At 31.9% G+C, this 288358-nt stretch overlaps 3 protein-coding genes and 1 long non-coding RNA gene across 5 annotated transcripts in view; 2 read left to right on the top strand and 2 right to left on the bottom strand.

Annotated features, from left to right (window-relative positions):
- The window catches only part of LOC143198633 (G-protein coupled receptor dmsr-1), a 207389-nt gene extending 54250 nt beyond the window's left edge, over positions 1 to 153139 (top strand). The window contains exons 2-3 of the mRNA XM_076407974.1: positions 10612 to 11609; positions 150752 to 153139. Of these exons, the coding sequence (XP_076264089.1) occupies positions 10682 to 11609; positions 150752 to 150927 (1104 nt within the window). The 5' untranslated portion in view covers positions 10612 to 10681 and the 3' untranslated portion in view covers positions 150928 to 153139. The remainder of the gene's footprint in view (positions 1 to 10611; positions 11610 to 150751) is intronic.
- Positions 153140 to 173103: 19964 nt separating this feature from the next.
- On the bottom strand, positions 173104 to 287427 carry LOC143198478 (G-protein coupled receptor dmsr-1). Its single transcript, XM_076407720.1, has 3 exons — positions 287343 to 287427; positions 184032 to 185033; positions 173104 to 175869 (listed from the first exon to the last, which is right to left on the bottom strand). Exons 2-3 carry the CDS (start codon positions 184978 to 184980, stop codon positions 175676 to 175678), a joined length of 1143 nt encoding a protein of 380 aa, XP_076263835.1. The 5' UTR covers positions 184981 to 185033; positions 287343 to 287427; the 3' UTR covers positions 173104 to 175675.
- Positions 189259 to 226840, bottom strand: LOC143198476 (uncharacterized). 2 transcript variants are annotated; one of them, XM_076407717.1, is made up of 10 exons: positions 226645 to 226840; positions 219374 to 219547; positions 204438 to 204680; positions 197896 to 198036; positions 197626 to 197807; positions 193854 to 193970; positions 193650 to 193766; positions 193377 to 193597; positions 190763 to 193322; positions 189259 to 189435 (listed from the first exon to the last, which is right to left on the bottom strand). In XM_076407717.1, the coding sequence occupies exons 1-10, from the start codon at positions 226764 to 226766 to the stop codon at positions 189317 to 189319; spliced, it is 3996 nt and encodes a 1331-aa protein (XP_076263832.1). In that variant the 5' UTR covers positions 226767 to 226840; the 3' UTR covers positions 189259 to 189316. The 2 variants fall into 2 exon arrangements, with proteins under 2 accessions (XP_076263832.1, XP_076263833.1); XM_076407718.1 differs by lacking the exon at positions 219374 to 219547.
- Positions 263263 to 264163, top strand: LOC143198383 (uncharacterized). The gene is made up of 3 exons (XR_013006210.1): positions 263263 to 263676; positions 263755 to 264019; positions 264095 to 264163. It is a non-coding gene; the product is annotated as an uncharacterized LOC143198383 (long non-coding RNA).
- Positions 287428 to 288358: the final 931 nt, after the last annotated feature.

Raw genomic sequence — 288358 nt, 5'->3', positions numbered from 1 at the left:
ACGAAACTAACCGGATAATCTCACTCTAATTTAAATAAAACCCTTATGTCTAGATTTAAGATATCATTTTAGGTTCTAATCAGATATCTAATTATATATGAATAACAGTTTGGATAAGAATGTCTTAGCAAACCGGAATTAACCAGATTGAAGAATTTTATTATAAAATCAAGATAGAGTCGTGTCTGCCGTTAATGGCATCGATATTATCTCCACAGGATTTTCTTCCACAAAGAATCCCAAGCCTCATAACTCTGACCCGGAGTTTTATGTCACGAAAACGCACCTTTTATACTATCCAGTAATATATTGCAGCAGCGAGCAAAGGATCCATAAAAGTAAACCTTATTATGCGCATCAACATTCATAAACGAAATCCCACCAACGCAAATTACATCAGCTCGTTTCATCTATTGTGTCAGGAACAAAAAGTTTTCGTCAGATTATAACCTGTTATTTTCGATGAAACCTAACATAGGACAGATGTAAACTTGACTGCGAATGGATTGAAATAACAATTTACAGCGTTATCATGCTTCTTTCAGTAGGCATTAAAATATTTTTTAGGTGATACCAACGTAATTACATTCATTGAAATATAATTTTTTTTAGATAAAGTTGGAATACATTTTTGCAAAAATAAAGCAAGATAGAAAAAAAAGACAAATAGATAACAAAATTAATAAAAAAAACTCTCAAGTTAGTATATATTATAATCATAGAATGGTTCGTTGTTTTAATTTTAAATCTAAATACATTTTAATCTAATTACTGAAAAAAAAATGACAGAGACCTAAAAGCAACCACAGAACCCTTGTTAACCAATGTGAGTGACAGTTCCATGGAGGTTTTTGGTTTCATTTCAAATACATTCGAATGATACGATTTATACCACGTACTTATATCACCCAATGCCTCATTTTTAAAGTGAATTGGAGAATTGAAATTGAAAAATCGGTGGGAAAAATATTGAAAAATAAATAATTCCAATAAAATAACTAATATTCATAGTAATTAAGAACCTCAAAAATATTTATTTAAATTATAAGTATGAATACTGAGACTTCACTAAGATGCGTTACGAAACATTGACGTCATTCAATTTGGGTATATGCGAAGTGCTTCGATTTTATTTGGAATATTCATTTCATAACTCAAAATCAGCAAATCTGCAAATCTGTCCAGAATCAATGGTTCTTTGTAACATTTTTTGCATTAACCAGTATACTGCTGTTCGGAGTGTTGAAATGTAAAAACTCTCAGAAATCGTTTAGAAATTCGAATCTTTTCAAAATGTTTAAACTATAGCAGATGAGAGCGGTTCTTAATGTTAGTTGTTGCCATGCTCAAATCGTCAATCTGCGTGTTTGGTTCTAGTTTTAGAGCTCGCGCATGGTCGCGGCCCTGGGGCCTTATAACGGATTGCATAAAATATCAACTGAAATACGTTTTTGTGCTGTGATTGTACGCCAGAACAAGAGAAAAAACAGACATAACTTTGCAAAATTGACTAAAAGAGTTTTTTTTTAAGTTTGTGGTTGTTACTTGCCTGCTAAAAATCTTGACAAATGCACTCAAAGAAGCTTATTTGTAGTTCAGCGAACGTGAAGTAACACTGACAATCCATGAGTATCAAGTTTACATTTTAACGCTTACAGAACAAAGTTGTACAAGCGGTCATTTGGTGAAAATGTACCATTTTCATTTTCTGTTCCAATGTTATGGAGGAAACAAAAATCGCGTATATGATAACTACTTTTGTTCGATGAATACAGTATAAATATGGTGGCATGTTATCAGTGTCAAAGTCATCTCCACGTACTCAGAGTAATCCATTGCCATTTTGTCTAGGTAGATGTGAAAAAATGTTTTAATGACATCTTAATAACCGGCCAGCAATGAAGGTGATTTCCTTATCGAAGAAAAGCATATAATTTAAGCATATTCGAAAACGAATAGCTGACGTAAAGATAACAAAATGTTTAACGCCTGAAGAAACAGAAGGACCATCATTTAAAAGTGTTTTCCATAGCTTTCTTGGTAACCATAAGTCATAGGATTACAAGCACATAATCGACATTTGCATCCAAAATTAACCACAATATTGAAGTTCGAATGTCACGCAAAATGTATTTTCTGCAATCGTATTTTGATTTTATTACCACAAAACTTGAGTGATCTGCACCTAGTTATAGCGAAAATAGAATGGCGATACTAGGGATTTTGAGACGAATGCGTGATTACTTATGGATTAATGTGTGAGCCAGATCTCAAGCGGTATAAAAGACTAACCTTTGTTCATTTTTGTTTTATATTTTATAATTCAATAAATGGGCGTTAATAGCAGCTTTAACAGCTTTTTCTTGTTCAGGTCCAAAATCGTGTATTCTAGTGTAATTTTTATAGTTAACAGACGGTGTATGATTAAGTTACGGTTATATATAAACTTCTAATATATAATGAAAGAAAGTGTTGCTACTGTTTCTATCTATACTAAACCTTCCATATATTTTCAAACAGTAAAGGATGCATAATTAGAGCAAAATTATTATATAACTTTACAATACTCCATAAGTACAAAATTTATGTTTGGACTTTATTTAAGATATAACATTCTCTAAAGTATTCTAGTTCTAATTCTAATCTTCTCAATATGCAATTTAAAGCCAGGTCTCTGTTAAATTTATCTTAGCTTAATTGGCATGAGTGGTAACAACTGACATACATAAGACGCACATAATAGGCTGTAAAGGTCTGATAGTCACATGTTTTAACCAAACATGTATCAGTTGATCACAAACAAGTGAAGGTTAGGTGGAAATTGATCGAACTATTTGATGCACAAGAAACCGGATATTTATTAATCTTAGCATTTTGTAATGTAATTATGTTTGTTAACTAACTTAATTTTTTTTTTAATTTTTTCTGTATTTATAATCGTTCACTAATGATGTAAGTCTGGCGTTCATATCTTGTAGAACCGATTTGGTACCGATTTCATAGACTCTTAATTAACCAAACCCATGTCATGATATAAAATATTTTCATTTACTAGGTTGGTTTTGAAAAAACAATAAAGTTATTACACATTTGTCACAATGTTTACAATAAATAAAGCTGTTGTGCACTGACATCTATTATTGATCAACTTACTGGAAGATTGTTCGACTATATTATTACGTTGAGGATCATCACATCATCAATATCTATTAGAATACATAATTATATCATAAAATTATCAAGATAATATATAATAACTATAAAACTAGTAATCATAGAACACTATAGAGTGCAACAAAACAGTTATGTCCGACCCTGATGGGCCACAGAAGCCTTTTGTCGTGCATTTAACATTTTGTTATTACACACATCAGTGTTTCTTTAAAATACATTTTTTTTGCAGAAATAATATTTATTACGGTTAATATAAGTCCACACTGGTTTCAAGACTTATTAATAATTGGATTGAATGTAGGTCTAGTGTATAGCGGATAAAGGACTGATCCTAATACATTTCCCTGTGGTACACCTGCATTGTTTCTTCAAGTTAGTCCTCAAGAATAGGCATTTTCTTATTTGACCCTGAAGACCCTATCCGTCATTTCAATTACATATGACTCTAAAATTTTTGAATATTGATTAGAGAGAACTATTTCAACATTATGATTTAAATCCTCATGCCAAAATTTATCGAAAGCTTGAGCTAAATCTACAAATGTTGCAGAAGACATTTTATTTTCATTTTGATATTGTCAATTCCGTGAAATGTGCATGATTTCAATGCAAATTTTTTATTATAATTTTTACATTGCCGGCAATCATTGTTCGCCAATATGAACATGGTGGCGCAGTAGTAAAGGCGACAGGATGGTCCATCTACTTTTGCGATAGTCGCGGGTTCGGATCCTGCTGGGGCATACTCGTAAATTTATGTTTGTGATTGTCATATATATTAATTTGTCATTGTTAGGCAAGAGTTCAATATCCGACAAGGAAAATGATCCCAGTCACGGTAGTGACCAGGCTGGATAAGACCAGATGTCTTCTGGGATGATTTATAAGTTGATTACTAGCCAGTCGGTATGCTCTGTCAAGAACCGTGGTTCGGAGCCTACGTTAAAACTGTAGGTCCAGTCAAGATGAACCCCTAGTTAGGTAGAAGAAGACTTTAAATTATACAAAAAAAATTGGGTGGCTTTCCTAGTTTAGGTACCATAATCACTTCAGCAATGTTCCAGAGTTGTTGTACATATTGTAGTCTGAGTATTGTCTTTATTCGATTGATGATTGTAATTATATCATTTCTTAGAAGTTTCTTTGATAGTTTCCCGATAATAAGGTCAAAACGAGTAAAAATGTAAAACATTTTTTTTAAGTTCATTTAAAGGGGCAAATGGAATTTTTGTCCTTTACTGTCCATTGTAAGGATTGCAGATGTAAGGCGTTGCAGGATAATGATTCAATATCATCCACTGTAGGATATTGAAACATTCTCTCGAAGTGGTCTGCAAATCAGTTAGTCTTTTCGTGATTATCTCTGATCGAGGTCCTAATTTTTTATTGCAGGCGTTTGAACGATAGGTCCTTTTAAGTTTCTGGTAGCTCTCCACTGCGAATAATTACTTCTAGCATTATTAGCACGCCCCCCATGCCAAATTGCGCATGTGGTCTTTTCTTTGGCTTGTATAATTGTTTAATTTCATATCTCGTTTGGAACGTAAGATTATTCAATTTAATGCTAACTTGCTGAGCTCTGGAATAATGGCTTTTCTTCCTCCTTCTTTTCTTTATTGCTATTAATTCTAGAATTTCGTTAAAGTAGTTATGTTTTCTACATATATATATATATATATATATATATATATATATATATATATATATATATATATATACATGTTATATATATATATATATATATGTAGAAAATATAATACATATTTTGTAGTGACTTTCAACAAAAGCACTTTAAAGTACTTGAATAAAGACTGGATCAATTTCCAATTTGTAAATACGTGACCTATGGTGGACAATTCTAATCAATCTTTCTTGTTGTTGACAGGCATCAACAAAAAAAACGAACTTTGTTTTCGTTTTTTTTAACGGTCTAACTCGTTCCTGCTGAATATGGAGAAATAGAATGGGGAATGGAGAAGGTTTTTTTTCGGTGTCCGAATCGAAGTTCTTATTTAAGACTTGTCAGGAGTTAATATAGGACCCGATTGGTTAGTAATAAGTTTACCAATATGATTTCCTGCTTCTCGATCTATACGGACAGATATGTCGCCCGGTTATTCGGTTTCAGTAATTTGTGAGTTCTATATACATTATATAGAAAAGTTCAATAAAAAAAGTGGGATGATTATTAAATATCCTTGGAGCCGTATTTACAATATCTTGAGCTGCTAATATTTTCCGGTGCACAAATATTTTTCGGGGTACTTTATTGGCATATTAAGGAATTTTGATTGATTTTCTGTAACAGCTGAACATAAATATTCAACATAAGTTTTTTGCTAATACTGAGAACGGAGTTTTTGTTTAAATGGCACCAGGAATTAATATAGAATTCTATTTTTTAATATACACAACAAGTTGTGAAATATAAACGGGGTTATAATATAAAAACTAATAATTTACTCTGAAATGCTACTTACAGCGATTTATATCTATTTGACACAAACTAAATTATTTATATGTATAGGTGCCACTTATTACTACCATTCAATGTCATAAGCATGCTATCTCGCTTTCGAATACATAATACACAACACAAGGCAAATATAGTTAGGTCCGTTTTCCAAAGCACAGTAACTTTTGCTTAGTTTAGTTTGTTTGTTTGGTATGACAGCCTGCATATTTGGGTAGAAAATGATTAAGAATAGTATGATTAAGTAAAATTATATTTTACATGCTTTGTAGATTGAACAAATTCATGTGTCTACTTGCTGTAAAAAAACGGACCTTTGCGAAAATTTCATCCGAACATTACTAACAAAATTCTATAAAAACAAGAATCGTATGTCCTCTTGGTTTATAAAATATTTAGAATTTTATAATCAGCTTTATTTAGAAATTTAATGAATGAATATTAATTTTAGTAGAGATATAATTTGATATCTGGTGAATAGAGAACAGCTGAGAAAAATTATTCTTGCTTAAGGACTGATAATAATTGATATGATTGTGGGACATAGTATATTATTGTACTAGATGTAATTCTAAATGTTATTAAGATTTCTCTGTAGATTTTGGTATTAATTTCTGATTTATTTCAGGATATTTTTGTAAACGCATTTTTAAACAAAACACTATCTGAATATTGCAGGTAATTAATATGTAAATTTGTGCATCAATATTTTAGTGAGAGAAAAATAAATTGCATGAGAAAATATAGATACATACAAGTAAATTAAATAATGAAAATATGCAACAGTTAAAATGAAGCTAACTAAATTATTTGCATAGATGGTACACATAGGACAAATGCAAGTTATTTAGAGTTATTTACAAAATATTTGTAAGGATTTTAAATCATTGACCATTAATTTTATAATATATAATATATATAACATTTTATCGTTTGGGCTTTGTATCATTTATCTTGATTACTTACTCTATAAACCTCTAATAAGTTTCAAAAAACCAATAGTTAATTTAATGGTTCTAAATATATTCTTTTAATATATATTTCCAAATTGTAAATATTAAATTGCCTAATTGTGTTCGGTATTGTTTTAATATACATGCTAATTTCAGATATCAATTTCAAAATTGTTCTATTCATACATTTTCAGTTTTAATATACAAATATGTATTACTTCATTTATTATTCCATATTTAAGTATATAACATTAAACATAACATGTATAAAATAAAAGCAAAGAAATATATTTGACACTCTAAAGTTATTACAGTTCTGAAAACACTCTTACTTATGATAATTGTTATAATGTTCAGTGGTGTAATAATTTAAAATTATCGATATATTGTTGATTATTGAAATTTTATGGAAAATTGATTTAATGAAATGCCATTTAAAAAAGGTGTTATTGGTATTTATATTAATATGTTTTAATATACACTAACGTTTATTAATTTAATTAATGTTATATATCAAATACATTTGTAATCTGATATTGAGAGTACTGGGAAAACAAGTTTTAGTAACATACCATATTCAAATTATTCTTTATACCCTGTTATGAGAGAAATATGATTAAGTTGATAAATTGTGATGGAATGTTTCCACAAGGTGATCCATTCAAGATACCAAGAAAGTCAGTAATTCCATCTGACTTTTCTTTAAAATTTGATCATTTTTGTTACACGTTGTGTGCCAGACGGTCAGATAACTATTATTTTTTATTTAATTACTTTACACTTCGTCTCATTTCTTTATTAATACGAAGCACTCCGGTAACTAGTAAAATAACATTGTTAATCACTTAAGATATACCAGAGATATGCGAACTCCATCTACTAAAAATAAACGAATTTATAAAATCCAACTCCTTCAAAATAATTTCGAGTACTTGGGAGGCCAAAGATAAACATAACTCGGCATTTCCTAATTTCGATTTAACCGTATCATCTTCGAAGCCGTGTCATTAGCTCGACGTTCGACAAATTCGAAATAGGTTGCGGCGGATTTCGCTCAGATTGATTTCACACCGAACGCTCCCAATACATCGGATTGGAAGAGACCGCACATAATTTATACATCCAACAAAAACCAAGCGGAGCATAAATAAAATAATATATCACGTTCTCACCATGCCCTCAGAAATTCTATATAATACGTTTTTTATTATTTCATCGTGATATATAGTTTCGGGTGATTTAAATCATATGGGGTGATTTACTTTCTGAAAAAAAAATGGTAAGACAAAAGTACGTATATCATTTGTTAACAAAACGTTAAACTTATAAGAAGTAATAGGCTAAAATCTATGGAGAACTTTTTCTACAGCTTTTGCTTTTTAGTTTTTTTCTCTTCATTCGTAGTTTCAAATACTCGAACGTCAGCAATATTAAAAGACTTGGAAAGGATTTGTAGAAGAACTGAACAATCTAGTTCACTTAAAGTATTCAATAAAATTACCCAAAATTTGGGTTTAGGAGCTCCAAAATCCATCCTAGATAATCTGGTATCACTCCAGCCCAGAATATTAGAATGCAATTAAAGTAATTAATTATAAGATATTAAGCAAACTTTTGCCACAAAACAAAAACACTTAAAATAAAATTATTTCAAACGTTATAGAGCAAAGGTTTGAAAAAAGAAATATTGAAAGGTACAGGTGAATCTATAAATGACTGCTAGATCTAACGCATGACAAACTATTATGTTTACTTAATCCTAGCTCGGGGACAATTGACATCACCAAAAAGCCAACAATTTGGAACGAACCTTCGAACCTAACGAAAGTGAATTTTAACATAATTTACCATTTATTAAGTGCAAATTCAATCATTCAAGTAATCACGACAAATGAAGGTCAACCAATCATGAAAAAAAGATAATACCTGAATATTTGTTCGGATTTATTACCAGACATTCTACAATTGGCAATAGGTGAATAGACACCATAGAAGAAGCCTACGATTGCAGCAAAGGCTGCTCAACTCTATTTTTATACAGACTCTAAGACTTGGGCCAGGTTGGGTATATAGGACATATCCACAAACAACAGTCGAACAAGATAACGCTTATTCTGCAATAAAATAAGCTAAAGCAGGTGTACCACAAGGAAATATCTTATAGGTAATTGTTTGGCATTACAACTTTTACTGATGGTAGTGCTATATTTACTGTTGGAGACAACAGTGAAGAACAAACAGATACTATATGAATAATTATTGACACTAACAACAAAATAATTTCATGTTAATTCTGAATCATTGCAACTTTTGCACAAATTGTACGGTCAAAACGTTTGAATTTGTACTGAAAAGAAAGAGAGCTAAAGAACAAGCTGGATGTTAGTGGGCATTAGTATCAAAAAGACAAAAATATTTGCAATGCCACTTATGGCCATTTAGCCTCAAGCCCATATCTTCCAGTTGATATAGAGGACCGACGATATAAGTAATTGAAGCTATGAAACATTTGACAAGTCATTTAAGGACAATAGTTAATTGAACACTTTAATTATTGTCTCATTTCTTTCAAAAGGTAAACCTGTTTAATTTTTTTTCCAATGTAAACGAAAATTAAAATGTAAAGTAGGCAGATCATTAGATGGCTTTCATATGGCTAAGACTAGACTAGACTAGACACAAAGCTGGAAAAATATTTTAATTTATTAATTTATCATTTAATTTAGAAATATATTAATTTAAATTAGAGTATTATAATAAAAATGGTTTTTATTGAGATGTCAATAATTTAAACGTAACCAATTGAGCCAAAGAATTTTGGGCAAATATCATTAATCGAGATTCTCGAAACTACTTTTTCATAAAACTTAAGAGGCTTCACAAGAACGATGAGTTTATTATTGATTTTCTTTAAATTATACACATATATATTGCAAATCCTCAGTGTTAGGAAAGAAAAGGTATTGCATTTTAGCAAAACTATATTTGAAAAGAGGTAAATGTTTGACATGAACGTAGAAAATAAAATAAATTCAAAATCATGCTACTAGCTGTCATTAGTTGAGGGATATCTAGATATTCTTTTGTTTTTTTTTTCACTTGAGATCGAATGAGCAATATTGAAAAATAGTATATATAGTATGTAAGAGCCAGAACTACAAAAAGAACTGATTTTTTGAAATGACTGAGTAACCCATTATTTACTAGCATTAAGTTTAAAATTTAGTTTAATAGGGAGGAGACTTTAAAGCCATGGGGTTATATATATTTGATCTCAAAATATTAATCGCTTATTCAATCACCAAATTGATACATAAAATGTATAAATCCACATGACTGTAGCTACCAACTCTATGTTATATTTTTATCCTCTTTAATCCTATATCTCAATCCAATATGCTGATATTAATGCTGAAAATTTTTCTCAACTGATTTGGTTTCAGATAATTTTAGATTCCTATTTTTAGATAGCTATGTACTATCTCTCTATCTTCTTTTAAGGAATTTTTATATCTTGTTTCTCTTACCAATGTCCTCGTAGCTCTGAACTGAATTTGAATGGATGCCAACGGAATTTACAATAGCCAAATACAGGCAAATATTTGCCAGTTCTGAATAATTTAATATATTATTCGTTTACTTGGAAACTGATCAAATCCTACACATCATCGGATATCACACCCATCAAAAGGTTTGTAGCTTTACATTGCTTCATCTCTTCTAATCATTTCCTTTATTATTATGTTGAAAATCAGTGGAATCACGACATGGTTTTTATTCTAAGAAGTCTGAACATGTTTAATAATATTTGGTCAATTGTAGAACAAAAATAAACTAACGGAATGACATAAATCTTATACACAGAACTTGATCAGCTCGATCTTGCTAATTCTCACTTTGTGTCTTTTAAATTTAATTAGTCCTTATATATTCTAAGGCATTATTTTGAAATAAAGATTAAACATTGCTGTTAACAGTTCTCTAATGCATATTTATTCTTTATTGTTACAGTTAATATCTACAGTGATGGACAAGAATATATAGCAACAACTCTATTAAAGTGTGAGAAATAAGCAACACAATGAACGTCAGTGCGAACGCGACCTTCTGCGACTTGAAGCAGTTCAGCAAAGACTTTCGCAGTTGTCACATATACCTCAGCTTCATAATCTGCATCCTAGGTTCAATCCTCAATATCTTGAACATCTGCATCTTGAGCACGAAGCAGATGCGATCGCCCACCAACTACATCCTCACTTCTCTCGCTATAGCGGATGTTATCGTCATGTTCGAGTACATGCCCTTCGCCTATATGCAGGATAAAAGAACGGCTTACTACAGTTATGGTTTCTCGTCTTTTATCATTTTCCATGCTGTCTTTACCAACGCATTTCATTTCATATCTTGCTGTTTGGCGATCATCCTAGCTATATGGCGGTATATAGCGGTGAAATTTCCACAGAATAATCAGAAATGGTGCAGCGAAACTCGAACAAAGTACACCATTTTCTTTACGTACGTTCTGTGTGCTTTTGTGTGCTTTCCGTTGGTACTATCTCTAAAAATAAACTCGAGCTTGGCGTATAAAAAACCAGACGGCAGTATAGTGTTCGTCAAACCCCAGGATATAGCCGTAGAAAACATCACGATATACCTGACCGCATACAGAAACTCTATATTCAAGAACATCAGTTTCTACGTGTATGGTGTCGTCTTGAAACTGATCCCTTGTATATTATTGGTGGTGCTCTCCACGCTTCTCATCATCGAGTTGTTCAAAGCTCAGCAGCGAAAGAAGGCGTTGCATACGTCCAATAAGGACACGCGATTGATCAAGAAAAAGCTTAATCAGAAGCACGTGGACAAGGAGAAGCAGTTCAATAGGACGACGAAGATGCTGGTTGTTGTGTTGTTACTGTTTTTGATGGCAGAGTTTCCTCAGGCAATGATGGGCCTGCTTCTTCACATATTAGGGGATAAATTCTATACGGAGTGTTATATGCCATTAGGTAAGTTACATAGTATTTCTTTGATTATTTTTGTATAGAGTCACGTGGAGTAACCACACGCAGTTGAGAAGCGTACGCAGTGAATCTTGTGCGAATAGCACAGTTGACGGCTGGTCACTACCTGTCGTATTAAGTTCGCATCTGATCCCTAAGCTAGTATATCACGCCACGAATACTTATGTCATAATATTATTTTTGCATAGTTTTCTTATTTATTTTAAATTTATTCAGATGATAAAGGTATTAAAATAACTATAAATTGTTAAACAAAATAACCTGAAAAAGGAGAATTTAATTACTAAGTATTTTTTTACCTTCTAGACTTAGAATGTCTCGCAAAATAGAAGACAATTTATAAATATATTGCATTCTAGTAATTACCGCTAATGTATATTAACGGTACATCCATAAACCATCAATATTTAGTTCAAGTTGATAATTCGATAGCACAGCACACCACTGACGGATCTATTAATCAATACCAAGTGAATTTAATTTTGGACACAGTCTTAATTTAGCCAAAATGTTGCTTTTTAAAAGATATCACAGCTTCAGCATTCAGGGTCATTGGAATATATCCTTTCGATAATAACCGTTTTACAGAAGCAGACAGAGCAACATCCTCAGTTACGAATCTGGTTTCTCCAACTTTCAAAATCCACCTTGAACTGCCCTTGATCTTGGTCATGATGCCAAGAAGACTGGATCTGATGCACAAGCATCTATTGCGTCTGCATCAATTGTTTTAGCAAAAACAAAATTTTATATTCCTAATATTTCGAATGTTGATGTAGTGTTCACCCACTATCTAGAATATTTAAACTGATATAAACAAAGCTATTATAAATATAAACACGTGCTTTATGGTCCATTGGAGTTAGAAACAAAATAGGAAAACTTAAATTCTTCGACCTTCCGGTTCTTATGAATACTCACGAGTCTCATATTTTTATTAACAAGCTCATTTGCAAAGCCACTTTCATTCATAAATGACGAAAAAGAGCAGCAAGTCGTTAATTTCTTATAGAATATATTCTGTTAGTGAATACAGACCGTCTAAAGATTTGTTAGAAGGGAAACAAAAAGAAATGGACAACTAATAACATGGAAATAAAAAATATACCAAAGTAGCAAAATATTATTAGAAAAGATACCAAAACTGATGACAAAAACATGTTTACAGCAAAAGTACTGTTGGCCATGTAGAGAAAAGTACGGAGATTCGGGTGAAATGTAGATTGAGTTTTGTTATTACTCATGCTAATTTATTACATTAAAAAAAACCTTGTTTTTTAGCAATCAACTATGCTATTTACTAAAAATTGCGCACAGTTGCTCCACATGATTCTGCATCCTTAATTATTTTGCAGATTGTAAGACGTTATTTCAAAATTATTGCTTTATAAGTTGATCTTTAAGATATAAATCTCTAGGATCATATAAAATCAATTAGGAAGCTAACGAAATGTGTTTAGTTATTTTGTGCATAATTATAAGCGGTTATTATTTTTGATAGAACTAAGTGATTTTAAATTACCAGCAATAATAGAGCGAAAACTCAGTGTTGCTTTCTTGCTGAATACTATATCCGAAAGTTCGGAAACGGCCTTGAACATGAAACATGGAAGAAAATAATGATGTAAATAATTCTTCCAGAATTTAAATAAATATTTTAATAAAATTTTCGAAGAATAAATAATACTTCTTCTACTATAGCTTTTAAAGCTTAAAAATATATTTAGCCGCATAACTGAACACCTTATATTGCATATATATATATATATATATATATATATATATATATATATATATATATATAAGGATTACAGATTTTCCTCAAAATAAAGTGCAAAATAAATACATGTCAAACTGTGATATCTAATAATAAATCATTAGACAATTGGACCTTTTTTCCTGTATTATCAACACCAAAAAAATTTAAACATTTTCAGCTAATAACCAAGTATTACCCATATCTTTAATAAAATCTCAAACTACTACAAATTGCATAACCTAAACTTAATAAACAGAATGTTTAAATAAGTTATCTTTGTTTCAAATATATGTGTAAAGAAAAGTATGAAATGGCAAAATATTAATTTTTTAATAAGTAACTAGTCAATTGAAAAGTCCCCGGTCTGGCACATAGATGGCGCTACTAGAATTAAATCCATATGCTTTTTAGATAGCCCTAACCCTCAAAAGATATGTGTATGAAATTGACAGCTGTCGGATCATTAGTTTGTGAAGTTTAGACGTGGTGAAATGAGCACCACAGACGGTGAACGCAGTGGACACCCAAAAGAGGTTGTTACCGACGAAAATAGTTAAAAAATCCACAAAATGATTTTGAATGACCGTAAATTGAAATTAAACGAAATAGCAGACACTCTAAAGATATTAACCGAACATGTACGTCATACCATTCACGAGAATTTGGATATGAGAAAGCTATGTGTAAAGTGGGTGCCGCGCGAGCTCACTTTCGACCAAAAACAACGACGAGTTGATTATTCGGAGCAGTATTTGAAGATGATCAAGCGTAATAAACCCAAGTTTTTGCGTCGATATGTGACAATAGATGAAACATGGGTCCATCATTTCACTCCGAAGTCCAATCGACAGTAATCCGAGTGGACTGCACACGATGAACCCGCCCCCAAAGCGTGGGATGACGCAAAAGTCGACAGGCAAGGTTATGGCGTCTGTATCTTGGCATGCGCATGGAGTAGTTTTCATTGACTACCTTGGAAAGGGAAGGACCAACAATATTGACTATTACAAAGCGTTATTGGACCGTTTGAAGGACGAAATCGCTGAAGATCGGCCGGATTCGAAGATAAATAATGTGCTGCTTCACCAAGACAATGCACCGTGTCAAAAATCCATGAATTGGGCTTTAAATTACTTCTTCATTCACCGTATTCTCCAGATGGGCCAGACCCCCAGCGACTATTTTCTGTTCTCAGATCTCAAAAGAAAAATGCTCACTGGGAAGAAATTTTCCGTCGAATGAAGAGGTGATCTCCGAGACCGAGGCCTATTTTGAAGCAAAGGACAAATCGTACTACAAATATGATATCGAAAGGTTGGAGGGTCGCTGTAATCAGTGTATCACTCTTGACAACTGACCTGTTATGTAAAAAGCAAAAAATTTGCAAAATGTTGAATAAATCTAAATGAACTGTGACTGTGTTATTTTATAAATTTGAGGATAAAAAAGATTATTTTTATTTCATTAATTCATTAATATTTACTTCTGTTACTGTGAAAAATTTTTATCAGATGTAATATGTAGTATCAGATGTAATTTTCAGCTAATAACTCATTAATTATTATTACACATTTATTGGATTTTTAATACACCACGCCACATTAAGTGTATACATATAGTACATGTCTTCGTATATATTCATCGTATATATACTTTTTGTTTTGATTTTAGTTTGTTACTATTACATTATTACTATTTGCATCATTCCTTTTAACAAAAACTAGAAAATCTAAAAAAATAGAAATATAATATCTTGGTGACATTGTGGATCAAAAGCTGTCAATATGCTATAACATTATTTGCTGAAACCTCTTATACCACATGTACATTTCAAATCAATTTACTTTTTGAACTAAAAGTAATTATTTGCGGATTATTTCAATTTTTATACACGGTGATAAATTTTATTTGGGATATTATTTCAATATACATATTAACACATTAACTCGCTTGTGAGTAATTAATAATAACAAATAATTGATCTATTATTAACTTCCCTCCAAATAAAATAGTATAATATAATTAAGGCATATTATACTATCACAATTGTATTAATATGTAACAATATATTGTAAAATGTATTTTTAATATTGGTATCGTGGGTTGCATATTCTAATTTTACATTAAATAATCAGCATTATTTTTGTATATATCGATTATTATATACAGAAAGCTGTGTTTTTATTTTTAATATTTCAATCATTCTTTTGTTTAGAATATTATTCTTTTCTGAAATAAATTCAACAGGTTGGCGATGAAGTGCCATGATGACGCTTATCATTTTCTGTTGGGTTGGGGAGTTATTTTTGACACAGAAAAGAATTATACACACCAACCTGCCAATACTTTCGCAAATAATATCGGATGCGCCCACAATATCGATCATTTATTTCCGTGTCGTTCACTTCATTTTGATGCCGTACATATTTGAATGTAAATCGACGATAATAGACGCGAAAATAACTCCAGGAAATATTTTTTCCAGATATTCTCCGCGTAAACATTTCTATTCGTTTACGATAAAAATAATAACTGTAACGGTTTCGAAGGAATGCGTCCGATATTGAATCGAATTTTTCGATTTCCTCTTCCTATTAACTCAACTTATCGATTGGTAATTCTAAAAATAAACAGCGTCGATGTACGCAGGAAATGTAAATTTACTAATTATCATGGCTTGCTGTCGACGACGCGATAAAACAAACGACCGGTACAAATTACTACAATTAGAAGATAAACAGGGATTGTTTGGCTTATCAGTTATTATATTAGGGCGAATGCGCCGCCGTGTCATAAGGTTTATTAAGTGCTAGCCTGCATTCTGACCATTTTTTTTTCACTTGAAAAAATATTTATTGAGAAAAGTTTATAAAATATATGTTAATAAAAATTCCATTGTTTTCTACAACATTTTTCCATATTTTAAATGACTTCGAAAAATATGGGGGTTCTATTAATATAATATAGTAAATATTTTTTAATGTATGTTCGCGGATTTCTCCGTCAATTGTGGGCCGATTTTCAAAATTCTTTTTTTATTTGAAAGAGTGCATCTCCTAGATGGTCTCGTTGGAACCAAATCAGGATCTGTCGGGGAAAGGGGAGGGGAGGAATCGAGGGAAACGCTCAAATTTCAAAGGCACGCACAATATTTTCACATATTTTTTATCTCAAATAATCAGATATTTGTGTATAATATTGTTGCTGACCTGATGTGACGGAAAATCGGAAGTCGTTCACTGCATTCAGTTTGCTTTTTAAGCACAGACTACAGCATACATGATGCAGTAGAAATATTGTACACCACTGTTTCTATGGTGTAATGGTTAAAGCGCTTAGCTTTCAAACGGAGGTCGCGGGTTCGATTTCCGACGGGGACAATAACTTTTTGTTGCTGTTTAGTTCGAACAATCTCAAATCACCTTGATCAGGTAGCAGACCCGGGTGCCTGAAGCGCTTCTTAATTTCAATCATTGTTTCTTTATTCCTATTTTTCCTCATACGGACTGCACCTTTACTTGGCCTACCCATTGTAATATTATATAAAAATAGACAAAAACCTTATTTAACCTATCTACTACACTTATTTTATATTCTCATATATACACACAATTTAACTTAATACCTACCTAAACATATTTATCTATTTACAATATTATTTTAACTGCTATCAACTGATCACTTTGAAGTTCGTGCTGAACCTAAACAATACAAAAATAATAATATAATTTTATGACATATACAAAATATTAAATTACCAACGAACCGAGTGTTGTTATGCAAATGGACAGTTTTGCGTCCGTTAGTCGCTATTTCTGGCCTCTTTTGCAACACAACGTCATTAAATTTGTTTAGTTGACGTCGTTAGATATCCGAAGTAACAACTTTGTTTGAGTTTAGAAGTTCGTAATAGCTTATGCTACCACATGCATAGAAATACCTTATAGCTATATAAGTATTCTGCCTCAGTGTCCATATGATTAGTAGTTCAACTTTATAACACTGGTACCAATAGGCTTAGACATATTTTGTAACCTGACAACCAATGAAACCGCCATGTGAAAAATATTCGACCGAAAATGGTTGAGCCCAATAAGTCGTGTGATTCATTGTATTTAAACTTGCTTAATTTTCGAAACATTTATTTGTCATTAACATCAAAATAATTACCTTAAAATCGTTTAAATATCATAACCATAACTGCTATGGCAGCATGTTTCATAAAATGGAAGCGACCGTGACAACCATTCAGGCCACCACAAATACATTAACGCTGTATTCTAAGATTGACAGTGCTAGAGGATTGGAACGATGCGGTTTTCGGGTATAAAATACCAACAGGACGTAATCTCTCTATCTTTTATCATTATGTTATGATGACTTTAACACTTCCGTATAATCCTGATCTAACCTAACATCTTATCTATCCTACCATCGACTACATGTAGTGTTAACATTGACAAGCAACGGATGAACAATTCTACAAAATTAAAACTAATGAAAGTCAAAAATGAATTTTTGAGCATTTTATGATAAGCGTCTGTAAATATTCAACAACTGACCAGGTACATGGAATCACAGATATTACCGAAAATATCTACGAAGAGAAAAAAGTTTACTTAGCGATATTCTTGGACATTCATGTATAAACTCATACATTAACATAAAATTTTACCGAAGCTGTACATATCCCAGCTAAGATATTTAGTTCAACAAGAATAAATTTACTCAACAATGAAAGGAACAATATCAGGCGTAGACCAAAGCGGTGGTTTGGGCACTGTTCCTAGGTTCTTTGTGCATGTGACATATCAGAAATAGCAAATATTGTTATGAGTATATTTGCTGATAATTCTGCGACGATTCTTAATGACAATAAGAACGAGGAAGCCACCAGAAAATCGCAATAGGCTAGTAATAATATATATAAGTGGACCGATACCTTTAATAAAAGTCAACTCCAGTAATTCAGTACATATTAAAATCACGCACTACCAAATTGATCATATACAAATAAATAAGAACAATGTTATTATCCCATACGAGAGCAATGCTAAGTACCTTGGAGTGAATCTTGATTGTAAAGCTTCGTTGAAAGGATCATATCAAAAATAATAGAAATGAACTCAGATTAAAACGCAAACAAATTATTAGGTATTTGGAAGAAAATTTAAAGGATTTTCCATGAAATGGAAGATGCAATTTCAACAAATATTTCAATTTATAATACAAATATTTCATAATAAAGTCGGGAGAGGTTTTGTGGTTGCATCCAAATATCATGGGATCAATTGATCTTTCTCTGGTATATTAAGAGATTCACAACAAGACATGGGGAAATGTTATACTGCCGTGTTAACATCGAAGTGAAACTCTTAGACAGTACTAAACTAAGACGCAGTCTGAAGTAACAAGAGTGTGTAAGTGTTTCTGTGTAGCGTGTAAATGTATTAAGTGGTAGATATACTGAAAAGTCCTGCTAATTATTATTTTATTAAAGACTAAATGGGTCTGTTAATATTTTATTACACTAGTTATAATATATTAATAAATAATTAAACAAAATGATTAACATCTGCAAATGGTGAATAACTCAGCAACAATAATATTAATTTAAGGGATTTAATAGTCCAAATTTAATATTTCGGGTTGTTCTTTTTTATCCGATGAACTTTTTTTTTATATATTTTAAAATCTCCTTTTACCAACTAGGGGTTTATCTGGACTAGACCTACAATTTAAGGTGGGCCCCGAACCACGGTCTTCGCTATTAAGCCTACCGTCTGGCGAATGACTAATTTGAAAATAATCCTAGCAAACATCCGGTCTTACCTAGCCTGGTTAGTGGCGTGATAGGATTCATTTTCCTTGTCGGATTTTGCACTCTTGCGTAGGACAAGCACAAATATTAAACAATCACAAATATAAACTTATGACTATTCCCAGGCCATTAGGCCCCAGCAGCATTCGAACAGTAGGTGGATCGTCCTGTCCTCTTTACCACTGCGCCAACCTAGCAAACAACCTTTGTTGTTTCGTGTTTATACTGAAAAACAAATTAAAACTCATGTTAATTGGACTATTACCTCAAAGCGTGCTTTTAACCAATCCGTTTTATATCACTACGTAGTATAAAACAAAGTCGCCTTTTCTGTCCCTATATCCCTATGTGCGGTTAAATCTTTAAAACTACGCAACGGATTTTGATGCGGTTTTTTTCAATAGATAGAGTGATTCAAGAGGATATATGTTTATATGTATAATACATTCATAATATACTAAGGCAACATTGCTAATTTTAGATTGATGCTAATTGCTAATTTTAATTTACGACATCTAACGTGATGTCGTAAATTAACCTATTTTTTAGGCTTATTTAGCAATTAGCAAAAACGCTGCCTAACCCTACGAGTTAGATCAAATTAATGTACTACAGTATTGTACACCATAATAAGGTCTACAAAAAAGTCCGCGATGATATATGTTTATCTTTTAGGGATAACCCACATTAACCATTTTTATTGTTTACTTTTTACGTGAGAAAATGGCTTATTTACGAAGCTATTTTAAGCAATACGGAATTAATCCTTATCGAATTAAGTACCTTAAATACAGTGTGCAATTAATATAGATCAATATGGTTCCTTACAGCATGTAAATTAAACAAATATTTTCGGAGATATTACAAATTTAAAATTTGCGTTTAAAAATGTGTAATGTAATAAAATTGTATGAATTTAGATATTCCAAAGATAGCAGGAAATTTTCATAGTAAGTATAGGGGAAGAGGAATTGTTTTACTCCAAATTTAATGCGTGCAGGCCAAGGGCAGTAATGAATGAACCAAAAATACTGGATCGATTTTAATCATGTTTTCATTGAGTGACATAGGCATATATATTTTATGCCCGTGCAAAGTCGGAGCGGACCGCTATGTTTTTATATACAACGTTCATATTTTTTCTGTAGTGTATTTAATTTAGTATCAGCATTGCACCCGTGCGAAGCCGGGGCGGGTCGCTAGTCTTCAATAATCCTTTTTAGTTTCTAAAATTTAATATCTTCGAAAACAACAATTTTTTCTTCCGTTTGTACAAAGCTCTACGAAATAAGCTATATATCAGTTGGTATGGCGAAGTATTTCCATGTAGCTTTTGTGAATTTTGGCAATGGTGTTACCGAATATTCTACCAATCCAACCGTATGGCTACGATGCTGGTATATTGCTACAGCTTGTAAGCTTGAAGTTTTGAGCAGAATTAATTTAAAAGCCTTTAGCAAATTTGACATGTTTGTCTCTAATTATTGGTACAGACCTGAGCATTCGGGACGAAAACGTGTCATAAAAATAAAATAACATCTTAAAAATATGAGTCGATTTTCTTATTTTTCATTGAATTGAGGGAAGTTACAATTATTGATACCGTTCGTAGCACAAAACTTGCCAAATAATATGGAAAAACTATTTCATAACTGGTGAGAGGGAAGATGTTTAAGAATAATCTCATATAAAATAATTATTAATATAAAGAATTAAGTTTGCCAATGGTTACTGCAACATTTCTTTTTAATATATTATTTCTCGGAACATCTTCCATATAGATGCGCAAATACTAGAAATGGCAATTAGAAGAAGGTTAAAAAATATAATAACCTTAAAATAATAATAACCATCCATTAAGCGCACTACATTCAACAATTGGTTTTTTTAGCATCTGTCCAAATTTTTTCGACCTAAAATATAAAGTAACACTGATTGAATAGAGTAATTTTAGGAAAGAGTAACTTACCTATGTTATTATTTAGATAGCAGATATCAGATTATTGCAGTTTCAAGGTGTTACTGTATCTTTTCCAAAATATGTCTCAAATGTGATTGTTTGCAAGTTTATTTTTTAGTTAATAATTTGAAAATATACTAGGATAATATGACTCTGCCATCCAAATCATCTTGTACTGTTCAGCTTTTGATTTTTTTTTTCATACTACTTCGCCGTTGCGTCTGAAATTTAACACATTTAACAAATATTTCACGTTAAAACAGTAATTAAATTTTTAGAATATAATAGAATATAATACATCACGCTGTTTATATAATTATTGTCACTATTCTTGAGGGTCCGATAAACCAAATAAAGGAAATATTCTTAATTTATTGTTTTATTATGCCTACTTCATAGTGAAATTTCCACATATACAGTATTTTCTCTTGGAGCTGAATATATATTCTAATGGTATATTGGATGAATTAATTTGTAGATATTGCAGAATATAAATGTTTGAAATCTCATTTCAGGAATCTATAAATGGAATACTAAAGTTGTAGAACTATAAGAATAATAATAATAAATATCAGTATATACAAACGGTTACAATTAATAACAGAACGCAAGATGTATAAACATAGAGAGTATAAGTTTTATTATTATTATTTAATTATTGCATTCTTACTAGTTGTTTCCGACTAACCTACAATTTGTCTTTAGGGTACATCGGCCTTATCTCAGTCTCTGGTGAAATAATATTTATACATGTCACTGCTGTATTTTTTTTAATTGCACCTCACTATACAACACTGCACAAGATCAGATGGTTTCATTCTTTTGAGTCTGTGTCCTGCTCTGGTGGTATTCAAAAGTTGCAATACTTTAATATTCTCATGAGAATGGAGTGTTTCCCCATGCCCCTTTGCAATTCTCTTGATTTCTTGACTGACTGTGGCTATCTGAAGGTTTCGATGTAGGTATTCAGTAGATATCTGAAATCTTTGCAAGAGTGTATAAACAAAATATATAAATAAACAAAGTCAAAATTAAGCAGATAATGCAGTTAACATGATTACATAGAATGACATATAAACAAACTTAACATAATTTCGATAAGGCTAAACAAACTGGAGTATATCCGCGGCTGTAAGGTAGTTGATTAGTTGATTCAGATTTTTCAGTTGGACTAAATGTTCTATGGTGTCCGCCATTCCAAGCTGTCTGAGGGCTTTGTACTTGCGGCACTCAATTAGTAAATGTCTTATACTCAATAAGGTTTGACACTCGTTACACATAGGATGTCTTTCAGCTTTTAGCATATATTCATGGGTAAGTCTGCAATGCTCAATATATGTCTTCCTATATCTCAAATATTGGGATTTGGCAAAAGTCTTTCTTGATTTCCCATAATTTATTGTTACTTTGTAGTTCTCAATGTAATTGGTCGATATTTCTAAAAGGGGTTTTACAGCGGAACTTTATATCACTCTTCGAAAAAAGAGAACTCAATCGGACTGAATCCCCTTCCTTTCCCGCGAGGTAGTCGACTCTCTTGTTACCTGCGATTCCCCTAAGAGAGAGAACTCACAAATAAATAATATATTTGATCACTTCTTGTTGTGATAGTATGGGGGTGCCTGATGCTTTCTACCAAAGGGTGACTCATTCGCGCTGATCCGAGACTCTCCAGGGAGCTCTTGCGATCCAGAAAAGCCGCCCGCATCATTATGTAGAGCTTTCATGGACAAGTTAATAGGCACAGCTATCAGCTCTAAATAAAGAAAGGGTCATGAAGATTTTGATTTGAAAAATAAAACGCAATATATTGGTTGAGAAGTAGATACTCTCCTTGAGCTCCAGCTATAAATTGATGATGACAATGATGATGATGGCAGTTAATATATTTAGTGAACCTTAGCAACACCTCATTTTCTCCTTCCAGGATTAGTTGCGACCCTTATAATATGAAATGTTCTTATCTTTTATACTTTTCTCCTAACAGAAAAGAAATTGAACTTAAACATAGAAGTAATACATATAGGTACTAAATTGGGCTCAATAGTCCACGGAAATCTAAATTGTGATAATATAAAACTAATGAAAATAGAACAAATTAAAGGTCAAGAATTAATTAAAGTTTCTCGAACACAACGAAATACAAATGACTTTCGGGACGATTTTTTTTACCATTCGAAGAAATAAATTCGCACCGCTTTGTCAGAGAGCCAAGAGCAACAAACCCCCATTACTGGACGAACTTTCGCACAATTGACCTTCTTATTGGCCGTTTACAAAAGGGCTGAAAACTTTCGGCCGTCTGTGTTTGAAAGCTTCCGGAACAGACGAGAAAAAAAAACAATGTAATAGCGAACGGGTTGAGCGTCATCTCAAAGGACGGACACGTTTGGCTCCGAGCAATGGACCAAAAAAAAAACATAAAAAAGCGACGTTCGGCAGGACAAAAAATAGAATTTTTGCATGGTTGTGGAAAAAATAACATGGAAAAGAACTTCGCTTAATTTGAGAGTAATTTTTAGGCGGTATTTTTTCGCAGAGGTTAATGGGAAGTTGGCAAGATTATTATATGTCGCTAGACTTTTGATGATGTTTCTAAAATTGGAAAAAAATCCAGTTTTACACTGGTTCCTTGGACCATCTATTAATTTAGTTTGAACAATTTTATTATGCTACCGAATAATGTCCCGTAGCTCTAAAATCATTTTTATTAGTGCTCAATTTATAAGTTGGAATCGAGATTGAGGCGATGAACCCAAGTAGAAGAAAGTAACTAAATATAGACTACGATTTAGTTTTTGGGTCAAAAGTAAAAACTACTTAAAAATCAACATATTATTAACGTAATATTAATCGGTAATATCTTTTTAGATAAGACAGTAATATTTTTTATATATTTCTAGATAAACTGTGTGATCAAAATAGAACAGTTTTTTTATTAATCTCTTAGAACGTCAACAATCTGCCCGTGGGCAATAAGTATTATTGTATGATTTCCATTATATAATATAACAATCCTACCATGTAGAAGATCACTTCAGTAAGTGACCTGCTGTACAACTTAGAATCAAAATCTTATTCTAGATACTATTCTAACTTATTTAAAGTATATCCTAACTTATTCTAAAGACAATACTATAAAGATATTAATCAGTTCGTATGGTGGTTTGCGTTTGAGCCTACGCACTTCACTGTCATCCCACACATTTAACTGTTTAACGAGTGCATTGAGATGCACTAAAAGTCTTTCAGAGTACTTCGAATTTCAGAGCACTAGCATTTCGAATCACTCTCGTTATGTGTTCTAAGACGATATCGCGTTGAATCAGGTTGTTGGACACGTAATATGGGGCATCAACGATTACTCGCAACACTTTATTCTGGAACCTCTGGAGGATATCAATTTTAGATTTGCTAGTAGTACCCCACAGTTTAATACAATAGGTGCAGATGGGCCTAAGTATTGACTTGTACAGCAAAACCTTGTTATCTAATGATAATCAAGATTTACGCCGATATATTTGGTTTAGTTTAAGCTCAAGCTGTTTGCGTTTTGTCACTATATGTTTTCCTATGTCAAACGTCAATCAAAATACATTCCCAGATATTTAACGTTGTCTTGCGGAAGTTCATGATTAATCAATTTCATTGAGAGACATGTTTTTCTACAAAGAGTGAATGTTATATGGGTAGATTTTGTCTCATTTGCATTGATACGCAACGTTTTCAAACACAACTCGACTTTGTTAAGGTCAAGTTGGAGGTTTTTTGTGGCTGAGATTGGATCCTCGTGTGATGATAAAACCGCTGTATCGTCAGCATATGTTGCAACAGTAGTGTTTCTTGAGGGCGGTATGTCAACTGTATGCAATAGATGCGAGAACAATGGGCCAAGGACACTACCCTGCGGAACACCCGAATATATGGGCTGTATGTCAGTGTATCCGTCACCCTGTTTGACAATAAAATGTCTGTCTGAGAGGCACGATTTCAGCAGTTGAAAGTGCGTATGGGGCAAAAGCTTTTTCAACTTAACGTACAGTCCAGTGTGCCACACCTTGGCGAAGGCCTGAGAAATATCGAGAAATGCAGCGAAGCAATATTTTATATCGTTTAAATGTTTGTTAATTTGGTTGACTAACCTATGTGTTTATTCTGTTATCCCGTGTTTATTACGTAAGCCAAATTGATGGTCAGGAATAATATTTCTGTCCTCTGCGATTAATTTGAGTATCTTAATGTATAGTTTTTCGAAAAGTTTAGAGATGATAGGTAACAGGCTTATAGGACGATAAGAGGGGACGTCTTCTGATTTTTCCCAGGTTTAAGAATCTTAATGATTTGAGCCACTTAAATATGATATGTTATTAATATGTTATTAATTTGATGCACTTTCGATGGATTATGTTGTTGAGGTTTTTAAATCTTTTTTGTTACTTTCCAGAGAGAATATTCCATTGCATCAGGTGGCGTTAAGTTTTGTAAATAGTTTTGAATTCCTTGATTTTTCGCCTTATTTATTAGCTCTTTTGTGGCCTTGTTGAATTTTCTCTTGTTTTCTTCTGTTCTGATTTGTTTGCACTTTTCTCTCTTCAGCAATTTTTTGTTTAATTGTACATAAAAATAATTATAATTAAACTTTTGATATGTCGCTCTATTTTGGGAGGTAAATTTAGTTAAATAATGGGCAGTTGGTTGAGGTGTTATGCAACGAAGGTTGTTATGTTTTGTTGAGAATATTTTAGTTCACTGTTATAATAACTGGTGAGTAATCAGATGATAGATCGAAGCAGGATTCAGCTTTGTACGTTTTGGTATCAATATTTTTTGTAACACAAAAGTCTATGGTATCGGGAATTTTATTTCTATCTCACGGCCAATATGTTGGCTCTCAGTAGAAATATGCTGTAAATTATGTGCCTTCATTACTTTGACCAAAAGCAGAGCTTTTTGGTGTAATTAATCTAGATCCCCACATAACATGTTTTGCATTGTAGTCTCCTCCGGCAATGAATTTATTACCCAGCGTGTTAAAGAAACCGTGGTATTGTTCTGCCTTGCTGTTGTGTTTAGGCGGAAAATAGATAGCACTAATTGTTAATGGCCCATGCTCTTCTTCAATGGTTACACTGGTGGCTTGTAAATATTCCTCGCTGCATTTCTCTGTTTCACAGTGTCTTATGTTTTCACGGATAATTATAGGAGTTCCTCCATGTGCTTTATCATCTGGGTATTTTGTGCGATTCAGCTTGTGTTTTGGATACCATCATGCTATCAATATTTTGTTGATATAAGAACATTTTAAGCTCACTGGTATGTTGCCAGAGTCCTTTAGCATTCCAAACGGCTATTTTGTATTTGCTGTAATGACTATTAGTTATTAGGCTAGCTTGGTAACAACGACGGTGATTAAATTCATCATTGTACTCATTTGTTCCATAAGTTTACCCATCATTTCCTCTAATTTACTAATAGTACTTATAGGTTCAGTGGTGATTAGCGTTGTTTGCGTATTAGGTTGGCTCTAACTGTTGGTTACTGCGTATGCGTATGATATATGAGGGTGTAGTATTGGAGCTTAAGACCTTCACTTTTATGACACCAATAGTAAATCAGATGTTTTTTTTTACAACAGAGCGTTCTGAAAGGTACGTCTGCACTCCGCAGTGGTTTGAACAGAACTAAAATAGAACATTAAACAAAATTGCAAAATATATGATAAATATTCAATAGTTACTCAAATATGCGCTATAAATGTGAACTTAAGTATCTATAAGAAAATAGCGTTCAATGCTTATCTAGTAAGAAATAAAATAACTTTGTTAATTGTAAGAAATTAATTATTTTACTTGCAAAAATCGCATATCCAAATGTCAAATTCTGGCCCTACACAGTTATTATGTGTCTAAAGCCCACACCTCAAACATTAAACCCACAATTCTCATTGTGTTCTATGAAAAAAGTTGCTGGCAGAACATAAAATTTGCAACTACAAAGTCAGTGGCTCCTTTCTCTATTATGGTATCTGGTTCAGTGTCTGAATCAATTCTTCTTCGCCTTCACTGCCCATCACTTCTTTGTATTTTTTTGTTTTTTTTTCTAGACATTTTCTTTGTTCTTTGTCTTTATTTCTGTCGTAAATATTTTCTATTTGTTTGCGCGATGAGTTAGTATTGAATCGAAATTCGGTAATAAAATAGATATTGTCTAAACATAATAACTAATTAAAAAGAAGTTAATTGAAATAAATTAAAGAAAAATTGCTTATAGTATAATTTCAATGCAAAAAAATCATAAATCTGACAGAGGTCTTTAGAAATAAGAAATATATATATTATGTTTCTGAAATGTTTTTTTTCTTAAATAACGAATAAATTGGCTACGAAGGTGAATGAATTGAAACAGTACGATTTCATTCCTAAAAGGATCTTTTTCGTAATTAGAATTCCAGACCATATTAAGTATTAACAAAATTACAAAAATTAATTAATTTCTATTTATAGAAATTACATTTCGTCTGCGCCTAAATATTTAAAGAAATTAATTACTGCACAGACTTGCGACAACAAATTATTCAAAACGATGTCCTCGAGACGGTTTTTTAGCTTAGGGAAAAATAAGCTATAAATCTGACCGAACTGAACCAGGCGAACAGGGCAGTTAAAGGGTGATATGTGAGTTTTTGCACAGCACTAAAATTTTTTAATAATTTTTTCGACCACAACAGTGTTAATATAAAATTTTTGAATTACTTAGTCTGTAGTATTAGCTATCGAAACTTTATATCATTTTAATGGATATTTTCGCTAAATATTACAGAGGTCAGCGATATTTTAGTTATTTAGAATATACTTAACTATTCAATTGCTCAATTGATGGCCTCTAATATAAAGGTATTTAAAAAATCTATAAAAATAACAGTCCGTCCAAAATAACAGTAAACTCATGTTTTTTGAAAATGTATGACATCATAATGTGCCAATATTACCGCACCAACTTTGACTTTTAATTTATTTTTCTTAGATATAGAATAAAATTAAGTTCATAGTACATTTAATGCGTATACATTCAAACCGAAGGTAATAATGTAAACGATAACTTTTCTTTTATTAACTTTTGTTATACTAGTATACCATGAGTGGCCCAATGTGCCCAATTCTGTGTAATATCTATTTTCATCCATTTCATCTAGGAATATGTAATAATACTTAATTTGATTATTTCCTTTTGAAAATTGGATACTTTTAAAAGTAATCTCTGGAAGTTCCATCAATCCTCTTGGTGAGTTATATTTATACAACTTAAAACCTATTTCCCTAACAGCGTATATATTTCCCTCTACCTATCTATATCCCCCAATGAACTGAATATTTCTGGGTTTTTGGGAATATTTCCCAGATTAACAGCTTCCGCTGAAAGAATTCTGTTAATTTTTATGATTATATCGAAAACATAATATCGAAAAAACTTCTTACTTTTTTGTATAAATTTCATATAATTGATTCCAAATAGAGCCAACATCAACATGGTCTTGATTCGTTACCCGCTTCGCATGTGGACAGTTTCTTTTTGGGAATTTAGTAACTATCTCGTTTCTGTTCGATGTTAGAACTGATTAGAGACGTTGTTTCTGATTTTAACTTTTCTGCCGGTTCATAACCCGTCATTATTTCCAATACTGTTTATCGAATATTACAGACATTTGATAATCAGCTAAAAAATACGGTCGGATTTTAAAATGAATTTTCAAACTGCGATAGGCAATAGATTTGACGGCGTGATGACGTGAGTTAGTTATTATTAGAAACAAGCTATATATCCAGTTACAAGATATACCAGAAAAACTGTTGCTGTTACATCGATGTTGTTCATAAGATGTTTACTCATATTTTTTTATTAGTGGATATATTACTTGTTTTATTTTAAGATTGCATTATAATTCCCAGTAAACCTCTCTCAATTTTGTAGCGCGTCACTAAATATGTAGTATGATGGAAGACAATTTAACATTGATCAACTGCTTCAGTTCCGTTGATAGTAGAGAGAGTAGAAAGTTGAATTTATTTTATGGGCAGGTTTAAGTAGCAACCTGGTGTTTTGAGGTTCTTTCCAATTTATTTTTAATCTCATCGAACATTTAGTATCTTGTGGTCATAGGTTTAATATGGGTGTTATGTATAAATGCCTTAAATATTATTACTTGTTTCCACACATAAATTGTGAGATGTTTCAGAAAAATGGCACAAGTGGAAACTAAAATTGTTGCTTATTAATTAGTGAGAAACCCAAGTATGGATAATCTCTGACAAGTAGTGTTGAGATGCGGGAGAGAAAACAAGGTTGTAAATTAAATACAATTTATTTTGTATCTTCCTTGAGTAAATTAATACCCAAAAATGAGTTGTTTAATTTATAATAAAGAATACATATACACATTTGAAAGATATTGCTTTATACGTCATATGAAAATGATTATGATTCAAATCGCACATACTTACTATTAACGAAAGGTGTAGATTGACTAACATAGACTATGCTAGAGGAATTCCATTCTTTCAATAATACTTCAATTAATACAATGATTTCTTCAATGTTTCTTCAATTAATGCTCACTCATTCTTTCTTATTCATTCAATTCAATAGTTTCTTCTTCAAACATTTCAATACTTTCTCTCAGCAATGCTTTATTCTTCACATTTTCAATAACACTCTTTTCCTCGGTATTCATGCAAAACACTGTCAGACTGTCTTCTCGTTGTGGATGCACAGTGCTTTATCGCTGAAGCTCCTTCCTCGGGTTCTTGGTGGCGGTGGACAAGGCTGTTCCAAGAAACCCTTTTTTTGTACCCCGACTCGCTGAGAATATCGGGGTGGGAAACACTCTTCCAGCTAGGAACTTCTCTTAAGGAATTCCCTTCGACTCTTAAGGAATTCCCAAAAATTCCACGATTTCAGGTCTTCTTGATATTTATGGTTAGGCGCCATAAAGAGTCCTCTACCAGGTCTAACATCCAACCCGTTTCGCCTAGCCTCTGTATTTAAACCCTCGTTATCCTAAACATTTGACAACGAGCCGATGGGCATCATATTTGTTGAACATGTCTGCCCTGTTTACTTGGTATCTTTTTGCCTGTCTATCTTTACCAGACATTCAATATACTGCGAACGTTATGTTTTTATCAGATCATAATTCTTTTCCATGTCATGTATATTAAAATTTTCAGTTAAAAGGTCTAATAAATTAGACCCTCTAACAATAGAACCGAAAGAATCTGATGATGATAGAGTCTGATGTTTTAAAACTGTTTTATTATCGAGTTTATGTATAGTGATGATTGGTTTATTTATTTCATGGACTTTGTAAACGACTGGGTGGTCAGGGTTTGGTTCAATATTAGAATATAGTGTAGACTATAACTTATTAAACGTATTATAGTATGATGTTACTATTGGATGTATGCCGTTTTAATTTTAAAAACAAAATTGTTAGCAAGTTAGCTAGAAGTTACAGGTAGGTCATACAAGTTGGTGTTTGGGTTCCGTTTTTCGATTAATTAAGTTGTCCCTCGTGTTATCTCGACAGGCACTAAATAACTTTTAAAAAGTTTACGTCAAATCGGCATTTTAATCTAACCCAATCAGAAGTAGGTGAGTCTTAGGCACACTGGCCTGTCCGTTAAACCTATTTCGGTTTTTAATTATAAGGTTTACGCTTGTGCTTTGCTTACACTGGTGTGGGACGGTGATAAATGAATTATATTGTCGGGCAGTTCACATTGATTGGTTTTTCCACGTCCATGAAACTGGCCCGGCTTTAGCCGATGCCCCGATTAATTTGTCAAATCGGTTTGAAATGAATTCGATTTAGGAGAGAAAAGTAAATATGGTGTTAATGTCTGGGGGTGTTGTACGAAATAGCATATAGAGACAAACACTTGGCCTTATAATTACACTAAAATTGTTCTAAAATTATTTGTTATTGTCAGTTGGTCATTATTTATTATCGAAAATACTCACAATACATTATATTATTTATTTATAAATAGAATATGTAAGTTATTAAGAATTTAAAAACTAGTATACTGTAATATTATTTTATCTTAAGAGGAAAAAATGGTGACGTGTTGAGGACAAGAGCCAATATAAATAAAACCCTTATAATGTAAGCACATCATGTCATAGGACACTAGACCAATTTATATGAATACCCAATAACGTATAAATCACGCTATATCACACCTCCCTTATAAAGAAACGATCAGAGGCAATTACGTACTCTATTCTAGGTGCATAGCTTAACATTGTTGTTATTTATTGGTAAGTATGCTTGAAATGAATGGAAACATTTTACAAGATTCAGTAGATGAGCTACTGCAATCCACCCTTGGTGGCCGAACACCCTCAGCTGTCAGTTGTTACTTCACAGAAAGTTCAGTTGGCCTTTCACCCTGAACTGCGATGCATTAGGAATCCTGTGGCAGGAATCCACGGGCGGTTCTTTAAATAAATGATGTTACCTTGTTCTGATTTTTGACGATTAGGGGACTGTGATTGAGACAGTTAGATGCAAGTATCTATTTCTGAACCTAAGTTGTTGATACTAGAGAGGGGAATAAAAAATATCAATCCCAGTACGCTTGCAAAGCTTGACACGCATATCATGTGTTTTCTAACAAGAGTTGTTTAAGATATATAGTTTGCAGACATAGACATAGTTTGCAGCTTTCCATACTTGTCTTGAACTAGGTTCATTGTCGGCGTCATCAATGCTAATATACACACGTCCGGACCTATCGCAATTATCATCTTCATCATCAATCCAAAGCCGGCGCTTAACGAGAGTGTCTAGTTCAATATGAACGTCTTCTTCAACTAGGTTGGTGATCGGCCCCGACTGGTTTAGAAACTCTTTTCAAAACCACCTATGATGTAGATTAGTCCGTTTAATAAAACAGTGAACTCACTTAATCTAAATTTATGACGTTAGGCATTTTTTTGTTATGATATCCCGTGTTGCGGTGTATCCTTGTCAAATAATCTTGCTTATTTATATTTATACAGAAACTCTTTTCAAAACCACCTATGATGTAGATTTTAGGCATTTTTTTGTTATGATATCCCTTGTTGCGGGATTACTAATTTATCTTTACTATCTTGTGTTACTACCTTTCTATTTTTTTTCTTAAAAAAGTTAGATTTAATCAGTGCATTCTCCTTCATGCGCTTTCCATATCTGCAAAACACTAAGTATTCAGTCTGTCCTCATACCTTCGAACCAAATACTCATATTCTATTGTATAATCTGAACAATTATACACGTACTTCTGCACCCAAACCTTTCGAACTCTATAATATGATTTTCTACAGTTATTCTATGTTAATTATGTATTCATATTTAGACTTCATCTTCATTACATTGTCTTGGCAATTATCAGCATTTAATCATAAACCTAAATCCCGATTCATTCATTTCATTCATGCCTAATGGTTCAGTTCATCCAGACTAAAAGTGTAATTTTGACAATGCTTCTTTTTATTTTGCTCGACCTACATATTTGTTGTATTACTATTTGGCTACATATTATTATTTAGCTCATCCTGTAATAATTTAATTTGATTGAATATGCAATGATAGGAGTAAGAAGTTTAAGTCAGTGGCTATATTGCTCAACGATGTAATTTACTGTGCATCTCTTTTAGGCATTTCTAAAAAAAGTAAATTACCTAAAACGCAATTAAAAATCTCACTTATCTGAAGTAATAATTTGAAACACTTCATTCTATAACATGGTATCTTCAATTTATTTATGTTTTGAAAGCTTTTTCTTAATTAGATCCTTTGTCACTTGTTGGGCTCTTTTAAATCAGTGTAGTGTGGTATGGTGCATTGTGCATAACAATGACTGATGGTTCCTCCAGGTATTTTATGTTGTGGTTCCTCCAAGGTAATCATCCTTGGAGATTGGAGGAAAACACCAATTTTAAGCCGGGAATAAAATCAGAATATATGTCTGCAATGAATTATTCAAAAATATTATGAGTAACAAAATTTGAATAAATGTTATTCTAACTCTTCTTTTTTCCATCAATTTTTGTTTTTCTTCACTCTCTCAACATTACTTTCAATACTTTTTACATCTCTAACGCATTTTACAGACAAGGGGGGGATTAGAGTTCATATACAAAATGACTGATTAGAGAAGCAATATATTTTTGACTATTATAATATTATTGACTTTATAAGTCAGAGTACACACGAATCTTATGCAGGTATTTAAGTAAAACAAAAGCAAAATAAGCAAAGTGTCAATTCAACGTTTGTCACTTAAATGATTACTAATGTTTTGAAGAGTTTTGTAAACATTTTACAACTGGACGAATTATATAGACTGATTCGTTTGCATGTTGGGACGTATCTCATACCATTGTTTATTTTTTTTACTCGAATAAAATAAGAAGGACAATTGTGTCTGATTCTAAAACTATTTTATAAATTTCGGTAGGCTATACATCGGAAATAGTGATGACTCGAGTGCATTGTGTTCTATTTCTATTTTGTATAGATTATATGATTAAATAATTATTATCTGGGTATGTCGTTTTGTTCCTTAACTGTGCATTAACTGACACATTTTGAATTAATGACATTATTTTTTAAATGATCTCAGAGAGAAATATGAAACACTTGTCTTAACTAACGAATTTGAAAGGCTTTAAGGTTACAGAAGGATATAGCATTTTAAAGAGCCGGATCTAGTTACTTCATCTCGACCGGCTGATTCAACTTATTGTCTCAGAAATTGATAGTCTAACTTCGGTCTAAACTAGATTTGGCCTAAATCTTCTTTAAAAATTTCGACTTGTTTCCCGCGATATGTTTGAAATGTTATTATTTCATAAATATCTTTCCGATAATTGAAATGAGACTTATTGTCCGATAGTTTATACAATATCTGCTATTGCCTTTTTTAAATATTGAAACAATTATTGCTTTTTGGATACTGAACGTACGGAATGAACTCGTTGAAATAATATTTCTCTAACAGACATGATCACTTCTGCACTTGTCTTATCACATCTTACTAATTTTTTTGAGTTTTTAATTTGTCTATTTGTTTATTGTTCATAACAAGGAAATTAATTTTCCGGAATGTTAATTACTACAGAGATCGCAGGAAAATTCAGCGATGAAATATTGATGAGATTCACAAGCAGATTATTTTATATCGCTTGTATATCGTTGAGTGTTTATAATATCGTATTATAATATACATATAAACAAATAATATCCAAGACGATCGGCAGGAGTGCGAAGGGCAAAGGTAACTATTAGGAATGGAAAAAATTCGCAGTACAATAAAAAAAAAGTTATAAAATATAGCAAAAAAAATATATCGCCAGTATCGGAAATAACACACGTCAAAAAGAAATCAACAGAAGTCCCACATAATCTTAAGTGATGACCAACATGTTACAGATTTTAAAATATTATGTCAGTTCTGTGTGGTTTTAGGTACCCACATACATACTCGTATATAACCGTATATTTATACCTACACTTCACTGGAAGATATATATTAATTCGAACTTAAATATTTATGCTAGATTTTAATCAAAATAAACTGGCAATTACTGCTATGCCTTCGGTCGTGTATTTTATTTACAGCGCCATGTAGTCATGTACTTTTAATTTAACATTTATCCTCGCCAATTAATGCTTGGCGTTTCCATTTTGTATATAACTGTATGCTACAAAATAGGATGTTTCGTTATAAAACTTTGTTTGTCTCCAAGATTTTTGGTTCAGGTTATATATATATATATATATATATATATATATATATATATATATATATATATATATATATATATATATATATATATATATATATATAAAACTGTAATGGGCAAAAATTTTGCCGGAGCTCACTTTGTTAAGAGTTTAACATTTATATACAGATTTAGGTTCGATGATTGATCGTAAGGGGGCCAACAAAAAATTTAGAGACTCCATACAAGAATAGCTCCGATATATGCGGCAACATCGCGCGAAAATAGTTCGGCTCGGTTATTAGTCATAGTTTACCTTTGGGTATTAGTTTCATAAAATAATATGAAACACTCATAAGGAGCCGATTGTTTTGTATTATTAATTTGTATCATTCCGTACAGAAATGAATATTGATAAAACCTATTACGTTGAATTTTATTTCATATTGTTTTGAACTTTATTATAATGTGATTATGTAATATTATATCTTATTAATAGTGATCGTTGAATTTTAAGCGGATTATAAAATAGAATTAATTAACATAGTTGGCATCCAGATTGCCAACTTATAATAGTAATTTCCATATTTCCAATTTTTGAATATAAAATATTTTATATGGTAAATACAAACTGAAAATAAAACAGAAACGAAAGCGAATAATCCAATATGTAAACCAAGAAGTACATAAACTGCTATATACAATTAGTAAATTAATTTTAAAATAAGTTTTTAATTAAATAAACTATTAATTTAGAATCTGGCGATGTTAATAAAGACTTTTGTATATTATTTCGATTTAATTATATCATAATTAAGGATTATCATATTTAATTATTCAATTGATTATAATATTTTAACCCAAATATGTTAAGATATTTCTTTTATAATATTTAATAATTGTTATAATATATTAATGAATTATGATTTATACAGTTTAAAACAATATTAGAATCATTTTATTATTTGTTATATTGTAATTATTTGTTATAATTCTTAACCTCTCACTTTTATTGTCTCTAAATTGTTGAATGTCCCAATTTAAACTATTAGTTGCTAATATAAACCTCCCTAAAATTGCCATTCACAAATTTATGATTTATTTTTGTTTTAAAATGAATTACATTATTGCTAGTTGTTCATCTTTTATTTACCAGAAATTATAACTCGATAGTGTTCAATAATTATATTTTGTATCTCTTGACGGAATGTGTAGGGATCCCTAATTTGGTTCTAATCTGTCAGCGTTTCGAATAATTTCTAAGTTCACATCATTATGGGTCTGACGTAAAATATTCGAATCTAGTGGTATAAACAAAATTCGATTGCGGTCCTTTATATGTGTCGATGACTTTAAACGCATATAAGAATATGTTTTAAGGAATTTTACTTTTATTTTTATTTTATTACTTTAATTATTTTTAAAAAATAAGCTTACAGCACGAGAATATATACCAACGTTTTTGGATTTTTCTTAATTATACATTACTCTGTTTATAGGGAATCAATAGCGAGAGAATGTATAGACAATGAGCTAAATGTTTTCATAAACATATATTTTAATGTACTTCTGTACCATGCCGTGAAATGTCTTTGCCTTCATATAGTAATTACAATTATGTATATTTGCAATTTTTTATATTAGGCTATTAGCAAAACCTAACAAGGAGAAAATCCTATTTACCGAACGTTAAAAACGTTAGTAACCCCTAATTTGTTGATTAATTTTAAATGGCGAGATACGGTCCTTTAACACTAAGAGTGAAATACAGTTAGATATCTCGCTTATATTTTATATCATAAGTAATCTTTCTTTTCTTCTACTAAATATATTTACAACTAATTAACAATTAAGGATTAATTTGCATTACTGCAAAACATTGGATTGTAATGTTTTTTAAGCCTGCATAATAGCATACAAGTTATAATTCATTATTGCCACAATATTTTTGGCAAATGTAATTCACAATATGTTTTATTTATACTGTAGACCAAGTGTACTATAATATTTTATTACTAAATATATCATATTTAATATTATATATTAATACTATTATATGTTAAATGGCTATTAATATTATAATTACATTGATATTATTAAATGGCTTTTGTTTACACCTAATAAGTGTGTCGATTCATTCCTTTTAACAACTAATTCTTTCAAAACATTTCAATCATACTTTTTTTCAAAAAAAGTAAGTACCTAAAGTACCTAGTCGTTATGTTTTTTTCCTAAATGGTGAAAATTATGTCATATCAATGTCATATAATTTGTTTTTAATTATAACAGAAATATGGTCTATGCACATCTAATGTAAAACCTCTTAATTGTTTAAAACAGTTTTATAAAAATGTCAGTGGTACTATTTACAATGATAGAACAGAATTAAATTAATAATTCAGAATGGGATTATTATAAAATAAGATTCTAGAATATGATTTCTTCGAAACAAGCATGCTTATGAAACTAAGACTATTGCCAAATTTTAACAATAATAATAATAAAATTTTTAATAATAAAATATCGAGCACAGTCAGCCGCAAAATTAACTTATTTAGGTTAACTATTACGGAAGAGAATTTGAAATTCCTACATTATATATAGAATATATTTTGTTAAAACATAAAGTTAATAAATAATTACACTAACAAATTTATAAATATTGAAACATTTTATTCAGTCAAGGCTTATTAGGCGTTAATTCAAATCTGATAATCTCGAACCCATGTATATTTAGAACGTATGCTTTACGTCGTAATTAAGTCGTTGCCTCTTTGAAACATAAACAAAACCTTGCAATAAACCCGGCAACAGTGCCGGATTTCGACTTGTCGATAGAGTGTCAGAAAAATTTAATATATACACGTTGGACCCGACCTTTTATTCCAAATGTATAAAAGTGCATTATATGCAAAACTGCTTGTATAAGCCCCATATTATATATTCATTGTATAGGTACTTGAATGTATTCTGTCTATTTTCCATTTTAAAATGGCATTTATTGAGGAAAACTTGTTAGATGTATACGAAATATATTTCCTTCTTTTTTTAGAACTTCTTTCTCTAAAGCAATGAAACCGCGTTTTTTAAATAGTTTGAAACGGAATTTTGGGGATTTCAGTTTAAATAGTAATCATTTCTCCTTTTTTAGATATATTCCATCGCATGCAAAAATCGCATTTGTCAATAGTTAATTGATAAGCTGTTTGAAGGATCATTGAAAATTTAAGCTAGAATTTTCCTTAACAGGTTTTGAAGTTTATTTTAAATGTTTGGAATTTTAGTGTCCCAGCTTCGTTGGCCGGGCCGTTTTTGGTCATTGGTATCAATATCTTTACTTTTAAATCGTTGATATTTAAACCAGCGATTGAGAAATGGCGGAGCCACGTCGTCATACATTTTTAAAAGTATTTTATAGCCTTCGTCAAGCAGATTCCTTTAAATTAAAAATAAAAATAAATAATGCCGGCTTAGTTGAGGTGGAGGTTAACGAGGCAAGACGGTACCTTTAATGCTGCGATACATTGGGTTCCAATCCTGTTGGAACATTGTCGTAAATTTATGTCAGTCATCGTTCAAGAGGCAAGAGTGCATAATTCGACAACAAAAATTCCAGCTACGCCAGTAACTAAAATGGGTAAGACTGGATTTATCTGGGGTGATCTCCAGTTAGTTGGTTACTTGCTAGTCAGAATAACTAATGCGGAGGAACATAGTTTGGAGCTCACGTTAAACAGTAAGTCCAGTCCAGATAAACGCCAGATGGTAAAACGGAGATTCCAAAATTTGAGAGAAAAACTAAAGAAACTATAGAATTGAATACTGAATAACTCGATAATAGTAAATGGAAAATAATTATTTTATGAATATCACAACCATCTAAATTAATAATTACCTTACGAGTTAATAGTTGGTAGTTTAACAGTTGTTTGCTTGCAACAAATCATCCAATATTTTAATTTACTATTAAAGTAATTTTGATTTATCTATTTACAAAAATTTCCCCTATTTAAAATAATTCAAGTTTGTACAGATTGATATTCGGCATACGAATCATTTTCTAAAGATCTTAGTCTCATTCTCTCTTTATAGTAGTTCTTGGGCACTTCGTTGCTAAAATTTGTGTTTAACAACCATAATTTCTCTCTTTATAGTAGTTTTTGGGCACTTCGTGGCTAAAATACCTAGGACAGATATTGGTCCTCTTTGAAAACATATATATATATATATATATATATATATATGTATATATAAATATATTATATCTTTGTAGTAGCATATGAAATAATATTGCTACTACAGTTGGGTAATATGAATATAGACGAATTAATTTTAATGCAGCGTCACAAATCCAGTAATTTATCTACTATAATTGCAAATGCAATAGAATTAATTACATTAAGTTCGTACTTATTTGAGTTATGAGTATAAAGGGACTCAGTTTAGTCAGATTCTTTTTTCAATTTTTTAATTTAAACAATTTTATTAAATAAACAAATTAACATTTTTTTATTATTTAATTAATATATAGTTACTAGTCGTTTCTGTTTAACCTACAATTTGTCTTTATGATAACTTAAATCTAGGTATATAACTAGGAGGACTCATAGGCCCTATCTCAGTCTCTGGTGAAATAATGTTTATACATGTTACTGCTGAATTTTTTAATATATGCACCTCACTACTCAACACTACACAAGATCAGATGGTTTGATTCTTTTGAGTCTGTGTCCTGTTCTGGAGGTATCCAATACTAGTAATATCTCATTATTCGTGTGAGAATGGAGTCTTTCCTCATGCCCCCGTGCAATTATCTTGATTTCTTGACTGATTGTGGGTATCTGAAGGTCTCTATGTAGGTAATCAGTCGTATAGTATTTGGGTGCGTATCAGTTGTATAGTATTTCCACGTCTTTTAATTGGCGTAGACTGTAGGATGCCGGTGAGACCATAAGGTTTTTCTTTTTGAATTTATTCAATTAACCAGATTTAATTAAATTAATTTAATTATTAAGATAGGTTGACGTTGGATTGGTAATTATGCCGCAGTTATTAGAAGAATTTCTTGGTGCGGTTAAGAAGAGTTTGGGCCAACGTAGCGCAGCTGTAGCTGTAAAGTCACAAAAGGTGGATTGAGATGTTCAACGATCACTAGCCATAAACTATTCCAAGTAAGAATCATTCAAGCCTTGAAAAAACACCTAGTCGTGGATTCTTGGCAAATACACCACAGTTCAAGGTGTAAGGCTACCAAAGGCGGACCGAAGTTGCTGTGAATTAATATAGTATACTGGATGTTGAAGAGAAGTTTGCAATTCAGGGTGAATGGACACCAACAATATCCTATAGTCATAGACTATAGGAATCTGGATTCACCAATGTTGAGAAACCATTCCGTAGAGGGTTACCATGGAAATTTGGGTACAAACACTTCCATTTCGAAGAATTTCAAAATCAAACTGGAGAACGAAGGTACAGGCGATACTCAAACATAATTTTACATTAACTACAAGGTGGCCAGACGGAATAAACAGCCACGTACATTCCTGTGGCCGTTAAAAATAGTGTTGTTTATTTCAACTAATTTTTAACATCACGGAAATGATCGTTATCTGAATTGTTTTCATTTAATATTTAAATAATTTAAATTGGTATTTCTCCTTAAGCGTACGAGAAAAAATTTCTCTACATATATATTTATGGCGTAGATTTGAAATTTTAAGTCAATATATTACCCCAAATTTAACTTCATTTAGATACATGTTTTCCTAAATACTACAGAAACTAATTTATATTTTATTTATATCGATTTGTTTGTTTGAAATACTCGAGGTGCTGGAAGAAGATTGAATCCAGGCATGGCACAAATAACAATATACAGTTAAATTACATTTATTTAAATTTCATGTTACATAGAGTTTGAAATTACCAAAAAAAACATCGGGAAAAAATCGTCCCGCTTTCGAAAGCTCATCAGATTGAAAGGAAGATACGCTGATTAAATTTTCAAATACAATGATCAGTATTGACAGGAACAAATACGCCAGATACAATGGTGAGGAGATATAAAGGTAATAAAAAAATTCAATTTACAAGAAATACAATGGCACTGCTAAATGAAAATTTCGACACAAATATCATTACAATTTTGTTATCTAGCAATTTTAATCGATTGATTTAAATAGTATTAGGTTAAGGGAGTATTCTTATATAGATTCATTGATTTTATGCATTTTCTTTTACGTGAGATAAATTAAACAATGTTTTTTAAAAGTGATAAAAAATATAAATCCAAAAAATTACATGCCGAAAAATGGCCTGTTTTGAAAAAACAAAAAGAAGGAAGGAAATATAAATCTTAATCCAGATGAGTGATGCTATCGGGCAAAGTATAAAAGTAATTTTTGTACAATTTTTTGACATTTTCTAATTTTTAAATAGTAAACATCCAAATTTAGTTATACGTTTACTTTGTACGATAGAATAATTTATAGAAAAGGCTTGCCCCAAATTTAAAGTAAATCAAAGATATTATATCGGCCGTCTCCAGAAAGTAGTTTCGAGAAATAGGCTTTAAAGTTTACTTTTCAGATGCCGCGTCACCTAACCCAGTTAACCTGTTAAACCTTGAAAGTATGATCGAAAACATAAATCGATTTTCTCAAATTTCTAGACTACAATATTCTCTTAACAGTGAATTGTTTCGAATTAGAGGGGAATGAAAGTAGGTGAAAGTTTCTTGATGTTTTTTTTTTTGGTTAAACAACTTCTGCTATTAGAAAACTTTCCGGCTCTATAGTGGAAGAATATTTTATTGTTCTATCACTATTAGGTGGTCAGTTTCAGGAGGAGGTTAAATGAGAAAACTTTTGTTTCTTGTAATTTTCTTTTTTTTCTACATTGAATTCGCATTTCTCTAACTAGTAATCAAGAGCGTCGAGTGATATTTGTGTATCTGAAATTCGAACTGCTGTGCACCGTCTCTTGTTTATATTGAACGCCAATTGAGGGTAACTAGTCCATTGTTAATTGTTCGCGAACATTTCTAGTTAGATGTGCTGTGAATAAATCTCGTCCTGTCGGAAATGTTGCATATCTGGTATTCGTATTGTCGTGCTGAAACAAAGGAATAATGCAAGTGTGACAATATGTCATTGAGTCTAAAATAAAACTGCGGATTAATTGGATTGCATCACAAAAACAGATATTTTGAACATATCTTTGACTTGATCGGTAAGTAGTAATTTGACTAATTTTAAATATATTTTATTATTATTTAATTAGTACATTGTTACTAGTCGTTTCCATCTAACCTACAATTTATGTTTATGACAACTTAAATCTATGTATATAACTAGGAGAACCCATCGGCTCTATTTCAGTATCTGATTTTTTAATATATGCACCTTACTACACAACACTACACAAGATCAGATGGTTTGATTCTTTGAGTCTGTGTCCTGTTCTGGTGGTATCCAAAAATTGCAATATTTCAATATTCGTTTGAAAATGGAGTCTTTCCTCGTGCCCCCTTGTAATTCTCTTGATTTCTTGACTGACTGTGGGTATCCGAAGGTCTAAATGTAGGTAATTAGTCCTATAGTATTTGGGTGCACCTACTATACCTCTCAGGATTTTGTTCTGAAAAATTTGTATTTTATTTATGTTACTCTTTGCAGAACATCCCCATAATTGAACTCCGTATGTCCATATAGGTTTTAGTATTTGCTTATATAATAGCAATTTATTATGTACTGATAATTGTAATTTTCTTCCAATTAGCCAGTACATTTTCTTATATTTCAATGCCAGTTCTTTTCTACTTTATATGTTCCTTCCAGCGAAGTTTTGCATCCAGATTCATTCCGAGATATTTAGCGTTGTTGTTATATGGAATGATAGTATTATTTAATGTTATGGGTACTTGTACGGTCTGTTTATAGGTGAACTAGAGTAAGCTTCTTCTTGTTTGACTCTAAACATTGATTGTATTGTATTATTTTAATAGTTCGGTGTGTTGTTTCGGTAGCATTTCCTGTAGTTTATGAACAAGGCCTTCATGTCAAACTTTATCGAAGGCTTGTGCTACATCTAAGAATATAGCTGAGCATACTTTTTTACTTTCGTAGGCTTTTTCAATAACAGCTGTCAATCTATGGACTTGGTCAATTGTTGAGTGTTAGTTAATAAACCCAAACAAGTGTGTTGGTATTAGGTTTTTTTCTCTCTATAATCGGTTTTATTCTTTTCAATAGGAGTTTTTCAAAAACCTTAGATATTACTGGCAGCAATGATATAGGTCTGTAGGCTTTTATCTCCTTTGCTGACATTTTATGTAAATAAAACAATAATAATATAGTGTTGAATTAAAAAAAAAATTAAAGTATTATTCATCAGTAGGGCTATCTGTAACACAAGATCTCTAATCTCCTAATTTAACTTTTTGTTTTTAACTTATTATGGCAATAATTTTGAATTGTTAGAAAAGGAATTTCGAATATATCGCATAAAAACCTTTTCATTGTTGTTACTTAAATATTTTGACAATCAAGCGTCAAGGTGGTCGACGAGGAGATGGACAAGATAATTAATTAGTTATTGCAAAAACGGTAAAAGTATGAAATGAAGATAATAAGAGGCCTAGTCCTATTGGTATTTTCGGCTTACGGTATAGCATGGCACCTTCTGAGTGCAAGTTTAATTTGTTCGCATAGCAAGTTTTTACAATAAGTTTCTTGTGTGTCACTCTCTGAGGTGGATTAACCCCTAATTGAAATTTACCGGAAAATGACGAAAGTCACGAAGAATTCGGTGAATTTTCTCTTTTCATGTTTCAGTTAGACTATTTGTAATCCAATAATTGTTAACACTAATGAAACCTATTACACTACAAGATATACGCTACTACGTAGCTAATTAACGTACGCCAATCAAAGCAGTTATAGGAAGCCCTTATTTCGATACTAAGGAAAGCAAAATAAAATCGCATATCTTACGTATATTTAATGTGTGAAAATTATCCTCTTAGATTCCTTTCTCTTTTTCTTCTCTTTATATTTATTTTTGAGAAGAGGCTGGCTTGTGGAAGAAAAGAATCATATTCGTCTATATGTAAATACGATTTAACCAATACATTATACAGCACCCAACCTCCAATATACAGGTGATGAACAAAGCAATATGAACACCTAATATTTATTTAGTAATAAGTGTTGAACCCAAACAGCTGCAATTATTTGCGGAATAGATTTGTAGAGTCTATAAATATGCTTCAGCGTTATTAGAGATAGAAATCTACTTGGAGCATCAAAGACTGAATATGTATAGTTATAGTATGTCAATGTTATAGTTATAGTAAGAGTTTTGCCATTGAGAATGTCGAAATATTCACTTGCAGTAATCCGGTCAGTAGTGTGAATGAGAGGACCCTTTCCCATGCTTAATTATGAGAAACAGGTGGTCCGGATAGTAAGCTATTTTGAAGTCTGTACCAAGAATTTATGATTCTTGCAACATTTCTTTCAACAGCAGTTTTAGCTTACATTACAATGGGTTTCGAAATCGCAGCCTTTCCATGAATATTAGCTTAGTGGAGGTCCTGTCACATTGTTTTTATCGAAGCAATATTAGTCAAGTGAGTTTTGAGTTATGCCGTCACTTTTGTCGCGGTAGTTTTGTATTGTGTGAGAATAATTATTTTTAATGTTCATCGGTCCCTCTCAGTTAACTTTGGGTCTCGCACATCATTCCTCTTGGCCGATGATGTTGGCCATGCCATGCTTATATATGGTGTCATTATCGTGAATACCGTTGATTGTGAAATCTTCAATGAATGTGAATAATTCAGCGGTTTTATCAAAGTGTATAATACACTGAAAACCTACAAGAGGCTACTAGCCTGCAAACTGAGAAAACACATAAGCTTTGAGTTATATAAGCGGAAGTAGTGTTGCGAATATGCAATAAGATGTACTGAAGTTGTTAATGTTATTTTGTTCAGCCTCTGGTTTGTTTCTAGAAACATTCGCTCTAAACGAGTGTTTCTTAAATAGAATGTTTTGGATTTTTAAAAGAATGTTTGTTTAATTATTACTTTTTCAGCATTTTCCATTGCCATAGGTTTTGAATTATTTTTTTTATGTTTCTCGTTACACTGTACACTCAGCCAGTGTTTTGTATTTTTTCTTTTTCTAAAGTGACCAGCTAGATCCAAATGGTCTTTTGCAGATGTGACGTGTTGTTTGGGTAAAAGACACGTGAACATTGGTGTAAAAGATATATACAGGTGGGAGGGGCCGTGAGTTGCCATGGGGGAATATTGCAGTGAGAATATTTTTAAAACTCTTCACAAATGGGATGCCTGGCTTTATTTTGGTCTTCTGTATTATCGAGAAGGGTTCATATTCTGACGTGTACTCATTGAATTTTATTGCTTTTATATCATACTGTTCATCATACTCTCCTAGATCTATATTAGATCGTTCCTCTTGGATATTTTCTTGCATGTCATTTCCTAAGTATCTGTAATAGAGTCGGCAAGACCAAAATATATTTCGCTGGTTTAAAATTGATGAAAGGAGTTCTGCTTTCACCGATAAGTATATATGTACGCTTTAGCTTTAAAATATCCAGATATATTTTCAAAAAATCGTTGAATAAACAAAAAATATTTAGGAGGAACAATGAACGAAATTGATGAATTGCATTCATTATGTTATTTGTCTGCTTAAGATTCTTCTATCTTCCTGATTTTCGATCCACTACTGTCAGTTTTCCTTCATACAAAGGAATATTCATTAAACGAACAAGATGAGGTTGCTTCACAACTTAAGATCGACACCGCAATAATTGCATGGCTGTATAACATCACGTACCTAGGTCTCCACTGGGCCGACGGTTCGGTCGGCATTCCCAAATCCAGAACGGTTCAGGGATAGCAAACCTGGTATCTTCTCTGATCTGTCCTTCTAGACTTCTCATCTCCATCAAATTATTACCTTACAAGACGTTAATTCGGTCCATACTCCTCTACGGATCTAACATCTACTTCAGGTTTGTTACACCCAACCAGGTGAAACGGTTTCAGGTCTTTCAAAATAAGCTCCTCAGGAGAATATTAAACGCTTCATGGTTTGTCAGAAATAATCAAATTCATAGGGAAACTGACACCCCATAATTCAAGCACTTCATATCTCAATCATTCTACAAACAACAACTCAGCTCAAGTTCTTCTGAAAATGCCCTTGTTCGCGAGCAGGTTGGCATGCTGGGAGATTAGATATATAACTAGGAGGACACATCGGCCCTATCTCAGTCTCTTGTGAAATAATGTTTATACATGTCACTGCTGAATTTTTTAATATATGCACCTCACTACACAACACTACACAATATTAGATGGTTTGATTCTTTTCAGTCTGTGTCCTGTTCTGGTGGTATCCAATAGTTGTAATATTTCAATATTCGTGTGAGAATGGAGTCTTTCCTCATGCCCCCTTGCAATTCTCTTGATTATTAACTGACTATGGGTACCTGAAGGTCTCGATGTAGGTAATGAGTCCTATAGTATTTGGGTGCACCCACAAAACCTCTCAGGACTTTGTTCTGAAAAATTTGAATTTTATTTACGTTACTCTTTACAAAACATCCCCTAATTGAACTCCGTATTTCCATATAGGCTTCAATATTTGCTTATATAATAGCAATTTATTATGTACTGATAATTGTGATTTTCTTCCAATTAGCCAGTACATTTTCCTATATTTCAATTCCAGTTCTTTTCTTTTCTTCTTTATATGTTCCTTCCAGCGAAGTTTTGCATCGAGATTCAATCCAAGATATTTAACGTTATTGCTATATGGAATGATAGTGTTACTTAATGTTATTGGTGCTTGTACGGTCTGTTTATAGGTGAACTCCACATGTATAGATTTACTTTCATTAATTCTTATTTCCCAAGCTTATTATTTATATTGTCACTTGCCTGTTGTAATTTTCGTGGGGCTTCTTCAGTATTTTCTCCGACAACTATAATCGCAGTATCATCAGCAAATGTAGCCATCGTAATATTTTCCGTTTGTGGTATATCACAAGTGTAGAGTAGATAAAGCATTGGGCCCAGTACACTTCCTTGTGGTACACCTGCTTTAGAATCTTTTATTGTAGAGTAAGCTTCTTCTTGTTTGACTCTAAATATTCTGGTTGTAATGTATGATTTTAATAGTTCGGTGTGTTGTTTTGGTAACATTTTCTGTAGTTTATGACTAAGGCCTTCATATTAAACCTTATGGAAAGCTTGTGCTATATCTAAAAATATAGCTGAGCATACTTTTTTACTTTCGTAGGCTTTTTCAATAACATCTGTTATTCTGCGGACCTGGTCAATTGTTGAGTGCTTGTTAATAAACCCAAACTGGTGTGTTTTCATTAGGTTTTTTCTCTCTATGATCGGTTTTATTCTTTTCAACAGAAGTTTTTCAAAAACCTTAGATATTACTATTTTCTGACTTCCCAAGTTTTGGATCATTGAAATTTCCGCCATATTCCAAATGTCTGGGACATGGTTTAATCTAAATGCTGTATTGATCAAGTTGGTGAGTTTTATAATTCCCTTTCTTGGTAGTTTTTGCAGTAATTCTCCTGTTATTAAATCGTAGCCTGCTGGTTTCCTGTCAGTTTTAATAACTTTGGTTAACTCTTTTGGCGTGACTAATTAAATCATCGAATTTTCAGCGTCTATATCCGGCAAATTGTGTTCAATAGTAGTTTCGTTTATTTTGAAAGCTTTTTCTAGATATTCAGCAAATACTTTTGCTTTTTAGTGATTCTCACGTGCCCAATTCTCACATAGGTTTCTTATAGGTGGCCTGTATAGACATGAACGCTTCAAATATTTTGTGACTTTTGTGGCTTGTGGAGTGAATAATGAGTTTCTTTATCATCTGTTAAATTTCTCTGATAGTCATTTATGGTTTTGTTTCTAATTTCCAGTATTTCTCCTTTCAGTTTTTGGTTTATATTGTTTAAACTATTTTTATTTTCAGTTGTTCTGTTTTGTTGCCATTTTTTTCGTAATTTGCGGTTTTCAGCTACCATTTCCTTGACTTCTTTTAGATAATTAATTCCTTATGCATTGATAATGATAATCCATAAACCAGAAAATCCAAAATTTTATAGTCTATCCAATGCAGGTCATTAAAATTTATGACGATGGCACTTCACAATGTTGCCGCCCAAATTTGATTTTGGTTTATTTTGATACTGACATAACATATTAATATTAATGTAAATAAAATAGTTTTTAGTAAAACAAAAATAATTATAATTAAGTTATCAAGTTATCAAGAATAATTTAATTAACATTATAGTACATCTAGTGTATATGTTATCGAAGAATCCAATGATAGATCATAATCCGCACAGTCACTGTTACATTCTGAGTCACTATTTAAGTCAATAAGTAAACTATTTGATTGAATTTAATATGCACTGAAAGAAGAATACGTTACGCTCTGTGGTAATTTTTCAATGATCTAACATAACAATACATAAAGCCCAAATAAACATTTCATTTATATTTACCGAGTAACAATTTAGGATAGCTCACTCTCTAACACAGTACCCTCCAAATTTCTTTTATGTTTTGTAAGCCTTGTCTTAATTAGAGCCTTTGTTAATCAACTTGTCGGGATCTTTTCCAATAATATGCTATGGTATGATACATTGTCCATAAAAATAACTGATGGTTCCTCAAAGGGCCAACAGTTGATTTAGTAACTAGAGGAAAAACCTGTTGTGGTTCCTTTCTTTATGGTAGTCGCCTTTCCAGTTTCCAGCATGAAGAACAATATATCTGCAAATAATTACTAAACAATATTAACACCAAAAAATAATAACACATAAATTGAAGCAACAAATCTTCGTTCATTTGATTTTATATTATTATAAATCCTATTGTTTTAAATGTTATACCTGAAAGTTCATTATACCTTTCCGTAGGTTACCTTTGCATTATTTAAAACCTAACATATGTTTCCTAGCAGTGTATAAAGGGATAAGTTCCATCTTCATTATTAGGAATGCTTTCCAGAATAACAGTATTCTCTAAAATAATTGTAGTAAATTACATTTATATCGAAAAAATTACACGCTTTATATGAGGACGCTTTCTCTTTAATTTCAATTTTCAAATTTTGTGTGGCTTTAGCCACAGTGCGTTTAATAATAATAAGTACAGCTGCAATACGCTAATCATGCTTCTAATAAAACATATTTTACTGGCTTACCACTATCTACTTCCTGTTCGAAGTAATAGATTAGAGACGCCGGTTTATAAACTGTGGTTATCATCAGTAATATTTTGCAGAATTTTGTAGACATTTGACAACAGAGTCGATGAGTAGTAAATTGAATGTTAGATACTGACTTGGTTACGTATTTCGACGCATCAGACAACTTTCTGTCTCTTTTTAAGTGAGAGATTTCTTGTTAAATAAGAAGAAAAAATCGGCACAAAGTTTAAAACGGACATTTTTACAATCTGCATAATGTACATGAAGGCATAAATTTCCATATGAAAACCTTGTATTATATATTTGGAATGCAGTTTATCACTAAGGAAGCTAGCAACTAGTAAAAAACTGACAACACCATCTATGGTGGTGATAATGGTGAGGATATTATATATTTGGAATGCAGTTCATCACTAAGAAAGCTAGCAACTAGTAAAAAACTGACAACACCATCTCTGGTGATAATAATGGTGAGGATATTATATATTTCGAATGCAGTTTATCACTAAGGAAGCTAGTAACTAGTAAAAGAACTGGCAACACCATCTCTGGTGATGATGTTGGTGAGGATATTATATATTTCGTATGCAGTTTATTACTAAGGAAGCTAGCAACTAGTAAAAAATCTGGCAACGCCGTCTCTGGTGATGATGATGAGGATATTATATATTTCGTATGCAGTTTATCACTAAGGAAGCTAGCAACTAGTAAAAAACTGGCAGCACCGTCTCTGGTGATAATGTTGGTGAGGATATTATATATTTGGAATGCAGTTCATCACTAAGGAATCTAGCAACTAGTAAAAAACTGACAACACCATCTCTGGTGATAATAATGGTGAGGATATTATATATTTCGAATGCAGTTTATCACTAAGGAAGCTAGTAACTAGTAAAAAACTGGCAACACCGTCTCTGGTGATAATGTTGGTGAGGATATTATATATTTGGAATGCAGTTCATCACTAAGGAAGCTAGTAACTAGTAAAAAACTGGCAACACCGTCTCTGGTGATGATGTTGGTGAGGATATTATATATTTCGTATGCAGTTTATCACTAAGGAAGCTAGCAACTAGTTAAAAACTGACAACACCATCTCTGGTGATGATGTTGGTGAGGATATTATATATTTCGAATGCAGTTTATCACTAAAGAAGCTAGCAACTAGTAAAAAACTAGCAACGCCGTCTCTAGTGATGATGTTGGTGAGGATATTATATATTTCGAATGCAGTTTATCACTAAGGAAGCTAGCAACTAGTAAAAAACTGGCAACACCGTCTCTGGTGAGGATATTATATATTTCGAATGCAGTTTATCACTAAGGAAGCTAGCAACTAGTAAAAAACCGGCAACACCGTCTCTGGTGATGATAATGGTGAGGATATTATATATTTCGAATGCAGTTTATCACTAAGGGAGCTAGCATCTAGGAAAAAAACTGGCAACACCGTCTACGGTGGTGATAATGGTGAGGATATTATATATTTTGAATGCAGTCTATCACTAAGGAAGCTAGAAACTAATAAAAGAACTGGCAACACCATCTCTGGTGATGATGTTGGTGAGGATATTATATATTTCGTATGCAGTTTATCACTAAGGAAGCTAGCAATTAGTAAAAAACTGGCAACACCGTCTCTGGTGATAATGTTGGTGAGGATATTATATATTTGGAATGCTGTTCATCACTAAGGAAGCTAGCAACTAGTAAAAAACTGACAACACCATCTCTGGTGATGATAATGGTGAGGATATTATATATTTCGTATGCAGTTTATCACTAAGGAAGCTAGCAACTAGTTAAAAACTGACAACACCATCTCTGGTGATAATAATGGTGAGGATATTATATATTTCGTATGCAGTTTATCACTAAGGAAGCTAGCAACTAGTAAAAAACTGGCAACGCCGTCTCTGGTGATGATGTTGGTGAGGATATTATATATTTCGAATGCAGTTTATCACTAAGGAAGCTAGCAACTAGTGAAAAAACTGGCAACACCGTCTCTGGTGAGGATATTATATATTTCGTATGCAGTTTATCACTAAGGAAGCTAGCAACTAGTTAAAAACTGACAACACCATCTCTGGTGATGATAATGGTGAGGATATTATATATTTCGAATGCAGTTTATCACTAAGGGAGCTAGCATCTAGGAAAAAAACTGGCAACACCGTCTACGGTGGTGATAATGGTGAGGATATTATATATTTCGAATGCAGTCTATCACTAAGGAAGCTAGCAACTAGTAAAAAAAACTGGCAACACCATCTCTGATGATAATAATAGTGAGGAGCTTATATATTTCGAATGCAGTTTATCGCTAAGGATACTAGCAACTAGTAAAAAAACTGCCAACACTTTCTCTGGTACGGTTTAAATATTTATACCCATACGTCCAATATAACCCTTGTTTCTAATTCTAATAAAAAAATCCTAGTTTTCCAGAATAATGTCTGCTTTGTATTAAACCAGAAAATTTTCACTTCGCGTGTTATATATGTAACATTCAATATAATACAAACACTAATTATAAATAAAGATATTAGGGAGGGGAAATATGATTTATTTTTATATAAATAGCCCCAAATCCAATAAAGGCCTGTAAGAGTATTATTAAAAATATAATAAACTCCCATTCCCTTATATTACACCACAAAGTAATTTTGAGCTTATTTTCTGGTAAAAGAGTTCTAGTTGGATAGGGAATCTAATTAGGGCTTCGCCTTAGCTTGAATAGGCTCAGCGCTGACAGGGCACCATATGGCTATATCTAAATCAGAAATTTTATTAGCCAGGAAATAGTTGGCGAACAGAACTATTTATATAGAACGGTTATATCATTGTTTAAAATTTCACACAATTAGTCTGCTAACTTCTAATGTGTAAAGTTTGGTTATCAGACGTGATATTTGAGAATATGTGACCACATTAGCGGATTATTAATTTTAAAATTATGACAATTAAAGTCCATGGGGACTATAAAATACATGTCAAAGTTCTGTTATTAGATGCTTATTTAAAATGTGTAACATTCCGTTGAGATTAAAATAACTACACAATCTTCCTTGCAACTTCTGGATCTACACAAAATCAGAATAACGGAAGTTGGAAACAAACAAGATAAAATAATTCATTAAAATTGTTAACACGTTCGTTGCCGATTGCGTATTTTCTGATCACAACAATAAAAGTTCCTTAAAAAAGTTTTTTAACGTATGTCCAGTCTAGATATTAATACATATTGATAACAATTTAATTTTTCTTGTCTCACGCGCCAGAGCATGATCGGCATTGGGGTAAAATAAATTTCCCATAGCCACAGAACGCGCGAGCGCGTGGCGTTTGAAAATGGACAAAAGATAGAAGATATAATTTAATATACCATGACAAAATTATATGTATAATAGGAATAAATCAAGTACTAAAATGGATTAAAAATATTTAGCGGAAACAGAAAACGAGAAAAAAATAACTAAATAAATGTTACAACAAACAAACAAAATATCAATTCAAGTAAATTGAGAAGTCAATAGAAATAAATGACCGACCATAAGTTAATACAAATTTTCACTAAGACTCACAAAATAAATAAAAATCGTACTCAGGTCATAAGAGGTCACTCATGACTAATTCTTGCGCAGTTTAAACCGGGATATCCAGGACATGCACTGCTTACATAAATAATATGCCAATTGAAAAGTCCCCGGCCTACCATAGTCAAACAAACAGCGAGCATTCTTTTGAGATCTGAGAGAAGGAAATAGTCGCTGGGGGCCAGATCTGGAGAATACGGTGGATTATGAAGCAATTCGAAGCCTACTTCATGGATTTTTGCCATCGGTTTCACTGACTTGTGACACGGTGCATTGTCTTGGTGAAGCAGCACTTTCTTTTTCTATAAATGCGGTCGTTTTTCGGCGATTTCGTCCTTCAAACGATCCAGTAACGCTAGGTAATAGATACTGTTGATGGTCCTTCCCTTTTCAAGGTAGTCAATGAAATTTATTCCATGCGCATCTCAAAATACAGACGCCATAACCTTGGCAAGCGACTGTTGCGTTTTCCCACGCTTTGGAGCGGGATCATCATGTGCAGTCCACTTGGATAACTATCGGTTGGACCTCGGAGTGGAATGATGGAGCCATATTTCATCTATTGTCACATATCGACCCAAAAACTCGAGTTTATTATGCTAAATCATCTTCAAGCACTGCTCCGAATCATCAACTCGTCATTGTTTTTTATAGAAAGTGAGCTGGCGCGGTACCCACTTTGTACAGAGCTTTCTCATACCCAAATATTCGTAAAAGGTATGATGTACACGTTCAGTTGATACCTTTAGAGTGTCTGTTATTTCATTCAATTTCAATTTACGGTTATTCAAAGTCATTCTTTGGATTTTTAAAATGTTTTCTTCGGTAACAACCAGGCCAAGTTCTTGCTTCAACTGTATTTTTTCACTTTAAAAAGCAATATTTTTGCGCAAGACGCGAATTTCCTTTTTATCCATTTTCATAATAACAAAAGCTGCTTCACTCAAAATGCTATAACTCACAAGCCATAGAAAAAATCACAAGCTAATGATCCGACAGCTGCCAAATTTATACACGTATATTTTGAGGGTTAGAGATAAAAAAAACTTATGGATTTAATTTTAGTATATATTCTATGTGTCAGGCCGAGGATTTTTCAATTGACCTCTTAGTGATTTTTCTTCTTTTGTAGATAATATTTGAGGTTTTTGCCTTGCTTTCTCATTAGCTTTCCTGCTTTCTCCTCATCTCGTATATACAAAACAGGTTCGCTGATAATCGGATTTGAAGTAGGTTTAGACGGAGCCTTTAGTAATAGTAAAACGTTTCGTATCTATTTTTCCATTTTTAGGACGAGAGGGTCCTGAAATATTGATATTCTTTCCCGCCATATGCAATTCTGTAATACATATGCATTAAAAAGAAAAAATCAAACACGTAAATCTTAACTATAGTTTTCAGATAGCGCCTATGCAAGTGTATGGGTATATCGCTAGTGTCCAAATTAAAGCTAGGTTTAAAAAGACCACCGTGCTTATAACGAGCTGGAGTGTAATTGGCGATTACAAAGTCAATATTTAGAATAAATAAATATGTTGATATGAGTTTTTGAAATATCGATGGGAATCAATACCGGAAAATATATTTGTATTCATCAATTGAATGTCAAAGAAAAATAACAGAACTATAAAAAACTATAGTTATACTAAATTACTAAAACTATGTTGAGGCCAATAAGAATATTAGGACAGGCATCGAATGGGGATGAACTATAATAAAATAAAGGGGATAAAAGTAACATAGAAGTGAGCATTGCTATATAGGAAATTTAGTATCAACATTGAAATAACATTTACAAGAAAAGCGCAGAAAGCAAGTTTAGATTCCTGGATTAAGTAAAACATGAATTTTTGAGATAGTGAATTTAAAGGAAAATCGAAAAAAGTGAAAACTAAGAAGAATCTATAAAGTTATGCTAGAATCATCAAGTCATCTTCATGGCGCGTTAACCCATTATTAAAATTTATTACCAGCACAAGGCATTAATTGAAGGGTTAGATAATAATTCATCGTACTGATACCATAACACTCCTTTTAATTTATTAAGATAACTTCTTTTCAACACAAAACATCGACACTTGATAATTCATAGCCGAAGTCTAATATTTAATTTTATTGTGGTAAATTCTAATAATTCCGCCAAACAGTTACCTTAGTTAATATGTATTTTAATCAATGATATTTATTGATGAAAATGCGAATTATCATTGTAAACAATTCTCAAAACTTTTAAATTTGATGGTTGAAACATTTCTACTTAGGGAATATATAGATGCTAGTTATGAAACGTTCACAATTGCATTTTCGGTGTTGATTATTTTTGTTATTTGATTTAAAATGCTGCCAAAAGTCCTCAAGCACCTTTAGAATCTTATTGTGACGCTGCTTCATCATATTCCTAATATCGACTTTGGTTTCAATGACTTAAACGTGGTGATTTTGATGTCAATGACAAGATACTGTTAGACGTAAAAAGGCGTGAGGATTATTGTATGAATATCATTTTATGAACTCTCAAACACTTTGAGATAGCTTGGTAATCGATGAATTAACTGTTTTCATATATTTACATGCAAGGAATCAAAAGATGGGAAAATTGATACTATACGAATTCACTGAAAATTTCATTATAAATCGTTTTAAAACGGCGGTTTCGTTGCTTGCCAGTCAAAAAAGAAAACTTTTCTATAGAATATTCCGAACGATAATGAAAAATGGACCTACTACGACAATTTAAGAAAAAAAGTTCAGGTTAATTCAGGAGAATCGTCTACCTCGACACCAAACAGTATATTCTAACTTGCTGTATGGCTCTGGAATCAGTAAAATGTATAGCCCGTTCAATAAAACAACCAATGCATGTTATATATATATATATATATATATATATATATATATATATATATATATATATATATATATATATATATTTATATGTATACAGTCACAACAGAGTGTAGGTTAGGTTTATGTTTTATTATATTAACATTGAACTCCTTTCCACATCATATGAGAGGTAAAGTTCTAGGCAGTTGTTGCTTGCTTGTCTATTGTAACAGTTCTTTGCTACACCCCATATCAATTTGATTAAACTGTATATGCAATGACAGGGATGAAGACGTAATAAGCTGTGGCTATATTGTTGAGATATGTGATCTACTATGTGTCTTTTTTTCAGGAGTTTTTCTAAAAAGTAAATTACATAGAACACAATTAAACATTTTATTTATATTTACCGAGTAACGTTTTGAAATAGATTATTCTATAAAGTGGTTTCTTCAAAACTTAATTTATTTATTGCCGAGCTATTTCTTAATTGTAGCCCTTGTCGATGCCATTGTCAGGATCTTTTCCATCAGTGTACTTTAATATGGGGGCATTGTCCATAGCAATAACTGATCGTTCTTCCAAACTCTTTAAGAACTGATTTTCAAACCACCGCAAAACTTGTTATGGTTCATTTTCTCCATAGGAGTAGGAGGTAGTTGTTCTAAGACTTTGAGGAATAAATCCGCGTCATGAATAAAACCTTTCATGTTTCCAGCATGAAGAACAATATACCTGCAATGAATTATTAATAAATATTATGACTAGTTAAACCTTCTCAATTGTTATTCCAACGTTAACCTTTTTGCATTAACCTTTGTTGTATTTTCATGTTATTTTTATTATCCTCTTGCTATAAGTGGGCAGTGGGTTTCCTTGATTTTTGTGTATGAAATTAATCAATCAAATTGCACTTTCGTAGATCTTAGCATATGATTAACAAGGTAGTTAAAATTAGGTATTGGACGTCGCGAAACATTTTCACAGTAAAGTTAACTCACTATTTTTGAAAGAAGCTAAAAGTGTGCATAACGTGAGTTATCAATTGCACAAGGTGGTGGTGTTCCAAACGTAATTTATTTTAAAAATAGCTTTGTATAATTTTTCGAAATATTTTTTTATTATTATTTTACTATTTTTACCGTATACAAATTCAACAAATCAGATATCACTAAAATCACTAAAGACTAATCACTAAAGTCCAGCTGTTCTTCTGTTATAAATAATGTAACTAAACCAACTGATTTTATGCACTTAAATTAAAATATATATTCACCAAAACTATTTATGATTAAATTGATAGTTGCTCTAATAAAAAAGCATTAAGTCCATAAAAACTACTCTCAAATCACTAAATAGGGATTATTTAATGTCAATAATTTAATAATGGTCATTAATTTAATACAGTATTAGACATGGAATCGAAGTCCATTAGAACAAGAAGTTCCATTTAGACGGAAAAGTTTTTAACGAGATATTTAGAAAATTGGAAACAATGGAAACATCATTCTTAAACTTTTTTATGGAGTAACGTTAAAATTTTAATTGTCCCGTCAAAATTGGAATTTTTTAATAACTTTTTCCGGTGCAATTTTTTATGTCTGAATGGAAATGGAACAATAAAAGGGCTAAAAGGAAAAAGCGTGTTTTTACGCGCAATTTATTAAGAATTTGATAAATTTTCTTTAAGTGCTGGTTCGTTATTTTAAGAAAGAGTCTAAAAGATATATTTTAAACAATTAGTTGGGTATTTTTATTGTTGAATTAGATATGCCAGTTCCAGTTTTTTCTTCAGGATATTTCGGTCGGAAATAGTGGCGGATTAAAGATAATTAATGGCGCGCGTGTCGGTGTTAGGGAGTAATCTGGTTTTATGGGGGAGGGTAACAAAAACCACGAACGACGGCCAACAATGTCGTTCTGTGGACCCTGCTTTTAATCGTTCTCGTGTTAGGGATTCTATATAATGCGCTGAATGCTGCAGAGAACCAGAAGAGGTTACCGCAAGCATAAACTTTGTCTTGACCATAATGTTTACGACATCTAAAACAATTTACCATAAAGCATTAAAAAAGGTTAATTCCTATATTCATTATAATTTCTTGATATTCTAATGTGTCTGAAAGGAAGTGTGTAGGAAGTCTCGAACTTCGGCAGGTTGTTTTTGAGAAATGCATTAACGAAAGTAGCGTCATGGCTTGTAACGTTAATCATTAATCGCTGTGATCGTTAAAGTCAGGATAAGTTGTCATTGTTAAAATCTGTCGGAAAGGACACACGTTCTATTACAAAATATACCATGTGTGTCGGAAACTTATTTTTGATTTTTAGGAAAATCTACATAATTTTCAAGAAAGTGGGAAAATTTCATTATCCAAAGTATTGACCCTTTGATTGTCCTCATCTTGTCCAACTTTTAGGGAGTTTATGGTTGTCATCCCAAAAATACCTGCCATTTGAGCAAAACCATTCATCAAGCCATTTTATAACTTCTTCGAAATTGGTGAAATATTGCTCTTCAAGCGCGAGTCCCATTGATGCGAAAGGCTAGTCGAACGGTGCAAGATCTGGAGAGTACGCCGGGTGTGATAATATGTCTCACCCAGCGCTTTCAACGCTTCTTTGACCAGTTTTGCTTAATAAACGGCGATTAATCAGTAGCGATCACTATTAATTGTTTCAGCAGTTTTCTACAGTTCGTAATATACCACGACATTCTGGTCCCCCCAATCATAGAACATTGTCTTGCGACATAAAGCGTACCGCAAAACTTGACATTTTCAAAGAGATATAATTCTATGAGCATAGAGTATCTACATCAGGTCAATTGAAAAGTCCCCGGCCTGACACATAAATGGCGCTACTAGAATTAAATCCATATATTTTTAGTTAGCCCTAACCCTCAAAAGATGCGTGTAAAATTTGACAGGTGTCGGAACATTAGTTTGTGAATTATAGCATTTTGAGGGAAGCAACTTTTGTTAATATGAAAAAAATGGATAAAAAGGAATTTGGCGTGATGATAAAATATTGCTTTTTAAAGGGACAAATACAGTTGAAGCAAAAACTTGGCTTGATGCCGAGTTTCCGGAAACTGCCCCAGGAAAATCAACCGTCTAGGATTGATATGCTAAGTTTAAATGTGGTAAAATGAGCACCGAACATGATGGACGCAGTGGACGCCCAAAAGAGTTTATAACCGACTAAAACTTTTAAAACATCGACAAAATGATTTTGAATGAATGACCGTAAACTGAAATTGAATGAAATAGCAGACACTCTAAAGATATTGACTGAACGTGTACATCATATCATTTACGAAGTGGGGTATGAGAAAGCTCTGTGCAAAGTGGGTCGCGCGAGCTCACTATTGATCAAAAACAACGAGTTGATGATTCGGAGCAGTATTTGAAGATGATCAAGAGTTATAAACCCAAGTTTTTGCGTCGATATATGACAATGGATGAAACATGGCTCCATCGTTTCACTCCGAAGTCATACCAACAGTTATTCGAGTGGACTGCATATGATGAACTTGCTCCAAATCGGGAGAAAACGCAACAGCCGGCTGGCAAGGTAATGGCGTCTGGATTTAGAGATGAGCATTGATTAATATTCATTGACAACTTTCAAAAAGGAAGGACCATCAACAGCGACTATTACATAGTGTTATTGGACCATTTGAAGGACGAAATCTCCGATAAACGGCCGCATTACAAGAAAAAAAGTGCTGCTTCACCAAGATAATGCATCGTATCGCAAGCCAGTGAAAACGATGGCAATAATCCATGAATCTTCCAATTGCTTCCTCATCCACCGTATTCTCCAGGTTTGCCCTCCAGCAGCTATTTCCTGTTCTCAGATCTCAAAAGAATGCTCGCTGGGAAGAAATTTTCGTCGAATGAAGAGGTGATCGGCGAAACTGTGGCCTATTTTGAAGCAAAAGACAAATGGTAGTACAAAAATGGTATCAAAAAGTTGGAGGGTCGCTATAATCAGTGTATTACCCTTGAAGAGAATTTTGTTGAATAAAAAAAACTAATTTTGCCAATAAAATGTGTTTTACTATGGTAGGCCGGGGACTTTTCAATTGAGCTGTCATTGACTTTTCGACACACCTGATATGTTCACTCCTGCTACTGTAATTCAAAAATATAAGGGTTTGTTTTGCTTTGCAGCCTCGAAGTAAATTAAATATATTTAAATTATTAATCCCAAATAATTATATAAAAGATAAAATTGATAACTTTAAAAGTAAGCAGATGGTGAATGTGATTACCATTATAAGCTGCGGTATATTATATGTTATAACACAGATTTGCAAAAAATTCTGACCTGTTTATATTTTTTAACTTATTATTTATGTTTTTGGATTTGTCGTCTATATTACGGTTGTTCTTGGGGTGTGTTAAATCCAAAAATGTTTTCCTGTTTGTTAGAGGGCGACACAATTCTTGAAAATTTGGGTGATAATATTAAACGAGTCATTAAAGTAGAATAAAATAATATAGACTTGAAAAATATTCTACCATACGTTCGCTAGAACACATCAAAAATCTTTAATTTTACTCAGCGAGGTTTCTCCTTGTACATTTTCGGTTGTGGGGAGAATCTGGAAAGTGTCTCCGTAGCGTTCAATAGTTGTCTGATATTATTAAGTTGCTCCATTACTTTTAGTATATCTCCTCCATCTTTTTAATATCCTAGTGAATTCCTTTATCTTGTTCTTAGCTCGCATGTCCCAAATTTTCGGGAATGTAGTCGAGCTGGGAATGAGGAAAATATACTTTTAGACTCATTCGGCAACTTAAACTTGATTTGGTTTTCACATTATTTTTATGATTTGTTTATAGTTAGGGCCTTAATCGCCTTAACAAGTAATCTACCTTTATTTCTGATGATCCGTCATGGCCGCGACGAGTAATGTGTCAGTCATAACCCGTCTAATACCAGGTTGGTAATAAATGAGAACTCCTCCATTAATTTCTCCGGGAGACCTGGACATTTTGAAACAATATACTTGTATTAATCTGCATTCAGTGATTGACGATCATTCGCAATTTATATGCAAACGGTTGTAAAATAAATTTATATGAAAGTATTAAGATTTCTTGGAGGAGGTTTTTTCGTTAGCTTTAAGTCCCCTCGGTGGCCAACTATTTTTGGTCCAGTAATTTCCTATTGATTCGTCTTTGTTATCTTACAGACACCATATAGGATATATAAAAAGATGCTATTGTGTTATTGTTATTGCGTATTGGTCTCAAATATATCAATCTTCAATGTTGATGCAATAAATCAATTCGTTCCAGGAGGATGGCACTCCTGACGCAAATTCTAGTTTTTGAGCTTTACGCCGAGCAACTCAGTAGGATCTCTTGGAAAAAAAACTTTTTCTATATGCTAATAGAACCATATATTAATAAGTCAATGAAATGACAAGAAAGCTACTGCTATTTCCAGCTCTCTTATATTGGAATTTAATTAATGCTACAAATTATATAAATAACTTGAAAGCTTTTTTTTTCAAAACAATTTCAAGTTGTAATTAATGAAAAAATCGTTTGTATTACTACGATTTATTGCTTGCAATTAGACACTGAATTTTACCTAATCACTATGTATTATCAAATAACGTCCCATGCATCGTCTCTCTCTTTCCATCTCTAGACAGGGAGCTTTGTGAAGAAGGTTTGTGTGTATGATTTAATAAGCTTTTGTGTAAGCCGGTTGCAATATGACGATAACTGTTGAAAACATTCAGGCCGCTTGAAAGCTTTCGTTGAAAACGCAGCCCAATCTCTTTTAGTGATATAATAAAACATGTGGTATAGCTCTATACAGAAAAGTACTCGATGGCAGCGAGGGATAAGAATGGGTTATTGCACCCATTATAACTTCTAAAAATAGTCATTTATAATAAAAATAGTACTTATACATCTATTTAGAAATTAAATTTTATGAAAATTAATTTAACTTTAACGAAATCCTTTAACATAATACATGTAAACTACACGACCTACGTCTTTATTTAGTTCGGATTATTATACTAAACCCCAACGTATATTCAGTATGATCCTTTTAAATTACAACTTAAACTTCATACTTGAACTTGACTGTTGGCAACAAATTGATAAGTTTAATTGTTCAGAACTAGTACACGTTTTAATCACCTAGCCGAAATGATTGGATTATGTGGAGGCTTCTGACAAGTTTCGATATAAACAAAAACCGATGTAGTGTATTATGTGGATTAAAGTTTTGAGTTTAATATAAGCCCTTTAGGTTGGGCAAAAAATAAATTCTGTGTTTTTTTTATGTTTTCAGGGCGAATTTATCTATATATCTTTTAAAGCGCATGTGCGCCGTTTTGATCGATGACCCTTTACATATTTATATCAACCTCTTCAGTCGCTATAATTGTTATTAGTAGGAAGTCGAAATTATGGTTTAACCTAGGTTCGAGCAGCTTCATTTACAACAGCCCCAAATACACCGCCTCAACCTCACCGTATATGGAGTCAATGCGATTTCGCCATCATCATCAATTCATAACCGGCGCCTGTGGAGAGCATTATATATTACTAGATGACCTGATGAGCCTTGTATCACCTACAACTGTCTTGTATTGTTTCCGACAATAACAATAGAAAGTTTGTTGATTGTCGGTGAAATAAATCTCCTCGCATGCTCACCGGTAGGTGCTTTGTCAGGTCTGATGACGATATTATTACTTTTATATTATACCCAATCAAATGCTATTTTAAAGGTTTTCACCAAGTCGTTATTCTGATGAAGAAGTAATATTTGTAGTTCTTGGACTATAATACCTATTAAATTCCTTATCCCAATTGCCAGTTTTTTTTCCAAAAACGTCTTCAATAGTATCTATTTTGTAGGAACCAAAATCGTTTTCTGGATCACCGTGGAATGCTGCTCGTTCCTAGACCACCTTTTCGTTCATCGCGCATCTCGTCCTAAGAGAACTGCATCTAAGGCATCGCTCAATTTAATAGTGTCGTGTTTGCTGTTGTTTTGTATGATGTGCAACTTATTGCATTCTAAGCTTATTCGCATTATTTCCAGTCACCTTCGCATGCAGTTGTCGCTTTTTTTGGTCTCTTGCTAGTCATCAGCGCGGTTAGCACGTGAGGGAGCTTGTCATACATTGATTTTGATTGACTGACTTTTAATAAGAATTAGTAATGTGCTAATAATTAATGCGCTACTTTAATATCAGGATTTCAGTTATTTTAAGTTATTCTTCACTATTACTCTAATATTTTTCCTACGATTGTTATCCATGTTTTTCTCGAAGCTATTCATTGTGCCTTATACTCAAAAGGTCGATTTCGCCACAAAAGCCTGTGAGGAAATCATTCGCCTATCATACAATACAATTAATTATTAACAATCATTGAACTCTGAGTCTCCAAATATACGCTTCAACTGATTGTCGCATCTTAAACAATACATTTTTTATTTTACTCTTAATTGAAACATTTCCTCTCTTCTACATATACGATCTAAAGTTGTCTGTAACCACATGTTGCTGTAGTTTGACCGATTGGATTTAGCATACATAGTTTAATATACAATTCTGTTGTCAGTACTTTGGTCTCTTCTTCATACATTTTCAAGCCATTTGGTTTCTCAATGCGAACCATATGAATAAAATGCTCAATGCTAGACATCTCATCTCTATCAGTGATAATTGAATAAAAACACGATGGTACTAGAAGGCGTTCTTTTGTTGATCATGAAACCAACACCTGCTGCTGAAATCAGCGAGTCAATATATATTGTTTTGGATAAATCACGTTTTGCTGAGATAGAACAGTGGCTGCTATTTTATACTTTTTCGGGTGTAAAACGTTAATTTCCTTATTTTCAACATCTTCAATACTTTCGTTCCTAATGCAGATTTAATAGACGAATAGATAAAAAAAATTGCTTAGTATCTAAAATCGAAAAAAGCCCTGTCAATAATATATCTCGGTTTTTATTGTTCTGAAATCCCTTTTATATATTTTCAAATAGAACAGCGATGTGGCAGTTGCATGGAAAGGTCAAGATGAACGTGGAGGCTAAATGGCACGAGAGGTGGGATAGTGGAGCCTACGACATAAAGAGACACAGGTTTATTTCTAATATAGAGAAATTTGTCCGAGAAATTAATAGGTCATTTGTAGGCATTGATTTACACATGCTTTTATAGGACACTGTCGTTTCCATAAATATCTTCACAAAAAGCAAAACGAGAAACGATTTTCATATATTGCAAGTTCTATTTGAGTGATGAGAAATATTCATGAATCATAATGTGAAACATAATAAAGTCATAAGTGAAAGTATGATGTGGAATGTGAAAATACAGTGTATCCTATTAATGAAATCTAAATTATATTATGTATATTATATGTTACTTCTCTGCGATGGTGCGTATGAAATACAGGAAATCAAGACTCAGGTTAGCATTTACAAACTTTTATCTTACGTTTGACATTTGGACATTGTTGCAGTCTGACATTTCTAGGAAAAACATTTCAATCTTTTCGTGTTCGGATGTATTTCAAAAGATGCTTAGCAAATATCACGTGTTTCTCTTCGAGATTACATTAGATAGCAACGAAATTATACTATGATAGAAAATTATCCGAAAAGTAAAATTATAACGCTATCCAATAAAATAAAATCTGAGGAAAATCACCAGCACTATTTGTACCAGAAGAGTTCAGTATCAGTAGTCATATAGTGTTTAATAACTGAGATAAAACAAATATATTAAACTGTAACAGTGTGATACAAAAATATCAGATCTTTGCTGCTAGCGACTCTTAAAACTACGAGAAACGAATCGAAGAGAGCGTTAATGTGAAAACGTAACATTTAAAATTTAATAGTCACAGCCATTAAAATAAAATATGTCTGGCCGTTTCTGTATAGAAACGTGAGTTTAAAACTCTTTCGAAATAGTTCGTGTGCTTTTTGTTATACATATATGCACAGTTAAGATACCTGCATATGTTTATGCCATTTTAATGTCTCTTACAGCCACTTTAATTGAACTAAGCGTAAGTAAATGAACATTGTTAATTATGAATATGTAATAAAGTATAACGAACCTTTGTTTGAACTTTAAGTTATACAATGAAAAGTGCATATTCAAAAAAATCAGTCGATTAAATTAAATTTCTGTCCACGTAACATACCAAAAATTAAAGATTTATAAATTCTTACACAATTTAGTATGTATTTTCATTTCTTTCATAGCAAAAATATATACTTTGAGAGTTTTAACATCGTCGGTGTGGACTTCACAACTTTGGTAACGTCTAACCGAGCGTTGTTAATTAATTGTGTAGCTTTGCGTTTGCTGCTCGATATTGGTGGTATTTTTTTGCAACAATATGTAATTTAATACTGATGCAGCTGATTGCAAATATCTGCAATTATTTTATTTTGGTTGTATCGTAATAAACTCTACCTTGCTAATCACAGCATGTGCTTAGCATAACTTCATAATCACTTATATTTCGCTTCTGTGTCAATGTGAAAGGTTCTCCAGATTTACCTCATGACTTTAACGTTGAAACATTTCACTTATAATCACGATACGTTACAGAAATGAAATTCAATTTTCAGTTAATGTGTGGTCATTTAATTGGTATAGTAGTCACTTTCTCTCCCCTTGAAAGATTGCCATCTCATGTGAACATCTAAAAACAGTTCATTCACCAACTGCTAAACCTGGACATCTGAACACGATAAATCTTGTAATTAAGTATCTTCCTACTGTTTTTCAAAAAGGTTTCCTAAAAGTCTTGGAAGTTCTTTAATTAATTTTTTTAATACAATGAAATTCAGAAGTTTAATTTTGAGCGTTATATGATTACCATAGAGTAATAAGGAGAAAACTCAATAGGGGTCTCTGGAGGAAAGTTTTGCTTTGCCCAATATCTAGATGGGGTTATATTAGCCCAATAAAACTTGTAATTAAGTGTTTTCTTACCTTAATAGTTTTCTAAAAATGCTTCCTAAAGGACTTGGCAGTTCTTTTAGTAAGTTTTGTATAAATGTAAAGAAACTAAGGAGTAGAGAGAAAACTCCATAAGTAAGTTTGGATCAATAACTCAATTTTGTTATGCTCAAAATCAAGATTGGGTTATATTTTCCATTGAAGTAATTTGAATGGTCAATTTAAGTCTCCGTCACCTGTAAGAGGAACATTTTGCGAAGACATTTGATTGGTTCTTTGATAAAGTTTGGCACATGAGAGTTTTGACATCACGTGTAATTGTCCATTAAAAATTAATTAAAAAACAATTTAATTTCTGAAGTTAATTTATTATATAAAATTCAATGAATGAAGTGTACATTTGAAATGTTTTTAATTTACAATTTTCAGAGATATTTGACAAAAAATATGTTAGATACATTATCGATGTGGCAATATCGGGGGCTAAAATAAAAGACATAGCTCAAGATAGCAAGCTAGATACTACCTGGTCTGGTTTTTTCGTATAGGAACATCTGGTATTGAAGGTATAGAGTCAAGTTGCAATTTCTCAACTCCTGCTAATTCATCACTCGTTAGAATTGAATGTCTCGATGACGAGCACTTGAAATAATTTCTCAAACGTACATGCCGAGGGATGTATATTCCTGAATACAGGAGCTTTAATAGATCCAAAATAATTGAGAAGTATCTTGGTTAAGTAGTCTTAAGTCAATGTATTTATTCGTATAATTACGCAATTTATGTTTCTTTAAGTCCTGAGTTGCTTTGGCCCAAAATTCCGAGTATAATGAGCTTTGGCTAATCCTATCTTAAACGGTTTGCATTTAGTAAATACTATTTCAGTGGTTGTTGAACTATCAAATAAATGATTCAAAAATAAAAATATATCGCCGTTGATATAGCTTACTTCGGAAGGGGATTAATTTATAAAATTAAAACATGAATATTTGATATTTTATATGATTATCAATATGAATAAACTTCCCCCAACCTACAACAAAATATCCTGTAACGATCATATATGTATTTGATACCTATTCCAATCAGTTAGTGATTTTTAACATTATCAACAATGAACTTTTTAAAAACATTTTCTAAAGGCAGTCAAATACTTCGAGGTAAAACCATTCTGCATTTCTTTCCTATATGTGCTTCCTGGTACACAATACTTACTAGATCGAGAATTCAGTTTACTTTTTATACTGTCGACTTATATATTTATATACTAATGAGAAAATAGTTTGGTCTCTAAACGTTATAAAAATCGCACAGTTCCTTACGTCAAGCACACAGAAAATGGCGTCCGAAATATATAAAAGATCAGATCCCGTCGCGGCTCTTAGCATGAAGCAACTAATATGTTAAAAGTAGCGACATCTAGATGTTGGATGTCGCGAAAGATTTTCCCATAATTTTATATAAAGTTAAATCTCCATTCTCTGCGATGATTACCGTCTACATATATCAATGATGTCAAAATATTTTATTTGAAAAATTAATTTGGATCGTTTAACATAATTACAATTTTTAACATTTTTTAACAAATTATCCTACGCCATTATAAATGGCAAGAATAAAATAATATATAAATATAATAACTATAAAGAGTTTTACAGCCAAACAGTAGTAGTAAAATTAAATTTATTTATGAAAAATTATAGGGGAGATTGGGAGCCTAACATGTTTTTATATTTTGCTTTGTGGAATGCTGTATATTATGTCTATATTTTTCAATTTATGACACACTGATAGTTTAACTATGTTATATGTTAGTGTAATCATAACATAACTGAAAATTCATTTATGCAAATTTCTATAATACCTTTAGAAGAAAAAATATGTACACAGTACCAGAGAGACACACTTATACGCGAAGGAGCAGGTAATACGGACATAAAAGAAAATAAAAAAAAAGTTAAAAATTACTATATATTCGTTATAACTATTGTTGCTAAATAAACTATTCAAAGAAAGAATATTTTATTTAACAAACAAATAACACAAATATGACCTCTTTTTATATGTATACATTTCTCACATGGAACTGTCTATCGACTAGTTTAGTAACAGAGTTTAGTAATATTTAAGTTACATATCTTCATATATCTCTCTATTGTATCTACCAAAGGTGATACACCATGAGTAATGTGAGTATTACAACTATCTAGAATAAACTTATTTAAGTTTAAAGTCGTAAAAACTTAATTATTTGGCTTCTGAGTATGTGTAGAGAAAGAGATTTTGTTTGCAAGATGTCATATAAAGCTGACAACATGTCCTCTTCACTAATCTCGCCACTTCCCGCCCGCCTCTTATAATTCTTAACCATGACCATTCCGTGTAACAAATAATAATAGGTACTAATAAAATATGAAAAAACCCAAAAGTCCAAAAGTATTGTTATGCTTTTGTATGAATGTTTCCCAAGTAACATATAATTTTATATGTTTTGAGATTTTTTTCTTTTTATGGGAGATAAAAAAATTAAAATTCTTGTTATTTTCATATTTCTTGCCCTTCTTTCGTCTCAAAAAGTGTCACCTGCTAAACCAAATAAAAAAATGTTAAACCACAATGCTAGAAATGTCATCTGCAAGAAATATATTTCATGACCAAAACGCAGCACGATATAAAATCCAGCAAATGCGGAAAATATATAAAGTTCATGTTGATTTAAATAATGTCGGAGTTTCCATTCAAAATGTCGTTGTTATTCGACAACGTTACCGAACGATATACGCGAAGATAAACTCCCTGTGCGAGCGTAAAACGTAAAATGCAATGTCGATAAAACGCGAATTGAGACATGTATGGCTGCATATACATGCAAAAATGTCCTCTATCATTTTGGACACGTCGAACTTTTATGGTCGTTCCTAACCTGACATTGAATAGTTTATAGCAGGGAATGTTGATGCTGTGTTATTTGGCGTGGCAATGCATTAGTCCTCACCAAATGCAAATAACGGTTATCAAAACTGATGAATTATTTGCTTCATAATGATGTTAAATTATGGAAGTGATTTAAGAATAAAATATAAAGAATAGAATATAAAGATATAGCCCAACTTACGTTAGACAGATAAAAAGATCTGGTTAAATATTCCCGATCTGTCATTTCAATATGTAGTGTCTATCGAATATTATCACACAACGTGAAGAGTATAGAAGGGAATCTTTTATAGGACACAGTAATGGAAAAGTAGTTTTTGTTTTAGCGCATGATCATTTTCATTTATTTGATCTAATCTAATGAAACTAAGTCTGAGGGAACATGACCTGGCAATCTCTGGACAAGCGCATAGGCTTTGTTTTGGAACCGGTGTTCATTATTTTTAACAGACTTCGAAAAAGGAGGGGGTTCTATGTTCGGCTGTATATAACAGGTCAATTGAAAAGTCGTAGATGACGATACTAGAATTAAATCAATATGTTTTTTAGTTAGCCCTAACTCTCAAAAGATGCGCGTAAAATAATAAAAGTTATTGTAAAAAAAATGGATAAAATGAAATTTCGCGTGTTGATAAAATATTGAATTTTGAAAGGAAAAAATACAGTTGAAGCAAAAACTTGGCTTGCTACCGAGTTTCTGGACACTGCCCCAGGAAAATCAACCATCAAGGATTGGTATATTAAGTTTGGACGTGGTAAAATGGACACCGAAGACGGTGAACACAGTGGACGCCAAAAAGAGGTCGTTACCGACGAAAACATTAAAAAAATCCCCAAAATGATTTTAAATGACTGTAAGTTGAAATTGAGTGAAACAGCAGACACTCTAAAGATATTAACTGAACGTGTACATCATATTATTCACGAATATTTGGGTATAAGAAAGCTCTGTGTAAAGTGGGTGCCGCGCGAGCTCACTTTTCACCAGAGGCAAGGACGAGTTGATGATTCGGAACAGTTTTTGAAGATGATCAAGCGTAATAAACCCGAGTTTTTTCGTCGATATGTGACAATGGATGAAACATGGTTCCATCATTTTACTCCTATGTCTAATCGACAGTCATCCGAGTGGACTGCACACGATGAACCCGCTCCAAAGCGTGTGGAAACGCAACAGTCGGCTGGCAAGGTTATGGCGTCTGTATTTTGGGATGCGTATGGAATAATTTTCATTAGCTACCTTGAAAAAGAAAATACTATCAATAGCGACTATTACATAAAAGTGGTGCTTCATTAAGTCAATGCACCGTGTGACAAGTCAGTGAAAACGATGTCAAAAATTTTTTAATTGGGCTTTGAATTGCTTCCTCGTCCACCGTATTCTCCAGATCTGGCCTTGAGAGAGAATGCCAAATGAAGAGGTATCGAAAAGTTGGAGGGTCGCTATAATCAGTAACCCTTTATGGGAATTATATTGAATATAAAAAATAATTTTGCTAAACAAAATTGTTTTATTATGGTAGGCCGGGGACTTCAACTGTCCTGCTGTATATTTTTTTTAATGTAAGTTCGCCCATTTCTCCGTCAATTGTTGACCGATTTTCAAAATGCCTTTTTTGTTTGAAAGAATACACATTCGAGATTATTCCATTTGAACCAAATTATGATGTGTGGGGCGGGAGGAAGGGGGAAATGGAGGAGAGACCTGAAATCTCAAAGACATTTACTAGTTTTCACATATTTTTTTATCTAAAATAATCAGGTATTTGAATATAATGTTACTTCTAAGCTGAAGTGTTGGAAAATCGGAAGTCGGAAGTGCTAAAGTCATTCAGTTTGCTTTTTGTTTGTTTATTATTTATTTATTCCTATTTTTCTTCACCTTTACTTGGCCTAACCCATTGTGATATTAAATAAAATAACTGCGTAATTTGTTGAGAAAATATCTAACGCTAAAATGAGAAAAATAAAATATTTTTAGCAAAAAAATTGAACCGACTTCAAAAAATAAATAAGGAAATCACTAAAAATTAAAAATTTATCTCAATTTTGCAGACCATCGTTCATTTCACCTGAAAGAATTGTCACATTGTTATTTTTATTATTCTTATTATTTTATTATTATTTACAAGCATTATTATTTATCAAGCCAATAACTTATTTACTTATGCTCTTGTATAAAAATATATAATATTTTCCTTGTTTGTTTCAGTATTCCACTGTCAGAGTAATAGCAATTATATCATTAAGGTGTTAGTAATCTTATCTTATTTCTGTCCATATTATAATTTCGCTTTCTTCAGATTTCACTCAACAAATTCTAGCAGCATTTCACCTATGAAAGGAACATTAAATCGTTACTCAAATATTTCATGATTAAAGTAAATATTTAATTTTTATCACTTATTGCAATTTTTGGTTGACGTATTGTATATTTACTAGTCTAGGTGTAATTACCTTTAATGTTAGTTCTAATACAATTGTATAATATATAATTGCAGCAGATATATAATTTTAAATATATATATAAAATATATATATATAAAATATATATATATAGTTATAGCACTAAATTGTAAATTTCACTGACTAAATCAAGTAATATCACAAATTTTGTTAACACACTGGGTCAATCAAATATTAGATGGGACTTAAAAATAAAAAGACTTCAAATATGAATATTTAATTGAAAATTGTTTATTAATTAACAATTTGTTATTTATTCCGGGTAACGCAACTCCTAATACTTAAGATGTCTGTGGAGAAGTACAGTATCTATTTTTGTGTGGTAGAAATAACGAAAATCGATATGTAGGCTATATTGTAGGTGCTTGATAGCAACTTAGTGTTATAAAATTATAACATATTGCTAATAATGTATACCTTACACTTGTTTAAATTGATATAATTTTGTTTTTGACGATTCACATGTGATGTCTTACTGAGATACCAGTAATAACAAAACGTGCTAGAAATTGGAACGTGTTCAATGTATAAGCTTGTAGTTTGATGGTAACTTTTACTGTATGTATTATTCATGCTCAGTCAGTCCGAGAGTGCTGACAAAAAATATTGCAAGAATTATTTTATCGTTATTCTTTGATTAGCTTGTTAAAATAAAAAAATAGTTTCTTATATAGCAAGAAAATTTTGACCCAATACTATAACAATACGATTGTAATATGTTCCTTTTACTAACTTTGTGATTTAGTAGACACTTGAAAATAAATAAGGAACAAGCATTGTGAAAACTTCTACAGTATTTTTTTAATACAAACGAAGATACAGAATTAAAATATTTTATTATAATCATGTTTATCTAAAATACGAAGATCAGTGTCCCTACTAAAAGGGCTGGGTTTTTAAAAAAATGACTGCAACCATCGGTTTTTAGTTTTATAGCTTAGCTTATAAAGCCTAATTTTTTTGTTATTGATTTTATAGCATAAACAAGTAATTATATTTATTTTATTCATTTATATGGGCATGTCTGAAAGGAAATGTTTGAAAAGATATACAAATTCGAAACATGCCTTTTTGTACAAATTCTGCCAGAAGATCACGTCTTGCATCTATACTAATTTGCACGAAAATATAAGAGTGATAATAGTTTGCTACTAGATTCATTTCTACTTTCCCCAAAAATATGTGTTCAGGTATTGTATTCCATCTTCTCGATAAATACCTTTTTAAAGTGTAAAAGAATCAGAATAGACGCCGACACATTATGTACATATATTTGATTTAAATAATAATTTTGCCACTTTTCTGTAGGTTTAAGATTCATTTGGCGAAAATATAGTTCAGACAGTGTTGCAAAATATTGATAGATCAATTTAAAATTGGGGACTAGGAAAGACCTTTAGAAAGCAATATTGTTACTTGTTCAATAAGTTCCTAGAACGCCTCCTATTTATCAACAATGCTGGCAGTTCGTTTGAAAATTTAATTAGAGTGAAATTTTTAAAATAATGAAATTGGTTTGGTACGTCTTTTCATCACTGTGCATAACCGAGCTCCTCGGTTCTGAAGCAAGTTAATATCCGGAATACAATATTCTTTCATAGATTGTGTATTTAAATTGGTATAAATAAAGTCAGATAAGTACTGCAACTTTTCGGATGAAATATATAAAAAACCGTTTAAAAAGTTTAGAGAAGTATAACATAACTTTCCGATAAGATAAACACTCCTACTCACAGATCAAAATTTCTTTGTTAAAATCAATAATTTAAATACGAATTGTTTGAATTTTCAGCTTATTTTGTAGGTTTATTATACTCTAGACTTCAGGATTACAAAAAATACTTTTTAAAAGTTGATTTTTATCAAACGAGGAAATAATGGCTTTTAGTATATTAAAGATGTAACATATTCCAGTCTAGAGGCATGCAGTTTTGGTATTTCTTCAAGTGATATAAAACAAAACAATATGTTTGCTATCACTTTTTTACGAGATGCTTTTTAATGTTTAAACATATAGACTAAGAAAAAGTTAGAAAGTTAAAAATCTAAAATGTTACAGGCTGATGAAGTGGGAAGTTTAAAAATTATGGTGCCGAATTTCTTAGTAATCCAAACCCAAAATAAAAAGAAAATTCTCAATATACACAAGGGCGATGGTATCGTACAATGTAGAAAATGATCAACATTGTTTTCGCTAAATAACGGCTATTCAATGAAAATTTGCGATTATTTTAAAAATAGTAAAAACCAAAATATATATTTATACTTTTACATCGTACGGTAAAAGAACTACCTACCTACCAAAAGAACTTCGGCACCTACATTTCAGTACGTATTGAAACAAGTTGCAATATGAATATAAGTTTTGGGAAAATTTGGTTATGGAGAATTCAATTCGTTACATTCAATTCAACAACTCGCATTCAATCCATCGTGACAAGTAACTACACTTGCGGAATCTATAACATCAGAAGGAGTTCCGAAATGAAACTACAAATAAATATTAAGCACCAAAATACCTAATCGATAGAGACATTAAAACAATAGAGAAACAAATATGTGAGACAATTGTTGTTGTGTTATTGAAGTATCCAGCCAGCCGCTATAAGATCCAACTCTAGGAATCAGACTAGATATTAGACTATAGACTTGGATAGAATCCCAAGAAACACAGAAAATTGAAAAGGTGTGTTAGGTAAAAACTAAAACTAGAAAGAGAATCCTACTGGAATGGTGTGACCACTGATTTGGAAGTAGCTGCACATCTATGTTACCAAGGACAACATTAGAAAAACAAACGAAAGCTTCAACCGAAAGTCACACGATGAGCGTCTCGAAAAGTTAATAACGAATCAGTGAGGTAAAACCGCTGGAATCAACAGAAGTTATGGCAGGAAAAGGACAGGACCCACGGGTTAAGGTTTATAATTTCACGTTCTGATCACACAAATGTGGCGATCGTCATCGTGGAAGATGTGATAATTGTAACTATATTGAAAAAAAAGGCGATAGCAAACAGTGTAAGAACTGTGGAGGTATCCTATTGATTACCAGGAAAATATTTATGATGATCATACACATGAAACTTCAAAGGGCCCTAAAGAAGATAAGCTGAGAAGAACAGGCGGGTTTTAGACCCAGTCCAGGATGTGTAGATACTATATCTGCACTACGCCAGCTGGAAGGGGAACGTGTTACATGTGTATAACTTGCTATTGTCGTTTTTATTGATTTTTGCTCGAATTTCAACTTTATAAACTGATGTTCCTCACTTTGGACTGCTTTGGAAGATGAACATGGCCTCCTTCTCTTCATATGTGTTAAAGTTCTTCAGACCTCTTATGATTGTTCTATTAGCTGTATGACCGTGCGACGTGATTTTTAAACTCTCTTTCTGGTCTGAGCTGCAGTTCGCTAAGGAGATGTGTCTCCACTCCCTTTCCAGATAGTAGTGGATGCAATTAAGAAAAACGTTTTTAAAAACAGACATGGCATTCAATATGATGCTATAAACTCAACAATCTGATGTTTACTGATCATAGCGCTGTATTTGCGTATACAGATATTCATGCTTCGAGTATTTGTCATTTGTCACTACAGTAGCTCATATACTTGAGATCAGTAATACAGAAGAAAAAAGTGGCATCTCCCCTGAAGTAACAAGCCGAATTGGCCAAGGGGTAGTAGATTTTGTTTATTTGAAATGCTGCATGTGGGAGAGAAGAAGTATTATAATTAACACTAAAATCGGATTCTTTTGAACCGTTCCAGAGTCCATATATTAAATTGATAGATGCAGATTACAATGGTTTGACCATGTCTGTCGAACGAAAGGTAAACGGATACGTCATATTCTTCTGTGGCGGGATGTAGCTTTTATGTGAAAGATAAAGCGCAAATGATCTGAATAAAAGGAGACTCACATTATCCGAGTTCTCTTAATGGCATATTGTTAAGAATTAAGTTTAGAAAATATGAAAAAAAATAGGTTTTCAAATTTTCTAGCCTAGAATACCCTCATAACTAAATAAAGATCATAGAGCGTCTTAGTGTCGTGAGTATCTTTATTAGTGAAGTAGTTGGTTCTTTTGTTGATTGGACTGTTGACAATATGGAAGTGTTATCCTACAGATAGTTTTGCTATCGAAATTGATGCATTTTATAAAATATTAGTCAGTCCAAAAATAAGTAATGAACATTGGATTAATGTTTTATGTGCCTTGGTAATGTCACTAAAAATCATTAAAAGTGTTGGATGAGAGAATGTACCGCATTGACCACATAGTTCAGACGATACTCCTTATGACGATAGGTAAATTTTTATCATCGTTTAATATTTTTGCCATTCGGTATTTTTTTGTATATTATTAAAGCGTGTCATATTTTCCACATAGCCTATTATTAACTTCAAGGAAGCAAAATGTAATTTACTTTTGAAAGACGTCAATTATAATTTATTTTTTCTCTAATATTTACTGAAATTAAATTATATAGCTCGTAAAATATCCTCCACAACAAAATACGCGATACCGGAATGGCATTGAAATGAGAGAGTATTTAATTATGAGCTGGGGTATCCAACTACACAGCCTGTTGCTTTTATTCTAATGGGAGAACGTGGATAACTAAATAGATTAAATATGATGATATTTTAGAATATAACCCTCAGAGCGGAATAACAAAAAGATATTTAATTTTTGTTCAATATGTTTTATTCTTTGTGACTTGAATTATTGCAACTGACATTAATCAATATTTATGACGACAAAACGTCATATAGTTGTATATAGCTGTCATATGTTGACATATAGCAGCATTCGAATGTAAATAATATAATGAAACGAATCAAGCAACAAACGATCATCAAATATAATTTATTTTTCTATAGTACATCTAATCTAAATTTAAATAAGAGTTGATTATATAGCTGGAATAGATTATAGGTCATTTTGTTACATTTACATTGTGATTTTTTCCACACCAACCAAGAAGTAACGATGTAGGCGCGATTTTTATGTAGTGATATATTCTGGATGCCTCAATATTAAGGTATTTTACTTTCAATGAAGATCAAATTTATTCTTTGATTTCTAGATCGTGCTTCTATCTCAGGTTTACTTGTTATGCCATTTTGGTATGATTATGTTTCTCCTTATTTTATTGGTTATTTGGTTTTGTTAGTTTATTTGGTTGTACATTTTCCTTGCGAAATTCCACAAATTTTCTCTATATCTTGTGTTTTTATCACTGAATTCCACCTAATACATCTGTAAAAGACCAATTCATTTACAACCAATCTTCCCCAAATTTTATAAAGAAATGCTCATGTACATTCTGACCACGTTCACATATATATACTCACACAAAAAAAATTTGTAATATGACTTTCTACAATTTTTATATATTGTATTATTGTATTACAATTGTACTTATATCTAATTGTTTCTGCTCTTATTGCTGTCCCTTGCTATTTATCAGCATTGAGTCATTAGCCCAATGCTGATAATAGGCATTAGCATAAGAAAAGTTTGCTTTTCCATCACTTTTAATATCAGAATGACTGTTTAAGGTAATCACTAAATTGTTAATTTCCGATATATTCAACACTTGTTTACAATTCCACCATTTGTCACTTTCTTCCTTTGCGTGTTTGATAAAATTCATGAAAATCAAATGTGTTATCGTAGACAATACTTCTTTCTACAAGATCAAACAGTTCCTCCATATAAATTCGATCGGATTACATATGCAATGATAGGGAGGAAGGCGTAATGCTCTACGACCATATTTTTGCTACCTGAGCTACAGTGTATTTTTTAGGTTAGTTTATATAAAAAGGTAATATGCGTAACATAAATATTCAATTTATATTTACCTAGTGACAATTTTAAAAGTTCTTCCTCAATGAGCTGCATATTAGTCAGATTAACAGCTGCATATTAACAGTTTCTTAATTTTAAATTTCTTAGCAGTTTAAATTATAATATCGAGAATACTACTCACTGTTTTCACACATTTCATATATTTGATTACGAACAGAGAAGATTCGGATGTGGATGGTTTTTCTTCGGCGAATCTAACATTATGTTTTTAATGGTTGAACGTATCGGCCAATACTGAATCTCATTTTGACCAGAACAAAATGGCTATGGAGATACATTAGGCAATACATTAGACATCATAATCACTGTTATTTTGGGTGGATTACAGTTATTTGTTATTCGATATTTTAGAGAAGGTAGTTCGTCTCTTAATGCCCTGAAATTATTTTTGCAATAAAGAACAGACAGTTTTGTTCGTAATCTTTATCGGCGTATATAAAACAGAAACCGGGGGTTACCAATTTTTCCGTTGTATGGACTTTTACGTTTACTTTCAGTTGAGTAATTTCATGTTATGTCTGATACTTTACGAAATGAAACAACTTCGAAATTGAAGGATACTGCGTTCAATGTTCTTAATAGAGTCATTAGACAGGGTTCGTTCTTTCTTTAAATGTTGAAACATGTTTAGAATTATTTGTTTATTTTTTAAACGTTTAGTCGACCAGACTCATTTAATAAAACAATAAATGTACTTGAGACCAGATCAGATTGAGATAATAGTCATCAATATATGCTATATTTTTAACCGATATTACTTCCAAAGAAGAAATATAAATAGCCTTTTAATTAATCAGCTAAATATTTTAAATTAACCACATCACTGAATCTATCGATTTTGATTAATTGTTGAAGCTATTACTACATACTGCCTGGAATCTGGAATACTTAACATAATTTATATTTTCCATTTATATTTAAATTTTTTTAGTGCTCAAATAAATAAATGCTGCCCAACTGTGTGAGTTATTGTGATTAGTCATCGTTATTATCTTAGTTCATCGTTACCTTATTGTTGCACCTTTCCAAAAAAAAAATTAATTGTGGATTGAAAAGGGTTTACTTGAAAGACTGTGCAGATAACAAGTGATAATTCGTGAATATGACTAGATGAAAATCGGAATTAATTATCTAGAATTTTATTAGCAGAATCGGATTAATTGATTTATTTAAATATATTTAGTTTTTTCCGTTTTGTTTTCAAGTAATTACGGTAATCCGTGTTAAGACGGACGCCAGTCACAATGAATTCGTGAACCTCCATGTTCAATGATATATATTAGAGGCATATCATTGTTTTCTAATAAATATATTAGACAGTCGCGGGTTCGAATCCCACTGGGGCATGATCGACGTTAATTTACGTTTTTAATTGTTTCTAATTGTGATTTTCATTTAAAAAATAATGCAGAATTCGTTAAAAAAAACTAGCCATACCAGATAAGACCACCATATGACAGACAGGGTAAGGTTCACTCGTCCCGTTCACAATACACAAGCATAATGCCGAGGACCGTAGCTCAGAGCCCATATTGAGCAGTAGTTCCAGTCCAGATTCCTCATTTCCCGATATCTTGATTTGTAAAAGTGAAACTTTAAAGCATAAAAAAACAATCAAGATATAGGTTGTATACTGAAAAATGAAGGGGAACTTTTTTGAAAACAATATATATATATTTTCAATAAGCCTAGGATGAAAATATTATTTTCTTCTATACTACCTTCTGCAATCTCTAGGTCATTTGATTGTTTAATTCTCTAATTTATGTTTGTACATGGCCACACACAACCTCTACGAATATCCGCATATACCACCTATTATTAATATACAAAATAATTTGTAATATCAAATACATTTTGATGCTTTTGCGCGTAATTTTATTATTTACGAATTTTAATTTTATAAAAGAAAATTCTTTTTATACTCTCAAAACTTTTATTCTACGGAAATAACAAATTTTTAGGGAACAATAAATTGCACTAAAATTATTGAATGATCTTGAAGACTGTTTATCATTCCAGTTGAAAAAATCTTTCTAATTCACGTATTCCCAGCTAGATTTGAACATATTTTGCATCGTGGAGTTTTTACAGTGGAATAGTGTATTTTTTCAACTATATAAAATTACTCCCACTTGATTTTATCAGTGTGTTTTCTAATAGAACTTGATGACTTTTGGAACTATTTTGATCTGAATAATATTAGAAAATATTTCGAATTTTCACGTTTCTCTTACTCCGGAACAGCTTACATTTTCGCATCCTCAAACTATAGCAGCTCCCTAACCGGCCAATAAGAACAAAATGTCTAAATAACAATATAATAATTATATAAATGAGATTTCAAAGAACTCACAAAGAAACTATCAGAGAAAAATTTATAGAGGAACGTATTATATCTGAAAAGCATGTGAATATTGTTCTTTTTAATTTTGTCTGCGTTTGATTCTATTCAATAGGCATACAATAAGTTTGAACAGTTTTTGTAGCTATACATGTTGACCAAAAAATCCAGAAATGCAGATTAAAACGTTAGATAGCTAAATTTTAACTACGTTTTTGTCACCGAAACCTTTCGGATGGAACTTATAGGGAGCAGCTTTAGAAAAATATTTCGAAGACAACAAAGAGCGGTTTAAAAAATAGGAGAGTATCAATTGTCGAGGCGTCAACAGGAGCTTTTGGCAAACAAAGCTTATTGTCGTATTACAAAGCAATAATTCAACAGTACCTATAACCTATCATTATGCAGAATACAGACGACGTAGTAAAACGCGCCTTAAATGTATTTCCAATTTGTAGCTAATAGTCCCAAATATTAGGCACATCACTTTCCATTATAAAGGCTAGTGTTCTATTTTTTATGCAAAAGCTCTCATGTATTTGTTCTTGATTTAGTTCTAGGTTCAAACCCTTTAGAACAACAAAAGTTTCTTTCCAAACCATTTCCATTTTAAATATATTTTAAACATTAACTTAATGTGTAAAAACTACATGAATTGTAAAGGATATTACTTCAAACACAATAATAATAATTAGCGGCCTTAATCGTTAATATTCGTTACAGTCTAACTGTTGAATCTAATTCAGGATAAGTTCCTTTTGCAACGAAAATTGTTCTGTATATATGTGCGCTAGTAGAAAGCATTAGCGTGAAAGTACATTTTGAGAGAGTGTTAAACTCTCAGTTTCTACGTTAGAGTGGCGTAAGTATAATTAAATTTTAAATTGCATTCTCCCACACTTCCTACATCTGTCTCTGTTGGGATAATCCATACGTGTCCCGGAGATACTTTCGTATGAGCTAGCTAATTTTAAGATCTCGCTTAAAATTTTGCTGAGGCTTTTCGAATTATCGTAGTTCTCAAAAAGAAGTATATATATATATATATATATATATATATATATATATATATATATATATATATATATATATATATATATATATATATATATATATATATATATATATATATTAATGGTGTTGCGAACATTTTTAAGATACGATTTTGAGCCAAATGCAAGCCTAGATAAAATATAGAAGATTTTTATACCAACATAATAAAATAATAATAGTAATAACTGCATAATCTTACAAAAGATCTTTTTTTATATGAAACGCATGCCAGTTAATAAGAGTAAGCATTCAAATATTTTGAAAACTCTTGTTTATTATTGGACACAATCAAGTAAACTATTTATTACTAGTACAAAAATCAGGAGAAAACTTAACTAACATTAAAATATGAATAAAAATTAGCATATATTTTTATTAATCTCTTAGAACGTCTACAATTTGCCCATGGGCAATAAGTAATATTGTATGATTTCCGTTATATAATATAACCATGCTAACATATTGAAGATCACTTCAGTAAGTGATCTGCCGTACAACTAATAATCTAAATCTTATTCTAGATTAGTATCTAGAATAGTTTCTAACTTAGTTTTAAGTATATCCTAACTTATTCTAAAGAATATTCTAACTTATTCTAGAGATTATTAAAATTCACTCTATCATTGTCTATTCATTAATAACTCATTAGTTCGTATGGTAGTTTCCGTTAGAGCCTACGCACTTCACTATTATGGCGCACATTTAACTGTTTGGCATTGGGATGCACTAATAATCTTTCAGAGTACTTCGCCCTACCACGAATCACACTCGTTATGGGTTCTAAAGAGTTAACTCGTTGAATCAGTTTGTTGGACACGTAACATGGGGCATCGACGATGACTCGCAACACTTTATTCTGGAACCTCTGGAGGATATCTATGTTAGATTTGCTTGTAGTACCCAACAGTTCAATACTACAGGTCCAAATAGGCCTAAGTATTGACTTATACAGCAAAACCTTGTTCAAATGAAAATTTATATTTACGCCCTATCAGCCAATGCATTTGGTTTAGTTTAAACCCAAGTTGTTTGCATTTTGTCAGTAAATCTTTTTTCCATGTCAAACGTCTATAAAAATATATTCCCAGATATTTAACGTTGTCTGCTTGCGGAAGTTCGTGATTATTCAATTTTACTGAGGGACATGTTCTTCTATAAAGGGTGAATGTCATATGGGTAGATTTTGTCTCATTTTCTTTGATACGTCACGTTTTCAACCACAATTCGACTTTGTTAAGATGAAGTTGGAGATTTCTTGTGGCTGATATTGGATCCTCGTGTAATGATGAAACCGCTGTAGTGTCAGCACATGTTGCAACAGTAGTGTTTCTTGAGGTCGGTAGGTCTGTTGTACATAAGATATAGCAATTGACCAAGGACACTGGTCCTGCGAAACACCCTAATATATTGAGTGTAGGTATTCGTTACCCTGTTTGACAATAAAATGTCTGCTGTGAGGTACCATTTCAGCAGTTGAAAGTTTGTATGGGGTAAAACCTTTTTCAATTTAGTCTCAGTCCTGTGTGCCACACCTTGTCGTAGGCCTGAGAAATATCGAGAAATGCAGTAGAGTAATATTTTTTATCGTTTAAAGTTTTGTTAATTTGGTTCACTAATCTATGTATTTGTTCTGTTGTTCCGTGTTCATTACGGAAGCCAAATTGACGGCCTGGAATAATATTTCTCTCCTCTGCGATTATATTGAGTCTTTTAATGTAGTTTTTCGAAAAGTTTAGAGATTAGAGATGACAGGTAATAGGCTTATTGGACGATAAAATTGGACGACGGAAGAGGAGACGTCTTCTGATTTTTTCCCAGGTTTAAGGATCATAATTACTTGAATCTCTTTCCAAGTGCTAGGAAAATATTTTATTCCTAGTTAGTTAGAAACTCAAGAGTGTGCCTAGAGTGTTAAGAAAGTCAACTATGTTATGGTCTTCTGTTGCGGATATTTCAGACGAGTACGCATTAAATACGGTTTTGAAGTGTTTAGAGAAAACTTCCGGTTAATCTTTATCATTCATAGCCTAGGTAATGTTGTCAATTTTAATGGGTGGATTATGTTGTTGAGGTGTCTAATTTTTTTTTGTTACCTTCTAGAGAGAATATTCCGTAGCATCAATTGGCGTTAAGTTTTCTAAATAGTTTTAAATTCATTGATTTTGTTCTTTATTTATTGGCTCTTTCAGCTCTTTTGTGGCCTTGTTGAACTTTCTCTTATTTTATTCTGTTCTGATTTGTTGCCAGATTTTTCGCAGTTTTCTCTTTTCAGCAATTGGTTGTTTAATTGCAGATCAAATATAATTATAATTAAACTTTTGATATGCCGCGGTATTGGGTGTTGCGTGTCATACGGCCTCTTGTATAGATTTTGTTATATTTTTGCTGCTATTTCTGTATCTCTTTCTATTTTGGGAGGTAAATTTAGTGATAATAAACTGTCTAATTTTTCTCTAAATAATGGCCAGTTAGTTTTGGTGTTATGCAAATAAGGTGGTTTTCTTTTGTTGAGAATATTTGAGTTCACTGTTGTAATAACTGGTGAGTGATCAGATGATAGACGAAAGCATGATTCAGCTTTGCATGGTTGGCCATCAATATTTTTCGCAAAATAAAAGTCTATGGCATCGGAAATTTTATCTATATCCGACGGCCAATATAAATATGATAAAAATATGGTGTAAATTATGTGACTTCGTTGCTTTGACCAATACTCTGCCTTTTGGTGTTATTAATCTACAACCAAACATAACATGTTTTGCGTTGTAGTCTCCTCCAGCAATGAATCTATTACCCAACGTGTTAAAGAAATCTTGGTATTGTACTTCCTTGTTGTTGTGTTTTGCTGGAAAATAGATAGCACTAATTGTTTATGGCCCATGCACTTCTTCAATGTTTACACTTGTGGCTTGTAAATATTCCTCGCTGAATTTCTTTCTTTCACAGTGTTATATGTTTTCATGGATAATTATAGATGTTCCTCCATGTGCTTTATAATCTGGGTGTTTTGTGTGATAGAGCTTGTATTTCGGAGTGCGTAAATAATTTCCATCCGTGAAATGTGTTTCGGATACCGTCATGATATATTGTGTTCATATGAGAAGATTTTAAGCTCCCTGACATGTTTCTGAAGTCCATTAGCATTCCAGACGTCTATTTTATATTTGCTGTAATGGCTATCAGTTATTAGTATAGCTTGCTAACGATGACGGTGAGTAAATTCGTCATGGTATTCATTTGTTCCATAAGTTTACCTATCATTTCCTCTAATTTACTAATAGTACTTAATATGTTCAGTGGTGATTGCTGTTGTCTGCGTATTAGGTTGGGTCTGACTGTTGGTTATTGCGTGTGCGTATGATATGTGAGGATGTTGTATTGGTGCTTTAGACGAGTTAAATGGTATGGGCTGTCTTGGTGTGTAAATTTCTTTTTTCTCTCAGTGCTGGATACAATTTTTGTTGCAACGCTACTGGACTAGAGATCCCCTATAATTTGCCGGATGGTCACCGTTACTCTTGACGCATTTTACTTTATCTTTATCTATAAATAGATTTTAATAGTTCAGTGTGGTGTTTTTCATTTCATTTTCTGTTGTTTATGAACAAGGCCTTCATGTCAAACTTTATCGAAAGCTTGTGCTACATCTAAGAATGTAGCTGAGCATATTTTTTAGTTTCGTAAGCTTCATAACATCAATCATTCTATTATTCTGTGGACCTGGTCAATTGTTGAATGCTTGTTAATATATCCAAACTGGTATGTTGGTATTAGTTTTTTTCCGTATGAAATATAATATTCTTAATCAATATTTATTAACAATTTAACTAAAGTAATAATTTTATTTATCGTTAGTACTATTACTCGTTGAAACTTCGATAGAATAAGTTTTCAAAAGGCTTCAGCAAATATCATCAAACATAGAAAATTTCAAAAGCCAAAAGTCAAAATTTAATTTTCTCTATTATATCGTTTTTGTATTATCCACGTGGAAAATAACAAATTTCTAGATTATATAAAGAATGGAACTTTAACGAGAGAGACTTGGCAAAAACAGCCTGCTAAGGATATCTTGACACTTTCCCTTCAAATTATCTGGTGCGCTTGCTGATATTAATTAAATTTCCACATCAAAATTCGTCAGACCTGGCGAAGCATCACCTAACGTTTTCGCCCGATTATTCAGTTCTATTTGGAAAATAGAAAATCGCAATTTCCAGCCGCTAAGGGTTAATGGAGAACAAATAAAACCCCTTCATCTCTACCGTGGGCTTCGGTAATTCGGCGAATTAATATGTTACGATTAGGCCGGAGTGAAAGGAAATAGCATTCGACGATATGGATGAACAGGTACAATTGGGTTAGAAGACTACGGGATAGAAACAATGATCTCAATAATTTATGGTCTAATGAGAATATGTATGGATTGTATTGGGGATTGCGGTTGGATGAATAATCGATCCAAATTTGTCATACTGCAAAATAAACCTGTTATATTCGTTCAGCCACTATGCTTTTTTTTCGGAAAAAATTATCGGTGGTATTTGCGAATAACAATTCCAAATAACTTTATAAACCTACAGCCAGTTCAAAATAACAGTGATCTTAAATCATCAACATTTTTGACGTCAAAACGGAGAAATATTGCCGCGTCAACTTTAACTATAATTTTATTTTTTATTTGGCATATTACATTATTTGAATGTAAATAAAATAATGAACCGAACATAATGTTATCAAATATAGTTTGTTTGTTTTAATTGAATGGTATATATTTTACTAATTTTTTCTGAATTAATGCTTTACTAAAATGAGAATTGATCAGAACACGTGTAAGCTTATATTATATTATAACAGAGTAATTTAATGACTTTCGATTTTGGATTTCGGATCAAGAAAATTGGTGGGCAAGGCAATAAGACTGCTCTTGTACTGTTGTGATAGTCGCGGGTCCAAATTCTGTTGGTCCATGTTTCTCTATGTATTTGCATTAGTGATTGTTTATAATTATGATAATGTGTCATAAGGAAAGGGTGTAAAATTCGAGAAGGAAAATTATTCCAGTAACATCGGATGTCTTCTGGGATGATCTCTAAGTACGTCACTCTACAGTCGGCAGGCTTATTGTCGACGACCTTAGTTTGGAGGCCACGTTAAGTAAGCGGTTCAAAGTAAAAATGAATCCTAAAAAATGACCGCATTATATATTACAAAAACGGAAAAACAAAGCCAAGTGGGGACATAAAATTAATAGCAGATCAAAGAGTACAACTAGCCACAGGATTTAATACCCAAAGTGCCCTTTGTACGGCCAACAAAAACTGGAAACTAAAATTCGACAAAAAAAGATTCAACCGAAAACCTGTTTAAAAATTTAATATGAGCGTTCGCTACGCTTTTTCCTCCTGCTGTCCCCCCTGTGCTTTACCCAATCTGTTACGGAGACAAACAACATTCCAAAAACAAAATAACTAATAAAAATTCTTTCTATTTTATGAGCAAAATATTTCATATGATTATTTTTAGGTGTCATTTATTTTCGATAATAAATTTTAATTTTTAAAGTTTCAAGAAATTAGTATCTTGTATCATTTGTCTAATTTATTACTATTATTCAATTTTATTGTTAGAAATGCCTTAATTTATTCTGAAATACATAGAATGATTGTTTAATAAAATTTACTTCACAATTATGTTATTCGACAAAGTTATTTAACAAATAGTATGGAGGTAAAAAATGGAGTAACAGGTTTTTGGTAATTTTGGTGACGAAAAGTATGGATTCATGTATAGTTTCATAGCCTGTTAATACTCATTTAGCATTAATAGATTTATACAAGTATTTCCTCCAAATATCAATATTGTTTAAAAACCTTTGAATAGGAACGAATGCCAGTTGAGTTAGCGATATAGTAATTAACACGTTACCAAGATTGTTAAAATTATGCGTATAATTTACCTGTACGTTGTTTATACAAAAATGTTAGACATTACGATACAATACTAAATATTACGATAATTTATGTATTAGTTGAAGTCAAGATAGAGATACGTAGATTAGAAGACATTGATACAGATATTTGTAATGGAAATGGGAAAAGAGGTCACACTGTTGTGCACTCAGTTCCAGATATGCCCATGTGAAAAATAATATATACTAGAGCTATCTTCTAGCTATTCAGAAAGAGAATGCAGACAATTAGTAGAACTCTTCATACCCTAACTGGCCGAGAGTTGGTACAATTTCTGTTCACGAAAATATTTGAGAGAACTACGGGATGATGAACCATTATTTGGAAGATTCGGTTAAAATTTGGGATAAGGCCTTGAAGATTATCAAGATTCCAATCATAGAAAATGAGAATCCCAATCATAATGTAAGATTTAGAACGATCGATGAAGATATACTTATGACCTTAGCTAAAAGTTTGAATTATGTTATTGGATAGTTACCATATCTTTTACGTAGGTGCTTGCATGCATTATTTCCAGTTTCAAAATGAGACAATATTTATTACGGCAAATTGTTTACCGAAATAATTTTAATTTTAAGAATCTAATTTTCTATTTCAGTGGTAATATGCCGATATAGTACTGAAATAACGATGCTGGTTTGGCAGCAATCCATCAATTAATCCATTTTCATAGTTCTGTGTGTTATATATGTCATGTTGTTTCTATCTGAACTGATAAGTATTGGACCAGGAATGCTTTTCCCTTATGATTTCAATGTTGATTTTCTCTCTTGTACTTTATAACAGATGATATGCAAATCCACAAGCAATGACGCCGCGATGTTGAAACGATAAGAAATGACAATACATTTGTATGGTAGCCATTTTCTCTCGTTCAGGATTAGATCCATATAAAGTAAACCTTTGGAAATAGCTAATTCATCTACTGCTAAGCTGTTTCAATGTTATCTGAATATTTGAGGTAAGTTTTCGATCAAAATTTATTTCAATTAATTGCCCTAGAGCCTTTTTAGTCCTCCAGAGCGTCCCTTGTTGAAAACGAAAAAAAAACGGAAATTTGACTTGAAATTTAATTATAGTCTATTCAAAGTTTTTTTGTACATACGTCATCAAGATATTTAAATCAGAATCAGACAATATTTTCCTTCTCAATTTATTCTAGTTTAAAAGAGACACAGTGCTGGCTGATTAGTTGGAACACGTAAACAACTGCGCCTGTCAAAGTCGTCCAGTAGTCAGACGCATGCAAAATTCTTAAAATCAATAGCGATAAAAGGTTTTAACTGTTACCTATAAATTGTTTTGGCTGTATAATTAACTGTAATTTTTAGATGCACTATAGTGTTAAGATAAATTATATTTGATAAAATTTTTCTTCAATTATTTAATTTAGATCAGAATTTTGTTGTATATCAAAGCCCAACGGAACTAAAAGTCAGGGTTGATACGGCAACATTGCGACGTCTTGACGTCACAAATTTAGATGACGTATGTACAAAACAAGTTTAAATGGACTATATTTGTGAAAATTGTTTAGTAGACTTTTAAGACTTGAGATTTCTTCAAATGAAAAAGACAATTAACGTCGAAAATATAGTTTTGAGCATAAGAATATCTCAATTTCGTACTTTCTTTGGCTGTGGCATTTATAAATATAGCTGTTTAGCTCTATTGTAGCCAATACGTTTATTTTGCTCAATTTGGTCCCTAAAAAATTGTTTTACGAGGTATTTTCCATAAAATGTATCTACATCACACAAGCATATTGTGTATATTTCGTATACGCCTTTATATTTTTTAAGTTCTATTTTAATAAGGCAATAAAAGAAAACGTTTTTATTCTTTGTTGTTTAATGTTTATTTGATGTCTTACATCTGTTATCCCGAAACGATGTTTTAAAAATCCCGCAATCCGGGCCAGACCAAACCAATCCTGCAGTCTATTTACAAATAATTCCTTCGTTTACGCCATCCATTTTAACGGAAGACATCCCACGCGAACAGATAAATTGCTCCTAGTGGCGACCGCTTCAGAAATGTTTAGAAAAAGTCAACATTTTAACTGCTTGTTATGATACATAAAAGTCCTAGATAAACACTCGAAAACACTCAGAAATTCGGACGATTATTTTAAAGTTATTTAAGCGTTTTTACAGCATTTTATTTCATATACTACAGGGTGATTGCACATAAATTAATATTTAAACCCATATGAACTCTGAAATACAATTTTGAAAGGTGTAAAATCGGTCAAAATATACTGTGTATAGGTCACTAAATGGGTCAATTTGATAATTTGTCTCTCATTTGCGACTTTTAGCAAAGAATTATTCTGAATTTTGCAATGCACCTGGAATTTCGAGTCGAGGATTTGTTTTGTTTTGTTTGGACTGTATTTTGTTTTGTATGTTATAATACGTTAATTTATCACTTCATGTGTTCTCGATACACTTTATTGCTGTCTTATAGCTTGTATTAAAATCGATAGTAAATTGGAATGGTAGTTCAAGAAAGTAATAAAAACTTATTAAATATGTTAAGCTGTTATTAAGGACAATTTGATTTTTGGCGATTTACATTTGATGTTATAAATATGTTTATGTACGTAAAATTTAATACTTGAAAAAAGAAAATATTATCAGAATTTTACGCTGCGTAGTAATATATTTTTACAATTTATTTAATGTTCATTAAGTAGCCTGGAATAATTGACCGAAAAGTGTTTTTTATTGGTTGTTTTCGTTAATATATTCCTCAGTATAAAGTTTTGCTTATGTAAAGCTCTAAAACACCTTACAATTTTCATTGTATACCAAAAAACATTACTTCAACATAAAAGGAATATGACTAACTTTACTATTTAGCATTACCATTACGATCAAATATCGACTACTAGACTATCACAATAATAAATATAATTGTATATATTCTAAAACTATAGTGTGCAAATAATATTTCCTTGAATTTAGGAGCAAAATCTTAATAGAAATTAAAAGGACATAAGAAAACACTGTATTTTAATAAATTCAAAACCGAAATATATTCGAAAAGTATAACATTGATCAAATATCTATTCATTGAAATAGGAATATTTTGTCTATAAAATAATTATGAGGGATTTAGAGGTTATGGGTGTTTATAGTGAATGAATATTGATTTCTCTTTTGATATTATGATACAGTTAACAGAATCAATATAACCACACTCAATCAAAGACCTCAAACATGAGGAAGCACAAGATAAAAGACGACAAAAACCAACCGTGGTTATTTTTCGTTTTTCTCATTGAATTATTTTGAAATATCACAACGTTCCACTGCGTATTACAATTTTTCAGAAAACCGAGATGGAAATGCTTGTATCAAATCCAAACTCATCAATTTTATGCATTAGCCGTTGTCGTTTCCAATTACCACTAACATCAATCAAATTCTGTATGAGAAATAATTTTGCACATGCGGAGTTTAAACACTGTATATAAACTTATTATAATTTCGCAATTGAAATTTAGAATTATATAATTGTCTTAAGTTGGTTCATAGAAAATTCTAGATATGAAGGCAATGTTATTTGATTACTCAATAAAATGTTATTTCGCCTTGAAAATGAAGAATACAGAGTTTTCGATAAATTTCACGAATTTTGTTCTAAAAATTGAAGCAAGCTAACCAATGCATTCGATTTAAGTTAGGTCCAAGTTGTTTTCATTTAATAGGTAAGCGGTTTTCTCAAGTTGGTCCACGTCGGTTTAGATGCCCGCCAATTATTTAGCATCCTTCACCTGCGTCAGTTGAAAATTACACAGGCTTATAAGAAAATTTCAGAAAATAATTTCTATGATTTTTTGTGCACCGAAAGATTTTTGAAGAGAGAAAGAAGAGAAAAAGTTTCAAGACGTCAGCATTTTTTCAAATGCAATTTAAGATCCAGTATAATACATTGGAAAGAAGGTTTAAAATAGATCTAGCTCATGACGATGACTTGTACGCTTCTATTCTTAGGGGCCATTGTAGGCGCGTTAAAAAAACTTACAAGAACTTCGAATTGTTTACCCTCTCACTATATTATGGGGATTATGGCTGGTAGGAATGCGGAGATTTCAAAATTTTGGGCATGTTGCTCTGAAAAATTGGATTTATCAAATTCCCTTATTTTTTGTGTCTATGTAATAGCAGATATCGTGCAAATTACTGGACCAAAAGTTGACCACAGAGGAAGCTTAAATTTAGCGGAAGCAACGTGTTCCAAAAACATTAGTATCTCCACATAGTTCATTTACTACCGTTGCACATAAGGTTGGAATTGATAAAGCAATTTGTAAAATCACATCCTAAAGTTATATGTTACTTCAATAATATAGTTTCAAAGTTTCCAGGATTCTCAGAAGTAAAAACGAAGGTAGGTGTTTTCGCCAGACCAGACATTGAACGGTTTATAACTGACTCACAATTCATCACGATCATGAAGGTTCCTCATAATGAAAGGTCTAAATGATCTACATTCCCACTTCTATTACTTTCCTCAATTATTTCTGGAATATTTTGGATGTGTGAATGGAGAGAGCTGCTATTGAAAAGAGACAAAGTCGAGCAATTTTTAACAATAAAAAATGAATAAGAGATAATAATGATTTGCGAAAAAATATGAAATATCGTGAAGAAGCTATTCAGAAGAAACTTTACAAACTGTCGCAGATTTCGCATTTTCGTTGAAGAAAGCTGGTTCTAAAACATTCTAGTTTTATAATGACGCCATTACTTATAGTGAGTTCGCTGACAATAAAGCGTTAACGCGTAATAAGCATCTTTAATTGGACGCCAATTACGCTCCAGCGCGTTATATGTGGGGTGGTTTTCTAAGCCTTGTATTTAGTTCGGCACTATTAAGACTATGGGTAAGTTATTTACGTGCTTGGTTTTGATTTTTCCTTTTTGATTCATATGTAATACAGAATTGCATATGTTGGAAAAAAATATCGATATGTCAGGGCCCTCTCGCCCTAAAAGTGGAAACATAGATATGAAACGTACTCTAACAGATGCTGAATTACTAGAAATTTTGGAAGACGATTTGTCGGATCATGTGGATGAGGATTTTGATTCTGGCGGCGACGATTTTGTGCAAAACGGAAGTTTGAGTGATGAACATTCGGAGGCAGATCCCGATGAAAATATAAGGCATTCTAAAATGTTCGTGCATATTTTACAGCTAATGATGATTAATGCCCATTAACTTTACAATAAATATTCAGGCAATCGTATCCCAATTTACGACCTGTTTGTCAGTCTAAAGGCTAAAAGCCCCATCCAAACCTCATCAGCGAACATGTTTTGAAAATACGAGAGGAGAAGAAAGCAGGAAAGTAATGAGAGGGCAAGGTAAAAATTGTTAATAACGAAAAAAAAAAAAGGAAAAGACAATATTTATGTATGCTCTGCATGTCCTATAAATCCTGGTTACTGTTTAGACAGCGCCTCTTATGACCTCTTATAATTTATTTGAAGAGGGTCTTTATTTATTTTGTGAGCTTTACTGAAAATTTGTATTAGCTTATAGTCGTTCATTTTGTTTCTATTGACTTTTCAATTTACTTGAATAGATATAGTAACATTTACTTAGTTATTTTTATCTCGTTTATCTGCTAAATATATTTTTGATTTCTTATATTAGTCAAATTATATCTTCTAATCAACAATGTATATTCTTATTCTGTCCATTTTAATTCGCCATTCGCTAGCGCATTATGTGGCCATCGGAAGTAATATTTGACCTCAGTGCCGATCACGCTCTAGAGCTCGACACAAAAAAAAATTTGTCAAATAAATATTAAAATCTAGACTGGAGACACGTGAAAAAACGATATTAGGAATATTTTATTGTTGTAATCAGAAAAACGTCTACTTCTAGGGTAAGTATTTGATCCCAGATCGGCAGTGAACGTGTTAAGATACCACATACATCGTTCATTAGTTTGAAATATGTATGAAGAATTCAAGGTTAGAAAAATTAACTTCATGGTTCAGTGATAGTTCGAAGAAGTTTAAGTGACAGAAAGCTGCCCAATTTCAGTTCACTAGGTTTACTATTAATGAACAATAATAAAATAATTAATTCTAAAACAATATTTCAGCATCGTAAAAAATCATCTTTTACTGTAAAATAATCTTTATTTGTGCTCGAGATTTATGGCTACTTTCAGAGCGGTTATCAGTGAACATGTTTTGAAAATACGAGAGGAGGTGAAAGCAGGAAAGGTAGTGAGAGAGCAAGATAAAAATTGTTATTAGCAAAAAAAAAGAAAAGCACTATTTATGTATGCTCTGCATGTCCTATAAATCCTGGTTACTGTTTAGACTGCGCCTCTTATGACCTCTTATTATTCATCTCAATAGGGCCTTTATTTATTTTGTGAATTTTGGTGAAAATTTGTAATAGCTTATGGGCGTTCCTTTATTTTTATTGACTTCTCAATTTTCTTGAATAAATATTTTGTTTGTTTGTATTAAGATTTACTTAGTTATCTTTTTCTCTGCTAAATATTTTTATGTCTTATTGCAGTATATATATATATATATATATATATATATATATATATGTATACTGCAATAAGATAAAAAAATATATATATATATATTATATATTTATATATATATATATATATATATATATATATATATATATATATATATTTGTTATGGTATATTTAATTATATATTCTAATCAACACTGTATTTTTCTACTGTGTCCTTTTTAATTTGCAACGCGCTGGCGCATTATTTGGCCAACGGCAAATATTAAAATCTAGACTGGACACACGTTAAAAAACGATATTAGGAATATTTTATTTTTGTAATCAGAAAGAACGTAGTGGACTTCTAGAGTAAGTATTTGATCCCAGATCGGCAGTGAACGTGTTAAGATACCACATACATCGTTCATTAGAGACTGAAATATGTATCAAGAATTCGAGGGTAGAAAAATTAACTTCATGGTTCAGTGATAGTTCGAAGAATTTTAAGTGACAGAAAGCTGCCGAATTTCGAATCACTGTTTACTATTAATGAACTATAATAAAATAATTAATTCTAAAACGGTATTTCAGGAACGTAAAAATCATCTTTCACTCCAAAATTATCTTTATTTGTTCTCGAGATTTATGGTTAAATTATAATATCAATTCAGCCAGATACGGATAAATAATATTTAAATCCGAGTGAAGTTTAATAAACGAGAAATAGGCGGGGGGATCCCGAAACTTTGTTAATTTAATCGTTATTTTATTATTTGGCAATGAGACAGGAATTTATAGAATCCGGTTGGGGTTAGCATCTGGCGAATCGTTCTCCATTTTCTGGGTTACTTAGCATGCCTGTTGTGTAAAAAACGAATCAAAGACCTTTTTACTGGATCATTTCTTTTAATTAAAGTAATTAGCATTATGAAACATTTCGTTTTATGTACTGAAGCATCTTAAACGTTCGACTCTAACAAACATGAAAAAATATTAAAAAATAAATTATGATGGTATCTCTAGAATGGAAAATACAAAGGTTTTATGAAAGTTAATAAGAACAAGGAAAATACAAGTACTAGCAATATGTACCAGATTGAACTTTGTTTGGGATTTTATCAATTCGTATTTAATTATTTTTGTATTTATTGGTGTTTGCTTGTAATATAGGGACACTAAGGTGCGGCAATAGTCCCGCTACCATTTTGATTTCCCACCATCTTGATTATGTGACGTTTTGCTCAGTTTTGCTTTCACCACTGTATTGTGTAGACGTCCAGATTTAATTGTGGATAAATATACGCCACGAAAACGAGCACAAATAGTGAAAATATTTATTGAAGATAATCGTTCCATTATTGCCATTCATCGGAAATTGCGTCTATGATAGCGAGACTTTTCCCTATGTTCCCCAACCTTTCGTAAAAAAGAAATAAGGTGTAAATTTCGAGGCATTGTACATAATAATAAATTAAATTAAATGAAAATTAATGAAAATTAAACGACTATTAGCTTTTAAGAGAATATGTTTATCAAGTAAATAACTAAAATATTTAATGTAATATTTTAGTAAAATGTTTAATTTAATAACATATTTTAATGTATAAACTTGAAATGTATAAAACTTTTAAAACGCTTACTAAATTACTGTGAAAAAGTAACATCAATTATGGATCATCTATAACAATAACCATTATGTGGAGTCGTCAATTTTTCCGTTTGTTTTGAGTAACTCAAGCTTGTAACCTACTACAAATCTCCATATTATATTCCATAATATTTTTCACCTAAGACTTACATTCAGCATTGTATTCAATCCAATTATTCCATGGTTTATTCGGTAAAAAGATGAATAGACGACAGTGGTAAAGTCGATGGGACGGTCCTTCTACTGTTGCGAAAGCCGCGGGTTCGAATCCTGTTGGGGCGTGGTCGTAAATTTATGTTTGTGATTGTTTAAAATTTGTGAATGTTCTAGGCAAGAGTGTAAAACCCGTCAAAGAAAATGATCCCAGTCACGACAGTAACCAGGCTGGGTAAGACCGGATGTCTTCTGGGATGATTTCTAAAGTTGGTAACTTGCCAGTCGGTAGGATTAATGCTGAGGACCGTGGTTCGGCGCCCATGTTAATCTTTAAGCCCAGTCCAGATAAACCTATAGTTGGTAAAAGGAAACTTTAAAATATATACATAAAAAAAGATGAATAATCTAAATATATGTGGTGAAATACCTTTTGATCAACATTTAAAAGAAATACATTGGTTCGAGTTCTCAAAACTTTAGTCAAATGGTAAGCATGTCTCGAAGGACATTGCAAATTGTAGTGCATCGCCAAATACGCTTGAATTCAATTCGAAAGACTCCCTCCCTATTGGTGGCCAATTTGTAAAAATTCGACCACAAGATTTTAAATTAATTATGTGTCTCTCATATTAAAGTAAAAGAACTAAATTAAAAATTATTTGTTACTGAAACTTATTTTTACAATATTTTCAATGTATTTGTAATCAGAAATGTATTTGATATAGAACATTAATTAAAATAATAAATATCTGTATATTAAAATAAATGAAAACTATCTCAAGGCCTAACGCTGTCTAATATTTTTTAAATTGAATTTATTTAAGTCTACTTTTTTTAAACTATTTTCATTAACTTTCAGTAATCCACAAAGTATTAAAACGTGTAAATTACTACGCCACTAAACGTTATAACATTAACAACGTTATAAATATAACTATATATGATTATTCCTTACTTTTATGCTGTAAAAACAAATATAGAATAATAAATGAAGTAATACATGTTTGTAATTATATTATATAACTTATTTGTCTACTTTTTTAAATAAAATTGGATTGTTTTTTCCTTATTTATTTCACTCTTCGATCTCGCCCTTGCAGACTTCAGTTTGCTTTTTTTCTTCTTCAGTTTATCTTCTATGGCTTTCATATATCTAACGCTTTCTATTTTCTCTCATGCATACGAGATTATTTTATAAGTGTTAATATTCTATGCAATATTCATTTTAAAACTTGATGCACAAATTGACGTATTTATAATCTGTCAAATTCGATTAATGCCTTGTTAAGAAATATTTCCTATTAAAACCTGAAGTTAATCAGACAACAAACGTATCAAAATTTACAGAAGAATCTTGGCAATAGTTGGAATTACTTGTAGTACAATGATATGCTATGTCTCTAGAACCAATTCATAAGTCCTTAAAGAAGAATAAGTTTTATTTTTTTCTTTTTTTTCAACAGGCATCAACTTAAATCAATATTGTAATTTCGAAAATCTCAATATCTTGTAAGTAAAGAAAAGAAGACGATTCTTGTAATTCTCGAATTTTATTAAGTCGTTGTTAAGTTATTTGTCCGCGAGCTGTCCGCTCTTAGACTCTCAACCCGCACCACTAGCCGTTGGATTTGTCATATATTTTATGTCACCGATCTGACGGCTATTCCTGGTTGATTTCGGCGTTTTTCGTTCTATTGGAATTTATTAATTTGTAGCGCATATTACACAAAATTATTAGGCCTAAAATTATTCCTCGATATAGGCTTTAACCGTGCTAAATTTCATACCTCCAGGTGTCTCCGTTTTCATCAAAAAATGAGGCAAAATTTTTGATAGCAAGTAATATATAGATACGAAGTTCGTGTAGATGACACACAAAAATATCAAATCGTTTCATCGAATATCGCTAAAATATTCGAACCTCTAGAATTGTCGAGTCGAGTGACTTGAATGAATTATAAAACACTTTAGCTATATGCTTTAAATTATGTATCCAGGAATAACAATTTATTTATTTTACACTCGGTCAAGCTGAAACCAAACATATTGCGTACAATCAGTTCCTGAAGATTTTAAATGTGTTTTATTAGCGTTTCAAAATTAAAAATTGCGTTCGCACTTTACACCCAGATAACACAACCAACTTTAAGCTTATGCTCAGAGAAGTGGGCGGATATTAGCTAGTCACTTATAATAGCACCGGTAACAAAACAACTATGCATGTTTAAGTTAATTAACTTAAAGGTCACTAAATTGTATGACTAAGCTCTAAAATCCAGCCCACGTAGGAAAGAAATCATGAAAACATAACTCAATTTGCATAAAAGTTATTTGGCTTCGAACTGATAAGAACATAATAATGTTCCACTCTCATACAACGCGTAAATTGGTTAAAATTTACATAAAAGTATGAAATTATAGGTAAACAAGAAGTTTTATATAAAAATTGGGAGAAGTTTTAAGCTCGAACCGGAATTATAGTTTCTCGAGAAACTTTAAATTTGAAATTTCACATTCCTTTCGCAAGTCTGCTTCCGCTGGTTCAACCAAATTGCAAAACACCTCAACGGCTTTTTTCAAGTTCGGTAAATTAAGGTAATATGAATAAAAGTGTAGAGAACTCTTTCATTTTTAACTTTAATTAGTCAGCCGTCTAATAATAATAAGAAAATATAACTAGTAATACTATATACTAATATAAATATTGGAACTTCCTTTTTCAAGTGTTTTGAGTATTATTTAAATATCTTTCCTTGTATTGAAAAGAATATGATAAATATGTAAATAATAAAGAAATATGGGGTTTTTTAATTCATCCATTATCAATTGTTACTTTGTTACGTAAATTAATTGTTAATCAGTGAAAAACAATTAACAAAATATAACAACGAATAGCCACCATATTACCAAAACATGTACGGTTATAGGGTAGTACACACACAGTCCAATAGGGGCCAATGGAAGAAAGTTTCGGTGTATCCAGTAACCGGATAGCACCATCCGTCAATGTGATTACCACTGGAGTTTATATGTTGGAAAACCAATATGCGTTGTGAAAACAATGAAAATTTTTGCATATTAGAATCATTTTATAAACTTGAATTTATTGAAAAACATGGGGAATAATATAAATAAGATGGTTTAATCACCTAAGAACATTAAAATATCCCGTTCTTGATGTAGTTCTATATAGAGGCACAATAAAAATTATCTTGTATTACTCTACAGAGTTATTCCTAACATAATATAAACAAAAATTGCATTGAATTTATTTTTTAATATTTTTGTTGAACGATAGTCTTCGATTAGGTTTTTGGCTACATGTAATCTAAGAAGGAATATGTAATATTTGAATACTAAAAATCGTTTCCTTTAAATAAGTGATATCATTAAAAAATAATTTCTTAATTGATACCATTTTAATAAGCATATTTTTTTATTTAGCCACAATTTTCTTCAAAGTTAGTTGATTTTATCCCCTTCAAACGTATTTTAGAATTTCCTGTACTTGCTGCTACCTAGGTGGAAATCAAGTTATGGTGCTATATATATTATAATTCTATATGTTACGGGACCCTATCTGATGCTTTCTATAAGTTTAACCTTTATAATCATAAGCTTCTTTTTGTTATTTGAGCACAACTTAATATTAATATTTATACTGTATGCGAAATTATATTGCAAGATTATATGAGTTCCGTCACATCAATTCATCCTTGCTTAATAGTATGACGATAATCAGTAATATATTGCATGAAATTTTAGCTGTGAAGTTTTGTTCATTTTCGTTCGCGTTGAATCCCGCATAGTTTAACAAAGGTTCAGAAAATAGGCTCGTGCCAATTGGTACAAAGAAATGGCCAAGAAATACAATAGCGGTACATCAAAAGCAAAGCCATCCACAAGGATGATGGTACATCTTGGATGTGTGCAGTTGAAACCCGAATAAAACAGTTCATTTTATGGGGTTTCCAAGTCTTACCAAATATGACAACAATGACCACCTGTTTCTTCGGAATAATTGTATATGTGACAACAGTGCCATATTAGAACAACATAGAGGCACCAACGAATAATCATACCTCATCATTAAAATGTAAGCACCAATAAATCGGCTGAAACAATGAATTCGACTAGGAAAAATGTTAATTTGATATTTTGGAGGTATCTTATATCTCGATTAAACTTATATTTTTTTGAAAAAGCTCCAGACCCAGATGGTATAAATATCAGAAAAACCTCAACAGCAAGCAACTATTAGAGCTTTCCAACACCATCAACTTCATCCTAAGGTTCAAGCATTTTCCAAAGAATTAGAAACATGCGATTGTCGCTGTACAAAAAATAAAGCCAAGTGCAATCTATCTGACTATAGGCCCATCAACCTGATTAGTTCCCTTTGAAAATTTGCCGAAAAAGCGATATTACACGCTTGAAACAGTTTCTCAAACGCACACCACATAATCTCGAACGAAATATTCAGTTTCCGTGCCAAACACTCAAGCCTTCATCAAGCTGCTTGCGTCGCAGCAACAATCCACCAGGCATTAAGAAAAGGTCGAAAAACTGTAGCCATCTTTTAGATGTTTTCAAAGCTGTCGATCAAGTATGGCACAACGGTCTAATGTTCAAAGCGAAGCAGCTTGGACTACCGAATGATCCAATCTCCGTGATAGATTCATACTTGGATGGCAGGTACTTTCAAGTGAAGATCGGTGACGCAATCTCCTCTCGAAAACAGATCTCCTCAGGAGTCCCGCAAGGTACTCCACTAGCTCCTGCCCTGTTCAACATTTACATGGTTGATTTCCCACTCCACGCACTTTATGCAGATGATACAGCTTCTTTTACCACCGGTTACAGTCCGGACGCTATTCGCGACAGACCTTAAGTCCAACTGAACCAGGCAATTACTTGGTACAAATTTCGGCGGCTGCAGATAAATCCGAGCAAAATTCAGGCTAATCTGTTCCACCGCAAGAAGGAGTTCCGCTTCTATCGCCTCCAAATCGATACAGTCTCTATCCCCTGGCTCTAAAAGGTATCATACCTCGGTTTCCACGGCGGATTTCAATGATCAGCTCAAATCCAGCACGCTATTTGCAAAGGCAATGGCGTGTACAGTCTACACTTCCCACTCCTCTGTAAAAAATGTAAACTCTCAATTCCCCAGAAAGCTACTCTGTATAAAATGCTAGTTCGTCCAGTCTGCCTCTTCGGAACACAGGTGTGGTGCAGGTAAGTCTCCAAGAGACAACTTAAACTATTCCAAGTGTTCCAATCCAAAAAAGTTCGTGCGTCACTCACGTCGAATCAGGCATCCCGTTCGTGAAAAGCTTAACGAATATGCTCAGTGTAAAGTTCTCATTAGGCGCCTTAGAAGACGACAACATCTTGAATAAATTCCTACCCATCCACAAACCTCGGTATATACCAACTATGACAATCCCAGTCGTAACCTATGGTCTCTGTCGCCCGCAAAACACTTCACCATCCGGAACCCGAAACGGCATTAGCAAAAGACCATTTGGTTCTAGCTGGTTATTCTAGAACAAGAAAAAAATCTCATTAAAACAAAGAATGTGTTCGAAGATTGGTTTAAACGCATATAGAGTTGTATTGATCACCGTGGTTAATACTTTGAAAATATTTCGTTAATAAATTGTTGTCATTATTAATAAAATGACTGTGTGTAAATGAGACACATAAATCATTTCTTTCTATACAATTTTTCTTAGATCGAGTAATGATAATTTAGTTATAAAAACATATAAATATGCCAACCCCTAATATCTAGTCACGTAGAAAATGTCCTCCAAAATAAATTAACATACACCATTAAAATGAAATATGCCAATCAAATTCTTTCGCGAGCTTTAGTATAGCAATTGAAACAAACCAATATAGCTACTTTCAAAGTCTTGTATAGTAAGTGCTTTATGATTGTGTCGTTTTGAATTAAAAACGAATGTCATGAAATTTTAGGTTGAATTATTCATATTAAGGTTAGTAATGAAGAATAATATTTATGAATATTGAAGTATATGTTACTATACAGGAATTACAGGACGAACTATTTTGTGTATAAAAATAGGGAGGAAATAGTTCTATAAGTCATCCCATGTCAGTTTAAAAAATTCTTCGACAAAAACATAAATATGGGGGATGCGGAACATTTTCAATATTCACGCGAAGCAACATATTCGTTAATTTCAAACCTTTCAAAAGATTGAGGAATTTTCAAATTCTGTACCTATACGATACGCGTCTGGAAACCGATTTCTTTGGGTTTTTTTTTCATTTACGTGGGATTATCATAAGAACATGAATCCATTCAATTTTCCAGTGTGTAAGTAGCGGGGAGCCTCACCAGTTTCACTCACGCCGTCTCTCATTGGCTGACATTTCGACGGCGCATTTTAACACCACAACTCAACAATATTCTTTCCCTTGCGCCGTACGACGGATAAGGGCGTGAAAATACATTAGAAAAATTCTTTCACGTTAAACGAGAATGTGGGTGGTGGCAGGGCACCCTTAGTTTTTTTCGCTGATAGCAATTAGGTTTATAAAGAAATTCGGTCCGCTGGATTTTAATGGAAAATGACTTGAAAAATTTTAAATTTGTAAATAAATTAGTATTATAAATTATACAATATATAACACGCTCTTATTCGTGTAAATTATTATGTTGGTCATTGTTAGTGGTTATTTTTATAATTTTGATCATGTAACGAGTGGTTTATACTTGTAGTTATAAATTTTGTATATACAATTTAAAAATTAATACAAATTCAAGTTAACAAGTACCACCATGACAAAGTAGAGGCTTGAGTAGAAGCCAGAACGCACACACTTACAAATCGAAGTGTTAATAGTGATTTCGTAAGCGATATTTATCTCAGCATATATAGAAATACAAAGAGTCTATCTGTATTTTCTACTGTTCCTAAAGGAATTCCTAAAGTTTTGAAACCCATACATAGCTTTATATTACATCTAATGCACATATTATCGAACCACTTAAAACTGCAATTAATTATGCAGTTATAATAGTTCGTAGGTTGGGGTTGAGTTATGATTAGTTGTAACTAACTATTGTATATTCAAGCAATGTATTTTACTTTCGGTAGAGAGCATATATACATTTTACGATTAGTTCTTGTTTCCCTCGGTACAGTGTTTCCTTGTAGAGTAATTTTGATATCACTGTATTTCTCCTTAGTTTGTTCTGTTACTACCTGTATACAGTCTTCTTGATAAATATAGGTTTAATCACTACATTCTCATTAATGCATTGGCCATATCGAGAAAAGAGTTAGTATTATAACTCTCTTTACACATTTTAACCAAATGCTCATGTATATTTTGAACAATAGCCATACATATGTGTGCTTAAATCTTTCAAACTCTAAAATAATATTTCCTACATTTATCATATTTTCATTACAAATACACTTCTCTAGTTGCTTCCACTCTGTCACCCTATCTTGGAAATTGTCAGCTTGAATCATAATCCAATATTTAGAAAATTAGAAAATTAGAAAAATCATTCAAGTGATTAATGAAGCTATTAATGTCCAATCTCCCTATCATTTGTTTACGATTCCATCATTTGTCAATTTCTTCTTCAATGTTTCTAACCAAGTTTATGAAAATCGAAGGAGTTATTAACCAATGCTGTTTCCAGCATGAAGAACAATATAACTGCAATCAATTATTGATAAATGTTACGACTAATAAAGCCTAATCAATTGTAATTCCAATGTTTACCTTTATATCAACTTTTATTGTCTTAACACTATTTTTGTTATCATGTTGCTATCAAGTTATCAATGTCTCACACACAAATTGAAATAAGTCTTCCTTAATTTTATATATGCTTTTTCAAAGTATATTTTTTTAAAGCAATGCCTGGGTAATATTTCTTCCAAAAGACCTCTTCGTGGATTTTTCTTAACCCCTTTTAAATCCTATATTAACCAATAGTGTAATAAGGGATGTTCTACATCCCTCAAATGGCTGCATGTCTATAATTTTTTATGGGTAATTTTCAGACTAACAGATTCCTCAGAAATAATTCTATTAAATTATGTTTATATTGAAAAAACTACTCACTACACACTCATTTCTTCATATATTTGATTTCTGATGGACAACCCAGTGACATTTTGTTCTTGAACAAATTGCCATGGCGTAGAACAGAGAAAAAAAAAAGTAAGAATACTACTTTACTAATGATGTTAATAAATTTTTCTACTAAGTGCTTTGTTAAAGTGAAGAATTATCGAAAAATACACAGGCACCCTATATTGTATGAAAAATATTATTTTCCTAGTAAAAAATAATTTCTAAATATCCATCATACCATGAATATTTTTGAAGGTCCTAAGAACTAACATTATAGTTTCCCCGTCGAAAATCGAAAAAACGACTCTGATTTCAGTAGTATATCGCAATATAAGTCCCCAACTTTTTGGTGCTGATAATATATGAATCGTAATAAAAAGCAGCAGGCTAAGAAAACACGGCAAGCTTTTAAATTTCGCATATTTCCCATTCTTCTAAGGTTACGCGATACGGACGGATCCGCAAAAAAAAACCAAATAAAGTCAGCACCAAATAAACATACGAACCCGGGGAGGGGGGATTACATTTATGCCACATCCCCCCAGGCGCACGGACCTGTTTTGCAAACAATCAGGTTACGATATTGAGTTCACGTAAGGTCTGAAGATAGTTCCGAATCGGGATATGGAAAAAAACCACTTCGTAAGGTTAATTACTCCGGAGTAATCAAGATGTATCAGGACTGTGTAGGCGTTACGGTATAATGGTGACTATTTTAAGAGTAAATTGGAAACTTCTTAATAGAGATCTAAACTATTAACCTCCTCGTACATGTCGAACAGTTATTATCTTGTAATTAATTAAGTTTTTCGTATATGACGTGGAATAATTTAGACCTAATTATCAATTAATAATGTATTAAATAATATATTAAGCAATATTCACAGTAATTATTAATACATTTCAGGTTGTGACTTAAAAATAGTTCTTATATGCCACAATTTACCCCTCACATTCACAGTTCAATCTTAATTTAGAAATAAATTTATTACTACTGTTTTGTTGTACTTGTCAATAGGGCTAGAGCAAGTGGACTGCTTCGCGGGACTCTTGCAGAGATTTCTTTCCGACAGAACACTGCATTGCCGATCTTTACTTGAAAGGATCTGTCTTCCAAGTATTAGAGGATTAGGGAAATTAGGTCATCAGGTAAACCTAACTGTTTTGCTTTGAATATTACACTATTGTGCCAAACTTGGTAGAAAGCTCTGGATACATCTAGAAAGATGGCTCTAGTTTTGCGACCTTTTATAAGTGACTAATGGATGGTTGCAGCGACGCGAGTAGCTTGTTGAAGGCTTGAGTTTTTGTTACAGAAATCGAATTGTTATTTAGGAATAATGTGGTAGGCGTCAGTGAAGCTGTTAACAGCATGTAATATCGCTTTTTCGTCAAGCTTAGAGACTGAACTAGTCAGGTTGATGGCCCTGTAGTCGGAAGAGTATAATTGTAGAGTTTGTATTGATTTCTTTTATAGTACATGTCCCTTGGTTTTCACTGGTTAAGCATATTCATGTTAAGTATCTACTTTAGTGATAAGAAACGTTAAATTTTTTGTTTCAAATTATAATGCTACTAGATTGTCGTGTCCTCTTTCTTAAAGGAAATCTAATCTTTCTTCATCCCTCTACATATCAAAACTTGTATAATATGAGTTTTTCCAAAATTGTTCGCAACGGTTTGAAGGAGACGTTGGAAAATAAAAAATACTCTCACGTACCTCAACAAATTTCCTTACGAAATTTTATGTTCTATTAAAAAGTACATGACTTGAATGAACTCAAGTATGGAGATTTAAATTATTTTTACGACAAGAAATATAAAATATTTTTATTATGTTTGGCGAAGGTGAACTTTGATATTTTGTTTTCTAGCCGACCCATTAAAAAAAAATTTAATAAGACTTCCGAGATTCAAAAGTTCAAATTTTTTTGGTTCAAGTTAGGTTTTTTATTAATACATCATAGCTATTATATTCTTTAGATAAAATATATAAAAACAGTAAACTAATTTAAATAATTTTTTACTAAATTATTACTTATATATCCGAAGCAGCAATTCTTAATTTAATTATTAAACTGTATGAGGATAATATAAATAGCTCAGAACTGAATTAGTGATAATTAAAAATGGGATTGTAAAAAGTAAAAGAGGCATTTTTATTTATATATTTCCAATGGCGAAGTTACTAATATTTTCTCTCTTCATTCTCTCAACTATAATAAATATAATGATTATATATAAACTGTGAAAGGTTATATCATAAAATATTTTAATTCTGAACATATTATCATTGATTCTATACTTCTAACTTGGTAGGTCCATAATCCAGTCCATTTGCTCCATAATCCAGAACAAAAACTGTATGCCTTCATCCCTAGAATCGTTTTTTTCATCTCTATTTTATATCCAGATAAAACAAAAAGTAATGATGGTACTGGGAACTTTAACATTGTTCAAAATCTTGGTACCGATTTCTTGTAATAATGTCCAACTTTATTTTTCGTTGGTTTGAAATCCTAACTTATACCCATTAAAATTGTACATATTACAAAGAAACTTTTTGGGGTTTAATAAAGTGCTATTCTGATGCCCCTATGTCGGTAAAGTCGTAAGGTCGTGGTAAAGTTTTTCTTATGGACCTTATACTTTTTTAGGCCAATGTTGCTTACTTGGTCTGCCGCTGTATTCACATATAAAACAAGGAAAAATTATAAGCCTATTTTCTTGACAAAGGTAACACAAAGATAAAGATAAAGGTAACCATGCTTTCCTTCGTATAAATAGCAGACAATGAACTGTAAGTCATTCTTTTCCGCAATAATACTGATTTTGTAAGAAATAGATAGGAAATACGATTATTTAGTATCATAATTAGCACAATAAATTATGCAGGATTTTTTTAAAATTATTATCATTAATACACTGTTTCATCTTCGGGTTATGTAGTTAATTAAAGTATAGAATAACTTATATAATTGTAGTTTATTATAAGAAATAAAATGTAGTTATTTATTAGTATTAGTATAATAGATTCTAAGCTATCTGACAGATTGCTAGTGATTGAGACTATGCAAGGTATCTAGTACTTGAAGATGATAATTGAGATATTTGGGATTAAAATTTTGATAGTTTTGTAGATAATAAGTTACAAATTTCTTCTGATTTTCATACAATATCGCGTGCTTGCGGGTACTCTGATGATTTTTCAAATTTAGTTTATTGACATTTATTATTAACCGACAGATATTGAGAAAAACAGCCACAATACATACTATCAGTTTGTTAAATTGACGTCAGTAGACATCTGCAGCAACAATCTCAGGTGGTTTTAACTGCTTGTAATTCACTACTCCTTGCTGATCCCACCATAGGCGCAGGAAGATTGTGATTATGAATATTATATATGATTTATTGTTGATGTTGAAGTTACTATTATTGTTTCTCTTAGACAATTTTATGATAATTTTCGCTTAGGATTACCTTAGCAGATTGTCTTTATATAGCTAATTAAAATGCCCTATAGAATACTATTTTTTGCCAAGAAAGCAGTGAAACTGATATTAAAATGTTTCCAACTTCAGTCAACCTTTTTCAACCATTTTCTCCCCTTTTGGAACTTTCTGAGTTAGCAATGGAACTAAGCATCTGGAAAGAGTTGAATCAACTACTGCTAGGCTGAAATTATACGAAAGCTAGAACTATTTTTTCGTCAAATAAGCTTTTAAATTAATTGTAAAAAAGTAATGTAATTGTTTCTAAACTTTGTTGATACTTCAGACCGTTCTTTTTCATCGGTTTGATCATTCTGATTTTGTAGCCATTTTTAGCAACAGCATTTTTTCAATCAAATAACAAAAGTAATGTGCCAAAATTGGAATCTTTTAAGCATTATATCACTCAATAATACTTAAAACAAATTGTTGTATTATGTCAGATAAATATTAAAACTAATATACGTTGGAAACTATCGACCGAAAATGATTATAACCTGTTTAGTATTTAACTACTTATTACTATAAACTATTTTTGGTCAGTTCATTTCCCTCGTGACTAGTCCATTCGAGTGTTTTATCTATTAATAATTTCGTATTCTAGTTTTACTGCTTAAATACCTATAACCTATTAGTTTCTGATATTCTAGATTTGATCATCTAGCCGTAACTTTGAAAAAGATATGCCAAACCTGTGCTAATATGTAAATAGTTTGGTTTTATGGTTTCATGTTTTGATTATAATATAATTTTAAATCACAATGTATATTATGTTTTTGTCTGTATTTATTTTACCTGCATCTTTCAAGTAGTGCTCTTTTTAATGGACTTTCTAAGCCTCTTAATACTTGTTCAAGCCTTTTCAATATTAAAGTTTCTTTTATTTAACGTTTATACGAATAAGAGTTTTAATATATTCTTGACTGACGAAAAAATTGAATTATTATTTATTTAAAATGGGCGTAGTAATTAAATAATTGGTACAGATAAATTTTCAATTTGATTGTAGTATATACATAACAGGTCAATTGAAAAGTATCCGGCCTGACACATAGATGGCGCTACTGGAATTAAATCTACATGTTTTTTAGTTAACCTTAGCCCTCAAAAGATGCGTGTATAAATTTGACATCTGTCGGATTATTAGTTTGTCAATTATAATATTTTGAGTGAAACAACTTTTGTTATTGTGAAAATAATGGATAAAAAGGAATTTAGCGTGTTGATAAACTATTGCTTTTTGAAGGGAAAATATACAGTTGAAGAAATTTGGCTTGATACCGAGTTTCCGGATACTGCCCTAGGAAAATCAACCATCAAGGATTGGTATGCTAACTTTAGACGTGGTGAAATGGGCACCGAAGACGGTGAACTCAGTGGACAGCCAAATACATTTAAAAAATCCACAAAATGATTTTGAATGCCCATAAATTGAAGTTGAATGAAATACCAGGCATTCTAAATATATCAACTGAACATCTATATCATATCATTCACGAATATTTGGATATCAGAAAGCTCTGTGTAAAGTGGGTGCCGCGAGAACTCACTTTTTACTAAAAACAACGAGTTGATGATTCGGAGTAGTGTTTGAAGATGATCAAGCGTAATAAATCTGATTTTTTGCGTCTATTTGTGACAATGGAAGAAAAATTACTCCATCATTTTACTCCGAAGTCCAATCGACAGTCATCCGAGTGGAGTGCACACGATGAACTCGCTCCAAAGTGTGGGAAAACGCAACAGTCTGCTGCCAAGTTTATGGCGTCTGTATTTTGAGATGCGCATGGAATCATTTTAATTGACCATTTTGAAGAAGGAAGTACCATCAACAGCGACTATTACATAGCGTTATTGGGCCGTTTAAAGGACAAAATAGTCGAAAAGTGGCCGCATTTGAAGAAAAAGAAAATGTGGCTTCAAATTGCTTCCTCATCTACCGCATTTTCCAGATCTGACCCCCAACAACTATTTCCTCAGACCTCAAAAGAATGCTCGCTGTGAAGACATTTTCGTCGAATGAAGAGGTGATCGCCGAAACAGATGCTTATTTTAAAGCAAAGGACAAATCGTACTACAAAAATGGTATCGAAATGTTGGAGGGTCGCTATAATTATTGTATCACCCTTGAAGGAAATTATGTTGAATAAAAGAAAGAAACTTTGCCAAAAATATGTGTTTTACTATGGTAGGCCGGAGACTTTTCAATTGAACTATTATAGTATGTTATTAAAATATTATTAAATAACAATAAAATATTCGGAGGTCATGATTCCATTCCTCTTTACAAATCCAGAGAACACTAAAATATAAAAATAATTGTATATGAATCAAAATTAAACTGTTATTTCGAACATAGTAGCATCTAGAAGTTTTCTCTTCCCTGGTTTTTCCCAATATTGGTGTGAAAAGCAATTTATATACATATACACATCTTCGTCTCACCTGCCAAAATTAATATGGAAATGATTAATAGTCATAAATCTCCATCTTACGCCATCGCAACATTGCAAGTGCAGATTCGACTATTTTCACTACTGTCCAGTCGATAGTTCACTACGCTAGTCCGCTACGCAAATCCACGGAATCCACAGTTCTTTTAATATTAATATTTTCACCTATAGACACTGTTCTAAACTATGTACTAGAAGGATATTGGAAGAAATACTAACAGTATATATGGTGCGGAAAAAACCAGCCGCTGTATTGGCGGAAATTGAATATAGTCATTCGAATTCAAAGGGCATGATCTGCGTAATATTACCGTCTGGCCTTGTCTATCCAAATATGTTCCCAGACAATATTTTTAGCGATATTTCCGAGTTAATACACGTGGGCTCATTTTGCACGTACGCCTGGATTATACAGTATAGTCTTGGATAAATAGCTGTCAGCGTTTAGAAACAATCATGTTGTAACGCAAAATAGACGAAACCAAATAACATTTTTTTATATCCGTTCATTTTGCTTTAAGTATGTGCCAAAAATATAAATTAGTGTACGAGAATTTTTTTTATTATCGCTTAAACCTAAACTAAAAGGAAGATAATAGTTTCTTGTAATAAGTTTATACGATAAATTATCTATAAGGTGTTACAAAAACAAATGTTGTGCAATCGTTTATAACATTAATGGAAACTCTTGAATGACAGATTTTACTTTATCTATTGTAAGTACTGGATATCGTTTCCTTTGATTTTAGCTCTTTATGATCGACGATTTTTAATTTGTCTCAGCTGTTCTACCTAAAATTACTAATATTTGGATAGCATAAAACAAAATAAACTATTCGACGAACTTACTTGCTGCTGTTGAATGAGCTGCTTGAAACTTTTCTGTCCCTTGGAATATATGGCTCAAGAGTGTTTGTCTCAGCCCTAAGTATCCTTATTGCATAGTGGCAGTAACGACGACAGAACTTATTTGATTAGCATTTCCCAAAACACAATTTGCCAAAAAACAATCGTATCGATATATACAAATCTTACGTACTGTACCTAATCCTACAGCTGTCATAGTAGATTATATAGACAAGATATATAATATCAAAATCTGGCCCTTACAATATATTGAACATATTTTACTGAAAACATCAGGACAAACATTATTCCATCTCTCTTGTCCATCTTTGCTTTATTTTTATCTTGTGCTCCATTTTGAATTATCGTTGTCTCATCTAAATATGCAAATTAAAATAATATATTAGCCGGCTTGGTGGCGCAGTGGTAAAGAGGATAGGACGGTCCTCCTATTGTTGCGCTAGCCGCGTGTTCGAATCCTGCTGGGGCATGGTCGTAAATTTATGTTTGTGATTGTTTATAATTTGTGATTGTCTTAAGACAACTAAGACCGGATGTCTTCTGGGATGATTTCTAAAGTTTGTCACTCGCCAGTTGGAAGGCTTAATTCTGAGGACCGTGGTTCAGAGCTCACGTTACTGTAGGTCGTCCTGTTCAGATAAATCCCAGTTGGTAAAAGGACACTTTAAAATATATTTAAAAAAAAGATATCTGATATCTGATAGAGCTAACATCAAGGTGATCTAGTTCATCACCCGCTTCATATGAAAAAGGTTCCTCTTCTCTGAATTCAAGATTATATATTTTTTAAAAATTTTTTGAGATATTTTAGTCACAGTGCAGCTGTAACCCGCTAAAAACTATTTCCAATAAAAACCTAAGCAACTTAGTATTTAACAGTAGCGATACTCACCTCTCTAAAGACTTTTAGTGCATATGTTTATTTTTATATTTTGAAAAATTATATAATATAGAAATAATATAGAAATAGATAAGATATATAATATGAAAAACTCGTTACTCGTTATTACATTCTCCGATAAAGAATGAGGGTTAATATTTAAACAAGAAGGCGTTGAAACTGACTGAAACAATAGAAACAAAAGGAAGAAAAGCACTAGACTACGGTGGAAACTATGTTTGTACATTACTTAACAAACAACATCGATAACGGATAGAAACATTCCAATGGAGGCGAACGCTCGAGCTCCAGATCGAAAACAAACGAAAGCACACCCAGAAAACGTCGAACAAAGGACGAATTGAGTCGAGAACGTTTTATATTCGGGCCTGATAGATTTGTTACCGACGGTATAAATTTTTTATGCATCTGGCGAATTTTACGGCACGATTGAGCCAACAAAGATAAAATTGACGTCTGATTTTACTATAGGTAATATATTTCGAGATAATTTACCATGTATTATTCTTTTATATTTGGTAATAATAACGGGTGGAGGCCCCAAAAAAACGTATATGGTTTTTACGAAGTTAGTAAAAAGGATAATGAAGCAAAAATCCGGATTATTTGGGTTTGGTATAAAATCATGAAGATGAAGTATTGTTTTTGTGTGCGGTTAAATATTCACTTTAGGTTGTTTTTGTTCTATGTGTGGACCAGACGTTTTTTATTATTTAATAATGGAAGCCGGATTCCTTATCAACGGAATAAAAACATTTGAATAATACTTTTAAAATTATTAGAAGGATTTTGTTTAACATTTCGTCCCAGCTAATGAGAAGTTGTTACGAGAAATTTTCTTAATTCAGGAGATAACATAATAAATTAATAAACCTAATTCTATAGCCCGTTCAATAAATCAGTGGACTTACTTTATTGAAAGTTATGACACCAAAACGTTGTAAATGTTGGCGCATCAGCGTTGAGTTCACAAAATTCTAATTTAAATAAAATAATGAAACAAAAATGTTATAAAATATAACTTATTTTAAAATTCTAGTATATCTAATGCATGTATTACTGAAGGACTTAATCTGCATCTAATTATACAGTCATAATAGTTTGTAGACTATAATTATTTTATTATGTTTGGATTTAACTATTTTCTACATCAACTATGAAGTCGAGTTCTAGATGCGTTTTTTTTTGTAATGGAACCTCTATCCATCTAATTAACAATTGTATAACCAAGTAAGGTAATTTAATTTCATCAGAGAGCATAATTGCCTTTTCAGGTTGAGTTCCTTTTTCCTAGTCGTCATTTTGATATCACTATATTTCTCCTTAGATTCTTTCTGTATTACTACCTGTGTATATCTTTCTTGATAAAATTAGATCTAATCACTGCATTATTCCCTAAGTATTTGCCATATCTGCGAAACAGTTAGTATTATGTCAACAATCTGAATTATTATGTAGTTTTTGCAGGTCTATGTCTGAAAAAGTAAATTACAATTTAAAATCGATTAAACATTTTATTTTGTAATAGTTCACTATATGTATTAATTCATGCCTGGCAAGCCATAACTTAATTACAGCCTTTGGAGATATATTTGTTGGGATCTTTTCAACTAATGTATGGTGCATTGTCCATAAGAATAACTGGTTGCTCCACTAAGTTTTTATCAGATGACTTTCACATTAAAGCATATGTTAGGGTTCACTTCTTTATGGTAGTCGTCCTTAGACTTGGGGAAAAATACTAAAGCTGCGATAGGAATAAAATATTCCTGTTTCCAGTATAAGTTTATTATATCTCCAATGAATTATTAAACATTATGATGAACAATACCTAATGAAATGTTATTCTATCGTTTACCATTTTCCATCTTGTCTTTACTCTATTTTTATTTTGTGTTCCATTTTAAAATATCGTCTAAATGTATACATTAAAATAATGTATTAGTTTTATACATTCCATAAAGTTGACTCCTGATAGAGCTAACATCAAAGTGATCTTCGTTCGTCATCCGCTTCGTACGAGGACGGTTTGACTTCTGTGAATCCAAGATTATATTCTTTTTAATATTTTAAGATATTTTAGTCACAGGAACACACTAATAAAAACCGCAGCAACTTTTGTTTAACAGTAGCAATACTTACCTCTCTAACAAATTTAACTGGCAAGAGGGGTCCTGTATTATTTGGTTCATGTTCGATGTAACTGATTACTAACGCTTTACAACCAGACGAATTTTGTAGGCTGATTTGACTATATGTTCGAACGTATCAGACAGCATTCTATCTCTATTTAATTAGAATAAAAATAGAAGGAGTATGTTGCCTAATCTTAAAACGAATTTACAAATTGCTATAGGTAATACATTAAATATCTTAGTGACGTGAGATCACTGTTATTTTGAATAGACTATAAGCTTGCGAGATCTTGATCCCGAGACGATTGGTCGACCATTCTGAAAACAAAATGAAAACTTACTAATGTTTTCCTGAACTTAGTGAACCAATTTTCAGTGACAAAGGTGTATTTTAAAATATATATAAATGTCAATTAATAATAAAAGTGAATAGTACTGATACAGTACAGATTGTACACACAAGTACAAGTACAACAAGTAGTAAGTACAAACAACGGTGCTGACAACAATGACAACAATGAACAGTAACAATGGTGAATAACAAAGACACAATAATAGACAACGGTTAATAATGATGATTTATAACAATGATAAAAATGGAAATATAAAGGATGACATGTTCATACGTTACGAAGGTATTGACGACCACAATATAACGCACGATGTACATAACTTTTCTACCTTAATTTTAACGGTAACATACGTTCAACGAGATCTATATAAGTTATGGTAAACGTGTAATGCTTACGAGAAAAAAGTCAAAAGTATAAATATCTTGATCCTTGCTTAAATGTGATAACGTGAAAATATGTGGGAGTTGCGAAATGCCTAGTACTTTTAGCTCATAAATGTACCTCCAATCCGAAAGTTAATAATAATTCAGTTATCAATTACCACATAAGTCTGAAGTAGCACTCAGATTATTGTTAGAAGACAATTTAAAGAAGAGGAAATCTTTTTATACATTTGCTTCGCGGGTTTGAATCCTGCTGAGGCATGATCGTACATTTATGGTTGTAACTGTTAAATAGTTGTGATTGTCCTAGGCAAGAGTGTAAAATCCGACAAGGAAAATTATCCCAGTCACGCCAGTAATCAGGATAAGATAGAATGTCTTAATACCGAGGTCCCTGTTTCGGAGCCCACGTTAAAATTGTGGGTTCAGTCCAGATAAACCCCTAGTTGGTAAAAGGAGGCATTAGAAATTATTAAAAAACTCATTTGCTAGATACAGCTTCCTAGTAGTTCTCGCTAAAGGCTCAATGCTCGAATGCAATCAATTAACAGTAATTTAGAAGAAGGTTTCAACCCTTTTATGTATATATTGCAAATATTTGCAACCAAATATTTATTCAAATATTATAATTAGTAGAAAATTGTTTTGGCTAAAGGTCAAGTTTAATATTGTCTTGTTTTTGTACGAATCGTTAGTCATCCTTTAGTTTTGCTCCCTTTCATTTCGCTATTTTTAAATGTGACAGTAATATTAACATTTATGTACTGATTAATATTACTCCACATTGCATAACATCCACAACATATAAAAGCAGTTCAAAAATTAATTAATACCCTGTTAACGAAATTAAAACTGTACAAATCCGATGAATGTCATATTTGTTATTCCTGGGTATATTAAGGGAATTCTGAATGGTAACAACATTATACACCCACCTAACACTTTTTCAGAGCGTAACTAAGTTAATACATAGACAAAATAATATCGACGCTGGATTTGAGAAATATCCACAGGGGGAGTTATGGACAGACTAATGGCATCCCTAAAAACAATGTGATTTTACACATAAATATTATTTTTTTACCTTAATTTATTTACTTGTTCAAATTTATCTCTATCTTAATATGAATTGTGTTTTGGATAATTTTTCTTGTTTAAAACTTATCTATACAAATAAAAATAAACACCAATGGCCAAATATTTTGCTAATTGTAAAATTCGGTAATGTCTGGAACAGTTAATCCAATTTTATTTCAAATATTCATTCGAGGCGGATTCTTATGAAAAGGGTAATTGGAAAAAGGGAATGGAAACATCTAAAAATAATTTTGATTTTACATTCAAACGAGAACCTTAAAATGAGTGTTGGGAACAATCGACTGAAATCGGCTATCGGCTGTTCAGTAATTGACTACTTTTTACTATCGACTATTTCAGTCGCTATTTTTGGCTCGATTGTTTCTACTAATAACTGTTTTCAGTCACTATTTTCGGTCCGACTGATTTTATTACTATTTACTATGGACTGTTTCAGTAGTTTACTTTTAGTTACTATTTTCAATTCGTTACTATTTCAATCACTAGTTTCAAGCCGCGACCTTGAAAGTAATGCGCCGAAATTATGCTTATATAGATTTATATGTAATGTATGTGGTTTTATGTTTTTTTTTGTAGTTTGCTTGTGAATAACATCTATATTGTAAATTAATATAACAGCATTTTGCAACGCTAGTTTTCGAAGGTAAAAAACTTAAATTGTAAATGATAAATAGTAAGATACTTTTGACTGGCATAATAGGTAATACTTTGGACTGGTATAATAGGTAATACTTTTTTGATAAACTTTCACGATTTTTGCCCAAGCCTTTTGTTTGTCAAAACTTTTTTCCTAAAATCTTCAAAACTAAAATTTAGTTCTAAAGGTTTCAGAAATTGCAGCGATTCCAAAACATTTGAAGAATATTTTGCAGTAGCAGTTGTTGAATTTCTTTCTAAAATATTAATATTTGTAATAAATACATTTTCTGATAGGGAAACTCTACTTTAATATTCACCAATTTATTTTGTTGGCTATTAAGAAGAGCACCACAGTTTTTATTTGTTAACGAATGGACTATCTTAACACAATGTGTTCAACTTTTAAAGCCCATTGAAATAATGACCACCGCGTTATCTGGTGAAAGATATCCCAACGATGTCTTTAATTATACGTTTAATAAAAGGACTGCAGGTGAATGGGGAAAAATGATAAAATTGTCTATTAGATGTCATCAATAAAAGACTGGCTACTTTAGAAATGAATACTATATGCAGGAAATCCACATTTTTAGATTCTAGATTTAAAATAGCAGGATTTGGTATTGCAAATAATGCTGAGGCGATACAAAAGTTATCACGAAAGAGGTATGTTCCATTCTAACTCCAAAAAATACAAATATAGTTCCACAACTCGAAATTCAAGACAAAACCACTGACCAAGAATGTATTGACATCTGGAGATATTTTGATAAAAAAATGGCTAGAATGAAAGAAGTAATTACTCCAAGTACTGCAGCAACTTTACAGATTTAGCAGTATTGGGTTTTTGGCAAACCCATAAAATGAAACTACCTTATTTATATCATTTACATGTAAAATATTTCTCTATACCCGCAACATCTGTCCTCTAGGAATGTGTTTTTTTTTAAATCTGGGCCAATAATTAACGATCAAGAAAATCGCCTCACGGGAGAAAAGTTGAACATGATAATATTCACAGTAATTTATTATTAGTAATCATTTTTAGGTTCATCATGGATTAGATTTTTCAATGATTAGGTATACGTTTAGATTTTATTTAATAGTTATGGTTATTGAAAATCTTTGGTTTTTAGGTTTTATTTAAGTTGTATTGTACTAATTATATATATTATGCTATGTAATTTAAAAATAGCAATTAATATATCAAAACACGATAAAACATTTGTGGTGTTATTATTCATTCACAGAACATTCAGTATAAAAGTAATCCTACTTCCTCTAAAGTTATATTATTTATTACATGATAATAGAAATTAGTATTTTTTTCCTTTTCTTTTTTAAAGTTATCACGTGAATGAATATATATACATCTCCGTTTCGCTTATACTACCATTGGGGAATATAAAGACATTTAAAATTAACTGCTCCAAGTATTTATCTCCGTCCTTTCCTAACTCACAGTTTATATAGACAATAATTCCTATCTTCGTCTGACATCACGAATAGAAAAAAAAACAGCCGAACCGTGCATTTGACTGTAATATAATAGTAATTACTATTTTCAGTCGCTATTTTTTTGATTTTCGACTGTTTCGACTGTTTTGCGACTATCGACTGTTTCAACTGTTTTCAGTCGATAGTTCCCAACGCTACTTAAAATTAATATAATTGATCTTTAATACATCTGTAGAAATGCAATCTGAGATATTGGGATTTCGAAAATCGATTATTGTTTAGTTTTGCTCACATAAATATTATCAAATAACTTTTATATATTTATAATTTTATAACTTTTTGTAATGTTTTTCAAAGCCAATTAAAAACCGGTTGAAAAACATAAAAAACAACAAATTAGCATTCCCCCAACCCATTATCTTGAAAGTAACTTATGGTAAGTGCGAAAACGTATATTAGAGTGAGTACTGTGCCAATTAGCCTGAAAATAGTTATTTGATCTTTAGCGTATGTTGAAAAAGCTTAAATTAAAACTGCTGACGTGAAATAAATTAAAAAATATTTTTGAAAAAAAAAATACGGACTCAAAAAATATATAAGGAACTCTCTAAAAAGTAAATAATAATGAATTTTAACAAAACAAAAACGTTTTAAAATAAAATGGCTACATAGTAATTGTTATAATAACTAAATAAAAATTAACAAAAACCTATCTACTACATTATATTTTATATGTATTTTATATTCTACTTATATCCACACAATTTAGCTTAATACCTACTTAAATCTATTTATCTACTTACAAAATTATTTTAACTACTACCAACTGATCACTTTGAAGCCTGTACGACCAAAAATTAGATTTGTTTTGTTCATAATTTAATTTTGTGACCTTTTTATTCGAAAGAGTGCTCTTCCGAGGTGGTCTTATTGGAACCAAATCGGGATCTGATGGCGGATTCCGGAGAAATCGAGGGAAATCCTCAAATATCAGAATTTTGAAATTCGGTCCATAATTGACGAAGAAATCGGTGAACATACATTAAACAAAATATATATACAGTTGAACATAGAACCTCCTCCTTTTTTGAAGTAGCGTAAATTAATGCGCTAAGATGAGGTTAATTTGAAGTTTTTATCAATTTTAACATTTAAAATAAATGTTACTATGAAATAACATTAATTAAATATAGATAGATTAGTGCAATGCTGAAGAATGTACGCATAAAAATACTAACATTACAGCTGATAAGCTTCTTAATGATAGACAGTACGTTTTTCAAGCGCTCTGACAAGACACTGGTAATGAGTTCTAGCATAGAATTGAGTACAAAATATAGAAATATAGAGTCTAATATTAAATGGGCACATCCGTATCCATGTTTTGGGCGTCTGAATCGCTAGAGGGTGGCACATGGAAGATTTATTTTCTTTGCTATTTTTACCCACAATATTCCTAGTAGGGAATATTACAACTATAGTTGTAACCATTCGACGGTTAAAATAGTAATTGAATGAAAATACTAATTACGATTTGTGTATATTATGTTACAAGTATGCAAGATTACGAATGTTTTTTTCGTAAAGTCGGAGGTTTATATATTCCTTCTCATACTAAGTTTAAGAGATCAATCAAAATTATAATTGCTAGGTTCTTCTGAATTACAAAAACAGTTATTATTATTAAAGTATATTTACTGTTACTCTGATATTGTAAAAAAAGGAATGTCATAATAGCCACAAATATTATTATTGTATTTTCCAAAAATATTTTAGAGGCTCCATTTGAGCAACTGGGGTGTATCTGGTCTGGATCTACTGTTCAACAAGGGATCCGAACATTTATCCTCGGCATTAAGGCTACTGACTGACGATTGACTAACTTGGAGATAATCCCAGAAAACATCCGGTGTAAGCCAGCCTGGTTACTATCGTAACTGGGATCATTTTCCTTGTCGGAATTTGCTTTGTCTAAGGACAATCACAAATTCTGAACAATCACAAACATACATTTACGACCATGCAGGATTCGTACTCGCGACTATTGCAACACTACTATTGTACCTTTACAATGGTATAATACAATAAACAATAAAATAAAAAAATGCTAATGATGCATAATATTCATAAATACTAAAACCAAATTAATTTATAACTGCTCTATGACATAACTAATAATTATCAATATAAATATCAATATATCAATCTTTATCCAGTACGTAACTACCGCGATATAAAATAAAGGATAATTTCATAAAATAGTAATTTATCTAGATTAATTGAGAGAAATTATAATGTTCGAAAATTTAAGCAAACAACAATAATTAGAAAATCGGAAAGAGATTAATTACAAAAGCGATACCTAATGTCCAAGCAAATAAAGACAATCAAAACTATTTTACTATATATCAATAAAAATTGCAAATGCAATTGTTCGAAAATGCTGAATTAGTGTACATTGTTATTTACAATAATATAACAATCATAAAACTATATATTTAAATATAAGTCTAAATAAATATAAATTCAGCACATTATTTCAAATGTCAGCTAGGACCTACTATGAAATAAAACACTAGTAAGGAAGGTTGCATTCGAATGAAGTAGTCGCTGCTGGAAATACTTTCGAATATTTCATTCCACAAAAAAATAGACTCTTAGAATATTACTAAGCCGTCGATAGTCGTTATTATATTGTTTAATCGATGATTCATATAAAATATAAGTAGAAACAATATTTCATTGCAATGTATATGACTTTAAATAAAACGAAATTGCTAAAAAATTGCTATACGATAAAAAAATAAATGAAAGAAAATATTGGTAAAATATTGCTCGTTTCTCTTGACAATCCTACACCCACCGAATGTATTATATTCATCATCGAAGCTATAAAGCCGGTAATTATATGCCTAAAAAATGTTCTTTTATTGATAATTCATGTAAACGCTCGAACCAGCGGAAAATCCAATTTTTCCCCACGAAATTTTATTGAATTGAATGGGCGAAGAGTAAAACGCGATATTAATTTAGTTTTTTTTTATGTTTGATCGGTTGGGGTTTTTCTTGCTTTTCCTGCTTCTACATTAACGTGGGTTCTGTACTACTTAGATATTCACTCTCTGGCTTTGGTTTTCTGAAATAGCTATTTACTTTGGACCAACAAATTAGTTAATTTATTATATTTCAATATCGAAATGTACATTAAATTACGAACATTGTGGCATCAATTGTAAATCGATCAAAATTAATTCAAATTTTAATAAAAGGTAAGCGACCGATTAAATGTGTTTCCTTTGGCATAAAAATAATCCTTTTTAGGGCACGTTTCTTCATTAATAGCGGTTTTATCATAAGCGAGCAGACGCAAATTTCTTAATATTGAAATTAACATCCCGGATAATGATGAGAATTTATAACTTTTATACGACTTTATACGAATAATGTTTCCCCTTTTCTGTTCTGCTGTATAACAATCTGTTTCAGAACAATTCGCGACTGAGTTGTTCATCTTCTAAACTGTTTGTCATAAATATTTTAAAGTCTCCTTTTTACCAACGAAGTTATTTGGACTAGAACTACTGTTTAACGTGGGCTCAAAACCACGGCCCTCGGCATTAAGCCTACCGACGGGCGAGTGACCAACTTAGAAATCATCCCAGAGCGTATCCGGTCTTACCCAGCCTGGTTACTGGCGTGACTGGGATCTTTTTCCTTATCGAATTATACACTCTTGGCTAAGGACAATCATAAATATTAAACCATCACAAGCATAAATTTACGACCATACCAGAAGGATTCGAACCCGCGACTATCGCAACAGTAGGAGGGCCGTCCTGTTATCAAGCCGGCCTATTTGTTGTTATTTCGTTTTAGTGAGGGTGCGTGAATATGTGGGCGCAGCTCCCATCTCTCTACATGAGTTTGTTTCTGTGGAGATGTCGCATCTCTTGGGCCTCACATGCTGTTGTCCTCCTATTCTACGCAGCAAAAATGCCAGCTCGTTTATGTGTTGCATAAGACATAAGATACTTTATGTTATAATCCATTATTTCCTGCTTTACTATTCGCACAGTGAGATCCAGATACCTGCGCTTGTTGCTTTGATGAATACTAGTTGTCTTGAGTGTGCTTCTTAAAGCCCTACTCTGGAGTCTTTCCAATATTTCTAAATTGCTGTCGTTTGCTGTGCAAGAAAACTGATTTCCGCATATCAAGATTGGATGGAGGACGGATTTGTATACTATCATTTTTTTTATTGTTTAAATGGGAGTGGCCTCCTGTTCACCAATTTACAGTATGGCTGCTGTCAAGTTGTCCATAATTGTTCCAGATGTTCTTCCGTCAATTTAACATTAAAGGCTAAAGTACTTTTTAGATGTTCCTTCTATGGAATCTTTTCATTGTATAAATTTAACATCATGCTAGAAAAGCAAAACACATTAGAACCAAAATAAAACAACCATACTGGTTAGTCGGAAGATACTCTCAACTTGATCTAAAACCAAAGTGATTCATTTATAAGACAATTATAAAGCCAGTTTGGATCTATGTTGGGCAAATATGGGGTTGCACTAAAAATTTAAAGCTAGTCACCCAACGCTGTCAAAACAAGATTCTTCGATTGAGTACCAATGCTTATCGCTACGTAACCAATGTAGAATGACCTGGAAATTAAATGGATTTGCGAAGTTAGCCAAGATTTCGCCTTGAAAGACGAAAGAAGATTACTAAATGATACTAACATGGAAGCAATACAACTGCTAGAGAGCGCGCAGGATGTCAGGAGATTGAGGCGAACCAAACGATATGAACTTATATAATGTGTATACCTTTAGTGTAAACTATAGCTATAAGTTATTATAATTTTATAATTGATGAATACATATTGATAGCACTCGTCCTGCTTCTTAATTAATCCAAGTACATAGGAAAAGTAGTAATAAATTAATTGTAAATTAAGATTGTACTAAGCGTATCTAATAGAGATGTTATTAAAAAAATTGTATACATTTGCCGTTGAACAGAGTTCTCTTCTTATAGTATAAGTAACATGACTAGACTTGGTTTGCCGTTACTGCTTAAACCCTTTCTTGAGTTGGTACGAAACAGATTATGGGTCAGAATTGACTGAGAGACCAGCAGTGTTGCGAATGTAGGTCGTAGTGATTTTAGTTAGGTGATCCGCAGTGTAAAACAGATCACACAGTGGAAGACCCGAGCGTATTTTATGCATAGCAGAATATTCATCATTACCTTCATTCTGTTTAGAATTATTTTACCAGCTATCCCGTGATGCTTTGCTTGGTTTGACAATCATTATAGCTTGGGGAATTTTTCATTAGCCTGGGAAATGTTCAAGCTTAAAACAGGCACTGAATATTTTGAAAAAGTTCATGATTGGCTTGTCTAGTAGATGTTACAAAAAGGTTGCTCCGACAAGGTCATATATTGGTATTTTTCCTTCTTTTGGCGTTCTTATTTCGTTAGCATTGCACATAATTATATATGTACAGAAATTATTTAAGGAATTCTTTTATTTCAGCTGCGTGTTCCTGATTAGACTCTGGTCAGAGGATAGTTTAAATACACCACTTAGATAGTCACCAAAGGTACTAGCTTCCTTGTTGTCATTAATAGGATTTATTTGAGCTTTAGGCTTCCTTATGAATTTAGTTGCTTTCCATAGCGAAAAACTCGTGTCGATTGTGGGTGTTATTATTGACAGCTAGTTGTGTCGGTAGTTGTTGTTTACGAACATGTCTATTATGCTGTTCTTTCGAATATTTATTAAATAACATTTTATCCCTAGGGCATCGAGTCGTATGCCAAGTTTTTTAAGTCTTTTTTTTTCTGGTTTGTACTTTATGTTTCTAGAGTATACATTGTGTTTCATGGGGATTCCTTTGGTTTTAGACGTTGGTTTGCTGAAGGCTCTATGGTTTTCAGGGTTTTCGGCCGTAAATATATTTTTATGTAACTTTACTTCTATGTTAATATAGACCTGGTATATTTATTAGTTTGTATTTCTCATATGTATATTCGAATGGGAAGATTAGTTTGTGTCAGCTTTATGTTAATGTTGAGATTAACTGAGGTGTGGTCCGGAATTAAATCGACACGTTTTTCCATTTTTTCTTAAGCAACATTTTTAGTAATTCAGTGTTCATGATTCAGTGATCATGTGTTTTTCCTATAAGTTGACCGGTAACTAGGTATGCTATTGGAGAGCCATGCAAGCTTCACTTTTTCTATTACTTGTAGTAGTTGCTTTCCTGTTGGTGCATGCGCTGCCAATCAATTCATTTTTGCACTTCTGCAGTATTTCCAAACCGTCTGCCAGCCAAGTTTTACCGCCAGGACCGAATGTTTTCGTTTAGCAAGATGACTGAATATCTTTTAAATGAATCTTAATTAAATTCATTAAGTTTAAGTAGTTAACAAAGTATTAGTAAGTTTAAAATACCGTACCACTGAACATTAGAGCAAATTATCATAACTGAGATTATATTCAGAAATGTAACAACTTTAAAGCATTACATATAAGTATACATGATGTACTTCACTTTCATGTTATAAACATAAATATAACATAAATATAGTTGTATATATATATATATATATATATATATATATATATATATATATATATAGTTGTATATATATATATATATATATATATATATATATATATATATATATATATATATACAATATATATAAAATATACAACAAAACAACAACGAACACAATTAGCTAATTTATTTTTCAAAATTTGGAAATGTATATTAAAGGAATTTATTTACAATTATTAAATTAGCTTTTGATTTTTAAAAACTTAGGTCTAAAAAGTAAATAAAATATGGTCAAATATCTTATTATGTTAATCTTTAGGTACGGTAATCAATGCCCACGAATTTTACAAACTTACTGTTAACAATTCATAATTTCCTCTACTTCTCCTACGCGTTTTATCTATGCAAATTATCTTTTTAGTTTCATTTTAGAAGCTGCATATTTTCAGTACTTTATTTATGTATTCATGCAGTGTTTATCTTCGATAATAAAAACAGTAGTTAGTCGTTTTCTATCTATAGTTTCCAATGCTTATTTAAATATCTAAATGACTCAATTGTCATCTATATTCAATTTTAACATAAGCCCCTATGAATAAGTAACTATGAATACATAGTTTTCGCTGTCAGACCCGTTAAGAGTCAATTGATATAACATATATTCCCCTTGTTTTAGTTATAATATTATATATATATATATATATATATATATATATATATATATATATATATATATACCATGTATGTATGTAAAATAACTTGTTGTTCGTTATTCTCGCTAAAATGAATAATTAATTAGAATTTTTTTATGTTTATTCTCAGGAGATTTTAGCTATTAATTTTAGCTAATTACAATTGTTAACTATCAGATTATTTTTATGTTGATTAACTACAGTTGTTAACTAGTTATCATACTATTTTTATTTTGATAAATCCCAAGTTTTGTCACTAAATTACTAACCGTAATATTTGACATTTGAAAACCAAACTAATATGTCGATCCATCTTCTATGTCGATCGATACCTCAGACAAAGTGTGTATCCTTCCATCTTCTTGAATGACGATTACCGCTACGTGAGTGAGAACTTTTTAAACTTCGGTGATCCTTTGTAATAGTGACATTTCAAATTATGTGCTCTTTGTCTTGTTGATTTTTTGTGATAGTGACACTTTACTGCTAAGTGCGCGAGAACTTTCCTTACTTTGATTAATTACAAGTTAGTTTACTACTAAGTGCGCAAGAACTTTTATCACTTTGATTAATTACATTGATAGATGCTCCCGGAGGAACCGGAAAAACGTTCTTAATTTCATTACTTTTGGCGAGGATCAGATCGCGAAAAGATAGAGCTCTAGCGTTGGCTTCATCTGGAATAGTTGCGACTCTGCTAGGCGAGCGAACTGCACATGCTGTTTTGAAGTTACCATTGAAAATGCAAATCAACGAAACACCAATCTCTGATCTTCCTGATAATCAAAATATTTTTGGTGGGGTCATGATTCTATTGTCAGGTGATTTTCGTCAGGTTCTTATAGTTATTCCCCGATCAACTGCTGCTGATGAACTAAACGCATTCCTAAACTCATCGAATTTGTGGCGGTACGTACACAAATTTCTGTCACATCACAAACTCAAAAGAGGAGCTTATTCAGCGTGTTTTCCCAGAAGCATTTCCATAGCGCAACAGTTCAATAACCATAATTGGCTGGGTGAACGAGCAATATTGGTGGCGAAATATCCCTCAAATCAGTCGACACCATTATGAACCAGGACTATGTAGTCAACTATCCCACGGAGTTTTTCAATTCACTGGAATTGCCTGGATTGCCACCTCACAATTTGCAGTGAAAAGTAGGATCAGTTGTCATCATGCTACGTAACATTAATCAACTGACTGGCTGTGAGAAAGATGACGTATACTGATGATTCCAACGGATTTGCCACTCGATTTTAAACGTTTGCAATTTCCACTATGTCTGGCCTTTGCGATGACAATAAATAAATAACAAGGCCAGTCGTTGGAAGTTTTACCGGAATCGACTTGAAATTTCCCTATTTCTTGCATGGACAATTATATGTCGCGTGTTCGCGTATCGGAGAACCGTCATCTTTGTTTATATGTATCATAACTGTGTGTGTCTGTAAATATTTAATTGAAACCTTATAAATAGCCAGTACTTCAGGAAAACTGTATTTTTTAAGTATGAAACATCACGTGTAATCGAAAATAATAATAAAAATTCGTTCATACTGAGCATTTTTTTTATTACTTACGGATTACTAGGTCTTTTATTTATCGATTCAGACAGTACGAAGTCTGCCGGGTCAGCTAGTATTAAATAAAATAAAATGTTAAAGCTTTTTATATTTATAAATATTAAATAAAAAAAATGATTGATATATTTTGTAGTTTATGATTTATAACAGTTATAACAGGTGGACAAATCTGTGGTTGGCGTAATTTCCATTTGAAAATAATATTTAATATAGCCGAACGTGACAAACAGCGAATAACTTCGCTTGAAGCTTAGCTATTCGTTTACGTAGATATTTTGTTGAAATATTTGGGCGATTAAAGTGAATGGCTGTTTTAATAAATGTTTTGACGTATTTTCGTAGTTGGGAGCGGTCGGTTGATGTAATGAGCGAAGACAGTTTCACTCTGCCGCCTGTTGTTCGCGCGATGAACAGTCGGGGGTAATTTAAACTTTATTCTTCTCGAAAATTATTGTTATTTTAACGAGTGTCTCTCGAGAGAATATCGATTCGATGCATAAATATCAGAACAGAGTTCAAGTGAAGCCTGGCGACATAAATATATTGGATCTGAAAAATGTTTTCGTCCTAAGATGTTTAGGTGAAGTAATGTCCTAAAAGTATTTTAAAAATATAATATTTTACTAAGAGTCATTAAAAATAAACTCAAATTAAAATTAAAATACTTTTCGTTTCTATTTTTGCCCAAGTAATTTGTAAGATTACAAAAAGCGTATATGTTCACTTTTAATGAATTTTTCATTAATCCTTTCAAAATTTCTCATGTTGAGATTTTTTTATCTATGTTAAGATTTATAAATTCTAAAACAATTTAAATTTGATTTTTATTTCTTTATTTTGATATATTTTTTTATAACTTTTATTCAAATGATTTAAACTTATATTTTCTTTTAAAAAAATTACACTAAAAATTAAAAAACAATCAAAGTTAGATATTTAATTAAAAAAAAACATTTTAAAATAAAATAATAATAATAATTTTTGTAATATCTAATAGGTCAATTGAAAAGTCGTCGGCCTAACACATAGATGGCGCTACTAGAATTAAATCCATATGTTTTTTAATTAGCCATCAAAAGATGCGTGTCTAAATTTGACAGCTGTCGTATCATTAGAAAAAATACAGTTGAAGCAAAAACTTGGTCGGATGCCGAGTTTCCGGACGCTGCCCCAGGAAAATCAACCATCAAGGATCGGTATGCCGAGTTTAGATGTGGTGAAATGAGCATCGAAGTCGGTGAACACAGTGCACGCTCAAAAGAGGTCAAAAATCCACAAAATGATTTTGAGTAGATTGAAATTGAATAAAACAGCCAACACTTTAAAGATATCTACTGAACGTGTACATCATATCATTCACAAATATTTGGGTATGAGAAAGCTCTGTCCAAAGTGAGTGCTGCGCGAGCTCACTTTTGACCAAAAACAACGACGAGTTGATGTTTCGGAGCAGGGTTTGAAGATGATCAAGCGTAATAAACCTAAGTATTTGCGTCAATATGTGACAATGGATGAAATATGGCTTCACCGTTTCACTGCGAAGTCCATTCGACAGTCATCCGAGTGGACTGAACACGATGAACCCGCTCCAAAGCGTGGCAAAACGCAACAGTCGGCTGGCAAGGTTATGGCGTCTGTATTTTGGGATGCGCATGGAACAATTATCATTAACTACCTTGAAATAGGAAGGACCATGAACAGCGACCGTTATGGGGCCGTTTGTAGGACGAAATTGCCAAAAAACGGCCGCATTTGAAGAAAAAAAAGAGCTGCTTCACCAAGACAATGCACCGTGTCACAAGTCAGTGAGAACGATGGCAAAAGTCCATGAATTGGGCTTCAAATTGCTTAATCATCCACCGTATTCTCCGGATCTGGCCCCTAGCGACTATTTGCTGTCCTCACTGGGAAGAAATTTTCGTCAAATGAAGAGGTGTTCGATGAAACTGAGGCTTATTTTGAAACAAAGGACAAATCGAATTACCAAATAAAAAAAACTAATTTTGCCAAAAAAAATGTTTTGCTGTGGTAGACAGGGGAATTTTCTATTGGCCTCTTAAATAAAAATAATCAAACACCTTATTTAATTTATTTACTACACGTACTTTATATGTAACACAAATAGTTATATTATTTTAGGTTTGTTTTGTAGTTAATTTAATTTTTTTCTGTATATCACAAAATTATATTATTATTTTTATGGTTGTTTGGGCTCGACACCGAATTCATTGTGATCAGTTGGTGGTAGTTAAAATAATATTGTAAATAGATTAAGAGGTACACAGGTATAAAATGCGTGTATTAGACAGGTTAAATAAGGTCTATGATTGATTTTATTTAGTCATTACAACGATTATAATAAACATAGTTTATTTTAAAACGTTTTCTTTTGTATTAAAAATATAAGTTTGATTATTTTTAATGTTTAGTGAGTTCCTTTTTCTTTTGAAGGAGGTTAATTTTTTCTGTTAAAAGTATTTTATTTTTCCCTTTTTAGTGTTTGATATTTACTCAGTATATTACGCAGTTATTTTATTAAATATTACAATGGGTAGGCCAAGGAAAGGTGCAATCCGTATGAGGAAAAATAGGAATAAAGTAACAATGATTGAAAATAAGGAGCGCTTCAGGCCCAGGGGTCCGCTACATAACCTAGGTAATCTGAAAAATTTTCTAACTTAACTGTAACAAAAAATTATAGTCCGCGCCGGGAATCGAACCACTACACCATAGAAGTTGTCTACAACAGTTCTGTTAGGTCTTATATAGTTAATGGTTAAAAAGCAAACTGAATGGCTGTTGTACTGAACGACTTCTGATTTTCCGTCACATCGGCTAAACAATAACATTTTACCCTAATATCTGATTATTTTTGATAAAAAATATGGGCAGTCTTTGTACGTGCCTTTAAAATTTTGGGCGTTTCCATCGATTTCCCCAACCCCCTCTGTCCATCAGATTCTGATTTATTTTCAAAGGGACCACCTTGGAAATGCACTTTTTTTTAATAAAAACGGATTTTGATGGAGAAAATGGTAAACATACATTAAAAAAGTATATATACAGTTGAACATAGAACCTCCTTCTTTTTCGAAATCGGTTAGAAACCTGTGAGGGCTTGGTGAGATAGTTTTGATGAGTTTGATATGTACATAGAACATCCTCCGATTTTCATTTACAACAATAACTCCAGTACCTTTTCAATATAATTAGGAGCACCGAAATACAGTCCGCTTTATAACCTGTCACAGAAGTGTTTTGTTGATGACATCAGACCTTGAACAGTATTTTAAATAAGGAACATCGTTTGATTTAAAGTTGCACATGTCACATTATAAAATAGCCAAAATAATTTAAAATATTTAGTATAACACAACTTAGTAATATAAAAGGCGTTCTTTTAAGTGTTAAGTTTCTTAAGATTTACTGCAGCAACAGTACAAATATGAACTTTAACTAGAGCTATTTATGATGACTTAGGACACCTACAAAATTGTTTTTACAAATAATATTTATAACCTAATTTGCGTGTTATTGCTATTAGCGCTGTATATTATACCTCTGGTAGAGTAATATTAGCTGTGTCGATTGTTCTACATATATATTGTGAGCATATCATTATAATTCATTTTGTGGCTACATTAAAGTTGTTTATTGTGTTATTAGAATTGCCTAGAATATAAAAATAGCAATAATTTTCTGATAAAAAAATAAAAAGTTTTTTAAAAGTTAGCTTTAGAATTTTCGCAGCTTTACTATAAGTTTCTGAAAGGATGGGCTTCGGTAACACGTTTCAAATCGAACAAAAAGAGTAATGAATATTGAAAATGCAATTTTGAACGCATAATGACTAAGATCGGTATATAGTAAATAACTCAAAAATACTTCATGGAAAGTTGTTATATTATATAGGTAACAGTCCAAATCATAGGTTTTCATAGGTTTCGTCGCAATTTAGAAATGGCTTACAATGGATGACAGTTTCAGCGTTCCTTTTCATCAAATTTTGAAATCTACTACTGACATCTATCTGCAGTTAAAGTGACAATAGTATAGGTTTCTAAAAACAAAATACTTTTTCTGCATTTTCTTAAAATTAAAAATCAAAATAAAACTTTTCCACATATTACTTTTATGTATTAATATATTATTACTAGTTGTTGCCGACTAACTTATAATTTGTCTGTACAGGGACTTACTCGCTGCGAATGTCTTAAATTGCTATATGACAGTTGGAATCCGAAGGTCTCGATGTAAGTAAATATTCCTTTAATATGTGAGAGCATCCTCAATACTTCTGAGAACTTTATGCAGAAGTACTTACATTACGCAGATAATACTTTCGCAAAACATCCTCATAATTGAATTTAATAGAACCAACTAAGTCTTAGTATCCGCTTGTATAACAACAAATTAATATGTACGTATAATTTATATATTTTTCCAAATAACCAATAAATTTCTTTGAATTTTAATTCCTGATCTTTTATTTTTAATATGCACATATTCATTCCAAAGTACCCAGCATTGTTCCTGTATGGTACAGTTGTATTATTCATATTCATTGGAATATGAACAGTATGAACAGTTTGATTTTAGGTTAATCATTAGCACCGATTCACTCCCGTTGGCTTTTATTCGTTATCTTAGGGTCCATTGACGTGTCTATTGGTTGCTTCTTCGCTATTGTTTCCATCAGCATTTTTTGCAGTATCATCAGAAAATATAGCTACAGTAACATTATCTATATTTTGTATGTCACATTTTTAGAGTAGGTAAAAGGACCGAAAACACTGGGATGCGGTACACCTGCTTTTGTTTCTTTCATAGTTAAGCTAGTTTCTTCTTGTTTAACTCTATGGCTGAGATGCAGCAGTTTAACGTAATATGCAACTGGTTCGGTAACTTTTTGTGGGGTTTTTTCATGAGTCCCTTATACTAGACTTTATAGAAGGCTTGCGCTACGCCCAAGAATGCAGCTGAGCAAATTTTTCTCTTCGTAACCGCTTTAAATAATCTGTGATTCTCTGTACCTAGTCAAGTGTTGAATGCTTGTCCATAAAGCATATCTCATGTGCATATTAGAATTAAGATTTATAATACTTGTGATTTGTTTTAAACGTTCTAACAGGAGTTTTCAAATGATTTTTGTATTACCGGTAGCAGTGAAAATAGCCGCTAAGATTTGACTTTATTTGGTGGTTTACCTTTCTCGGTCGGTTTTTCCGCACTTGTTCGGTTTCTCCAGAAGTGATACTTACTCGGTTTAAAACTTTAATAGGGGAAACGTAACACTAACATTAACACTAAGCTCGTGTCGATTGATGCAAAGGTATTCTTAAGAAGTTTAATCGCGGTGCTTCAAAGACATTTATAAAATCATGACAAGTGACGAATCATGGACATATTGGTATGAGCCCGAAAGTAAGCAGCATTCGACAGCACGGGTGTTCCAAGATGAACCAAATCCAATAAAAGTTGTTTGCGCAAGAAGTACTTCAAGGAAAATGGTGGCCTGTTTCTTCGGGAAAACTGGTCATATTGCAACAGTACCGTATCGTAGAACAGTAAATTCTGAATGGTACAGAACCATTTGTTTTCCAGAAGCCTTTGGTGAAATAAGGAAAACAAACTAGACGAACTAGATGCCGGATTGTTCTTCATCATGATAATGCGAGGTCTCAAACAAGAGACTATTTGAGCAGTCAAAAGATGGAATTGATGGGTTGTCCGCCATACAGCCCCGATTTGGCACCCAATAACTTCTTTTTGTTCCCAATCCTGAAGAATAAACTGCGTGGTCAACGATTTTCATTGCTCGAAGAAGCTACTGAAGCGTTCAAAAATCATATTTTGAAGTTTCCTCATTCGGAATGGAATAAATGCTTTGAAAATTGATTTAAGCGCATGCAGAAGTGTATCGATCATCGTGACGAGTACTTTAAAAAACAATAAAAATATATTCGCAGCTTAACTATTTGTTTTTTTCCAAGTTACAAACGACCATGTTACAAAACATGGACTTTTTGTTGAAGACTATTTTAATAGGAACGCGTGGGTTCACACCACGAAGAGCGACAACATTTAATGACGCTTAAATTTCTTTTGATCACGACTATATTTCGAATGTATTTAACCCAAAGAGAATAACGGCCAATTCGATTTTCTCTGCTCAATTTTGTCGCGAATTCTCAGAACGTACATTAGAAACAAAATATCCCTTATTATATTTGCCGTCGACGTCCCCGTCCGAATACTATCAAAGAGATTTTTTTCCCACCGAACTCCGGCTTTGTTTCGTCTCCTTCCCTTTGATCTGTCCTTTTCCGAAATTAAAAGTGGATGTGAGGGGCAAAGATCCGAGTACACGCAGCTCGGATTTTTATTTATGCCTTATTATGTTTTGGGTCGCCACCTGTTTACACGCCACCGCTTTCTTGTTGCTGACGATTTCGATGCCGTTCATCTATTTCGGCTCCATTAGTCATTAAAGAAGAATGCTTATTGAACTTTGCAAAATAATCATTCTTATGAAAATAAGTCTACAAGGCCCCAAAAAATATTATCCCTGGAACCCGTGCAGGGTGCTACCAGCGACAACTACTAAGCTTAGTTCATAGAGAAATATATAGAGAGATTAGTTGTTAAGGTGATAAAACAATATTGCAAATAAAATACAACTTCTTCTTTGCGTAAATTAATGCACAAAGGCGAGTTTGTTTATTTAAATGAATAATATGAAAGTATATGCAATTAAAGATGGTACGTATATACGTAATGGTGAAAGAATTATAAATTTGATGGAAAATATTTACTAAGTCAAAGTCTGTCTGGTTTAGGACTATACTGATTCCGACATCGGACCCAATATAATGAATACACAAGACATATAAGAATTCTACTGTTTTTGATTCTTGACTAGTTCTGAATATTAATCTTTTTTGGTTTTTTTTGTTCTGGCCTAAAAACCAGGCGGTGGAATGCATGACGCATACCTGGTCGCGGAGACTTGCCCTGGAGTGACAAGTTGGACCGGGTTATGTGGGACTGCCTCTGGGCTTACCAATACACTAAACCGAAACCGCCTCACAGTTGACCCCTGTGGATCACTACTGCTACTGCATTAAATTTGGGGATATGGCACCCGCTGATCGGGCAGCCGTTATTGGGCACGAGGGCCCGGCGATTCGATTGATTCGCGAACCTGAGTTAATTATAATAATTCTTTTTACTTAATTCTGATTAAATCTTAACTGTCTTGACCGTTTCGTTTGTTCTTAATCCTATTTAATTCTGATGACAGATCCTGATATTCTTGTTAGTTCTGATAATTCTTTGGTCAATTCTGTTCTTCTTGCTAATTTTGTTCTAATAAAACTTCTGGATAATTATTTGTTAATTCTGGTCTTGGTTCTGTATCTAGGTCTACTAAATTAGATCACTTGGTTTATACAAAAGGCAAAACATTACAATTTTCGAAAAACTAAAAAGGAAACAATTTCCTCAAATATAAATAAATGTAATTAGGTCTCAACATAGAGTGTTAACTTAACACATATAATTTCAGAATAGATTAGTTGAGGATATATCTCGTTCTTAATATATATATATATATATATATATATATATATATATACAGTGTATATAAATATAAAATAATTAATTAGAGTTATGTAAATACAAATAGTTAAATGTGAATATGTATATAAAAAATTATGCAATTTATTTGAGAACACAATATATCTCCTGGTAAGTCTAATCAGTATTGTCTATAATGCCTTTTCCCTTTTTAATATTTGTTTAATGCTATCAACTTATATAAGATGAATTAAATATCCAATCTTTTTGTTCCTTCACAATGAAAGCATACCATTTATGTGTGTGTTAATATTTTAATAACTGGTTCAACACAAACATGTATTGAGGCAAGTAGTATTATAGTATTATTTTATTTTATTTTAGTAGTATTATTTTTACAATGTTATTGTAAAAGTTGTGGAATTAATAGTAAAGACGGTTAAATTGTATGATGTACGTCATAACTAAAACATACCAAAAAGTAAAACTTTAAACAAGAGCAACCAAAAATGAAAATGTATGATATATATCAAAATTACTGTTTTTTTATTTGCATATTGCTCCGCGATGGATACGTCTAGCTCAATAAATTTAAAAAATTATAATTAAGCATATTATATGATAGTAAATAAAATAATAAATTGAGTGATGGGAGTTCATTTAAAGACTAGTAAAGATACACTTTTTGCTATATACCTTTCTCAATATTAGAGCAACTATTGCCTTTTTCCATGCTAACTTTACGACATTTTCTCCAATTTCTCTAAGTAGAACGCGATGCCGTTGAAATAAAGCTTAAATAAAGAAGTTTACCGTCAAAGTAATAAACAAAATCGGTCAAGTTATAAAAGTTTTTGCTTTTTTAAAATGTTGCATGTGAAAGAGCGAAATATTACAATCAAAATTAAAACTGGCCTCTATCGAATGTTTATCTTGCTAATACTCCCCTATGGTTTCCAGACTTAAACACCGTTTCTGTCTGAAATCTGTAGGCTGAAATGCGATGCCTAAGATATGTAGATATTCCCTCAAGAGATCACAATTGAAAAGAAAATTAAGAGACACATATTCTAGTGGTTAGGACATGTCTGTCGAATCAAAATTAAATTGATAGCCTTCTGTAGCAAAATCGACTTTGTGAATGATATATATAGTAAACAGAGACCACAATCATAGAAAGCGATCAGAAAAATAGGATACTAAAATTGTCCGAGCAAGAACAGCAACAGTATAAATCAATTTGTGGCAAAATGTTATTGCTTCCCATGCATGGCAAATGGAAATATAAGGTTGCGTAAGGTTTAGGTTTGTTCTTTAACTAGATTGATTTATTCATAATGAGCTGTTCCGGCCTATCCAAACTATTAATTCGACTCTCTACTATAAACAACTAATTCAACTAAAACATGCTTGGAAGGGAATTATTCATCATGAGAGACTCTACTGTCGACCACTAATGTGGTGAGGTAGGCGATAAAAGAACGTCATTTATCAGTAGGAAAGACAAAATCTTCAAGAACATACGTCATTAGATAGTTTCCGATGGTTCTGTGATTTGATTTGGTCACGAAAACCTACAAAGATGAGAAACGCACTCTTCTTTATGTCTCGCCCATATAATTTAACGCCCAAAACAAAAAGAAAGCACTATACAAATGAAATAAAGCAATTAAAAGCTCTCGCAGCTCTTAACATAGCATCCGTCAAACAAACCATCAAATCTAATAAAAATGTAGTGTCATTTATATATTGGACGTTGCGGAAAATTCCTCCAAAGTTGCCTATAAAGTTTAACATTAATTTTCTCCCTGAATAGACGTATAACACATAATTGCCCCCCACAAATGTTTTTTAGTAATATTGGGACAGTTTAATAAGTTTACATTTTTGGCAGTCCATTTTCAGAGATAACAAAGTAAAATGCCATAATACAAGAACAAAGAATTCTTACCACTCGCCGTGGAAAGGCAATATTGTCGTAAGTAACGTCGTACGTCCCATTAGTGCTTCATAAAAACGATCCTCATAAAGCCAACGAAAGGGCAAACTCTTTCACTTTAACAAACTTCGATGAAGGTCTCCTTCTACCCGGGCGATCTTACTCTATACATCGAATAAATATTTTTTATGGTCGATGGAAATTGGCCTCGTAAATATGGCGCTGGATTTCCGAAAGTAAAAATGTGTTACTCATATTTTTTCGTTTTCTCACAAAGGCGAGTACGAGAAAAAAGTAAGAGAATATTAGTTTCCTAAAACTTGGAATCAAGGAAAACGAGGAACCGTTAGAGTCCATATAAAAGCAGAGTTCTGAAGGAGTTCTCGTTTTTATAGAATCATGAATTTTTATTTGTTTTTGGTATAAAAATAGCCATATGTTATCAATAGGCAGTTGTTATAATAAAATATGGAAAATATAAGTTATCAAAATAAAAAGCACACAAAGCCGTGAAAGTATTGTCATTATATGTCTGAAATAGCACTAAAAATATATATAGAGGGTAAATACATAATTTTCTAGGGGAAGATTTGTGGAAGTACAGTTTAACAATGACTGATGTGGGACAATTAAATACGGTACATGGGTCAAAACACCAAATGTCAACATTTATTAAATGGAATACTTCCCTTTAAATTACTCAAATGAAAAGGCAAATTATAAACAGGTGTTGTAGTATTATAGACCGTAGTTAATCGCTGGAAGAAAAGAAAATGGCTAAAAGATAAATAGCTCCTTATTGTATACACTTAGATGCAAGCACTGGGAGGCATTTTAGGAGAGGGGCTATATCTGAACTAAGGATAGAAAGTTTGCTCATAACTAATCACCTTCATAAAGCGCTTCTTCATAAAGTAAATAAAAGAAAAAGTGACAGCAGAGCAGATTATCAGCTAATAAAAGTGTACTAAATATAATGGGTCAGCAGCTAAAGCAGAATGTCGGTATTCTGAAAAATGAAATATTTTCTGAAACTGTCAAGAAAACTACGTCAGGCGATCAAGTTACACATTTAACTGTCCAAAATTCTAATCACGTTATAACTCTAACATAAATTGTTAATAAAATTCAGAAAGAAGTCAAGAGGCTACAGACAATGATTTAACTAGTAGTAAAGTACTTAAAAATCTATATGTGCCTATGAGGTGGGATATTTAGGAAATATTTATAATTTCTATTTTTAATAGTCAAATCATCCAACGATGAAGCATCATGTCGATCAACATCACTACTAAAAATTATATTTAAAGTATTTGAGAGGTTATTCTTAAAGTGACTCAAATTAATTATTGTGGAAAGACACATATCTAGTTACCAGGCTGGATTTAGAAATAAACACTCTACAATTGATAAGGCTCATTGTAATATGAACAGTCATTGTAAATGAGAAAACCTTAAAACAAAAAATATTTTAATGTTTTGTTTCCCACATGGCTAAAGTCTTTGATAATGTATTGCACGAGGGCCTTCAATAAAACTTTGCAAACAAATCACCTGGACGCTTGGGCCGGAATCATAAATTCTGTATATCTAATGGTACTTTTTTTGAATTTTTTCCTTTTCTTTTTTTTTTTTTGATGACTTTCAGGTTTGAGACCCATCTATGCTTATCTATGTGTAGCATAAGGTAGCTTCCTTGGACTAATATTTTATTTACTCTATACCACGTCTTAATATGAAGGAGTAACAATTGACACATTTGCTGATGATATTTCACTGCTTGTTACAAGTGTTTACTGAGCAGACTAAAAACTGATGAATGAAATTGAATGCTACGAAATAGAAACTGCCACCTGCCAGTGAAAATTGGTTGTAGTGTAATTATCAAAATTTTGACGCAATAATACAAGCCTAAGTACAAAGAGCATACTAAAAAATAAGGAGTAGGATTTTGTATAAGATTCAAAACCTGTGTGGTCGCTTAGATGATGATAGATCCTAATTATCACTCCAATATCAACATCATCCAAACTACTACCACTACTAGCAAAACACGGCAATGTAAAATCTTAAATAGGGATATTCACAAAGATCTGAGGAAACCAAGGATCAGCGGGGAAATTAAACAATTTTTCATAACATCTTTATTAGATACGCTTAGTACAATATTAGTTATAAATTAATTTATTACTACATTTCATTTGTACTTGTATTAATTCACAAGCAAGACGAGTACCAGAAAACACATCAATATGTATTCCTCAGTTATAGCATTATATAAATATATTATATAAATTATACACTAAAGGTATACACTTTATATAAGTTCGTATGGTTTGGTTCGCATCTCCTGACATCCTGCGCGCTGTTCAGCAGTTATATTGCCACGTTAGTGTGATTTGAACCTTATTTTGACAGCGCCAAAATTAAACAATGTTTGCGAAAAAACTTTAAACTTTAAGGAGGTTGTCTGAAAAAAGTCGATCTAGTACAACTGCTCGATAATATTGGACTCAGCCCCAAAGTTGGAGGGACAAAAGCACTTTGAATTAATAGGCTTAAATTACATGTGCAAACTGTTTCGGGTTTTAAAAATATGTGCAGTTATCATCCATGTGCTAATTAGGTTTAGGCCTGAAATCTTTTATATGGGCTATAAATAATATCAAGGAAAAATTAGTAGATAGGTATGGTTAGTTGAAATATGTGGCCATTTGCTAATTAAGAAAAAACAGATTTAAAAATCATCAAACACCAGAAATAAACGCTCGATACAATACTTTCTATCTTCAGATGCTGGTCAGGTTAGTGTCTCCAGTTTCTATAAATACATCCATACTAGTATAATTCACGTCTATAAGTATTTTCTTCGATGTGCATTAATTATTACACCTTAATCAACTAGCTTTGTTTTAAGGCCAATTTCGTAGAGCAACATACAGATTTTTTCTTGGACATCGCCTTGTGGTATATCAAACTTAGATTCCAGACTGTAACAATATCCGTAATGGAACCATTGAGTTTTTATTCCATACACATCGTCCGAAAGAAGCTAAAGCTAGGCCAATAGGCTGCTGCTGCCTTTAGGCTGAATATTAGTATTTGAACATCATGGGGATTGACAGGATGAAGGATGAATCTTCAATATATTTAAAATAAAATCAATTGATTGAGTATTAATAAATAATTGAAGGCCTTATCAGGTATTTAGCTTCAGGTTCTACAAATATAAGGTCCAACGTTTCCTGAATTTAAAAAACAGAAACTAACATTCTCAAAAATACAAGCTGCTGAAATTATCTTTATTTTCGAGAAAATTCAAGGATATATTTAAAATGCGTATTATTAAATATAGTATGATCATATTTTTAGGTCAAATACGCGCCGCTTTATTCGATAACTTGATGCCCTTTTAAAGATAACTTCATCAAGCTCCCTTTAGATGGTCCAAGCATTCACAGGATATGTTCTAATTAAGAATTTGGTCGTAGTGGAGAATTTCATAGTATATGATTCCTTGACAATTCCACCAAAGGCACAGTAAGATATTTCTATTTATCCATTCTTTTAGAAAATTTTATTTGCGTTAGTGTTGACTCGATTCGCCTTAACTACAACTGTTTTCGCTTGAAATTGTTACAAGCGATACATTTTCATTATGAGTTGGTATCATTTAATAAACCCATCTATATCACTTAAAAAATGGGCCGGACCGGATTAACTAATATTATTACTTTAGAGTTTCTCCATATTTTAGTACTTTTGGAAGCTTTTCAATCGAGACCAAACAATGTTGAGTAAAACTGAGTGACTATAACCCTTTTTTCAGTTCTTGTTCCAAGGAATTCCAAAACAATATGGCAATTTGCATTTATAATTGTACAACATGTATAATTGTAATATATCGAAACAAACAAAAAATAATAAAATTAGGTATATATTAAGCTTAAAATGGAGTTATGTACAGGATAAAATTATATATTAAAATAAGGACCAATTTTCTTGAGGAAATCAAAACAGTTTGAAAGGTTTTGAAGCAATGATACATCGATTAATGAACCTGATAAGCCATTATTTCTACTGGGAGTTGAAAAGGAGGAGGAGAGAAAAGGTAAATTGGTGGTGACCAATCAGCAGCCTATTTCATTGTAGTTATAAATATCTTTTTTATATAGACAAAGTAGTAGAAAATATGTCCTTAAGGGCAAAGCTTATTTTCCTCCTCCAGCAGGTCCCACTAAAAGTCCACCAAGCTATCAATTTTTCGATCCATAAATGATGAAACATTTTTATAATATAATGTATTTATAATTTTTTAACTATTTATAATAGCGCGTCTCTCCACAACAGACAGTAGTCCATTTTGAATTAAATTGTTGCCTAATGTGAGCGAGTGATGTCTTTATGAGTTAAAATTTCACAACCTGAAGAGATAGACCGTTGAACAATGGTATCAGATAATTCTGCCAAAAGAGTTTAAATTTGGCAAAGAACAAAAGAAAGTTATGTCCTCACCAAAAAGGTGTATGTTAATATTTGGTCGCATGAAATGGAATATGGAACTTATTTATACTATAATATTATAAGTTAACTTAACGAACTTATAATACTATAACTTAATGCAATATTGCACAGTCTAAGAATTAGATTAGAAACCTGAGGACCACAATTATATTCTCTATACGCGGGAAAAATGCACCAAAAAAGTTCGGTTGGTTAAACAGTCTTAAATATTATAAAAAATATTAGCCTTTATGTGTAGATTTTTAAAAATTAGCTAGGTTAGATTGAACGTCTTTCGTATGTTTAAGAGGGATTTAATCACAAGAATTTTTTTAGAAAGCTATCCCTAATGTTTGTTCCAGGCCGAGTGAGTTTTTTTATTTAAATCGCGTGACAGGTTTACTATTATACATCAGGCTTCTTCTTATATTCAGGATTTACTAAGTAGTTTAAAACATTTTGAAGTGTTTCTGGGGGTAATATTTATGTACCGGATAAAAGAAGTATGTATATATGATACTCCATTTCAGTCATTGTGGAAAATTAATTTTACGGAAGGTAGTGCATGTGATATCGAAAATTATTACTTGTTATATTATGACACATTAATACGATTCATATTTCTACCCACCTGGTTTGCGTTTTCCTTGCTGGAGTCCATCTTTGAATTAACATCAAACAGGTTTGAATCTTCTACTCAGAAAACTGCCTAATACATATTTCTAATGACATCTAAAGCAAACCAGTGGAATTTTGCAGAGCGTGATGCAATTTATCGATTGCCATCGATTATAAATTGATAATAGATTTATTTTAATAGAGCGTATATTTAATACAGCCACTAGAATAAAATTAGAGCTAATAATAAAAAAAACTGAATAGTTGACTTGCATATATGACTAGGCTGGCTGCATAGCATTATAATTTATACGTAGCTGGAATATCGTATATGCATTATAACGTGACATAAATTAGTTCCTAATAATCCCAAGTGCCTGCGCGACGTTCAGTTTCCTCTTTATGCATTCATAGTGTTCGGTAGGCGCATACATTTTATCCTATATGGACTTGTTTTAAAAGATGAAAAAGATGATGCCGGATATAATAATATTTATTGGTTGTAATATCGAATAATGTGTTCTATTTCCGCGAAATGAAAGGATACGTTAAGTCTATTCTTAATATTGTAATATTTTATAATTAGACGTTGGAACACGGAATCCCGGGTTTCGAAAATACCGACTCAACTGATATACTTAAAAGCATCGGTATTAGTTTCATATACATTGGGATTTTTGGGTGTGTTTACAAATTAATTGAATAGAAATCTATATATACATATATATATACTAAAAATATATATGGTTATACTATTTAACCAAATGTGTTATAATTTGTTTACAACCGAAGTATTAGAGTCGAATAATCAGTAAAAAAAAAGAAATATATCATTCACATATTTCAAAATAAGTTTTGCTTTAATAGATATGGTTTCAAAGAAAGTAGGAAACCATTATTCTTTCATCCTAAACCATAACTTGTTTTGAGTGATAGTTGTTATAAAAAAATTAAAGTAAATTTTTGGAAGATGACAGTTTAAATTTTCTCACGAGTATATATACTGAAAAATCGTCATTTTATGCTTAACCTCGTAATTCAGCATCAGACGAAGCTCCACGAAGCAGCGTGTATTACTGAAGATGATCTCCTTATAGATCAACGAAGCCTAATATGGATGAAAGAGATCTATGATCTGAAAATTAACATACATTACTTTTACAAGGTTATCTAATGTCTGCAATATCTATTTTAATAATCCTCACATTTCATCAGGTAATAACAGCAACAATAATTCTTCAGTAATTTTCTTAGAACAAAATCACACTCTATTTCTTTTACATTTACTTTCAGCAACTCCTTACTTGCTTATACCTAATTCCTCCTGCATTGTGACTTTGAATATATATATATATATATATATATATATATATATATATATATATATATATACATATATATTCTCAAACAATACGTTGTTGTTGGTGCCCATCCCCATCACCAGACTTTAAGCATTCCTGATTAAATCTCGCAATAGTTGATGCTTAACCGTAAATGTTCTGGTCTCTGATAAGGTTATTCTCGTATTTTTTAGTTCGCTTTCTACGACCTTAATCGTTGTTCTTTTCGGAGCGGTTTGCTGAGTCTGCCCAAAGATCGATCGATATATAAGGAATTCGTTTGCCTTTCGTTTGACAGATATGCCGAAACCATTGTAGCGTATCTGAATTTGTTCTTCAACTATACACTGACTGTGGCATCTTAAATAAATTATTTGATAACTAACACGACTTCGAAGAGAATCATGCAGAATTGGTCTTAAGAATCGGACTTGAAATACCTCAAGCTTGACAATATCAGACTGTAAAAGAGTCCAAGCATCGGAATCATAATAAAGAGGCTTTTAGCCTTGTATGTAAATCATCCTCTCTTAATTAGTTGTCAATAGTTCGGTATTTTCTTCATTAATTATCAAGTCATATGGCTCTGAAAGTCGAAATATGTATGATAAAGAATGCTATGAGCCTCAACATCTCTATTAACGAAAACAGTGCTATCATCGGTCAATGTCTATGTCGACTTTTAAAAACCTTCCGCATAATTTCATTCAACATGATATTGAAGAGTAACCGAAAGAGGATATTTTTTGGCAAACACTGACATCTCAAATGAATTTGATAAATTATTTCTCGATCATATGGCGTTATCGGACTATCGTAGAGATGCCTGAAGGATTTTAACTATTTTTAAGGGAAATTGTTTACAGTGCAAAGTTTCTACAGTTGAAAGCAGAGTGGAAATAAATAAACATTGACAGCATGTTTTGTACATCTAATATGTCCTTCCATAAAATGGCGAAGTGCGAAATTCTTATCTACTCTACACCTGTACTGATATTTTTAAGATTGGATTAGGATGTAGAGACGCAAGATTAGGATGCCTTAGACGGAGTTTCGTATAAAGGGTAAACTAATCCTTTTGTCCGAAAAATACCAAAATATCTCTAAAATAAACATGAATCAACATAGAAATCGTTATGAAAAATATAATAGTCTGACGCCTAAACGATTGCTAATGGGCAATGTTAAACACTGATAAGACTTATTCCCAGCGTAAAGATTATCGAATCTCTATAGTGCTAACAGTAGCGTATTGATTGGAAGTAGACATACTTCGCAAGTTCCATCTATGGAAAGATGAAGATGATAATGAATAATATTTTTTTTTAAATATTTTGAAGTCTCCTCTTTTTTGATTCTCATTTTCACAACTACGGTTTATCTGGACCTACCTTTAACGTGTCCGAGACACGGTTATTGGCATTAAGCATACCGACTGGCCAGTGATCACCTTAGAGACCATACCAGAAGACCTCCGATCTTACCCAGCCTGGTTACTGGAGTGACTGGGATGGCTATTCCTTGTCGGATTTTCTACTGTTGCCTAAAGACATTTGCAATTACAACCCCAAACAAAAAAACATTCATGGCCCAACAGGATTCCAACCGGCGACTATCGCAACATTAGGATGACTGTCCTGTCGCTTTGACGAATATTAAATTAATCTTGTTGATGATGAATGTTGTATGTTGAATAAATGAAGTTAATTCCTCGAATCAATCTTTGAAAATATGTCATAACTTATCTTCTGGTTATCAGAAGGATAGAATAGTACAATTAAAAAAAAATTATTGCATTTGTTTTTATAACATTTTCCCTTTTTAGCTTCACGACGGTTATTTGGGTTTCTCTGGCAGATCACTGTTTCACGATTTATTGCCACTGCCTGACCTCTAGCTTATTTGGAAAATGAAAATACCTTATAAGTTAGACTATAGGTTAAAAGAAAATGTGATTGTCATATACAGAATACCTTCAGAGTAGGTGTGACATACACACCACCTTAAATAGGCGAACCAAGAGTTTTGCAAGCATTTTGTTATCATTCGCGACAAGTCTCTAGTTAAAGCAATAGTTTAGTTTATTAAATAAGATCGATCCATATGATCGAAGATAGTTCCGGTGTAGTATTATATTTATAAACATTAGTTTAAGATACGTACTTATAAAACAGTTTACTTTTATTTAAAGAAATATAGTTAATACACACGAACTAATTGATGTCAATTTCGAGAATCACTCACGTCTTTAAGAGCGACTTATTTTTTGACTATATTGAACCAGCGTTCCGAATATTATTTAGTGAATTAACACCTTCTATTTTATAAAGAAATTTATTGAATAATCTCTATTGGGGATCGTTTTTATACGAGCCGTCCCCTCCAGACTCGAAATCTACTGATACTATCAGTTCCACTTACTAGAGGATCGAAATAAGAATGATTTAATTATAAAAGTTGGCGATTATTATTACAGCTAAATTAATTACATTATTATAAGAAACTTTGCCATATTTTTTTCTCGGTATCATCTACAAATTGAGTTCGAAACCGATTTATTAATTAAAAGGGCCTTTTTTGCTTAATTACGATTCTGTTCGCAATCCTATTATGTTATAACGGGACGTCTTTCCAGCCGGAACCTTTATTGTGTCCAATCCAATTCTCCAAGTGGATTAATGCTACCGTCGTCGGCCATCAAATATTTATATTCACGCCGGTGTTGTTTTCAGCCGTCCGTCACGCAAATCGTTCAAATTCAATATTTCATAATTAAAATTTACTTTCAATAAACATCAACAAAAGCGCCCGAAACTTTTTAGATTAATTTATGTTTTTCGTTTCATAAATGGAAAGCGTTTTAAATGGGATCTGCCTACGAGTACTTTTTAATTATATATTCTTGTATTGAAATACTTCGAAAGCCTTATTGGCTTTCAATTAAATTGTTTCACCCTCAGGTAACAGGAGGCTTTGTTCATTTTTACTTTTTGTAGTTTTCCGACCGTTGTCTATGAGATGTTCGGTTGACTGAATTTTCAATCGATGGTGCCTTGCGAAAAAAGCTCAATTATCTATTTTTATAACAAAATATCAATCAAGTGATGTGACGAGGATGGCAAAAATATATTTACCATGTTTTGCAATTTTTCGGTGTCTTGTAATCAACAATAACTACTGGCTAAGAAAATCTCAACCAATGAGGGCATTTTTCTCACTGTAGAATGTTATATATTATATATTATATATTATATATTATATATTATATATTATATATTATATATTATATATTATATATTATATATTATATATTATATATTATATATTATATATTATATATTATATATTATATATTATATATTATATATTATACTTATTGGGTATATTATTACTCTAACAGATCTATGAAGAAACATATTAATTACAAATATACAAATATATTATATGTATTTAGTTACAACTATGAGCGCTGGCTATATCGAAATGCTATTTCAATTGCATGTACTAGAATAGTATTTTTCTAATGGCTCGACATTCTTCCCCGATATCAGGGAAGACTATCTTAAGTTTATCATTATTTAATTCTAAAAGCGAGATCTCTATTGGAATGAAGCAAGTTCATTGTAAAAAATGAAATTTAGTATAAATTTCATAGTTTGGAACATGGCGCTTTTATTTTGTAGCTAAATTTAAATAAATAATTTTGATTTTAACTGCGATAAAATTAGTTTTCCAAAAATAATTCATTCCAAAAGAAACCTTAACTTTATAAATTTTGCAGACCATTTTTCAATATTTATATCCGAACAAAACAGTGAACAAAAATTGTGCTAAATCTTAGCTAGTAATTAGTAGTAAAAATAAATTTCTATTCCGTATGTTTTGCTTGGTTTCCAATGAGAGTTTCCTATAGAATGTTGAGTCCGGAAAAGGACCTCCGTTATTTAACAAATTGGGTTACTAATAATGGATAAATATTAAACCAGTTATTACAATATCATAAAGGAGTATAGAATTGAAATTATATTATTTTTTATACAGACTAATATCGATACATATCTTTTTTATCACCGAAACCTCAGTGAGACTCTGACTGAAAGGTTCCAATTAATCTCTTTAATGCCCTGAAGAAATAGTTCCCCTTGCGTTGCACTCACACTTACCAAAATTTTTGGAAAGTAGTCGAGGTGAGAATGAAGAGAATATACTTCTAGAATCACATGGCAAGCTAAAGCTTTAAATACTTTTAGCATTATTTTTACGATTTATTTATAGTTAAAGTCTCTACGACTCCTTAAATATCAACAAACCTATACCGTGATGAATTGTTTTATTTCTAGTTCCACAAAAAGACCATCCTCCACTTCTGAGATCCTGAAAACTTAGAAATTATGTATCTGAAAGGAAGTAATTTTACAAATTGCTTCATCAATCCCAACTTTATGTAGTGACCTTGAGGCATATCGAATTTTATATCTTAAAATGGTGGCCTGCAATATATATTGTAGACGTGCGTGGTGCCTGCAGCGACGCCTAGTAAACGATAACAAAGATCTGATAATCCTGAAACGTTGATCTCGATTATCATTGAATAGTACTTTATATCATTGATTTACTATCATCGATGTGTCACCATCGACTGCGCAAGCGCCTCTCAGGTGCCATGCTCCCCCTTTTATCTATTGTATTTTCTATTTTTATTTGATGTTCATAACATATCATGTAACCATCACCGTTTTAGTTTGTCCTACCTCCCTTCACCAACCCATAAACCTCCAAATATATGTGGAGTGGTGGCAAAACAACTTTACGTGGAGGTACCAGTTTTTCTTGAACGGCTTTCTTTCTCTGACGTCTTCGAATTTTTTCCATGTTATTTTGATTTTCAGATTTTCTGTTCCATACATGGTCAATTCTTTTAACTGGTCTAACATTAGGAAAATACAATTTTTTTCATTATAAAATATAATACGTCTGTTTGTGGGTTAAACTTTCTAATTCAATTTAACTTAATATTTTAAATGTACCTATTATTTTTATAACGTTTAAATAAATTTAGTGTAACCTCAAAACAAGGCAATAAAAAACATTGCCGTCATTAATTACCTCTAATGGCACGAGTATGATTTATTATACGTCAGGAAATGGCTTTTTGCCTGTTTATCGGACTGAAATTTATGAGCAGCAAATATGAATGTTTTTTCAACCTCCTCACGCACAATAGCAAGTGATTGCCATCGTGATACGTGAGTCTGACTAATTTTTCAATATTTAATGTGAACCAAACGCAAGCAAGAGCTGTCGTTTTGGCCATGTAATAAATCTAAATATTTGGTGTAAATGGTATGTTGTTACAGATTATTGTAGAGTTTCAGTATATAAATATCGTTGCAAGGTTTACAGCCAACTGTATGTTAGCGTGAAGAACCGATTACTCTGCCATACATGCAACTAAGCCAACACCAGATATATATAAAATATTTATTTGTTAAATAGGTATTGAGCTACCATTTTCTCTTTAATCATCCACAGTTCTTCGTGGAGTAGATTCGTAGACTGTCTAAACAGCTGAATAGATAAACGGAATGTTGGCTCTGTTAAATAAAAAAACTAGTCATCTTTGTCGATACATAGCTTTTTCGATAGTCCTCGTAGCGAACTGCCGTTGGAGCACTTTTATTTCTTTATGGTTGCTGGTTCACTTTTGCTCCTGGTTACTAACAGTGGTTCAGCTAAAATTTTTTGCGAATTAATGAAACACTTTTACTTTGCGCATGTTATTTTATTTGCACTTATTACAATTTAAATGAACCAATGCGATCCTTAATACGGAGTTTTCTATCTAGTCTTCTCGACTCTGAATTGTGAAAGAGCACTAAAATATCTCGGTTCGACATAATTAAGGTGACATTTATGCCACGCCTACTTTAAAAGTATTCTGTATTTGCCAGTCACCGCCTTTTGGAGCCAATGCTGAATTATAAAGAATTTTCCATATGCCAAATGAGCCATATATATAATAATGCCATATGCCATAATAAGGTAGTGGTAACAAAATATGATCAATTACTGACCGAAAATAAAAATTCATATATTGTAAAAGCGGTATTTTGCGAAATGACTATTAAAATTCTACAAATATTTTCCTAAATTAATTAGATCTTACTTTAGATATGCTTAGTACAATCTTAATTTGCAAATAAATTAATTGCTACTTCTGTAGTATTTGCATTAATTCACAAACAGGGCGAGATCGACTTTGTGAATGACTGATGAATACATTTATATCCTTTTTGCGGTCAATTTACATTCATGTAATCTCATATTAATGAACACCACTGATTACCCAGTGGTCCAAATTCGACTGTAATGTATTCATATTAATTCATTCAATACAATACATTCAATTTAAACATAAATTCTTATTAATTGCAGTTTCGAATCAATAGTGTACAGGAATCATTAGGTGAGATTAAAGTTAATTGAAATTATCCGGAATCATAAAAATATACTCATAAAACAAGATTTATATTCGGATACAATGGATTTGGAAAATATTAATGATTATAGCGACATCTGATGGTTATAATTTAATGTGAATATAAGCAATTATGATGACATTATTAAGGCCACATATGTTAAAAACATAAAAATGCATGGTTGGTTGACTAGTTCGTCTTCACTCGGATGCGATCGGCAAATTCTAATGCATACTAATCTTGTTTTAATTCAGTGACATTATGCAATATAAATATCCTACATATTTTCAGCGTTGCTTTGACAATATCAGTATCGATAAAGTCTGTTATTAAAAATAATTCTTAATTATAAAAACTTGTGAAATAATAATGTTTATCAGGTAAATTGTTAAAGTGTAGTTGATAAAATACTTTATACAACTACAATACAATACTAATACGATTCAAATTACGCGTATTAGTATTTTTAATTTTTCTCTATAGCTTAACATATTAAGATATTTTATTGCCCTTTGATCGATCATAATTCCATCTAATGTAAACAAACAACTTATTTACCTGAAATTTTAAATGCAAATGAGTTGTTTTTCCCCTGTTTAATCTACTTTTTATACGTTTAATATATAATTTAAGATATAACGGCTGTCCTACAGTGACGGTAATACTCTGAATTATTTTCTTTTAAGTGTATTATGTCTACCTTTATTTTTAATAAATTTTTTTTCATTCTTCTTAATCTCAATCTTAGCAACATTTTTTTACGCTGTATGCACAAAAATATTATTGTGGTAATTTGCGCATATGCTTAGGAAACAATGATGGATTATAATTAATAAAATATATACCGCAAAATTTTAAGTACCTATAGATTTACTTATAATACAATGACACATTCTTGATACATTGAATGATAAATAGTCAGGCTTTATATTTATATCAGACTGAATATGGCGTTCAACAAAGCGATGATATTAATATGTCGTTATTGCAATAAGTGTAAAATTTAAATTTATACGGCTTTAGAATATTTAAGATATTTAGTACCTTTTATTCATTGAGTGATTTATTTTTATTCTGAATAACACTGGGAAGTAATACAAAAGTTTAACCAATATAGCTTATACATTTTCAAAATCATTCATAATTAAATCATAGTAGCGTCATTTTCTATATGATGTAATAATGCTTATATCGATTTTGTAACTCTATAATGTGAACTCTATAATGTAACTCTACACTGCCTGGTTGTTCAAACGTAAAATATTCCTGGTCCGAAGTCGAACTGATACGTATGATTCTGAGCTGGCAGGTGATTTGTGATTTTCTTTTACTTAATTTTAGGTATTTGCGTTCTATAACTTTATCTAATCAAAATTGTACACACCCTTCTACGCGATTTTCTAGTTTTGATTTGGACCTTGCATCTGTTTCGATAACTCTTTGACCCTAAAAATATTTCTGGTTAATTAAATAGTAAATATTAACCAATAAATTTTCGCATTTCTTTAGAAATTTGAAGCGTGCATTTACCTGGGCATGTAGTTTTTTCTATTCTGATCAAAAGGCTCTATATCTGGTGAGTAGGTTGTATATGCATATACAACGCTCGGCCTCATATTGCAAGAGAAACTTTACATTCTTAATAAACTATGGTGAAACTGTACCATGTATATTTTTTAGTGAAGTCGTATGAAATCTATTTCCCTCATTTGGATCTTTCCTATAGTCCGCTATCATCTGAAAACTGTTGGCAGCTCAACTGCGGAGACCTTTAAATCTTCATTGAGAGTTTAAGCTGGATTGTCTTCGAACCTATTTAATTCTCTAGGATCTGTCGGTTTATTTTCTCGTTGCTTGCGATTGACATCAAAATCTCCATTTTTAAATCGCTGACACCAAAATCGACAATTGAGATATGGCGGAGCTGCGTTTTTAAAAGTGTTTAATGAGCTTTAGCAGCAGACTTCTTCCAATCAAACAATAACAGTAATGAATGAGGAAATGCGATTTCGAGTATTTCATGATTAGATTCTGCATACGTTGAATAAGTCAATAAACTAATGTTTTATATAGATAAATGTCAAAACCATCAGATTTAACAATTAGTATACTTTTTCGCCAATAAATATCGCTGACTCAGTAAAATTTTTCAATACAAACTAATCACTAAAAATACCTGATAGTACCCCACGGCATTTATTCCATTACATTTATTCTAGGGCAATCTTATATGTTGCCACTGTTTCCATATATATAGTTGGGAAAATTGGCATTTCAGGACAGCCGATGACTATTTATATCAGTTATTTAATAAAAATATTTGGTAAAAACTTAATTTTAATAGGACTTTTTAATTTATTCTTTCTATAACAGCTCTTCATTTCAGGTTCATGTTACTGCATCTTTGTTAATGGAAAAAGGTTGGCATTCGCACAGTTGTTTAATTAATGGATTTTATAGCTGAAAATTGAAAATAAGGCAAATATTTTTTGGGATGACAACCTGAGTTTTCGAAAAAAAGTTGTACGACTGTACAAGATATTTATACATAAATTAAATCTATTCAGAAAAAAAAACTACTTAAATAGCGCTGATAGAAATAGAATACTTCTAAAATATTTTCGCCAAGTTTACAGATATAGATGTATTTGATGGCCGAGGAACTAAATTTTTTGTATTGTTATAAACCGCCAGAGGGCCGCCAAGACAAATATCGACGGCCAATGTCGTTTCACCATCGAGTCATTCATAAATAATTTATTTCAATTTTATAAAAAGAGTGGCACTAGAAATAAAGTTGTAAATTTGACAAAACCATCGAGGATAGTGTCGGGAACATTCTTTAAAGGCCAAGAGGATCGACCTCTTCGTATTTTTATAACGCGTTATAAATTATGAATCCTTTTAACTTTGTGTTCTTTTTTGTTACAGGAGATCTCCTAGACATCTTTACCCTTACGATATCGGCGATCAATTTCTTCCTTTATTGTATAATGTCCCAGAAGTTCCGAGAGGTTTTCAGAGAAGTGTTTTTCGTGTTCTTTCCCTGTGTGAAAAACTCGGAGAATCAATGGATATCCTTACAGACTGTGAACACAGTGGTATAGGTAAAATAGACAGATTTTAGTAAATATCTTTTTGTGATTCGATTTACGACGATGCAACGCGCGCATATATAGAACAAATATTTTCATGTTTTGGCAATAGTAACTTTGTAAATATAGTTTTAAATAAAATAGATGTACAAATTGTTGATAAAATCAAGTTGATAGCTTTGGTAAGAGCTTTATAATTATTGTAGAAAGAATTAAGGACAAATGGTGTAGCATCATCTGTAATTATTTGTTGGTCTAGGCATTTTTGTAATTACACATTTAATACTGAGGATAATTTATTACGTTACCTAAAAGTTGCTCTAGTGTCACAGTGAAACCATTAAATGAGGAAAAATATAACAGATTTCAGGCAGAATCCACCGAATATCTGTAACCCTGTTAGAGTTAAAAACTTTGTATGCTTGCAAATTACTTGCAACAAAGGGCAAAGGTGATAAATGAATGGGCAAGGAAGATAACATAAACTTATAAAGAAGTTTTTAGCTCTACATAGAAAAAATGTAGAAAGTATAGAAGTTAGCGGTAGTGTATGCGCGGATACGAAGGCTGAGCATCAACACAGTCATCAAGACAACTGAAGTAAAGACAAGTATAAAGATGGTATTTAAAGAAGGAATCGAGAAACAAAAAAGCAGCTTTAAGAGCAAATACAGTTCAACATCTAAAAACATAAAAGATGAGATGATTGAACCATGTCTGTACGATGCTAGAGTAGACATATCAAAAGAATGTAAAAAATTAAAGAAAGAAATATCGAATAAGGGATGGTTAGATAAATAAATGTAGACGTAAGAGAGATATTGTACATTGGAAAACAGAGTCACAAAATATACGAAAGGAGAAAAATAGGTTAAAGAATTCACTGAAATACCAAGCAAAATTATTAAGTTATTTATGCACTTTTGTTTTTTTGCCTTCAGTCTAATTATTTGGTTGTAGGAATAAGTTTTAAGATTTTTAAAAATACATTTAAATTATCTTAGGGTATTTTATTTAGCTAATATTGTCGTTGCGAGGTATAGAAGATTACTCATTAAAGTTTGCCATTGCTGCCGCTGATCTGCAACTATTTTGTGCTTAAAATTTATTGAGGCTCTTCATCAATTCCTGCTCTTCGCTTTTCATAACGAATTTTTAAATTATATTTAATAATTTTCATTCAGACTTGTTTTGTCCTCAGATATTACGGATTTATTATTATTTAAATCAGTATTTATGACTAAAATGTCGCTCATGTTCCATCATTTTTAACGTTAACTTTGCTATAAGGAACTTATAGCTCCTGCAATAAACAAGTCTATTATATCTTTTTGTGTATTTTATCATATGTTAATCGAATAAGTCTATTTTAATATGGTCGTGGATAATAAAAGACAAATCAAGTTTCGAAGCCGTATAATAAAAAATGTTCTGTATGAGATTTAAGGTTGCTGGTTTACATATCTATTATACGTAATTTGATAATGAGGTTTATATCGTAAAGATAATCCCTAAAGACTCAGCAATTATAGTATTATCGAATTGAATTCATAATATTGTAGAAAATATACAACTCAATTAGTATCCAATTTTTGTTGATAATATACAACTAAGAGAATATTTTTTGGCGATTATAACACGGTAGTATTGGCATAATTATAAGTCTTAATCACATACCATTGTGTGAAGAAATAACGAAATTAAAATAATAATAGAAATTTTATAAAGAAAGCAACATAAATATCATCTAGTATGTTTTGTAAAAAGTATATAATGGAACTATTTGAATTATGATGCGTTGACATAAGTATAACAAAGGTATACAACAATACTCCTTCACATTCATCTGACTGGAACCTATTTGCTTCCAGAAAAGTGGAGAACAAAGACACTCGTTATTTTGTTATTTAGATGAACAAAAGACAATATTATACAAGTATAATGGATTCTAACTTACAGCAAAATTTGACCGCCGTGACCATGACAAAACCATTGTAGACTTACTGATAATGCTACATCATTTTAATAGGAAATAAATATGTATATTTGTTCATTATACAGGCTCATTAAACTATTACCTTATTGTGATCAATTATAGATAGAAACATTAAATTTTTTTATTACTAACTATTTATATAACAAAAAAAAATGAATAGTTATAAATATATGTTTAGTATAAGTATAAAATGTTAATGACTGTTTTATAATAAATATATAAATTGATTTTGTATTATTTAAACTTTAGTATACGCTGTTTTGAAAAAAATCCTAAATATAATGGCACATTTACTGTATCCGAATAACAAACAATTTTTTAAAAAAAGCAAAAATATATCTACAGTAAATGGCGCTGGAAAATGCTGAAACAAATAAGCAATTAAATGGGTCGTCTGAATTGTTTGAAAAAATTGTTTGCATGGTCCTCAAATATGATATAATTGGCTTTATTTATTGATTATTCATAAATTGCTTTTTCGGAATTTAATGATCTAAGATAACGAGACATGCAAATGTTCTTTAAAAATAATTAATATATTCTTCTAAATTGTTATGTTGTGACCTAAGACCTGGTGATTTTCATACTGAATTGCTACTGCGGCTGATTCTCTAATAATTGTTGGTTGTTATATTGATATGAATGAGAAGAGTAGTGAAAAATCTGGTTATAGTCTCAATCAGTATAGCCACACAAACAAACTGGACCTACTCAGTTCTTCAGCATCACAAAGATTATATTTTCTCTATCTTACCACAGATAATCCAAGAAGGAAATCTCATTTATATATAATAAACCTAGGGATAAATCTCTTAATTTATTTCTAGAATCTTAATTCATTTTAATGCGAAAAAGCTTTGATGGCACTCTCCTGTAGCCACAAGGTCATAATTATGTAGAAAATCCTCCATCAAGTTTCCATAGGTGCGTTTTATATGTTAATGTAATTACTGATAGTCCATTACTATTATTCAAATACAACGTAGAGGAATTGGTTTTGGCGGTTTTCGAATTGTAACATTGATATAACTGAAAAAAGCTTTTAAGTCATTACCACCTTTGTATATAATACCAACATCCCATCATCACATCAACAACTCAATCCATCTGACCCAGACAAATTTGTAAAAAGTATATCACTATCGGGTTAGAATTTGCACTAATTGAAATATAAGAACAAGTATAATAATACCCTGACAAATCAATTTTAATTTTGTCAACTTTGAAGGTATATTTATCTTCAACTGACCTTAAAGATGCTCGTTTATGGTTTTACCATTGATTTTAAAATTTAACTTCTATTTCTTTTAAATATTAACAAACTTCATAACAAATCATTAATAGGATGTTATCAACCAATATAATTATAGACACAAATATAAACAGATTGAAATTATCGAAAATTAAGGAAAGTGGATAGCAGATGTAAAATCGCAAAAAAGTCTATATGATAAAATAAATCACAATCACAGAGATCAAGGAAATCGTGCAAATATTATTAAAAAAGTTTAATTAATGAAAAGGACATATGTTATAAGGGCGAAATAAGAGAAAACAAGAACAAAAATCCCAAAATGATTTGTACATAACCGAAGTGACGAAGTGGTGAGAAGTGAAACAGTGGACTCCCAAAAGGGGTTATTACCAACGAAAACATTTCAAAAATCCACAAAATGGCCCCAAATTCTCAATGACCCTAAATTGAATGAAATAGCAGACACTCTAAAGATATCAACTGATCGTGTACATCAAATTCAGGAATATTTGGGTATGAGAAAGCTCTGTGCAAAGTGGGTGCCGCGCGAGCTCACTTTTGACCAAAAGCAACGATGAGTTGATGATTCGGCGCAGTGTTTGAAGATGATCAAGCGTAATAAACCCGAGTTTTTGCGTCGACATATGACAACTGATGAATTCATTCATTTCACTCCGAAGTCCAATCGACAGTCATCACAGTGGACTACACATGATGAACCCGCTCCAAAGCGTGGGAAAACGCAACAGTCGGCTGGCAAGGTTATGACGTCTGTATTTTGGGATGCGCATGGAATAATTTTCATTGACCACCTTGAAAAAGGAAGGACACCATCAACAGCGACTATTACATATACCGTTTGAAGGACGAAATCGCCGAAAATCGGCCGCATTTGAAAGAAAGAAAGAAAGAAAAAGAAAATGCTGCTTCACCAAGACTATGTGTCGTGTCACAAGTTAGTGAAAACGATGGCAAAAATCCATGAATTGGGCTTCAAATTTGTTCCTTATCCGTATTCTCCAGATCTGGCCCCAGCGACTATTTGCTGTTCTCAGATCTCAAAAGAATACTCGGTGGAAAGAAATTTTCGTCGAATGAAGAGGTGATCGCCGAAACTAAGGCCTGTTTTGAAGCAAAGGACAAATCTTGAAAACTTAACTGTCTTGGAATTTCACCCTTGAAGGGAATTATGTTGAATAAAAAAATAATTTTGCCAAAAAAATGTGTTTTACTATGGTAGGTCGGGGACTTTTCAATTGACCCGTTATAGACCTCCCAATAATACAGCCAATGCACTTTATCAAAATTTATAATTTAAAAAGGTAATGTTGCCACATCAAATTTAAGTATTTGTTTATTTTGACAGTGACATGACAAAATACTGATGTAAATAAAACAATCAGACAAAAATAACGTTATCCAATAAAATTTATTTTGACACTGTAGTACATCTAACGCATATATTTCCGTAGTTGTTATACTACGGTTAATTAAACAGGCACAACCTGTGTGTACACCATCTGAAGGATCAGTAGATTTCGGTATTTATTTGTAAGGTTTTCTTAAAACTGCGTATATATATTGCAAAAAACTATCGAAGCTTTTTTTTCCTCACTATATCAGTATATCGACATTTTTTTTAAATATCGGAAACTATCTATCTATATTTATTAAAATATCGATATTTTTCTCTGTGGTCCACACCCCTACGAAATGGTATTACCAACCGATGGTTTTTTTAAATCTATATTTTATAAATTTTTATCATTAAAAGCATTTTTAGGGCGAAATATGGTCACACTATACGCACTCATCCAATAAAGTAATTTTCGAATAAATTCACTACACGTGATGTTAGTAATTCATCCGTCCATTTAATATAAAAAAAACATTATATTTAGGTGTTTTGAATTTCGTTATAATTAATTTTTATTCAACTGTATAACGTAAATAATTTTAAACGAGTTCAAAAGATAATTTACTCAAATTTAAAAATAAATACAATTTCAGCGTTAAATAAAACTAACATATATATTCCAACAGAACGATTTTATTTGAATATAAAATGAACATGCAGGAAAATATTTAAAATATTGGCAATTTTGCACACCGAATTGCATCAATTTACCATTCCTTAATGTCAATACAGTTGAAATTTATTTTATTCCGAACATTCAATTATAAACGCAAATACATATACGAGGGGAGACCCCAAAAAACGGAAAGTTAAATGATTCTCAACAAATAATTAAAGTGAGAATTAAATCCTACAACACAATGGCGGGTCACGATCGCCTGAAAATATCAGAATGAACCCGAAGCTGCGAATTTATATTAATTAAATCTACCCTTGAGATTGAAGAGAACAAAACTGAGATAAAAACAAACAATACCGTTATTTTTTACTGGTTAACGGAGAACCTGAATGGGGTTTCTAGTTATCGCGACATCTTTTGTTATGGTGTTATTTATCTTATTTCTATTTATATAAAGATTCAAAAGAAATAATACTTAGACGTTACTAAGGACAGAAAAATTATTTCCAACCACTCTTACTACAAATTACGCAAATTGGAAAAAACAAAAAATACAATTAAGACGTTTGAAATAACATTAGAAAATAAAAAGTAATGAGAAACGTAACGAGATATTCTTTATTTTCCTAATTGTTTATAATTCTTTTCTATATTATTATCGATACATGATGCAACATTTTTTAAAATTTTATATATTTTACGATCGGCACTTTGGACTTAACATCTATATCATTATTATTAATGTTAACTGAGTTTTACTAACTCAATGACTCCACTGGACTAAATCTGATTATTTCACTCTTTTTAGTCTTGTGACTAAGTCATCATTATCTAGTATCTGGAGAACCTCAACATTGGATGTGCTGATGTAACTTCTGTTTATGTCTTTGGGAATGATCATGGATAATATCATTGACAGTCTCTACCTACAAGTCATTATGCTGATTATCATTACGAATGTACTATGGAGCATCAAAATATGTTACCTCACGACATTTTATTTTAAAGTCTTTGTTTAATATTTATATTGCTTTGTACATCCCCAGAGTTAAACACAGCAGTCACATAAGTCCATAGTGGTTTCAAGACTAGTTGGTAAAGCAAAAGTTTATTATATACTAACAGGGATGAATATCTACCCAATAAACAGTACACCTTTTGGTATATTGTCTTTAATTCTTCAAGTTACAATAAGCATATTCTTGCTTGATGCTAAGTTATCGGTTATTTATAAATGAATTTAACATTTGTGAATTATGGCTAGGGAGAAGCATTATATTCTTATACTTTAAGCTCTCATGCCAAACTCTATCGAAACTTTGAGCAATATCTAAAAATGTTCAAGACGAACATTTATTTTCTTCTAGTGATTTCTTTATTAACCCTGTAAACCTGATCAATAGTTGAATATTGTTTACTGAAACCAAACTGATGATTCAGAATAAGATGCTTTTCCTCAATAATTAGTTTAATTTTCAATAGAAAATGGTATGATGCTGCCTCCTGTAGTTTCTTTCTTGATTTAGAAGGCATAATTATTTCAGCCACTTTCCACAGTTGCGGCATATGTTGTCTCAATGAAGGAATTAATTTATTGAGTAGTTGGCCTTAATTAGTGCTTCTCTTGGAAGTTTCTTTAATATTTTCCCGGTAATAAGGTCAAAACGAACCTTTAAGATATATATTGGGAGCTTGCATGTATTTTAATCAAAGCTCTAAATATATTTAGATATTACTTAATATATTTATAGAGTAAGTATTTTGCGCATTAGTCAAAATATTTTCCATCATCATTTTCTGTAGTCCAATTTTCATCACGATCCATGTGATATATTATACGATCAATCCATGTGGCCGTCAATTTCCCTTCTTCTGGATTTTTCTTATGACATGTAGTTTCCTATGGCTGTAGATATTTAATTCATCTATGAGTCTGGAAATGCATTGTATTCGAACTTGGTTTTCCGGGTCGTTCTTTACCATTGATATCAAAATGATCATATTAAAATCATTGAAAAGAAAAGTGGCAATTGGTATATGATGAAGCAGTATCACCAAAAGTTTCTAGAAGTGGATGGGTTTCGAGAGAAGATCTCTTCAAATCAAATAACATAAGCTATGAAAGACGAAGATGCATTTTCACCATTCCATAATTAGAATCTACTATCCATTGAACAGCTCAATAATAATAAATGGAACGTTATTATTTTATATAGAGAATTATCGATACCATCGAATTACAAATTTAGTTTAGATTAATTTAATTTTTTAATTTGCTAATTCAACCGTTGCTTATATTGGTACGTATTTTCACCAAGAGATAGATATCATTGATAAAAATAAAAGAAAACACCCAATAGAGGATATATAAACTATAACTCCTCATCAAAATTGTTTGAAATTGAATATTATATTATTTGAAGACTTCATTCTGTAACTGAAGGGTTTCCTTGTCCGCTTCACTGTCTTTCTCCATTATATCTCTACTATTATTCCTACAATAATCAAAAAACCTTTTAAATTAAAAGAAAAAGAACATTAGCATATGCAAATACGTAATCCTAAATATAATTAGTATTTCTGTTGGTTTATGTTGGTCAAAGCCAATTAGGTCGAAATTGAATTCAATTTGACGTAAATCCCGCATTTATTTTAAAATATCTTTAATATATATATATAAATTCGAAGTAAATATAAAGTTTAATAATTAATTTGGAATCCATATAAAGACGTAAGTAAAGATCATGCAAAAATGTATAATAAAGTACAGCTTAATTGGGTTGTTTTTCATGCATTTTATACGCTGTTTTGGGTAATTTTAGATTCTTTCAGAGGAAAGAAGCTATAGCGTATCCAGAGAAACAAAACAAATCCAAACAAACATACTAAATAATTTACTGTTTAGAAGTTCATCTCCGGTTCTTTTGCCGTATACAGAATTTTTTATACTAAAACAAGAATTAGAGGAAATTCGCCATTTTAACTACAATCATTATTGCTAGTCGGCTTATCAATATATTTTAATGCTACTCTAATTATTATTATTATGTAATGTCTTGTTTGTTATTACCTCGGAAGGCGTTATTCAATATTTTTGTAAACTTAAAATTATCAAAATATAATGAGGCAAATATTTTATTAATATATTATTATGTTTATGGTATAACGGCAGTTTCCAATTGACTATGAGTCTATATATTTGTAGTTCCTCTCATTAGATATAAACCTTGCAACTGTTACATATATATCCTTACCTCCAGTGACATTTATTTTGATGCACTTTCTAACATCATTACCCAAATACCTCCATGTTAAGAGGAGATTTGAATGCTTATCACCCACTTAAGGATTGAAATCTCTAAGCTCATGGAGGAGATGGACCTCTACCGACTTAATACTGGAGCCCAGACACTCCTCTCTCTTGCTTTGGGTACAGTATCTTGCGTTGATCTGGCCTACTCACAAAAAGCCTTTTACCCTCTCTGGCATATCTCCTTATAATGTAATTAACCTTCATAGTAGAGACGAATTTCCTATCCTCATATGCCCTGCTTCTTCAATTCTTTATCCAATCTCCAGACAATCCTACCAATATCAATAAAGTTGATTGGCCTGGAACGAACATTGGTTTAAAGTAATCAGAGAGAGGAGACGGACTTTCCTACGTTAGAAAATTTAATTTCTTTCAAGCACGCACGTGGCTTAGCTAGGAGGAACCTTCCTAAGCCAAATCATCGCCCTGGCCAACCTTCGCCAGGGCCAGCAGAAATAACTGAAAAGAAAAAAGAAGAAAAGAACATTCCTTTTCCCCTGATTAAGAATGTTTCTTCCCAAGCTTTTACCCTGTTGCCGGACAGTTATAAGGGATTCAATACGGAAGATCCCGGACACTTTTCTCAAGCTACCATGCCATTTAGCCGACCTATCATTTATGTAAGGTGTTTCAGCGTATGATCCTCAACTGGCTATCTTTGCCATTGGAACCGATTCATTAATATCTGGCCTTTATAATGGGTTTTGCTATGGCGGGTTTACAGTTAACCATATATCGGGCTTAGACAATAACACAAGAAACACTTATTAGGACAGGAAACACCTGCTGGCAGTATCATTAGATTTACAAAGTACGTTTAATTTAGTTAATAGGTGTTTGATCATCAACAATTTGCACTGCTTCGGATTCATGTGTCACATTCTGGAATTTGTCAAGAACTGTCTCAGCGCGCAACAGGACTTTTCTAGTTCCTTTAGGAGGTTTTCTTTCATCCACCTAGTCTCTCTCGACTGGAACCCTTTAGGGTTTAGTTCTCAGTCATAATCAAATCTCTTGGCTCAAGGCTTACTTAATGATTTTTTGCGGCCAACATAGTTATTTATTGCTCGGTCAAGTCTAGAAACCCTGGAGAAATGCTACTTAAAATATATTCTTTTATAATCCTATCCAAGCTACACTACAGCTCCTTCCTGTTCGCCGCTGCTTCTCTAACCAGCCACAAATCCGTTGATGCTATTTAAAATATTGAATGGAATATTGAATATGGAATATCGCTGGGGACCTTCCGACCCTACCTAATAATTGTGCTTGTGCAATCTAACATCTACCACTTCTAGAGTATGTCCATCAGCTAGATTTAAATTACAGCCTAGTATCATCCACGATTGTCTACAGATAGTAGAAGATCGAAAAGAAGCAAAACTCATTAATCTCGAGAAATACCAAAATATTAAATAAAGAAGTTAGGGAAAAACAAAATTATTTTTTTATTCGAAGGAGTGCACTTCCGAGCTGGTCTCAATGGAACCAATTCAGGATTGTTTTTTATTTAAAATAATCAGATCACGAAAAATCGGAAGTAATTTGGTGTAAAAATCATTCAGTTTCTTTTTTAATCACTAATCTTATGATATGAGACATTTTAGAAACAGATATGGCAACTATTTGTTTGGTGTAATGATTAGAAACTTATACTCATACGCACTGTCGCGGCTTCGATTCTCAACGGGGCAGCAGTTTTTTTTTTTTCTGTTTGGTTGGAAAATTTCCCAAATCACCGAGACTAGGTAGCGGACTCCGGATCCTGAGGCGTTCCTTAATTTTAATCATCGTTTCTTTATTGCTATATTTACTTATAAGTGCTGCACTTTTAATTGGGCTATCCATTGTAATACTTATTAAAATAACTGCGTAATTGATTGAGTAAATACCTAACACTCAAAAGGGAAAAACAAAATATTTTTACCAAGGAAATTGAACCGGCTTCAAAAAATAAATAAAACTTTCACTAAAAATAAAACAATCAAACACAAAAAAAAGTTTTAAAATAAAATAATAATCGTCCTAATAACTAAAGAAAAAGAAACAAAAAACTTATCTACTCCACATATTTTATTCTGCTATATCAATAAAGTTTAGTTTAATACCAATCTAAACCTATTTATAACATTATTTTTAAAACTTCCAACGACCAGTTTGAAGTCGGTGCAAAACCCAAACAATACAAAAATAATAATAGCCGGCTTGGTGGCGCAGAGGTAAAGGCTATAGGACGGTCCACCTACTGTAGCGATAGTCGCGGGTTCGAGTCCTGCTGGGGCATGGTCGTAAATTTATATTTGTGATTGTTTAAAATTTGCGATTGTCCTAGGCAAGAGTGCAAAATTCGACAAGGTAATGGATCACATTAACGCCAGTAACCAGGCTGGGTAAGACCGGATGTCTTCTAGGATGATTTGTAAGTTGGTCATTCATCAGTCAGTAGGCTTAATGCCGAGGGCCGTGGTTCGGAGCCCACGTTAAACAGTAGGCCCAGTCCAGATAAACCCACATTTCCTAAAAGGAGACCTAAAATTTCGTGATATATACAGAAAATTCCATTACGAACAAGACAAATTTAATTTGCCGCTCGGCACCGACTTCAAAGTAATCAGTTGATAGTAGTTTATATTTCATAATTCTCTTCACCATACATAGATATTTTTATACATTATGTATTATTAACAACTATATCTAATACTTGTAACATATATTTATAATCGTGTAATTGAAAAATTTTATTGTATTAGTGTTAATGTTCATTATACTAATATTAATACTAATATTTATTGTATACTGTTAATGTTCATATAATGTATTATAATTCACCCTAAATAGATAACTAAATAAATAAGTAAATAAGCTAGTCCCTGTGCATTAATTTATACAAAGAGAGAACAGAAACTGTATTTGTCAACATTATTTTCTTTCCTTAAAACTCAACAACGATGATGATAATAAGGAATTAGAAGATTACAACAGTAGTCAGGACATAACATAATAAAGATACCTGACCACTCTGACTGACCTTCGTTTATTGCGAATTATTTTGCGCTAAGAAATGAGAAATACACTTGTATTATTCAGCGTAAGGTGTACCCTCTCTCACTTAACTCTTCACTTAATAAGATTTTTGCAGATTACTGTATTACCTTTGTTCTTATTAAATATCAACGAAACTAGGCTAAACATAACGTATTTTTTTACCCGGACCACACGAAGCATTTTTTCAACGCTGAACGGTCGACACCCACTTGTTGTGCTTACAACAATAGATACAATGTCCATTGAATTATTCAAGTTTTTTGCTATAGTGGAACATGTACGATTTTTTTGCAGGTGGAAAAGCGTGGAGGTTCTTTTATCGTTCCGTCTCCCAGCGAGCGAGAAAATAATAAACGGGGAGGAATGTATTTGTCACTGTCATAATAACGAATCATCTAGAGAATGCACGGTCGCTAAAACGAACACGTACGTAGGTCGGACCCCTGAGAGAAAGGACATCTGAGAACCATGATACGTGTTAATGGGGTATATATAATCATAAATATGTCCGCGTTTGGTGACGTACAGCTTGCGTTATGACCTCAATTTTTTAATATTTTATAAATATATACACATTTATCAGGTAGAGCACCTGTTGCTTTATCTCTAATCATAATATCAGGTGCTAGCGCGTATATTGGTGAAAACACGAATTATTAATGTAGTCAACTGTAAAATAATTGGACGGTTTAACATTATTGACAAATATGAATATACAATGTATTATTGACAGTTATACAGTATATACAGTGTGTAGAAGCCCAGCAAATATTTTTGAAACTTATGGCGATGCTGCACTGTCATATAAATTTGCAGTTTTGGTTTTAATGATTTAAAAGTGGTGATTTTGTAACTTACTATCTACGACCTAACAGTCAATTGAAAAGTCCCCGGCCTACCATAGTAAAACACAGTTTTTTGACAAAATTAGTTTTTTTAATCAACATAATTCCCTTCAAGGGTGATGCACTGATTATAGCGACCCTACAACTTTTGGATACCATTTTTATATTACGATTTATCCTTTGCCTCAAAATAGGCCTCTGTTTCGGCGATCACCTCTTCATTCGACGAAAGTATCCTGCCAGTGAGCATTCTTTTGAGATCTGAAAACCGGAAATAATCACTGGGGGCCAGATCTGGAGAATACGGTGGATGATTAAGCAATTTGAAGCCCAATTCATAAATTTACCATCGTTTTCACTGACTTGTGACATGGTGTATTGTCTTGGTGAAGCAGAGCATCCCAAAATACAGACACCATAACCTGGCCAGCTGACCTCCTACGCTTTGGAGCGGGTTCATCATGTACAGTCTACTTGGATAACTGTCAAGTGGACTTCGGAGTGAAATGATGGGGCCATGTTTCATCCATTGTCACATATCGACGCAAAAACTCTCACTTTGCACACAGCTTTCTCATACTCAAATATTCGTGAATGATATTTTAGGGTAAGTGATGTGGTTCGGTGAATGGAGGTAAAACGAAATGAAACGGTGGTGTTTACATTATGTGACCGTTATTTATTGGCTATATAAAAAAATGTGAAAAATACAATTAGATAAAACGGATGGCAGCGGTGATACCTGGAGAGGAGGCTTGGGCAGTCGATGGTGGCACGTCTAAACCAAACGATGGTTGAGCACTGAATGGCTCGAAATACCCTTCAATAACATACCAAATAAACGTCTCGGGGTTGCCGCCAGCTATTCGTTATCGGGTTCTAGTTGGCGCTGCCGGCAGCTCGCCCGTGTTCAATATCTGGGATTATATTTCTGGGTATATTGTAGATCTTTATTCCACGATGTAAAATTCGACATGCCTCAAGGTCGCTACAATATGATGTACACGTTTAGTTCAAATCTTTAGAGTGTGTGCTATTTCATTCAATTTCAAGTTAGAGTCATTCAAAATCATTTTGTGGTTTTTTAAAATATTTTCGTCGGTAACAACCTCTTTTGGGCATCCACTGGGTTCACCGTAACATACCAATCCTTGCTGGTTGATTTTCCGGGGGTAGTGTCCGGAAACTCGTCATCAAGCCTATTTTTTGCTTCAACTGTATTTTTTCCTTTCAAAAAGTAATATCTCATCAACACGCGAAATTCCTTTTTATACATTTTTTACACAATAACAGAAGTTGCTTCACCGAAAATGCTATAATTCATAAACTAATGATCCGACAGCTGTCAAATTTATGAACGTATCTTTTGAATGTTAGCGCTAACTAAAACACATATGGATTTAATTCTAGTAGTGCCATCTATGTGTTATGCCGGGGACTTTTCAATAAATTATAAGGGAGTGTGAACAAAAACTTGACTTAATCTCCTATTATGTTCAAGCAGCTTAGTAGTTGATGAATTAGTTGAAAAATCTGTAGAATATAAAGGCGTTGTCTATTGTCTTCCCTGATGTTGCCAGGCTTTTGATAGAGTATGGTATATAAGATAAACCTGCCATTATAATATTATTTGATTGATCGATACTTTGATGGCAAACATGAAGAATTACGGTAGAGATCCCAAACCGATAAGAGCTGAAGTACCTCAAGGAGGTATGTTGGGGTCATCACTTTTTTATAAATGCTCTTCCCACAACATTATATAACAAATATTTTTCTTGGCATTATTAGATTTTGGCATTATTGGAACCCTTGCTGAACCGAGACGATAATATCTGCAGTTTAATACACTTAAAGCTTAGCCCAATAATTTAAAATAGTCTTTGGTCGATATTCGATCATAATTTATTAATGTATATATCTTAATCTAAATATTAGTTAATAAGGTAATCATGTTTCTCTCATAACATAATAAATTATGCAAATTATGTATAGTGAAATCGAGAAAACAAGTTTGAAATCAATAGTTGATTTTAATATGTATATTAAAACATTAACGAAAACGTTTAAGTAACTTGTTTTTCACAATATATAAATGGGCATTAAAGGAATGTCTTTACAATTATTAAGTTAACTATTGATTAATTAAAAAGTAAATAATGAAAATAATGGCACAAAGTTCAAAGAATAAAATGTTATATAGTTGCATATTTTATTGCGTTACTCATTAGATACTTTAATATTTTTAATGGTTTAAATTTACTGCGAAAAATTAATATTTGTTCATAATAGTTCCATCTTCATTTTATGTGCTACTTATGTTCATTACTTCATATATGTATTCAAATAGTTTTACCTTTTAATATCCATAGTTTGCACTGAAAATATATATTGGAATAACAATAAATAGGCTGATTGCATCGTTCTTTACTTATTTAGGCCAATGTTCGATATCACCATGATTTCGCCTTCCATGGCTGTCGTTTATCTACAGCTTTCTACTGTATCCTGTGTCTCATATGGGACTTAACAACTGAGGTCTAATTAATATGTGATCTCAACACCAACATCTGAGTAATTGAAATTCTCTGAAGCTATTTTATAATTGTCAATATTATTTACAACGTTAATTCTTGATGCATACATAATATGAAACGAATTTACCAACCAAACCTAAAAAAGAATCGGAAGAATTAATGAACAGGACCAATGTTTACAGAAAAATCTTAATAATCTTTAGAACTACCTCTAGTACAAGGGTATATTATTGATTGCGTCGCAATTACATTTATTTATGTTATTCTATGTTAAAATGTTGTTTAAGTTTAAGTTTAGAAAAATATACTGCTTTTTCTCTATAGTTTTCTCTACTGTTTTTCATAAAGTTCGTGACATGGGAAGATAATTATGTTCCTAGCTGGAAGAGTAGTAAAAGAGAACAAGTATGGTTTAAATCAGAACACTCAGAAGAGAAGCAAGTAGCAGTTTTGAGATACAAGATCAATCTGAATTAAGTAGATAGAAAAGTTAACAATAATCAAGAACAGCAACAGAACAGTTAATTGTCAAGAAACAGATCAATCAGAATAAAGAAATAGTCAGAATCGAACAGCGATTTTCGTCACAAATCAAACTAACATCAAAGAGAATAGTAGTCAGTTGGGCCGGAGAGTCACAAGGACGGGATCAGCCTTAGCTAAACCAAGTATACAATTCAGTAAATAATTTCAACTCATTTCTTAATTTTCTTCACTACCATACGTATCAATTTCATATAATTTCAATTTCTTTTCTTTTACTTATGCATTAGTTTATTATAGGTTCAATTAAATAAACTTGCCTTTGCGAATTAATTAACGGTATTAAGAGATAAATTAAATTGTACTTTATTTACTACATTGTTTTCTCTCAACACTATGTCTACAGAACTATTTCAGTTACGATCTGTCCTAAAGCAAGAATAATTTTTCGAACTGTTCTCTGTTCACCATACTTCAAATTATATGAAAAGCTCATCTACAAATTGTAAATACCTTGTAAACAAAGAAAGCAGACGATTCTTGTTATTCTCCAAATTTTTTAATCTATATTATGATGAATATACTTATATATGTTTTACCATAAAGCTGATACATTGATTTGTTCCCTCTAAAAAATATGTTAAATATAATTTTATGTGATCAAACTACCCTTACCAGTATTTGTATCCAAACTTGCCATAAGTCCTTAACAGTACAAACAATACGGGAATAACAGAAAACAGTATAAAGTATTAACAACAAAATCCTAAATGACACTGGTTAAAATTATATAAATGGGTTTGGTAGGGTGGAAAACTAGGGTTTATCTGAAATGGACCCATTGTTCAAGGTGGGCTCCGAACCACGATTTTCGACGTTAAGCCTACCAATTAGAGAATGACCAACTCTGGAGATCAGCCCAGAAGACATCCGGTCTTACCTAGTCTGGTTATTGGACTGACGAGGATCAGCTTTTTTGTCGGATTTTGCAATATTTCTGAAAGGTAACACTAAATGTTAAACAATCACAAACATACCTTTACAAACATGCCCCAGCAGGATTCAAACCCATGATTATCGCAACAACAGGAGGACGATACGGTCGCTTATACTACTTTTAATTTTAAAAACTAAACTAAACTAAAACTATTTGTTTATATATATATATATATATATATATATATATATATATATATAATATATAATTTTATATATTTTAAAGTCTCCTTTTACCAACTATGAGTTTATTTGGACTGGACCTACAGATTAACGTGGGCTCCGAACCACGGTCCTCAGCATTAAGCCTACAGACTGGTGAGTGACCAACTTTAGAAATCATCGAAGAAGACGTCCGGTCTTACACAGCCTGGTTACTGGCGTGACTGGGATCATTTTTCTTGTCGGATTTTACACTATTGCCTAGGATAATCACAAATATTAAACAATCACAAACTTATATTTTCGACCATGCCCCAGCAGGACTTCAACCCGCGGCTAGGATAACAGTCGCCTTTACCACTGCGCCACCAAGCCGGCTGTTTATATATTTTGTGTCACTGGTCTGATGGTTATTCCTGGATGCATAATTTAGGCATATATAAATTTTTTGGATCATATTTATTTGTAGGGCACACTACACACAAATTTCAGTCCTATATTCTGCCCCACCAGGTGTCCCCGTTTTCTCTAAAAGGGACGCAACATTTTCGCTAAGCCGATTAATATATGGATTAGCAAAATAGCACCAGTGTAGTTTGTCCCATCAAGTGAAGAAATTATTTAAAAGATAGCTTCTGTTGAGTTTTGGCGAGGATACAAAATATATATGAAACTCTATATATAAATTATTCATCAAGTTGCCCATGAACAATAGAATATGTGCGTAGGCTTTGGTAAAAAATAAATACGTACAAAATAGGCGTACATTGAAATTTGAAAAGCTCGTTTTGGTTCCAATTTGGGAGAATGTGCTCGGGCATCAATTATCCGGCCGGCAAATGTGCAAAAATAAAGGAAACAGAATTGCAAATTGGGACTCGGTCCTTTCGTCGCTCAACTTTGACGTCGCAATTTCCGTCTTTTTATCATTATGACCGCATTGCCGGCTGTAATTTGCATAGATTACGACACCGCCATATCCATATCTGCAAGTGTTTGGCCTCGAAACATGTCGAGCCCCGTTTTTGTGGATGCAATCTGAAATTCTAATATCGCTTCCTTTTTTTTTCCTTTCAAACTTTTTGCCAGATTTATCTTATTACGTCGTGAGAAATGAGTTATGAGGGGTAGGAATAACGCTTCAACGTTTCGTTTAAGTTTACAAGATGGTTAACTTTGAATATACTATTATCATTTGCCCAACAACAATTTTTTTCACGTTTTCCAGTGAGTAATATATTATTTTTTTAACTTAAATTTAAATTGTTATTTATTTTAATTACTAGCTTATTTTGGAGATAGGAATAAGTGTCACATCATTTATGCATAGTCATTCGTTGGCAATATTTCTCTGTCATATCACAGTTGTCGGTTTTAGCCCCAAAAAAGTTTGACAATACATTGATGGGCTTATTCTCTCTAGAAGATGGAGAGTATTTTCAACTGATTTCTATGCATTTTGGTATGCCGACAACGAAAATAATGGGAAATAATTTTTGGACGACATAATTTACGAGCTTTTTTCGTCAGAAAAAAGAAGTCGTAAATCAGTTTTTCTTCACATTAGCGATTTTTATGCTTTCATTCTTGTAAATAATTCTGTACGCCTCACAGACACTTGCAGAAACTTGGAATTGGTTCTTCACAAATTAAAATAAGAAGACCCAGGTTGGTAGGTGTGCTACTTTTTATAGATTTGTGCAGATTGCTCTGAATAAAAGTTAGGTTTACCGTTTTTGTCTCCATGGGATATCAGAGACCGATGAAATAACTGGACCAAAAAGATTTACCTGCCGAGCAAGCTTACAGTTGGTGAAAATCAGGTTCTCGAAGAAACATTGGTACCTCCACATAAAATTATTTTACCAATTTTGCATCTTTATATTTAAAGACGCTCTTACTGTTTGTGGTATATACGTGAATGGGTAATATTTTTTTCGTTTATGGTTTGAAAGTAATCGGGATGCCCTCGATATAATTAGATATAGAATTTTACATATGTACAAAGCGAGGTTGGGTAGGAAATAATTCAGAAATCTGCAGAAGCAACAAGTAGTGAGTACAATATAGGAATAAGTCATGTAGCATAATATGTAGAATTATTAATAGTGAACAGAATCAGAAAAATCAAGACAAAAAAGGCTTTACTGTATGTTGATAAATGTATATTTGATGAAAAAATATGTACCGTTAATTGCTTGCACATTAAACGGTATTTAATTCAATTTTATTTACTATTAACCCCTATCTTACCTTTGTTTCAATGTCTATTTAGTGTTTTCTATTTAATTAAAAATATTCATCCTGACAAATTCTTGTGCCTTGATTATTGCTACTGTTATCTATTGCCGAAGATTCCCTCTTGCTTAGAAAATAAATAATAAATTTAATCACATAATTTTCGACCTTCACCCACGAAGATGCCTGTCCTCTATATCTAGTCCTGCCGGTCTGTCACTTGCCAATGTAACAGGTTTATACAATCATTCGGTAATAAATTATGCAATAAATTATAATTTTATATCTTAATACTACTATATTCTATTCAAACCGTTGCCTTATGGCAAGAAGTTTTACATTTCCAGCATATCAATATTTTGAAAAACGTAGCTCTTACACTATTTTTTATAATACTTATAATGGGTCGTTATGACGAATTCATATATCTACAAATAGGTAACGAGACATAGGATGAGAATCACGCCAACCAAGTACTACTCGTGTAAGAACTTAACACTGTCCATTATCTTCAATGGGCCTAATATCCTAGTCACGTTCGGCCCACTCTCACTGCTAAAAAAACTCAAACAACGAGGCTACTCGTGAGTGTTATCTAGTTTGTTAAAACCCTTCAAATTCAGAGAGATTATTAGTTTTAGAAGTTATGTGATTACGTTTATTATGAGTTAGTATTATTAGCAAATAAATAATGCATAATATAGAATAAGCCCATGCTTAACTATAGTCAATTCAAAACAGTAATGTCACACGTGACAAATATGTGTCTGTTAAAAGTTGTAAAATCGTTTTATAGTCAGACAATATATTCCTTCTGATTTTATTCTATTTAAAAATAAATATAATGCTGTTAAAGAATATCGAACATGTGACAGAAAGATCCTGCAAAAGTTGCCCGTTTGCCAAAGGTCTGCAAAATTGTTAAAAATATTATAATTACGGGATATAAACTGCCAAACCCTGTTTTTAACGCTTTGTTTGAATAAATTTTAAATCGCCGCGGTTTTAATTAAATATATTTTTTGTCCGTTGCAGCTGAACTAAATATTAGCGCGGACACGGTCACTAAAATATCTCAAAAAATAAAAAAACAATATAAACTTAAATTCACCAAAGGAAACCGTATTTATTTTCAATCAAAACATAATTTAATACAATTATTCTGATACAATCCAATTGAGTTGACATGGGGTATTGCAAAGAATTATTACAATAGATATTCAGGTCTAGGAGGATACCCAAAGCAGAACTCTCTGAATTTATGGAAAGAGGCATTGTCGAAAATAACATCTTGGGTTTGTATGAGGTCGATCAGACACATTGAAGAAGAAATTGGCAAATGGTAGAATCTTGAACAAGTTTTTGATAGATTGGAAATAAACAGCTAAGTTATTAAATTGATTAGTATTTCTGAAAGTGATAGTGATTGAATAAAACTATATGAATGTTGGTTTATGGACTGGATTCAATGCTGACAGTTACCAAGACAGGGTGATGAAATAGCAAACAACTAAAGGTCAGTATACAATTAATATACTTTAATTAAGCATGCGTGTTATTATTCAGAATATACATGAACGTTTGTTTAAAAAGTGGGTTAATATTTTTTAATGGTGAGTTGCACCACTGAAGTATTGTCGATTTCTGGTAAGACTTTCCAATCATCAAGGATTCAAATATATTTAGACCAATTACTTCAAAAATGGAAAAGCAATCACTGAAGAGTATTATGGATCACTTTTACATGAATTTAGCTAAGAAAGCAAGAAGAAATGGGTTAATTTGAGAAAGAAAAATTAGCGTCTTCCATGGTTCATGCACAGTCGTGCCAGCATCTTTCAGCTTCAATATATAACACCCATCATCACTCTACAGATTTAGCTGTCATCGGCGTTTTTTATTTAAAATTTATCAACAATTTATTTGTTTTGAAGGTGTTCCTAAATAAATTTTTTTAAATTACTTAAGCCATTTGGAAATAGTTAAAAAAAACGCAGAGAAATAATTTTATTTCAAGAAAATTTCAAGAGAATCTATTTCCCTCCTAATGTTGATAGTGAATATGTTACTGCCATAGAGATAAGTCCGGGCAATAAATGCACCATAGATTGCCGTCTTATCTTTGTTCATATAGCATTTTGTTATCGCTCGGATTAAATAGCTTGAAACTCATAATATACTTATTCATATACTCATTCACTCTTTGAAAATAATTTTTCATTATATAACTTTCATTAATATCCAGCGGATGTATAGCAATTGCTGCAATACCAATCGATTGGACGTAGTACTCTCTGTTATCTATAATTTTTTTTAGCTCACAAAATGTTATGTTCTTATGTATGACTCAATTCAACGTACTCTTATTCTTAATCCCGCTGATTTTCTTTAGCGTGAAATCCCTATCATTGTGTGAGATATTCCTCTGAGAGGCGGTAAATTGAACGTATAGTTTTAATCGTATTGCACGTTGGCATAAAACAGCTATCATGGTATTGCTGACCCAAAAATTACCTTTTCTCTAAGTTACCATCTACCTTTGGTCTCTTTACCAACCATCTATCCATGTTTATTCCAAACAGATTGACTAAGACAAATTTTGAAAAAGAATAACTGTTCAATTTTATTTTTGGAAAATATTTTGAAGTAATGATAATTAGATAAAATTGTAACACATGACTGATTTTCAATTAAATTTTAGTGTAGTTTCCTCGGTTACAGCTTACCTCTATACCATGATCACTTGATTATCAGGCAACAGCTTCCACTCGAAGACTTGTTAGCCGAAAATCAGGATTAACAGGACAGCGTTTATAAAAAAACAAGTGTTTTCTGTATCTAACGAGAGAAGATGCATTTGAAGTTCAAGCTACTTCTTAAAATTAGTTGAAAGTATCCACCTATGACTGAATGATACTTGAGTAACAAAAATTTGATTTGATTAATCTTATTTGGTAGATGCTGTATATTTATTGTGCGCAAATTTTCTGCCTTTTCAAAACAATTTTTAGGAAACAAAGCACTTGCTCAGAGTACATCATCAGCACCAAATAATTTGGGACTTTTGAGAGTCCTGAAAACTGAAACATATTAGATTATTCTTCTTACTAATATTAAAAATTCAATGGCGTGCTTTTGATTGCAAAATTTCATATAGATTTATATATAAATGTCTATTATAATCGTCAATAAAGTTTGAAAGACAGCCTATAGGGATTTAAGAAACGCAAATACATAATACATTTAAATGTTTATTTAAATTATGTATTAACTTTTACACAGTATAAATATTTACAAAATAATGGACATGTATTTACAATCACAGCTGCCAATACCAGTTCACATTTTACACAACCATTTTTGGGCTCTTAGGTAAAATGGTAATGTAGCATGTTGCTTGGTTTCTTTCGTCGTTTCCCTATATTGAAAATTTAACGGTTTTTAAACCTACACATACACGAGTATTTAGACATATATTAAAAGTAGATATGGTCCTTACAAAAATGGTCATCTATTAACTTATGGGATAGGATTTAGTTATTCTAAAAAAACAAGGTCAAATTCACAGCCATTCTGTTACCTCTAGATATTTCCTTTTTTCTAATACTCTATACAATAATTAATATAGTTAGCAATAGTTCTAAATCTGACAGCATAAACAATTTAGTTTGTATTATAAAATAAAACTAGTTGTTTAAAAACAATATGATCGGAAACTGTTACTTATACCTTTTTATTAACACAATTTAATTTTCTTAGAGTGGATCAATGGCTTAAATTTTAATTAAATGGGATTAAATAATACTTGATATTGCGTTCGTACGTTTCTTGGCAATAACACAAGTGACCTAAATTACGATATAATATACACGAATAAGGAACAACTATCAAATTATCACTTTTGCAAACTTTTTATTTAGTTTGCACTAAAGCAAACTAAATAATATATACTAAACTAAATAAGTAAACTATAATAATATTTAATAACGGAAGATTAATAGTTCATCCAATAACGAGAGAAAGTAGAGTTGCAAATAGACTAATGGAAGAGCTACAATGGCTCAGATTAATTTCAGACAATATTAGAATGTGTTTTGTTGATAGAGATAGGGAAGGAAGAAAGGAATATATTTCTGATTTTAAAAAGCATACTTTCTTCCTTATCAGAGACCAACGAAGTTGGGAAAGGCATTGATATGATTTTTGATTAAAAAGAAACGATTAGTATTAGATTAGATTAGGATATAACTTATTAGAGAGAGATCCTTATTAAAAAAATATTTTAACATTTGTGGTGCCCGATCAACTGGAGTATGATGGTTCTCATTTCAATTCTGTAATCAGATTTTTTAGAAATTTGGTGAACAGAAAAAAATATTTCCTAAATTATACATATACATACTATATGTACATACTACTGTATATGTTAAAACGAATAGACCTTAGTAAGATCTATAACTTAAAAAATACCATATATACTACTAAATAATAAACATAAACGATTTTTCTGATGATATATGATTAAATTTAAAATCCATTATTCTATAACGAGCTTATAAAAGCTAATATTTAGCCTGTTAAGAACATAAACTTTATAGGTGGATTACAAAGCTACGACATTTTTACGTCCAATTGTGTGACAGGTCATAAAATGTCGGAATTGACCGTTAAGTTTGAATGACACGTAATAATTTTGCTTCGGATATCAATAAAAATGCGAATTTATGACAGTTCGATGCTTGTCGATAACCTATATCGCCTAAGTTATAAATCTAGTTTTACTATAATATTGATTATTTGAAATATTAATATATAATTAAATTCGTTACATTAATAATAAATGAGAAACGTATTAATTCTGGAGATTTGGAGGTTTTCACATGTCAAAAATCACTTTTTAAATTTTTTTCTGTAATAGCTTCCTTTTTTTTCTGTATATAGCTTGAGTTTTATTTAATAATACTAAACTTAAATTAATTAATAACCTGACATTATATATGCCAGCGAGTTAAAGTTTTCTATTAAAGTACTTCATATATAAAGTTTATACTTAACCAACTCTTCAGTATATTCAAATATCTGCAGATTTAACTGTTTAACAACATTTTTTACAACCCTGCGGCGCATCAACTTTTTTACGCCGTCGTTTCCATCCCCCTCAACCCAGCTTGGCGTTTTACTGTTTTTGTTTATCCGCCATCGTTCCAGATTTTTTTTCGGATAATAAATTTACAATTGCTGATCCAGCGTCAATCAAATGCTCCCTCCGTGAAACTCGTGAAAAAATTCAATTTACTTTCTTTTAAAAAAATCGGCAATAGATATAAACGTATAGTTTATATCACCTTAACTTTATGGAAGAACCGAGGATATCTGATACATTTGGTAGTCAAAAATATAGATAGTTATTTTCTCTTTCTATATAACTTTTTAACCATATTCTTTAAATTTATCATCCTACAATTATTATCTATTTCCAAGTTTATCTCGAAGAACTGTGGGAGAGTCACATTTTTCGGAACAAGTGCAAAAATGACCAAGTATGCCGAACTGAAAGGTAACACTCACAAATGGGAAGCACTATCTCACCTACTGTATTCTTCCCATATTACTCTTTGACTATCTTTTGTTTTGACATATAACAAATGGCATACGACTTCACTGACCGTGACCAAAATATGAGAAAAGGCGGAAACAAAGTTGTATTGGTATTGAAAAATCCTTAAGTTTTCTAATTAAAAAAATCTAAACATATCATACAGATACATATTTACGAAATGTACAAGGTTGCATTGTTTTAGGTATATGTTTGATACCATTTCAAAACCTTAATTTCTTTGAGGCTTAAGTAACGTTATACGGTAGACATCTTGGTTTCCAATCGAGTTTCTTCGGTCGAGGTTTGTACAGTCTCAGGATGGACCCAGTGCGCCACGGCTTTTATCCGGAATATTTCTCTGAAAGTTTCCCTGAATTGTCTGGACATCGTGCAGTAGAGGATGAAGTTGATTGAGGAGTTGATCAGTGCCACAATATCCATCACGTCGCCTAAAAAATATTTAAATTTAGAGAAAGTGATGAGTTGTCTTGATAATGTTTTAGCAAATGTATAAGGAACTGAAATCTTGATGCTACTAGTTTTCTTCTAATTTATTTGATATATATCATATATGCACATACAAAAGTGATTGAAATAAAGTTAAAAAAAAGTAATTTAGATTTTACTAAAAATAAGGCTTTAAAGTCGCATAACTGTAATATTACTCATTTAATGCAATCAAACTATAACAGATTTCATTCGCAATAGCACAAACATAGCACATACAATATTATGGGCAGAAAAGTAACATTATTGGTTGGTATTATTATTCGTATTACATTGTTCAGTTATTGAGCTTTGAAAGTAGATATTCCTGATATTCTATTTACGAAAAGGAGAAAATGTTATAGTTTAACTTCCCCTGTCAGGTTAACAAAGAGGTTAACCGTTGAAAAAAATTGATGGAGCTCTTTAAAGGAAACTAACAAACATAATTTCACGACAATAGTACAAAACTTAATATCGAATGCAAAACAGTTTTATGCAGCCCACATAGGGCTGGATAATAAAAAAAACTCGATACTCATTCGTAATTTACAGAATCTCTGCCGAGACAAAGGCAAACTGAAATATCTGATTTAAAAATGATTTTAGGCGAACAAATATGGATCCCGTATGAAAATAATGTCCACAAAACTGATGCTCATCTGCTCGAAACTGGAGAATATTTATATTCCTCCATTACTATCATGAACTAATGTTATTCAATCAAGCGATTAAATTTAATATTCAAAATTGATTCATAGATAATATGCGGTCTTCGTTTGCAACAATGCTGACTACTCATTTACATACATAGTTGAGAAAGACTGACAGGGAAGAACACAACCGAATAACTCGAAATTTAGCCTACCTATGTAATATTGCAATCTATTAATATTGTAATTCTCTTCACAGGATAGCATAAATATATGTATATGTATATATATATATATATATATATATGTATATCATTTGTTATAATATTCAATTCAAAGTTCCTATAAACTAGTGCTTCCTGGAAATCTAATCCATCCAAGATGTTAAATAAAGTTGATTCGTGTAACTTATCACATGTTTTGAACGTAAAGTAAATAGTGATTTAACTTTTCAGACTATCTAGAAAAATGGTTTCATGGCATTCACTATCTGGATAACGCTAAAATCACTTTTTCGAGTTAATTTATTAGTTTGTATCCTTAAACTGAAACGAGCCAATACTATTTAATTGCTTTATTTCTATATTGCATCTGTTTTAGACGCCATCTACCCTCTACTTAATATAAATGGACTTATAACATTTTTCTACACATTTGTAAATAAATCGTAATAAATGTTAGTTCGTTATATTTTATCCCCCTTAATGAGTACAATGAAATACGCAGAAAGCAAAGAAATGAAACATGGTTTTCCTTCCTTCCAAGATGGAAGAACACTCTGGCATTATTTAAAATAATGATAGGTCATGTTAAAATAATAAATAAAATTATGTTATATAGGCTATTTGTTTAAACATATTTATATTTTTTTACATAAAATTTACCTGTTTTTAATCTTGTTAACATCACTATGATGGTAGAAAATATATACCAGAAATAAATTCAATGTAAACTAAAAGACAAAAGGAAATATGCTGTTTATATGCTACGCGAAAGCCTCACAAGAATGGATAAAGGCTATGCTACACAAATTGACTGCAAACAGCATCTCGAAAGGAAAAAAAGAAATTGACAAACCAGTCATAAATAACGAATACAGCATGACAATTTCAAAGGTAAAAAGTAATGTGTTATTCTAGTAGAATTCCTCATATCGACACCTGCATGTAACATCTTGCTGGGTATACGTGTGATTAGCTGGGTGTAGTTTAATATAAGCTGGTGAAGGCAGGTGAGCCTATTACTGGATCTGTCTATCGAGGCTAAATGAGCGAATTGAATGACGAATTGGTGCAAGAACAACTGATCATCCAATGTCATCCTATTGTGTAATATCACCTAGTCACATGCTGTAAGTGTTGTAAGAAATATGCTGCTGCGGTTTGAAAGGAAATTCTATAGCACTCAGCGTACTCACTAAGCATAATATCTTCCGATTATCAGTTGTTCAGATGAATTTAGAATAGCTTGGCTAAACCAATATAATTCTTTCGACTATGAGACAATTTTTTTCTACAGTTTCCATGTATACATGTGAACACCTAACACGGTGCAATAAAAAGTAACATCTTAATAAACGTCACATATAAGAATAAATTATATTTTAAGTTTTTAACACTTTCTCGGCCATTTTTTAAGACCGAACACTTATTACTCCAATATTACCATAAGTATACGAGAAAGAAAAAGTGATTGAGGTACTAAAACGTGGGAAGGGCGAACATGAGACTATAAACTATCGTAAAATTTGATTACTGAATGTCACTAAGTTCTGCAAAAAATTACACTCGTATACATCCATTTTTGAATGTATGTAACCATTTTTGTATGATATATATTAGAATTTTGAAAAGGTGATTTAAAAGAGCGAGCTGGTTTTAATCAAAATCGGTGATGTGGGAGTAAGAAAGACAATACTCAGAACTCTATTTATATGCGACATACGTGATCTGAATAGATTTACTAAAATCACACCACGAAAGAAATTATTCGACCTTCAACACAAAATGTTCAGTAAACGCTTACACAAAAAGGTTAGTTATTGCTCCCACCCTGTATGTGTATCATCATACCTAAACCAAATGCTTCTCTAGGCAGATGATATTGAAATTACTTAATAGGTAGCATCGATTTGGATGAGAGTGGCAACACATGCATCGATTGTATAAATGCTATGAATTAATAATTTTGGAAGTAGCATCTACATCAAATCCCGCTAAGACAGAAATGATGCTTTTAAATTTAAGCTAAATGGGTTATATAAACAATATAAATAAAGTACAATTTAGATCGAAATATTTAGGAATCAGTTTGGATCAACATTCAAAACAAGTGTAAATGAAGTAATAAAACAGTATCTCGGGTTAAATAAGTTTTTAAAATATATGCTCTAAAAATGATGAAAAAATCCTAAACTAATTATCTCCCATCCATTTTTACATACTTAATAATTTTGTTTTTAGTATTCGATTAAAACTATTTTATAAATAAAAATTTTCAATAAATACATTTTTAGGTTAGTTCAGAATTACCTTTCATGTTTTTAAGAAAACGTTAAATATTGAGAAAGGGAAATCGATGTAGACCATTTCTTTGTTCCATACGGCTTTTAGATTAATTAAAATTGAAACAATCATATATACTCAGGCAACATGCTGCACAAACTTAAAAAGTAAGTATGTATACCAAAGACATAACCTTGAACTATATCAAACACGAATACCTGGCATATTTGACTTGAATAATTGAGAAATGGGAATTGTGTCAATATTATTTTCGCTGTTGGATTTCATAAAATATGTTGGGAATAATTGAACAAATTTGCTGGCAAGTTTACTTAAATTAATCTAAAGGGGATATTTAAATTAGTTAGAGCTAAATACTGAGCGCCCGGTTTTGTTTAATATTTTTATATATTTCTATTTATATTTTCTATATTCTCACGAGACTAAGTCGAGATTGATATTGTCCTTCAAATTACGTGTAGTGATGCTTTTCTGATCGGATATTAAACTGCCATAATTTTTTTATTTTTATTGTAACAATTTTAATTATAAATTAATTTAATACTACATTTCAATTGTACTAGGATTAAATCAGAAGCAAGACCAGTGCGAGATAAATTCATCAATATGTATTCCTCAATTATAAAATTGTAATAACTTAAGGTATAGTTTACGCTAAAGGTATACACTTGATATAAGTTCATATGGTTTCGTTCGTTTTAATCTTCTGATTTCCTGCGCGTTGTCCACTAGTTGTATTGCTTCCACGTTAGTATTATTTAGTAATCTTCTTTCGTGTTTTAAGGCGAAATCTTTTATAACTTTGGAAATCCATTTGATTTCCAAGTCATCATGCAGTTCTTCGTTGGTTACGTAGCGATAGGCAATGTTTTCATCAGAAACTTAAAACCACTTTGAGATTCGTCTATTTATATGCGACATATGACAATAGAAGATGATCCGAATAAACTATTTAATTTTCTACCTTTTCTTCACCCTTCATATATCACCCTTTCCAACATGTATGTGCACCATCATATCCAAAGCAAATGGTTCTATAGGCAGAAGATATTGAAACTACTTATACGTAGTATCGATTTAGATGAGGGTGGCAACACATGCTCCGATTGTATAAATACTATGAATTAATGATTTTAGATGCAGTTCTTAAATCAAATCGTGCTAATGCTAATCTGTATGCTTTAAAAATTATGAAAAAATCCAATCCATTTTTACATAATTAATAATTTTGTTTTTAGTATTCGATTAAAACTATTTTATAAATAAAAATTTTCAACAAATACATTTGTAGGTTAGTTCAGAATTACCTTTAATAATTTTAAGAAAATGTGTTATACCAAAGACATAGCCTTGAACTATATCAAATAAGAAAGCTTGGCATATTTGACTTGAATAATTGAGAAATGGGAATTGTGTCCATATTATTTTCGCTGTTGGATTTCATAAAATATGTTGGGAATAATTGATCATATTTGCTGGAAAGTTTACTCAAATTAATCTAAAGGGAATATTTAAATTAGTTAGAGCTAAATACTGAGCGCTCGGTTTTGTTTAATATTCTTTATACATTTCTCTTTATATATCTATACTGTCACGACACTAAGATGAGATAGACATTGTCTTTCATATTACGTGTAGTGATGTCTTTCTGACTGGATATTAAACCAATTTTTTTTCGTAAGATCTCTATTATATATCCTTAGTACCATCTTAATTATAAATTAATTTATTACTACATTTAATTTGTACTTGGATTAATTCACAAGCAAGACGAGTGCGAGATAAATACATCAATGTATATTCTTCAATTATTAAATTATAATAAGTTAAGCTATATTTTACACTAAAAGTATACACTTTATGTAAGTCATATGGTTTCGTTCGTTTTAACATTCTTATTTCCAATAGTAGAAATGCATTCACGTTAGTATGATTTAGTAATCCTCTTTCGTGTTTTAAGGCAAAATTTTACATAACTTCGCAAATCCATTTGATTTCTAGGTCAACATGCAGATCTGCAGTGGTTTGGTAAAGGCAATGGTAACTAATCGAAGAATTTCGTTATTCCAGCGTTGGATGACTAGTTGATTTTAATATTTAGTGCAACCCCATAGATCCAAATTGGCTTTATGATTGACTGATAAATCAATCTCTTTGATTTTAGATCAAGTTGAGAGTACCTCCGACTAACCAGTATAGTTGTTTTATTTTAGTTCTAGCGTGTTTTGCTTTTTGTCTAGCATGATGTTTCCAATTTAGTCTACCGTCTAGATGGATTCCGAGGTATTTAGCTGATTCTGCTTTAGGAATCGGGCATCCATACCAAAATAATAATATAATTAGGTATTTATTATTTCGCCCCGATGCAAAATTAACATGAACAGATTTGGAGCTAGTAAGTTGAATTTTCCAATCTTTAGTCTATTTGTAGATTTTGTTGACTGCCACTTGTACTTTTTCAACTGCCCTAGGCAGTGATATGTCGTTTACCATAATAATTGTATCATCAACAAAGGTTCCAAGTAGTTTTTCTATTGTAAACTAACATAAATAAAACCTGTTCGATATATCAATATCATGCTATAATGATTATGCCCGAGATAGGACCAACCAAACATAGAACTTTTAACATCTGAACGACATGTATATGATTAAGTGTATTCTATCGGCTGATTAGATTTTCCTGAGATTTGGTGGGCAAAATTAAAAATAAATATCATGTTGAATAGTACAGTATTTCTAGACTATTCTCTCAAGATTTTAAATCGTTTAGAGTAAAATTTTACGAGATAGGCTTCGAAATGACTGCCCATCAGGCTATGTCAGCCTAGCGCGTCACAAGTATATTTTAAAGCAGCTGTTTAATCATTATTTGTTTGTTTTTCTCGCGTATCCTCACTTTATGAGGGCAACTAGTTTCAAGTATTCTAAATGATTGTTGCTTCTTGAGACAGGAGGTTTCTTTATAACCTCAAAGTGTATGTGAAATGTGAAGCAGAGGGTGTCTCTGTCAGAGAAGAAAACATAGCAAAAGAAAAAAAGAAAGTATCATTTAATCCGAAAACTGCAGAGATAAATGACAAAATCTTTCACCAGTACGTCTGCAAAAAACTCAAGAACCTAGAAGAAAAATGAAGATGATTAGATTTATAATTTAGGTTCCGAGAGGGTAGTGTGACAGATGAGGCCTATAACCCTTAATTATTCTGGTGTTTTTAACTCTCCAAACCTTCTTGATATTTTCTCTAAAAATACAATTTTGGAGTGGATAAGAGGTTGTCCTTATCAAACTGAAAGTTGTGGTTAATAACCATCCAGTGTTCAGCCAACGCTGACTAGGTTTTGTGTCCGTATTTAACACATCGGTCATATTCTTTGATTCGTGTACTTGCCATCCTCCTGGTTTTTTTTATATATATACAGAGCCACTTTAGTGGATCCCTTTTAGCTTTCGGATTAGAGAGCGTCTGACACATTTTTATATACGTGTTTGTGTTGTTGTGTTTCTTCACCACCATTTGAGCGCTCTACTGCTCCTTGAAGAAATACTAAGATAGCTAGTAATGCTTTTTAGATATTACCTCCTCCTGTCTCACTTCTAATAGTTGCTAAGCATTGGAACTTATTGCACATTTGAAGGTTCTTTTAGTTATATGTCTCAATCCGTACCTACGTTGAGAAGGACCTAATGATGTGGCGAACGGAACTTAATTTTCTAAAGAACCTGGTTCAGATATGAGGAAAGTTCAGTCAATTAAATAACTCAGTGTGAATAATTTTCGGGATGGATCATGTTGACGTAGCTTATTTGTCTGTAACTGTTTCCCGTGAACCTGATATCCTCGTTGACCATTGTATTTTAAAGATCAAGACATTAGTTTGGTTTGGTTTGGTTACAGTTACATGTTATTTACAGTCTCTATGGTCAATTGACGTTCGGGTGTTGCGAGTTCGGGTAAGTGAGGGATTAGTTAATATGTTCACTTCGTGGTTTCCAATTACAACATATATAAACCAGATCGACGGTTTTTGTGATTAACTTGATTAATTTGATACGTATTGACGCCGGTTATTTCCTCCGGAGAGTTAGATTCTTAGACTAGCTAGATCGTGATGTGGACCTCTAATGTTGCTGACAAAGATATGGAAGTTTATACATTCTTGGATATCTTTACATCCTAGATGTTTTAAAATATACAAATGACTACAATTTTTTTCAGAAGAATAATTTCAAATTATTTATTAGTTAGTACTATCGATGTATGTTATGGATTGTCTATTTAATAGAAACTATCGAGGGATGTGACATATGAAAAGATAGCTATGGACGTGGAAAGACTAGTTATATATAAAGAATATCTTATGTATAATATACAGAGAGTATATTATCTTATAATATATAACGCCTAAGAAGGTTTCATTTAATGATTGCCATGCCATACAAGATCGATTAATGACCTCCAACTGTTTCATCTTATAAGCTTTAGTTTATAATATTAATTAGCTTAATCAATTGACTTACATGACAAACATCTTCTGCGAAACGAAAATTTTAACTTGAGAGGTAGAAGAAATACAAACGAGCTCTTAGGTGGGTAATTTTTTCTACTTTAGAATTACTAACTCATCTCATAACAAAATTGAACTATATTAATCAAGATATCTTCCTTCAAGATGATTCATTCAGTCCAGCACTCGTATGAATTTTTAAACTTTTTCGTAAAACAATTTGTCATGGTTTTTAAAACGTGTTTCAAGTTAAAATTTATACAAATATATGTTTTTGTTCGATAAGATGAGATTTTCTGTAGGATTATTCTTGAACTACAAAATATGTACTTGTTCATCTAATTTCCCAATTGTAAGAGCCTATAGCAGATGTGAATATAGTGTTTGTGTTTGAAATGTTGCATGATAACTCAACTTCCTTAATAAGGTTCAACTTACCCAAAGCTGCATAACATTCATCCAAGAAAACGTTGCCGTAGAGGGCGCTAACTTGTCCCACAATAGCTTGAGGAAACTCCGTGAGCAAGAACAAAAATAGAACAGCCAGCAGCATTTTAGTTGTCCGATCAGCTTGGTTTTCCTTGTACAATTGAATGGATGCCGAACCTCTCTTTCCTCCATCGCCGTCCCGAGAACCACTAGATCGTAAGAGTTTCATTCTGCGACGCCTTGTTTCAATTAGAACCGCGATGATCTTGTAGGACAGTAGACTTAACAAGATGCAAGGGCACAGCTTTAATAGCAAGCTGTAAATCCAAATGCTGATAAAATATGGATCGTTAGGGTGTAACAGATAAATGGTCTCGTTCTTTAATTGCGATGCGTTATAGGTAAATCGATACTCTTTGTCGATTATGACACCGTTCAAATCACAGGTTTGTTGATACTCGATGATATCCAAAGTGGAGAATATTGGTAAACAAATAACAGGACATATAATATAAGTTAGGATGATGACCAGTCCTGTTTTTCTCATGTTAGAACATATTTCGTTGGTGTGTATCTGAGATACGAAAACATACCTCCACACGGCTAAAATAACTGTTAATGCACAAGCAATAAAATGCAGGATCAAGGTAAACAATGAGTGATACTTGTAAAATACGGCCCAGTAGTAATTATAGTGCGTGTATCTCACTGGAGAAGAGTGAAAATTTCGATGTAGAGTGAAAGGAATGTATTGTAACATCACTAGCAAGTCAGCTATCGCTAGACCAGTTAGTATCAGATTAGTTGGAGATTTCATTTGTTTGGTACGAAGGACGCAGATGTTGAAGATATTAGCGATCGAACCAAAGATGCAGACAGTGAGGCTCAAGTAACCATGAACGTTTTCTTTATAGCTGCGTCTAAAATCTTCGAGGTCACAATAGGTGTAGTTCTTCATGATTAATAAATTTCCTTGGATATTTCATTGATGCTTGTCGTGCTTCACATGGTCTGAAATATAAAAACTAAATGTTAATTCATGAAGTAATATTACGTACTAGAAATAATATGATCGACATTACTGTAGTGTGAGTCGTAAATTCACATGTATAGCTAAATTTTAATTTTTTAATTTTAAACGATCACAAACATACATTTACGACCATGCCCCCGCAGGATTCGAACCCGAGGCTATCGCAACAGTAGGAGGACCGTCCCATCGCTTTTACCACTGCGCCACCAAGCCGGCCGCTTGTACTACTTACTTGTCATAGTAGATATGGTTAGTTCTGTCTTAATATACGAGGGGAGATCTAATATAAAGGCTGATTTTACTATTTAGCTTAGTAGGTAATTCCGATTTAGACGATTAGATACTCGAGTGTTCTTTGGTTTATGAGGAGGGGGGAAACCGGGTGGGTAGCAGCTGTGCTCGGTTTTGTCCGCAGTCCAAAATCGGGCCGGAAATGTGGTTGCAACCATTCTCTTTGATTCAATGGGAGTCTTACCTATTCTTAATTGTTACAGTCGATAAAAATTGCGTATTAAAATAAACAACGGGGTATGCCCATCAATGCCAACATAATTCCATTCAAGGGTAATACACTGATTATAGCGACTCTCCAACTTTCGATACCATTTTTGTAGTTCGATTTGTCCTTTGCTTCAAAATAGTTTTTCGGCGATTTCGTCCTTCAACCTGTCTACTAATGCTATGTAATAGCCGCTGTTGATAGTCCTTCCTATTCAAGGTAGTTAATGAAAATTATTCTATGTGCATTCCAAAATATAAATGACATAAATTTGCCAGCCGACTGTTGCTTTTACCACGCTTTGGAGCGGGTTCATTGTGTGCAATCCACTCGAATACCGTATATTGGACTTCGGAATGAAATGATGGAGCTATGTTTTATCCATTGTCACATATCGACGCAAAATCTCGGGTTTATTACGCTTGATAATCTTCAAACACTGCTCCGAATCATCAACTCGTTGTTGTTTTTAGTCATAAGTGAGCTCGCGCGGCACCCACTTTGCACAGAGCTTTCTCATATCTAAATATTCGTGAATGGTATGATGTATACGTTCAGCTGATACCTTTAGAGTGACTGCTATTTCACTCAATTTCAATTTACGGCCCTTCAAAATGGCCTACGTCTAAACTTAGCACACCAATCCTTGATTGTTGATTTTCCTGGGGTAGTGTCCGGAAACTCGGCATCAACCCAAGTTTTTGCTTCAACTATATTTTTTCCCTTCAAAAAGCAATATTTTATCAGCAGCTAATTTTTCTTTTCAAAATAACAAAAGTTGCTTCACTCAAAATGTTATAATTCACAAAATAATTATCCGACAGCTGTCAAATTTATACACGCATCTTTTGAGGGTTAGGACTAACTAAAAATATATATACTTAATTCCAGAAGCGCCATCTATGTCTCAGGCCGGGGACTTTTCACCGCAGTTTTGACAAGGAATAAATTCGAATAAGTGCGCTGGGAAATGCTTTTACTTACATACAAGAAAAGCTCCGTAACGCACTGTGCTAACAAAAGAAGTTTTTGATTAATGTATTAGTAAGTATATCGCAAATTAAAATTAAATTATACTACATAACCTAAAATTAAGAATTTAAACATTATAGAAGCTTTGTTAGTTTGTATGTTGGCTGACTCTAGGCGCGTTGCAATGTAGCTGTATTTCTTCCACATTGCTGAAATTAAGTAACCTATCAATTTTCATATTTTTATTGTAAAATATTCAGTAATTTTAATGGCTTGTTCTAATATCAAAAAATTGATAAATTAAATTTTTGATATTTCCAAATCTTGACCTTTCAAGAATATGTCCATCAGAGGATATTTCAAAATTTAAATTACTTGGTAATGATGATAACATTAATGAACAAAACGGGGGATGTTATAATTTTGAAGTCAATACCATGGTACATATCTTGATATCCTCAATTAAGCTCTTACAGTAACCAGTTGTTGCTAAACAGTACCAAATTCCAAGATTATAGTGCACCCATACAAACAGCTAAAAATATTCAGTATTGATTTGAGAAACGTTAGAATATCATAAAACATCTTCTCTAGCCAGCACATTCGCCAAACCCCAACATTATTGAAGATATTTGTGGATGTTTTCGTATTTCGTTCAAGGAAAACAATCTGTTGGGAACTATTCACGCTATAATAATCTACTTCTCGAAAAATTGCAGCCGGTTGATTAATTAAAATTGATAATGGTGATTAAACAACTTATTAATTAAGAAATATTATGAACATGTCAGGTATTCAAATTATCTTGTCTATCCCCTATAACTGATATTAACAGTGGACATTAAGATGTTTATTTAACATTTTCTTTCATACTAATCTTTGGGCCCAATTTTGAGACGCTTACTATCGCAGCTTGTATTTCGTCTCTTTTTATTTCATCTTGTTGGAAATGCGAATATTTAATTTTATGATTAAAACTGTGTGTACTATCGAGCAGGCATCATAACTTCGTATTTTAAAACAATTTTTTCTCGGAAAAATGGATGCCCGGTAAGAGAGCTAAATCTACGTGATGGATTGTGTTCTTGCTTATTTTTGTTTTTCTTTGTTTTATTTCGGTGAATTGACTGATACTACGTAGCATTTCAATTAAAGTATATTCAGCATGTCAATGATAGTTGGCTCCGACTTGTCTCCTGCTAGAGTTGTCTATATTTTTAGGCGAGGGCATTGGGGTTTCTTGAGGTATTTTATTTTCAGTGTTAGGTAGCTTTGCAGATTTTTTGCGTTATCAGTTTAATGTCTTAGGCTCTATACAGTTATTATTTTATATAACTGAAGTCCTTCAACTTTTTTCTTGTACGCTGCTTTTTAGGTGGAAGTATATCCCTCCTCTTTCCAGAAGGTGCTTGCTGCTATTTTGTTGCTTTTTGCATAGATTTGCGTGATGTTTCCCAGAATATTTCTTCAACCATTCTATAAAGAATCTTCGAAGAATTGGAAAGAATTCTTCATTCGGGCTAATTTTTTAAAAATATTTCTAAGTTGTTGGGAGTTGTGTTGTACATCAGGAGATATTGTACATCTTCCTTGGGGGTTTGAATTTTATCTTATAGTGAATTAGGTTTTTGGTATTTGGAATAATGTTGTTATTTTTATAATATACCATATCTATATAGAACAGCGGAAATATCTTGAATACCTCACAGTCGCAACTTAATATCCATGAGCTCCTAATTCACTTTTAAATGCCTTTAATCACTAGAAGTATGAACTAAAATTTACTAAACTATGCGACTCTGTATGACCTAACACTTTGTAATTTATATATATGAAATTCGATTTTATCAAATGGATTTTTGCCATCTGTATTTTGTTACATGTCAGTGAAATTGCTTTTGACATTTCTGGAATGTATTTCGTTATCAACTGTTACGTCGCTGTCACTGTTTGTGGCATAGAAAAAGTTAGAGGTTTAAAGTGAACATTAGCAATTTCTCTCTGTAGATACCTCTGTGGTACGATGCATTAATTGTCGATAAAACTGCTGATTAAATGCTACGATTTCGTTGTCTTGTTGTAAAAGTGGTGGCTGTTTCGATGCAAGAATAGCACAATATTTAGTTACTACTATTCAGACACTTTACAAATCTATTCCCCGAAGAGTTTCGAAGAAATATCAACACCCAATGTAGTCAATAATTAATAAATAATTATTGTTGTGGTGCTATTAATATTAAGATTGCTTGGTCGAAAGATTTATGTCTTTTTGGGAACTGGTTTAGATTTTGAAAACACTTCAGAAATATATCCTTTATTGCAGTGGGAGAAGAAATTACTGTGGACATTTATATTATTAAAAATAGCTCAAATCTTAAACGGTGTTTGCAGCAGCTCGATTTACGGTTTCTACAATTTTTAAAAACCCTCTTGTCAGTTACAATGAAGTACACAATCACCCTTGTCATACTACCAATTTATTTTATTTCTCTTCTTTATGTTATAGCTAAATATTATACATAAATTTGTTAAACCTATTGAATTTGCAAATCTTTAAAAAATTTAAATAACAAAACTATTAAACATAATCAACACAAGCACAATTAATTATATGGAAGCTCCAATTCCTGATACTGTATCGATCCAATATTAAAATTAGTTTATTAATTATTAGCATTATTAATATATTCTTGAAATTTTAACTAGAAGCGAAAAAATTTTTTAATGGAAATGTCTCATATATTTTTCGTTAAACTTGATACAACTGTTATATTTGTACATATCATTTCATCAACTAAGCACATGATCTGATGAGCCTGTTTGCGTTTGTTTATCCTCGCAAAATCTGGTACACTTCGTGATACATTTGCATCTTTCATCTATGCAGACACACCGAAATTTTAATTTCCCTAAAATCAAAAGAGTATTTATAAATACATTAATATTATTACACGTGCATTAGAGCTATTAATATAGTCAATTTATTATATGTTAATTAATATATAGTAAAGGGCTTAATTAATGTTGTATGCTATTAGACAAAGCTTTACTATTATTTTGTTATATATTCATTAAACCTACGAGTAGTGCCAAAAAAAGCAGAAAATTCCATTTTACAGCAATAACCTTTCATCATTCACATTCATATTATCTAATTCACAGTAATCCTCCACAAATAACTTCAGTACTTTTGGAACTTCTGGAACTTGGAACAATTAGACCTGAACTGTTTTCAATGGCTGGGATTGCTGGACGTTGAAGGTAAGTTGTATGAACAACTTCTCCTGGGGAGTTTGAACAATGTGTTGACGCAAACAGGAGGGTTAGCACCAAACCAAAATGGACTACTAAAAGGGAAATAAATAGTCGAAGCGATTGCAGTGATAAGAATCGTGGAACAAGCAGAAAATTACTAATACGCCAGCAGAAGACTGTGCGTAATGGTGACACTTAATATTAAAAATACCTTCAATATTGCGTCCTAGCAAATTTCCTAGACCATCATAGGAAAAGGAAGGTAGAGGAAAGCTTAATAAAGATGATATATTCTGACCTCTGTGTTATATTAATTGTCTTGAATAGCATAGAAAGAATAAAAGCTCTACAAATTAGTAGCCTGAATTTTCCAGGCCTCTATACTGCACGCCACTCTATGAAATGTAATACACCTAGATATGTAACGTTTTCGCCTGGGAATACCATGGTGACCAGAGAAAGAAAAGTCGCTTGGCTTTTAAAGTTTGGAAATACAATAGTGGGCGGTTACAGCTATATCCCTCTTAATAACAAATCTAGAGGTCCAAGAGCTAAAGTGCTTTCGTACTTATAAGTACACCATAATATCCAGCCAATAATAGATGTTTTTCTCGAATATCTCGTTAAGTCAAATTTTTCCTCGGTATCAAAATATGTTTCATTGTTTCTACCATTGACAGTCAAAAATTAAAACCAATATGGTTCAAAATATATAAATACAACACAACAAATCTGTAAAACTAACTAACGAACACTGTTAAATTTCAACCTTACGTTTATTCTCAACATATTATCAGCTCTACAGATATCTTATTACAAACCAACAAAACACTATTTGCTGTTTATTTAATATGGAGCACTCCAAGTTAAGAATAAAGTAATATTAAAGAGTTTAAGGTGATATTAAGAATAAGATGGTAATAAAACACAGACCAAATTATTTTAAAATAATAAAATGCTCTTTGCGAATAAAATATATACCTGCTTTCAAAAACTGGCCTAAGCATGAGTTTTTACGATAATTGTTTTCTAACACTTGATCAGGCTGATGTATGTTTTCTATCGTATGTATGCTGTCATTCAAGGGAGAATGACAACTTGACTTTTTTGAGTCAGCTTTAATATACTCTTGATTGTGTATATTAGATTCCCCGTCAGACTTTTCCGGGGCGTCTGCTATAGTAGGTGGTTTACAACAATAATTGCAGAGAGAGTTACAATACCGAGGGTATGGATTTGTATCAGTTTCATGTTCAGGTTCTTTTGCGTTTTGCGATGATGATTCAGACACCTTAATATAATTTTTGGAGGATACTGGTAATTTACTTTCCTCTTGCTCATCATAGTTGTCTTCAGACCTCAAGGCTTTCTCTAAATTTCGCGAAGATACTTCAATAAGGTCATCTTCTGGTAATGGTGATACGTTTATTCCATCCTGTTTATTTAATATTGGTACATTACGTACAATAGATTCGTGTACAGGTATTAAATCATTCGAGCTACTCTTCTTCAATTCTTGGATGGTTGATTCGGCAATCTCAACATCATTATTTGATGGTGATGGTAAATTGAATACATCTTGCTCATTTAACGGTGGTACATCAGGTATAACTGATTCGTGTTCAGGTATCAAATTAGTCGAACTCTTTAACCTCAAGTCTTGCGGACATGACTCAGCATCATTCTTTGATGGTAATAAATCAATTTCCTTCTCTTCTTTTGATTTTGAGATCTCAAATAGATTAGATTCATTCTCGGTTACAAGGGCATTTGAGATACTTTTCGTTTTATCGTTTTCAGTTGGTGGTAGATCTATGTCGTCGAGTTTTCTTGATTTTGATTCATTCAATTTTATGGAAACCGAACTTCTACAAGAATCAACCTTTGATTCTTCTAACGGTAACTTTGACGATGTCATTTTTAAATGTGACGGACTTTCTGGTTTTGGTGTTTTCGTGGATGATTGTATATTTTTCGAGGAACCTTGATTTATGTTGGTTAATTTGGGGTTTACTATAGGATGAATTAATTGCGAGCCTGCCATCAGTTCTCGCGAATTTTCTTTGAGTATGTCGTTTACTTTTACAGAACTGCGATCCGGTATTGGTTTTTTACAGCAGCTACTACACAAGTGGTTGCAGAATGCATTGTTTGGGTCCCTAGATACTTGTAGAATGTTTGGTATGGCCTCAGGTTCACTGAGGTTTTGATGCTTCCTTGTAATATTTGGACTGCTTTTATTAAATGGCGATGATGATGAAGATGACTTCGAAGCTATATCAGATGTATGTAATTTTAGTGAGGATGTTTTGGACTTTATCGATGAGCTAGATGTTTTAATTTGGGATCCAACTTTATTGTGTGACTCAGGAGAATTAGATTTTTCTCTAATATTCGAATTTAGTGCGTCTCTTTTAAAATGTATTTCATAATTTGATGGTTTTTCAACAGAATTATCAGGCAATGATTTCAAGAAATGCGAGATTGAAAATGATTCGCTACATTGAGCATGAGAAGAACTTGGCTCTTTAAGATCGCTTTGACTTATTTTAATTTTATTTATAGAAGAGGTTTTCGTTTCAAAACCATTTTTATTGTTGAGTATTTCACTACTCCCAGATTTTTTACTGATAATAGGGAGGGTATGTGATTTCTTCAGAACTGATGATACAGAAACGGATTCACTACGTGGTTCGGAGGTGTGCTTCTCTTTCTTTTTCCCTTTTCCCATTTTGTTTTCGATAAATGTTTTGGATTCCTTTTTAGTCACAGTATTTTGAGTAGGAATATTTTGATGGTTTATATTTTTACTTAATTTTGGGACATTTTCATCAGATTTGATTGATTTTAATGATGTGACATTTTTCATTAAACTTTCCGATATAAACGGATTTGGGTCAGAATTAAATGGTGCCATAGCCAGAAGTTTCGACATTCCTTTGTTTTGAATTTGAGACTTTGATACTTCGATGTTTGTTTTATTTTTTAACAAATTCTTTGATATGTTTCCATTGATGTATGAATTAGACGCTCGCTTTCTTATCACTTCTCTTTCGTTTTTCTTTGTATTGGCCATGATCGTTCCCTTCTTTGTAGACTTGACGGCTGAAGCCTTTTCGTTTGATTTGCAGTATTTTGTTTTCTTACTCATAATGCTATATTCTTCTTTGGCTAGAGATTGTATAGTTTTATTAGAACTCCTTTTTGTCTGACTTTCCAAATCTAGATCCTCGAGTTGTTTAAATATATCAACACCATTTATATTTGTTATTTCACTCGATTGTAAATTTTTACTAGGATCAAATTTCAAAGGAGATATATCTCTAGTTGACCTATTCGGTGCAGGTTTGGAAACATTGTGAAACTGTGATGTTTGTTGTTTTGAATTATTTAGTTCAAGGCTTGGCGTCTTTGCTGTTTTACGTTTTTGATAAGTATTAGTTTGCTTTTCAATAAACGAACCAGTCCTATGACTAACTTGAGCTTCAGCATCAGAATTTTTTGACTCTAGACTGGGATTGTCCTTAGTTTTACCCTTATTCTGGAAAGTACTTAATAATGGCTTCTGAATAAAAGGTTTATTTGGGTTTTATACCGAAATATCTGCGTTTGCTTCTGATATTGGTGTTGCTTGTCTCTTTAAGTCTTTCTCGGTGACGTTCATGTCTTGATCAGTTTTGGTTACTATATCAGCTTGAATCTTCATGTCTGATTTATGGGTTTCTGTTACAGAGGATGTCGCTACCGAGTTTCTTTTAATTGAACCTGATTTAACTTTTTCAATGGCATCCAAAGTTAGATCAAGGCTGATGGCATCTAAAACAGTTACGTATAATGATACTTAGTTACAAGGATGAACAAGTCTCACCGGTGTTGGGTAAACCCAAGTTCTCTTTAATGGCTGGGGGTGTAGTATTTGCTGTTTTTGATGGAGGACTTTTAGGCGAACAACAGTATCTTCGACTAAGTCGATTTCTCGGACCTCCTAAAGGAGGCGATCTGTTAGCAGGACGTAAGCCAATAAGGTTCAGTATAGCAGTGAAGAGATAGGAACGACTTTGTGAGTATTTACCTGATTTCTTTGTAATCCCAATGCTTGCACAATTCGTAAACATTTTAGTTACCATCGGACTAGTTTGTATAGAGTAAATATTTTCATGATCTGGTGATGGAGTTTCTTTATCGAGTGCTAAGAGTAAACACAGAAAGATAAATAATTTTAATAATAAGTAACATGACAATCGTCAAAAACATGTCAAGTATATAAAAAAGTTGCATTAATTTATATATAGGTTTTTTTTCCTTCTACAACCCGTTTCAAATATGTTCAGTTTCATATAATTCACTTTTAAACGCTTAAGATAGCGATAGCATCAACTATTTAAGAGTTTCTCCAATAAATTATTTCGTTTTTGCAAGCAACAAACGCATGGATTGGAATAAATAAGAACAGAATTAATATCTACTTTTTATTTGAACAATTTTTATAAAAAAAGGACAAACAGATACGTAATTTAAGCGTGCGTAGTGTTTGTTTTAAATACAATTTGTATCGCATATTTGTACAATCTGTTCCACCGTTGGTTTGTTTAAAATAAATTGGTTTTTCCAACAACTTCAATTATATATTTGAATATATTTAATTACTCCGATTTAGCGTAACCTACACAGCAAATGTTTATTTTGTTCTGAAGTATCAATTTTATAGTAATATTTAGTTAAAACATGAAGTGTACCCTGTGCAGAAAGTATTTGGAAATATTGAAAGATTCACAAAATAATAATTTATATGTCAATAATTAAGTTAAATGATTAAGCAGAATCTCTGTAGATTAAAAATTATCTTCTTTTGTTTCGATTTTACAATGTTGCAATCGTCTCAACAGGGGCGTTTTCTTTAAGATCTTCCCTGTAGAATATAACTTTTTAGTTTTTTAATTATTTCACTTTTTTCCTATTGTATAACTCTTATAAAAATAAAGTAAAAAAATAGATATTAAAAATAATACTTGTTTATTTTTATTTTACTTGAAAAAAAACTTAAAATTGATACCTCTACGCTAGAATGCATATTATTTTTAAGTTAAAAATTAATAAAAGGTATGATAAATTAGCAAGGCATGTTCCTTATATATGTTATATATATTAATTATTATATAGTTATAGCATGTTCCCATCAAGCGCAAGTTTTATAATTTTCGTTCCTTCAAGATGATACGGGCGATAGAAAGATCATGCGCGAGGATTTAATTATTCTAAATCCATCATATATCTAAGACGAGTATCAAAAATGCAGTTATTCTAACCAACACCAAAAAGCAAACTCAAAATACAAAATTCAGGATACATTTCAGTTAAAAAAAATCTATGTAAATAATTAAAAAGAAATAAGGCTGAAGGTATATTAACAGGAAGACTTGATACAGGATATTTAAAGTAGTATGACAACAGCAGCACTATATTTGTTGATAAAGGATGTTCTTTCCAGGCGCTTTGTAAATGTTGAGAATTAATATATATTAGGTGTTTGTGTTATTTTACAATATGCCGAGTATTATCATGCAAAGGAGGCAGCAGCAGGTTTTAGTATCTCGTGATACATTACATCTTGCTGCCATATATACTTTGCGGCTATGTTTATTTCTGGCTATGGATATCCACAGGTTTTTCACAGTAGATTCACATCGCCATCACACTCACATTCACATTGCTTCAACTGTATTTTTTCACTTCAAAAAGCAATATTCTATCAACATGCGAAATTACTTTTTATCCATTTTTCACAATAACAAAAATTGCTTCGCTCAAAATAGGCAGCTTAAGGTTCAAAAATGCCACATGTCAAAATCTTCTGTATTACCAGCACATCACATAAAACTCTTTCTTGGTTAGAACGGTTCAATATAACATGTTCAATAAATTAACTACAACGCGGATAATGGATGATGACAATAACAACAAAAGGTCCTACATCATACAATCTTCAGCACCTTTTAGTGTTCAGAACATCTCTGATTAGATTCACCATTTTGCTGTTAAAGAGAGTTCTCAGAAAACAACTCCTCGAAATGGCAAATATTGTCAACTTCAAGATAATAAACCATCACGTTTAGACTACAGTATACAGTAAAACAGTGTAACAGGTTAATTGAAAAGTCCCCGGCCTACCATAGTAAAACACATTTTTATGGCAATTTTTTTTATTCAACATAATTCTCTTCAAGGGTGATATACTGATTATAGCGACCCTACAACTTTTCGATACCATTTTTGTAGAACGATTTCTCCTTTGCTTCAAAATAGGCCATAGTTTCGGCGACCTCCTCTTCATTAGACGAACATTTCTTCCCAGCGAGCATACTTTTGAGATGTAAGAACAAGAAAGAGTCGTTGAGGGCCAGATCTGGAGAATACGGTGTATGAGGAAGGAATTGGAAGCCCAATTCATGGATTTTTATCATCGGGTTCACTGACTTGCAACACGGGAAAACTATTCCATGCACATCCCAAAATTCAGACGCAATAAACTTGACAGCCAGCTATTGCGTTTTCCCACGCTCTGGAGCGGGTTCATCGTGCGCAGTGCACTCGGATGACTGTCGGTTGGACTTCGGAGTGAAATGATAGAGCCATGTTTCATCCATTGATACATATCGACGCAAAAACTCGGGTTTATTTCTCTTGATCATCTTCAAACACTGTTCCGAATCATCAGCTCGTCATTGTTTTTGTATACGCGTGGCATCCAGTTTGCACAGAGATTTCTCATATCCAAATATTCGTGAATGATATGATGTACACGTTCAGTTGATATCTTTAGAGTATCTGCTATTTCATTCAATTTCAATGTACGGTGATCCAAAATTATTTTGTGGATTTTTTATATGTTTTCGTCGGTAAAAACCTCTTTTGGACGTCCACTGCTAAACTTAACATACCAATCCTTGATGGTTGATTTTCCTAGGGCAGTGTCCGGAAACTCGGCATCAAGCAAAGTTTTTGCTTCAACTGTATTTTTTCACTTCAAAAAGCAATATTCTATCAACATGCGAAATTCTTTTTTATCCATTTTTCACAATAACAAAAATTGCTTCACTCAAAATAGGCAGCTTAAGGTTAAAAAATGCCACATGTCAAAATCTTCTGTATTACCAGCCCTTCCTCTAACTCAAGTCAATTCAATGATCAAAGACAATTGAACTCTAAATCACCAAGGGCCATAGGCGAACAAAAAAACTGTACCTACTCATTGATAGTTGGGCATAGTATGACCTAGCTATCAATCTGTATTATATATAGATGTTACAGAATTCTTAAAAGTGTGTAGCCAGATCTCAACCACAGATGAAGCAGCTTCAAATTTTCCAAAACCTCCTAGGTTTACGACTTCATATCAAAAAAGTTTTAAATCAGCCCGCTAGCGAACATACGACCTTCCATGTGCTATTCTACTCAGTTACCCAGATGACTTCGCCAAAGATATGTATCCAATATAATTCAGGATTTCTTTTATTCTACTATGCTCTAAAGAATACAAAAATATTTATCACTATCATCAAGAACAAGAGATTCACAACATCTTTGATGTCCCAGTGGATTTAAGAAATCACTAATTCTATAAATAACACTTTTTAGTAAGTAAATGTATGTTTTAATTCGCACACAAAATAAAATATATATTTATTTCTAAATCTAAGTTAAAATAGGAAAATATCACATCAAGCAAAAGCTACAATGTTCAATTAGGGCATACAAATTGGACATCGTAAAAAGTTGATTGTATATTCTCCAATACCATTTATTCGGTTCTGTTTTATAAATAAAAATTGTGTAAGGGCGCTTACGAGTTTCGACGGCAATCGGTTTTAATTTGTCATAATTAGAACGTTGAAACGGCGTTTCATTTGACTGCGTTTGCTTGATGTTTTTTGATTTCATAATTTCGGTCTTTTGTTTGGTAGCCGAGGGGTAGTGACGTGGTAACGGCGGGGCATCCGAGTTAGTCCTACTTCGTTCCATATTGATTCTAAAAACAAGACGGGACAAATTATTTTCCTGTTTGTTGGTTTTTGTTCGTTACCGAGCTGAGTTTTTAATTGTCGTGAAATACATACTCTCGCATTGGTAACAAGGTACTGAATACTTTCGGGTAGTCGATGCTGATGAATTTGTCGTTGGTGGCCACTGCTACATAAATACAGCCATTTTGGATATCTCTGGGGTTGTCTATCACATCACCAAATATTGTATATAAGCTTGAATATACAACAAAATGATATAAAAAATGAGATTACTGATAATATAAGTCAAAAGTCTGTCAATAAATTTAAAGATTTTAGATTAAAAGAAAATGTGTTTAAAATTATTTAGTATGGATTTAGTTTATATAGACATTTAGTTATTTCACCGTTAATTTTTGTCGCTAATATAAATGTTAAATCTTATAACGTAAAGGCATCTTTTTTTGTTTGTTGTCCATACGTGTTTTATACCATAACAGTGAGAAAGTTTCATAATAATTTTAGCTGTAAAACAGTACTAAATTTCTTCCATAAGATTACTTTTACATATATGACATTTTGTAACAATTTTTTAAAACAATTATATCTAAAATATAAATGGTTTTCCTGTTGTTTTTTTTTTGAAATGATCATTTTCTGAGACATGATACAAGATTATAAGAAAGCAGTGGTTGCCCTGCTAAAATTGTTATTAATTTTCTGACAAATGTGCTGCAAAATCGAATAAATAAGAAAAAAGAGTTTAATAAAGGTATCTGAAAATGGCAAGATTTTTTGTGAGAAAAGAATAAAAATTGAGTTATATATATTATATTTTTAATGAAATATTTAAAATTATTTCTGGTAGCATATTAATAATAGGTATTTGCATGTATCGTGAACATTGTTTCAATTCAAATTATTAATCAAAATATTTTTCATCGCTTTGTACAATTTTTGCCACTCTTTCTGGTAATAGAGCGTTACCTTGTCAATGTTGCAACAATGTTGGTTTGGTAACAAAGCTATGCTGCAAACATCCGAATAAGTAGTAGTTGAGAAGATGCTATCATCCTTCACCATTCCTTCAATGCATAGCGCAGTATTGGTATAAAAGATGATTTTGCGTCTGTTGTCCGCTACTGTTGGTCTTTGTAATAATACGTTGTTCCGTTTGTATCGCAGATGTCGGTAAACCTATGCGGTAACTGATGTATTCGATTTTAACAACTCGTAATACATCGCGCCTTGCACTACGTCCAACATTTTGCCGTTATATGAGGTTGCCGTTTTACATCTATTGTTCATCGCCAACAAGAATAATATGAATGAAGCTGGGATTCTTCAAGTAATGGTTCAAAATGACATTTATAGTCAATCCATGTGGAATTCATATTCGTTAATTTGGGATCTTTCTCGCTGTGTTTGTTCCTGTCCCGTTCCTTTAACTGTTGATTCATCAATTGCTAAGCGCTCCGATTTTTTTACAGTTTCAAGTGAGCTTTCATCCAATTAATTTTATAATCCATTGGCTTCATTTTTTTGACTTTCCATGCTTTTGGCATTGACATCAAAATCACCAATTATAAATCGTTGAAACTAAAATCGACAATTGTATTATGAGATATATCCGCCAATCAAACAAAAATAAATTAATCTGAAAAGTGCAATTTTAACCATTGATGAATTAGATGTATAAATAGAAAAACATCGAATCTAGCAGGTAGGCCAGGTGTTCTAAGAGTTGTTTGCATTAAAATTTCGCATTTTGACCAAGAGATATCGCTTATAATAATACATGGAGGCATTATGTTCTGTTAGAAAAATAAAAGAAAAGGACTCATAAATTATATAAATTACATTGTTGTCCATATATTGGACAAAAAGTGCATGTGTAAAAGAGAATAATTTTGTAATTTTTCTCATTACCATGTTGGTCTAATATGAAGATTTCATGATGTTTAAAAGAATTTTTTTATTTTTTTTTTTTTTTTTTATTACTCTTCGTGAGTCCACAATCTGCCCTATTGGCAATAAGTATTTCTTCTGTTTATATTATATATACATGGCATGTAGAAAATCACTTCATTAAGCAATCTTCTGTATAAAATATTATCTTAATTAATTAGTCTTATTCTAATGCTTATTATAAACTCTACATATGTCCAGTAATCAGATCAGATGGTGTTAAACGTTTTAGTCTACGCACTTCACTATCACGTCGCATATTTAGCTGATTAGCGAGTACATTGGGATGCACTGACACTCTTTCGAAGTACTTCACACAAACACGTTGGATTACACTCGTTATAGGTTCTAGAGGAATATCGCGTTGTATCACTTTATTTGAAATATAGTACGGAGCATCAACAATGGCACGCAACACCTTATTTTGGAACCGTTGAATGATGGATATATTGGATTTGCTAGCGGTACCCCATAGTTGAATTCCATATGTCCAAATGGGCTTGAGTATAGACTCATACAGCAATACCTTGTTATCTAATGATAACTTGGATTTGCGCCCAATGAGCCAATACATTTGATATAATTTTAGTCCTAGTTGTTTCCGTTTAGAGAGTATGTGCTTCTTCCAGGTTAGGTGTCGATCTAAATGCATACCAAGATATTTAACATGGTCTGCTTGGGGGAGTTGGCGATGATTGATATTTACTGGTGGACATGTTCTTCTACGCAGGGTAAACGTTATATGCGTGGATTTTGATTCATTGGCTTTAATGCGCCATGTCTTCAACCATAATTGTATTTGCTCCAGGTGGGTTTGTAGGTTTATTGATGCTGTGACTGGATCTTCATGGGATGCTAAGATTGCTGTATCGTCTGCATATGTTGCCACAGTAGTTATTTTTGTGGTGGGCAGATCAGCCGTATACAGAAGATACAGTACTGGACCCAGTACACTACCTTGCGGAACTCCTGAATATATGGGATTTAATTCGGTATGTTCATCGCCTTGATTTACAATAAAATGTCTGTCAGTGAGATACGATTTTAGTAGCTGATAGTCCGGATGAGGGAGAAGTTTCTTTAGTTTAACCTGCAAGCCCGTATGCCATACTTTGTCAAAAGCCTGAGATATGTCTAGGAAAGCAGCCGAACAATATCTTTTGGCATTTAGGTCAGCGTTTATTTGGTTTACAAGTCTATGCACTTGTTCTATAGTCCCATGCTTATTGCGAAAGCCAAACTGATGTTCTGGAATAATTTTTCTTTTTTCTATTATATAGTTTAGTTTTTTTATGTATAACTTCTCGAAAACTTTCGAGATTATTGGTAATAAACTTATAGGTCGGTAGGAGGTCACATCTTCTGGTATTTTTCCTGGTTTAAGTATCATTAATATTTTAGCTACTTTCCAGATACTAGGGAAGTAATTAATTCGTAGCATAGCATTAAATATATATGTTAATAGTTTTATAGCCTTTTCTGATAGTTCTTTTAAAATTTTGCCAGTAATTAAGTCATAACCAGGAGCTTTTTTAATATTAATCTCTCTCATTATTGTATGTTTAACTTTTTTGACCGTTAATTTCTCGTGCGGTAAATCCATTTGAAATGGCGAATCTAGAAAGCTAGTAATTTTATTTTCGTCATCTTTATGTAGCTGAGACTGGAAAGGTTTAAAAACATTTTTTAAGTGTTTTGAGAAAATGTCGGCCTTCTCTTTATTGCTTCTCGCCCAATTATTTTCGCTTGTTTTAATAGGTGGGTTATGCTGCTGGGATCTCCTAAGCTTTTTTGTTGCTTTCCACAACGAATAGTCTGTAGCCTCAGTTGATGTCAGGTTTTCTAGGTATTCTTGAATGCCTTGGTTCTGTTCGATTTGGATTAGATCTCTCAGCTCTTTTATGGCCCTATTAAATTTTCTTTTATTCTCTTCAGTCCTTTGCTGTTGCCAATTTCGTCGTAACTTTCTTTTTTCTGCTATCTTTTTCTGTATTGTACATGATATATGTGTATTTTTTCTTGGAAATGTTTCAATGTTGGGAGTCGCGGAATATGCTGCCTCCTGTATATTTTTTGTAAGATTTATTGCTGCTATTTCTATATCCATTTCAGTTTGTAACGGTAAGTTTAGAGAGATATTTTGGTCTAAGTTTTCTCTAAATGAGGGCCAGTTAGTTCTATTATTGCACAGAGAAGGGGGTTTATCTTTGATGGTAATTTTTGAAGAAATTGTTACTATTATTGGTGAATGATCAGAAGACAGGTCGAAACATGATTCTGCTTGACACTTTTTTGGATCAATATTTTTTGTAATACAGAAATCTATTGTATCTGGTTTTTTATTTCTGTCTGAAGGCCAATATGTTGGTTCACCAGTAGAGATATGTTGTAAGTTATCTATCCTTATGGCTTTGAGCAGTTCTCTACCTTTTGAGGTTATTATTCTTGAACCCCACATTAAATGTTTTGCATTATAATCTCCTCCTGCTATAAATCTATTACCTAGCGTACGGAAGAATTCTTGAAATTGTTCTGCCTTGTTGTTATGTTTGGGTGGGCAATAAATCGCAGAAATTGTTAATGGTCCATGGGCTTCCTCTATGGTTATACTGGTGGCTTGCAGGTAGTCTTTGCGGAATTTTTCTTTTTCGAAATGCTTTATATCATCTCGAATTATTATGGCTGTACCTCCATGTGCTTTATCATCAGGGTGATTTGTATGATAAAGCTTATATTTAGGAACTTTCAAATAATTTTTGTCCGTAAAGTGTGTTTCGGAAACCATCATAACGTCAATATTTTGTTCAATTACGAACATTTTTAGTTCCCTGGCATGTTGTTGGAGCCCATTGGCATTCCAGACGGCGATTTTGTAGCTATTGGTTTCAGGCATTAGGCAAGTTTGCTTACGACGGTTGTGAGTAGACCAAGCATCGTACTCATTTGATCCATTAGTTTGGCCATCATATTTTCTAATCTTGAGATGTTGCTAGTTTCAGTAGGTTGAGATATTGTCTCTCGTTTTTGTGCTGAACCATTTTCAACTATTTGGGCATAAGTTATGTCTGATTGACTTGTTCTGGTGGGTAGTGGTAGATTGGTAGTAGTGGATTGTTTTTGTTGATGCCTTTTTTCCCTTAAGGCAGGATAGAGTTTCTGCTGTAGTTGCTTGTGAACTGCGCAACCCTTGTAGTTCGCTGGATGATTTCCGTTACAGTTGACACATTTCACTTTTTCATCGCGAACTTTACGAGTACAATCTCCTGTCTTATGTTCTCCTGCACATTTTACGCATCTATATGATTTGCGACAGTAAGTCTTTGTGTGCCCGTGCGCTTGACACCTTGTGCATTGTGGTATAATTCTTTTTATATGTGGTGGTTCGCATTTAATAATATTATTTTCCAATTTGGTGATTTCATACACCGCCTTATTGTTTCCATTAGGTTTTATGTCTATATAAAACATAGGCAGAGGTTTTTTTGTCGTGTGATGTCGTATATTGTGAATATTTACGACCTCGTGGCCTTTTTCAGCTAGTGCTACCTTGATGGTGTTAAAGTCCGTCCCGTGATGTAATCCTTTTAATACGAATTTAAATGTTCTCTCGGATTTTGGCCTGAATGTATGGTATTGGGTGTTTCTTTCATCTAATTCTTTTATAAGAACTTTAAAGTGATCCGCTTCGAATAATTGGATTTTAATTGTTTCATAGCTCACTGTTTTAATTGTGTAGTTCGTAGTAATGGTTTTTAATAAATCATGGATGTTTTTTATTATTCCTACCTTATAGACTGTTATTGGTGGTGGTTTGGGAACAACTTTTTCAGGGCTTGGTTGTATGTTCTCTTCAATTTCTTCCGACAGGTTGCTAAAACTGTTTTTTGTCTCTATCGGTTTCTGCAACCAATAGTCACTGATTCTTGTTTGTTTCCTCGAGATTTCTTCTTCTGGACTTCTCAATCGTTTTTTGTTAACGACTGTAGTCCATTCTGATGGTGGAGTTTGCGTTATTGCTGTTTGTTCTAATCTTATATCAAAGTGTGCAGGTGATTTGGTTGAATCGCTATTGTTTGCCATTTTTTAATTTTTAATATTTTATTTAATTTACTTCCAGAGGATAAAAAAAATAAAATAAGTACATTGTTTATTTCACGCACTTCATTTTTCACTTACGTTATTTTAGCACTAGTTTTTTACTATAAATACTATAAATGAATTTCAAAAGGACTGTTGTAAAATAAGATGAAATTATTTTAAACACTAATAAAAATGAGATGCAGTCCTTTTGTCTGGTCACGTAAACACGTATTCACTACACTTTAGGTCCACTGAGAGACGGATAGCCGCATCTGTTATGCGTTTTTAACACTCAATTAAATAACCGTAATAAAATACTGGGTTTTTTTAAAGAAAGGTATCTTTTTATAGCTTGGACCGTATTGAAAATACGTCTTCACCCTACGAAGGTTGGAACTGAACTGAAGCATATTTAAAAGCATGAAAATATTTTGTAAGCTCTTTGAACATTTTTTAGACTTCGACACTAAAATAAATAACATAATAGTTTTCCTAGTAATATGAATGCATATAAAATTGTAGCAACATTATTTTTTGATAAAATGCATAGTTAGATGTCATCTTCGATATACAAAACACGTCATAAAGTCTAATCGGTTTACACTTACTACTGAATACCCTCGGGAATATCTAAACTTCGAGCAATATAGTCCTTAGTCGTATCCCACGATTCAACATCGGACTCGGTGAGGACCATCTTACAAGGCATCTCTTCAGTTTTACCATTGGCCATTACAAAGAGTATAGTTCTGAGACCGCGCGAAGCATAACCAGCATTCGATGGGCTCTGTTCGAGATAATATTTATGGCTTTGATGGTTCTCCACGGTCTTCTCAGCGGGTGATTTATATCTATAGATTGTTAAACACTATGTAAATAAATACAAATAAATATTCGACATATACATGAGTTTACGGCTCACATTCAAAATGCTTTGCCTGTAGTAATTTTCATTTTTATATTTATGGAATAATTTTACAATATATAAGAAAGATAGTTACATTTTGAGGGATCGAAATATACGTAGCCTCGAAATCTAGCTGTATTTGTTTAGTTGTCTTCGTTAAATTATATATCGAGCTACAAGACGCCAAATTACAATTAACGGGAACCCAATAACTCCATAAGAAAATTAGTAACAAAAATAGAAGTAGAAGTTTAGCAAAATTATTCTACAGTAAAATTATAATATATAGTAAAAGCCATTAAAAAACTATATGAAAACACTTTTTCATATATATGTCATATTTATATTGACATGTTCCTCCATGACATTTACATTGATTTCCATTTATGACGGCCTATACCAAAAAATGAGAGTTTTCGGTGATACATTGTGACTGACCATGCGTTGTGGATTTAGGATGACAATCCCTAGCACAAAAGTTGTGGGTTAGTGGAGAAGGCCTTATTTGTCGACATCGAAGCGATATATTCATGGCCATAACATATTGCGCTATATATGGTGCTCTATATATGATGGAACTGGTAAGGTATATCATATTATGCGCTTCAGAAACCGAATTACACTGTTAATACTATTGAACAAATTAAGCGACGAACCTGAAAAAGGAACAAAATGAATAACAATAGTGATTAATAGATGTAAGATGGTGTAACAGATGTAAAGACCGTCTTTCATGGTATGAATCATTATGAATGGACATACTGTTGCAGTTCAAATGGAAAGTTCTACCACACCTAGGATTCTCATCAGACAGATATAGTCTACTCAAAGTTTTTTTAGTAATGCGTCATGGATATTTGTGACGTCGAAACATTGCACTGTTGTAGCATCATCTCTGAGTTTTAGTTCGGTTTGGTTTTGACATACAACAACATTATAATCTAAATAAAATAATTGAATAAAAATGCTATCAAATGTAATTTATTTTAACATTATTGAATTTTGAGTATTTTGAGACTTCGAGAGAATTTTGCATACTTCTGACAAAGGGATAGTGGCCGATTTTCAGACCTACGCAAAATTATTCGAAAAATTAGTTATTATTACTACAGATTATAGACCGACAAAGGTTACTTTAGGGCATTGATTTTTTTGATGAATTTTATAAATTAACTCCGTGATATTCCGAAAATTCCGAAAACAACAGATAGTCAGTCAGGGTTACAAATTGATTGCGGCTTTAATAAAATATTTTGAAAAGGAGCGAGGTAATGGAGGCCCCCTTTTGTCTATAATTTCCGTTAAAGAGGTAATTATTGATGATATTGAATAATATATGTCCCTACAATTTTATAGAAAATGGTTTTTAGCGGGTTGCTGCCACACTAAATATTAGTGGGTACTGTAAATAATATCGCTTTCAAAATTAAGAATGATACGTTAGATTCACCCAAGAAAACCCGTCTAAATATAAAGTGGGTGACGAATCTTGACCATCTTAATATTGGCTCTATTTGAGACCAAATATACGAAATGTATAAGAGCAGTAAGTACACAATCTATTTTATCGATATAAACATAATTTAATAAAATTATTTTAGAGTGTCTAAAAAGTGAACATAAAAGAGTTAGAGACATGCAGCTTTTTGAGGGATGTAAGACATCGTTTCATACACTCTCAGGGCATAGGGTTTAAATGGTGTAAAAATAATCCTCGGAGAGGCTTAATGGAACTTCCAAATATTGCTTTAAAATAATTAAATTTTTAAAGGCATAAAATAAGGCCAAAGAAGATAAACTATTTGCATTTGTGTATCTTGGTGAAACTTGAATATTTCAAAATGGTTCACTGGGGCAACTCTTGGCAAGACTGTAACAAAAAAAGTGTAAAGACAACAAAAATTGATAGAAATAGTAAACGTTACAATAGCATTCGATTAGGTTTTGTTGGTCGTTATAGTTATTAATACTTAGTTCCAGATATATTGCTGGTCGTGAAGGCTATTGCATCAAAAACTGTTTGGATATGTGGAAGGAAGCATTGTCATCCATAATATCTTCGGTTTGGATGAACTCGATAAGACATACAAAGGAAGAAATTGATAAATGGTGGGACTTTGAACATGTTTTAGACAGGTTAGGAATTAACAGTTTAGTAATTGAATTGGACATGAGTTGGAAAGTGAAAGTGACTGAAGGAAGCTTTCAGGATATGTGATAATGTTGTGTAATGCTGGAAGTTCCTGATACAGAGTGATGAGAGTGGAATCAACTAAAGGTATTTACATAATTAATACAATGTTACTGTAGAAAATGGTATTGTAGGTCGTGAAATGAGGAGAGAAAGAATACTGACGGCTTTGTAGATAGGGTAAGTGCATTGGACAGAATTCAATGATTAATTTTATGAAGAATGATATACACAGATAGTACCAGAAGAAATAAAATATACAGTAATACCAAGATGAATTGACAAGTAAACATAACATCGAAGGAAACAAGAACTAAACGTAAAAAGGTAAATATGCTCTTGAATGAAAGTAAAATACGTTTCTCAGATATACAATTGTTAATTAGGTGGATTATGCTTCCAGGGGATACCACTACATAAAAAACGCGCACTTAGGCGCTTGAAATTGAACTAAAACTCAGAGTTGATCATTGGCAACATTGTAATGTTTCGACGTCACAAATATCCATGAACCGTTACTAAAAAAATTTTGAAGAATAGACTATTGATAAGCTCGTACAAGGTCTAAAAATTTTGAAAAATTATTAAAGTATGGCCATTCTTCGCACATGGTATCACCACATCGCCAGAAAAATGGCGGAGAGCTGTAGAAAACGATGTAATATATTTTGATTAATTTATATTGTGTCAATTTTTCGCAACGAGTAGCTTTATGATGTGAAAATATTATTAGAATAAATGCAAGAACCTGGTACATCTACAAAAATTTCGAGTTCTATTACTATAAATGATATATTTTGGTCTAATATAACACACAGGGACATAAAACACACTAATACCAGTACTTAATATATGATATATTTTGTCTTTTTACCAGTTTATCATTTGTACTAATATTAAGGATTTATAACGTTATGGTTAATGATATAGCACAGCGGTGCTTTTTTAATATAAAGCTGGCTTCAAAATTAGGTCTTGGGTCCAATTACTGACCCTCCTCCTTTGTCAATGTCATTCCCATTCCTAAGAGACCGTTTAGTTGCCTCAAGATTTTCTACCAAGAAAGTTATTGTTATTCACAATAATACAACTGAGATCATGTTTAATTGGTATCGTTTCGTATAATTGGTTGAATAGTAACGATAAATTGCTTTTTTTTGTCATATTCAAAATTGTTGCTGTCATTTTTCCTTTATTAACTAAGTTTATGATAGTTGCAAATAATATTTATAATACATTTTATGTAAAATCGAAAACCATTTAGTGGAAAGTGCATTTTTAAATATATGGCCTTCTAAACTAATTATTAGGTTTAATAATTTTTATTTCGTTCGGTTTATTACATACGATTTGAGGCTTATTGTTTATTATTTATAGAGTAGAGACGGATTATTGGATTAGATTGTTTAACAGTTCTTTCCATTGACATTTCATGTTTACACTAACTCATGTCACTGATTATAATACATGCAACCACAAAATAAATTTTTAGTAGGTTAAATTGAATGAAAATATTTAGTTATAAATATAAATTAAAATTAATTTCATGTAAAAATTAATAAAAATGAAATTTGAAAATGCATCGAACACAGTAATATAAAAAACATATAAATATAAAACTTATTAATGTTATCATTGTTCTTATCAATATATTCGTATAATATAATATAAGTAATATTCGTAAGTTATATATTTTATCTAATATGGCCCTGACTCTATGGCCATACGGCTTAAAAATATCTCTATGGTAAACAAGTAAGACTGGTTCGGCTCTTTCTAAGAGTTATGAAGCCTCAGTAACGGTTTGTATCTAAACACTTTCACATATCATATCTGGCATAATCGGTAGGATTCCAGGAATACTATAAAACTCTTTTCTTTTGAATTCATTGAATTAACTGGATGCAAATTAATAATCAAGAAAATATGATAGGTTAACGTCGGATTGGCAATCGTTCGGTGTGAAATTTGGGAAAAATTATCGCAGCTGAAGCTCTAAGGTCTCGAAAGGTGGATATAAGGCACTCAACGACTCCTAACTATAAACTATTACAAATAAGAAACATTCAATCTTTGAAAAACACCCCAGTCCGTTGATTAGCGGCTCATGCAGCTTTTCAAGTGTATTGCTACCAAAAACGAATTGGTGTAGCTGAATTTTCTAGCCGCAAAATTTTAGAATATATAGTCATATAAATTTTAAATATCATTCCTTAGAGGTGTACCATGGAAATGTAGAAATAAACAATACTGCTTTGAACATCTTAAAAGGCAAGCTGTGTAAGGAAAAAGATATAATGGATGATCAAGAACAACTTTTATAACAACCATAAGCTGTTCAGAAGGAATAACAACCACAAAATTCTTGTGACAGTTTCTTTAATAGGAAGGAGTTATATAACACTGCTCTGAATATTCGACCAACTAGTTACTTTAAAACTATCTGAATGATAAATATGTGACATGAGTTGCTCTGTTTTCTAATAGATAAGAACCCTCAGTGTCGCTTTGTATCACCATTTAACAAGTCGTCTCTTATATAATAGATTTTTTCAGAGTATTTATAGCTTTATATTCTAAACTCTTTTATATGTTATAACTCACATTGAAATTTCGACATTAAATTATATGATTAATTTAAATTAAAAGTTTTTGGGCGCTATTTTCTTCCAAATAATCGAAAAATATATACAAATAATAGATATAAATTATTTTTCGTAGAATTACATTGTATATTACATTTTATTTATATATTACGAATTATATTACATTTTATTTATATATTACGAATTAATATTACAATTTTTATACAACTTGTAGATTTTTACTTGAAATGTGAAAAGTGTATTTTAAAACAAAAAGTGGATTTCTGTTTACGTCACATATTTCAAAAATTATAAAATCTAATGCAATCCGAGATAAATATCCTATTCGTTGAACTCAAAATACGCATATTCAAGAAAATTTTAAATTCAGGCCTTCAGCTAACCATTTGCACATCCACATCTAATACCGATTACGCCATCTCATGTACAACTTTACGTTGAGTATACAGGGGATGGACAAAATAATACCTTTATAGTTAATAATCATATTATAGTATATATTACCCAATTTACATGCCAAGACTTGTAGACAATATTTAACTATATTATGCCCTTTATTTTGCGACACTTAATGTATTGCGATCCGTGAAATATGTGATCTCGCAGATGTTAAACATTTTTCACTAATGACAATATAGATACCTCATGGCAAAACATCATTGTCGAAAAGGAACAGTATACCAAGACCAAAGTTAAAAGACAGAGATCGACGAATATTAAAAAGGGTTGCTGTCAGAGAGCATAAAATTACCGCGGCAAAAGTGACAGAAGAATTCAACATTCGCCTGGGTAACCACACCACACCAGCTTATGATTATTTCGGACCCAGAACATTCTTTAGAGTTTACCGATTTCGTAGTTTTCTTAGTTTTCTTGTCTTGTTGTTCGGGTGCATGCATTTACTGGATTGAATCAGGATAGCGGTAGTTAACACCAATTATAGATCGATGGCGTTTACTAATATCTGGGTAAGCTAACTCGGGAACGATATGCACACCATCTTAATTATCAATCGGTATACAGTTGCAAATTGCTCAACATGATATTACGGTAGTAGACAGTACATGCCAGGATATCTAAAGTAAATATATACCGGTAAAAACTCCAAACAAGTGCTGTATTTTCATTTCTTATTTTCATTGCAATGCAGAAAACTGTCCATAGATTTCCACCGATGATATTGCCATTATATGAATTATTACTCCAGAATTATTACTTTCAATTTTAACTTTCTTACGAAGTGTTTATATTCTACCACATTTTAAGGTAATCATAGTTAGTTTGACTGGAATACTTACTCACTTCAATACTATAAGAGATTTGGTAATATTTATATGTATTACGCTGGACTGGGTCAATTGTTAACGTGGGCTCCGAAGAACTGTTCTCGGCATTAAGCCGACATGCTGACCAGTGACCAGTGACCTATTTAGAATACCATCCCAAAAGACAACCAGTATAACCCAGTCTGGTTACTGGCATAACTGAGATGGCTATTCCTTGCCGTATTTCCCGCTATTGCTTCTAAAGATATTTACAATTACAATCACAAACATAACGTATAATAGGTCAATTGAAAAGTCCACGACCTACTATAGCAAGACATTTTTTTTTTGGAAAAACTATTTTTTATTCAACATAATCCCTTTTCAAGGGTGATGCACTAATTATAGCGACCCTCCAACTTTTCGATACCATTTTTGTAGTACGATTTGTCCTTTGCTTCAAAATAGGCCTCAGTTTCGGCGATCACCTCTTCATTCGACAAACGTTTCTTCCCAGCGAACATTCTTTTAGATCTGAGAATCGTCCTTTTTCTTAAAATGCAGCCGTTTTTGGGCGATTTCGTACTTCAAACGGTCTAATAACGCTATTTACTATTCACTGTTGATGGTCGTTCCTTTCTCAAGTTAGTAAATGAAAATTATTCCATGCGCATCCCAAAATACAGGTGCCAAAATTATGCCAGGCGACTGTTGCATTTTCCCACGCTTTGGAGCGGGTTCACCGTATGCAGTCCACTCGGATGACTGTCGATTGGACTTCGGTGTTAAATTATGTAGTCATGATTCATCCATTGTCACATATCGACGCAAAAGCTCGGGTTTATTAGGTTTGATGATCTTCAAACACTGCTCCGAATCATCCACTCGTCCTTGTTTTTCATCAAAAGTGAGCTCGCGCACCCACTTTGCAAAGGGCTCTGATATGGCAAATGATATGATGTACACGTTCAGTTGATATCTGAGTGTCCGCTATTTCATTCAATTTCCATTTACGATCATTCAAAATCATTTTGTGGATTTTTTAAATATATTCGTCGGTAACAACCTCTTTTGCGGTTTGGAAAACGTTAGAAGAACCATCGGGTCGCCTTGACCGCTCCGCCAACTGAGCCCGGCTTTTAGTAATTTTATTTCAATTAAAATTACACCGTACAGTCACTATACCAGGATAGATTCTGGGCAAATTTATGTTATTTGCCTTAATAAATTCCAGTTAGGTTTTTCGTTCGTATCTTTTGCTTTCATTAGTAGCATAAAACCAATCTTTTTAACAGATAAATATAAGATACATAATTTAAGCAGAGGCAAAGCGCTTTAAAAAGTTCAAACGTAGGAATTGGTAAGCTACTGTCAGGATATATCAAGCGAGGTCAAAGTTCTGGTAGCGCTTCTGACTGTTGTTTGAATCAATATGACGAATGTTGAAACTTTGTCTTACATTATATATATTATATAATAATAAGTTATTATAAATCAATATACTCACGACTCTTCTATTTTGTGAGTCGTCTAGCCTCCTACTACCTACGGAAGTTTCTGGAAGTTTATTGATTGCGGAGGTTTCTTTTGTAAATTTTTCGATAATTCTAATTGAAACTCATAGTTTCATTTATTTACACCTAAAAGTGCTTCCAAATTGTCGTAGCTTGCAGTTTTAGACTGCCTGAGTTTGATATCCTAGACAGTGGCCAAAATGAAGTCCTAGGTTCGTATCTATATAAAGCCACAGGTCTTTTTTGATTAGTAATCTGTTTTCAAAACAAAAGAAAGTTTGAGACGGCAAATTATCATTTGGGTTACTTATGGAATAAAATGTAACCTCCAAAATTTCAGAATTTTGGGTGTTACCTGATTTTCATTGGGATTCGAAGGGTATTTGCTTGAGCAATTGAAAGCGTAGAATGAATGCAGCCTATATATAATATAAGATTATCAGTGTTTCATCCCCTGCGCTATCAGTCATAAGATATGTACAGGTGCCAATGAGAACACTTTTGAACTCCATACCGGATGAGTCTGCCATTAGAAGAACAACCACAAGGCTAAAGCGTTAAAGTTTAATTTAGATTGATCGACCTTCCAGGAATGTATATATCAGATCTGCAAGATCATGTGGAGTATGAAGTTGATGACACTACTTCTTGCCAAATGTTTAAATGAGGCCCATGAAGGAAAATCACCATCATTCCTCTTGAATGACGCTTTTAATTTTCGCAGCTTCAACAAGAGCGTAGAGAACTATCGCCTCAAGGAATTTTGGTAATTAGCGTAGAATACCGACTGGGTTCTAATGGGAAATAGTGATTTGTGTCCGTTTTTCAGAAGTCATAATTATAACTAATTCTCAGCAGATTTACATTAAAATAAAAAGCTAAGGAAGTACAGTGAAATGAATACGTTATAACAGTATATTTCTTATGCTTATGTAATATATTCAGTAGTTGAACAAAGAGTTATATTTAACAAATATATGTTTAATTAGTTCATAAGGATGAGTTATATTTAATGACTAATTCACGAACACGTAATTAGTGATTACAAATTCGTTGAAAATTATTACATATTATTATTACTCGATTTAAATTTAACGGAATATAATTTTGCTTCATTAAACAAATTCAATTATTAATTAGATTAATCATAAATCGAAGTTAGCAGTGCGATGTTTATTTTGTGACATAGCTATTGTATGATGTATTAGTGAATAATGAGAAAAGTAGTTCCAGGAATATATCAGTCGCGCGATATTAGGGAGATTACTGATTAACGTGATTGTCAGAATATTCATGTGTCAATTTGTTCTTGACGATGCTCTACATTACGTTGTATTTACTCAAATTTCCTTGTATAGTTTGTGTGGAATGGTTTGTCACGTGTTGGTGTAATTCGGTGCTGCTGTAATACGCTTTCGGTGGATGTAAACACTGAAGCCCTAGCTTCTAGTCAAAACCAATAGTTTAGATTAATTCACAAAAAGTCAGTTCGCCTTTCGTGGATTTTTACCGGGAACTGCGATATTTATTCCAGAAATCCACAGACAAGGATCGTTATTCAAATAACGGGTTAGTCCTAATTTTAATAATTTATACCTAGGGGACTTCAGTTCACCTTTGATGCTAGTACAGCTTGAACCGTCGATACTGTTATCTGAATTTCTCTTAATTACGTCAAGGAATGCTTTGAAAAAACCTTCAAAATAATTAACAATATTGTGTCCACCTGTCTTCTTTTCCTATTTAACTAGCTGTTTTTATTATTAGTAAATTCAGGAATGTTTCTGATAAACGACCGAATTCAAAAAAATGCGCGAGTTTAAAATCAAACAATCTTAATCTACTTTAAAATTAATTGGTTTGGCACTGCCGCTTCAATCCTACTCTAATATATACGAAACCCTTATTTCTAACAGCTGGCCATCATATCTCAAGCCTGCCATAAATACACCGCTATTTTTGACAAGCTAACCCGTATCAACCCCGCTATACGACATAAATAGGGCTTATGCCGAATTTTTCTATACAAAGGTATGAAGATTTACACGTTTTAATTAACATTACAAGAATGCAGGATTACAGGAATAAACCAAGAAACTAAGGGGTTGCGAGAGAAAGACTTATTATGAAAACTAACAATTATTTTATTCTTAAAAATAACTAGACCAAGTAAGTCTAAGTAATAATTCAATAGTAATTTTATTAAAAAAATGTATACTAGACTCTAATTCCTATCATTATTTATTATCAGTTGCCTATATACCTAAAATCGGGTTAGGTTCCACTATTTGGAACTCGAGAACGTCTGAACCAATTTTATAATATTTGATTTGTTAGATTCGTTTCTGCCTTGATTAGCAAAATAACCACCGAAATATAGAAAATATGAACGGAAAAATCTGAAATAATCTTGGGCAATTGACAGCTAACGTCATGCACATTTTTAGCTTATTGGTAATAATTAATATGCACGACAAGAACTTAATTCTTGAAACGCATACGATGTTGTCAGTAACTGTAAGTTATACTTTAACAATAAAATATAACTAGAATAAATTATCTTGAATTTCCCAATTAACTTAATATTTTCATCTATTTATCTATCAGCCAAATACCTCTCCGCACAATTGCAAACCAACGGCAATGACCATTTTACTATCAAAGTATCGAGTGAATTGATTTCATTTCTTCCGAATATTTGCAATTTCGTGTCATCTAAAATCGAGTTCATCAAGAAGTATTTCCGTATATCATGTCCATCCACATAAATGATAAATGGCTGAGTTGCTGAGTGAGTGAGCTATTTTGGCAACCAGGAAGAAAGATGTGAATGTGTCGTAATTCAAAGGTATTGATTATGCAACTAACCAAGATGGACTCAGCAAATATATAACAGAATTTTTATACTCTTTGGACATGCTTGGCTTATCACCGCAAAACGTACAATTGTAGTGTGGTTAGGTAACCATCATGCTTCGAGATCTAAACCAACTAAAACTATGCAATATTCCTTGGTCCGGCTCAAAGGACCAAACATTTTAGTATATTTTGTTCTTCTGCGAATATTGGAGAGCCTCTTCGATAACTCACTAGTTTCCTTGTAACTAACTGCCTTGAAGCCCTTTTATTTGTTTATCAATGCTAGCGATTCACAAACTGACATTACTAACTTCAATTTGCCTTGAGTGTTCACAGCTGATGATTTCAGATCGGACTATAAATTAATTATCAGCGACTTGGAGTACATTAAAGCACTCGCTGCACTATAGTCATTGGTTAAAATATTTGCTATGAAGTGAATCAAAATGATGGTTTTGTGTAGATCTTTCTAATTCGACCTATTGTATGCGAATATTTCATACCATGTTGTCTGGCTAAATAATAACGTGGCGGGCATGCACTCAAAATATTACAAATGCACACAGTAAGTATGCATATATCCTCCGAAGTTTATTCTATGAAATAACAATACTCAAAGATGAGTATGTTTCCATTCGGAGAATTCCGCTTATCATAAACGATATTCGTTTTGAGTTTGAACGAATTCATTTTACATAACTATTAACAAGTCGCAATCCTTGAGTATTTGTGGTATGAATCTAAAAAAATCATGTTTTTCTCATGGTCAATTTTATGTAGCATGACCAGGTGTTGTCACACCATCTATTTATTTTTGCGTTTGATAAGAAAAGTAAAAATGTCGAATATAACAAGGTGCGTCACTTAAAAGTATTATTCCGATTAGCAACCCATACAGCACAATACATAGCTTCAATAAATCTAAAGCCTTGCTGACGCGCCATTGTAGTAATTAATAGTTGTACATTGTTGACATTTTTTTTCTTTAGTGGATTGCTTTAATAAAATCCTAAATTAAATGTAAGAAAATAGTAATACGATAATCATTGATTGTGTAATAATCATCATTGAGTAAGCTTTTTAATTATATATTTACAAAATATATAAAGTAAGATTTTCGACGCTCCAATACAGAAAAAAATTAATTCTCGCAATGCAGACATTTGTTGCCAAGAGCCACAACATTTTAATTCATACCGTACTTTGAGATATAAATGTATAACAACTTTTTACATGAAGACATTTTACAAATTCTATTAATATATCATGTTATTGATCGAGAAAAAATCAAGTATTTTAGGATACTGAAAAATAGTAAATTAGTATCTTGCAGCGTAATTGCATCAAATAATAAAATAACAAGTTGTTTGTGTCTCATAAAGTTAACAACAAACCAGCCAATTTATTTTTATCGATACAGCAGTTGACAAGCAATGTGGTAAAAAACTGCGTCACCCCTCTGGAGGTTTACAGATTTGGTATCTAGGTCACTCCAAGCTCAATTACTGTCTATATTATTTTTCGTTACCGTCCTAGTAAAAGCATTTACTTCCAGACACATCAGTTCATAAGTAGACCATTATCTCGGATACAAATAGACGAGAGGTTTGAGTTCCCAAGACCGTGGCGTGTTTTACGATAATTATACAGGAAAAATGCGACGAGGGCCTTAATGTAATTGAACTAGCGTGATCTATATTCAGCGTGTCGAAGATGGCCATCGCTAATTTGTGATAGTACATTTACCGGAAAATCAAAAGTGGCTGATACATTAATTGTAGTTTACTTTACAAGAAAGAATATATCTTGGTGTTTTGTCTTCATGCTTTGATTATAACGCTGAAATAACGACGCCTTAATATCTACCAGGTGCGTTGGTAATTACTTTCTATTATTAACTTTTTTGTAAAAGATAGCAAGTATGATTTGATACATATGGTCTAACCAAAGTAGCATTGAATTCATGTCATCAAGATGTATAATAAATAGCCTATTGTAATTTGTAAATTCTTTTTAATACCAGAAAATATTTTTTTCTCATTTTATTTTAGTTAAAAAGAGATACAAGGCTGTCACATACGTTCGACCATGTAACCGAATTAGTCTGCAAAAGTCGCACGGTTGTCAAATATCAGTCAAATTCTACAAAACATTAGCGATAAGGGGTTACAAACCTTGTTTTGACGCTTCGTTTGTTTTGAAAAATTTTAAATCGCTGCTTGATTAGTAAACACTCTGGTTAAAAAAATTCTGTGGCCAAATAAATAGTCAGAAACAGATTACATCTCTAATTAATAGCTTCGAATAGAAACAAGGTAATGGTGGCTCGTTCTTACCAAGAAAAGAAAAATAATATAATTTAGGATTCACCGAAAAGGCAGAGCCTACACACCTTCATGTTAGTTTTATTCAAGATTAAGAAAGGTATAAAATCGGTGAGCAGTTTTTTTAATATAAACATAACTTAATACAGTTATTTCAGAAATAACCCATAGAAAACTTTGGGATATGCAGCTCCTTGAGGGATATATGTCAACACTGTTGCAGTCTTTATTGATGCACTTGTTGGGATCTTCTTCACTAGTGTACTATGATATGGTGCATTGTCCATAACAATACCTGATGGTTTCTCCAGGTTTTTTTAAAGCTGGTCTTCAAGCCACAGCAAAAACAAGTTACGGTTCATTTCGCTATGGTAGTCACCCTTGGACTTAGAGGAAAACATTAATGCTGAACCAGGAATTAAACCAATTCTGTTTCCAGCATGAAGATTTATATGTTTGCAATGAATTATTAATAAATATTATGACTAGCAAAACCTAATCGATAGTTATTCCAATGTTTACCTTCTTCCATCTACTTTTGTTGCCTTTGCGCTATATTTATTATCTTGCCATAAGTGATCCAATGTATCATTCTGAAAGATCCATGTCTCATCTAAATATACAAAATTATATAATAATTCATCCTTGACTTTGTTGTACGTTTTTGAAATTTGCATTCTTTTAAAAGCACAGTCAAGGGATGTTCTACATCCCTCAAATAGCTGCATATCCTTCAACTTTTTATGGATGGATTTTATCAAGGATCTAGACTACCAATTTTCTCTGAAAAAATTGTATTAAATTATGTTTCGATTCAAATAACTACTTACTGTCTTCATACATTTCGTATATTTGATCTCTAATACAGCTAACATCAAGTTGATATTGATTCTTCACCTGTCTTCCTGGCATAAAGATGTTTTCTTTTTTCAAAATATTTTCAATACAAATCGCGGCGAATTGAAATGTATTAAAACGAAACGTTAAAATAACGTTTGCGGGTTTATAACAATTAATTATAATTTTTTATAATTTTGCAGACGTTTGACCAACGGACAACTTTTGATGGGTCATTCGATTACATGTTCGAACTTATCAAACGGCATGCTATCTCTTTTTCTCAAATAGAATAAAATGAGAATGAAAATATTGTCTGAGTTTTTGATGATGATGATGATATTGTTTGAATATACAACGTTCGAGAGGCACATATTGATGACGTGCGTCACTACTGTTTCGAACAGACCAAGGTTAAGGTTACCACGAAAATGTCACTCTCATAGATATACGCCAGTTGCGAGTTTATTTTTTTTAGACTTTCTGGATTTTTCTGCGAATACTTAGTAGCTTAAATAATTACGATTACAAAATCATATAATTACAAATTTCGACCACAAGAAGAACACTCGTTTTTATTAATATTCTTGGGATATTATTTCATAAAAAATAAATTAAAATTAAATAAAATAAATCACTTAGTAAAAAGTCCCTTATCTGTCCATACCACTCAAAAACCGACTTTATATTTACGATCATGTTACAATTAACATTATGGATATTACAAAATATGGATCGTTAAAGGGGAAGGGCGGGGAAATCGTCTGATAAAGTACTATATCAATGCCGTTTATTCCAAATGTCGAAGCGGGATTATAAACAGAGTTATGACCTGTTCTTATTAGGCAAACTTTCGAAACTCCGGGACGTTTCGTTTAATGCCATCCAGTAATATCATTATTTATAGGAGAATAAAAATACGGGTCACGAGGGGGGCGCCCGGCTCGAACCTGGGCGATTTTTATCCGCCAGATGGCGTTCGTGCCGGTGAAATATCGCGTTTTATTAATTTGAGAAAAAGTTTTGAGTGTTTACTCTTACGCGTTCCTCGCTTCTTTGAGTCTCTCGTTACCGGTGGCTATGTATTTTTCATTTTGCAGCAGTTGTTCGAAGGACGTGACGATTTCCTTGGAGTTTAAGTGTACCAGGTGTCTGATTGCTCCAATGGAGGGCTTTAACGTGTCTGTTATCATGCTCAATACGCCATTCCAGGTACTGAAAGATTTAAGAGAGCTCGTTTTAGGTGCATTTGTATATGTAAATTCCAATTAGAGTTTGTTTTATTGTATTCCCAATTTTGCTTTGTTTAAAGAACAATTTTCTCTTGAAATTTATAGGAATAGTTATTGCACGCTAGGCAACGTGGTATAGTACCGGAGATAATTGGGATGATTGCCTAAGAGAATGTAATAATACTACATTATATCAAATATATAATAGACTAGGTAGCTGTAATAAAAATCACACAACTCTTTATTTATAATAATAATATACTATAGAAAGATTATTAATTATAACTGTATTTTAAAATTAAAAGGGGGAAAACTAAAATTTAACCAAAAAAAAAATACAAAATTTTAAATTCCGTGATGTTAAGTCAAACACTTATCAGAAGTGCTACGAAATATTAGCGTCACTTATTGTTTCCTAACCATAATTTTCGCATTCCAACATATGAACTTTTAACAGGGGATACAATTACATAAAATACGCGCCTAGGACTCTAACTCATAGGTAGTATGGGAAAGAGTTAAATGTAAATATAATAAAACACAATCCCAATATACTTACTAATATAACTGTGTTCTCAATTGTAGTTTAAGTCCATCGATAACAGATGCATTAGATTTACCATAATTTTATAATAAATTATATTTTTAAATTATTTCATATACATTAGAATTTCGTTGAATGTCAAAGAGAAACTGAACAAAAACTTAGATCCCGTATGTATAAATCTTCTATAGCCAGACTATAAGACACCTGTTAAATTAAAGGTAACAGAAATGTATCTGAAATTTCATTAATATAACCTGAGAATATAACAAACTTCAACTAAAATATAACACATTGAAAATAAAATTGACAATAACAACATTTCAAACTATACGATTAGAAACGGACCTTATTGCTGCGGTTACCACGAAAACGTTACTCTTACAGTTAGTTCATGCATATATTTCAGCGATTCATTTTTACTGATTTAAGTATTTCTTAAAAATTTATTATTTCTATATAAATTTTCAATGGGAATATTTTGTTCTATATTAAGATTTAAATTTGCATTAAAATTCTCACTGTATGATAGAACGTGGCATTCATTATTCATTCATTTTTGACATTTATTATAAACTCTAAAAGTGTATAAGTGATATATTTTTTAAAGAAAATCTCGATATATCTATAAAATCGGAAAAATATATAATAAAGATTTGGTTCAGTGAGTTTTTCCTTTAGTCGACACGTTAGTATATTTTATAATATGGTTTTTTGATAACATTATGTGGATATATCAATATTTTTACCGCTTCAGAAAACCCTATAACGTCCGTCATTGAATAATAACATAATTCGCTTTGATTGACATTCAACTTGTTAAGTCAGATTATTGAATTTGATTGCTATATTTGTGACATAAATTATAAATATTGATCCAAATATAAAGAAAATTGCATTTTTATAAACCTATTCATCCGATCTCAGTAGAAAAATAGAATATTTTAGTGACAGTCTGTTACATAATATAATAATAGTTGAACAATATAATTATAGTTCAACATGATGAATAATATTGTCTGTAGCAGTATACGTTCTCACTTTTACTTTTGTTAAAAGCATATTACCTGAAATTAATTCGTTTCCAATTTATTTAGTGTCGTATACAGTGAATTAAACATATTTTTTTCGTCTTAAACCATTCACTTGACTTAAACCATACCATTAAGAACAATCAGATTATTGAACTGAAGTCATTTCAGAAAAGTGCTTAAACGCTATCAGACATAAGCTAGTATAATCTGTAAATATCCGTGCTTTGAAAAAGCAAGTTACAAGCATCGCAGTTCAGGATGTTAGGCCTCCTAAGGCTGATTGTAATAGCCCAGTTCCTCAACCGTAGTCTATTGAAATTTGGTGTTATCAAAACTTGGCAAATTATTCCATATAAGGTACACCATGAGCATCTTGGTAAAAACGGTGTTATACTATGATCAAAGACAAACTGGCAGACAATGGTACATGCGATAATTACAAATTCTCTTAATATGTTGTCCACATGGGTCAACGACCGACCACCATCATTCCTTTAGTCATTCCTTTAGGTGCTATATCGCGCAACTGAAACCTTTTGTTTCTAAAGGGTCAACAAGTCGCCTTAGTTATTTTAAACTTTTCACATTATATAACTTATTCAGATGTTTTCATCTAAGCTGAGTTTTAAATCAGTTAATAAATCTTGTTAAGGAAACTATTGTGACTTTTTACTTTATTCCATATTAGTTGTCCACTAATTTAAAAATATAAACTATTTGGGCTTTTATTGACTTGAATGGTCCAGGAACATTTCTACAAAGGATGCATAACATAAATAGATTATGTTTGGCAGAAATAAAAATGGGAACGAAACAAGTTTACTTTTTTATTTTATGGCGCCTCCAGAAGATGTCCAAATTTTGATCTATGAATTTGATTATACGTTAATATAATATCTATGAAGGATTGTACTTTAGTAAGTGATATACGTTACGAAATGTATTGGGTTTAAAACTAAAAACTGTTATTTTATATATTTTATTTTATTTAAACGAAAGCAGCGACGATTAGTTCGAACGATTGCAGAGACGATCTAGTCAGATTACGTCATCAGAAAGCATACAGAATTCTTAGTATTGTGGCAACCGCCACGACCCTTTAAGCCACCACGAATTCACCAAAAACAACTACAAAGGTTGGCAACGCCGGTGGATTGGTACCATGCAGTTCCAGGCTATAAAAGACCATCACGACGATGTCTCGTTCTCTTTTCTTTTCTCCATCCCCTTATAAGAGTACACTTCCACAGCGCTACTGTACTTCCTCTACCTAACCTAATATACTTTCAATTCTCCCGTCGACCACATGTATCATTTAACATTGAAATAAACATTATTTCTTCAACCAGTGTTTTCAGTTCTCGTGCAAATCCTTCCAAAAATAGTAGTGAGTGTTCTGACAAATAATCGCAGCGGCAGCCACACTTTTCGACCGACTGACTGACCGGACGAACATTCCTACAGTATATTGCCGTATTAATCAAATTAATAACATAGATAATCTGTACAAACTAGTCTTGAAATATTATGTTCTCTTAAACATAATACTGATTACATTATTTGTTTAATTTTATTTCTCGAATTTTGACGTTTTTAATCATATTACAGGGGAAGAACAAAATAATATATAAACCTGATATACGTACAAACTGTATTTTTTAAGCGTTCGAACCAACATTTGCCTTTAAAATTAATATTTTTTAAATAGTTTCCTTTGAAGTTGAAGATTTACTCCTCACTCTCTGTTGTAGAACTTCAGTGTGCATCTATGTAATGTCATGCATGTTGGTTTGAATCTGTTTGTATCTTTTATCCTTATCACTGTCATGGGTTGTGCGACTATTGTACTGTAGCATTCATATATTCATATATCTGCATGCTTTTACAAATTTTACCACATGTACCCTTTATCCTACACTTTTAACTCTAGACTTTATATTCCGACCATGTATTTATATTGTTCCTTACGTAATAACGTTGTATGCTTTAACTGATACTGTAATTGTGTTGTATATTATATATCTGTAAATAGACCCTAAATAGTCCCGGAGGCTGATGGGTCTATAATATATAAATAAATAATAAATATTCTAAAACTTCTCTAAAATGGTTCAACTATGTTAAATTATAGTAGATGTGCTAGTCAAGAAAGATGTTTAATAATATGCTGATGCACCTCAAACCAAGAATGAAACTTTGTGGTCCTGTATGGATATGGCCTTTGTCATACTGGATTATGGCAGTTTGCAGCAATATGCTACTCATAGCTAGAATCATCATAATGTCGCTATCATTGATAATGTCGCTAGGTTAATTCACAATAATACAATCAGTGATGGGAGTGAGATAACCAGCTGAATATAATGATATTACCATTCAAATCGTAACCGAACCTTCTCTGTACTTAACTGTAGAAAGCAACATGGTCGAATCATAGACTTGATTTGGGGTGGGCCCGATCATTTGTAGGAGACAATGCAAACATTAATCTGTATTTCCTACTGTTCATATTATTTTGTCCATCTCTTGTATATCTTGCAGCTAATTGGAACCTATGACGATGGTATATTTAATCAGTTAATAGAAAGACTTTTTGATTCATGGAGCACCAGATATCTCCTATCCAGATTCATCAGGATATTTTAGCCAGGTAATATTTCATTATGATAGCTACTGTTCCAAGTATACATATCATATTATATCTGTTGTACCTTAAATAATTTTCTTTTTATATTCCTGTTTCCTTATTTGATTAATGTTGTAATCTGAAATGGGTAAACAAGTTTGTTCTATCGACAAATTCGATCATCCGGCTCAGTTTATTTTAAAAACTTCAACGTAATCGGAATCTACGAAGAAAGAAAAGAGTTTAAGAACATAGCAAAGATTAACATCATCTGTATCAATAGTTCTTGAGACAGTTTATAATCACATATTTGAATCAATATAACATTAATCATTTCAAGTCCAACGATAGAAAGAAACATATTGCAGTTGTAGGAAAATCATGAAATATCATGGCATCACTTTTTTTGGACATTATGGATTAGAAAGAAAATTTCCAAAATGTATTACATGGTTTGAACGGCAAAAATAAACAAAGAACGATAACATTATTTAATAAAGCCAGGGTAGCAGTAATAAGTGTTAAAAATCTAGAAGCTAAAATTGGAACGTGAGTTCCTATATAAACCATACATTAGATTATATAATTCTTGGAGAATTTTCCTTTGGAATAATTTAATAACTACAAAATAATGGCTTGGTGGTCAAATATTTGCCAATTCGTTGTAATCTCTTGGGCTGTTAGCCGTGGTTCGAAAAATGTATAGAAATAGCAGGAGGATTTGTTAGAAGATAAATCAATATTCTTGTTATTTTTTATATTTTTTATAGCAAGATCGAAAATTCTTGAAGTTACCTGCAATACTACATCAATATTATGTTTCACTATGTTCAGTATGCTCTATTCCCTATTCTCGATTATTAATATTTCTTGAAACTAGCTACTACTTAAAATCTCAAAATATTAGCACTACATCACGCTAATCCTACACTATAACCATCTAATTAATAAATATCCAGAAAATATAATTTAAAAGATAAAATTCGTATAAACTTTATATGGTTTTCTTTCCGTTTTGGGATAATTTTCGTCAATCACATAATAATATTAATCAAAAGCCAGTGTTTTTGTTTCGTTTCAAAAAAATTTCTAGTTTAAATCAGCTTAATTCTGCAATAATTAGCATCTCATTAAGTTTTATAGTATACTACGCAATACTCCCAATATGTAGGAGTTATATATTAATCAATCATTTATTAGTAAAGTTACGGGTTAAATTTGGGACGGTTGGAAACTTGGAAGGCTCCACGGCTTCGTATTATATTTTCTAGTCTAATTAAAATATCGTAGCGTAACTATTAAAGCAGCTAATTTTATATCAATAACAAAACTTGTTCTTAAATATGTGTGTGGTATAACAAAATACCCTTAGTGTTTAAGAAAGTGATTAAAAAATTTCGATTATTTGATATAATATAAGCGTTATAAGGTAAACTCAAAATTAAAAAAGCCTTAAAAACTCATTCCCTTTTTGCTATTTCTTTTTCTCCATAATATCTTTTCACGTTTTTTGTGTTTGCAGCAATAATTCCATTGCTAGAGATCGGTTTATCTCTCTCAATTTCTGCTTTAATCGTTGTATTTTGGTCATAATTTGATCTTGATTTGCATGCATAGTTTGCATTCATCATCTATTCATCACCGGTACATTGGAAGATGTCCATTTTCCAAGCTTCTCACTGCTGATGCTGATACTACTACTAATAATATTCTACATATTAAAGCTTGATTTTGCAATAGAGGAGTCCATTCAACCTTTATTCTCGAGATATATAATCCATTATCAGCCTGGGCTGTCTGAAGCTCTGTGGTAATTCCTCAACCGTGATCTCTACATCTCGATCGAATGCCATTATTTCATATATGTTGAAGAGAATCATATAGAATTTGGGTACACTAATTCAAACTAACAACTGTCAGATTCCAATAGTGTCCAAGTCACGCAGTATTATAGAAGCGTTGGCAAAATAACCATTCGAAATATTCAGGCTAGTTAGTCTTGATTACAATTTTTACTCTCAAGCCCGTGCAATCTCAAGAAAATTTTGGCACGTTTACCTTACTAGGTGGCCATAAATATCATTTTTTTCTCGTATATTACTAATCCCAACTGTAGCCCAACTCCTGAAATTACTCGAACTAGATGTCGTTAAGGCACAGCAGCAGGTGATGCGTCAATTGTTAATATCATGTTTTTTTGATATCGGTTTTTGGATCATACATCATGAAGAATTCTTTAAAATAAAATCTTCAGCGAACACCAAAATATTCAAAAATATTGTAATATTCCATTAATATATTGAGAGCAGAAAACACGCTTTCCACACATAATATAATATTCATAGTTACCTTCTAGACGGTTGATTATCATGTTTTACAATGCTCCATACAATAGAACGCAAATCAGTTGATATAAGGTGTCTCTGTCGAGCATAAATAAATCTGTTTTCACTTGGTCGCCTTCAGCAATCTTACTATACCTTAAAGCTTTTATTGGTGCTCGTAATTTGTATATTTTCAAAAGAAATTAATAATAAAGTTTGTTGAATATCAAATATCTCTTGAGTGTTTATGATTTCAAAAGGTTTCAATGTCAAACATTAGTTTTGGTCTAATATTTCGCCTTAATTTGTGAAATATCTGATATTTATTCAGTTTTCCTCAATATAGTTTTAGAACTCTCCAGAATGTTCAAATGTGTTGGTTTTAATGATGAAGCATCCTACCGCTTTGACTAATGTAATATTTGGATTTTAAAAATAGCAATATTTAAAAAAGTTGCTAAGAAAGAAATTTTGTGCAATACAGTATATAGTACCATTGATCATTCACATGACAAATATTCATGTTTATGTGAAAATAAATATGTACCTTACCGATAGTGACTCGGGTTAATCAAAACCATATGTCCATCATTGTAAAAGTCGCCATTTTCCCACACAGTTATTTGTTTCGGACGACCAAACCTCTTCTCAGTTTCTCGTTGTGACAGGGACATAGAATATTTAAGAATTGTGCACCGAAATTTATATACGAATCGGGAATCTTACTATTCTAATATGTCATGATGACACCATAAACTTAACCCCAAAATGCAAATGTCAAATTTTATAGAATTCAATTAATTTTTTTATGTACAGAGTATGAATAATAAAAGCCATATAAAACATAAATATAAAATGGGAACTTTAATAAGCACACCCGTAACTATATTTTGCGCTTCTGAATCCCTAGATGTCTGGAAGTAAAAACATGATATATTTCTTTTCTTCTTTTCGATTTGAAATTTTTTAAGGCATATTAGGTTGTATTTGTTTTTTTCTCTTTATACTTTATACTGTGTATAATTTTAAGGAAATTTGTTATAATGCCATTATTTTAGGTTTTCTAGGATTTGAAGGTTTAAAAAAATAATTTTCAAAGGATTTGGCTCTTGCCCAAAGCGGTTTATACAACTAAACAATAAGAAACTTTTAAGAAACACTTTATATAAAAATAAAATTAAGGCTTCTTCTTAGAACAGAAATGTTTATTCTTTATCAGATTATTTTGGACCCAAATGTGTAAGATTATTGCCTGTCAAAGATACCGTTCTTAATAGGAAATACTTTTTAAAATTTGCATCGATAATTGGATGGATCTTTTCCCTTAATCTATACAGAACGAAAATATGTCTACAAGTTAAATTTTGAAATTGGTAGTTGCTCGGCCCACATTAATATCTTTTATAGGAATTAGAAGTAAGCAGAAAATTTTAACTGAAATTCTCAATCTTATATTATGTTAGCAAATGATGATTCTCGGCCTGACACATATATGGCCCAACTAGAATTACATCCATATGTTTTTAACTTACCCCTAACCCTCGAAAGATGCGTGTATAAATTTGACAGCTGTCGGATGATTAGTTGTATTAAAGTTTTGTAATTGTGAAAAAAATGGATTAAATGAGTTTGGCGAGTTGATAAAATTGCTTTTTGAAGGGAAAAATACAGTTGAAGCAAAAACTTGGCTTGATGCCGAATATTCGGACACTGCAACACAAAAATATATCAAGGATTGGCATGCAAAGCTTGGATGTGGTGAAATGAACACCGAAGAAGTGGACGCCCAAAAGAGGTTGTCATCGACGAAAATATTTAAAAAATCTACCAAATGATTTTGAATAACAGTAAAATGAAAATGAATGAAATAGCAGACACTGTAAAGATAGCAACTGAACGTGTACATCATATCATTCACTAATATTTGGATATGAGAAAGCTTTGTAGAAAGTGGGTACCGCGTGAGCTCACTTTTGACCAAAAACAACGACGAGTTGGTGGTTCAGAGTAGTCTTTGAAGATGATCAAGAATAATAAACCCAAGTTTTTGCATCGACATGGGATAATGGATGAAACATTGTTCCACCATTTCACTCCGAAATCGAATCGACAGTAATCCAGGTGGACTACACACGATGAACCCGCTCCATAACGTGGGAAATCGCAACAGTCGGCTGGCAAGCTTATGGCGTCTGTATTTTGGGACGCATATGGAATATATTCATTGACTACCTTGAAGAAGCGTTTTTGGACCGTTTTAAGGACGAAATCGCCAAAAAACGGCCGCATTTGAAGAAAAAGAAAGTGCTGCTTCACCAAAACAAAGCACCGTGTCACAAGTCAGTGAAAACTCTGGCAAAAATCCATGAATTTGGCTTCCAATTGCTTCGTCATCTACCGTATTTTCCAGAATTGGCCCCCAGGAAAACAGGCGACACTTCCTATTTTCAGATCTCAAAAGATGCTCGCTGGGAAGAAATTTTCGTCGAATGAAGAGGTGATCGCCATATCTGAGGCCTATTTTGAAGCAAAAGAGAAATCGTACCTCAAAAATGGTATCGAAAAGTTGGAGGGTCATTATGGTCAGTGTATCACTCTTATAATATTTAAGGCAATAACAATATACAATTAGAAACAAATTTATCAATTATCCGATTATATGTTGCTTTTTTTGATGAATTCTAAAAATATTTTTCACAAATGTTAACTAGTACTTAATTTTTTTTTTCTAATAAACATTTTTAATATTGTATAATAATTTTAATTTTATAATTTTGTCGCGCTCTTAGGTGTTTTAGATGAACAAACCTTGGCTACACTTTATATGTGCGAGATCTTCAATCTTAGATGAATACTTGGATAAAGCTAACTAAAACAATCCTAAGTAAGCTGAATATAGATCACGCCATTTCAATTACATTAAGACCGCTGCCACATTTTTCGTTATTGGTACTCAAGATAAGGTCCTGTTAGAACCCCATGAGTATTGAAGTAATTTCATTCACCAGGAAAACAACAACGAATAATAGGGATAGTAATTGGATAGTGACCTAGATACCGGTTTAATAGGCCCTCAGAGAAACACTGTAATGTATCGGAGACCCTGCTTTTCATTGCACTTGTTATTTCAACTGTACGGTAAAACTTTTTTAGTATTTTCAGTCAATTTTTATTTCGTTTTAATAAACAGCCTCCATTTCGAATATATCCTGTTCGAACAATTTGTTTTAGAAAAATATAAGTTATACCTGTGCTAAAATTTTCTGCGGGCCATTTAATTTATTGATAAAATGGGTGTGGTGAAATGAAATCCATTATATTTTGCTGTTCAAAAGTATCCTATTTTGATCAGTAAATTGTAGCCGTTTTGAAGGTAACTTTATTATTCCTCGTACACGTTTATGCCTTATGGTATTATACCTATTGTCAAAAATTGGGCATTGCAGATTTTCACAGGAACAAGTGGCTGTCGCAAACAAGAATCCACGCGGAGACGCATAACAAGAGCACTAAAATATGATTTTGCCACATTGTCAGTTCTTGTAAATTATATGAATATTCCAAGAATATAATATATATAGTATATTTTCTTGGATTTATTAATGAATGTAAAATTTCCGTTTGCATTTAGTTAAAATGTTGGTAAGCATATTAGTACATATGTCATCCCTTATAATGCACTGACGGTAAGATCAAAATCTTTTAAAAAATAGCTAATTTTTAAATAATAATTATTATAAGTAAAAAATAAAAATAAAAATATATACAATATAATTTGTTTGCTGTAAAGTCAAGAATAAAATATAATTATCACTATATAAACATTACAATAATAAATTTAATTTACATTACTTATATATATATATATATATATATATATATATATATATGATACTATGTAGGATATTTTATTATTTTACTATTTTACTGAGAAATAATTATAAATTAGTAATCCCAAGTCTAGCCCAGTGGTCGAAATTCTATCACAATTTAAGTTGATAATATCTTTCTCATTAATTAGCTAATAAGCTATATATAAGTATATATTTATATATAAATATTTATATATAATAAATAAATTATTTATATAAAATATATAAATTATTTATATATGTAAATATATATGGGACATTTTACTGGGCAATAATTATAAATTAGTGATGGCCTAATGGGCGAAATTCGACTACAATTTATTAGGTTAATCATGTCTTTCTCATTAATAAAATTGACATGTGACTAAAGCTTACAAATATATATGATATATGATATTATTTAAAGTAATGTTTGGGTGTTTGATACAAATACATATTGACATATTAAAATAACGAAAAAATAGGTCGGTTTTTCAAAATTTAAGTTATATTAATGGAAGACAATTTAAAATCATTAAATGATCTATTAACTTATTAACTGATTGAAATTGGTAAAATATTAAAATAGCAGAATGAAATATATTAAATAATTCATTGTATTAACATATGTACTCAAATTCTGTGAAACATAACATTATATATATTTATATATGATTATGTTTAGGATATAAAATTCTATATGAATACGGATATATAAAAGTTATTTGATACTAGTATGTATATAGAGCAACAATAAACATAATTAGGCTCTTTATTTTTACAATTTAGAAATGTATATTAAAGAAACATAATAATTAAGTGAACTTTTGACTGCACAAAATGTTGTCTATTAAATAAATAAGTAAATCAGTTGATAAAAGTTTAAAGAATAAAATGTCACGTAGAAGCAGTCCAAGAGCAGTTTAAACTGTTTACCAAGTTACTCTGAACAATTCTTAATTTTTTCCCTTTATTTCATGTGTTCCATTTATATAAATGTTGTATATAATGATGTATATCATATATGTGCCTGCCGAAAGTTGCAAATTCGTTTTAGAGTCAGAAAATATTTTCCTTCACATTTTAATCTATTTAAAAAGATATAGCATTCTGTTTAACATACTTAAACATATAACCGAATTAACCTGCAAAAGTCGTCCGCATAGAAAAAATAGAAATTTCACGGTATAGGGGACCTTGGGGAAATATTTTGTTTAGTTCAATCAACTATAGCGCTGCGATTGCAAATTGTGATTGGCTAGTTTAAATTCCTGGTGCCGCCACTAACATGAAATGTAATTGGTCGATCAAATTGTGTGAAATCAGCATTTTGTATGGGCGTCCATTTTTATGTTTGTTGTTTGTAGGTTATGGTTTTTGTTTAGATCACGAAATTTTCGTTTTACGTTGTGCATATTTTCTGTTTTACATTAATTATTATGGAGTAATAATATAAAAATTGATGACAATGCGTCAGTGTAATAAAAGATGTAGTGTACCGTGGTAAAATTCTACTGCGGAAATTAGACGTCATTTCCCAAAGAATGATCTCGCTCCTTTCCAAAAATGGGTTGATCAAGTAAATAGTAGTAAGTTACCTGGATAAACCGCAATGCAAATATATCAGCGTCATGGTGTTTGTTATGGACATTTTAGTGAAAAATTTAGAATTATCCTTCCTTCACAAACAGGTATTAGGGTAAATGCATATCCATCATTGGTTTTATCAGTTACATATAAAATTATCTATCTACTACATATCTGTTTATATATTGTTTGTTTACAGAAATTCAAAACCTTTGAAGATATTAGTAGTAATAAAATTCGATTAATCTACCAAGTTGTTCGTATGCTGTCATTGTGATGTCTCTACATAAAGAAGTCTTACATGAAGGTAACAGTTAATATAACTGGATAATTAGTAGTAATAAATACTACTTTTAATTGTAAAATATCCCTAAAATATTTGCAATACTTTAACTTTTTAGAACAATCAGTGTTTAATCATTTTATAGTAGAGGAATTATATATTTATATTTGATTGCCTTGTTAAGAAAATATTTGTTATGGTGCCATCAATAAATTTAATTGCTACTTTTAAGGGATTTATTACCTTAAAGAAATCTATTTTGTCTAAATTTACAAATAACTACATTTATTTAACAAATCTTAACCAAGATTGCTTAAAGAATTTTGTTGGATCTATTAGAGGTCATGGAGGTAGAGACAGCATCCTTCCCCTAGTATGTTCGAGAAATTTTTAAAAGGGGTCATCACTTCAATTTTTTCACATCATTCTCCCGGAGAAAATTGTGAAGAAGATGAACATGTTAGATAACTTATATTCTTTTTTGATGGGAGATCTAGCACCACTTGAGGTTGTTAAATCACCAGTTGAGTCTATATTTTCAGTTCCAGAGAATTTTGCTCTGAGGAAAACGAGTCTAATATTGTATTTTAGTCTTATTTCAGGCTATTTAACAAAACTTCTGAAAAAGAGACAACATGCAATATTTGTCAATATTCTATATTAAGTAGTTCCACAGATTAAATACTCTAAAATCTAAATATTTTTAAAAAACACATAAATTTTTAGTGTTTCAACTGTTCAATCCATAATGATTTTCAAGGCCAAATTTTAAGTTATTATGAGGTGTGATTGTATTTTTGGTTTAATGAAGTTAATGCAATATCAACAGGGAAGGATTTAAAGTTTACCTTCAATATATCAAGATAAGTTAGAACTCTAATAGATCCCATAAAATTGATGGCACTAAACATATATGGGAAGGCATTATAAAAGAATTATAGATATTTTAATATTGCCTAGAATAGAGTTCATATTTGTTTTTTTTTTGATTTTTGTTTATATATATTTATATTATTTACACTTATGTATATTTATATAGGATTTTATTTTAATAAATTAATTTTAAAATTTAAATATGATTTTTATTTAAATACTATTGGCCAATAAATGTGACGTCACAAAATAATTAGGGGAAATGGCAGACCAATCAAAGCAAAGTATTTTCCTTACAGGTTTCTACATAACTATTTTAAACTAACCAATCAAATTCGCGTTGTCAGCGCCGCCAATGATTGGACTAAGCGAAACTTTGCCCCACTACTTACCATTGTAGTTGCTCACTCCTGGTCGTCCGTTTGTCAAACATATGCAAAATTTTTCAAAATATTATATTTACGGATTTTAACCCGGGAAACGTTGTTTTAACGCTTTCTTTTAATAAATATCAAATCGCCGCTTATTATTACTCTATTTTAAAATGCCGAAGCTTTACACAGTCTGATTCAAAAACTGATTGCGTCTGTAATCAGTTATTTTGAATAGGAACGAGATAATGGAGGCCCACTCTTGCCAGTATAATACAGTAGAGAGGTATGTATCTTTACTGTTTGTTTAAATATTAATTGCTATAGTTTTCATTGAAAATATTTTTAGCATGTTGTAGCTGCAACAAATATTAGTATGGATTCGCTCACTAAACCACTTCAAAAAATAAAAAATAATATAAACTTAAATTCAGGTTGATGTTAGCTGTATCAGAGTTAATATATACGAAATGAATAAAAACGGTAAATAGTTTTTCAAATTTTTGGTCTGAATAGTATCCATAAAAATCTGAAAGATATGCAGCTATTTCAACATTTGAGTATGTAGAAGATCCCTTCATACACTGGTGAGTAATATAGGATTTAATTGGCGTAAAGATAGCCCACGAAGGGGTTTAATTGAACTTCCCGACATTGATTTTAAAAGAATATAATTTTTAATAACATATAACAAATTCAAGGAAGAATTACTAGATCAAATTGTGTATTTAGATGAGGTATGGATATTTGAGAATAGTACATAGAGTCACTATGGCAAGGTTATAGTCGATCTGGTTTTGTTACTCACAATAGTTAATAATTATTCATTGCAGACATATCGTTCTTCACTCTGGAAATGGGAATAGTTTTATTCCTGGAGCAGAATTGATGCTTTCCTCTAACTCTAAGAGTGAATACTATGGAGAAATGAACCATAAATTGTTTTTACAGTGGTTTCGAAATCAGCTTTCAAAGAACTTAGAAGAACCTTCAGTTATAGTTATGGACAATGCACCATACCATAATACACTGGTGGAGAAGATCCCAACAAATGCATCAACAAAGGCTGCACTTAAGTAATGAACTATTTCAAATTGTTACTTGGTAAATATAAATGAAATATTTAATTGCATTTTATGTAGTTTACATTTTTAGAAATAAGCCTAAGAAAAGATACGTGATAGATCAGATAGCTGAACTTTATGGCCACAGAGTATTATGTTTTGCCCCCTAGCGTTGCATATTTTATCCAATTTGTCGATATTGACTATTGCAAAGAATTATCACAATATGCATTCATGTCGAGAAAGATATTGAAACCAGAACTATCTGGATTTATAGAAAAAAACAATGTCAACAATAACACCTTCGGTTTGGATGAACTGGATAAGCTACATCGAAGAAGAAATTGACAAATGGTGGAATCGTGAGGAATTTTTTGACAGATTGGCGATAAACAGCTTAGTTATTCACTTGAGTAGTTATTCTGAAATTGACAGTGATTGAATAAAACCTCATAAATGTCGGTTAAGGATTTAATGATGAAAATTACCAAGAGAGGGTAATAAAAGAGAAATAACTAAAAGTCATTATATAATTAATATAGTTTCACTATACGAAACTGTACTATAGAGTAGAGTGCTGGTGCATGTGTGTTAGTATTCGAAATTTACATGAAATTTTGGTTAGAATATGTGAAGAGAGAAATAATACTAACTGTTTTGCCAATATGACAAATGCATTAAGTAGAATGCAGTGATTAAATCTAGTTTTACCAAGAAAATGTATACAGGTAGTAACAGAACAAACTAAGGAGACATAAAGTAATATCAAAATAACTTTACAAGGAAATATTCTATCGAAGGAGACAAGAACTAAGCGTAAAAGGTAAATATGTAAAATAGTGTTCTTTTTAGTATAGTATATACTGAAACAACTATAAATTATTAATTATTGTGGCTGTACAATTATTTGTAGTTTTAACTTTTCGGTAATGTATAAAATGAATGTACTATAATGTTAAAATAAAGTATATTAGATAACCTTTGTGTTTCATTGCTGTATTTAAATTAGAATTGTGTTATATGTCAAATTCAAAATCTACTAAAAGTCAGAGTTGATGCGGCAATATTGCGGCGCTTTGTCCTCATCATTTTAGATCACGTGGATTCACAGCTGTTTTGGATAGACTATACATCCCTGCCACAGCAGGATTCGAACCCGTGATTATCGAAACAGGAGGAGGACCGACCTGTCACCTCGACCACTGCACCAACAAAGCCAGCTCACATTATTTTAATTTCTTAGTCCATATTTATCTCCTATGATTTACATTGAAAGATAATAAATATAATAGGCTTATTTAACAATGGAACTTATCCTTTACCTATATTTTTAATTGAGATAGTGTTATTTTTTATATATTCATTTCAATCCTGGCTTTTAAAACAATAGCTGTCGTATTTTAACATTATATTTTTATATATTTTTTCCTGTCAGTAAATGTATTTGTCTCAAGCTGTTATCTAATGTAATATTCTAGAATATCGCCCTTGAATCGGCGCTCATTTTTGATTTGCCTTCTATTTTATTCGTAAATCTACTGCTATCTACTTTGTCCTGTGTCCCACGTGAAAGCTAACAACACACCAAATGACAAATGAGAAATTAAGATATTTTACAATTTTTAATACTTTTGAAAAAATTAATTTTAATTATTGGTGTTATGAAATGCATTTACTGATGATTCCCTCACTAACTCACACTCGCACAAAACACATTGAGTAATATTTCTCATAACTACTATTTTCAAGGACTTAAGTCTGTCTAATATATAATGGATTTACAACCGAATTTGCAAAATTATAATAAATAACAGAATACGTACACATGCCAGTGAAATATCCCTAATATTTTATGGATGGTTTGACAGTATTCACAACTACATTATTGCCCACTATGTAATATTAAAACCTTTACGGTACATGAAGAAATAACAATATATAAATTAACAGTGTATGTAAAATAAATGAAAATAACAATTTAAATGGTACCTACGCCTCCTTAAGAAATGTGAAATTAATTAATAACACTGATAATATGGCCTTATATGCAAAATAACGATAAACTGAGAATACCACACAATACAGAAACTAAATAATATAAAAGATAGCTTATATCACACCATATATGATAATATCCAAATGATATTAGATATTTTATCAGTTTCAGATTGGAAACTAAAATAGCGTCAAAACAAAATTATTGGATTCTGTCTCTGGGTCATTTGTTCAATGGCAATATTACTCCATGACGTGAAAACTGTTGAAATTGACCTGCTGAATATAGACAATGCGTCATAATAGTCGTCGAAAGTAGCTACTAATTTATTACGATAACAGAACAATAAGCACTGTTTAGAATATTAGCCGGCTGGCTAGCATTGACATTTCATTGAAGAAAAAGTCATTGAAGAAGAAGTGACATCGAAGAAAAACTGTAAAATATAGTGTATTTTCTCTTTGCTGCTGTGAGTTTATACGAAACTGAGTCAACCATTCACAAAAACTGTATAAATAAATGAGAACTTGAGTAGGAAATATCAGATCAGATTTTACGAGGCGAGAAACATTTTAATCAAGTAAAATAATATATTTCTTCTTATTGGACCTATTACTAAACATCATAAATTGCTGTATTAAATAAATAGTTACTCAAAACACAGTATTATTCAGCCAACTTAATGAAACGACGATCATTTAATATTATCTTAGTTGCGTTGTTTTAATAATAATGACCTTCTTGACGGAAAATTCCGAAGCTTTGTAAGCAAATGTTCTCTAAGGGCGCTCTTAAGGGGAAGAAGGGAAATATTATTATTCCTTCTATTTCTTCTTATTGGACCTATTACTAAACATCATAAATTGCTGTATTAAATAAATAGTTACTCAAAACATAATATTATTCAGCCAACTTATTGAAACCACGATCATTTAATATTATCTTAGTTGCGTTGTTTAAATAATAATGACCTTCTTGACGGAAAATCCCGAAGCTTTGTAAGCAAATGTCCTCTAAGGGATGGAAATGACAGTGACAAAGGAGAGAGAACACTAATTGGACCCAAGCCCTAGTTTTGGAACAATTTTTATATTAAAAAAGCTCCGCTGTGCAGGGTGTATCCGCATCCGCATAAATCATCGGCATGAAAACAAATGATAAAGTGGTAAAATAACAACAGATATGATGTATTGGCTAGTGATTTAATACCTACCTCATTTAGTTATAAGCGCTCTTAAGGGGAAGTGATAACAAAAACATCTAAAAATAATAAACTAACATTTGTTCGAACAAAATATTATATTATCATTGAAAGCACAAACTAGCTCGATATCTTTTGTTGTTGTTCAGAAATATATCTGTTTCAGATTGTATATCTGAACAACTGCTGGGTACTAATTTTCCCAGTCTTTAGGAAATATTTGAATTTGTTATTAAGACATCAAAGAAATAACTTGTTCTTTTGATGCGATCTAAGTTTAAATTTCTGTGAAACAAATACCATAAAGCACATAAAGTAACAATGGCCGGCGAAATCAATAGGTGATATAATATATAGTATATTCACAGCAGTAGTGACACCGGTGACCTGTTAAAACGTCGCAATATTGCCGCAGCAATTTTGGGTTTTAGTATACTTTGGCTCTGACATATAACAAAATTTTAATATAAATAAAATAATGAAACAAAAGTGTTATGTATTATAATTTATTTTAACATTATAGTACATCTAATGCATATATTATCCAAGAACTTAAAACTACAATTAATTATACAGCCACAATAATTTATAGGCTAGAGTTGATTTATTGTATATACATTGAACTTTTGACCTAATCCACCTAATTAACAATTGTATATCTGAGTAATGTATTTTACTTTCATTAGAGAGCATATTTATGTTTTACGCTTAGTTTTTGTTTCTTTCGATGCAATTTATCCTTGTAAGTCATTATGATATTACTATATTTGTCTTTCTTCTTAAATGTAATCTTTCTTCATAAAACTACATTTAATCGCTGCACTCTTCTAATCGATGTCATCCAACTGTTCATGTTTATTCTGAACAATAACACACATACTCATAAAGCTATCACACTCTATAATTGAATTTCCTACAAATAAAGTATATTAATATGACCTTTAGTTGTAACCCCTTTCATCACCCTGTTTTGGTAAATGTCAGCATTGAATCATAAACCAACATTCATTAAGTTTTATTCAATCACTGTCATTTCCAAAAACACTAATCAAGTTAATAACTAAGCTGTATACTTCCAATCTATCAAAACTTGCTCAAGATTCTACCATTTGTCAATTTCTCCTTCAATGCCTCTGATTGAGCTCACACAAACCGAATGTGTTATTTTCGACAAAGCCTTTTTCCATAAAGTCCAGACAATTCTGGTTTGAATATCCTTCTCGAACTGAATGTCTATTGCAATACCCCTTATCTGCGATCGAATTAAATATGCATTGATAAGGGCCGAAGACATAATAATCTGTGGTCATAACGTTCAGTAATCTGATCTACCATGTATCTTTTCTCAGGCTTGTTTCTAAAAAAGTAAATTACATAAAATATAATTAAATATTTCATATATGTTTACAGAGAAATAATTTGAAATAGTTCAGTCTTTAACATGATTTCCTCGAAACTTATTTTATGTACTTTAAGCAATTCCATAATTGCAGGCTTTGTTGATGCAGTTGTTGAGATTCTCCCCACCAGTGGACTATATATATGGTAGATATAGTGCATTCTACTTAACAATAACTGATGATCCCCTCAAGTTCTTTAAAAGCTGATTTTCAAACTACTGTAAAAATAAGTTATGGCTATTTCTCCATGGTGGTTACCCTTGGGCTTACAGGAAAGCAATAATTCTGCACAAGGAATAAAAGCATTCCTATTTCTAGCATGAAGAACTATAAGTCTGCAATGAATTATTAATAAATGTTATGACTAACAAAACCTAATCGATAGTTTACCTTTTTCCTTCAACTGTTGTTGTCTTTACGCTATATTTATTATCATCTTGCCATGAGCGACCCAATGTACAATTCTGAAATATTTAGGTCTCAGTTAAATATATAAATTGATATAATAGTTCTTCCTTGATTTTGTTATATGTTTTCCAAAGTTGTATTCTTTTAGAAGCAATCTCTGGACAGTTCATTTAAACCCCTTCGTAGGTTACCTTTACACCACTTAAATCCTATATTACCCAACATCCCTGAAATAGCTGTATACGTTTTAGCTTTTTATGGATACTACTTGAACAAAAACAAGCTGATCTTGATTCATCACCTGTTTGTCACCTGTCACCCCGGCGATTTGCAATTTATTAAAATAAAGGGTTAATACAACGTTTGCCCGTTTATAAACTGTAATTATAATATTTTGAAGAATTTTGCAGACATTTGACAAACGGACAGCTTTTGCAGGTTCTTTCAGTTACATGATCGAACTTCTCTAACAGCAATCTATCTCTTTTTAAATAGAACAAAATGAGAAGGATATTGTCTGACCGTAAAACGAATTTACAATTTTAGACAGACACTTATTGTCACACATGTCACTACGGTTTTGAATTGACTATATATCTTGTCATATAAAAAATATCTTAAATACCAGTTAAACGGACTGATCTGACTATGTTATCGCAGCTCGTATCGCAACATTTTACAAGGGCTATTCATATTTTGAACTTAATAATGAAGAAAGATTAATTTATTAACGAAAATAGTTTATTAATTCTTATGTATTCTTCATGATGAGATACACTATTGCATGCACTTGAATTTTTGGATACACTTTCCTGTCTAGGTGAGGCACATCCAAAACATATATTTCAGTGCATCAACAGCTTCTTCAGATGCCGGAAAACGCTGTACTTTGAAACAACATTCAGTCTAATTCTTGCTTTTTATTTGTCTAGGAAATCCTGGGAGGGTTTATACGGCGAGAAAATGTGAAATAATTTTGGGGGATATAGTATAAACAACATTTTTGTTTTCCCATACCAGGCGTCACTGTCACAAAAAATAGAAACAATATTAACATTATAGGCAATTTTAAAGAAATGTTTCGCAACGTCCAGTATCTAGATATCACTAATTTTACGTTTTTGAATAGCTACTTTAAGAGCTATGAAGGTATTTGATTGGTCCATTTCATTTCTATGCCGAGTTTGTTTTTATTTTGGGCGCCATTTTATGCGTCCAGAAATAATAGAATAGCGTTCCTAATGTTTTTCTGCCTATTCCTGATTAAATTATAATATTTATATGTATTTCTATATTTATTTGAAATTAATACAATATAATTCGTATTCATTCTAAGAAGTGTATACCAGACTTTTGCATTTTATTTATAAACGTATACTGTCTGTTTTTAGAGAGCTAACCTGTTTTTCACCTTGTTACCAACAAATGGGCAATAGTTATGAAAATATTGACAAGAGTATAAACCCGAATGTATTCAAATGGAACCATGTCAACAATATGCAGGTAAATGTGATTACACTACAAGATCGAAAGAAGTGTCGCAAAGTCAATCAATATTTCAATAGTGTCAAATTGTATTGTATTTTATAAACAAGTTTATTACTGTAGCATTAACTATCTTGAGGTGTTCCTTAATGAAATATATTTTTACTATTAACCAAGAGAGGATAATATTTTTACTATTAACCAATTGGATTTTTGTTTTAGATTTGTTAACAATCATGGGAGTCAAAAACATACATCACACAATAATAATGTTAAAAAAAGGTTAAGTAGTTTTTTCAAATTTCTTGAAAAATATGTGATAAGTATGAAATATAGGTTATAGAGGCAATGCAGTCATGCCATAATTGGCAACTCCGTAAAGATTGTTTAATTATATTCTGTGTAGGTCTTTAAACTATCTGTTGTGTCAATAAAGTCACAGTAATTTTACACATATACTTCTAAAAATCTAAATTCATAAAATTGTTTTGACATTCTTAGTTTAGTTTTTTTTTCAATTATATTTACGAATAAATTGTGCCACGGGTTAGTCACGTAACGCCATGGTGAAAAAAAGACATTATATTTATTTGAATTATAAGTAAGTTTCATTTTATAACCGAAGGAAATTAAAACCGTATAAAACGTAACCAGTGCCGGATGAGTTCGACAATCAATTATTTTTATTGTCCTAGAAAATTTGTAAGATATATGTAGGTGATACTAAGTTTATCGAGTCATCTAGTAATAGATCCCTCTAATTATTACAATCCCTTTGCCTCCCATTTTATATATTGTAAGTGTTATTGGCCGATCCTGTGGTATAAGTTTACCACAGGATCTGGTGGTACTCACTACCTTCTCATGTTTAGTTTCCATTACGCATAGAGGAATACCCTTAATTATCTGCAAAAACATGGGACACTATGAAAGGAGAAGTTGAGCGAGGATTATTGGTAAGCCACAAATATAGCCATTCAAGAAGTACACAGGCCATTAACAATGACTGCTATTTATACTCCACTTAATCACGACAACTATGCAGAACGGTACCACGGCTTCTTTAATACGGTGGGTAATTAATTCGTTGACTGAGGAGATTACAATGCAAAACATGTAATGCGGGATTCTAGAATAATAACACCAAAAGGCAGAGAACTGGTCAAAGCAATGAAGGCACATTATCCACTGATGATCTAACGTATTGGACGTCAGATAGAAATTAAATTCCCGATATCACATGTTTGTGTGTTACAAAAAATATTAACATTAAAAAGTGCAAAGATGAATTATGCATTGATTTATCGACTGATCACTATAAGATTATATCACTATTATAACAGCACTATTATAACGGCCAACTCAGATATTTTCAACAAAACAAAACCACCGTCTTTGAATAACACTAAAACTAACTGCCCATTATTTAGAGAGAAACTAGACACTTTAGCATCCCTAAATATTCCTCTCAAAACGAACATAGATAGAGAAAGAGTAACAATAAATGTAAGAAATAACATCAGAGGCCGCATGGTACGCAACTCTTAATAGCACAACATATCAAGAACTTAATTATATATCATCCACAATCAAACAGAAATTATGTTGAAAAGAGAAAACTTTGAAAAACCGGACAAATTTTTGAACAGTAGCATAAAAAAGACAACATCAACAAGACAATAAAAGAGCTGAAAGAGCAAATAAATAATGAAGATAATCAACGAACTTCAGAATACTTAAAAAAAAATTAACGCCAACTGATACTTTAATTATCCACCCCTTAAAATTGATAGCAATAAATCCAGATCTAGGAATGATGCGGAAGTTTACTCTAAATATTTAAAAACATATTTAGTCCATACCCGCCTGAAATGTAAGTAAAAGAAGAAATCAACATATTCTTAGCACTATGTTTCAAATTGATCTGCCTCATGAGAAATTTACTGTTAAGGAAATAAAATAAACAAAAATGATATAAATCAATGCTAAAAAAGGCCCTGGCTGCGGCATAATTACTGGAAGAGTCTTAAAAGAACACTTAGTGAAGTGCATCAAATTAATAACCTTTATATTTAATGCCACGTTTATTAAGAGTTAATTACTTTCCTAGCACTTGAACAGTAGCCAAAATCATTATTATTTTCAAACCAGGAAAAAAATCAGAAGATGCCTCCTCCTATCGTCCTATAAGTCTTTTGCCTGTGATCTCCAAAGTTTTTGAAAAACTGTAGAAGAGAGAAACATTATTCCAAACATGTAAGCAAAAAACATAAAAACTTGAATGACAAAAAATATTGCTATGCTGCATTTCTCGATATATTTCAAGCTTTTGACAATGTGTGGCATAATGGACTGCAGGTTAAATTGAAAGAGCTCTTGCCTCACACATAATTTTAACTATTGAAATCATACCTCACAGACAAGAATTTTATTGTGAAGCAGTAACGAAACATTTATTGGCTGACTATCGACCAATACTCTAATCCAATATATTCAGGTTTTCCGCAGGGCAGTGTCCTTGGTCCATTGTTGTCTTTTTTAAACAGCTGACCTCAACAAATACTATCGTTTCGACATATCCTGTCGATACAGCAGTCTTAACATCACACGAGGATACAATATCAGCCACAAGAAGCCTCTAACTTCATCCACACAAAATCGAATTGTGGCTGATAACATGACGTATCAAAATAAATGAAACAAAATATACCCAAGTGATATTCATCATTTGTATAAGGGCTTGTCCCTTAATAAAATTTAATAATTTTGAGCTTCCGCAAGCAGGCAATGTTAAATATCTGGGGATGCATTTTTACCGATGCTTAACATGGAAAAAACATAGTGACAAAACGCAAACAACTTGAGCTTAAACTATACCAAATTTATTGGCTGAGGCGTAAATCGAAATTATCCTCAGATAACAAGGTTCTACTGTATAAATACTGTACAATACTTAAGCACATTTGAATGCGTGGTATTGAACTGTGCGATACAACTAGCAAATTTGACATATCTATCTTTCAGAGGTTCGATAATAAAGTGTTGCGAGTTATCATCGATTCCCCATATTACGTTGCCAACAATTTAATTCAGCGCAATATCCCTTTGGGACCCATAACAAGTTTGATCCAAAATGCAAAGTTCTCTGAATTACTGATAGTGCATCTCAATGTATTCGACAAACACTTAAATGTGTGCGATGACAGTGAAATGCGTAGGCTATAACGCATATTATCATTAGAGCTAATATACACGTAGAGTGAGATATAATAATCTATAGAATAAGATCTAGATTATAGGTTTCTTTACAGTAGTTCACTTACTAAAGCGATCCACTATATGTTGTATGATTGAAATCATATACAAATACTTATTAGCCACGGGCAGATTGTTGAAGATCTAAGAGATTAATTGAAAACATTAAGACACAAAATTGTTTTAAATTGTTTCATTTGAATATAAATTTCGTTTGAAGCCCTAGGAAAGCAGACAGGTTTTACCTAAATTTCATAAAATTACTACATGCCTTATTTTAATAAATATATATTAGGTTGGAATTAAGCGTTTTGCTCACAGTTCATGTGTAGTTCAATTTAATTGCCATGCCCAGAGAGGCACAAGAATATCAGCTAGTAAATAAATAAATAATTATTTCCGGTAATATTTTAAACAAGGACGTCAAAACGCAAAGATAGTAATTTACATTTAAACAAATAATGGACCGTCAGAGCCTCAACTAACTACTTCACCGTTAGCCTCGTCAAATGCAAACAGCTCAACGATAAAACAACGCGGAAGACCAACCCGGACAAACCAGAACACACAATCGTTTCCCGATGAAAATGCCATTTTGCACAAGATTTATGGGACTTCTTCTCGGCCGTAATATATATGTCAACCAAACCAAACTCCTAAACAAACATCGAACAACCCCGACTGACATTAATTTATTCTAAACGAAACATGGATCTATCTGCTTATTTAGACAATAAACATTTTTCCTTTTCGGCTACGCGGCAATGTTATTTTATCCACCAAAGATAAAGCCGGAGGCCTGTGGCTTTGGGTTCTAATCGATTACCGAATAAATCAAATGTATCGGGCTTAACAAGGAAAAAGCTTTAGCATAAAACAATCGAGAAACGAACTTTCTTTAGACAAGGGTAACTAGGAAAAAAATTAATGGAATAAAATTAAAAGCTCCTGTTTATTATGTTACTAAAATCTGATTGATGGTGTCTAAATAATTTCGTGCAAGTTAAACTGTTAAAGGTTGGAGAATAATTGATGAAGTAAAATAGTAAATAAATAAGTCTCTCCAAAGCCATTATTTATTTTCTCAGTTTGTTGTTTCTTCGGTAGTTAAATGAGAAAGTTTAATGATGGTTTTAAGATGAATTGGTTGCCTTTTATTTTCGTATACTATGCGACGTCTGCGATAGGTCGTTCATTACGCTTGCTGTAACTCAGTCGTTTTTTATCTTATTGAAGAAAAAAAATTAAACCACTAAAAATATATTTACAGTATAACGAAAAATTTTTAAAAATATTACATGCCCCTGAAGTCCTCAATTTAATTAAGAGAAGCTTATTTTCTTTTAAATATAGTTTAAGCTTAATATCAAATTTAAAAATTCAATCAAACAGTGAGAAACATTTTCGTTGTTTTTTTTTATAAATTCGTTATTTTTCCTCTTGTATGTTTCCTGTTGTGTTGTCCAGAAACGGACAATATAATTATAAACTTTCATAAAATACAGTACTGAGGGTTTGATGAGACTACACTACTCTCTTGAGTGTCACCAATGGCTAAACGCCCAGTTTAGGCCAGGTTACCGCAGGAACTCATGCACCTTTTCAGATCTAATGGTATGATATCTAATACATCGGAAGTATATCTAGAATAGTGTCTAGGTATTCTGTATATTTCTCGATATGCAGGGCATTACGAGAAAGGCGAACGCTACAATGTTCTTATATCATAGTAAACTAGTAATGAATTGACATGTCACTTAAAGCTTATTGAAACATCAAACTGGAAACTTATTTAGTGAAATTATAAATATTTTATATTTATAATATTTTATAGAAACTTTAAAGAACGTCGAATTTTACATCTTATTTTCGGATCGTTCAGTTACTGGCTATCATACAGTTCCAGACGTGCAACCATCAACTGTCCTAGCGTCTTCAGGTAATACTGCGATGCTCTATCTGTTTTATCTATTTGTATTTCAACACATTTTTATAACGTAAATGTTGGTTTCATCATGTATCCATCATTGTCCTACCTCCAATCCCTGAGCCATAATTTCCAAAATTTCATAACTTAAAAATTGTAAGTTAATGTTTACAACTGTCCAAAGCTGTATTGAACTAAATTAGATATGTTATAATACGTTGTAAATTATTTTATATCATTAGTCATCATATTTTCTATTATTCGCTATACTCTGCTGTAGTGTTTGAACAGAATTTAATGAGTGAAACGCTGTAGAGTTTATGGTTTCGGTGAATGGAGGTAAGACGAAATGAAACAGTGGTGATTACATTATGTGATCGAAATCGTGCCACCATCGGCTGCCCAAACGAGGCTTGGGCAGTCGATGGTGGCACGTCTAAACCAAACGAATAGTCGATTATTGAATGATCGAAACAACCTTCAATAGTATCCCAGATATAAATGTCTCGGGATTGCTAGCTATTCGTTATCGTGTTCTAGTTGTCGCTGCTGGCACCCCGCCCGTCAGCATCTGGAATTATATTTCTGGATACTTTGCTGACCATTATTCCACGATGTAAAATTCGACATGCCTCAAAGTCGCTACAATACTACCCTGCCAGAATTTTACATACAAATATTTTAAACAACAAGAAAAATATGATGCATGAAAAGAGTTTTGAGTAAAATTTGGATATGCTAAATCAAAACGGTTGTGGTTGGTACGGTTGCGATCTGCTACGGCTGTTAATATCTTTCGATCCTACAGATAATGTTGCTTCAACGTCGCTTTGGCACTTGAATGTGGTCTATCGACGACGTTGAAAACAAGCTATTTTTCGGACAGGGCTCCCGTAATCGACGCTGAGGGAGGCGCGCTTGGTCGACGACGTGGTAGGTTATTTTCTTGGATGACGAGACGTTGGCCATTCTGGTACCTCGGCGAAGACATGACGTTTCTACGGTGACTGCAATCGGTATCTAGCTTCTGGAGCTGCTCGGCAACTAATCCGTAGTCACATACGTTACGATAATTGAGAAAAAAAAACGACGGTATTCGACCGAAAGTGCCCAAAGCCTTTCAAATTAAAATATCTGCCAACATGACGGAGACGGTGAGCAAAGAAAGACATTATGATTTAAATATAGTCCTGAAAAAAATGTTTAATCGAGACGCTAATGATTAAATAGTGATGTCAAAATCTCTAAAAGTTCAAAAGATTGTGAAAGAAATAAAATTTGGACAAACAATTAAAAACAAAATGAAATGAAAATAATGAAATGAAATTTAATGTTGAAGCAACAAAAGTAAAATCTATAAAGAATTGTATTAAAAATATTGAAAATGTTGAAAATATACATACTCTCCGTTCACAAGCCCAAACCCAATTTTCGAAAGATCACGTCGTGGTCACCACTTTAGGGTAAATTAGATGGCTCGGTGAATGGAGGTAAAACGAAATGAAACAGTGGTGTTTACATTATGTGACCGTTATTTATTGGCAATATAAAAAATGTGGAAAATACAAAATAGATTAAACGGACGGCAGCGGTGTTACCTGGAGACGAGGCTTGTGCAGTCGATGGTGGCAAGTGTAAACCAAACGATGATCTGTTACTGAATGAATGAAATACCCTTCAATAACATCCCAGATAAACGTCTCGGGGTTACCAGCTATTCGTTATCGTGTTCTAGTTATCGCTGCTGGTACCCCGCCCGTGTTAAACATCTGGGATTATATTTCTGGGTACTTTGTTGACCGTTATTCCACGATGTAAAATTCGACATGCCTCAAAGTCGCTACAACAGCATTATCTTTTAAAACCATATGTACCCGCCTTTTCTTGCACTGTAATGGTTTAGCTCATTAATTCCAGTTACTAACAACTACAATTCAAATATTTTTCAATAATTTGTTTCGACTTACTAAAGCAGTCTCTGCAGTCCTATTAATATCATAACCGTACTAAAACAACAATGGAATAAACACCCCACACCACTAAGTGTCTTTCAAAGGTACTTTTGTTTAAATGAGGCAGAACAATTAAACGATGGCTAAGAGCATATGACTAAAGCGGTAATGCATAGAAATGGTTTAAAAGCAAAACAGAAAAGTTACACCGAGTTTTTAACGCAATTAAGTTTTATTAACAATGTGTTCATATTTACTTGATGGAAGCTTAAATTAATGAATAATCTAATTAAAATATATTTGGAAAGAACTCATAGAATAAAACTAGAAATTATATAATAAACAACCCACAAAATGCAAATTATTGTCTCTAGGAATATAAAAATTTGCCTTCCTTTATATTAAAAATGTGTTTCAATGTAAATTAATGGTGTTTGAAGTATAATGAAATATCTTTAATGCAAAATACCCAAGAACATTCCTAATTTGTTTGGTACATTTTCTTTTATTTGATTGATGGATATTGTTTCATACTTTTCTAAATAAGTTTGCTACTAATGAATTGGGAATAAAATAAATCAGATTATAAATATATATTTCAATAATCAATACTTATCTTCACAATTCGTGGTTTCTTTTTCCAAATTAAATAAGTAAGTTTAGATATAGTTGAAGAGAAAGTTGAGATGAATGGGGTTTTTAAAGGCCTTCGAGATAGTAATATTTTATTTCCAAATATGTTTGATGTGATTAAGACTCCAATCGTTTATAAACATTAATGATTTTTCAATTTTAAAAGAGATGTTCCACTTTATATTGGCGGAATTTTACGGACTTGCTATGCTGTGTTTAAGCAATCCTATTAAAATTTCTTTGTAAACTTCTGCTGTTTAATGGAGTTTGAAATTGGAACCCTGAAAGTTGGTAAAAAGAACCATTCATGTCTGTTGAAATTAGGAAAGGTGCCCGTTTTATTTTAATAGACTAATTTAATAAATTACCCCATGTTGTTGGCGAAAGTATCGATTAGTAATTTTTTATTTGCTATATTTCTGATGTAGGTATTCTTTCTCATCTATGTTTATTAATTTATTAATTATATATATTATTAATATTATATCTATTAATTATACATATAAATAACATGTATGTAAGAGTCGAGGATGATAAGAAGTGATAAGAGCTAACGGGGTAATTTGTGGTTCGAGTGATTGACAATTTACAGTTGACGACACAGCTAATCAACTGAGCCCGGGCAAAAAATGAGCGTCGAGTTATTTTTTCTTGTTCTAGAATGACCTGCTCGACCCAAATGGCCTTTTGCTGATGTCACTTCAGGTTCGGGATAGTGAACTGTGCGGCGAAAGAGACCCTGGGTTATGACTGGGATTGTCGTAGTTGGTTATCTACCGAGGCCTGTGGATGGGTAGGGATTTTATCAATTTATTGCCATGTTCTAAGGCGCCTAGGAAGAACCTAACACTGAGCATTTTCGTGAAGGCGAGTGTTGACATTCCTCATAAACCATGGGACATTGAGTAACACGTGGACTTTTTCTCAATAGAACACTTGAAGTAATGTGACCCCAGACTAGGCAAACTAACATTTTCTACAGAGTCGCTTTCTGGGGGATTGGGAGTTCTGCGAGACTGAGTCTATTTCTACGGAGGAATGGGAAGAGTAGACTATACACGCCACTGCCTTTGCCTATAGCGTGTTGAATTTTGCTGACCATTGGAACCTGCGGTCGATCTGGAGACCTACGTATGATAACCCTCTAGAGCCAGCGGATAAGTACTTTATCGATTTGGAGGTGATAAACGCGGAACTGCTTCTTGCGGTGGGACAGAATAGCCTCAGTTTTGCTCGGGTTTATCTGCAGTCGTCAGAATTTGTATCACGCAATCAATCATCGTACCAGCAAGAAAGCTGTATCATCTGCATAAAATGCTGTGTGGGAATATTTCTGAAGTGGAACATCAGCTATATAAAGGTTGAACAGGGCAAGGGCTAGTGGAGCACCTTGCGGGACTCCTACGGAGATTTGTTTCCGAGAGAAGACTGCGTAATTTGAAAGGACCTATTGTCCAATTATGAATCTATCAGGGAGATTCGGTCTTTCGGTAGACCAAGCTGTTTCGCTTTGAATATTAGACTGTTGTTTCAAACTTGATTAAAAGCTTTAGAAACATCTAGAAAGATGGCTCCAGTTTTTTGACCTTTTCTTAATGCCTGGTGGATTTTTGCTGCGAAGCGAGCAGCTTGATGAAGGCTTGAGTGTTTGGCACGGAAACCGAATTGTTCGTTCGGGATTATGTTCATGTGTGCATCTGTGAAACTGTTTAAAGCGTATAGTATCGCTTTTTCGGCAAGTTTGGAAAATGAACTAATCAGGCTGATGGGCATATAGTCACATGGATTGGAAGTGCCTCGAGTATCTCTGTCGGAGTTTTCTAGGTCCAGCTCCATCGTTGGGTCCTTGAGTGAGGGCGGGACTTGGGTGGTTGCTCTTTTATTGTTGGGAATTCCATTTCTTTTGTCTCCTGGGGAATCTCTTACTATTTATTAAGCCATATTCAGATTGTTGTTATCGCTAAATGCCTTGATACGGGATGGATGCTGCCATCTGATACGGGATGAATGCTAATTGTATTATCCGCCCCCGACAACCATATTATTTCATATTTAATCCTATTATATTGATATGTTGGTGTTAAGACATTATTATAATGGACATACCGGACGAAAGGAATATAAAGTCTATTCAAAATAACTGTGAACTCACGACATTAATACGTGTTTCTAGCAAATTGTAAATTAGTTGCAGGGTCAGACAATATTATACTTCTCATTTTATACTATTTAAAAAGATTCTTCAGAATATTAATTATAATAACTACAACGTTATCAAAACAACAACGTTAACTGAAACGTTATCTGAACGCTTTGCTTGTTTTGATAAATTTTAATGATTGCTCTGATTCAAAATGTTGAAGGCAAATACAACATATTGCGTTTCTAATCAATTACTTTGAAAAGAGACGAGATAAAAAAGTAAAAAAATCCCAGTGAAATTATTTAAAGGGGTAAGCATTTTTGCTGTTAATTATTATGTTGCTGCGGTTTTTATTGAAAATATTTTTAGGGTGTTGCAGCTGCACTGAATATAAATCAAGTGCTTTGATAATATATGTAATAGATCTATTATAATGTTAAAATAACAGATCAATTGAAATGTTCCCGCCCTTATACATAGATGGCGGTACTAGAATTAAATCTATATGTTTTTTAGTTAGCCCTTTTTTAGTTAGCCTAAGTTAGCTTAAGGAATTGTGTTGAATAAAAAAAATAATTTTGCCAATAAAATGTGTTTTACTATGGTTGGCCCGAGATTTTCGATTGATTCTTGTTATATTCAACAATTATTATGTCAAAATAACTTGAGAGAAAACGTGATATGAAAACACAACAAGGATTGAATTAAGCAATGAAATTGTTCAGTGAATATGAAATATATCACTTGCATATAAAGTAAATAATTTAGTGATCCAGAGGCGACAATTATATATTTAAAGGAGCGTACCTAAAACTACTACTTCATAGGTAGTGTGGGAAAGAGTTCAGTTAGTTGTAAGTCCTTTAATTTAATATGCATTAGATGTATTATTATGTCAAAATAGGTCACTTTTGATAACATTATTTTTATTTCATTATTATATATATTTTTTTATTACTCTTCGTGAGTCCACAATCTGCCCTATTGGCAATAAGTATTTCTTCTGTTTATATTATATATACATGGCATGTAGAAAATCACTTCATTAAGCAATCTTCTGTATAAAATATTATCTTAATTAATTAGTCTTATTCTAATGCTTATTCTAAACTCTACATATGTCCAGTAATCAGATCAGGTGGTGTTAAACGTTTTAGTCTACGCACTTCACTATCACGTCGCATATTTAGCTCGTTAGCGAGTACATTGGGATGCAGTGACACTCTTTAGAAGTACTTCACACAAACACGTTGGATTACACTCGTTATAGGTTCTAGAGGAATATCGCGTTGTATCACTTTATTTGAAATATAGTACGGAGCATCAACAATGGCACGCAACACCTTATTTTGGAAACGTTGAATGATGGATATATTAGATTTGCTAGCGGTACCCCATAGTTGAATTCCATATGTCCAAATGGGCTTGAGTATAGACTCATACACCAATACCTTGTTATCTAATGATAACTTGGATTTGCGCCTAATGAGCCAATACATTTGATATAATTTTAGTCCTAGTTGTTTCCGTTTAGAGAGTATGTGCTTCTTCCAGGTTAGGCGTCGATCTAAATGCATACCAAGATATTTAACATGCTCTGCTTGGGGGAGTTGACGATGATTGATATTTACTGGTGGACATGTTCTTCTACGCAGGGTAAACGTTATATGCGTGGATTTTGATTCATTGGCTTTAATGCGCCATGTCTTCAACCTTAATTGTATTTGCTCCAGGTGGGTTTGTAGGTTTATTGATGCTGTGACTGGATCTTCATGGGATGCTAGGATTGCTGTATCGTCTGCATATGTTGCCACAGTTGTTATTTTTGTGGTGGGCAGATCAGCCGTATACAGAAGATACAGTACTGGACCCAGTATACTACCTTGCGGAACTCCTGAATATATAGGATTTAAATCGGTATGTTCATCGCCTTGATTTACAATAAAATGTCTGTCAGTGAGATACGATTTTAGTAGCTGATAGTCCGGATGAGGGAGAAGTTTCTTTAGTTTAACCTGCAAGCCCGTATGCCATACTTTGTCAAAAGCCTGAGATATGTCTAGGAAAGCAGCCGAACAATATCTTTTGGCATTTAGGTCAGCGTTTATTTGGTTTAAAAGTCTATGTACTTGTTCTATAGTCCCATGCTTATTGCGAAAGCCAAACTGATGTTCTGGAATAATTTTTCTTTTTTCTATTGTATAGTTTAGTTTTTTTATGTATAATTTCTCGAAAACTTTCGAGATTATTGGTAATAAACTTATAGGTCGGTAGGAGGTCACATCTTCTGGTATTTTTCCTGGTTTAAGTATCATTAATATTTTAGCTACTTTCCAAATACTAGGGAAGTAATTAATTCGTAGCATAGCATTAAATATATATGTTAATAGTTTTATAGCCTTTTCTGATAGTTCTTTTAATATTTTGCCAGTAATTAAGTCATAACCAGGAGCTTTTTTAATATTAATCTCTCTCATTATTGTATGTTTAACTTTTTTGACCGTTAATTTCTCGTGCGGTAAATCCATTTGAAATGGCGAATCTAGAAAGCTAGTAATTTTATTTTCGTCATCTTTATGTAGCTGAGACTGGAAAGGTTTAAAAACATTTTTTAAGTGTTTTGAGAAAATGTCGGCCTTCTCTTTATTGCTTCTCGCCCAATTATTTTCGCTTGTTTTAATAGGTGGGTTATGCTGCTGGGATCTCCTAAGCTTTTTGTTGCTTTCCACAACGAATAGTCTGTATCTTCAGTTGATGTCAAGTTTTCTGTCAAGGTATTCTTGAATGCCTTGGTTTTGTTCAATTTGGATTAGATCTCTCAGCTCTCTTATGGCCCTATTAAATTTTCTTTTATTCTCTTCAGTCCTTTGCTGTTGCCAATTTCGTCATAACTTTCTTTTTTCTGATATCTTTTTCTGTATTGTACATGATCTACGTGTATTTTTTCTTGGAAATGTTTCAATGTTGGGAGTCGCGGAATATGCTGCCTCCTGTATATTTTTTGTAAGATTTATTGCTGCTACTTCTATATCCATTTCAGTTTGTAACGGTAAGTATAGAGAGATATTTTGGTCTAAGTTTTCTCTAAATGAGGGCCAGTTAGTTCTATTATTGCACAGAGAAGGGGGTTTATCTTTGATGGTAATTTTTGAAGAAATTGTTACTATTATTGGTGAATGATCAGAAGACAGGTCGAAACATGATTCTGCCTGACACTTTTTTGGATCAATATTTTTTGTAATACAGAAATCTATTGTATCTGGTTTTTTATTTCTGTCTGAAGGCCAATATGTTGGTTCACCAGTAGAGATATGTTGTAAGTTATTTATCCTTATGGCTTTGAGCAGTTCTCTACCTTTTGAGGTTATTATTCTTGAACCCCACATTAAATGTTTTGTATTATAATCTCCTCCTGCTATAAATCTATTACCTAGCGTACTGAAGAATTCTTGAAATTGTTCTGCCTTGTTGTTATGTTTGGGTGGGCAACAAATCGCAGAAAATGTTAATGGTCCATGGGCTTCCTCTGTGGTTATACTGGTGGCTTGCAGATATTATTATATTGATATTAGAATTTTGTTATATGCTGAAGCCAAAATATACAAGGAGTTAAAGTTGACACAGCAACACTGTGATGTTGTGACATCATAAAGTTAATACTGTGTGCTGTTTTGTAAAGACTATACATTTTAATGTTCATTTTTCTCTTTCTTCATTTATATCCTATATAGAAAGAAAGAAAATACACCTGCATTTTTTAGTTCAACATGTATCCCTTCCTATATTTCGAAAGGTTATCTTTCAACGAATTTATTAACCAAAAAAATCTTTATCAGAGTAACAGATTCTGATTTTATTTAAGACACATTTTCGTCGAATTGTGCTATAAATTACTGTTCCTTTTATTTTCAGAAATTATTCCGTTTTGGACTTGCTTAAAAGAACTATTTAAAAAATATTACATTAACTTCAGCAAATAAATATAAAAAGGCCAACCAGAAATATTAGCCCAGGCAGCCCTGTCAAAATAATCTCTTTCAAGAAATTTCCAATAATCCCAAGAATATCCTAAACCTCCGACAGATTAGATTTCATTCATATATTTCGTAATTCTTTCTGATACTAAAAACGTTCCCATTCGAAAGCAGGCGTATCGATAGTCTATAAAAACCTTTATAAAATGCAAAAGTTGTGTTCCAGTTCTGGATCAAGCTCATTTACATACCGCGCTTCCAGAGAATTTCAGTCCGTGCTGGAGAGCGGTTGCTTTTAATCAAATCCGTAGAAAATACCGTGCTGCTGGATACCGTAAAATATTTACAAATAACATCAACAAAAATAGTTTTTATATCAGCGTGTTCATATCTTTATGAATATTAATTAATAGTTCTTCCAGTAAAACAGCCAATGCACGTCATTAAAATTTAGAATGCAAGTTTCTGGCATCACATTTAAGTTTTGGTTTATTTTAACTCTGATATCACACAATACTCATTTAAATAAAACAATGAAAGAAATAAAAACGTTATCAAATATAATTTATTTTAATATTCTAGTCAGCTATTACCTATATTTCCGAAGGACTTAAACTACAGTTAATTAAATAAGCACCATATATTGTAGTATACCGCTAGCAAATCTAATATATCCATCATTCAACGGTTCCAAAATAAGGTGTTGCGTGCCATTGTTGATGCTCCGTACTATATTTCAAATAAAGTGATACAACGCGATATTCCTCTAGAACCTATAACGAGTGTAATCCAACGTGTTTGTGTGAAGTACTTCGAAAGAGTGTCAGTGCATCCCAATGTACTCGCTAATCAGCTAAATATGCGACGTGATAGTGAAGTGCGTAGACTAAAACGTTTAACACCACCTGATCTGATTACTGGACATATGTAGAGTTTAGAATAAGCATTAGAATAAGACTAATTAATTAAGATAATATTTTATACAGAAGATTGCTTAATGAAGTGATTTTCTACATGCCATGTATATATAATATAAACAGAAAAAATACTTATTGCCAATAGGGCAGATTGTGGACTCACGAAGAGTAATAAAAAAAATATATATATTGTAGTATAGAGTTGTTTTACTGCATTTGAATTGAACTTTTTTTCCATCACAATTACTGTTCTAATCAAACACCAATAAGTAATTACTAATCAGATCAACTTGCTGACGATTCCACCTTGTTTCAATTTGTTTTTCTGTCTGATGGTATTACTCCAAAGCGAAGGTGTTATTGTGGAAAATGCTTCTTTCTAGAGTGTCCAATTTTTCAGGTTTCTTTCTAACAAAATAAATTACGTAAAATACAAATATTTAATTATTAATTTATATTTTACGTTCGACAAGACACTAACTCAACTCCAGGAATAAACCACGTCTGTCTGTCTGTTTCCACCATGATTGAATTATTAAGAAACATTAGAAGTAACAAAATTTATATTATTCTATCTTCTATATATATCAATTTTTATTGTCTTTGCACTCTATTAGAGTTTTGCCAAGCCATTTTGAGATATCTGTGTTTCCACTAGACGTTTAATTGAAAAATAATAAATATTCTTTAAGTATTTTATATATTTTTAAAAATAGCATTCCTTTAAAAATATCTTAAAGTTTCACTGCACTTCTTCGTGGGTTATATTTACACTACTTACAACCTATGTTCCCTAACAGTGTATGAAGGAATGACTTACATGACTCAAGGAGCTGCATTTTCCTAAGTTTTCTAGGGAGAATTCGTAGACTAAAAGTAATTTCTGAAATAATATTTATACGGAGAAAAACTACCATTCTAACCTTAAATAGAACTAATATTAATATGATCTGGTTTCGTTACCTGCTTTGACTTGTGCCCCACTTTATTCACTCGCTCTTGATGCTCATACTAACTTTACGTGCAGCTGCAACACGCCAAAAATATTTGCAACAAAAGTGCATAAAGTTAATATTAAATAAAATAAATACTTGCTTTTCGAACTCATTTTACTGCTAAAAGGGGTTTCCATGTAATCGTTCCTGTTCAAGATAACTGATTATAAACACAATAATTTCGAGATGTTGACTTTCAAAGAGGTTTATGTCCGAAATGGCTTTAACAATTTTAATCAGAATCATCACACATTTTCACATACTATCCCAAAATAAAAGCAACAGACATACATTTACCAAAACAAGTACCAAAAGAATCGGTTTGCCGGTTTATAAACTTTGACTATTTTCATTAGTGTTTTGAATATTTTTGCAGACATATGACAACGGTATAAATCAGTACCAACACAAGTTAAATTTTAGATACCGATTTGCTTTTTTTTGCGAGATGTTCGGACGCATCGGACCTTATTCTATCTTTCCTTAACTATGCTAATTAGTAAAATAAGAAGGGAAAATTCTTTAAGAGTTTAATGCGCTTTTACAAACGGAATTTGGCAATATATTCGACGGCATTAATGATGTGAATTGGCTGTTTTATGACAAAGACTATACACAATATTGTAAATGTTCTATATATTTTCTTCTATAAAATTCAATATCATTCGATTAGTTCACGGGATATGATGTTTATGGCTGTAATTGTAAATGTTTCTAAGCAACGTTATGTAATGTGGAATGAATTGCTTCAAGTAAATAAGCAGGCTAGGTAAGATTGGATGTCTTCTGGGATGCTCTTTTTATTAGCCATTGGTCCAGTTAACTAATTCTAATTATAATAGTCTCAGTAGTTCGAGAACGACATGAAGCTCTAGATCGAGTCATTAAAATCTCTGAGAGTTTGACATGATCAAAATCTATATAAATATATACATATATTTTAACGTAAAATAATCCTTAGAATATGATGATACTGAACAGCACGTTTCAAAGAGGTTTATGGCCGAAAATCGAAAAATATATATATCGTAAGAAAATTCATATTAAATAAATCTGTCATGCCTTTAAAAGTCTTATATTAAAACAGACCAACACAACGAACCAGACATGATACAGCTGAGTAAATTTAACAGAAAATACGCTTCTTGTACCTATAACGAACATTGTTTCTATCCAAGTAATCGGTAATATTTAGAATATCTATAACACAAGCTCCTTTGTCGAATATTTTATTAAAATATCGAATGTCGAGTATTTTGTATTATTCTCGTTGATATAATATTTAAATATCTATCCTTTTTAATGCTCTGTCAAGTCCAGTTTGAATGTTACGGTTTATAAGCAATGTCAGTATGTTTTTTTCTTTATATTTATTTATATCTATTATAAATATATTTTTGGAATACTAATATTATTGAATAGGGATATTATTAAATATTGGTAATATGATAACGTTTATCAGAATTAACGGTTTTATAAGAGTAAAGCATTCCAAATGTTGATTAATATTGTAGCTTAAGGAGTCTAAAACGCATTAGACTTTTTAATCGACTTCAAAAAAAAGAAGGAGGTTCTATGTTCGATTGTATACTTTTTCAATGCAGTTTTATCGATTTCTGCTTCAATTGTGGGCCAATTATCAATTCTTTTTATTCGAGTGCATTTCTGAGGTGGTCTTATTGGAACCAAGGTGGAATCTGATGGTGGAATTCAGAGAAAACGAGGGAAACTCTCAAGCTTCAAAGGCACGTACAATGTTTTCACATATTTCTTATCTAAAATAAGCAGATATTTGAGTATAATGTTATTACTGAGCGGATGTGATGAAAGACACAATTCCTCACCAGTTAGAAGCTAGACGATAATTCTTTAAATGTTATGGGGACGTACAGACAACTAATTGTATACTTTAAAGTCGTTACGTATTTAGATAAGATTATTGTGAAAGCGGGAACCAGACTCTTCAGAGATTTTGAGGTGTTTTTCGTAAGGGTTTTTTTTACCAGAATCGTTCACTTCAAAAGCCGTTCAATGTGATTTTTAAGTACTAATCATGGGAATCACATGGGAGCAACTGGCTCTATTATATAGAGGTTAGAACGTTAAGCTCACACATGGTAGTAGTGGATTTGATTCCCGGCGAGGGTAACGACACTCTGTTGTAATTCCAGTTTAGTTAGAACATTTTTCAAATCGCCTAGGCTACGTAGCGGACACCGAGGACTGAAGAGTTCCTACCTGAAGAATCCACTTTCTATTGCTAAACCTAACCAAACCTGTGACGAGCTCAAACAATACAGAAATAATAATAAAATATTGTGTCATATACACAAAATTACATTACGAATAAATCAAATCTAATTTGTTGCTCGTACAAACTTCAAACTGGCGAATTTGTAGTAGATAAAGTAATATTGTAATTAAATAAATAGGTTTAGGTAGATATTAAGTTAAAATGTGTGTATAGAGTAGAATATAAAATAAAATAAAATTTAGGTTTAAATAAAATAAAAAATCTAGTGTTAACAGAAATTACAGAATTTCAGTTACGTCTTCTACAAATGTAGCTGAATTTCTTAGATTCAACAAAAAACTTTTGTTTTAACATACCGACAGTTTAGGCCTGCTAGAATAGATCTTTAACTTCAAATAAGGAACCCCGTAATTAGAAACTAAAGAGCGTCAGCTAAGATAGTACGTTGATAGGCTCTGGTCATAGCATTGATGGATTTTAAGCCACCATTAAATGAAAAAGTTCTACAATTAAAATCGAATCATTTTCTGATATCAGCGCTATCATCAATCCATAGCCGGCGTTCTGCTGCTGCTGGTGCACCAGGGCTTTAAATATTCTACCTTAAATCTTACCAGAACTATAAATTGAAGTTAGTATCCTATTTTTGCATATAGATTTTACAGAATTTTATTAACTACAGAGTTTGCACCGTTGATTCAACAAATTGACTTCTCTTTATTTTAATATAAAATGATTTTAAATAAATTAAAACAAGTTATAGTTCATATATATTTCGTTACTTATATATGGTGAGAACTTTGGTGGGCACGTGGCACTTCTAAATTAAACTATAAGAATGATAAACGGTTTAGACTAGCGAATATTCTAATTCGATATTAAAACATCATCGAATAACAACTGAATAAATATATTTCCATTATATATCATCAATCGACATTGAATCAATGCATCCATGTATATTTTAAAAATACTATAACCATTTTTTTATATTTTATTGTATTCTTTTAGTATCTTCTTGTATTTTTTATATGAAATACTGATTGATTCTCTTGATACAATCCAATCAAACAAATGGAATATACCATTATAAGAATGTGATGAAAACATATATTTTATAAAATAATAAAAATTATCACTATCAAAATTATCGACTATTTATGACAAAAAGTAACTTCAGAACTCTCTATCACATCGTAGACAATTAAATAAATTAGGCTGTTGCATTACATGAACTAAATGACAGGTCAATGCATCCCTATATTGACATAAAATCAATTTGTTTTGACTGTAACGAAGCGACACGAAAGAAATTTGAATCGAGGATATATCTAACTAACACTAACTCAAGCTTACATTACAAATTTAATGTTAATACAGAAAATGACGACTATATATAGAAATATTCAAGACTTTCTGACCTCGTTGTACTTATTAACTGCGTTTCCAATTAAAACCTCAAATAGAACGGCAGGGCTGGATAAGGGACAGCCTTTGACTTACAGAACTTGGAATTTGTACATTTTCCCAGAACAGCTCTATATAATTTTATTCGAGTGTACAATTAACGGTATCCTTTCTTTCAAATATTTAAGTGTTTTTAAAATTTTTGAGTACTTCCTCTAGATCGTCCTAAATTTTATAAAAAAACATTTTTATTTAATCATATTTCATACATAAATTGTTACCAGTTTCCTGTAATTAGTAATGCTCTCTCAATGACAGCAGTAAATTGTAGATATAGAGTACTTAATTATAACAATTCAACGGTCTTATATTCAAGAAATTTAGCTTAGAATATTTTTGGCTCACCGTTTATTTTATTCTTTCGCCTTAGCTTCTTTCGTTCTTGAGATCTTTAAAGGCAGACGATTTTGTTGTAATAGTTTTTAATATATTGACATTTTATTTATTTATGCTCCCCTCCCATGAGAAATGAGAATTTATTTTGTAGGTACAGCTTTTTCTATCATCTAAGTTACCATATATTTCTAAGGCTATTTCTTAACAACTTGGGCTTAGCATCCACGGTTAGAGAGACATAACTTACTAATAAATAACTTTATAACTTACTAACTCCAGTGGAATTGAGTCAATATTAGGTAAAGGGATTACAAATGATAAACGATTAGCCAAGAATGGATCATTTTGTTCTTAGAATATAATATATGGACTATTATATTGGCTATTTATTAACTACACATTGTTTAGAGGATATTGCAGATGCAACACAAGTGCTATTGGCGCTAAATTCCAATATATTTGGTATTGACCCATTTTGGCATCTTCACAAGAAGAAAAGTACTTCTCAGACAAGTCACAACTCATGTATCGGAAGAAGCAACAATCAGAACGGGCAAGGTCTGAAGAATATTGTAAGTAATTTAATGTTTCAACATGTGGTTGAGCATTGCCGTGCTAAAGAACATTATATTTGTGTCTCTCCTTTTATTTCGGCTGTTTTTCGCGCAGTACTCGGCTCGAATCAATTTAATTCGAAAGCTGTCTCCATCTCTAAGGCTTTAAGGTCTTTTTATCATGGTTTTATTAGGTTTTAGCTGATCCCATCAAATATAGAGCATTAGGATGGAGCCACAGATATTCAAATTTTAATGTTGATGTTGTTATTGATGCATACATATCATGGTGGTGTTCATGATCTTTTTCGCTTAAAATTATTGTAAGGCTCCATTTTTTATTACCAGTAATTAGGATACTTCGAATTTTCACCAATATTGCTGATCAAAATATATGCAAGCACCCAATAGAGTATAAGTATCAGTTGATTTCGAACCATCGATTCAACAAAATGACTTCTACTTCTTTTAATATAGAATTAAAAGTAGGTAAGTAAATTAAATCAATATATATTATGAATATATATTTATATATATTTCATAATTTATGTATATGTGAGGGTTTTGGTGGGCATGTGGCATTTGTAAAAGAAACTACAAAAATTATTAACGGTTTATTCCAGCAACTATTAATACATAATAAACAATATAAATGAAAACGTCGACAACTAACAGACGCAATAAATTATACACTACTATTATTTTATATATAGATTACATTGTAAATATTAATATAATTCGAATACAAATAAATGTTTGGAAAAACTCTCCATAAGTTTTACAAAACATTGAAATTAATCATTGAAAAAGTTGTCTAATCGTTTTTGAGAATATACCTCTTGTTTGAATATTTTCAAGTGATTAATTGGAGGGAACCAAGTTTTTTTTTAGCTGTGTTCAAATATAAATAATAAAATTTCAAAATCTGCTATACGTCCTCAGTATAGCAAAAATGCTTTTTTCTTTCAAAATTAAAATCATTATTAAAATCAGTGAAATAAGTGTATTTTCATCTAATTTCTGACGTTTAGTAAATATGAAACAGCTTGGTCACGTCGTCATTTATAGTTGGTATAATTGATTTTTAAACAAATATAAATAAATCCATCAGACGTATTAATTTTATCTCAAATAATTCTAGACAATATATAGTTGATAAAGTGTTAACAAAACTTTTTATATTGTCTAAGCTACATAATAGAATAAATTAATCAAAACCTATCCGTGGACATAAAAAAATTCCTTTTAAAATATTCCTTCACTTTTATTGCATCTGGTATGCACTTTTAATAAAAGAATATTAATCGATAAATCCATGGATACAAAAAAAAAATTCTTCTTATCTACATTGAATATTTCCTTGCCCATGTGTTAGACGGAGTCATAAATTGAAATCATGATAAACATGTCATAACAAATTGATATTTATATGTATTTGCGCGTTGTTGGGTTAAATATATCAAAATAAAATAACACATCAATTTTTATAGAGGAAAAACAAAAGTAATCAAAAGGACTGAATGTTCCTGAACCATAAGAGCATAAATCAACCGATTATTTATGACATGTAATCTTCAGCCTGTAATATCAGTCTACACCATCGATTAGAACAAGTCATCATAGAAAAAGTCAATATATGGTCGTTTTAGAATACATACTTCTTGTTTGAATATTTCAAGCGATCAATTGGAAGGAACCAAACCCGTATCTTTTTCTAGCAGTGTTCAAATATGAGCAATAACATTTGTAGATCTGCCATACATCCTCAATGTAGCAAAAACGCTTTTTTAAGCATTAATTTTTTTTATTTCAGCAATGAAATAATTATTAAAGGCTGCGAAATAAGTATATTTTCATGTAATTTCTGACGTTTAATAAATATGACGCTGAAACGGCATGGTCACGTAGTCCTTTGCAGGTGGTATAATAGATTTAAAAAAAAATATAAATCAATAAATCGATGGATACTAAAAACTGTTTCCTTATCCACATTGAATATTTCCTTGCTGATGTGTTAGACCAAGTTATAATTTGGGAAATCATGATAAACATCATAGAATAAAGAAATTTAGAAGTTATATGGAAAAATCGGGTCCCACGTTTAAGCTTTTCGGAATCCCCGTTACGCGACCAAATGTAAATAAAAAATGTAACAGCTATATGTATGTTTCCCTCTCGTTCGACCTCGATGTTAATAGTTCTAACCTAAGCAGTTGACGGTCATTTTTAGGTGATATAATTTATGTTGTTTATTTACGTCGAGTTTTTCGGTATGTGTTTTTATATATATTTGACAATTAGTTTAGATTATTCTGTGTATTTTAATCTATTAGTGTGATAAAAAGAAAATCTTAATGGGATCTCTTATGATCTCCTGTGAAGGTCCAGGAAAGTTTTAATCATTTGAAGACTATAGACCAAAATGTGGAAAGCCATGGCTGAAACAAGATGTATTTCCTACTAGTTATTTAAATAGTATATATTTTGTTAAATAGTAATGATTTATTGCATTGAAATAATTAAGCAATATTTATTGAGATTCTTTACCTTTACTACAAGACAAGGAAAATATGCCCCCAATGGCAATATTACAATTACAAAAGTTTTTTGAGGCTGATAGATATATAGGGGATTCTTCTACCCCAACAAGGCCCAGAAGTAAGTATATAATAAGAAACTTATATTTATTATTAGAGAATGGAGGTTCTAACTTGAAATTTATATGTTCATTTACAGATAACTCAGCCTGTTCCATCAGCTTCGTTTCAGGTTGGATGAAAAACTAATGGCTTTATCCTTATTGAAATGCAGTAACAGAGGATATAAATTGTTATCGAAGATATTCTGCTTGCCTTCTGGAAGAACATTAATACAGATACTGAATAAGGTTCCTTTTTGCTGCTGGAGTAGTAACCTCTAATTTTGGTCGTTGGTTCAGAAACTTGACTCTGTATAGACCGAACTGAAATTGTAATATTTGATAAAATGTACCTCAATTTAGGTAGGTTGTTGATTTAGTTGATTCTAAAAATTAATACAAAAGAGCTATAATATCTTATTTTAATATTTGTTTTAGGTCTTTTTAAATATTAGAGAGAAAATAATATCAGTAGATTACGTGTTTTGGGTAGTGGAGATATCTCTGATAATATAATATGTAATTGTAATATATCAATAAAATATATTTAAATATATTTATTTTTTTATTTTACTAGTAAATCTAAAATATTATTTTAAAATTTCCTACTAAAATTATTTATTTCCCGCCGTAACTAACTGTGATATGGCGCATGCGTAAGCGCCCTCACACGGGGATTCCGAGCGTAAATTAGAACCAACTTTAACATAGGAGATGGGTTTCTTTATTCTATAATAAACATGTCATAATACTATAAATTAACCAATTATTTATGACATGTAATCTTCAGCCTATAATGTCAGTCAACACCATCGGGTAGAACAAGTCATCATAGAAAAAGTCAATATATGGTCGTTTTAGAATATATACTTCTTGTTTGAATATTTCAAATGATCAATTGGAGGGAACCAAACCCGTATCTTTTTCTACCAGTGTTCAAATATGAATAATAACATTTGAAGATCTGCTTACATCCTCAATGTAGCAAAAACGCTTTTTTTAATGATTAATTTCTTTTCTCTCAGCCCTAAAATCATTATTAAAGGGTCCGAACTAAGTGTATTTTCATGTAATTTCTGACGTTTAATAAATATGAGCCTGAAACATCATGGTCACGTAGCCCTTTGCAGTTGGTATAATAGATTTTTAGGCAAATATAAATAAAATCACCAAAAGTTTTCAATTTATCCCAACTAATTCTAATTCTAAAGTTTTAATAAAACTTCTTATATTGTTAAAGCTAATATATAATAGAATAAATTAATTAAAACCTTTTATTGAACATAGAAAAAAGTTTCTTTTTAAATATTATTTCCTCTTAATTGCATCTGGTACGTAATGATATTTTTATTTAAAGAATATAAATCAATAAATCGATAGATACTAAAAAAAATGTTTCCTTATTGAATGTTTCCTTGCTTGCTTGCGAAATCATGATAAACATGTCATATTAAATTGACATTTCTATGTATTTGCGTGTTATTAGGTTAAATATATCCAAAGAAAATAACACATCATATTTTATAGAGGAAAAATAAAAGTAACCAAAAGACTTAACTTTGTAGTTTAATTGAAAGTTAGAAATGTATTTCATGGGATTAAGTGATAATGCCGGCCAGCTCTATCGAACCGAAAGAGATCTGAATGATGGTGATTTCAAAGCTCGCTTTTTACGATCGAATTCCCCAAAAATTTAAAACAACTTTCTTATTTAGTTTATTTTAAATCTATCAGGTGATTATGTTATTATGTGAAGAATTGGCATTAAACATCACATTTGAAAAACATCCAAATAACAAATGTTACAGTGTAAAGCTGTCTAAATCTCAAAGCCACACAAAGCGATCGACACAATAAGCGGTAAAAATAGGCAAATTTTATTCTCAATCATAATATTTCATTTCTCCTACACGCGCCATCTTAGAGACAGCCAGGACCTGTATTGAATTTGTAATACTTTTGGCAGAACATCTTCATAAATGAATTCCGGATGTCCATATAGATTTCAAGACTTCTTTCAGTTTCATATTCCTTCCAGCCGAATTTTGCATCATGATTCATTCACAGATATTTAAAATTGGGGCTTGTGGAATTATGGTATTATATATCCTCATTGATGCTTGAACACTTTGATTATACGTGAACTGCATATGCACAGATTTACTTTCGTTAATTTCCTATTTTCTATTTACTTGCCTCTTACAATTTTCCTATGACTTCTTCGCTATTTTCTCAGACAGCAAGAATCGCAGTGTCGTCAGGAAATATAGCAATTGTGAAATTTTCCATTTGTGCATGTGTATAGTAGGTAAAGGAGTAACATCGAGACACATCCTGATGGTATACCTGTTTTAGCTCCTTTTATTGTAGAATTGGCGTCGCCTTGTTTCACATTTTTTAATAATTCCAGGTAATTTCTGATGTTTAATAAATATGAGCCTGAAACAGCTTAGTCACATAGTTCTTTACAGTTGGTATAATAGATTTTTAGACAAGTGTAAATAAAATCACCAGACGTATTCAATTTATCTCAGCTAATTCTTTACAATATATAGTTGTTAAAGTTTTAATAAAACTTCTTATATTGTTCAAGCTATATAATAAAATAAATTAATTAAAACCAATGATTTAACATTCAAAATTTTTTTTTAATATTCCTTTGCCTTTATTGCATCTGGTACGTACTGATATTTTTATTTAAAGAATTCTAATCCATAAATCGATAGATACTACAAAAACTGGTTCCTCATCTACATTCAATATTTCCCTGTCAATGTGATAGACCAAGTCATAGTTTGCGAAATCATTATAAACATGTCATAGTAAATTGACATTTCTATGTATTTGCGTGTTGTTGGGTTAAATATATCAAAAGAAAATAACACATCAGTTGTTATAGAGGAAAAACAAAAGTAATCAAAAGACTTAACGTTGCAGTTTGATTGAAAATTAGAAGTGGACTTCTTTCGAACAGAAAGAGATCTGAATGATGGTGTTTTCAAAGCTCGCGTTTTATGACCGAATCCCCCGAATATAGACAATAACTTTCTTTAATTAAATTCCAGTTACACAAGGATATAAAGCGGGAATGATCGGTATTATTGTTCCTGTAATGGTTGGTTGCGTTAATTTAATCTTTAAAATGTTGTAATTCTTTGTATACTTGGTAATAGGAGTTTTAAGTTTACTTCTCTTTTATCATAAGCTACTTAGTATCAGCGAAATTTATGATTATTAAAGACTAAAAGATAAAAACGTTAATTATACAATTTTAAGCATAATAATAAGTATTGAAAACATTCAATAAAATTTTAATATCCAGAATACAGTGGAATAATACAATATGCAATGAAACTAACTTTTTATTCAAAATCATTGCTTTTTCTCTACTAGATGATTTAGGTAGATAACTAGATAATGGTTCTTTGGTTCAAGCATTGAAAGAAAATATTGGAGGCTACGCCGACTATGCCAAATGAAATTGAGAGTTCTTAGAATCTTTTGAGATTCAACTTACAGTCAAAACATAACGAGTTGGCCCATGAATTATAACATTTTTATGAACATTCAGTTTCGACGACCTCTGATTTTTTTATACTGCGAATATTTAGAATACAATTGCTTGTGAATGAAAAAAATTATCACTTTCATTTATCATTCTCATTTTAGAAAATAAACTTTGCAATATTATAATATTATATTTTATTAAATTATAATATTACGTACCGCATAATATAGAAATAATAATTTTATTTCTCTTTTTATTTTTATTTTCATTCCTTCTTAAATTTAATTTGCATTGCATTTATAGTTTTAAATGAAAAATTAGAGTCAGTTCAATCACAAATCATGGTTTGTGCTATACGTAACTGCTATATCAACTTAATATAATTGCTTTTAATGCTTATAATGTGATATAATGGTGCTTATGCTGGAAAGAATATTCTCTAATGACAGATCAATTCAATCAATGTAACATGTTCAATATACAACGAAAATATATTCAATTTTCAATAAAAAGATCTAAAAAATAGCATTCCTTTCTGTATATAGGTTTCCAGAATAACGACAGTTCTCTGCGATCCTCTCTATCTATTATTTAAATGCTGAAAATATACAGATTTTTTTTCAAGTTGAAGGTGCCGAGTGAGAAAATGGGCTAAGGAGATGGCTAAGCAAATCGCTGTACTTGCCTGGTAAAAAAAAGTGTTATTCTTCTCTGATCTTCTCATGAAAATATTCGGGGGTCAACAAGACAGGAGTAATTATCGCTGTAAATGTAATATCATTTTGAAGGTTTTTGAATGATTCGACAACACCACTCGCAAATCCCTAAACAGGCTTGAGGCTTCATTCCAGCAGTCGTGTCTTCGTTATTAACGCCAAACCACTGATCCCTATCTATTATTTTAACTAAAATTTTAAAATTTTAATGTACGTTTATGTTTTATATGCCCAATGTGTCAAAAAACCAGTTATTTTCAACATTGTACTCTAGTTCAATATAATCAATAATTGATTATTTTATTATTTTAAATAAACTTAATAAAAGTAAAGTAAGTAAATACAATAAAAGAATCCTGCACTATGCCACTCTTTCTGTGTAGCTTTTTGAATTTGTATGTATTAGGTATTTAAATAATATATGCATTATATTTAAATAATAAAATACATTATATTATATATTATAATGTTTTTGTTGGGTTATTGTATTTACAACAATTGAACAATTATATTATTTCATATAACCAGAAAATATATTAAATGATTAGCTATTTATATAATGAGTTAAATAATGAACATATAAACCACCAAGGTAATTCGAAATAGAAATAAGTAACCATGTGATATTCGGATGAATCTATCAAGGCTTTGTGATAGTAATAACTTCTCATTTCTGATCTCTCAGTGAGAGATAGCAAGAGCATTATAAGCATCATAAATGAATATCTTCATTTCTGATACGATCTCAGAGATAAACATGAAGATTTTGTCTGAAAAATAACATTTGAAAGACATCAAACGACATCAAACTTACAGATGTCACACTATAACGGTGTCCAAATATCAAAGTCATACCAAGCGATTGATAACATAAGCGATAAAAATAAGGGAATTATAGTCCCAATCATATTTCATTTCTCCTACACGCGCCATCTTAGAGAAGCCTGAGCTCCTACATTTTCCTGTAGCGGATTCAGGAAGATGTCTCTAATACTGATATCAATACCTGAACTAATACACTGGTTCTAACTAGATCCCGGTGAGACAACAGCTGGAGATGCCTCATTTGTCTAGAACACTCAATATCTCTATCAACGTATTTAGCAAATATTCACCGGTCAAAAAATTGTAGCATCATATTAGACCAAGTCCGTTATTCTAATGCTAAGTATGTCCTATCGAGAGCTACTAGAAACTTAAAGGGCCCTATTATACAAGCGCCTTCGATCAAATATGAAGATGGTGATGGACCATAGGTAATCAAGAAAAATCTACAAGATTTGCAGACACCTTGATATCATATAGCGTTAAATAATTACCGAGCGTTAATATACATGAATAGATCAAAATTATATTTGTCGTTAACTGGGAAAATATATACAAAATAATGTTAACCTAAAAGAGGTTCCCGGTGTTGACCATATTACTTGCTTAAAAACAGATTCCATCTTCATGTCATTATCGAAGTAGTACAACTGTTAGCGCATGTGAGCAACAGTCGGTATCTGAATGTCTCGGTGTAGCTAAAATCTAGTAGTTTCTGGGTGTACCTACAATAATTCTGGAGACCTTGATAAGGATTAATTTCGGATGTCCATATAGGCTTCAACACTTCTTACAGTTTTATGTTTCTTCCAGCGAAATTCCAGTTACTTGCCTGTTGTAATTTTCATGTGGCTTCTTCGCTACAGTCTCTGACAGCAAAAATCGCAGAGTCGTCAGCAAATGTAGCCACCGTGAAAATATGTGGTATATTACAGGTGCAGAGTAGGTAAGTATAGATACACACTACCGATACACTTCTTGGTGGTACCTGCTATAGCTTCTTTTATTGTAGAATAGGCTTCCCCTTGTTTGACTCTAAACATTCAGATTGCAATGTAAGATTATAATAGTTCGGTATGTTTCGGTATGGTGATATTTTAGGTACATTATGAAAAAGGCTATCATGCGCTACTTTATCGAAGACTCGTGATGTATCTATGGATAAAGCTGAGGTTATATTATACCTTCATTGGTTTTTTCAATTATATCTATTATTCTATGCCTCTGACCAATAATGTTAATAAAAATAAACTGATGTGTCGGTCTTAGGGTTTCCTCTTTATAATACCGACAAAATGAGATGTAAAGGTTTTCAAAAATATGCAACAAAACTCCAAGAATATCTAGTAGCTCAGCGAACGTGCTATATTTCGGTGATATTTTAGGTACATTATGAAAAAGGCTGTCATGCGCTACTTTATCGAAGACTCGTGATGTATCTATGGATAAAGCTGAGGTTATATTATACCTTCATAGGCTTTTTCAATTATATCTATTATTCTATGCCTCTGACCAATAATGTTATTAAAAACAAACTGATGTGTCAGTCTTAGGGTTTTCTCTCTATAATACCGACAAAATGAGATGCAAAGGTTTTCAAAATTATCCAACAAAACGCCAAGAATATCTAGTAGCTCAGCGAACGTGCTATATCAGCGGTTGCTGACTTATCGTTGTAAATTATTCGAATGAATTCTTGATTTCTCTTGAGTTCCGATGCTAAAAATCGGCGTGCCTATCATTCCTCTCCGAAATTTAATTAATCTGAGAACGAACTTTCATAAAAATGCAGATACTATTTTTCCGACTAAATAATTGCTCTAAATCACTTCAGAATTAACCCACAATACCAATATCTCGATGATTTGTAAAACAATGTGTAATATATAACGTATATGAAAAGTTTCTGAACAATTTATTTCGAAAATTAAAATTGATGATATTGTACACACGAAAGAGAAACCATATATCCGCAAAACTTTTTAATTTATTACTGCAATGTCTATTAGTCATAAACATATAGATGTCAAAGATTATATAAATCATCGTAAATAAACAAATATCTAAATATCTAAGTTGTTTTAATATGGTAATTTGGGTCATATTTAATTTTAAAAACAAAAACTTTACAATAATGAGACATTTATTTAAATTTTGGTCGCATATATTTACAAAACGTTACACGTTATATATACTTTAGAACAAGAAACAATAAAAACCAACCACGGAAAATATGATCTTAGAAGGAAGTTTTCATAATTAAAATACATTTCCTCATACAAAGAAGATATTAGCATAATTATAATTTATTATAGTACCGGTTTAGGGACCCTTAAAGCGGGAGGATGATTCGGTGGATCTTATTAATTCATACTACGTGAGTATTTCGTTAGGAACAATATACAACGAGCAAGCTCTAACGGTATCTATTGTTTTTGCTATGTATAGCCATTCATTGTTAATTAGAAATCCACATAATATTAGCAAAATGTGCTATAAACACTTTTTAACTTAATTTTTTTAAACGTTACTAGGTGAACTTCGATCAATTATATCGAATTGGCAAATTTTATCTCACAATAACAATATCTTCTTTGTCGATTATCGGTGATCGAATTTTTAAGATTTTGTTAACTTATTTCTGGTACAAATTTAAATGTTACAGAAACTGGCATATAATTTTCCTGTATTATAAAATTGTCCTGTATAGTAAATCCTGCCAAAAATGACCTTACAATATTGACATATAATTCTCACTTAACAAGTTTGTTGGCACTATTTATGAGATATATTTGTGATTTGTATTAGAATGCTGCAAAGTCCTGGATTACAGGAGTACTGCGTCGGCAGAACTGATCAATTTTATTGCGTGCGCCGTGCTCGCTATTGTGTTTAATTCATGGGATCTCGTATTCTAAGCCCATTGCCATTTCTAGTAAATTTTGAACACAAGTGTGATATATCAGTGTCACTGTTACCTGTTTCTCGCTATCTAATATTATCAGTGCATCTACTACGTGAAGAGGCCCTTCACTCATTCTCATTAAAAAAAGTTAAAAAAATTTTCTGCACTATATATGTGAGTAAATAGTTGGAAATGTGAAAACGTTTACAAATTATAATTTAACATCACTACATACAAACAGTCACTACATATTTTATCTCCATTGTTGTTAAATGTTTACTCAAAATTACCGTTATCACATTGTTTTATCATATTGGATAGAAAACATTTAAAAATTATATTGAAAATGTTATTTTCCAATAAGTAAATGTTTAATACACACAATTGTAATATAACTACTTAGCCAATATGCAATTCCTTATTATAATTTTAATAATATGTGTTATTTTTTCACAGATTAATTCTTTTAATCTATCGAAAAGGAAAATTTTGGAAACAGTAGTTGCTAAGTCTTTATAATTTTTAAAAGGAATTACAACTGAGTATAAATAAAATAACTTCTTCAGAGGAAGTAAATTGAAAAGAAAACTGAAACTTATAACACATATTTCTCCACAATGGCTTTTGAAACAGACGACTATATGCCCTTAACTGCGCACTGGTAAGAATCAGACAGTATAACTAGACCCCTATTGAGTTTTATCTTGATTACTCGATGGTTTAATTCAGAAGGCTAGTGCAGTTAAGCAAGTTAGCAAATTTAACTTCCTTTTTCCCTTAACTTTGGTGATTTCATTTGACATGAATGGATGATTTATTTAATTTTCATATTGACTGGACAGTAAACTATATTACAATTCACTTTTTGTTTTGTAGGTTTGCTCTAAATGCTTTAGCTTTTTGTTGGTGGTGCGTTCCCAGCTTCGATCTAGATCTCTTAATAGGAAACATAACCTGTGTCTCCGTCATTTGTGAGATCTCACAGATAGTTATTTATGAATTTGTTTTCAAATCTTAATATATTCTTTCAATCTCTGTTCTTGAGATATTTTTTAATATCCTGCGCTTCATTTTTTTGTTTTCTACCATTTCCTCGCATTTTTCGTCTTTTTGCAACCGAAATTGAAATCATATAATTTTGGTTTAATTTTTTTGGGTATTACTCCATGCAACTTGAGTTTTTCGGCTTTTGAATGTAATTCTACAGTAGCTCCAAGGGGGACATTTAGCTGAATTCTATTGTTCATCTGAAATTCTTAGATAACTTAAATGACTTAAAGAACGTTAGATCTTCTCCTTCTTTGATTATAATTTCACTCAAAGCTAAAACTACTGATAATTCTAGGTCTGGGATTTTATTTTAACATTAATTTAATTGATCTTCAACAGAATCATTAAAAATAGTATCAACACACCTAAAAGTTCCATTTTTATCAACGAGGGTTTATCTGGACTGGACCTACTGTTTGACTTGGAGAACCGAACCACGGCCCTAGGCATTAAGCTGACTGGTGAGTGATCAACTTAGAAATCATCCCAGAGGACATCTGGTCTTACCCATCCCGATTCCTGGCGTGATTGTGATCATTTCGCTTGTCGGATTTTTTACTCTTGCCTAGGACAATTACAAATATTAAACAATCACAAACATACATTTACACGAATATGCCTCGGCAGGATTCAAACCCGGGGCTATCGCAACAGTAGGTGGACCATCCCGTCACCTTTAGCACTGCGCCAACCAACACTCTTGTTATTAATAAATATAACATAAAAAATAGCATATGCCATCTCACGTAGATTTTAAGTTAAGATATAATTGCATTAAAATATACGACATTTTGATGAGGATATATTAATGGGTAAGTGTCAGTGTCAAGTCAGACAATGCTTAGAAAAGTTGAAATTACTTCTTATCTCTAATATTTGTCATCTGTTTTATCTGAACCCTTTCAGACAATATAATCATTTATATCGTATTTTAACAATATGTATTCTGTCCTAGGTCTTCTTACTTATTTATTAGTATTTAAATGATTTAGATGAAGAACCAAACTAAAAATTCAAATATAATTCTTACTATATATAATATCAATCTAAATATTTGATGAAAAACCTTTCTTTTCATTACTTTTCCGACATATTAGCTCCATTAATTTTCTTATTAAATCTTACGAAATATTGTTAGAGGCCTTTGGCAATGCGGCATATAAACCATATTTAGCTATAAATCTATTAGCCCTCTTAACGATCTAGCCTAAACGAAATGTTCTAATTAATTCTCGTAGAGTTTTAATTAGATTTATTTTTGTTTAATGTTTTATGATCGCTCTGGTAATACGGCTTTTACTTCTTCTATATAATATTCGTCTAACTACTTCAGCTGTGATTTAATTGATAAAATATTCAATCCAATAACCTGTAATTTGTTTTGAATAATTATTGAATTATTAGCGATTATTAAAATTTTGCGACGAGAAAGAGTACCATCAGCATTGGAGAAAACGATAATTTAACCTATATTGAAAAAAGGAGATAGTAAACTTTGTAAAAAGTATAGACGTATAAGTATCCTATCGGTTGATGGGAAAGGGAATATTAGAAGCCCCGTAGAACCAACAGTATAATATAAGTTAACGTCAATATAGGTTATAGTGACTATTTCACTCCTACCAAGAACGGATTATCGCTCGAAGGTGATGATGTTGAAAGTTTCAACTTTTCACTTTCTGTGAAATAAAGTGTTTGTCTGTCATATGTTTATGTCATCATAAGCATATTCTGTTCATATTCAATTTAGTAGAAATTCCAACCGGTGGTTTTGCATGTAAACAGCAGAATACAACAGATTTTTTACTGATTATTTTCTAATTCCTTAGAAATGTGAACTTCTATCACCTACTTTTTTAATAAATTGCTTTAATTGTATCAGTCGCGATATCGAATCAAATATCTTCGCCCAAAGTTTGACAAATCCACCTGCGTTCCTGCACCGCAAATGTTGTTTAACAGCTGCATAGGTCGGCATCTATACACCTCAAAACACATTTATTCGGTTACTAAGTTGTTATTGTACAATACAAATCCGGTTTGGAGTTTGTTGAGTGAATGTTTTGAGAAGTGATTGTTCACCGCAATCACGCCTTATATTTAAAATCCAATTTAAAATCGGTTTTTATAAATTAAATAAGACGTGATTCACTTATCTGTATAGATACCTATATGAGAATTTTTTTATTTTAATTTAAACTTGGTCTTTCCATTGCCAAAACGCCATCAATTGGACAAATTAGGCCGCAGCAAGTCAAACTGACGAGCCGAACAGAGCGGGAAATGAAGTTGAACCGAATATATGGAGTAGCTATCCGCATGGAGATGTTGATTTTAATCCCAATCGAGCGGCATACAGTTATAACATTGTATCAGTAATCGTATGTAATCAATAATCAGTGATCGCTATATTGGGGAATATATACCAGCCTACAAAGGCGAAGTTGTTTTAATTCCACGCATCCCTATTGTTTCAAACGACAATTTGCAACATTGGTAAATAAATAAGAGTTTATAAGAGTTTGAGACTATAAGAGTTTGTCGCATCAATCATGAAAATCGATAATTTCCACATGGTCAAATCTATATCGTCTGTTTGCTTGTGGAAAACCATCAATATTGCCTATTTTCGCAGGAGAAAACAAAATTAACAGTATAAAAACTAAAAATATTTCAATAAACACTATGTATTTGAAATATTGTTAAAACTATAAAAATATTCATAACAGGTCAATTGAAAATTCCCCGACCTACCATAGTAAAAAACACTTTTTGCCAAAATTAGTTTTTTTCATTCAACAAACTTCCCTTCAAGGCGGATACACTGATTATGGCGACCCTCTAACTTTTCGATACCATTTTTGTACGATTTGTCCTTTGTTTCAAAATAGGCCTGAGTTTCTTTTACCAGCGAGCATTCTTTTGAGAACTGAGAGCAGGAAATAGTCGCTGGTGAACAGATCTGGACAATACGGTGGATGAGGAAGCAATTCGAAGCTCAATTCAAGGATTTTTGACACGGCGCCATTTTTCAGCGATTTCGCTATGTAATAGTCATTGTTAATGGTCCTTCCTTTTCAATGTAGTCAATGAAAATTATTCCACGTTTTCCCATGCTTTGGAGCGGGTCTACCGTATGCAGTCCACTCAGAAGAGTGTCGATTGGACTTCGGAGTGAAATGATGGAGCCATGTTTCATCCATTGTCACATATCGATGCAAAAAATTGAGTTTAATTACGCTTGATCATCTTCAAACACTGCTGCGAATCGTCAACTCATTGTTTTTATGGTCAAAAGTGAGCTCTCGCGGCACCCAGTTTGCACAGAACTTTCTCATACCCCCATATTCGTGAATGATATGATATACACGTTCAATTGATATTTTTAGAGTGTCTGCTATTTCATTCAGTTTCAATTTACGGTCATTCAAAATTATTTTGTGGATTTTTTAAATGTTTTAGTCTGTAACAACCTCTTTTGGGCGTCCACTACGTTAACCGTCTTCAGTGCTCATTTCACCAAGTCTAAATTTAGCATACCAATCCTTGATGGTTGATTTTCCTAGGGCAGCGTCCGGAAACTCGGCATTAAACCAAGTTTTTGCTTCAACTGTATTTTTTCACTTCAAAAATCAGTATTTTTTCAACACACGAAATACTTTTTATACATTTTTATCACAATAACAAAAGTTGCTTCACTCAGAATGCTATAATTCACAAATTAATGATCCGTCAGCTGTCAAATTTATACACGCATTTGAGAGTTAGGGCTAACTAAAAAACATATGGATTTAATTCTACTAGCGCCATTTATGTATCAGGCCGGGGACTTTTCAATTGATGTGTTAGCTGAGACAGGATGACTCTATCGAGTCATCTAACAAATTAAATCCACAAGTTATTTCTCAAAAAAAATCTTATATAGTGTGAAAGCTTGAACACTAATATACACTCACGAATAGCTGCTTAGGCTAAGGGAATAGCTCGCAAACAGTGACGTGCTAGGGTAGAATTTCAATGGATATAGTAGACTTAAAATAGACTAACGTAAACGAAAATGTTTAGATTGTATTAGGGCGACTGTAAGATAATAACTTTACTATTTCCTACAAAACTTCCTGTTACTATTATTACTATCCTTTCTCCATTTATGGATTAGCAAGGTGTAGTATATTACAAGTAATTGAACCAAAATTAGACTGGTACTGCAGATGTTTACAAACGTCAAATGAATAAAATGAAAGACTTATTGTTGAAAAAAATAAAAGTAGCGAGCAACAGACGCAACTTACCCTCTTTCTCGGTCACGTTAGCAATACCTTCCACAACTTGCGAACTGTAAACAATTGCAGCTATAACGGTTCTACTGCACCCAGAATACATGCCAGGCATTGTTAGAAAACGATAAATGGAAGGGATTGTTGGAGCTGGCGCATGCGCACCTTCGGCTGTATTTCGCTCTCTCTTTTTCTAACTACAGTGTATAATCAGCCATTTTAAAATTTACTGTTGTAAACAAATACTGAAAATAAATAATCTAGAATATTTAGATTGTGATGCATTAACAAGTTTATAACAATAATAATTAAATTGCTGTGTTATTCTTAGTCTTGTATCCTACACTGCTATTAATATAAGAAGAACAAAGGTAAGTAAGTAATATAAGGTTAAGATTTATAAAGTTAAAATATTCAAACAGCATGAATTTTATTTATAGTGAGAATACTAGCCGCCAAATTTGTAACAAAATATTTTCTAGGACATCAAATAGAACTCAACATATGCAAAAATGTCAACCCGATTAACGGTATATTTCAAGAGGACAACAAAAAGCAAAAAAGAAAATTTTGCTTTTCGTTCAAATTGAAACATTCTAAAGGCTATGACAGAATTAATATACAATTGTTCTAGAAGTAATATTAAGGGTAATTATAACTTTTGCATATATTTTTTAATTAACCGTTCATTATTTTAGGTTTGTAAATATACAATACCTGAACCAACAGCTAGCGAGTTAGTTCAGTAATAATAACAAAAGTTGCAGTAATTGACATAAACTGGATATTTATTTTAATCATGGTAAGTCGAAGATTGTGAAATTCCAAGAATCATAGAAGAACAAATTAGATAGGATCTTTCTAATATTTAGTAATGTACTAAATACCAGAATATGTCTTCATATAGTGTAAAAATTATACATTTATAGTTTACAAGCAACAACATATTTTTTAATATTTAATGTAGCTTTGTATAACTATATATATAGTATTAAATAATTAATATATTTGAAGAAGTCATGGTATGTCTTGTAGATCTTATGCTTGATTAGATTATTTTGGTAAATATTAAAAGCATATCGATTCTTTATATCAAAATAGTTAAATAATAAATAGATAATTAGATTTATAGAATTACTAAAATAATTTTTCTGTTTCCTGCAAAATTCACATTATTTTCATCACTTATATTAGTCTATAATAACGATCATCTTTTACTAATAGATATATGTGCATTAATAATTGCTAAAATATATCTTGTTTGAAATAATTGTCTAATTATTACTAAAGTTATTGTACTACTACTATTATTACTACTACAGTTACTTCGATTTTTGATACTATTATTGATGAACAAACCTCATTAATGAATTGACTACCTTCCAACACAACAAGAATCATTTTCTTCTCTGTTCTTGCTATAATTAATTTGGGCATATGATGTGTTATTAAGTTGGCAGCGAACATTCCCATTCTAAATAAAATTGATGCTGTTTGGATTTTATAAGCTTTAAAAATTCAATCTTACATTCTTCACTTATCTCTGTTCTTCCATATTTTAAAACCTATTATGTTAAACCACCAAGAATAACACAACTATTTAATTATTATTCCTATAGAATTACAAATGAAACACAAAAATCTGTGTATTTTAATTTTTGCTGTTGTATTCACTTGATCGACTATGGGGATCGACTCGAAAAGAATGTATCGCCATTAGAAAAGGATAATATAGTTTATTCTACTATTTGGTTTTGTATGCAGGTATAAATATTTCGCATGTGCTAAATCCGGAGATATTTTTAAGTGACGTTTCCTGTATTGTTCAGTTTTTAACCTATTGAGGTGAATGCAGCATAACTTGGCTGGGCACGGTTTCGAAATATCGATGAATGATGTCTTATAGATCTTACACTTGATGAGGTAATTTTGGTTGTTTATTTTGGTAAATATTAAAGGTATTGTGATCATTTATATTAATATAGTTAAATAATAAATAATTAATTACAGACATTTATAGAATTAATAAAATAGTTTTTCTGTTTACTGCAAAATTCGCAATCCTTTCACAAATTATGTTTATCAATAATAACCATCTTTTAATAATACAGATTAGATATATGCATGACAGATGTACAAAAAATATTACAAAGAGATTTTAACTTTTAATTAAAGAATCTAACTTTTAAATTAAAAACTAAAATGTTATACTTTCAAAATAAATGGAGAAACAGAAAAACCTTTTTTTTTAATCTATTAAAATCCTAAACTAATATTAGTTCCTAAACTAAATGTAACTATATAAATTAATTACTGGACTGGAAAAATATGTTTGATCAAAAGAAACTAGAAAACATAATTTGTAAAGTTCGAGGTAGTTAATTTAGAAACTATGAGACAACATGAGAAAATAAAATTACCTGTCTTAAGTTAAGAAAAGATAATGCTGAAAGAAAATAACGTTATTAGCAAAAACATGACAATCAGAACTAAATATAGAATTAGAATAATGTTACTGTATTATATTCATTATACTGAAATCCAGAGAATAGAGACCTCGTCTCTAACGGCGGTAAATGAAATTTATATATTTACCGAACTTCGGTATCGGATTTCAAGATAAAGACAAAAGAGGTAATATAACTAAAAATGGTATATATAATTATGAATTTGGCAATAACAATGTAGGACAACTATACATAGGAAAAAAACCATATATGTTGACCTATATATATTTTATACCCATAATAACACGAATATATATATATATATATATATATATATATTATACAATACATGTAATAATATACATGTTCAATATGTGCAATAATACATGATGTCAATATGAATGTACCCAAATGCATACAAGATTGGAATTAATCGTATTTGTGAGGTAAAAAAAAACAGCAAAAAAATGCTCACCTTAACAATGATTATCTTTAACAAAAAAGAGAAAATTTGAAGAGCAAGTTCTTCTTTTTGATGAATATTTCGTAAATAATGATATATTTTATAACAAAATCACAGCGTGCTTAAATTCCTGTTTTTGGCGTTTTAGTCAGTTACGACATCAAGTTTGCAAACAGTTTCCTTGGAGCATAAGATTAATCACCCTAGGCATATTATACCTCGAATGAGATAGATTTTCTTAGAAAACGTTTCTTTCTCCAAGAGGCAATAGACCATAATTATAGCCCCAGCTTTATTTAACCTCTTTATTTCAGATCTGACATTGACGTCGCGTTTTACGCTGACGACACTGCTTTCTTCACGGCCGCCAGGTTCGATGTTACAATTCATGAACGTTTACAGAAGCAGCTCGATCATACGGTTAAGTGATTCAAATTCTGGAGGTTGCAAATCAACCCTGAAAACCCAGGCCATCGTATTATATAAGAAGCGTTACGCACTGCGCGTTTCGCAACTTAAGATCGACACCGCAATAATTCCATGGCTGGATAACGCCACGTACCTAGATCTCTACTTCTACCGGCGTTTCGGTTGGCATTCCCAAATCCAGAAAGCAATCCAAAAAGTTTAGGGGATAGCAAACCTTCTATCTTCTCTGATCTGCCCTTCTAGCATGCTTCCCATCTCCATCAAATGCTTATTTTACAAGATGTTAATTCGGTCCGTACTTCTCTATGGATCTAATGTCTACTTCAAGTTTGTTACACCCAACCAGGTCAAACGGCTTCAAGTTTTCCAAAATAAGCTCCTCAGGAGAATATTAAAGGCTCCATGGTTTGTCAGAAATAATCAAATTCATAGGGAAACTGACACTCCAGAAATCAAGCACTTCATATCTCAATCATTCCGCAAACAACAACTCAGCTCAAGTTCTTCTGAAAACGCGCTTGTTCGCGAGCTGGTCGACATGCTGGGAGCTTAGCGCCGCGTCACCGCCAACCTCCCCCCTTTTCCAGGCTGAAACGACCTCATCCGTCGCTACATTCATAACTTTTGCCCCCAAACAACAGTATCCAGTTGTGTGTTAACTCAGGTTCGCGAATCAATAGAATCGCCGGGCCCTCGTGCCCAATAACGGCTGCCCGATCAGCGGGTGCCATATCCCCAAATTTAATACAGTAGCGATCCACAGGGGTCAACTGTGAGGCGGTTTCGGTTTATTGTATTGGTAAGCCCAAAGGCAGTCCCACATAACCCGATGCAACTTGTCACTTCAGGACAAGTCTCCGCGACCAGGTACGCGTCATGCATTCCACCGCCTGGTTTTTAGGCCAGAACAAAAAAAATATACCATACTGAAAGGACACCAAAGAAACTTAACATTAAACATACATTCCATCCATACAGGAATATGCATAAAACGTTCCCTAACTTCAAATTAAAAGACATGTACAAGCTCTCTTGTGGATATGGGGAAATCTCCATATTCACAAGAGAAATGGGGGGTATAAATGTACACGGATAAAAGAACATCAAAGGTATGTGAGATTAAATGTCGGACATCTAACGTTAAGGTCCACAAAAAATCCGAGGTTGTCGCCACAACCGTATGGCTATTTTGACAGAAGAGCATGGAGAGATTTTTGAGATTTATCAAGACCAAAATAATATTTTAAAAATAAGGTCTATAATACCCTCATACACAGTACATCATCCTCCCAGTTATTTAATTATTTAACGGATTATAAAAGGCAGGGTCTTTGTCAGTTGATCCCTTAGCCGTGACAGGTGTTTGCTTAAACAGGAAAACCTGCTAAGAGAACTCCAGTATTAGGGCTCTCGCTCTAAATCCATAGCAATTGCGGAACTTGGCGTAGTATTAGTCAATAAGACAACAGATCTTAACTTAAAAAAATTACGTATTACTATAGTATGGATATTGGAGTACCGAACATTTTATATTTATTGTTCCGTTTTATAGTTTCGTTATCTTGTCCCAAATATTTAAGGATTATTTATAGAACTTTATAACAACCACCAAGTGCGGTGTGTATTGACGCTTCTGTGACATGGTTGCATCGTTTCGAACAACTTTTGCATATTCTTAGACAAACGTAAGTTGCGTTACCTTGAGCGTTCATATTTTTGTATTAATTTTACGATTACATTGCTTAATATATGACCTTCATATACCACTATTTTCATTCAGATACGAGGTATTTTCATAAAGATTGATGCAGTCCTTCAACTAAACACCAGAATATGAATATTTAATATCCTATCTGGTAGCTTACCCAACCATGTGGTTCATCACAGAAATGCATTTAAGATAAATATTGTTGTGCTTAATATTTAATTCAGCTATTGCCTAAATTTTAGAATAATCTATTACTTTTTATTGTTTGTAGAATATTAGGCACTTGCACTATTATGATCGGTTTTTCTCTACAAGAAGGACTTTATTGGGAAAATGGTAAAAAATACTTTCTGGTAATATGACCATACCGTGTCGAAAGAACTATGTTGGCGTAACATCACTCCAATCATCAATAAATTTTAACACTTCGTCAGTGTTTCGAAAGAGTGATGTTTTACAGGTTTAAACCGAAATTGTTACTAAAGATGTCAATTGAATAAAACGAAACGAATAAAACTTATTGTAATGAAAATAGCATTAGAATGAGGCACACGTCGCCCTTTTATTACAACAACTTTAAAAAAATGTTTCTAGACTTATGAACTGCGGCACACTGTTTGCAAAGTCATGTTGCAGATATTAAAATAAATGTCAATCTGAGCAATCAAGCAAGTCAATCTCGAAAGCGTGGGAAAAGGCTGGCAAGGTTATGGCGTCTGTATTTTGGGATGCGCATTGAATAATTTTCATTGACAACCTTTAAAAAGGAAGGATCATCAGCACCGACTATTACATCGCGTTATTGGACCGTTTGAAGGACGACATTGTCCAAAAACTGCCGCATTTTGAAGAAGAAGAATGTGCTGCGTCACCAACACAATGCACCGTGTCACAAGTCAGTGAAAACGGTGGCAAAACTCCATGAATTGCTTCCTCATCCACCGTATTCTCCAGACCTGACCCCTAGGGACTATTTCATGTTCTTAGATCTCAAAAGAATGCTCGCTGGGAAGAAATTTTCGTCGAGTGAAGAGATGATCGCCGAAATTGAAGCCTACTTTGAAGCAGAGGACAAATCGTACTACAAAAATGGTATCAAAAAGTTGGAGGGTTGCTATAATGAGCAATACACTCTTGAAGGGAATAAAAAGAACTAATTTTGCCAAAATAATTTGTTTTACTATGGTAGGTCGCGGACTCTTCATTCAGTTGACCTGTTATGTGAAAAATATTTCTAAAGCTGTGCTTTTGTTAAATAAGTCTTTCATTCATTCGCCTTGCCACTTTTTCGTTGTTGGCATCAACATCAATATCGCCACTTTGAAATTGTTTGAGTCAAAACCATTTCTTGGGTATTACAAAATAGTATAATTACAATGCGTATGGTGGGCTTCGGCAGTAGATTTCCTCAAGTCAAACAACAAAATATTGAATGTTGATAAGTAGTTTGAAAATTCCATGATTATCATCGCTTTACACTAAATAACTCAAAAATATTTAATGTAAACTGTTATTTTTGGTGGACAAATGTCTGAAACATGGATTCTAAGTTGGTCAACTTCGTTTATGTTAAATAATTATTACGTCGAGTGTTTCTACCGCCCATTAGTTTGGAGCTTACTAACTTTGAAATAATCCTCTCGTAAAAAATCGTCGAAAAAACTAAAGTAGATTAAAAATAAATTATCAGGTTTTTTCCATATTTATGAATTTCCTAATTTATTATATTTTATCATTTGATTAATTTATTTTATTTGGTTTATTTATTGGAGCCTTATAACCTGTTGTTACAATCGAATTAGCCGATATCTCCTCGTTGGTATTCATTCAAAGTATTCCGAAGTGGACGTTATAACATTAATTCAAAAGTTTGTTGTGCCAAGATCTATGCAGCGCACTCAATACTTATTGATAAAGGCGCATCGGTAGGACACTAGCTAGATCTTCTAAAAATAAACTGGCCCAGATCTCTTGTTAGAAATTAAAATATTAAAATGGAAATTCTGCGTCAGTGATTCTCAAACTTCTTTTTACAATACGTTGTTAATTAATTTCAAAATTTTGAGATACACTAAAATCGTTTAAAATACTTCATGGTAATAATTAGCCTAATAATATATTCATTTTTGTGTAAGAGAAGTTGTGAAGTAAAGCGACTGATAATCACTAAACTAGATAGAAGATAAAATTTCATCCACCATATAGTCAGCATGTTTATTTATACAACTAGTATTCATCGTGATTCATGTTTATTTTTCCCAATAAAGCGAGATTAAAATTTAAGTCATCAGATCATTTTAAGTGATCGTTAAAATAAACGAAAATATTTCTCACACACATTTTCGACTCTTATTATTCCCCAATCATTATATGGTCCACATTTAGTTCTATCGGACTTCTGAGCTGTCCAAAAATTTAAAAATTGACTCAAGATTCCTTCACTCTTTCACTGAAAATTTGAAATGTTATCTTTAATTTTTTTATAAGAATACATATGTAGATATTCTATGTCTTTAAAAATTATTAATAATTTCATTTACTTAGTCCATTGTATCACTAAAAATAGAAAGTTTTTCTAAGGCACCATAAATTTTAAATCAATATTTAATATAAATTATAATTAGATGATTTAGAGAAGTGCTATCGCGCGTTTAAAATATTACAAATCAGAGAACGTTTTAGCCATAAAAATAATGCCATAAGTTCAGTCGAAGGCTTCTTTAAAAATCAAGATTTTCAGGTTGCAAAGAAAGACATCTACTTCGAAACAGTGAAAAATGTAGTTCAAACTCTTCGAAAGTTGTCTGGTATATGTGACGATGAGTGTTTAAGTGATTTCCTGTAATAAAACTGGTGATTTAACTAGGGACTTCGGTCAAGGAGAAAAATATCGATATACCTGAGAAAAAATCGATAGTTTACATAATATATATCGATAATTTAGAAAAAAGTAAAAATATTGGTGTACCAGTGCAGAAAAATATGGATATTTTCTAAACGTTTGAAAAAGTAGCGACATTTCATAAACGAAAATACACTAAATGTTAAAAATTAAGTACCTATTTTAAATGTTTATTAAAAATATTTTTTTTAATTGATTAATAAATATGTTTTTTTAAAGGTATCAAAAAATATCTACTAACTAAAGTATCTATATATCGATATAACAATCTAAAAATAATTATCGATATTTTTTCCAATAATATGGAGATATCGAAGTATCGATATATTTCCGGTATCTCTAGTCTGAATAACAAAAACACTAGAACGCACACCCCTTTTGTGTCTCAACAAAACTTAAGAAAGATTGAGAAAAAGGCCTTTTAATTAGGTTCCTTTTAATTATTATTTATTTCAGTAGCCATCAAAATATATTTATAAATCTTCTTTCATAATCTTGTAAGAAGCCGTTGGTTCAGTTCAACGTCCATATGTTAAAATCTCAAAAGGTGAACCATGATGAAATTGCGCTACTATACACTTTTCCGATATTAAGAAGTAATTCTGAATTCAAACTTCAAGTAAGTTCTGAATTACTGATACAATACAACAAAACATAAAAAGAAATCCTGAGTCTAATTTGCCAATGTGCAGCAAAATAAAGATATCGGCATATCTGACAGCTAGCAAACGATGCGACTTATAATCATTTTTTATGAGTGGAACAAATACGAAAATTGGGGGCAAATTGTCAGAGACCCAAGATGTCACAAAAACCTACTTCAACTATTTGCGAGACTGAAAAATATTAGCATAAGTTCGCAAAAAGTAATGTCCCCTTTTTATGTTATTCCAAAAGTCACAACATCTTTGGGTAATTGAAACAAGATAGAAGACGATTTGAAAGTGTTCTTAACTCCACGATAAATATTTTAAAATTTATTTCTATTCAAACAGTTGAATCAATGAGCGTAAAATAAAAATATTACTTACGGCAGTTTTAAAACTGTGTTTAAGCTGTCTGGGTGGTTTTAAGACATTCATTTTGAGACATTCATTCGAAAACTTTAGGAAGATTTAAAGAAGCTCGTGAGATTCACTTGGATTAGTTTGTCACCTAGAATGCTCAATAGCTTAGTTGATCTTGAGTCTATTTTTTAGAAACAATATCAACAGCGACCAATTTTATTTTTATTATATGTTGCTGAACATTTTCCCCAGCCCTAAGATATTTGGTTCATGACACTGATATATTTCGGATTGGTAGCCAACATTCTGAATTAATGATATGATATGACAATATATAAAAAAAAACCCTTAGGCTAATTTAGTTGTTAGGATTTTCATGTAGGTTACTACAGTACCATTGAGGCCAAAGTACATTGACACGTATGTCCCACGCGAACGCCAAATGCAGCAAATGCATAAAAATATAGATATCGACATATCTAACAGCTAGCAAACGACGTGACTTATTAGAATTTTTTGTGAAAATTGGGAGCCAATTGATAAATATTCAATATATTCCAAGAACCTGCTCGTGCTCCAACAACCATTCGTAAGACTGAGAAAAGTTGGCAAACCGAAAACGATTAGAAAATGTTCTTGACTTCACGATAAATCTTTGAAAATATATTTTTATTCAAGCCGTAGAATCAGTGAGTATAAACAACAATCATAAGCATATGTAGAATCATGAAATAGATAAAAAAATATCACAACATTTCATATAATCATTTACGTCAGTTTTAAAACTGATATTTAAGTTGCTTGAGAGGTTTTAATACATTTATCATGCAAAACTGCCTTTATCCCATTTAAATATTATTTATTCCAATCGCTTCAAATTCTTTAAGAAGATTTAAACGAAGCTTGTGATTTTCATTTGGATTAGTTTGTCACCTAGAATGCTCAACATCCACAGTGACCAATTTTATAATTATTATATGTGGCAAACACTTTACCCGATCTTAAGATTCTTGGTTCAAGGCACGAATTTTTTATGCACGAGTTGATAGTTTAACTTCATCACAAAACATCAAAAAAAATATCTGAGGCTAAATTATTTATTAGGATTGTCGTGAAAGTTATAAGAGCACGATTGTGCAGCAAATTAATGATATCGTCAAATCTGACAACTGACACTTCTTAGCATTTCCTAAAAAAGAAATAAATACGAGAATTGGGAGCAAATTTCCAAAAACCCAAGATATCGCAGGAACCTACTTTAACAACTGGTCGCAAGACTGATAAAGAATTGTTATAAGCATGCAAAAAGTAATACTTTGTTGGGTAATTTAAGCCAGACAGAAAACGATTCGAAAGTGGTCTTGACTCCAAGACCAATCTTTGAAAATGTATTTCTATTCAAGCCCTAAAATCAATGAGCGATAAACTAAAAAATATCACGACACTTACCCCGAGACGTCTTTCCGATTATTGTTGGTCGTGACGTGAAGTACGATCTTCAGGCGCGATCCACGCGCAAACCTTTTCAGCGAGGACACTCGCGCTTATGGTTAGCGAGTGTTCAAAGCGGTCCAGTGCCCTTTTCCGAGCGCATGCGAAACGAACCGGACCGCAAACTTTGCGAGAACCAACTTCGGGGAAGGTTTGGGCCACGTATGTTGACAGTCAGAGAGTTCGAATTGAATGTGAGCGCCAATGTGACGAAATTTAAAAGAGCTTAGTGTAAGCGTTTTCCGTCTGATTACCTTTAGGGGATTTTCTTGTTGTGTTGATGTCTTTGCATCGGGGACATAGACGAGCTCGTTTCGCTTTTCAGTCGAATTTGAAAACGATTAAGGAGTTTTCCAGTGACGACTATTGGTTATTTAATTACCAGTCTTTACTTTCTTTATCGCTTTCGACGATTTTATCGTCATTTCCTGGCTATATAATTGGGTTTTTGTAGTTAAAACAGGAGCTTCTTTACAAATGATGTTTTTATGTGTATAAGTAAATTAGTTTGTTATAATAAATTAAAATAAAATATATGACAAGTAAAATGTGTAAAGATACTTTTTTTTATAAATAAAATGAACGTCAACAACAAAAATATTAACGTTTATCAGTCTTTACTGTTGTTAACATTGTGAATTTATCTTATGGATGTTAGACATATTGCGTAGATTATCGTCAATGCTCTCATAAAATATAACCTGCGTTTTTATCGCCTTATATCATAAATACAGAAATTTAGACTTGATTTTAATTAAATAAAAAATACTCTTTTATGTTAGGGGGAGAAAATAATGTAATAAAACATAACTTATTTTGTCTCTTCTATGTGTAAATAAATACGCAAAGGCGACTTAATTTATTTTATCAATTAATCAAATACATAACTAGCAGGCTCGACACACGTCCTGTTCAGACATCATTTTTCATACCGAGTAATGTGCAATCAAGTTTATGAATAACTTTAATTTTCA

The sequence above is a fragment of the Rhynchophorus ferrugineus genome, unplaced genomic scaffold, assembly GCF_030347505.1.
Source record: "Rhynchophorus ferrugineus isolate W39M unplaced genomic scaffold, kcgeb_rfMv2 rfM6, whole genome shotgun sequence".
Classification (NCBI taxonomy): domain Eukaryota; kingdom Metazoa; phylum Arthropoda; class Insecta; order Coleoptera; family Curculionidae; genus Rhynchophorus; species Rhynchophorus ferrugineus.
Note: the sequence above shows the minus strand (reverse complement) of the source record. Positions and strands in the feature narration are given on the sequence as shown.

Bases quoted from the DNA above. Each gene is read 5' to 3' on its own strand.
- LOC143198478 (XM_076407720.1), bottom strand. From the start codon at position 184,980: ATGAAGAACTACACCTATTGTGACCTCGAAGATTTTAGACGCAGCTAT. The intron at 175,870-184,031 runs GTAAGTTGAACC...AATATTTTTTAG, and splicing joins TGAATGTTATGCAGCTTTGG to GCGACGTGATGGATATTGTG.
- LOC143198476 (XM_076407717.1), bottom strand. From the start codon at position 226,766: ATGTCCCTGTCACAACGAGAAACTGAGAAGAGGTTTGGTCGTCCGAAA. The intron at 204,681-219,373 runs GTAAGAGTAAAC...AACAATCTATAG, and splicing joins CTCAAAGAAGCGAGGAACGC to ATATAAATCACCCGCTGAGA. The intron at 193,971-197,625 runs GTAAGCGCCCTT...GTTTACTCTTAG, and splicing joins ACCGATTGCCGTCGAAACTC to CACTCGATAAAGAAACTCCA.